At 37.0% G+C, this 238,998-nt stretch overlaps 15 protein-coding genes and 1 long non-coding RNA gene across 31 annotated transcripts; 6 read left to right on the top strand and 10 right to left on the bottom strand.

Moving 5' to 3' along the window:
• Positions 1-1,418: 1,418 nt before the first annotated feature.
• Positions 1,419-13,368, bottom strand: mybphb (myosin binding protein Hb). 3 transcript variants are annotated; one of them, XM_028001786.1, is made up of 13 exons: positions 13,144-13,367; positions 11,657-11,704; positions 11,452-11,517; positions 11,232-11,366; positions 9,839-10,006; positions 6,936-7,024; positions 6,655-6,850; positions 6,435-6,574; positions 5,440-5,599; positions 3,782-3,918; positions 2,619-2,805; positions 2,446-2,499; positions 1,419-1,751 (listed from the first exon to the last, which is right to left on the bottom strand). In XM_028001786.1, the coding sequence occupies exons 1-12, from the start codon at positions 13,301-13,303 to the stop codon at positions 2,468-2,470; spliced, it is 1,518 nt and encodes a 505-aa protein (XP_027857587.1). In that variant the 5' UTR covers positions 13,304-13,367; the 3' UTR covers positions 1,419-1,751; positions 2,446-2,467. The 3 variants fall into 3 exon arrangements, with proteins under 3 accessions (XP_027857587.1, XP_027857588.1, XP_027857589.1); XM_028001787.1 differs by lacking the exon at positions 11,657-11,704 and having other exon boundaries at positions 13,126-13,368; XM_028001788.1 differs by lacking the exon at positions 11,657-11,704 and having other exon boundaries at positions 13,144-13,368.
• Positions 13,369-13,721: 353 nt separating this feature from the next.
• On the bottom strand, positions 13,722-56,405 carry nav1b (neuron navigator 1b). Of its 3 annotated transcripts, XM_028001783.1 has the most exons (31): positions 55,386-56,405; positions 47,628-47,730; positions 46,102-46,458; positions 33,497-33,641; positions 32,344-32,644; positions 30,087-30,834; positions 29,113-29,529; positions 28,364-28,405; positions 28,122-28,282; positions 27,712-27,885; positions 27,123-27,175; positions 26,744-26,767; positions 26,246-26,323; positions 25,607-25,615; positions 24,274-24,357; positions 23,580-23,691; positions 23,375-23,496; positions 22,516-22,524; positions 21,893-22,062; positions 21,633-21,789; positions 21,281-21,479; positions 20,850-20,950; positions 20,665-20,760; positions 20,255-20,423; positions 19,389-19,624; positions 19,144-19,298; positions 18,980-19,051; positions 18,576-18,772; positions 18,357-18,475; positions 16,766-16,963; positions 13,722-16,681 (listed from the first exon to the last, which is right to left on the bottom strand). In XM_028001783.1, the coding sequence occupies exons 1-31, from the start codon at positions 56,074-56,076 to the stop codon at positions 16,604-16,606; spliced, it is 5,577 nt and encodes a 1,858-aa protein (XP_027857584.1). In that variant the 5' UTR covers positions 56,077-56,405; the 3' UTR covers positions 13,722-16,603. The 3 variants fall into 3 exon arrangements, with proteins under 3 accessions (XP_027857584.1, XP_027857585.1, XP_027857586.1); XM_028001784.1 differs by lacking the exon at positions 25,607-25,615; XM_028001785.1 differs by lacking the exons at positions 46,102-46,458; positions 47,628-47,730; positions 55,386-56,405 and adding an exon at positions 36,756-36,940.
• A 1,139-nt stretch (positions 56,406-57,544) lies between these two features.
• On the bottom strand, positions 57,545-78,739 carry LOC114134918 (uncharacterized). The gene is made up of 4 exons (XM_028001789.1): positions 76,667-78,739; positions 62,793-63,609; positions 62,541-62,629; positions 57,545-58,508 (listed from the first exon to the last, which is right to left on the bottom strand). Exons 2-4 carry the CDS (start codon positions 63,572-63,574, stop codon positions 58,426-58,428), a joined length of 954 nt encoding a protein of 317 aa, XP_027857590.1. The 5' UTR covers positions 63,575-63,609; positions 76,667-78,739; the 3' UTR covers positions 57,545-58,425.
• A 2,113-nt stretch (positions 78,740-80,852) lies between these two features.
• On the top strand, positions 80,853-85,808 carry csrp1b (cysteine and glycine-rich protein 1b). The gene is made up of 7 exons (XM_028001790.1): positions 80,853-80,949; positions 81,546-81,591; positions 82,276-82,385; positions 83,006-83,174; positions 83,396-83,525; positions 83,635-83,728; positions 85,312-85,808. Exons 3-7 carry the CDS (start codon positions 82,277-82,279, stop codon positions 85,386-85,388), a joined length of 579 nt encoding a protein of 192 aa, XP_027857591.1. The 5' UTR covers positions 80,853-80,949; positions 81,546-81,591; position 82,276; the 3' UTR covers positions 85,389-85,808.
• A 2,124-nt stretch (positions 85,809-87,932) lies between these two features.
• LOC114135511 (troponin I, slow skeletal muscle-like) lies at positions 87,933-90,894 on the top strand. Its single transcript, XM_028002853.1, has 8 exons — positions 87,933-88,031; positions 89,189-89,221; positions 89,350-89,356; positions 89,460-89,501; positions 89,606-89,737; positions 89,816-89,905; positions 89,994-90,170; positions 90,628-90,894. Exons 2-8 carry the CDS (start codon positions 89,205-89,207, stop codon positions 90,730-90,732), a joined length of 570 nt encoding a protein of 189 aa, XP_027858654.1. The 5' UTR covers positions 87,933-88,031; positions 89,189-89,204; the 3' UTR covers positions 90,733-90,894.
• A 3,651-nt stretch (positions 90,895-94,545) lies between these two features.
• Positions 94,546-102,939, top strand: LOC114135510 (troponin T, cardiac muscle isoforms-like). 4 transcript variants are annotated; one of them, XM_028002851.1, is made up of 12 exons: positions 94,546-94,634; positions 94,732-94,785; positions 97,495-97,525; positions 97,609-97,630; positions 98,633-98,696; positions 98,780-98,896; positions 99,011-99,088; positions 99,229-99,330; positions 99,429-99,538; positions 99,628-99,718; positions 100,863-100,903; positions 102,632-102,939. In XM_028002851.1, the coding sequence occupies exons 2-12, from the start codon at positions 94,756-94,758 to the stop codon at positions 102,669-102,671; spliced, it is 726 nt and encodes a 241-aa protein (XP_027858652.1). In that variant the 5' UTR covers positions 94,546-94,634; positions 94,732-94,755; the 3' UTR covers positions 102,672-102,939. The 4 variants fall into 4 exon arrangements, with proteins under 4 accessions (XP_027858652.1, XP_027858649.1, XP_027858653.1 ...); XM_028002848.1 differs by having other exon boundaries at positions 94,601-94,658; positions 102,632-102,730; XM_028002850.1 differs by having other exon boundaries at positions 94,621-94,639; positions 102,632-102,730.
• A 381-nt stretch (positions 102,940-103,320) lies between these two features.
• LOC114135509 (plakophilin-1-like) lies at positions 103,321-113,788 on the bottom strand. Its single transcript, XM_028002847.1, has 13 exons — positions 113,500-113,788; positions 112,367-112,461; positions 111,270-111,700; positions 110,997-111,138; positions 109,841-110,048; positions 109,398-109,554; positions 106,999-107,116; positions 106,661-106,837; positions 106,266-106,436; positions 104,995-105,148; positions 104,639-104,825; positions 104,425-104,509; positions 103,321-104,014 (listed from the first exon to the last, which is right to left on the bottom strand). Exons 1-13 carry the CDS (start codon positions 113,690-113,692, stop codon positions 103,940-103,942), a joined length of 2,193 nt encoding a protein of 730 aa, XP_027858648.1. The 5' UTR covers positions 113,693-113,788; the 3' UTR covers positions 103,321-103,939.
• Positions 113,789-117,499: 3,711 nt separating this feature from the next.
• On the bottom strand, positions 117,500-124,218 carry smpd2b (sphingomyelin phosphodiesterase 2b). The gene is made up of 11 exons (XM_028003979.1): positions 123,799-124,218; positions 122,081-122,216; positions 121,880-121,976; positions 121,640-121,716; positions 121,142-121,235; positions 120,480-120,569; positions 120,309-120,391; positions 119,950-120,082; positions 119,370-119,474; positions 119,071-119,239; positions 117,500-118,909 (listed from the first exon to the last, which is right to left on the bottom strand). The coding sequence occupies exons 2-11, from the start codon at positions 122,128-122,130 to the stop codon at positions 118,485-118,487; spliced, it is 1,323 nt and encodes a 440-aa protein (XP_027859780.1). The 5' UTR covers positions 122,131-122,216; positions 123,799-124,218; the 3' UTR covers positions 117,500-118,484.
• Positions 124,219-125,159: 941 nt separating this feature from the next.
• On the bottom strand, positions 125,160-160,547 carry tead3b (TEA domain family member 3 b). 8 transcript variants are annotated; one of them, XM_028002393.1, is made up of 16 exons: positions 160,378-160,547; positions 159,915-160,040; positions 145,545-145,799; positions 135,277-135,341; positions 134,190-134,252; positions 133,985-134,047; positions 130,955-130,966; positions 130,064-130,189; positions 129,912-129,955; positions 129,730-129,786; positions 129,231-129,289; positions 129,021-129,157; positions 128,488-128,661; positions 127,584-127,727; positions 127,344-127,496; positions 125,160-127,259 (listed from the first exon to the last, which is right to left on the bottom strand). In XM_028002393.1, exons 3-16 carry the CDS (start codon positions 145,666-145,668, stop codon positions 127,146-127,148), a joined length of 1,335 nt encoding a protein of 444 aa, XP_027858194.1. In that variant the 5' UTR covers positions 145,669-145,799; positions 159,915-160,040; positions 160,378-160,547; the 3' UTR covers positions 125,160-127,145. The 8 variants fall into 8 exon arrangements, with proteins under 8 accessions (XP_027858194.1, XP_027858196.1, XP_027858195.1 ...); XM_028002395.1 differs by lacking the exon at positions 129,730-129,786; XM_028002394.1 differs by lacking the exon at positions 130,955-130,966.
• Positions 160,548-163,573: 3,026 nt separating this feature from the next.
• On the bottom strand, positions 163,574-176,271 carry LOC114135440 (TUB like protein 1). Its single transcript, XM_028002745.1, has 13 exons — positions 176,247-176,271; positions 171,880-172,035; positions 171,677-171,787; positions 171,126-171,254; positions 168,605-168,724; positions 168,154-168,288; positions 167,999-168,081; positions 167,699-167,863; positions 166,868-166,980; positions 166,676-166,784; positions 166,468-166,566; positions 165,368-165,539; positions 163,574-164,579 (listed from the first exon to the last, which is right to left on the bottom strand). The coding sequence occupies exons 1-13, from the start codon at positions 176,269-176,271 to the stop codon at positions 164,446-164,448; spliced, it is 1,551 nt and encodes a 516-aa protein (XP_027858546.1). The 3' UTR covers positions 163,574-164,445.
• Positions 176,272-180,472: 4,201 nt separating this feature from the next.
• On the top strand, positions 180,473-187,903 carry LOC114134944 (uncharacterized). Its single transcript, XR_003593495.1, has 3 exons — positions 180,473-180,972; positions 187,017-187,072; positions 187,146-187,903. It is a non-coding gene; the product is annotated as an uncharacterized LOC114134944 (long non-coding RNA).
• A 4,484-nt stretch (positions 187,904-192,387) lies between these two features.
• LOC114134951 (adenosine receptor A1-like) lies at positions 192,388-197,883 on the bottom strand. Its single transcript, XM_028001844.1, has 2 exons — positions 194,457-197,883; positions 192,388-194,324 (listed from the first exon to the last, which is right to left on the bottom strand). The coding sequence occupies exons 1-2, from the start codon at positions 194,816-194,818 to the stop codon at positions 193,688-193,690; spliced, it is 999 nt and encodes a 332-aa protein (XP_027857645.1). The 5' UTR covers positions 194,819-197,883; the 3' UTR covers positions 192,388-193,687.
• Positions 197,884-197,910: 27 nt separating this feature from the next.
• LOC114134950 (adenosine receptor A1-like) lies at positions 197,911-201,032 on the top strand. The gene is made up of 2 exons (XM_028001843.1): positions 197,911-199,358; positions 200,091-201,032. Exons 1-2 carry the CDS (start codon positions 199,006-199,008, stop codon positions 200,725-200,727), a joined length of 990 nt encoding a protein of 329 aa, XP_027857644.1. The 5' UTR covers positions 197,911-199,005; the 3' UTR covers positions 200,728-201,032.
• A 4,030-nt stretch (positions 201,033-205,062) lies between these two features.
• On the top strand, positions 205,063-207,696 carry rplp2 (ribosomal protein, large P2). The gene is made up of 5 exons (XM_028003777.1): positions 205,063-205,213; positions 206,474-206,597; positions 206,668-206,716; positions 207,317-207,418; positions 207,568-207,696. The coding sequence occupies exons 2-5, from the start codon at positions 206,475-206,477 to the stop codon at positions 207,642-207,644; spliced, it is 351 nt and encodes a 116-aa protein (XP_027859578.1). The 5' UTR covers positions 205,063-205,213; position 206,474; the 3' UTR covers positions 207,645-207,696.
• A 1,686-nt stretch (positions 207,697-209,382) lies between these two features.
• LOC114136022 (uncharacterized) lies at positions 209,383-213,725 on the bottom strand. Of its 2 annotated transcripts, none has more exons than XM_028003774.1 (6): positions 213,453-213,725; positions 212,318-212,914; positions 212,119-212,229; positions 211,712-211,773; positions 210,832-211,092; positions 209,383-209,962 (listed from the first exon to the last, which is right to left on the bottom strand). In XM_028003774.1, exons 2-6 carry the CDS (start codon positions 212,904-212,906, stop codon positions 209,897-209,899), a joined length of 1,089 nt encoding a protein of 362 aa, XP_027859575.1. In that variant the 5' UTR covers positions 212,907-212,914; positions 213,453-213,725; the 3' UTR covers positions 209,383-209,896. The 2 variants fall into 2 exon arrangements, with proteins under 2 accessions (XP_027859575.1, XP_027859576.1); XM_028003775.1 differs by having other exon boundaries at positions 213,559-213,725.
• Positions 213,726-219,940: 6,215 nt separating this feature from the next.
• On the bottom strand, positions 219,941-224,491 carry LOC114136021 (potassium voltage-gated channel subfamily A member 10-like). The gene is made up of 2 exons (XM_028003773.1): positions 224,383-224,491; positions 219,941-223,478 (listed from the first exon to the last, which is right to left on the bottom strand). The coding sequence occupies exon 2, from the start codon at positions 223,319-223,321 to the stop codon at positions 221,642-221,644; it is 1,680 nt and encodes a 559-aa protein (XP_027859574.1). The 5' UTR covers positions 223,322-223,478; positions 224,383-224,491; the 3' UTR covers positions 219,941-221,641.
• Positions 224,492-238,998: the final 14,507 nt, after the last annotated feature.

Genomic DNA, 238,998 nt, shown 5'->3' with positions numbered 1-238,998 from the left:
ACTCTGGGACATTGATTTCCACATGCAATTCAAACTTTTCTTTGATCTAAAAAGAAGACTTTTGACCCCTATGCAACAGTTCAGCTCTATTTCTCCTTTGCCCAAGTATGATACTTTTGACATTTATTCTGGTTCAGGAGTGGCTTCATATCAGAAATGCAACATTTGTAGGCCATGTGTAGGATTCTTCTGAGTATAATAGCTCCTTATGTACTGGCTTCAGACTCAGTCCACTCCTTGTGAAGTCCCCTCTAAATTTTATTTTGACTGTCGATTAAAATAAATAAGTTTCGCTTTCTGAAATGAGTGACAAAAAGTTTGAGACCTTGTTGTTAAAGACAGACATCTTACTAGTGACACATTAGTTAACAGATTTAGCATTTGACATAACCAGTTGCAATGGACAGCTAAATATCTAAAAATTAGTTTCCTAATATTGTGCTAAATTGGTTCAAATTCCAAAGCGCAAGTCTGGATTTAGTTTGTGTTAATGGCAATTTTCAATCTAAGTTAGCAACAATTACATGCAGGTTTCCTCAAGGCACCTCTCTAAGACTAATTTTATTCAATATCTGCATGATCCTATTAGCCCAAATTACAGAGTAAAATAATACAGGCAGTCACTTATGCTGATAATGCAGCTCAAAACATTTGTTTCATCACACCACGATTAATGATTAACTGTTCATAAAATCAGTGAGCACTTGGGACAGAAATTCATCCAGCCCAAAGCAGCAAATAGGTCCTTAAATAATGAAAGGTGAGAGATCACCATTCAGATTCAATGCCTAGAAGAGTAAAGGCATGACAAAATCTAGGTTATAGACCCTGACTTATATTTTCACAACCACATAAGACGACTTCTAATTCAAGCTGATACAACTTTAAAAATATTACAAGAAATGTGTTACTTGACTCAGAACGAGACACAGCAGAATTTGTGCAGGCCTTGTAGTAGGTTCTATTTTTGATTATGTCCTTAAGGGCATAAAAAAGTAGGCAGTTGCAGTTCATCCCAAATCCTGCTGCTAGAGTCTTAACACAAAGAGACAAACACATTCTACAATAGCATTGGGTCTCTGTTTTGAAAAAGAGTGATTATCACTTTATTCTATCTAGTAACCTTTCACCTAAACTTTTAATGGTAAGGTATGTCCATTTAATTTTCTTTGTCATAATGCATTTCTTAGCCACAGTAACAAACTTCAAATTGTTTTGTGAACAAATCAAGAAGTATGTGTCAGTTTGCCTTTCGAATGAAAAAATAGTTCTACATGCATGACTATCACCAAATGAATATATTTAACTCATCTGCCAGAATTATTAAGTATAAATATATAAGTAAACAGTTGAGTAAGATGTATGTTTTAAATCATATAATGCAAAAGTGACACAATTTCACCATAATAAAAACAAAACCAGAAATTAAATTATTTATTGATATAAACACATAGATGTTACATGTAGTTCTAATATGAAGAACAGTAAATTCATCTGAGTAAGACTGGGAAGTTGTTTAAGTAGTCCAATGTCTGAAGAGGTCATAAGATAATAGTTATTAATGAGAGTATCCTTGTGAAAAACAAATTGTGGACATGGATGTGGACTTAATATTTTTGTTCTAGGCATGAAGCAATGACAAAAATTGTTCATCTTAGTAGATGTTACTCGGTAAGACGTCAGAGGCTAAAACCCGTTGGCTAAGGAATCACCAGCCATAGATAGAAGTTCTTCCAGGAATCCAACCGATCCTGTGATGACAGAGAGATAACCTGAACTTTAACATTTGCTTTAATTGTTGTGAACACCGGCTTTAGAAACACTAAAAGTGACACACACCTTATACTGCAAAGACCTTACCCTCTACTCCTAATTTTAGGATTGCAACAGAACAACAGCAAAAAAACAGCTGTTTAGTGATCTGAGAATATTTCCTGAAATTTAGAAGTATATGCAGAACATTTATACACAACATCAGCGCCTTAAAACACTTTATATTAACATAAGCCACCAAATTGTCCTTGTACCGGTATGAAGAAAAGATCTTACATGTTAAATTACTGTATGTTCTGAAATACATTCTTGTCACTGCTGCTGAGTCTTGGAAATGTGATTAAGTCACCTGACTGAGTGCAGCGGGAGACATTACAGATTTAATTTATGGGTGCTGCCGGTTAGACCCTGTCAGTGGGAGAGGCCAACTATTCCAAGTTTAGTGACCTCCATGTATGGAAACCCTTCTCCATTTAAGTCATAGAGGAAGCTGGAGCTCCCTCAGCCCTTATATATGTGTCACTTGAACTAGATGGAGTTTTACAGTTTTATTTGCATGGCATGTGGGTGATAAAGATCCAGGTACAACTGCCGCAGACCTATTTTGAACTCACTTCCATACATAGTGAGTATAAAAATTAAGCAAAAACAGAATTCAGATCATTTTGTCACCTGTGTTAATGAAGATGTTCATCTATTTCTTGTCCGCGTCTGGATTTACTGGCTCTGTTAAACAGAAAGTTCAAGTTATTTACAGTTGAAACTTAAAACACTAGCGCAAACACAAAGCACATGTTTAATGAATAAACTCAAAGCGACGGTAAAACCTCAAATTCTGGTCTTACGTTTGACATCCAGCTTGCAGCTGATGATTGCTTCTCCATGATCATTCTTGGCTCTGCAGGAGTAAACACCACCATCAAAGTTCCCAGCTTTCCTGATCTCCAGAGAACAGATGCCCTGGACGCAGATCTGCCTGAACTTGGGGTCATCTCCGATAATCATCTGGTTCTTCATCCATTCAATCTTGGGCTTTTGGAAAACAAATTAGCACAATGTCACATCACAAAACCGGCTAAACAATTAGTGTGCTTTTCCAAGACTTGAGCCAAATGGCAAGACAAAACATACTTTGATTGAAGAAGACACACAGTACACTCTTGGTATGGGACTTTTAATGACAATGATATGGTGAGAACCTCCCAGGGCTCCACACAGAATGTAAAACATCCAACCAAGCTTCCCCATCCCCCTGCTTCTCCTCTTCCCATGCCTCAAAAAAGAATTCTGTTGACATTTCGCCCTGTTGGTGACCCAGCTGATTATTAGCCAAAAGAGAGGGTGAGAGGTTCAGGTGGCAAGCTCATGAAGGCAGGTGAATATCTTCCACATTGTCAAGTCAAAGCCTCTGTACTGCAAGAAATGCTAGAGCAATGAAGGGAATGCTGACAAACAGCCAAAGTAAGTATCTGATAACAAAATAATATGCCTTGAGATCTTCTAAGACACCTTTATACAGTCAATCCCATCTGCTCTCATTTGACAGTGTCAATAAAAGTGTCATAATTTCATATCACAGGTAAACAACAGACAACAGATGAGCCATTACTCTGATATCTGTGATAGTGGAAAAATCATTAAACAAATTATTTGCCCTACTGATTCTGTGTGCCTGTTGCTAGTGGTGTAGAGTCAACAAATTTTCTTTCGGTCAAAAAGAAAACCAAAACAGAAAAGTTTTTAAATGAGCGCTACAACATAAAGTACATAATCTCGAATGGATTTCAGCTTTAAACCTTTTGGGGTCTATGGTCACGGCAGTATCAACAGGTTACAAAATGTCTAAAGCACGATAGAAAACTTCACTTCACAGAACAGATTTCAATCTTTCTTGGTTCTTCTGAAGATAACTCCCCTATTCCCCCCCGCAAAAAAATCTTCATATCCTATTTGCATTATTTTTGAACTTATCAACTGCAGGATGTACCATAAAGAATTACAAGGGTACCTTGGGGAATCCCCTGACGGAGCATAGCAGCTTGGTGCTGTAGCCGACAGTGGTGGCTTTGTCGCTCAGAGACGTGGTGAACTTTGGTGCTTCAGTGAAGTCATGTTCCTTATATTCAAGAGGCTTGTAGTCGATACCTGAAGAATCAAGAACAGTCTAGAGTTTACTTTGTGTTGATGTTGCCTACCTCAAAAAATCTGCTTAGTATCTGAGTTAGGAAGTAATACAAGAAAAAAAAATTATGCTTGAATAACACCAACAGAATGATTTATTTAATAGCATTTCTCAATTGTCTCCAAACAATTAATTCTTTTCAAGACAAAATGTGTTCCCCATTTTGATGGACTGCACCTTTATACATTTGAAATTACTTACATAAAAGTCCATAAATTTGTGAAATTGGGTCATTGACACAATATACTTAATAAGAACCAAATAACCATTAATTAGGGGATAATATATTAACATTCAAGTCACTAAAAAGCTAGTGAAAAGATAGATGCTTTGTATCCTAGTAGACAAAAAAAACATTTTATCTCACTATCATTCACCCTCTTCAACAGTTTGTGAGTTTATGACCCAAGATTAAGATTTTGAGACTGATTAACAATTTGTTCACCGGTTAAAAAAATCTAAAAGACGATAGGGAAAAATAGCAGACTACAGCCAGAGTACCCTAAGGATTTAATTTTGTTTGGAAGTCTGAGCATAGAAGGGGATGTTAATACCACAACAATGGGAGGACAGAGCCGACTTTGCAGCCAATGTCTGGGCGACCCAGATTGGTATCTTGTGCTTTTGTGAAAGCTAATGGAAAAATAAATCATAACTCCAACACATTGTGCCAATGAAGTGGGCTTTGTCCTCCTCCAACATTATTTTAATTTATAGTAGGTTAGAGCATTTTCACCTTTTTTTATACAAAGTATGGAAAATACTGGTTTAGGTGCCATTTGTCAAAACTCCTGTACATTTATATTTTATTTTTGGGAAAATAAAGGACCTAAGGACTTAAGGGAGGTCCTAAGGTGACTTTAAGAAAGTATTTAGAATAAAAAACATAGCTAATAATAGTAAATGAAAAAGATAAAATGAAGTAGAGGGTTGAAATAAGTTATTTTCTTAAATAATCTGAAACTGACACAAAACCCTAATTAATTTCCAAACAGTTGTGTCTCTTCACAAGTAGTAAAACAAATTTACTACTAGTTTGCGTTAGAGTATTTGCTGGTAAACTGTTAGTCTGTGGTTTACTGATAATTATTGGAAAACTTGTTACAGTTTGAAAGAAAGAATTCAGTACAGATTATCAGTGCTTGAAAACTTATTGAACAAAGATTTTAAAATAACGGTAAATAGCAGTAAATCCAGGACTTACTGCTAATGTTTATCAATAACTGGTTTCTGTGTTGCATCCATTTCTGTTTCTGTGCTCCCTCTGACTATATTTCATCGTTTTACTGCTACTGTTCAGAAATAATTTATTTCTTCAATATTTTGGTAATAAAAACAATAACTTGAACAAGAATCTCATTTGATGTAGCAAAGACTTTTAAACTGAGCAAAGTGAGAGCCGTTTGTGCATTCAACACGTTCTTACCAATTGGCTCCCTTTATTTATTAATGGAAGTAGCTAATATCAGCAGACAAACTGTTACCTGTCTTCAGGATCTTGGCCTCTTCCTTTGTGACAGCAGCCGACTCGCTCATTCCACACTTGTTCTCAGAAAATACTCTGAACTTGTAAGTGTTGCCCATGATGAGGTCAGAGATAGTGGCATTCAGTCTGTGGTAATGCTCCAACACAGTGAAATAATCCTGGAAAACAAAACAAAAATGACAGCAAACAGTGCCTTGTCAACCTCCCAACAAATACTGAAGGAACTAAGCTTCCAATACTGCCAATACTGTTCACGTGTTTAAGGCATATTAGCATGAATGTCGGTGTTCTCAGAGGTTTTGAGGGTTTGTCATGGCATGATAAAGTTATGAAGAAGTTTAAATCAGGGTTAGGTTATTAAATAATATTGAAAGCTTTGAAAAGCTCATGGAGAAACTGAAAAATAAAAAAGAGTTTACACAACTGCAAGTAAAATTCTGAACTGACACAATGAGCCAGAAGAACATTAACCAGAGAAGTAGCTAAGAGAACCACGGAGGAGCTGCAGAGATCCACTGCTAAGGTGGAAGAATTAGAAAGCTGTTACTCGTGCAATCCACAAAGTTATTGAAACAAAGCAATAAGAAGTATGCAGTTTGCCACAAGTCGTGTAGAGAGCAACACATACAGAAGAAAGTTGTTTACTACAAAGGGGTGTAGTAAATAACTGACACCACCCTGAATACAACTTCCACACAATGAAACATGGTGATAGGACAGTTGTTTAGTGGAGATGCTTTTTGTTGCAGTGATAGAAAATCTAGTCAGAACTGATGGAAAGGTGTAAGGAGCTAACAACTTTGCAATCCTGAAATGGAATATGTCAGTGAAAAAAATCCACGGAAATATCCCAAAACATGTGCACCTGTACTTAAAACAAAAGTTGTGGTTCTCAGAGGAACCCTGAATGCAAATGTTTTTGGATTTTTATTTGTAAATGATTTAAAACTTTTTGTAGACTATTGACACAACTCATTAATGTTGAGAACTTACTCCAGTCTTTTTGTCAGCCTTCTGGACTGTATATCCTGTGATCTCAGTGTTTCCATTGTCTTTGGGTGCAGTCCATTCCAGAGCAACATTGAAGCCCCAGGTGTCAACAATCTTCACAGAGGCAGGAGGCCCTGGCAGCTCTGTGGGCCATGATTAACAAAAATCAATAACAGATTGTACCATTTTAATTCTCACCTCTGTGTGTGCTCATTTTACTCACCAACAATCTGAAGGGTCAGTGAGGCCTTGTCTTCAAAGCCCTCCACTTTCACACATATCTCATACACTCCGGAGTCATCTCTCTCGGCTGCACGGATGAACAGGATGCTGTCTCTTTCGGTGCTGCGGACGTTCACTCTCTTTTTGTCCAGTGCCGTGCCGTTCTTTGTCCAGCTCACCTCAGGTTTGGGTTTACCCTGAGAAAAAAAAAATATATTGAGCTTTGATTCTTTTTATTATGTTTATATTGTGTTGTGTTGCATGTAGATATTGTGTGCTTACTGTGAAAGGGATGGTCAGGTTGATCTTTTCCCCAACATGAGCGACGAATCTCTGCCTAAGGAAACGAGGCAAACGGACCTTTGGACGATCTAAGGAAATAGAAATGACAAATAAGTCAATAAATTATGTAAGAAAAAAAAAAACTTCATACAGAATTTAGTTTTGTCTTGGTTTTTAAAGAACAGGTTAATTTCAAGGTTAAAATACTGCTTTCCCTTATATCAGGGGTTGGACCAGAGAAAAGCAGAACATGAAACCAACTGGATTTTGTACAAATGACAACAATGACAATTTAAGCTGTGCATAGTATTCTTTTGATGTAACTGAAGTTATATCCATGGATGTGGTACAAATTGGTGTGCAGTTAATAGACAAATATATTTTGTGGATGGATTTGCTTTTACTTTACAGTATGGCTAAAACCACTAAAGATATTTACATCAACTTTACAATTACTTCTTCTTGTCCTCATTAAACATGAAATAAGGCAAAATGTTCTCTGCTCTAGTTTAGTTAGAACTACCAAAACATTTTATGTCTGCATGCCAGAATAAACAGAGAGGATCTTCATAAAGAAAATGTGATTGCAATATCCAAATCTATACGAGGAAATATATTTTACATAAGGTAGATAAATTACATTTTTAAACACTTAGGTCTGCCATCATAACCATCTCACAATCATTTGTAATAATTTATTGAGATAATAGTTTGCATAGTCAAATTCTTTTTCAATGATCAGGAAAGATTAATGGAACAGCTTCAAAATCATAGTAATGTGACCTTGACTTGTGCCTGGATGAGTGAGAGTGGGTCATGACTTGTTGCATAAACAGCTTTAAACTTCATGTTTGTTTTAATCAATTCAGTTCATTTCTACATATTCAAGTTTTTTTTTTGAAAGCATAAAACGTTAACACTGGAAACAGACTGTTATGACAAAATTAACTTCCAGTAGAAGTAAACTAGCACATTTTGCATCAATTGTATGGTTGATTTATTCATTCATTCCTTATTTGGTCGTGCACAAAAATAAAAATGCCCAATTCAAACAAAGAAGTATGAATACTGGACAAGAGTTCTGAATTGCCATCTTCAAATTTGATAAATGTTCTCTTGTTTTTCTTGTATGTGTTCAATGTTTTTCACCAATAGAAAAAATAAAATCTTCTTTAACAGGTTAGACAACAGACTCAAACATGAAAAAATTACATTCTTAATGAATTGTAAAAGTTTACCTCCTTCCTTTGCCCTCTGTATAAAGTCCCATCTCATTAAAAGTTGAAGGTATCTGATAATCTCTTTGATATATATATAATGACTATCATGGGTAGTTAGTAATTATGACTTCTGATGTGATACAGAAGTCATACTGTTGGGGACTTGGAAGTATCTCGCTGGAGCTCACCACCTGCTGAGTGCAGCATAACTACATTTGTCAGGACTCTAAATAAAGAAGGGATACTATAGCACTCACTATGTCAGCTCTATCCTTGAGATCAAATTTGCAGATGATATGAAACTACTAGCTACAGCTCAACAGCAGCCAATTTATAGACATACAATCAATTGTATAGAGTAAAATTTGGTAAAATTTTTTTTTTAAAATTATATTTTTATATTAAATATATAGCTGTAAAGTTAAAATAAACTTATCAGTTAGGGCTTTTTGACATAGTAAAGATAGGGATCAGGCTTAATGAGCCTTTCCCTGTAAAGTCTGTAGCATGTTGCAAAATAAACAGTAAATTGCAAGAGCTGCTATGAGATTTGGGTGCCATCTGAGAAGTCAGAGTCATCACCCTGTTTCTGGGAGACAGGCCCTGCTGGAATTCACCACCCCCACTTCTCTTCACAGCCCCCACCTGCTTTAGGTCCAATCACTTGACACCATCAATCTTGCAGAAATTAGCCTGACCCTTTCCTCAGCATGAATCCTGGCAGAGATCTTTATGCACTACAGACTCCCAGTAAAAACTATTTGCTACCAGCAGGTATATCGCAGCTATTTTCCAAATACGTGTAGCAATTCTGCCAGAAACCATTAACAAATTTGTTGCTAATTGTGGACCATCTGGTTTGGTGAACACTGTCTGCTGCCAGCTGAGTCGGGATCATGTTGCCATTCCTCCCACTTTGCCTCTTCTTCTTTAAGCATAAAAACAATCAGAGAGATAACGAATGCCACACAGCTCATTTTTTCAAATCCTCAGAATCCAACCGTCATCTTACCTGAAACTGCCACAGATTAACACTGTTAGGTGTAGAGGATCCTGAAAACTGTCAGTTTAATCTCACAATCCAGCAGGTTAGAACAGTATTTCAACTAATCATGGAAGGGAGTCATCGGGACACGGTTTTATCGCATTAATGCTGCAGGTATGTGCCAACAGGAGAGGGAAGTCGAGAATAAAACTTTGCTGAGCTTTTTCTGCACTTTACAACTCCATCCATCCATCCATCCATCCATCCATTCATCCATCCATCAGCTGGTCCCCACTTCCAGTGGTCATTAGGTTAAATTGGAGCCAACCCATTACAAGGCAACAGAGATACTGGCAGGACTTTGCAACCCATCCTACTAAATTAATAAATGTGAAATATTTAGGCCAAACCCAAATTTAATGTGTTCCAAAATGGTTGCACCTGCGAAAAAGCCTTAACACATTACACATTTTGTGTTTTGTCTTCTGTAATAATGACTTCTTTCCATCTTTGCATCATGTATTTGTCCACTGGTTTGCCTTGTTGTTCTTACTCCTGCGCTGACATGTTTTGCTGATGCAGCTTAAACTTTGTTAAATAAGGTTAGCATGTAAATAAAATTTGGACAAAAATTTTTGTCCAAATTTTTTTGCTTTTAGTCCTCTGCCCCCAAAAAACAAAGAAAAAGCTGTTCTTACCTGCAACTTCCTTCACCAGTACGGGCTCTGGGAGGGTGACAGGGGGGCTGCGGCCTCCTTCATTCACAGCCACCACACGGATCTTCAGGCGGTCACCGGTGGTCTGGTTCTTGATGACGTAGCGACTGGACTTCTGCAGATCCTGGTTGACTGCTTTCCAGTCCTCAGCTGGATGGAAAATTGACATATAATGAAGTTTATTGAATGTTCTATGAATGCAGGAGCTATTTCATAGAAATTACATTAAGATATGGTTCTCTTTCTGGACCCCCCAACAAAAAACACATTTGCTCTAATTGGATTTTTTTTCTAACCATTAAAATGTTTTCCAGACAAGCAGACAAACTGATTTAAAGTAATACAGTTTTGTTTAGATTTTTTTTCATTTGTTGGCATTATTAAGATAACAATGCTCACAATGAATGCTTTCATACAAACATTTTTGTTTGCTTGTTGCTTTTCTACTGCTTTAACATCACTTTTCCAGAGAAGTACGCGTTAATTGACATTGTTGCCCCTCATGAATGTCTGAACTAGAAATAAAACTATGTTTACTTTGCAAGAAAATAACAGCCAGCAGCTATGGACAATGTCTACAGTTGACAAAACACATTTTGCATGAACTGCTAGAGATGCAAAGTCAAAAGGAGTCCAAAGTTTAACTAATCATTGTTGTTATGTTTTCTTCAGGTACTGATATTTACAATGTGTTTAATTGAAAAAAAATTACAATTAAAAAAGCAACTCCTTTATTTGTTTGATTATAGCATTCTGTACATTGTAATCTTAGTCTAGACTATTTGGTCTACAATTCTGTTTTTTTTAATTGAAATTTTTTTTTTCTCTTAACTTTCTGCCCAGCAGTGAATGTTTTTGCCCCTTCACTACAAAGGCAGAAGGTTAGCAGAGCTTTTTGGGAGAGTTTAGGTAAAAAATGCCTAGTAAAGACGGCATACTGCAAACTTTTGTAATTGAAATAATGGTACATAGTACATACAAATTGTGTATTTAACAACTAATCACTTTGTGTGTGTTTGCTAAATGAAGCCTTCACTCAGCTACTGCTGAGATTAGCCTACTACTGTAAGTCTAAAAGCAGGACGTCCAGCAGGACCACACCAACGCTGAAATGCCTCTTCCCTTCTAGGGAGAAGTTAGGTAGCTCATGATATAACTGAGAGGCTGACACTTCAGGGACAGCTGCAACTGATCCGGCTGACCCAAATTAAAACACCAATTTCACTTTTTCCTCAATGGATCTAAAATACTATTAGAGATTGTGTTGAAAACTGAGACCTTAATATACTTGCACATGCCAAAACCAAAATCAGCTGTCTATTTTCACAGAGGTCAGCCTTTTAGTGCACACGGTTCAAGGCAGAGAGGGACTTACTTCCATCCTTGCAAACTTCAATGACATATCCGTCCAGACCAGAGTCCCCAATGGTCTCAGGCTGGCTCCAAATGATGGTCACTGAATTGTCATTTTTGTCTTCAACAAACAGATCCACAGGGGCGCTTGTGGGCTCTAGGAATAGTCATTGAAACATTGGTTAATTAGCTAAAGATGATTTTGCTCTTATTGATCTTTTTCTTTTGGAGCAGAGTTTCACCTTTGGGTGGAGGAGGTGGAGTGGGTGGCTTAGGCTCTGGTGCAGGTGCCTCAGCAGGAGCTTCCCCTGATGGTGAAAAGAGAAATGTTTTATTGTTTGCAAAAATAATTAGCAGTTTTAATTTACAGCAAGTTTTGTGTACATTTGACCTCATATTTTTAATAAAAATCTGAGAGTATATAAACACTTTTCCAGGGTGGTTTACCGTCAGCAGGAGCATCTGACTCTGCAGCTGGAGCAGCGCTCTCTATGGCTGAAGCAGAAGCAGCTATTATTAAATGTTAGATATTATTAATTAGTGCTTTAAGCAGATGGGACATGTTTTGACAAATGATTATGCGTGTCTTGCAACTGTCAGCTTGAGAAATTACAATAAAGAAGCCAAATAGTGAGCTGAGCTTTAGCGAGAATAAGATGACGGCTTATAATCTTCCTATTTTGGTTTTTGAATTTTAACATAAGCAGCATTAGCGGGTGTTTCCTCTGCAGCAGGTACAGCTGGTGAAGTTAGTAAAAGACACTACAATTAAGAAAAGCTAGCTTTCCTGTAATAGGAGGTTGGTTTAAGATTAGATGCTCCACTTGCTGCTGTTATACTTTTAGCAGGGACCACAGTTGCTGCAGAAGCAGCTGATGATTCCTCAGTAACAGGTGGAGCAGATGACTAATATGTGGAACCAAAAGTACCACTATTCATATATATATATGTGTATATATATATATAAAATTTGTCAAGATTTAAATATGAACAAATTCATGTATTTTGTTTTAGATGCACAATTTAACTAATAAGCATATGCAGAACAGTATATAGTAATATTTCACTGTGTATTCTATTATTTTATTGGGGGGGAGGGGGGGGGGGTTGCAGCACATCATGAATTTATCTTAACTCTAAACCTTAACTCTGAAAGTTAGTGAATGAATTCAACACTGTTCTAGTCAAGATGATTGGTTAGGGTTAAGGTTGACCAATCAATCTTATTTGATAAACCATCATTTCTGCCACGTTTTGGCACGTTTGGAACTCTATAGGACAGTAAAGCGCTGGCGGATATAGCTAACTGGCTTGGCCATCCACATGGCGAATTTGCCATAACAACCAGAAACAAGTGATAGGCTGTAACAAGTAAATATAGATTTCAAATCGCTTATAATGCAGTAAAGCATTAGCAATCAAAGAAAACAAACCAATAAAATGCTGCAGCAGAAGCGGCAACTCAGCTCTATTAGTTAAAGCAGTAAAGCGTGAGTAGATTTTAGAGTGATTCGATTAAATATATCTAAATAATGTCTTCTTTTTTTTACAAAAAGAAGCAACAAACTACGTTTTAATGAGTCCTTCACCTGAATGCTTATTAAATAATGTGCAATTAACAGCTAATTTCCATAAATGCGTGGAAGCCAATGAAAGAAGGCACTTTAGATGTAATTATTGCGATGCTCTCTGGTTGATTTTAAAAGCCTGGGAATTCTCAATAGAAAGTATAGGCACCCTCACACGTGCGTAAAGGTAACGGAGATCTTACCAAGACGGGCACACACATATTACGATTAATTTAACTTCTTATAAATATATCCAAGGATCCTCCACGGAGAAAAAAAAACAAACTAATTTAAACTATTGTTTGCCCTGAATAAGTCAGCGTGGTGCCACGCCGCTGCCGACATTACCCTCGGCAGGGGCAGCGCCCTCAGCAGGCGCCTCTCCCTCAGCTGCAGCGGCGGGGGCTTCCTCGACGGGAGCAGGCTCCGGGGCGGGTTCGGGAGCCGGCTCTGGGGCTTTTTCCTCCTCTTTTTTCTCTGGTTCTTTCTTGGCCGCCTTCTTGATCGGGGCAGGCTTGGACGGCATACTGGAGGTCGCAGCGAATTCCCAACTCAGTTAAGTCCTTCAGACTGTATCCAATGCCATCATTTCTCTGGGGGATACCAGGCTTATATACCGCTCTGCACGATGAGTCGCCGCCCCTTTAATGAGCTGCATGTAATAGATACTAAACATGATGGATGACTAAGAACGTCATGTCAAAGAGAGAATCAGCATCTTTAAATCTTTCTTGACAACATTTTTTGCAATTAGTCTGCCTGATAAAGTTTACATTCATTACTAGTTGCTGTATTTTATCAAAACAGATTTCTCTTCTAAATGAGATTTTAGATCTCAGAGACAACCTATATAAATAAATTTTATCTGCAAATAAAATCAGATCTATCCAAGTACTTTACCTATAATGTTTTTGGAGTCAAAATGCACACATTAGGACAAGAAATAAATATGACATGTATTTTATTAAATGCCAACAAACAGTGATGAGTGGATGAAAGCCTTCAGGAGCACCATTTATCCATCTATTGGACCCAGCTCTGATCAAATATATTTTTCTATAGTATGCTTTCTTTTTCCACCTCAACGATTGTTGCTGCATCCAGAATGTTGACCAACTGTATTTACAGTCTTTACATCGATGTCCTGTACAAAGTAGATAAATCAAGTTTTACAAAGGATTATTTAAAAAAAGAAATATCAAATATTTGAGTATTTTAAAAAAGAAAACGTCTAATGATTTTTTTTCTAAAGTATATGGTAAGGTGAACTTTTTTGTCTCATCACACGGCAAGTTTACATGCATTTACAACACCTATGAACCCTTAACATATGCACATCCGTGACATTACAAACAGCATAGCTTTTTTTAAATCTTAGTTTAGTCCACAACAAGCTTTGCAAAAATATGACTATTCAGCAACCTGTATTGGCCTAAGAAATCAGATTTAGAACTGATTTAGGCTCAGTTTGATCTTAAATTGTCTTTGACAATTCATAGCTTAAGTTACATTTCTTCTTCTTCTTGTCATTCACAAACATAAAATGTATCAAACAGCTTACAATTCTTACCTATCTTATGAACCCCGTCTTTAAATTCCAACTACTTTAAGGCTATGTCTGACTGGCTGAAACAAACTTTTATCACTTGTTTTCTTGTGATGCATTTTGATCTAAATCAGGAACTTAGGAAAGACTAGATGAGAGCACAAAGCAACTAACTGCATGTGAAGTTAAGACCTCTGCCAATTGCCAACACCAGTAGAAGTTGCTGCATAGTCCTGATACACCAGTAAGCAAACACAAATCACAGTTTATACAGAGCAACAGGCACAACAACCAGAAAATGAGATGAAAAGCTGGACCTGATGGCTTTAGTCAACCTGCAGAAACGGGTTGGAGTGTGGCCACTGGCCATTTGATACCTGGAATATTTACAGCAATGAAGCTAACTGGTATTGTTTTCTCTTCAATCAAATAATTTGTACCAGCCAAAGCAGCAGAAACACAATCTAAATGGTTACACTTCCTTATCCTGCTGTCATTAAAGTTGTCCAACATTCAATCAGCTAAAATAATGGTCAGTTTGGGATGATGGATATTGCACAACCATATATCCTACATTTCATGTACTTCATAAGGACCTCTTTACACAATTCTACATCGAGCACCTAATAAAGTTTATGTCTGTGTCTATAAATCACTATTTTGCTGTGTCGCGTACCCAGATTATTCTCAGAAGAATACTGTACGACATTGAAGAGGGTACACATGACACATTGTCTCAAGTTACTTCAGAACGTCTTCAACACTATTTAACATGTAAAGTCATATTTCCATTTAACATTTTGCTAACCTACTCTGCAATACAATCCTAAAACATTTTGGGGCCTTTTTTTTTTTAAAGCATCATACAAATCTAACCGATACTAATGTGCATGACTGGTGAGAGACTGTTCAGTTTGTAAAGTGTAACAACTGTGGTGGATGAATTCACCATGTGCAGCTTTAGAGTCGCTCTGCTCAGCCATTGTTAAACGTGTTTTGAAGTACTTTGATAAGGCTTCTTTGAAGAGCACCTACTACATGATATTATTGTACACTTAAGTGTTTCATAAACATTCATAGCTGAACTTAAACTAAGTTGACAGTCAATATGCAAAGTTAAAGTAAAATATTTGGTTCAGTATATTAGATTTTTTGCACCAACTAATGCAGATAAATAAACGGCAACACAGCCTGATTGTACACATTATATACACAATGTCATGGGGAACATTTGAAACAAATGTGCTCTTTTGAAGATAAATTACAATCTAAATTGGATACAGTGAGCATTCACTTATTTGTTTTGATCAAACAGTGCTTCTTATCTTATGTTATCCCTGTGTAGTAAGTATCTCATACCTGATATTTATGGCAACCTTAGTGGCACTGCTTGTCTTCTATGAAATAAAACTCTGTTAAGTGCTTCATAAAAGTGGAGCAATTAAATCACATCTATATTTAAGCTCAGTTTTATATAAAAGAGTATGACAGCAATGTATTCCTATGAAATAATAAAAAAAAAAGTTTAATCATTTTCATTATAAAATTATAATGATGAACTGAAACTACAATATATAGGAACTTGGGGAAATAAAGAATTCCTGACTGAACAGTGGTAATAATATTGATGAAAGCACCAGTAAACTCTGCTTAGGTTGAGGTGACATGAACATCTCTGCTGTTAAGGCATTGTTTACCTGCTGGAGTTGTAAAGTTCAAGATTGCATATGTATTAAGAATTGGCCTTCAAAGGCTTTCTGTATACAGTAGATATGTACCAAAGACTTTTGCGTTTAACAGTAGTGTCTGTCATGCTGTCATACTCTTTTCCAAAACAAGGTCAATGCTATTAAGGTAAGAGTCATCTGATGAGAACTCACTATCCCAGGATGCACTTAAGGAGAAAACAGGACGGACGGTGCATGTTTTTTGTAGGAATCCCCTGATTTGGTGCAAACACCAATGGATTTCAGCGTAAACAGTTAGCACCAATCTAATAGTACTTAGGGCAAATGTGGTGGTAAATTGTTATACATAGTCTTGTTACAGAATATAGCTTTCTATTTATTAGAGCTTCAGTGTTCATATATGCATGTGTTTTAATAATCTGAGTCTAAATTGAAAAGTTTCATCAACTCTCTATGGTAATGATAGTTAAACTCTCTTCAAAATCATTTCCCAAAGTCCATTTCTTCCAGATCACACAGTGCTCCGACACAGTGAAACACATAAAATAAAGTAAAATCTTTACTGGTGGGTCATTAAGTCTGAGTTATCTGTTCAGAGCTTAGGCAGATCTTCTTTATCTGGAGATTCAATGTAGTTAGCAGCCTCTTGAAGTTTCAGAAGCATTGCCATCTGCAAAAAAGGAAATAATTCAGAAACAAGAATGCATATCAAAAAAGTGACACAAAGTTCATAACATGTCACATTCTTTCCTACCAGAGGATCAGATTCCATAGAGCTGGACGGAGTTTCTTTGTGAGGCCTCTCCTCACTGGACTGACATGGGCTACTAGAGCTGATGCTGGGAGGAGGTAGATGGAATAGCTTCGCCTGGTCCTGCTGGGCGGACGGCCATGGCAAGGTGCCCCTCACCCACTCCACCGGGTCCTCCCATACTGCCTTCTGGCCATGAACCTGAAGAGGTGCAAACACCCAGAAATGCAATGTAAGGCATGAAGTCATCACTGAAAGACAAACTGTACTGAAATAAAAGAGGTCAAAGACTTTAAAAATAGCAGATAATTTGTAGGATCTGGTGGGGTTTTTTTCTGTGCAGCCTAATGAACATCACTATATGTCATTGTTCAGCAGTTTCTCTGCATCTTTGTCTAGTATACTGCTGTTCTCTGCAGTGCTGCAGTTTCATAAAGAGGAGTGCTGGGCAGCACAATAAAAAGCGTAACACTGAATTGAGGAAATACTCGGCTTGGGGATAGTTATCTGTCCTGGCTGACAGAAGGAAATTATGCTCCAAGACAACCCACACATACACACCAGATTTCAACTTTTATCTATAAAAACTACAGGTCTCTCTCTCTTCAAAATGTTCTTGCAGAACTTTTAGGTCGAACTACGTCAGTGATAATCACAAGCTTCAAAATGAAGTTATTTTATGTTTTTTTGTTGTTATGTTCAAAAAAAGGTTTTGTCTCAATGTCTGTCAATATACATAGTTAATGTAGAAATTCACTGTATGATAAATTCATGATTATCTTTAAATCAAAATACTGATTTGCGTGGCAACCCAATCTGTAAATCTGTCCTTTTACTCATTGGTGTGGATCTTGGCATCCAGACAGCACTTTTACTGCACATTCACTGCAGAAAGATGCAAGCTTTCTGCATCTACCAGGATGGACCTTAGAAGAACCCGTTAAGAAAGTTTGTCCAACTGGGTCAGTGGACTGGCAACACATTCAGAACTGCCATTAATAACCGTTTTTGTTTCCAGTACACACTTTGCAACACGTCCCTTAGTAACTTTCTTTAAGAATATCACTGCATTGTGACAAATCCATAGATATTTGGATTATCTAGACAAGTGGTAAACGGATGTACCATTTGTTTTTTTCTGATATTTACAAGCTCACTAAATTAGCAAGTGGGCTTCATTTGCTTTTTCAGTGTAATGCATGTTTATTTTTGCTTGCTTTACTTCTAATCAGTGGAAAATAGATAGTATGTGTTAGTTGAATTACTAACAAATCCATTGAGTTCAGCATCTACTAGCTCTTTCTTTTTTACATTATTTCCATTTTAATTAATGTGTTGTCAAAAAGCTAACCCTGGGGAAATTACAGAAATCTATTATTCTACTTTAAATATGTGATAATGATCACCCAGTGCCAAGGTCAATAATTAATACTTCAGCCTCATTTTAATAGTTTGAAATATTGGTGGGCTTATAGCCTTAAAATAATTTAATTTAGCATACTCTTCCTTCATATGCCTGCTGTGCTGGTGCTCTGATCCCAGCAGTGCTAAATATCCTACTTCAGAAAATTCCTCATGTGTGAAGATATCTTACCTTGACACCATCTTTTGCTCCTTCTTGCAGGTATGGAATAATAGAGTGGTTCCACAGATCAATGAACCAAGACCGAAATTCATCAACTGAAACTGGGCAAGACAGGAAAAAGCAAGGGCCTGAAGAGAAGTCAAAAAAGAAGAGAAGACATATAAATCACACACATAATTGCCGAAGAAAAAGTTATAATAGGGGTTTTCTTTTTTGTGTTTTCCATACCAATGAGAAAGTCTGATGTGCTGTGCTTCTCAAGGAAGGTGTGCAAATGATACCACAGTTTAGGAACCCAGTCTAAAACCCTGATGAGGTCTTCGTTGTTTGAGCTCCTTTCATCTTCTGACTCCATCAGCTTCCGGTGCAAATACCGTGTGAGGAAGCCATTAGCTGGTTCCACGTTGTTGGAAAAGGTCACCATTCTGAAACAACAACAAAAAAATGTGCACAAATATTTCACAGAACGAAAACTAGTAAGATAATTTTGCACAAATAGAAAAGCAAGAAATTACATGAATGCAAGTAAAAGTAGAGACCAAGATGTTATAATGTCAGACTTGATATATGTGGTCTACAACATTATGAAAAGGATATTCTTTATCTTTATCAAGCTTTCATCTAAAACCAACCTGAAGCTTAGATGCAGGCTGTGGTTTGCCGTCATCTTCACTGGCTGATTGCTGGTTCCAATAATGTAGGGACTAAACGCACAGACAAAGTTACAGATGTAAAATCATTTCAACATAATCTCTGAATATGATTTCAGTATCACAAATTTATCACAAATTTTTACCATTTGTGATATTTGCAGGTTAGAGCACCATTAACAAGTTCACTGATGGAAACCGGATCATGAATGTCATCTAAAATAACCACCAATGGGATTTCTGATGAACTGGTTTCCCGATCTATTTGATTGGCCAAGTTGGAAAGATAAAGCTGTAGATCCTGGGTAAAAACAATGGTGAAAATGACACCTTGTCAGACCAAATAACCTTAATGACATATTGATCATAATAAAACATCAGTCTCTGTTACCTTGCATGACTGCCGGTGCATGTTGAAAGTGATCACAATCCCGTCTGTGATTTCACGAGCACTGCGGTCCACCAGGTACTCGGCCAACCGGGAAGCTAGGTAAGACTTTCCCGTCCCGCTCGGTCCAGACAGGATGAGACGGCGATGTTTGAGTAGAAGACTGATGTAATGTTGCATCATGGGTTTAGGGATGAGAGTTTCAAACACAAGGCTGTCCACACACTTCTCCTTTAAACCTGCATTTTAATGAGAGGAAGCGAGAATGACCTGATAAAGAACTGCTGCGATAAACAATTCAGCTGATTACTGCCTATTAACTGTGTGAAAAACATAAAAGAGGGATGATAAAGTGTAGCTTTAAACTTCGGCTGAAATTTTTAACACATGGAATATGTATTTCAACAGGTCGTTCTTTGGCAGAGTGATGTTTTGAAGATAGATTTTTATCACCTCACATGTCCTTCATAAGCCTCACTAAGCTCAAGCACTTCACTCTGAAAATAACTTTGGTTCAAGTGTGGGAAGTCTGCACGCCCAACCCCCAGGCTGCAGGGGAGGGATCCGCTTTACACTTCTTTGGGGCCCATGTGTCTGAGGCTGGTTGACCAAGAGGATCTGACAGCACTAAGATCATGTTGCTCAAAGGTCTGCCTGCACTGCTGCTAACAGTACAGCTCACCTACCAAACCTGCAAACATGGAGAAGGAAGGACTACAAACCCATGTTTTTTTGGTGGGGCAAATCTAAAGGAGAATTTGCATTTTGAGTTTAAACACTGCATAATAATTCCAATTCAAATTCAGAGCTGTTGAAAAATAATTAATGGTTTTTATGTTGGAAATCATGAGTTGATCAACTCTGCAGACCTTTTAGTGCCACAGTGATGCTGCTGGGGCCTCGTGACATGCAACGAGATGGCTGTGTCTCAGGAGCTTCGCCTCCCAGCACTCGTTTAATGTGGCCCATGCTGTAACTGTAGACTGAGTCTGTAGAAAGACCCAGGCTGGAGATGGGGTCCATTTTGGCTATATAGACCTGGAATCAAATCCATAAAAAACACACCAAAAAGATATTTCAGTTTAAATAAAAAAGCACTTCTTTACAGATAGGTTTCAACACTTGTTACAATTAGGTTGACTGTTACTGACAAAAATTTGATTTATCCCAGGACTAGTCGTCCTACGAACTCAACTATGTTTGGACATCCTTGTCCAGACAAATGCCTTTTTTTAAATAGCGAAAACCTAAAATGCAATTTCTGAACACAGTATCTCACTTTGAAAGCCTGGCTGACAGCAGAATCCAACATGACCCAGTCCATCCTGCCATTCACCCTGACAGTACCAATGAAAAAATCCTGCGGTTTAGCCTCCTGTTGAGTCAAAGTGCAAGTATTAGGTGTCACAGAATATATAATTATTCATAAAAAAATGACTTAAAGTGAAAGAACAATGTGCTCACATCTTTAAAAACCCGTAAATCCGCCACACAAACAACCACTTTGACACGGTGGTCATCTCTCTGTGAGGAAAGGCTGAGCGAATCAGCAGAGTGGACATCTGCTAAGGAGTAAAAATAACAGAAAAAAAGCAGAACTCAAACTCAACAGCTAAGAAAAATCAGAAAACATTTTTTAAATTAAAAATAGTAAACAAATTGGTGAATTACTGTTGCTCTTCACAATGTTTTAATAAGGACCTTCAACTTTGAAAGAAAATAATTTTCCATAAGCTTTAAACTTATATTAGCTGCACTTAGATTCTAGGATATAGAATTTTTTCAGAGGTATTTTTTTTTAAGTTGTCCAGTCTATCACTATTCCTTACATGCTAGGCCTAGTTATCCCTAACCCTGTTCTATTTTTACTCTTCCTGTCAGAGACTGGACTGTACCTGAGCTGCTCCCCTCACTCAGCCCTCTGCTGTAGCTTTTGGGCATGTGCATGGCAACTGACTGACGGGGGGATGAACTCCCCAGAGCTGTGAGACCCGAGGACTGGGACACAGAGCTGGAGGGTCCAGGAGACGGACAGGGAGACAGACTACCTGTCTTCAGCTTATCGTTCTCAGTCTTCAGGTTCTCCACTGTCATCTGCAAAAACAAAATCGCAACCATTTCAGGACAGGTATTTTAAAAAATGTGCTGTGAATACTTGCAAAGATACTCTGAAGCTTTCTGGTTGTAGTGAATACTTAAATATTTACGTATTCAGCATAAAAAATTCATAAATATACAAGCACATACCTGCATGTTGGTCATGGCCTCCTGCAGCTGCTCCAGCTGATGTGCAGAGCTTAAAGCCTCCAGGCGGATGTCTGTCAGCTTCCGCTCCTTCTCCCACAGCTCTGAGCGCAGTTCTGTTACAACTTTATCATCCTCCACATCATCTCCTTCACAGAGTCTGAACAACAAAAGATTACATCACTAAAGATACTAGAAAAACCAAGCAGATTGAAAATACTAAAAAAAAAAACATCAAGAATTAATAGTTTATGGAGGCTTACCCTGCCAATGAGGAAGAGGCAGAGGATTTTATTAGAGGGCTATCTCCAGGAATGTTGACCTTTGGGGAAGAAGGTGCAGAAGACTCTGGAGTAGCGATCTCTTCGATGTCAGCATATGGCCCCGACTTTGAGCCTTTCTTACTGAAAGCTTTGTTGAAGGAGCTACGCAGCTGGTTAGAGAAGGTAGGAACTCAGATCAGCATGTGCAATGGTTTTTAAAACACTAAAAACAACCAAAAATGTGAAATCTGGTAGTATTACATGAAAAATGGCTTCCAGGTTAACTTTTGAAAGCAATTTAATAAAAGCTCTCTTTTACATGTGTGAGATCTGAGAAAATGATGGGTAAATTGAAATGAATGATTCACAGCTGATGTACTGTAGATGTTGATAATGTCTGCTATAAAATTGGTGTCTATGAAAAATGTATGTCTAAAATCCTTCAAAAAAAAGTTGAAATACATGCAGACTGTATGTATTATGTCAGATTATGCAATGAGATGATATTATGAGGAGCTTAATGAGTAAATAAAATGCAAACACAAGTGTACAAACATTTCCTAAGTATGACTCATTAAAAACATGCAGGTATAGATATTGTTTAAGGTTTCACCATCACTCACCTCAAAAACCTAAAATAAAAAAGGGGGCATGAAGGAGAGAATAGAGTCATACTTAATACCATGTGGATAAAAAAAGGAGGAGAATTAAAAGCATGCATGATAATGCAGGATCATTGTCTGGTTTCTATAGTCACCTTCGAAATGCTTTTGTGCTTGATTGTTTTCTTGTTCTGGTTTCTAAGATGTATATTTTTTTAGGAGTCAGTCAGCTTTTTTCAAATTTGTTCACATTTACCAGGTTTTGCCTTTCAATCCAACCTAGTTTTATGGTTCTCTGCTTTTGTTGGCAGATTCCGTCATTATTATTTTTGTAGAAGTATCTGTTCTTTCAAGTATAACTTTTCCTGCAGGCTTTGCTTATTTAATATAATTTGTTATTTCTGTTTCTCCCTCATTGTGTCTTGTTAGCATAATTATCATAGAATTATCTTCCTGAAACTCTTTTATGCAAAGTCTGGGCCAATCATGTCTGTTGGATTGTTTTACAACCTAGAAAAGTTATACTTCAATTCAAAACATTTTTATGCTTTCACCTTTATTTCAGACTGGTTTTCTTGGAATGACTATAATTGCAAGTATTTCACTGGACATATGGTAGAAATAATGCAGAATTGATAAAAAAAAAAAAAAAAACAACAACATAATCATTTGAATTTTATTTTATATTGCTGATACACTTGGCTATGAATCATTCAAGACACCTTTTTTTGAAAAAAAAAAAACACTTCATCTCATCACCTGAATAAAATAGTCTTTTATGCAAAAGTTAAAAAAAAGAAACATATAATTTATGTAACCTCAGGCTTCTTGAAATCTTATAGCTTAATACTGATTTACGTTTGTGCTGTTATTTCCTCACCCAGCTCTTCTTTTTCTTCTTCTTGGCCTCCTGCTCCTTGAGACTTCCCATGCTCGAATGGCTTGTAGTGCTTGTGAGACTAGAGATGCTCTCTGATGAATTTTGTCGATTTATCAGCAGCTCTGGGTAACAGCAGGTAAAACAATCTGTTCATACTCCAAAAAACACATGTGGAAGGGTTTACATAAGGAATGACACTATGTACCTTTAGGTGTGATTTCTGGGTTGCTGAGAGCAGTTTGAATGATTTCTTGTGCTTCTGTATTTTTGGCTTTTAAAACCTCAATGGTCTGTTTCAATTCAGTGAGCTCGGAGTCCTGCAGAAAGAAAACAATGTCAGGTCACAGTAGCTGACTGGCTGAACAGAGTTTGTTTTGAGCTGAAGAGTAGCAGTCAGGTTCTCGCTCAGGTTTTTAGATTGTGCTAAGTAGTTGACGACAACATGAATTATTCTGCCATGTAAACTTTGACCCTCACCTATTTTCCTGGATAAACTTTACAGCTACATCTCTGACTTTACACAAGACAGAATGTTATAGACCCTGATCGTACAAACTATAAAATACTGAACACATCGGGTTCAAAGTTTTACAAAGTTGTATGTAAATGGACCACAAAAAATTTGTAAGAAATGGGCTTTAGACAGATGAGAGTAGAATAAAGATGCTTAGCAGAGCATAATGTTTAGATAAAGGCAAACTCAGCATTTCAACATACTAGCTGCCAAAAGTGGCGGTGGAGGGGTGATGATTAAGGCTTCTTCCATGTCTACAGCACCATTTAAAAGAATGTCGTAAAAAAACAAAACATTTCTTATCACTCCAATGAAATCCTGTGCAGTAATTCACTACTTTTCTCATGTACAGACTCTCATTTGTGGCATAACACCAACAAGATACCTTTTGTTCTGAGGAGACTGACAGTGTCTGCAGGCGTGCTGTCATCAGTGCCAGACTCTGCTCAAACGCTGCAACCAGATTAGCCTGTAAAAGGAAGAAAGAGAGGTGAACGGCCACAGAGGGAAACAGTGTGTGCAGATGGGAACGGGTGATAGGTATGAGTCATGAGCTGAATAAAATCGGTCTGCAACCTCAGTCAGCACATCAAACAAATGTCTCTCTGTGGTTAAGTGGGGGAGAAAGGAAGGGATGTAGCAGTCAAACAGCTGTGGATGATGTCAGAGTTGAAAGCAAACATTAGGATAATGATGGTGAGGCAGAGCAGAAATGTGAAGTCAACCCTAATGTAGCAAGTTTGACTCATTTAGGAAACTACAGATGACAAAAAGAAGGCGAAGAGTAAGTTTGTGTTACTTCATAACGAACGAAGGAAAATGTTTCTTGATTCTTGCCGATAATAGCATGCAGAATTAGTAAGAAATTTAAAACTCACTTAGAATGAGAGTCTTGTAGTTTTTGTGCAGATTCAAAACTAGCAGACCAGCATTCTGTTTCCATTACATTTGTTTACACAAATTTATTTGTAAAATTCTACAGCTGCTTACTTTCTAAAATCAAAGTTTTTATCTTAATTTACAAAAACTAAAGTTTTAGCTGGTCTCTGGCTAAACATTGCTACCGTTCTAGAAACACATAAAAAAATAAAATTAATCGTTAATTTATAATTTGATGTATGAGTGCTTAGAACATTTTTGTCATTTACAAATGTAACATCAAAATATGTTTAGACTCTGGTAAATCATACATCCATGCGCACCACGATTTTTATGCCTTATTCTCATAAAAAAAAAAAAAACAACAACAACAAAAAACAATAGGCAGGACATTGGGAGGTAGGAAACAAAAATGGTGGAATAACATGCAACAAGACTCCAATTGAGAATTAAAGTGAGAAGTAAACCCTGAGGGATTCTTCCTCTACCTATGTGGTACGTATCATAACCATAATTTCTCCAGTCTGAATGACTGCTAAAAGATTTAGAGAACAATGAAATATAGATTTGTCACAGTCAGATGGAAATACAGCTTGTACTATATGGAAACAGGAACAAGAAAATGTCACAAAGGTTGCAAAAAAATGTGCAAAAAGCACAAATGAGGCTGTTAAAGTTTAGAAAGCAGATGCTTCACTGAAACGGTGGTCCAGAGACAAAAGACAGATGCATTATGGAAATTAATTTATTGCTGTTGCTCCAGCCAATGGGATGCATCATGCCACACCACAACCCCAACAGAAAGTTACAGTTCAACACAGTATTTTGCTCTAACAAACCTGGCCTAGCTGTAACACCCAGCATCCAGAGGTGTGAGTCATTGGGAAGCAGGCAGGGGGCAGCAGTGAGTCCAGCAGTCAATACAGCCAAGGTAAAAAGAAAGGGACAGATGCATTAAATCTGGGAAAAAAATCTTATGCAAGTCATATAAAAAAAAACACACACACACACACACACCCACACACAAAAGTGGGCTTCCTACACTCCCATCAACCCTTTAACAAATATACCAAAACAAAAAAACTTCTTCTTTCATATGTTTGTTATTGAAATTCTGAGTTTGTTTCTGTTAAACCAGTCGGATTCATGCATTAAAAGCTGAACAAAGAAATAATACAATGAAGAAGCAGGGTGGAAAGGTTTCCAGGTAAAATTCTAAAAACTGAGAGCTACAAACAGGCTTCTGGTTAAAAGGTTGTGAAAATGTGTTTCTATTTAGATGAGTAACAATGGTTAAAAGGTTTTTTAATTCTAACAGTTAGAAATGGAAATATGTTATGCCACTGTGAAATTCACTAAAAAAGAAATACATTTTTACAATTATCAAAATCTCATATGGAAAGTAAAAAAAAAAAAAAATCAAGTCAACTTGCTTCTGACTAAAAGTGATTAGAAAAGAAGGTAATGACTGTACATACGTTAGCAGAAAGCTGCATCGTCAGGTCAGCCACCTTTTCCTGGGACGACTCCAGCTCTCGTCTTAACTTCCGGATTTGCTGCAGAAAAAAATCTTATCAGGTCCAAGATGCAAGACAACTTGATCATCAGTCAAAACTGCAAAAGTATTGAAGGCTTTGATTTTGGATATTGAACCCGATGATGCAATGGTGGATTGGGATAAACACACTACTTTACAACCACAATATACAAACAACATAAAATTGAGGTTATTGCACCACGAAAGGAACTACAAAGTGAGTATGGAGAGCATGCACTGAGAATTGTATTGGGTCTGGACTGTGTTTATTAGATTTTGGGGAAGGGTACTGGAGTTCAAAGAATATTAGAGATAAAACAAAATGAGTTATGAGCTGCTGAGATAAAGATCTGTGGCCTTCCTGGAACATTGTGAACACAGTCGGGTGACTGGACACATTCCAACAAGTCTCACAGATGAGATATAACATGAACCTTACCTCTCCTTGTATTCTTTCCTCACTCTTATGAAGCATCAACACAAGAAAAGGGGATTGAGTTGAGGATTAAGTCTAATTACATTTATATTATAAAATAACTATTTTTCTAAGATTTCAAATATGAAACCTTAAAGAGTAAAACAAAACATGGCCGTATCTTTACCGTTTAATTGTCTATTTAATGAAAAGATTCTATAATGAAGCAGTTTTTGAAAAAACATAACCTTGTGAGAAGTTGCCAATTTAATTAAGAAGAAACTTAGTCAATACTATTTTCTAATATATATCAAATATATTTGATATTTTCTATCAAATATATTTTTTAGCTAAGATAGATAAAAATGTTCTTTATTCATATAAAACAGCTGTGTTGACTCACCGCAGAATAATTAGATGAAGCATTGGATGCCAAAGAGAGCACAGAGCCATGCACTGAAGAAGACAAAGGAAAGATATTACCCCATACAAAAACTAACAGTTTTTTTCACAGGGATACTGATTTAATCAGTAAGAAAACAAAACAACTTTTTTCTTAAAAACTCTCTCTTAGACAACGAGATGTCAAGGTTTTGGAAAATAAAAACATGTCAAGTAATTAAGAACAGATGACTGCAGAGAAATAATTTAAGAATATGACTGTCTTCATGAACATTAAAATCATAAATAAATCTGAGTTGACTTATTTTTTCACTGTGTGTAGCAAACCTTAAGAAAATAAACAATGGAAAAGTAAATTAAATATATGTGAATACAAACTATAATCTATCACTTAAGATTTTACTATTAGAATGTGTTGCAAAACTTGTCTTTTACCTACAACTTTAAGATGTATTAGTCCAAATCTTGATTTAATTCACTATTAGTCTAAAATAACCATATAACACTTCTCTCCATCTTGCTTGGCCATGTAAGCAAACTGTTTATGTTGAAATATTCAACCATAAGAGAAGAAAAGCAAGAACATTCACCATCCTCTCCTGGTTCGCGGAAGGATCCGGATCGCATCATACTTTTTGGCCGGTCAGCCAGAGACATACTGCTGCCCAGAGGGGAGGATCCATACAGATCGCAGGCTGGGTCACTGGAGGGGCCTGTGCTGTTGGAGCGTGATATCCTTGGGGTGCCACATGAAATTGGGGCAACTATTGTGCAAAACAGGCAAACAAAAGGATAAAACTCAATCCCACAAACACACCAAGCACGACTTTACTTGAGTATAAGACAATTATTCCAATGACTGAATGAAAGGCAGAACCATGGTTCAATAAGTTTCAAAACTGATCTAAAAGACTACAGTCAGGAGATTATCATCTTCTTTGCGTCATAATCTTACAGTTTTAGGAAATCTTTTTTTCAAAACTGGAACAGACACACTCACCAATGTTGGTTAGAGTAGTTTTGCTGGAAGAAGGGTGGAGAAGGCGGGTGGGTGAAGGTAGCTGAGGGGGGGTGTTGCTCTCCGTCATGCTCACTATGGTGTGAGAGTGACGTCTTCCCGGCTTGCTTCCATCGCTGTCTGAGAGGCTGGACCCATAGCGCCTAAAAAAAGGTTGTTTTAAGTGAAAACAGTGATGTCATATTAAACTGAATTTAAAAACAGGCAATGCTATTTGGACTCACTCTAAGCCTTTCTTTGGCAAAGTATTCCGGTCCGTTTGCACACTGCAAAAAAAGCAAAGTAAAAAAAATTGCTCTGCATTACTTCCAGCAAAAAACTGTTATTGTGTTACAGAATCACAATTACCAACACATATTTCTTGGATATTATTAGAAACCCTGCCAAGTCATACTGCTGGTTTGTATCACTACCTCTACATTTGAGCCATTTAATAAAGTATACACTTTAAAAAGCCACATGTGCGATTGTCTAAATGTGCAGTTGCTTGCCAGAAAATAAATTGGATGATCTTCACCTTGAAAGAACAGCAATTCTGTGATGGATCCAAACTTTTACCTCTTATTCAAAATGACAGGTCACAGTTTCTGCTGTCTTAAAAGTCCCACAAAATCAAAATGGATTGGTTTGGTGGCTGCCAAGGACCCTGTATTTATGCTTACTTTACAAAACAAGCATACAGCAAATTATCAGTGGCAAGGACAAATACGGTTCTTTCTGCCAATATTGTTTTAGTGCCTGTGGCATAGTCAGTGGCCTCAGATGTGAACTCTGAGCCAGTTAATACAAAATTTATTCAGATCACTCTAAAAATCCTGGGAGAGCTTTTTGGCTTTCACATTGAATTAATTTGAAATTAAGAGTAACAACATCTGCAATCTGCATCCTTATGTAAGGAAATAACAAATACAGGATAAGCTGATGAAAACATCTTTTACCACACTACTATTTTAAATAAAAATTGCAAACTTGCCCATCCGAGAGATTGAGTGACGTCCTACTCCCACCCCTCCAGGTTCCTGAAGCCCTCTCTTCTTTATCGCTCGTATTTTGTGGTACCAGCCTTATGCTGGAGGGCACACTCATCTGTAGGGGTAGAGACTCCAAGCTGCGATGCATGCCAGAAAGTTTGGGGTAGAGCATGGGGGATCCACTTAAGCTCAGGCTTTCGCTGGTATAGGTGGGGGAATCAATGTGGAGGACAGGAGCCGGGCTTGGAGTAAGACGGGTGGATGTGTGGGAAGCAGCCAGGTCTTGAAGCTTAGAGTATGGTGGTATTTTAGGAGGTGGAAGGTCCTGGATGGTCACACAGGAGTCAAGACTGTTTGAATTCATCTTGTCCAGATGAGCCAAACTGGGAGGGCGACCAAGAGACTTGGTATTCAGCATCCTAGGAATAAAGGAAGGCAAAATATGTCAAAACAAAAAAAGGAGAAAAAAAATCTGCTATTTGATGTTGATGATCAATTTTCTCAAATTAGTTATTGTTTTTATTCAATAATTTATTCAGACATATTAAATGTTTGAATAAATGTTCCTCTTGCTCGGAACGTTAGCTGGAGATAGGCACCAGCATCCTTCCCGACCCTGCTAGGGACAAGGGTGTAAGAAAATGGATGGATATTAAAACAATGTATCATGTGTTTAAGGGAGCTCATTATAGTTTCAGTTTACAAAGTCTTGGTAGGACTGTTTTCAAGACTTATCGTTATCTGCAGTATAAATCCACAAAAACCTAGCTCCCACTTCTCAGCTTTCCTTAAATACATTCTTTAGTGAGGGCTGTTAGGTATTACTGTTGACATTAAGATAACTAGAGCACTTATTCTGTAAACCAACACTGCTTTGTTGTGCTAATACACAACGAAGCAGTGTTGTGTATTCCAAGCCAAACTTCCATGGCTTGAAAAAAAGGAAAAGTAAGAAAAACGTAGATTAATGAGAGACCTTGGTGTTGTGGGAGAGGACAGTTCAGGGTATTTGCTGCTGCTTGTGCGTCTCAGGCCGTGTAGTTTCACAGTTGGCTCTCCTGCACACTCTGACTGGCTGTCGTCTCCCTTCAGAGAGCCACAGTCCACAGCCTTGGCCTTGGCCCGTTCCTTTTCTTTTTCTCTGTCTGTCTGGTTCACAGGGCCTGTACTCGTTCTGCTCATCATTTTACCACTGCAGCCGCTTGACTCTTTAATCCTGGGCCCTGTGGAAGCCATGGGTACAGGTTTCAAACTCAACAGAGTGGGGTCAATGGTTCCACTGGCAGGACGTGCCGCTGGGCGTCCGATCACACTCAGAGCACTCGATTTGGCTGGTCGGGGCAGGCTGCGGTACTGAATGCTGTTTCGGGCATTTGGCCCCAGGAAGCCGTGCTCGCTGCTAGCATCGAAACTGTTCTTTCTGCCCAAGCTTGTTCCTCCACCTAGAGGCTTGACAGGGATGCCAGATGACTTGGGTGTTTTCCCCACTGTAGCAGAGCTTCCGGGGATATGGGCGCCCCCTGCTGTCATAACTGAAGCGGTACCAGTGGCTGTTGACATTTTCTTGTAGCCAAAGGAACCTCCAGCAGAGGGTTTGACCAAACCTGAAGGGGGCTTACGGTGTTCTCCATGAAAATCTCTGCCAGCATCTGAACGGGACCGTTGTAGGCCAGCAGTTTTGATGGAAATTTTAGACTTGTCTAGAGGCTTCTCACTTTTCGGTGCTACAGAAACAAAAAACAACAAAAAAAATGGAATACATTATTTTAGAGCTACTGAGACATGTAGCTAAATTTCTAATACAGTCTTTGAAAGCACATACTTGGAGAATAAGTTGATTTTCAATAAATATTTAGAAGTATTCTTACTCACTATTTGTTGGTATAAACCTGACATTGGCAGATTTTATGAATATTTTAAAACAGGGTTGACAAAAAGTTCAGATGTCAAAAATTCAAGTTATTGTCTTAAAAATACCTTTTTCAAACAAAAACATAAAGGAGGTAAAAGTGGAGATTAATAAATGTAATGTCCAATTCTTTGTGGCAAAACAAATCAATGTTGCCACTGATCTGTCATCCACAAGTACCTGGATTGTTTAAATAAAATTATGAAGCAGGTAATTTCCTACCTTACATATAAGAGAAAACATGCAAATCATGTCAAGTAAGTAAAAGAGCAAGACTTATTATTATTTTTTTTTATTTAAGGAATATATCTGTCATACATGCTTGATTTTATATGTTATTTTCTTTATTCATTGGTACATTTTTCCTCAGTCATTAGTTCAGGGGCTCACCCAAATGCATTACATTCAGTTAATGGCACTTTTCTTGTTCCCATGTAATGAATCGCCTCTCCTAACAGTTATAATTAGTTTCCATCACTCATTGTCAGATCCTTCTGTTAACTGCCCTACTTATTTAGCTGTCCTTCTCTTTCCTCACCTCCTAGTTGATTGGCCTACTTGTTGTTATCACGTGACAGTATATATTTGGTATAGATAACATTATTTTAATCATAATATTCAATATAATATGGATTTTGCAGTAGTGAGAAATTTTGACAAATACAGTCACTATTTTTGTTTAAATAGTGTAAAAATCAAGAGTATATCATATTTTAAATAAGGGTAACATATTGTGAGAATCTAATAAAAACCCATAGTTGTTCCTATTGAAAATAAACATTAATATGAGTAAGCCCAACATACTCTGGATTCTTTTTGTTAGCACATAGTACTGGATATAATTGATTCACTTATGTCAAAACATGGAATTAGCTTTGGAGAAAATTAAGGCAAAACATTGTTGTTAAAAAAAACAAAGGAGTGATTATTTTAAAATACTTTTTTTTATTATGAAAAATAATTAAGAAAATTCATCAAAATATTTCTGCAGACATAGATGGTAAAAGATAATAATAGCATGGGTGCATAACTTTAAAATGATATTGTTCTTTTTACATGTAGTGTGCAGAATGAATCAGACCCAGACTTTCATTAGCAAATCTATCTCTTCAATGTTCCAGATAACAAGCAGGCATTTGGCCTAACTGTTACATAAACACACTGTTTCATGTTTGCCTTCCTGAAGTTGGGGAGATAATTGATGACATGGGTTTTCATCTTAAAACAAGCTAAAAGTAGTAGCTGTGGGCAGAATTCCTTAAAGAAGACAAACAGGAGCGTTTTGATGAAATCTAGACGAGACCAATATGCAACAGAGTCTCACCTGCAACCTTGAGCATACTCTGGGAGGTATGGGTAATAGGGGAGGTCACGCCCACTGGAGGATTTCTGCACTTCTTGAAACTTCCTGGTTGACCCAAACTCTGAGGCTTCTTCAAATCGGCTTTAACCCCAAAATCTTCGCTGAGGCTCGGCGGCTTCTTTCTCCACTTGCTTGGGGCTTCAGATTTGAGGCTTCCTGAGTTGAAGCTGCAGCTGTCAAGCTTGTGGCTGGCTTTGCCATCCTCGCTGTACCAAGAAAGGCCACTTTCCACCAGAGATCGCTTCTCTGCATCAGTGCGGAGCTGAAGAGAGAAATGGAGAAGACACAATCAGATGTAGCCTTTATTGTCTTTACAATCAACTGGTGTCAGTAATTTTGCTTTGTATCATATTTGCATTCCAGAAAAAAAACATAGAAAGATAAACTGAGGCACCATAAGAAAACTGAAGACAACTGCAGATGAAAACAAATGAAGTTTAAAAAATGTATGGATTTAAAACTTTTTAAGACTAAAATATCTTGAGTTGAAAAATTTAAATGTGCTATTTTTAGAAAAATGACAGTTATACATTAATAGATATCATGTGGTGCAAGTGGAGGTGGCACTAAGGACAAAATCATGCATGCTGTTTCTTGGCATGTTATTAAAGTGATATAAAATAGCAGATGGCTCATAGAGCGGCAGTAATGGCCATGTCGTCCACCCAAGCATTCTCCAGTTTGGCAAAAGCAAACCCATTGTTTGTCTACGAAAAGGTAGAGACACTGACAAGACATTTTAGCATCGAAATTTGTGATTTCTTGAAGAGATGATGCAATGTTTGTGTCCTCTGTAATTTTTCTAAAGCAGTGTTCCAAAAAACATTCAGATTGAATTACGCTCATGACTGATTAATGCATGGACATGTAGATATAATCAAACCATTTCAAAATTGTGCCTGACACAATTTGGACCATAATTAATGCCACACACCATCTCAAACAATCAACATTTGTGTCACTCTAAGATTTAAGACATTGTTAAATTCTGAATGCGCACTATTCACAGAGGGGCCTTACAGCCAATGGAAAATAAAGACAAGCAGAGCTTATCTTATTAGAAGGGACATTAATCCACACTGGAATGAAGAGAAAATGCATTTTTACAGCTCACCATAACAGAGGAACTGCGTCTTGATCCCAAAGGTGTGCTGGGCAGGGAGTTCAAAAATGAGCTGGCATTGAATTCCTCTGAGCTGAGGTTCTCTGAGCCGTCACCATCACTAAGTCCGCTGCTGATGGAGCTGCTCTCATCCCAGCTGAAACGAAACAAGATAATTGCTTTAAAAAGTGTTTAGTCTGCCTTTAAAGACCAGAAAAGGAAAAATAAACTGCTGCACAGCATGGAAAATGTCTGTTTGTAGACGTTCGATTGGCTCTGGAGTCAAAGAAACCACTGCATTAAACAAAACAAGAACTAACATATCAGTTGATACATAAATATTAAATCATAATTTTCTTTCATGTCATAAATCTCTCACTCCATTGGCGCACACAAAGCAAAACACATGTAACGCTACAGTTTCATTATATGTGTAAGGTCAAATATAACACCAGAAAACCAAAATTAACAACATAAGTTTCTTTAAAAAACTCAAAAGCATGATTAGTCAAAATATGGTTATAAATCAACCTAAAGTTGTGACATAAGAAAGAATTCAAGTGTGCTCTGCCATGTCTTACAGAAGCAATTTGTGTAAAAAGGAGTCATTAGCTTTGAAAAGTTTTCATGAGCTTCATGTCTCAATGGACCTATAAGTCACCTTGAAACAGACAATGCCTGACTGACAAAAATTACAGGGGTGGACAGTCTCTGCACAACCTAAATCTTGCCCTGGAAGTCAGACTGCTCGTATTTGAACACAATGAAAAGTTAGTCATTGTGCAACATTCAACAAATTGTGAATCCTTTCAGTCAGCTAACATCCTCATCAGCACATGAGACCATTCAAGTCTAATAGGAGGCTATAGTTTTCTACTCTGAACAAAGTGATATCTGCTGAGACCATAAAAAGAATTCCAGCTCAGTTTCTCCATAATTATGATCTGGTTACTAGTGATTATTACCACTGGTAACCACAGATGGTAATAAAATTTGTGTTGGCACACAAAAATGTGGCCTAGTGGAAAAGGTAAATTAATATGATAATTTCAAGTCATTTCTTGAGTTGAATCAGTTCTTCTCTTCTTTTGACTTCTCCACTGAGCTGAAAATGCCCTTTGTGGGTATGAAGTCTGCAATTAGCAAAGGCAGGGAGCATGGGATGGAGACAAAATGGGAGACAAAAATGGCTTGTACACATTCAGAATTGAATATAATCACATGGCAGGAAAAGAGTGGCATGGCTGAAGTTGTAAAACAGAGCAGTGGCTGTGAGTTACACTTCTTTAAGGTGCGGATTTGGACCATTTATATAAGTGATGGCTTAGAAACAGATTTGTGATTATGGGTCAATAGCTTCAAAGTTTGAGTTCAAAAACAAGAGAATAAAGGTTTGATTTAATATTTTCAAAAATATTTCCAACACTGTCGACTCTTGGATTAGTTTAACGATTGCCACTCAGTGCAAATTTCTGTGGTATTCTCAGACAATAGCTCCTCTGTGAGGGGCGACACCGAGGGGCCGTGAATAACCCCACAGGGATGTCAACTTTTAGAGGAAGGCCTGTGGGTTGTTGATATTACAAGCCAAGTTGTCTGCTCTGTGAGGTAAAACCCAGACAGGGAGAGTGTGAGAGTACAACAACGGAGTGCATGTTTGGTGGGGCAATTAACTGCTGTTTCTTGCTTTCTATGGCTGCCCTCCAGAGTCTTTAAGATGCTAGTCTGATCTGTGATTCACTAAAAGTGTTTAAGATGACTGACTGGCTAGAGAGTATAAGAAAGTGAGGACATTCCAACAACTTTTACATAGTTGGTAGGACATAAAACAGTAATCTAAAGGCTTACAGTATTGGTAAACATTCTGGGTATAAACAGTGTAAGGTTGTAAACCATTTTATCTTTAGAACACTTTCTGATTTCACCTTGGTTTCAATTAAAAAGACCAAGAAAATGTATCTTGCACAGTCGCTACTAAAAGTGTAAGCAGCTCTGTTAAATTTTCAGGTTTTTATGAGGTTAAGACTTTTGTTTTATCTTTATAGATTAGTCCACATATAAGGTGCTATAGTCTATGTCATTCCTTTCAACTGAAAAATAACCCCAAAAAAGATGCAATAATACAGATAAATTATTAGTCTCTTGAAGCTCCTTTGATTCAGTTTGATTCTGTATTCTCTGATATGGGATGGGTCTATTCATCATCTTAACTTGACGATATTTTCCCACTTTGCTTTGCAAATAGTCTCCATATGCACTGAAGATATTTCTTGTTCACAGCCTTCTTTAGGTGACTACCACAGTTGGCAAGATTTTTAATTGGACTCAGCTCGGCCATTCCAAAACCTTTGTTTTGCTCTCATCGCATTATTTTGATGTTGATTGGAATTACTTCTTGGGCTCACTGTGATGCTTAAAATATAAAATAATATTCAGCTTTCCAGCAAAACCCTTAAGGTATTAAAAACTGACTGTCAATTGGAACTGTTCACAATTTCATCCATCTCACAAAAAACCAGTTGCATCTGAAGACGTCTCATAGTGTGGCATCTCTTGGTAATGGTTGCCTTTGATTTTGAGTCGGATATATCTTTTTAGTTAATTAGTGACCAAAGTTCACATTTAGTTCCATGCAGACCGCATCACATTATTCTTCAATGGTTTGGAAAATTTTAACCAATTATTTCAGTATTTCTTTATTTTATGGTTCATGCAATGCAACATTTCATTTGTCATCTACATACCAGACTTTACTGAAACTGGCAGTAGGTAGCCCTTACTGATGAGTAAGGCAGGCGGATGAAACAAATTGTTTGTGTTGCAGTGCTGAACCATAAAATAAGCTTTTTGCAAACAAGAACATGTTTGTACTTTTTTAAAAAATATCTACATAATTGCTTATAGCTGTAATATGTGCACATTTAAGTAAAATATATAAATATTTTTAAAATGGTGGCCCTTTTGAACCTCCATACAGGAGGTACATTTCAGTAAAGGAGATAGTTAACAGCCACATTACATGTCCATTCAAAATCTCGTTTCACTAGCCTTAATAATTTTACAACCAAATACAATCAGTATTTTTTAAAAATCACGTGTTTTTAGATGTTGTTTTTCCTGTGAAAATACTCAGTATTTTTGCGTTATTTCAATTATTACTTCATAATCCAACAGACTATAGCGGTCAACGTCTATTTAAAAAAGCGTTTAAAGTGAACGAAATCCGCGGATTTAAATGTACCGAAAAGTGCATGTAGAGTCGGAGAGTTACCTTGGCGTAAAAAGTAAAGTCCTCCTTGATCCTGTCGCTGACCGCAACGGAGGCACTTTCAAAACACGACCGCTCATTTGTGTCTTTTTCTAGCTTTTCACTTTTAGTGGCAGTAAATCCTCTTAATTGTCCGTAAGCGAGTACTATTCACATCCCCTGAAAGCAAAGACCCATTCTCGCCACTCATTCAGCCAGCAGAAAGGAGTCAGGCTACACCCATCCCCAAAAGAAAACCGAGAGAGGGAGACAGGACGCGCGAGCCAGGCAGCGAGAGAGAGAACTGACTCCGATATTTAATGAGAGGATGATCATTAATTATCATCCTTTAATGATGATATTAAAGGATATCATTAAAGGGTTAGTGACGACGCTAACCCTTTAACCTTAGCTTGCTTTTCTAGGAAGTCAACACACATATCTACGGAAGAGGATTAGGGCCACCGAAAAAAAAAAAAAGAATTCTGAGATTAAAGTCAGAATTCTGACTTATTTTTTCGGTGGCCCTAATCCTCTTCCGTACATATCAGTTAATTTCCAGTTTAGAACAAAAAACCTCTCGCTCTGTAATAGTTAACTAACTTAAAAACATCCTTGAACTTAGCTCTATATGGAGGCTGTTTGTTATCAGATCTGAACATTTTAAAGGGGCCATATTTATGTATTTTCCAGGCACATAGTGTCATTTTATAGCGCAATCAAGTAACTATGTTACATTTGTTGTTACAAAAATTATATGTATATACTATACCAAACATAATTTAAATTAAATTTGACTTTGCAATTTGATGGCTTGAAATTGGCGTCTGTCTCTTTAAGACTTTCCTACTTTGTCGAATATTCCACCTAATGCATATCATCAGAATAATGCTCCCCCATGATGCTGTTTACAACCGTTCTTAAGCTCATTGACCTGAGAAGGAGTTCCTATGATAAGCGCAGTTTCACCAAGTGTTTTCTCCCGAATGACTGCCAGGTGAGATTGAAGGATTTCTCAAACATGCATGAAATAACTGAAGCAACACTACACATCTGTTTGTTATGACGGAATTACATTATAACATGATATAAAGCTCAAAAAAGTTGATTTTACATAATAACCCTGCCCTTTAATAAAATCTAAAAAAGAACAAAGCAGTCAAAAGCCAGCCTATAGAGAATTTTGCAAATAGTTTGACTTTTATGTTCGCTACAAAATTATGTATCATAAAATAAGACATTTCTTTAAATGCAGTATGGAAAAAAATGCAGTTCAAGGTAGAAATCTAAATCTCAGCAACTGAAACCACAAGCCCACAGATGACACAAGGATCTCCAGTGATGCATGAGCAGCCTTGGAAAACCCAACCTCCCCCTCTCATTGGTAGTGAAACAGTTATATTCATTGCAATTTCTGGTGATCTCATGTCAGTAAAAACACTCTAGAAGGTCAAAGCTTTGGGACAAGACGGATTTGCACCCCGTCCACATCATCAGTCTTGATTTGTAAATCCTCTAAGTTATTTAGACTGAAAATGAGTGTTCAATGTGACTAAACAACATACTTACCAGGTAAATAATTTCAAAACATAACAGCACAACTATGTGCTTTCTGTATCAGTAATCTTTTAAATGAATGTTAATAAATTCTATGACACAGTGAAACATATCTACGATTTATTCAGGAAAGATAAACAAAGCTGCTACTTTTTAGTATATTGTGCTTTCTACAATAAAAATTTGTTAGAAATTTTCCATGACAATTTATTTCAAGACTTTTGTACACACTTTTACCTTAAGTGTAAATAATGATAATATCAATGGAGAACACTATTTCTTCTGATGTCTGTTGATTTTCTTTGCTTTGCTTTGCTCACAAGGATCATAAGTCAGTGGTTTACATAGTTGTTGATCACATATGGCATTTATTCCTTATTATCCTTAAGAGAATGAATATTTGTCTTCCAAGAATGATATTTGATCTGAATTGTTTACAGGGCAAAAAAGGTGTGTCGGTGCTCACATATCCTGTTTATCTCAGCCAGACCACACTCTTACAAAAAAAGCTGTCATCCAAACAGCCTTCCAGCAATGTTTGCACTTTATAGTAACAACTGAACTAAACTGATAAGCAAATGGGTTGTGTAAGAAAACATCCTCTATACATTTGCTTGGTATGTTTTGTAAAGCTGCCAACGTGAGGTTTTTGGGACATTTACACTTGGCAAAATCAGAGAGAAATCAAAGCATCTGGCTTTGGCTGAGGCATAAAACATTCTTACATTATGACCTTTAATTTTAGTTGCCTTTGATCTCTTATTGTTGCTGTTTCCTTCACTTTTGGTAAACTGGTCTTAAAAACATTTGATTGGCTAGTCCAGTGTCATTGTTAAAACAACATAAGACATAGTAAAAGACAGGAATAACTAATTTAATTTAAAGATTAGTTTGGCGGCTGCACAGTGGCGCAGTTGGAAGAGCTGTTGCCTTGCAGCAAGTAGGTCCTGGGTTCGATTCCCGGGAGTTTGCATGTTCTCTCATGCGTGGGTTCTCTCTGGGCACTCCGGCTTCCTCCCACAGTCCAAAAATATGACTGTTAAGTTAATTGGTCTCTCGAAATTCTCCCTAAGTGTGTGTGTGTGCATGGTGGCGTGTTTCTGTGTTGCCCTGCGACAGATGACCTGTCTAGAGTGTAACCCGTCTCTCGCCCGGAACGTTAGCTGGAGATAGGCACCAGCACCCCTCCTGACCCCACTAGGGACAAGGGTGTACAGAAAATGGATGGATGGATTAGTTTGGCACTTAGGAGCTTAATTTGAACAGCAGTTTGACAAGAGAAAATAGGAAGACATGTGGCAAAATAGCCCAAGACAGCCACTTTCTGATCTGTTAAGTAGTACATGAAATCATAGCTAATCTAGTAGCATAATAAGTTGAAAAATAAGTCAACAAATTTGTGTTTTGCTCTAAAGTAATCTGTTGGGCAACAATTAATCCAGTCGGAGACAGCTGCACCAGACTGTGCTGTTCCTAGTCATTCATAAAGTCAATCTCTCTATTATAAGTCTCAAGATGTACAATCTGCACTGCATCTAATACTTTATACTTTGAATACTTTGAATTTCTGCAGTTTCCATGTCAGGTAATGATTTTAAGACACCAGCAGAGGGCAGAAATAATTCAAGCTCACCCTGGCATAAAAATGTAGCGTTCATCCTCTTTCACAGTGTATCAAAATGAAGCACCACTTAGAATTCAGAAAACTAAACAGCTTTTGAATCATAGGAGGAGTAGACATTTGTCTGTTGCATCCAATTCTGAAGCACAGCATGGGAAATTACTACAAAAAGAAAGCATCAGAGCATAGTACCGTGAGCAGGGGATTTATGTCAGCATAAGTTTATTTCATTTCAAACGAAAAAAGATGGAAAAAGAAGCACAATCTTGGATCCTCCTGGTGCATGATTTTGATTCATATCAAGGCTGACCACAGCCAAACAAATAGGATTGGGCAGCTTTCATTGCAGAACAGTAAATGGTTCTGAGATGCATCAGTGACTATGTCACAGAGTGTATTCACCATATATCTAAGGGGCCTAGAAACATGGACATGGCAGTTGATTACTGACCTAGAAAATTAATGTAGAGTCAAGATCAGTGTGATCGGTCAGATGAAGTCTGAAATCCCACTGAAGCAGCCAACAGAGAAAGTCTCATGTGGCACCAAATCTGACAACAATTCAACCATTTTAATACTATCTGGTTTAATAGGTTTCTTCTAATCCGTGTTTTTGTTCAAAATGCTTTTTTTGCTGAGTAGCTGCTTGCTGTGAAGAGGTTATGCTGAAAAAACATAGCTAACCATTAAAAAAATCATTTCTGTACCAACTTTGGAAAACTTTCCACCTGGGGCTGAACAGCAAGCACCACAAACATATCCAGACGACCACACGCAGACATGATACAGGGATGATTCATACTCCCGGGGGTGCTGCTGTAATGGTTTACTATTCACAGCGCTGAGGACTCTACTGAACGTAAAGGCACATTTGGTTTTAGGGGAGTCTTTGTAAGTCAGTGTTTCAATGACCCTTGTTGAGAGCTCCATATTGACCCCAGATGTGTTTTAAAGAGACCGTGAGAGATTGTGTGCTCTGTTGGTATAACAGTAACCAATGTTATACCATAACAGACAGAATTATGTCTCTTAAACACATGTAAACTACAAATTTGTACTCTTTAAAATGATGTAGTGATAGTCAGAAAGACTCAGAAATTAGAAATACTTTTCACTGGACCTCATAAAAGTGTATTCTCCAAAGTGTTTGTCACAGACCAAAGCAGCAACTTTTGTACTGATAGATTTAAATAGGTCAGAAAAATATGGGAGGCTTTAACAGGCAGGGAGGTACAAAGTGACTAAGACCAGAACTTAGACAGGAAAGGGAAATTAAACACAGACTGCTGAGGGAACCGATCCAGGATCGGATGACTGCAGCAAACCTTTGGTGCATAATGGAATGCATTTGTCAATAGACAGTTTCCAGTGAGTGAGCGAGTATGAGCAAGGCTGTTAGTATTCCATCATTTCAAAAACTGACCTAAATATGGCACATTCAAAACATTACAGATATTCACTAACTACAGACAACATAGCTTGGCTTGGGGCAGCATACCTTTGCTGATGTTGCAAAATTAGTCAAATTCATTTCTATAGATCACAGAAGCAATGGAAGAATTTATCACACACTAAGTGATATGTCCTAAACCTAAGTTAGCTAATAAAGCTACATTTCTCCACAATTAGTGTCACTGCTAATCTAGGGAATCCCATCTTGTAAATACCAGAAAGAAACAAATAACATGCACACTGTTTTGTCCCTCAAAGAGTAATTATAAAAAAAAATCTCTCTCATAATAGCTTCTCTACAGTCATTTACTTGAAATGCTGCTTTTTCTCCAGTTTTTTCAGACCTTTTATTTCACACACAAACCATCAGCTGAATCTCACACATGCATTCTCCACACATTCATTTGCTCAGCAGCTACCACACTGACACACAAGGCAGCCCATCACTGGGTCAGTGGAAGACGGTTGCCATGGCAGCCCATCCCGAGCTGTGTTGGTGCTCGATTGTGATCAGTGGTGATGCTGCTGCTGAACCAGCCTACGTCCTTTACTTTGCACTGCTGCCTCTGTGCTGGTGTATAGACAAAGCCCCATAAATATCTACATATCTACTATAGTCCCATTGTGTAATATGTGACACTGTGAACATCCTGTTGCCAGTAATGTAATTTTATCTGAAAACTGAACCATACGAATTATATAAAAGGAAGATCAAATATATTTTTGCCATAAATTGAGAAGTGGAGATAGTAGTTCTGGACAAAATTAAAAAAGAAGCTAATGTCTGCGATCGACTAGCAACCTGTCCCGTTTCTTATCCAGTGGCCACTAAAATAGACGCCAGAACCCCAAAAAGGACAAGTGGGTTGGACAATAGATGGATGGAATTGTACTGTGTTTGAAAATGCAATTGTTCATTGTGTTTTGAGTTTAATCTCAAATGCACTTTCTTTACAACGAGAAAGAGAAATTATCCATACATTCCCTACAGAAACGGCTGCAGAATAAGATTTGTGTTAAGATTATGTTGTTGAGCAATTCATCAATTGGTCTTTAGATAAACCAATCCCATCCACACAGGCAGATGTAATTTCAGTGCTACACACCAAATTTACTTGGTGGCTAAATTTGGTGCTTTTGAAAATATACTTTTTTAATCAGGTAAGGGAGAAATTTAAAAAATTAAAAACAAAAACGTGTGGTTATTGGATCACATTTTGGATCACCCACTATTTTCAATAAAAGAGAGTAGGGTTATAATGGTTTCCTACTCTTACTGACAAATGTGTAGTGTCTTAATATGTCTAAAATTATTATTTATAATTCTTGTACACTTTCTAAGTGCAGGAAAACAGACCATGAATAGTGTATGGATAATTCAAGTAATTTCTGACTGACAGACTGAACAGAGGACATGTCTAAGCAGATACTTAGTATGTTGTTGTATCAGATTACTACTGCTGAAGCCAAAGTGATTAGAGTCACACAGCACACAGTTACTATACAGACAGACAGTATTGCCTGGACTGACGGAGTAAATCAACCCTTATTATACAACAAACAATGTACTGTTTGAGACTTCAAAATTGAGAAACAGTACAATCATTTTTATCCACAAATCTATATGTAGAATCATTGTCATATTAAAAATTTAGTGAAAAGATGGCATTTGTAAAAATAAAATAAGTAATTTTGTTAATCCTAATTTCAGCTCACTATGTAAAGATGAGAAAAAGCTGGGCCTTCACTGAAAGGGAAGGGAACAGAAATCCTCTTTACAGTCGATTTTCAGCTGGTTTCCATGGTTACCATGCAGGAGCCTGGTCTATTTTCAAAACCAGGGAGCTAATGGTTCTCAATGAGCCAAACTGTAAGTGTGTGTAGGGGGATGTTGTAAGAATGCAAATGGTTCACACATTTTGTAGGAAAAAACTGGGAGCTTGGGCTTCTGCACTCGCTTCAGAAAGTGGATTAGCTTCTTATCTGCTCCAAAGGTTGTTGGGATATTTATGAGGAAGAATTAATATTTGTGACATAGTACCACCACAGAGGTTTTTCCGCTGCAGAAATAAGTACATTTTCCACTTATTCCATGTAAAGAGCAACAAGAAAAGCATAAGAACTTACAGTTTCAGCAGATTCCAAGTTTTAGAATATAAATCATCAATAAATGGATCTATCTATCTAATGGATTTATCCATTTAATGTATACATCTTTTGTGCCTTGGCACACAGCATGATGAGCTGTTCTTATGAAAAAATATTCTTTGTATTATAACTTACTCAATATCTGGGCTGCATATGTGATATAAAAAGCAAGGCAAATGGGTCATAGTCATACTCTCGCATGAATGTATCTGGATTGGTGTGTAATACATGTAAATTTAAGTACAGAATAAGGACAATATTCTGCACTTCATTTTCTTTTTATCCATCTTTTTCATCCCATTCCATCAAACCCAATTCCAACTTGTTCCAATTTAATTGTTCTATTTTCTTGCTCTAATTCCAAATAACTTTAAATGTGTGTCATCTCTTCTCTTCGTCTTACCATACACAGTAAGAATGTGACCTGGCACACAGGGCCTCGAGAGTGCTCCAGAGGCTGAGCTTAAATCCCTCCACATGTGCAACAAAGATAAAGCTGCTACTCCACTCTAGAGAACTGTCCTTGATTCTTTTTATGCCGTTCTCCGAGTCTCACCGTCTTCTGAAAGTTGTGGGAGGAAATTAAATGACACAAAAAGGACGGTAGATGACAAGTGCCGTGGTGACAGTTCAGTGCGCAGAAAAGAAAAGCAGGAAAAAAAGAGGAAAAACAAAAATGTCCATCTGTGAGATGTAAACTATTTAATGCATTTGGCACTTGTTGCATCTTTACACCAAGTGAGAGGCTATTTACTTTGTAACCTTATGAGATTCTCAATTGAGACAAATAAGATGTTATAGTCTGCAAATAATCCCTTTAAAAAAGCTGTAAATGGTAGAAAATATGTTTTTACTCCAGAGTTTGCAAATGAAATCTGTTTAATAAGGACAGTATCATACCAGCTCGAGCCACTGGTTGGGTACCAGTATCAAGCTATAGCCAGGTTTTAAGAGTCACCATTTCAAACCAGACAAAAAAATATCATCAGTGCTCTGATTATTTAAAGTAATTTTAATGAGATGCAAGAGAGACAGTTCCTGAATTTCCTCAGTCTCTATCAAGCATATAGTAATGCAGTGCTGCCCCGCCTCCTCCCACATGATGCTGTGCACTGTCAACCAGCTGGCTAAAATAGGTTATTACTTTTCCCTCACTTTAAAGAAAGACTACGTATTTCAATTAAAACATGGACATGATGTGGAAGCTGAAATAGGTACATCTGATGAGCGTAGTTAAAACAAAACAAAAAAACATTTGAGAGTCTAAGAAAGTCTCTTAAACTATGGATGATGGCTGGCTACCAAATCAGATATCCTGACTAACTAACCAACTTACTTTATCTTTTTATATCTTGAGTTTGTCCCAAAAACTCCCATTTTCCCAAAGCAGACTGATCAGACTGCTTTGGGCATTTTTAGAGCATCTGGCTCAAACAACTGGTTTGTTTGCCCTATTTTTTTGGAATGGTTCCTGGACATCGTTTTGACTATGACACTGATTACCTCAAAGTAAGACTGAACTTTTTTTAAAGTGTCTGGGTAGGGACAAGTTAAAGTTAAAAATAGAATCATTGTTTCATAATGTTGGTTTAATGTGTTTTTGAGTGGCTAAACCCACTGATTCTCTGAGGAGTTGCTGATTGCATGCTGTGTAATTCTTTCTTTGCTCTGCTGAAAACAAATGTGGCAAATAGAATTTTGAATAACCAGGCCAAGACTGTGCAATGGTTCTGTTTCCTTTTCTCACTTACGAAGGTGCAACATAGATGTCCATCCAAGTTTTTCATGCAGCAAAGGAATCTGAAGAAACATTTGCTTTGTCTCTCTAAAGACTAAAGGGTAGGCCTCATGTGTAGTGTTTTATTGCCCTTTAATATTTTCCAATTTGGCACCGTTTTGTCCAGATGTGGACATTATCAAGGCTCCCTTCTCCAACCTTCAACTTTAGCTCTGACACACACGCACACCAGCTTTCGACACACGCACGCACGCACGCACGCACGCACGCACGCACGCACGCACGCACGCACGCACGCACGCACGCACACACACCTTCTCCCCTTTTTTCCCTCCTATTCGCTCCACCCCATATGTCATTGCTGTGCTGATGTGATATTATGTTTTGCTGACATTTATATTATTAGTTAGTCTTGAAGCTGTTTTTCAGTGTTCTATTCTCTTGATCATAATTTTGATTAGCTGACTTAAATTTCTGATTATTCATTAACTTTTGACAACTAAACAGCTTGCATGATTAGTAGTACCAGTACAGAAAGAGATGCTAAAATACCACTACTTTCTTTATCTAATGTTTCAGACATCTACACCAGATGAGCAGAGTGATGTTGACCAAATATGTTGCCTGTCTTTTTCTTTTGCTTTCAAAACGCTGCTCGTTGGTATGAATATGACATCCTGGTGAGGTCTTCAGTGTTTTTTTACTATGACCTGATTTATTAAATGCCATGCTTTTTCATCACTACTTTAACACACAGGTGAGAATGTGCCATTTTTTGAACTTATTGCTTGTTATAATGAAGTCCTCATTGGTTTCTGCTATAATGATAAAAGTTTAAAAGCTTCCTCTCTCACCCATTGGCCAAGTTGTCATCATCATCATCTGGCAGGCTCTTTCCTTGAAGGTCAGTATCACTCAGGTAACCAAACTTGAGATCAGGATCATCGTCGAGACCTTCGATGAGTTCAATGCGAGAAGTGCTACTAAGGCGGCTGGAGCAGCGAGCTGGCATGGTGTGGGCTGTGTACTGGGAGGAGCTCTTACTGCCCGGATATCCGCCACCTGTGGAAGATGGGGCATCGCCAGCCTGAAGACGAGGACTGGACTGGCCATGGCGCCAGGACAGAGGTGAGGAGCGGTTTGACATGCTGGAAATGCTGCGGGCATTGGTCTCATCACTGTCGTAGCCCACGTTGCTGCTATCCATACAGCTACAAAGATACAGAGAAGGTTCACACTGTGTTCCACAGTTGTATTTGAGTAAAAAAGCTTAATATGTGCAAAATGTCACACGTGTTCAAAAGAGCACATTTTTCTTTCTCTTAAAGGAGTCCTTTAAATAAGTTAGTCCTTTAAAGAAACTCATATTAAGTTGCTCTTGAACTAGATAAAATGTCAAACATTCTTCAGGGAATAAATCATGTCAAATTACCTTATGAAACATGAAGACACAAACAAGGATGACCTGATATCGTGGTCCTGATATTTTTAAATCCAGTTAAATGCAGCAATATGTATGTGAATCCCAAAGTTTACTTGTTTTATAAGTAGGTCAGGGTTAAAAACGCCAAGCCTCGAGCATCTATGTCTGTGGATTGCACAACTCGATGAACCGAGTCAACCAAATAAATAATGCAAAGTCTGTAGGTATTTTTATCTGTTCTTTGTGGATAATTTATAATGATTGAGAACAAGAATTTTTCTTTTTTTCAGTTAACTGTTGATTATCTTGTATTCAAATGGCATCTGCAAGAAACAGAGGATTTAATACAAGATTTCAGACAAAATTACTTGGTAGAAGAAAAAAGCTCAGCAAATGAAAAGCCAGTTATTTTTCTGACATTGACGATTGACCAAGCACTCACACAACAGTACTATGTGTAAAGGCATGTTTTAATTTCAGTCAGAAAAAAAATCAACGCAACTTATTTTGATTTCTTTTAATTATAAAAACACATAGCATGTCTTTAATTATGTTCTAGTTTACAGCAAGGATTGCAAAAATATCACATTCATTCTGCTATAATTGTTGTACATTGCTCTTGTTGTGACAAATTCATGTTTAGATCTATTGCTGTTCCATCAAAAACAAAGATTTCTGAAGTGAGACTATGAGAATGAAAAGGGGAAAGCCATTTGAAAGGAGACGGAAACCAGATGTGCACCAGGTGGAAATTCCCCTAGCAGCTTTGGCACAACTGTTTACTCTTGATTATGTTATACTGTACATTGATTCATTCCGTGAGTTAATCTTCTTCAGTCCAGGCTTTTTCTTTAAATATCAATCGTGTCTGATTAAATAAAACCAAACTTTATCTTGTGCTGGTATAGAACACAACCGCTTACACTAAAAAGCAAATCTAGATCCAGATGTGTTTACCTGTGGGTCAGCTGGGAGCCACGCAGACTCGACATTGTGTCTTCCAGATTCTGGCGGAGGTCAAGAACATTCTGCACAGTGCGCTTCCTCTGGGAATCTGGATCTGTGTGAAAATAAAGAACATCTTAGAGGTGTCTTCTGTTTCATTTATGTTTTGAGTGTGTATTGTTTTACAGTGTTTTTACACACAAACACTGATGAACTGCATGCATAAAAGCTGGTTTGCATTATTTGCATCTGCATTGGTGTGCCAGCTGTTTTCCATGCAGAAACTCATCCAGTGTATGTTCAAGTCATTAGGCAGAGTAATGGGCTGTTTCACTATTTCAGACTACACCCCTCTGAACTGATGTGGTACTTCCTCAAGTTGTCTGTAACTTAGATTGCCCGGCAGGGGGATTCCCACCACACCCAAGATCTCTTTCAGATGTTTTCCTTCTCAACTGTATTTTTCCGATCCACTGATCATTAGCTAAGACTTGCATGCCTGAACTGTACCACCAAGCTGAATTGCACCCACAGCAGAGTTACTCTACGTTAGCTTATTTTCTCCCAGCTGCATGCATTATAAAATCACTGGGTTATGACCATGTCAAATCAATATTACAGTACTATTAGGGGTCTTGTTGTGTTAGCTGTAAAATATGTGTCTATAAAAAAACAAGAATCTGGGGGTTTCCACTGCACAGCTGAGGCAAATAACCCAAGGGAAAAATGTACAATAAATGCATTAACTAGGAAAGCTGGGTGAGTGGCAAAGACGTCAGGGGACCCCACACATAACAGTAACATGCTGGGCTTATATGAGGATGTTTAACTAATTTAGTAATGGATCAGAAGAACATAAATCAGACAAATCAACTAAGTAGAAACAGACTTTGTGTATTTAAAACATGTTGTGTCACCTACTTGTAAGCAAGGAGGCAAAACAGAAAAAGAAAATCTGTTATTAAAGGTATGCCCTTACATGTAAGGTGACCAAATTGGTTCTTGGACTTTCATCCAGTAGAAGTTAACTGTAACAAAATATTTTTGGAAACTGCCATTTTAAACCATTAAGCATTACATAGCTTAATGATAGACATCGTCATCAAGCTATGTAATTCCAAAAGCTGTGAAAGCTTTAAAATATTTAAGTCAAATTTCAATTTGAGTGAATTTGACTGATGACCCAATACAGCCAGCCTTTTGCCAGAAGAAGACTGGCAAAAGAAACAAAAGACGAAACCGAAATAGAAATAACAGGATTTAAAAAAGGAGAAAGGAACCAGTGGTTCTACAGCTTGTGAAACCGCCAATATCAGCAAAAACTTTAAATCTTTGTTCTACAAATTGATGTGCAACAACATTAGTAATTAGTAATGTGAAAGACATTAGTAATGTTATATTACTGATGTCTTTCCTTCCTGGTAATGTGTTACCTTGGAAACCTGTATGTCCCTGAGAAACAAACTGCCAAGACCTCTACTTTTAGAGAGGCGTTCACATCTGTAATGATTAAAATACGGTTCTCCTATTAAAGCAGAAAATGTATAGTTATTTTATTATGCAACTTTAACTTTAACATATAATTTCTTTTTTTAGTGATAGCCTTGAATTTTTGCATGTTTTTGAACCAGATCATTAATTCTTACATCAAACTCAAAAATCTAAAAGGGACGTACTTCCTCCCATAACTTGATATAACAAAAGAAAAATCTAAATTGTCTGCCAACTAACAAATACCATTTTTTTTATAGTTAGAGATTTCTTATGAACAAAATGTGCATATAAATTCATTAACAAAAACAAATTGTTACCAAAGTGCTATTGCTCTACTTTTTTTCACTACGTTTTTGTTGACAGAAAATAACATTTCTATTTTCTCATAAATAACTTTGTCTCCTCTGAGTAGATAAGCACTTCTTTTTCAAAGTAGAAATTGTTTCAAATAAAATTATTCTGAGAAAAACAGGAAATGTTATCCATCCTTTTTAAGAGATTAAACATAAGTGGTTAGAAATATCTAGTTCTCCTTTAATTTACTGCTCAGTGTCTCATTTAGGCATTTAAAACACTTTAATTCTGCAAGTTCCTTTTTAGTTGTGCACTGAAGGACTGATTTTGTCCTTCACATTTAGTTACTGTTACAATTTGCAAAAGTAATTTTAAACATTTGAGATAAAAAATAATGAATAAGAGGCAAAAGAAACCCATGAATCTTGTTCAGGTTTGTATAAATATGAGAAAAGCTAAATTGTTTTAGTGGGCTATAGCAGCATCTTATTAGGGCACTATGGTGATTTTTTTTTTTTTTAACATACCACCTGTCAGCCAAAAAAGTTCAAGGGAAACCAATTTTATTAGAATGAAGAGGGATGAACATCCTACAAAATCAAATTAATCCCATGGTATGCACTGAAGCAGGAATGCTCAATATATGACACGTGTGAATTCCATCTGTTTCGAATACATCCTGTATGAAGCATGCACTGGACCCCTGTGTAACAGCAGGTCCATTAGCATTCTGCACTGCAGCAATGCCAACACAGAGAAGGGAAACTTGGAATGTTCCTAAGGCAGATAGCACCTGCGAATAATTGCCCACTGTCAGATGGACTTGTTCATAAATGTTGTGATTTTTTTTTTCATCTGCCACGGTCTGCTTGATGTAAAGCAGACCTAAATGGGGAACATTTTGTGAATGGAAAATAACTTCAGATAAGTTTCCAACTGGTAAAGAAATAAACCAGCACATGTCAAACTTCACAAAATAAAAAAAATAAAAAAACTGGCAATTTTAATCCGACTCTTCAAATATGGCCAAGTCAGACAGAAGGTCTTGCACATTGCATGAATTCATTAAGACAGTGTAATAAATAATCAAAGATACCAAGGAGAAGATTTAATCAGGCGCCATGACTACTTTTTATTTTGCTTTGCTCTATCTTCCCAGAAAGAAAATAATTTGACTTTGTTACACAAGAATTGACTTTGCTTAGTGAAGTGGCAGGTTAGCAAACAAACAAGGAGGATCTAATTATCCTACAGACAAATAATATTCATTCACTGTATGCAATGATAAACATGAAATAAATGTTATTCTGCTAGATCTTACTGAAATTCTTTTAACTTTCAAAACTACATTTTAAATTTTTTTATTGTTTTTGGGGCAAATACCAAATATTTTAGTATTGGCGATAAAGTGACACATTAATTTATACATATTTACTCTGAAAACACTGAGTAAACATTGCCAAATACATAATTGTAATACATTTGATGGTGAATGTGCTATATTTACCTGAAAATATGTAAGTAAACATTTCTGACTCCTGAATGTCTTTAATGTTTGAAACAATGTCGACTGTTTTCCTGTCCCATTTTCCTTTCCACTATAACAAATAAAGGCTATTATAACAGAGATCTGAGATGACATATTCCAGACAATTATTATGAAATGAGGTTGTTTCTTTTCTTTTTTACTTTGCATTCAACAATTGGTCTGTTCTAATAATACACGTCGTTCAAGGATTCAACGCTGCAAAAACACAGTCACTTTGAAAATATTTTCAAACTTCTTATCTGAAGTAGAGTGAAGTGGACCTGATGTCTTGGTCCACTAATGTACAAATTCAGCATGAAGGACACATTTTTATGTTCACCTCGTAAAGGCAGCATTAGGATATTTTTTTATCCCTGTAATACTTGAAGCATAAATTTACATGGACAGCTTAATAAATGAGACCATTAACTAACTACATCATTCTTGATGTTTTGCAGGAAAACAAACAGACCTCCTATGTTCAAAAGTAAAAGCATTCTTTCAGGAGCCTCATTATAAGGTATGCAGCTGAAGCAGCTCAATATAAGGCATTGACTGAGCTTTAACTTTCATGGCTAGCATCTGTTGTTGCGCAACACCCCCCCCCCTCCTTTCTGTCTCTACTCTCTCACTCTCGTACTTCCTCTTCTGAGAGGGGAGATGTGCTACCAGCTCTCCGTCTAACGGGTACGTTGAGTTTCCTAAATCTGCTGGGATTTACCCTGTCCAGAACTGAAGTAAACTCTGTTTAAGCTGGTTTCGAGAAACGATTCGCCTGGTTATCTGACGGCCTACATCCAGGTGTCCCACCCTTCTTCCCCCTGTGAATTAGCCAGACTGAGCAGCCTACAGCCAACTAGTTTCACAGAGCACACCTGTTAACGGTCGCTCGTTCTCTATTTTGCAACTTGCATTTGTTATTGAACCAGGTAGGTTTTAGTGACTCGGTCGAGTCCCAAGGATGTTGTTTTAAATATGGGCTACCAGCAACCTAAAAACATTTTCCACTTCTTCCTCTCCAGAATCAAACATCACAGCTATTTTACAACCATCAAAGAACTTTAAGGTGACTCATTAACTGAATGTCCACAACATCTTTTAGATTTTCTTTATGCTAAATATTTTATTAGTAAGGCATTTTTGCAAGGGTCAGTACAGCTTAATTCAGTAGCAGAAATAATCAAATAAGTAAAATCAATCATCTAGTCTATCTTTCCCTACTGCTGATACTGAGAACTAAAAAAGGGAACCTTTGAGAGAGACGGACGGAGCCTGGCGTTTCGAACCCCAGACCTGGCTTGATGATGAAGAAGGTGTTGCAACAGGAGGAAGATGTTGATCGATGAAGGCCAGGATCTCCGCAGGTCCGATGAGCTTCTTCTCCGCATGGATGCTGAGGTCACACAGGACTTGGTGCTGGCAGGAAAAAAGGCACCAGTTCTTCTTCCTTGTCTTTGTCTTCATCTTTGTCTTTGGGGTCAGAACCCAGCCGATGAGAGAAGTGCGATTCGAAGCCACAGATTGTGGGCCAGACGGGTTGGTCTCCATGTGCAGGACAGTCGTCGGCTCCGTGGCTCCGACTCTTCTTCAGCTGCAGAGTTCTTTGTCCATCTCGATCTTGGCTCGAAGCTGCCCGGAGGATCCAACAAAAGGTTCCTCTTTTGCACCCACCTTATATAGGGTTCATCTGTCTGCTTAGACAGATGATCTCATATCCGTCACTGTCTTAAGAGACATCATGTCATGATGTCTGTGCTAATGTCTCAGGGTTGCTCAACCTCCTGTGTCCCTTGCCTGCACAACCTTTCACCTACTCTCTACCTCCAACATATCAGTGATGTTTAATTGCAGTTACACCTTTTTACACCATTTCAAGTTTAATGTCAAAATCACATTTATTTTCTTTAGCTTCTCTGATTTAGCATTCATTTATAATTTTATAACCATAACTTATATCACATTTATTTTCTTCAGCTTCTCTGATCTATCATTCATTTATGATTTTATAACCATAACTTATTAGTTACTCTTATTATGATCTTAATGTGAGTTATTACAGATGTTTTTCTGAAAAGAAACCAAGAATAATACATGATTCTAATTATTTACTACTAAAGTTACAGTTACTTGTTTTTCTTGTAAGTGTTCCCACAAATATAAGTATTATTACAAGTAAACCAATATTAATATAAGTATTTTACTTTGAATCTTATCAAATTACTCAAAATGTTTAGATTTAATTTTTAAAATAAGGAATAGTCTCAGCTATTTTTATAAATCTGCAGGCTGGAAACTTACTTCCTCTTTTTCCAGGAAACCTGCTTTTCCTGTTTAATGACTCTCTCTGACTGACTATGATTTCTTATGATTAGATAGAAAAAAAGTAGAATTAAAGCAAAGTTTGCATGAGACAAAAACAACACACACAACTAGATTTATTTTATTGACACTTAAGTCTAATGTTGGGCCTTGATGTCACTTGAGTGATTCATTTTAAAGATAACTTTATTTATTATTACTGTTAAACTAACTTTATTGACACTTAAGTCTACTGATGGGCCTTGATGTCACTTGAGTGATTCATTTTAAAGATAACTTTATTTATTATTACTGTTAAACTAAAATCTCCAGCATGGGGAAGTGGGATGAGCTCGGATTTTCTTGACACATCTTAAAGTCATGGCTGACCTTAACACCCATACAACCCAATGTTGCCAGTCCTCAGTTTTCCCCACAGTTGTAGCTATGATCAGACCACAGAGCCTGTTTTCACATAATCTCCATAAGTTATAGTGTTTTGCTCTGAATGCATTTGCAAAATGTATTGTGCCTTGTTATGTTGCCTTTATAGCAATGGCTACAGAGGGACGTTTCAGAGCAAGTTAAAGTAGAACTTCTTTCACTGTGGATAATGACACTCTCCTGCCAGCTACAGTAAGCATTTCCTTTAACATTTTCTGTTGCTTTGGGGTTGATTTTACACCACAACATCTTTGCTACAAATAATCAGTTCCCTACTTGAACTCAATAATGAAGGACCCTTGATGTACTTCCAAATAATCTTTAAAACTTTCAGGCGTCTGGAAATAGGGAAAAACTCTTGTGCTCCAATTCCTTGCAGTCCCACAAAGGACATGGAAGTGTGGATGATGCCATCTGCCCTGTGTTGTTTACAGTTCTCACTGGCTGATATATAATTTGTGACAAACTTGAATGATTGATTTCTATACTGGTTAATGAGGCATGGGTAACATGTCGAATTGCAACAGATGTCTTCATTAGAAAGCCTGAGGAGTCATGTTGATGATACAAAGAAAATCACATGTGAGCAAAACCATGCTTGTTTGTATGAGATTTAATGTTGCTTTACTATAACGGTGTGTGAAATTGTGTAGATGAATCAATCGAGTGGTCCAGTTTCATCAGTGGTAATGCAATGTAAAATTTCTCTCTTTGGTTATATTCATAGTTAATTGCATTATTTTCATGCAGTTTTAAATGTAGCATCAAGTATTTAAGTAAAATAAAAGCTGAAACATAGTTTTATTTTTATTTTTTTTAGGAAAGACTGAGTGCATGTAAAGCAGGCTTTGTGTTAAACAACATCTGGCTGATTTCCAAAGATAATGCTTTGTTCTCTGATGTGACTACAGGCGATAATGTTCCACTTGCCAGTGAATACAAAAGACTCTGCATGTGTGAAGAGAAAGAAAACACAAAAGAATCAGCCATCAGAATCCTAATCACCATCTTGGATGATTAAAATCCTCTTTTCATGTATGAAGTCTATTCAAAAACCTTACCTACACCTTCATCATCAAAGTAGTAAAGAGGGTGTAAACCAACTGTCCTAACTCTGGAGATGATTGAAGCTGAGAAGAGGTTTATACGCGTCTGAAAAAGGAATTCAATATGGCAAAATGTCGTTCTCAGCATTTTTTGTAAACATCTTTTTTTCTTTTTTGGGATGCATGCATGGATATCTGGATGGAACCTTGACTGCATCAACACATGTTCCAGTAAATGAGAGCTCTAGAAAGATAGTCAGTATGCTGGTCATAATTTCACAACTCCCCAGGCTTTATGAAGTCATCTTGTAATTTTTAATTTAGTGAGCACATTTCACATAATTGAAGCCTTTGGGCATCAGACGTCTGAGCCACATGTTGGAAGAGTATGAACAATAGAGTGCCATAATGTCCGACTATCTGCTCATCTTTCTGTGAAACAGTTCAGCAAATATGTCATTCAATAAAACAAAAGAAAGACCAGCATGCTGTGCTCCCTCCCCCTGGTGAACTGCAAAAAAACTCGCTCAGGAGAAATCTCGACCTGCATCAGAAGCAGGTGCCGTGTTGCTGTATCAAAGGGGGCGTGGTCCAGAGAAGGGGATAGCATGATGAGCGCTTCTAGCTCGTAGTACGACACCCAAACCTACTGTCTGCGGTACTTACCTAACATCTGACTGAAAAGAAGCTGTTCCAGGTCTCCTAGTACTGTCACCACCAGCTCTGGGTCCACCTTCAGGAAAGGCTTATCTCCTCCTTCCTCTCCCTGGGCTTTGGAGCCAGATTCTCCTCCAGCTCCGGCTCCAGCTTTCTTTGGAATGGCCTTCGCTTTGCTGGAGAGGATTTCATCGTCTGACTTTCCGTCATCAAGTGCCTTGCTTAAAGGTTTCACCTCAGCAAAAGGACCACGAGGTATGCGGCTCTGCTTGCTCAGGGCAGAGGGAGCAGCTAGGGCACTGAAGGGCTTGGGTTTTCCCTGGAACAGTGAATGTTCAGATTTGGATAGGTTTCGAGAAAGGGGGGCACCCCCGCCGGCACTACTGCCACCCCCTGTGGTCTTTGGCTTGTTGGTCTTGGTCTGCCCTGCTCCAGGCTTGGCCATGTCATCACACCACTTTGGCTCATATAGGTGCAGCTTCTTCTCAGCATCAGTGAGGACAGCCAGGTTTGTCATCGACCTCTGCTTGCGAAGATTGGAGGGCACTGGTATCCTGCCCTCAGAACTGCCAGCCCGATAAACCTTCAGCTCCCCACGCTGTGTGCTCTGGGGCACTCCAGACTTGGCCCTCTTAGCTGCCATGCCTACTCCTTTGCCATCTGCTTGGCCGTATGCCTTGGTGCTGTCCGTCCTTTCCATTTTCAAACCTCCTTCTTTACCTTTCACACTATTCCCAAGCACGCCTCCTCCATGAGACCATTATCAAAATGCATCAGGAGGGGAAAAACAGTCTTCCTTAGTCAAACTCCTCTCCTTGTGTGGAATCATACATGTAAATTTCCCCCTCCAAGACAATCCTGCTGCTTTCTCTTCCTTCCCTCTGTATCCTTCTATCTCCCTCTTTCTTCCTGACAGGCTGCTGCAGCTGCTGCAGTTGCAGTGCAGCCCAGGCGCTCCCTTTCTCTCCTTCCTTTCTGTCCCCCTCTCCACCGTTTTTTCCACTCTCCTCCCTTCTGCACGCCCTCCTGCCGCTGAACCGCGCAGCAGCAGAATGACAGCGGAGGCACACGCAACAGCACTCCCTCCTCCCCTCTGCTCTTTGCTGTCTCTCCTTCGCCTCTGCCTTCCCTCCCATCCTCCTTCCGCTCATCCCTTTTCTTTGGTTTAAAGATGCTTTACCTTCTCTCACCAGAATAAGTCAAACACAAGTGAGCAATGAGAGAATGGATTTTAACACCAGCATGCAATAATTCTCTAACATATCTTGATTTCTCACCATTTTTTGTGATTCCTTTGTTCTTCCCCTCCCCCTCTTCACCTCTAGGGTTCACTGTTCAATACTTTTGATGAATAAATCAGATTTATCCTGTTATTAATAATCAAAGCAATATATATTCAGATGCATAGCTGCAAAATATAGCACATATTATAATCACCGTCATAATTCAACACAGTGTAACAACTGGAGCAACCAGATTATCTCTTGATCCTGTCTGAGCTTCCTTATGATATCTATTCCAAAATTCCAGCCCTACAAATCATTTGCTGATCAGTTCTACACTGCCTTCCAGCTGTTTTCTATATAAACACAGGCAATGAAAGATTATGTATGCAAAAAAACCTGCAGCTTGCCAAATAAGAGAGTGAATGACAAGATGTGCCAGCATAAGCAAGTGAAGTGCCCAAAACCGCACTTTGGAAAAATCTTCTAAGTCACTTTTGAATGCATTTAAATTTGCACAATAAAATAGCATGGGTAAATTAAAAATACAGTTAAAGTATTAAGGCAGGGAATTGTTTTCTGCCAAAGATATTCCACACAGTGTCCCAAAGGGCACAGGAAGATTCAGGGGGCTCTGCGGCATTCGAATGGAAGACTGCTCCATGGAAACCGCCCTCTCTTGCAGCCTGCATGTCATCTGCGCCAGACTTCAGTGCTCAAAGACACATTTACCTTTTCCACAGGCTACTATGACACAACCCACATTTTTAGCCTTCGATCATGCTAGAACATGTTCAGTAATGATTTGTATGCAACGAGGAGACCATGCTACATGTTACAAATCTAGGTGATTTCATTAGTGCTAGCTGCCATGTTCAGAGGAGACTTTCCAACTCTCACAAAAGGTTTCACCACACTCTACTGCCCTCTTTATTTGGGTTTTAAGACACCTGGTGTGATTTAAGCTCCGCTAATTTTCTAATCTGGGAATTAGTCATAGGAAACAATGACAAGACTTGTTCCTCGACATCACGAGTTTGCTCTTCAGCTGACTGAAGAACACCAATGATGACCTTATATTAATTCCTGTGATGAATAGCTGATTTGTTTCAGGGTGGGAATTAGCAAATACATTGCAGCAGAACTAATTCCTGCAAGTGTTGCACATAAAGTTTACATCAGACTGAATAAAGATATGCTGCCTTTTTATTAATGATAGAAGTCAAATAGTTGTTTGTTTAAATTAGTTTATATATTTACATTTAATGTTTGTATACTTTGTGCATACGAAACCAAATAAAATCATCTAGTTTTATTTGGTAAGTCCAATTTCTGTTGTTTACTTTAAATAAATGAAATAATAAAATGTTATGAAGACCACAATTAAACCATTCAATTTTTAAACATCAGTTGTAACAATTGCAATCAGAATATGCACACACAATTAATTTTATGATAGGTAAGACACACTCTAATTTCTATACGTGAAAACAGGTCAGGTGAAAGCAAAATGCAAGTGCAAAAACAAACATTTAAAAATTCCACTAACATTATTCCCTCATTCTCACTCAGTGAAATGGTTACACACTCTTGGTTAGTAGTTTTAATTTTGAGGGTCTAACATGAATCATGTGTTAAAACGCTTTGCTCATTCAGTCAAAGTGAATCGCAGCCAAGCCTCAGGAGGGAAGGGTGGAGTAGAATCTTTCATTTCTTCCAAAATTATATTTGATTTACATTCTCCAGCTGGCCATCCATGTGACTGTGGAACATCAGTGCGTGTCCACACACACAGTCACACAGCTGTCTCCTGAGCATTTCCCTGGTCAGCAGATGCGATCAGTTTTGTGCTTGTCAGCTGCTATGATGCAATGAAATGAGTAACATTGGGGAGACCTCCACGTGTGCTCTAAGGGGGAAAACCAAAAAGAAAAAAAAAAAAAGTATATGTACTCTTTCTTAGCTATAGCAGTGTAGAAGTCTAAGGAAGAAGACCATTCTATAGAAAAAAGCTTCAGGTTCATTAGTTGACTTATTGCAGTCACAATCTGGGCTTAATCAAATTGTAACCATCACTGACAAAATTCTTTGGCAGTTTTTTTTTATACTTTTCTGGAGGAAACTAACATTTTTGAAAATTTTCCAAATAAGTCTAGCTCATTACAAAATTTTCAGTTTCTTTGGTTCCTTTATACTTGGTCTTCAGAAATCTGCATGGTATTTTTGATTATTCTGTATAATTTGAGGGCTATTTATTTGCTTAAAAAAGTGTTTTATTTAAGGAAAATACTTCCTTGTGGTCAATCCACTGGCTCAGGTTGTGATGTAACAACTTGAAATTAACATTATGGCAACTATAGCTACTATAAATAACTAATTGTTAAATCAGAAAGTTAAAATTAAAAATTTAGAAGAATGTAAAATTTTAAGAAAAAAATTATTATAAATATCATTAGCATCACTCTTCAAATCCATTAACAAATGTATTCAGATGTTTTCTTGTATAAGATATGTAACTTTAACCAAACAATGTGAATTTATTTATTTAGAAGCAATATATACTTTTCTTTCCTGAGAAGTTGCATTTTTGAAGAATCAAGTTTTCTAACAGTTGTGTGATAACTTCTCACTGTCTATGTTTCAAGCATTTATCTATTAAAAAAAACAAAAAACTATTAAGTCTTCTCATGAAAAACTAAATGCTAAAGGCACATGAAGAGTTTTCAAAGGTCACATGACAGTTCATGTGGTGCAGTAACCTCAACAACAATCTCCAGTGAAAGTAGTGAGCTGACTGGAATGCAACCAGAGGGATTAGGAGTTTCTCATTTATCTATTTTGCTTCGATCAACATTTTCTTTATTCACCATGTAAAAGTAAATTCACAGGAAATGACAGCAAAGTTAATTCAAACTAGTTAAAGAGTGATTAATTTGACTGCAACAACTGAGCCTTCCTACCATCAATAATTCATTTCAAAGAGATTATGCCTGAGTGCTTTTTGCTTTCCTTTCAGAACAATGGATAAAAAGTCCATATTTTACCTTTCAACCACTTCGCAGTTGGCACCAGATTGATGGTTAACCAAGAAACATCTCACCACTCAACTGTGAAAAAAAGGCTGTTAGTCCCAGACATGAAATCCGATCTGCCCATCAAAATAGTCAGTCTCAGCCCTAAAGCTGTCCATTCTCTTTGAAAGACAGCTCATTTGTTTGTCTGGTTTCTCCCAGAGGAGACTGGTGGGAGAGTCTCGGCCTTCAGTCACTAAGATAATTAGGATGTCCGTTAGACGCTTTCATGCGCCTCAGTGCAAAGAGGTGAGGTCATCAGGCACAAATATTATACCAGACATGTTGTTAAAATATTTTGATTTCAACGTATTCCCAATTACCTCAGACATGCTGTTAATTGTGACATTGATTAAAAGCACCATTTGCGCAGCTAATTATGTAATTATATAATTAAAAAACATAGTTTATTGTAATAATACATGCCATTCACAGTTCTAAAAGGGAAATCTTGATGTATTTTTTCCAGCAACATTGTATAATTTTACAGAACAATAAAGTAATTATGTCACTTTCAGTTGTAATAAAAATGCTGTACAAATCAGACATGACTTAAAGGAAATTTGATTTCGCAACTTAATGCTTTGAAATTGGGCCTCTGTCTCTTTAAAGAGTTCTTGCACTTTCCAACACGTTATAAAGCGAACATTTCTGTTAACCATCTACAAACGTTTATCGGGGGGGCGTTGGTCAGTAAGTTGTAAGGTCCCACCAAAACTTAGACCAAACCTACGCCCTTGTACCACGGGGTGCATAACTTTTAAACACTGATGAACTTATAGAGTGCTTTTTGGTACATTAAAATCATTTTACAACCATACGAGAGATCATCCAAATCTGCAGAAGACATATTTTAGAGCATCCTTTATGGTGGAAATATATGGGGGGTGGGAGCAATAGGACCCAGGGTGGGAGAAAATTACTGCAGGGAGTCATCAAAATGGTAGAGAGGATCATCATTTCTGACCTCTCCTCCATGGATTACGCACACTAAAAACCAACACACAAGCTATAGCCAGAAACACTGCAGTCTTGTCTGGAATTCATTAAAATTCCTTTTATGTTTAATTTATTTAGACTGTGTTTCAGGGCAATAACAACTTCTTTAGAGCTTGTTTTTGACCAAGTTCTAAGTTTTATTGCTGTTTATGAAATATTTTATTGTTGCAATAAGACCTTTGCATATCACACTGCTTTAATACTGCAACATTTTATTTTAAATTGGGCAAGAACTACAGTACCCCTGTATACACTTGTTGCTCTTAAAATTTACACACACACACACACACACATATATATATATATATATATATATATATATATATATATATATTTAATTAAATCAATTTCCTTTATTTACAGTAGATCAGTAATCTCTCTTTCTAATTAAACTTAATTGATTGGATTGTCTCAGGTCCTTCGGCTAATTGTGATTTGAATTCATTTAACAACATTAGCAAGTATTGGCCAAGACAAATACAAACTGAATTTGTAATTGGATTTATAAATTGTGTGGAGTGTAACATTACAACAAGGTTCAGGTCACACCAAATATTTAGCTTTTATGTTTTTCTCAGCCCTGCCAAAAAAAAATAACAAACAATATAAAAGACAAAAAGAAAATATTGCATTAAGAGTGCCTTGTGGTTCTGAGAAATCTGCCATTTACCAGTACTATCTTTTTTTCCTTCTTCCCTTTTATTTTTAAGTACATGAAGAAGTGGAGTATTTAAGGAAACCCTGATGCACAAAACAGACAGCACATCCTGCTTGAAGCTATGGCTGTGTGTCGAAGGCAGACATTGAGAGAAAAACAGCCATGCTGAACAGTCAGCAGTGAGCCTTGTAAAGTTTGGGTGTTACAGGATGCAATAAAACACAAATGGAAAAACTGTGTTCTGCATAACCAACTGGCTGACCTCGGTGAAGTGTGTAAAATTTGTTTTCTTAGTCTAATAAACCTCTTTGGGATTAGTAGAGGAATGGGGAAAGTACCTTGAGATAAGAAGATTTTTCAAGTGTTTGTTCTTGGGTATCAATACCCCTTGAAGATTTTCATATTTTATCACACAACCTCAATGCGTGTAGAACCCCATTTCACTGCAGTTACAGCTGTATGAATTTGGAGTAAGTCCTTCCTTGCCTTGCAGGTATATAGACTGGGATTTTCTTCTTTGCAATAAAATTCGAGCATACTCTGACTGGAAGAAGAACATCAGTAATAGCCATTTTTAAGTCCTGCCATATATATTTTTATTGAATGGGCAATTCTGACTTAAATGGGCTTTGATCTAAACCACTCAGTTGAAACTCTGGCTGTATGTTTAGGTTAATTTTCCTTTAGATTCATTTTAATTTTCCTTTTCTCAAAATTCACCATTTTGAGAGGTGAATTTAACCACCAATGAAGGTTTTTGTTGTCTCTTTTGTTTTCTTCCAGGATCATCCTATTTTATTTCTCCTCCTTTGTCTGTATTCAAGAAAAACTTCCCCAATGAAGTTCCAGAAGTGTGACTACTTTATTTTAAAAACACAGATATTTCACATTTGCAGATTTACAACACTTACTGTACTCTTCATTGAATATATTCAAAATTCCCCTTGCTATTTTTGAATTGAGTGAAAAATTGCAATAACAGAACAATATGTAATATTAATACTGAGGGGCCTAAAAGACACATCACTTGAATTTGTGGGGAAGAGTATTCCTTTTTCAAGGGGTTCATTTTACCTTTCAATAGAAGAGAGGAAGAGAAAACCTGTGAAATTTTCTGAAACCACACAGATTCTTATAATAGACTGCCTCTGCCTCATAACCTTGAGTGAGCCAAATATTCCCAAATATGAATTGCCAAAGGCAGCAGACTCACCTAAATCATCACAGCAGACCTCCATGGAATCAGAGGAGCAGTCACTCAGGTCATCAAGTGTAGCATCTGTATCCTCACTGACCTGAGACCTGTAGCCAAACACAAGAACAGTTCAAACAACATATTATAAAATAAGTCTATATATAGCATTCTTTATTCAAAGACTAAGGAAGAGCTAAAATCAAATTTCAATCAAAAATTAATATATGAGCTCATCGTTCTAATTTTAAAAAGGTGAAATACTGCCCTCACCTGAACCTAAATGGAGCAACAGCAGCCATGTTGATTTTTCCTGGCTCGCTCCCTCTTCGTTTCATGTTAAACTTCTGGTAAGAATCTTTTGGTTTATTACCACGAAAATCTCCCACAAAACCTCCCAGGTCCTGGTTTGAGATGTTCCTCACTTCTCTTTGGAAGTGCTCCAGTCCAGCAGAAGAAGGACGTGATCTTTCATTCCCATTTGTCCCTTTGGTGTAAAGGAAACTTCCTCGTTCTCGGTCTGGATAAAAGTTAGCTGAGTGCTTCGGTAAGGTGTCCCCCTCTTGCGCGTTGTCTAGACTCCTTAGACGACTCTTTCCAAAAGTCCAGTTCTTATTGGTGTTTCTCCTTAGCTGTAGGTCTCTCAAAGTCTTGTGTGTCAATACACTGTTTCGCAGATCCAATGTGTCTTTGGAACGTGGAATGTCTCGTTTTGCAATCTGAGGGCTGCTGTATGCCGAACATGTTCCGTTGCTTCGCTCTGTACCGACTGGGCCTCTGTTAGAATACATGCCAATCTTTTGCTGCATTAGGTTAGCTTTTAAAACTTTACCTCTCACCAAGTCTGCAGGATCTGAGGAAACAGATGATGAAGGATATGCAAGTTGTCGTCTGGAGGCGAGCTGATACTGCACTGTGGGAAGGGGGAGGCTGCTGTACTGTTTGGAATCCATCTTTGGCAGAGGCATCATGGTCTGAGGTAAACGGAGACTTGAACTGACGCTTGCATCACTTTGGCTTTGGGATAAAACTTTGATGTTGGCTCCATTGTTCATGGTTAGTGGGAGTCACTGTATCACAGAAGAGAAATCTAAAAAAAGAAGAATTGAAATTGAATATGGACAGGAACAAACAACACAAAGTGCATCAGGAAACTGTAAAGGTCAATCTGATAACTATTGTGATTACTTAAGGAAAAACAACAATCATTTCTTATAGCATTAAAACAAGCAAGTGGAATTTGCTGCCTAACATTTTTGGAATATCTCACCATGCTTCATTCTCCATGGTGTTGTCAAACATTACAACTAAAGTGGAAAGCTATGGTTGTAGTCCCATCTTGAGGCAGTTAAAGGCTATAACAGCTTTAAAAAACATAAACTTTATGATTAAGCAAATTGCAGTAAAACAAGTATTGTATTTTATATATATTTCTTTGTAATATCCTTCTCGCATGTAATATAATTTGGAGCGAAGTAGGAAAGGAAAACATAAATGAAAACAGTTGAAGCCAAATCTCCACATGATTATGCTAACCACATTTGAGCTAGCATTAGCATCATAGCACAGCTAGCCCTTGCACGAAGTTAGAAAGTACTACTTTAAAGCAGCAGTTTTAAACCATTACTTTGAAAGTAACTAACTAATGAAGACTTGTTGATTAGTTTTTGTTATGTGTCAACCATCTAAGCAGTTGTTTTATTATTGCTGAGTTTTTTGAGCTAGGTAGTGTGCCATCTGCAGTAAGCTCTAGTCCAATGCAGTCAGTTGTAGGGTAAGAAAACACATTGCCCTGCTTAAAATACATCTTTAAAATTTCATGCTGAATTTACTTTTCTGGTAGACTTGGTAGACTCTTGATGAAAAAAAAAAGACATTTTCTTTTCTACAGAAGCAATCTTACTACTAATATTTTTAAATCAACTGTACAAATGTACAATTAATAAATCTGCTTGCAATTTCCTAAATAGGTGTTGGTACTTGGTTTTTATGTGTTTAATATAAATTCCTGTTAAAGACAAAGCCAACTGTTGAATATTGTTTAGGGTGTATTCACACCAGTCCTGTTTAGTTTGCTTTAATTGAACTCTAGCTCCTTGGCCTAGAAATCTGTTTTATTTTGGGAAGTATAATGTGCAATCTAACTCTGATATGGACCAAAAAAATTAATTCTGTCCCACCTAAAAACCTGAGTTGGTTCAGTTCAAGTGAACTCAAGAGCATTTAAATGCATATGTGGATGCAACTGAAACAAACACTAGAGTCTAGTAAGAGAAATATCTTGTGATCTTTCTACAACAACAAAAAAAATCAAATAAATCCTGCAACTGCTGAAATCTCCTGCCACTCCATTTTTATTTACATTTTGGTAATGTGATGAACAGGTTTCTTCAAAGAGTTTGGCTTGTTTGACACAGTGCAGTATGAAAGTGAACCGCACCAGCTGAAAATGTAACAATTTTTACAATTTTACCAAGAAAAATTGGTAAAACCTTTCACCCACTTTGGGTGTGAAAACATGCTATCTGTAACCTGAACTCTTTGTAATAATTTGCTCTTAAGGGCTTTTCAGATTGTGTATTTAATGACTGAATGACAAAGGGGCTGGCACCTGTCCAGGGTGTACCCCGCCTCTCGCCCAAAACGTTCGCTGGAGATAGGCACCAGCACCCCTCCTGACCTCGCGAAGGAACAAGGGTGTAAGAAAATGGATGGATGGATGATGAAGGGGTATGGAGCTAAGAAACCATTAACACCCTCACTATTTTCTCTGTATTGGAGAGGCACTGCCTCTGGTCCAAACAGAGTTGGCATGGCCTGAAAGGAGCATTTCCCCCCTGCAGAACATGCCAAGTGGTGTCAGTCTGCCACCAGTCTTCACAGCATGTTTCCCACTGGAGACGTGAACGTTGAACCAAGAATACATTAGGTAAAGCTGTTAAAACATATGGTGTCTTTTTAGATAAATAACAGAGCTTTGATTGATTTATGTTTGGATTTTTGCTGGCAACCTTTTATTTTAAGACTAAAATAAATGAAACTAGTTGTCCTCAGAAGGGGTTTATTTAACCCTCATGTAAATGACATAATAGTTTGTTTCCTTAGAACAACTCCAAGGATAGGCAAGTGAAGATTATATAAACATCATATGACTGAGGTTTCTGAGTTGAGGAACTTAAACTGGTGGCTAGTCTGGAATCCAGACATTTAAGCCTCTTGTACATGATATGATATTCCTTTTACCTTTGTCTGCTCTCTTTTCTTTTATTCACTTATGCTTGCATTCACTCAGTTGGTCATGTGGTTCAACAATGTCTCTGTGAAGCAGACATCCTGGAATGTGCAGCTGTTTCACTGCATTTAGTGCAGCATAAATCCTAAGTGAAAGCTCGCTGTCTTTGACAAACTGTAAAGCATAAATGGATGTCTGACTCCCAGTCATAATTACTGCACTACAGTCATTATAGCAAACCCACACAGATTTGTATAAATACTTGAGTTTGTCTTTAGGAGAAGCAAATAATCATTTTTCTGTTTAATCATTTTTCTTTTTCATTTAAATCAGAAATAAATAATTAGAATTACTATACAGTGATTTCCCCTGGGTGGACTTAACTTATAAGTAAAACATAGCTATCAAAATCTGAGTTAGTGAATTTTCAAATTATTTTTCCCTGATAAATATTTTTTGCAGCTTTTAATTCATGTGGAAAAATTCCAGCTGATGCCAATAACATCCCACTAGAGGAGACTACCAAGTAGTTCCAATTGGGTGCAATGTGTTTTGCTAACTGTTGTCGTGCTAACTTCAATTAGTTACACAATATAATAGCATTGCATTTCCCTCTAGACGGAAGAAAGCATTCTGTGCTTTAAATTGCTGCCAGGAGGCAACACTTTCATGCTTTCTCCTTTTTTTATTTTATCCACAAAATGTATGTTGTCTAGATTTGCTGTTAAAACCTTTTGAATAAATTTGGAATTTTAGCCTTTTTTTCAAGAGTTAGTTTTGCATTCTTTCTTTTCATTCTGTTATGCACAGTTCTGAAATATCTCTCCTGCAAATGAGGAAAATTCAACTTTCAACTCAACCCAATTTAATAGCTACAAGCAAAAGTAATCAGTTTACTTCCCCTGATCAGTAGCCTTACTTTAGACACTTAAAAATAGTTAAAAACTGACATCTAATTTGCTAACTTTGCAGAATAATTTGAATTTGGATGTTTTCTTATGCTGCAAACGTAAGCAAAAACATCTAAGTTACTTTTACTATCCTACCTGATTTAATAATGGTCCAACATCAGTCAGTATTCCATGCAGAAACAAAGAAGAGGCAACTGTATGTTGCAGTGGAGCCAACTTTCCTATACCAGCCAACCCACACTTCACAGTGGGATACAGCTTACAATAACACAATTTAGACCCACATGGAGCTTTAGAGAGGGTGGGGGTGGATCGATGTTAGGAGACAACAAGTGAGTGATGCTTCTAATGTTTCATCCAGTTTTTCCCCTTTTCTTCCTGCAGCCATTCACACATTTCATCCATTATGACCAGACAGATTATCATGACTCATATTTCAGTCTGTCTGGTGACATCATGCATAGTTTCCCCCTTGGTGCTCATGTTTCTGTCACAGCTTGAGTGTCACTTTGATCTCCTTTTTTTCTTTTACATACAGTGAGAGCATGGAGTCAATGCAAAGAGGAGCCCGAGCTGCTCTGTTTTCACCAACCATATAATCCAAGCCCTGGGGGTTCAACCGAAGATACTTCTAAGAACTAGTAGCGTGTTGCCACAAAAATATTCTTACCGCGGCAAAATCTCCGAGAACTCTGGGCAGCAGGAAATCCAACAATGTAAACAAAACATTACAAATTCACTTGCTGATATAAACTGATCATTCAGTAGGCTTTTGCTTCACCAAATGTTGCTTTATTTGGTGAAGATTGCTTCATGAAAGGCATTCAATGTTTTAACTGACATTTGTGTTTGACAACTTCCCTTGCAAGCTAACCTCAAAAGCATGTTGATATGATTAGGATGAGTGAAACATGAAAGACGGATAGAAAGAGTGAAATTAGGTTCTGCTGTACTGTTCTGCTGAGAGACTCATTGATCACCACATAGATCATGCAATATCTGAAACATCTTCACAGGCTCACAGGTTTCAAGCCCCTGCACAATTGCAAGCTCAATTGTTCCAAAGTTAAAAAAATCTCTCCAGATCGTAACATTTCCTTCTCCTCTGTAATGAATATTACAGATGAGAAGTGGAACTCATTGTCATGCCAGTAGTGATGGAAGCCATGACAAATATCCAGAATATTTTCTTCCACCTTTCACTGTCCCATAATTGGTTGCTCTTCCAATGGTCAAATTGAGGCATAGCAGTTAAAGGTCTTTTGTTGTTCCTTAACCCTTCTTTCTCTTCTGGGTGTTGGGCTGCAGAGAGCATCAGTAATATTGCAATATTATTGCAATATTGCAGCACCAATTTCATCCCTGCTCATATGACTTTAATTAGGAGTGTATCATCTACCGTATTTTCCGGACTAAATCAAAATCAAATCAAATTTTATTTGTATAGCACATTTCAGCAGCAAGGCATTTCAAAGTGCTTTACATCATATCAAACACAAAAACACAATGCAACATAGAATCAACAATCAAAACGACATTAAGTCAGGTTCCATCAATAAATTTGTAATTGATTACGTTTCAAATACAATCCTAAACAGGTGGGTTTTTGGTTGAGTTTGCATCCATAAAAGGTTTACCTGTTACACTCCTACTGTGTTATATGGAACAAAATACCTGTTGCTATTTTCATTCCCACTCACGCTCACAATCACACAGTTTAAACTGTAGAGCGCACCTCACTATAAGCTGCACCCACAAAGTTTTTTTAAAAGAACTGGAAACGTACTTATATAAGCCGCACTGGGCTATAATCCGCTGGTATCTCTGCCGCTCTCGGTTGATCAAATCTGTTATAAAGGACGCATATGAACTTCTTCGTGTGGTTTCCATGACGAGAGGGTATGAGTTTGAAAACATTTTTCCGTCATGCCTGCTGCTAGCATGTGCCTGTTCTAAATGAAAATCAGCACTTTCTTCTTTGATTTCCAATTTTGACTTCCAATGATTCACTTCCTGCTAACGAGCCCCCTGGCGGTTGAAGAAAAATCCACAGAAAAGCCGCATTGGGCTATAAGCCGCATGGTTCAAAGTGTGGGGAAAAAGTAGCGGCTTATAGTCCTAAAAATATGGTAACCAACTATTTTAAAGCATAAAATAAAATCCTTTATTCATTTTCTAACCAGGGTCCAAATACTATGAGGTTTCACCTTTTGCATACTGTCAGCTTACTGTGAGATATACTGCAGTTTATTGATTGGCAAAGTCTAATTTTTGCAGGCATAAAAATGTAGCCCATAACCAAAAGATAACTTAGCTGAATATGCTGCTATCTAGTCTTAGAAGAGTTTTGATATTTTTTATGTATAGCACTAAGTCCTAGATTCTTCCTTTTCCCAATTACCTTATGCCCCAGCTTTGTCATAGAGAAATTCTGTAGGGAAAGTCATGGACTGATGGGACACCAGACTGATTAACAGCACACATATTTAGGAGGACATAAGAACAACGAAGGAAGACATGGCTCTTTTTATTTTGCAAAAAAAATAAAAATAAAATAAAATAATTTCAACTGGGTGACATCTCTTAACTTGTTCTCTGTTTTGCTTTGAAACATGCATGTTTCTCAACTTCTTTGCATTTATTATTAATTGTTTTAAAAAAAGAACAGTTTAAACATTTTATAAAGCTGTTACATTTCAGTGGTAAAAATAAGCCTTCTACATTTCTACCTTGTCCTCAGTGTTTTGCAGCTTGTTTGTAGCCTGACAAGTATAGATTTTAGTCAGATTTTCCCAGTCACATTGTGGCTCTGATGTCAATAATAGTCCTTCTCCCTCTCTTTTAGTCCATCATACATGCTAATAAAATTACAGCACTCTGCTAAGGCACTTATCCAAATTGTGTGTATCTGTTTACAACTGCAGAGATGTGCACTGTTAAACAATGTCTTCTTCCTTTATAGTTAAAGATTAAAATAACAACATGAATAATTAACACTGCAGGTTTTTTTATTTTGGTATTTTTCTGGCATCCAAGATTAGAGTGGATTATTCTAATGACTGATTAAAGGGATTTACTATAAGTCACTTTAATTGATTGATTAATACCATTAAGCAATGCCATAAAATTCTTAAAATTGTGAGTCATGTTAGCACTTTGCAAACTCCTTAGGGGAAACTAGGCTAAAATAAGCTTTATTCTAAATGGAGCAAAATTCACAGTATATCTGATATTTATCACTAAAATGTTCATTAGATTTCTAGGTAACACTTTATTTGACGGGTTGTGAATAAGACTGTCATGACATAAACATGACATAACATCTGTCATGAACATGAGTAAATCTTCACTGATTAAACTTTAGCTTTAATAACATAAAGCTGCATAATCTTTTAAAGTTTAATCAGTAATACTTTTATAACAAATTTATGTCAGATCATGATTTCTTGGTTAATGTCAAGTTGTCATAACAAAGACATTTTGAATAATGTAAACTTTGTCTTAAAAGTGTCATGATTTACCAAATGACACTTTATGACAACAGTCATAAATATTCATGAAGACGTACTCATGTTCATGACAGGTGTTATGTCATGTTTATGTCGATGTCATGACAGACTTATTCACAACCCGTCAAATAAAGTGTTACCGTTTTCTACATGTAGCCAATAATTTGCATGAATAGGGACACATTAATTGCTCTTATAACTTTAACATAGAAAAATGCACTTTGAAGTTATTTGTATTTGTCTTTATTTGACAAATAAAGTATTGCTCAAGTCAACAGGTCCAAACATTTCTGGCTGGAGGTAACTGAGTTCTGAACCTCCTGCTGGTTTATATTGGCATATTTTGTATCCCTGGGAGCCATGTATATATTTACATACAAATTCAATTGGTGCACCACTTCAGTCTTTGCTGTTAGACTTCTTGGATAAAGGCGATGTTGTTTATGCATGAATGGAATCGCTTATTCTGTTTTAGGTCTTGCAGAAATGAGGTCTCTGCAACTCCAGTTTAGATGCAATGCACATTATGTACATAGGTTTTAAAATACTCAATTCCAAAGATCTAGCAGGAAAAATTATCCCAACTTTTAGACATCACTCTGCTGGAATATGTAAATGCTGGTTATTTCTGGACAGGCTTGATTTCACCTCAGAAAACTGTGTCAGTTGCATAAGAGCAGCATAGCCGCAGCATCAGGCTGTAGTTTGCTTTAGGGATTTTAGATCCAACTTTATGAACCACTTGAAATTGCATGCTTATCTTTAAGGGTCCATCTTTTCTTTTGTTTTCAGGCTAGGTTAAATAATTCATGAGAGCACAACAAAGTTTTTAGCGTCAGTATAAGATGGACTTACTGACCTTGATTAAAATAACCTTTACAATGACTTGTGCTCTAAAAGGAATGCTGGAGCTTAAAACAACCTGTGAAATTCTAACATTTAGGTATTCCATAATAAAATGTTTCACTGTAGGAAAGAGGAACATTTTAAAGTTTAATTCACCTATTGCGATTAAGTGTTAATGCTAAAACCTAATTGTAGCGCCTTTCTCAACTGAGCAGGTCTGAGTATTACAACCCAACTGAGTAACAACATCCATTTTTTTTCTTTTTTTTTCTTTTGTTACTAATACATTCAAATTAAAGGCACTGTGGAATTGTTCAATTATTCACCCATTACAAGACTCCTGGCTAGCTCGCCACATGTAGCGCCTTTCTCAACTGAGCAGGTCTGACTGCAGGGCTTAGTGTTAACCACTCTATAAAATCAGAAATAGGTACGGCATGGAGTCATGATTGGGTGGATAATTGATGCAACTGATGCAAAGAGCTTTGTTTATATTGCCATTTATTGCAGTGGAAATAGTAATGATAATAATAATGACAATAATAATAATAATAATACTAACAGCAAAAACTAAACAAAGAGAAATTGTTCAAAAGAAACAAGGACGGGGGAAAAAGAACAAACCAAAAATGAAATAATCAATAATACTTCAAAACCAAATGTAGTTCAAAAGTCCAAGAGCAACGGGAGAATTGTTCTTTTCCTTTAGATACTCCCTTAGAGTTTATTTTGTTTCCTGTATGGAAAGTGTTGTTTGGTTTTCCTGTGTGGAGAGTGTCTTTCTTTTTCCTACCACCAGGTGGTGTGTGGGTAGCTCGCCATCCTCCGTCAGCAAGCGAGTCGATGAAGGGGGAGAAAAAAAAAACCTGACCGTCGAGTAACGGATTGTCTGAGGAAGTGGATGTTACTTGTTCTCATCAGAAGGTAAACCAGGCATCAACAAAGCCCAACCGCAGATCCTCGAGTTTTAGAGATGAATTCGTTCAGCGATGAGTCGAGTTGGAGATTTGAGATTGTTTTATTAACAACCAACGCCACAACTAACAGTGAGCAGCAGCACAGTGGAAACCCGGAAATACACATGAGGGTCCCAGCTGTTAAAGGGACGGCTTAAAGGGAAGGTGGTTGGGGCGTGGCGGTCACGTGGGTTACATAATTGTAATGGTAAGGTGTTAATTTGCTTATTTATTATGTCATAACAAAAATGCAATGTAACATCATTGCAGAAAGATGTATTCTGATTTTTTTTAATCTATCGTACAAGTTGGTAGCCTATATCTATTCTCAAGAACTAACAGTGTTGCATAGATGAAAAGGTGTTGCTCTTCTACAAGATAGACAAACTTTACTTTCAGATGTTGAGCTAAATGTTCCCAAGTTAAGCATGGGGTTTGTCTCGTCATGCTTTGTCTAATTTATTGTTTTCAAAAGATCAATATCTTTTATGAGTTTTGATCAATGTCTGGTTTAGCTTTGTTTCACCTCTCCATTAAAATGTCAGCAGTCTAGTGAGGCACTGAAATTGCAACATGTGCCTTGATATGCACCAACATGTTCACATTTTTGTCAGACATTGTCAATTTGGCACTTTTATTACATTTATTGAAGACCAGTTTAGTTTTATTTTAATTGGTTTCCTCTGATTGTCTTTCTACTTACCAATTTTGTTCCAAATACAAGTCTTGATTGTTGCTGTTTACTCACACCAGATTCTAGTTTTCTAATTACCACATCTGCAATGAATCGGTTGTTTCTTTGCCTAGTACATTCTGTACCGGGTATTTCACTCCCTTCTGGTAAATCTCTGAATTAGCATCAGGAAAACATAAACTCTAACATCAGAAACACAACTATGTAACAAAGGATTTTTTGTGAAAGACTCAAAAGTCACAATATTAGATATGCCTGTTCAGTTTCTTGTTGACATCAATATAGAACAAACCAATCAAATGACATCCAGATGTATGACAGCCATTTTACTGGTGTTCAAAGGTTTCTCTCCAAATGAAAAAAAGGATGGTTGTGAAACAACTGATCTAATGTGATTTTCACACACAATCATTTCTTCGGTTTACAGAAAACGTATCTAGGGAGTGACAGTTGGGAGGATGAAAATGCCTTGTCTCCTCCTCCTCAAGGTTAGGAGGAGATAGGACAGACAGGATCAAAATGATACAAAGGCAACAGTAGCTCAAATAGCGATTTGCCATAACAAAGTTATCTGGAATACCATCTCTAAATGCATCCCAACTGTTGCCCATTTTGAAGCAGATGGTTTACAGCTCCAGATGTTTACTCTGACCACAACCCTGCCAGCTACAAATAGAAAATGAAGGCTACAAAATGCCTGGGCTCATTAAACTTGGACAAAAAGAAGGAAAATAGTTGCTGTTTGAAAGAGTTTTCAGTTGCAACACTTAGATTGTCAGAATTTGGCATAAACAACATAAAGACAGCATCATCCTGTCTTATTAAGAATTAGGGGACCTGTATGACACTTGTCACACAGGTGTCTTGTCACCTGTGTCTGTCTGTGGTGACCTTCTAGGTTCCAAAACCAAACTTTTCCAATAAAGGCTGTAGGTGGCAACCTGTGGTCTGGTTCTTCACGCACTTCCAGCTTGATTGTTTGAAAAAAAAAAGAAAACTTTATTTCTTGTAAAAATATAGACAAAACAATTACTAAAAAACTTCTTATAACTTAGTTGAAAATGAAAGTTAACTTAATCTGATGTTTCAAGTTCAAAAAGTGGTCAAAAAAGCCATTTTACAAAAACCTCCCGTCATCAGACCGGATATTTGCCAAACAAAAATCACACCTAACGTTTGGTCTAAAAGTTACCAAAGTACTCTACTATTCCACATATAAAAATTAAAAAGAAAAACTAAATTGATAGAACTTACGATTTACAAAAATTCAACATAAATGGCTACAACACATATCCATCCCTCAGTGTCACAAAGCTCTGAAGATAGAACATCAGACCTCATTCAGTAGTTGTGGAATGGGAGATGTGGGTCATGGATTTACAGCTGTCAAATCTTCAGCAAAACTATAATGCCATTATGTCAATATGGACTAATATTTTTGAGTGCTTAACCTCCAATAATAATAATTTTGTATTTTCAATAAGGTATTACTTTCAAAAACCCAGAAGTGAAGCAGAAAGGTTTACCCCTGACATTTAGCCACAGCAGGCCTTATATGACGGATTTGCCTCTAGCAACCTTTAGATTCAAAGATGAATCCATGTCCTTTACAATAAGGACATGGATTTTTACCTCACTCCCTTCTACTTCTGTTGTCTGTCATCCTAAACTTCATCTTTTTTTGTTATGTAATAGTTTCATATAAAATATGTATCAGCCTTTCTGTGGTTGGAACGCATGTCATTTTTGGTTTGTCAAGGGGGAACATGTCCACCAGTGGAGCGTGTCTGTGGATTAGATTTTCCAAACAAGACAAGCCACATACACACAGTTGGATTCAGGACACAAACAGACGTGGCATTTACAAGAAGCAAAATTTGCCCTTTGAGTATGAGAACCTACGGCATTTTAAAGGCAGCTTCGTAACATCTCTGCACATACTAGTCGTTTAATGATTATGAAAATTACCTTCAGAAGAAATTTGAAATCAGACGTGGATTTTCTCCAAGTCTATATTGCTGTGTCTGAGTGAATGATGTAAGGATGCAAAGTGTCTGCAAATCCTGTGGGTCTAAATTTGTCTGGAACAGAATAGACAAGACAAAATTGTGCCTGAAGCAGCACATTTTGCTTTAACCACCAACTCTTTCACTGTACATGCTGATAGACCACAGAGAACTATTTATGTGTTCTCATACCTATAATTCAGAATGGCAATTGAAAGTTAAGTTCCAAAATGGAGCAAGTTGCACACATGATGGATCTGTTTTATTGGCACTGACATCACCCAACATTAGTGGTATTTCTTCTTGGTTGTGGATGGAATGCCAGCATTGAATTGAATTACTTTATGGTTCATATTATGTACATTAGTGGCTGCTTTAGCCATTTCTGGTTATTCAATATGTTTTTGGTGCATTGAAAGAAATGATAAAGATCAGATTGACATGGGAGTGGTTGATAAAGATTCTGTTTACTTAGCCTTATAAAATGTCAGAGATTGTTTTGATTTTTTAACAAATGTGCACATATTGTTAGCCTACATGTTAAAAAAATGACTGTAAAGCAAATAACATTCACATCGGCCTTAGCAACATAACCTATACGAAAATTAAGATAGTGAATGTGGCAAATGGTTCATCTAAATGTTAGCATATTGTCTAGGGAGTTGTATCAACCTGCACAATGATCAGGCAGGAAATTACTCAGAATTATTGAAAACAAAAGCTAAAACTGTCTTTTATACTTTTATTTGTAGTATCTATGTGATAAAACTGGTAAAAAAAATTTCCTTTTACGTGACACTTTGTCAAATTAATTTGTTCATTTCTTTACCCCATCTGTACCCCACTCAAAGGTTGATAAAATTGTTACAAATATTTGTCCAGCATAGTTTAATCGTCGGTGATCTAAATAAGCTCGGAAATTTGCTGATTTTATTCTCCTTTTGCTAATTTTCTTTTCTGTTGACATCTTAGTTGTTTAGAGTTGACTTCTGGAGCATTTTCAATAGAAATAGTTTCTTAAGTAGACATAATGACAATAAGTAATGAAATGCTAAAACAACACTATAAAGTAAAAATTTTCATTAAAATGCTTAAATAATAGCCAAATCTTTCTAAGAAGACACAGAAAACAGAACTAGTGCATTAGATCCTTAAACCAGCATATAGTGTGAGTCAGCAAGCCTTTTCGGAAATTACTGAACACCTGATACCAGATCCCAGGAAGGACTATAGATGTTCTGCGTAGAACAAAGAGTCAGCTTTACATCTTGTCCATGTCTTGTCCCCAGCAGGTTGAATCACACTCTGAGCCTGGTCCTGCCTGAGGTTACTTCCAGGAGTTTTACCTTTCCACTGTTTCACCGTGACAAAAGCAGCTAAAAATGTCACTTTTATATGAGGTAAAATTTGCTCAGTTGTCAGTGTTTTTATTTCTTAGCATTAACTATGTTTTTTAATTATTTCTATGATAGTTTTATAAAACTACATAACAGTTTGACTTTATTTTTTTCAGTGCACCTTGTTCAAAAATTGATGTTGAGCAAGCTAAGACAATAAGATTTTGCAGCCTACTACTGTGGACAAGACACAAGGTTGAACAAGGCAATTTGTGTAATTATGCAATCTGTCTTATTGGCCATGTGTTAACTTTAAGCCTCCTACTTGACTGCATCTGTCCTTTGATGTTTGCAGTAGACATTTGAATTGTTAGAAGTGATGCATGGTTCAGTCTTTTGACACCTTTGTAAGAAAGTGTCAGGGAAAAACCCTCATGGTGTAATTCACACATTAAAGCCAACATGTTTCCTTGTCATCAGTTACAAAAAAGGTGTGCATGTGTGAAACAAGCTTCAGAGTCATTTAGCTGTTTTTCATCACAGAAATCCACTCAATTAAAATTCATATTAACCTGTAATGCATTTACAGTAGCTAGATCTAATAATTAACTAATAAACTGTTATTTCTTAGAATTCACTTAGACATTCACACTCACCTGCAATGATGCTGACAAAACTTGGTGTGATGGAGTCAAGTGTGCATGCAGGTAAAATCGTTTGAGTAATGAGCATTGCAGTCAAGTCTCCACCTCTCTGTCCTTCTGAAAAAAAACGTCTCTCTGATGGTGACACACCAAACAGCAGCTTCCAACTCCAGAGCATCTCAGCTTCTGTCCGATGTCTAGATCAAAGTGGGGCTGCTCTCTTCCTGCTTGCATAACAATACTCTAGACAGATCCCATGCTGCAGTTGCTGCATGTGCATCAGACCACTTTAGCCACAAGGCGCGCTCTCTGCCTTTTAAATGGACCTGGCATCGTTCCAGTCTACTTCCTTTAGAACAAAAGTGCTGAGCTAAAATTGGGCCGTATACCTGATGGAATACTCAAACTGTCCTCTGCGGGGGGTTTTTTTTATACGTTTTTCCCCTTTTTTTTAATCCCTGCCTCTTTAAAACGGTCACCAAAGCATTGCGGGCTGCGTATGCATCTTTTCCATCCTGAGTCACTGCCAGAGCCAGTGAACTGGATTAATTTGAATTGTCACTGCATGTTTGTAGCCGGCTGCCTACAGGGTACAGGCTGCCTCACCGCGAACCTCAGTGAGAATCTGGGCCAAATGGGAACAGATTCAGAGGTGTCAGTTCAGGAATAAAAGACTGACAGGAACTATGATGTGTTGAATTCACACTCTTTTTCGTTAGATCTTCAAAGTAAGGATTACAATCTGTGACTAAGAGAATCTCCCTATGTGAGTGTTGTGGGTAAATATTATAAAATGACTCAACTTAGGAGAGAGTTTAAAGCAGGGACATGTGCTGGAACAAATTTATTGTGTGCCAGGAGCAACAAAATGACATACAGTGGTGTGAAGATAAGCCAACGGGTGGTTTGTTGGTGTGACATGATTTAGTTTAAGCTCAATCGAGAAATTTGTGCTTTTGGCTAAATCTCTTTGCAGGATGACTAAAGTCTGTGGAGTCTGTCGCAATTTGAAAATAATCACTTTACTTCTGAGAGGACATAGAGAGGATTACAGAAAAAAAGTGCAAAGGATATTCAGAAACATGAAAATTATCTGCACACCCTTAACATTGTTTCTATTTGACCTTGGAATTCAAATTCTTTCCCTTATCATTAGAGCTAATGCACAGGCCACAGCTAAATCACTGCATAATTAAAGGGGCTCAGATAAGTAATCAGCAGGTCTGAAGGGAGGTACGAACTGAACAAGTGAAGTGATAAGAAATCTCTGATACGTCACTGTTCTCTCTGCATACTAACTGTTTTTCATGCTCCGATGCTCGGGTGTTTTGTTTTGGTTAATAACCCCTGTCGTCTTTTGCATCAACAGCACAAGTGACACACACCAAAATAGAGAGAGCTGGAGGAGTCAGTATATAGGGTGTGTCTCAGCACCAATAAAATCTAATCTTAGGCCACATCTGACCTCTACTGACTAATTTATGTAACTGCATTCTTGGTCCACTGGCCAGCAGAGGAGGAGGAGTCAAACAGAGCCGTAAACGTTAAACTATCTGAAGCAGACAGACAGACAGGGTCATTCTCTGCAAACATCCATACAATGAAAACAACCATCTTGGTTCCTTAATTATGTTCAATCCAAATATCATCTATGACTAAATGAGTCATATTTTACAGATTGTTAGAACTAAAGATATAACACTTTTTTCCATGGTACCTGACTTTTCTGAGGAAAGACTCAAAATGCCAGGGAACAGAAATAGAATGTGAGCTGAACTTCTATTTAAGTTTGGAAAGCAAGATATATGTTAAATGAGTATGCCTGTCTATTCTGTACTATTCCAACAGAAAAAGTGAAGAATAAATTTGAGGAAACTGATTTTGACTTTAAAGAGCCACATTTCCCACTTAATGCTGCTAACTTAAAAAATTCTCCAAAACATTCTGCTAAATCTGATGCAACATCTCCATTTTGAAGAATTTGACAATGACATTTTTAACAAAGAAAGCACAATAGCTGCAGCAGAACATTAAGCATGTGTTGATCACACTACAACCCATTCACGTTCCCTACATGTGAAGTCATCTCACCTCTTCCAGCTCCTCATCCTCACCTGGTGACTTGGCAACGTTTTAGTAAAAAGTGCTTCCAAAAGCAGACTCATTCGTAGAGAACTTCTGGCGTAAATTTAGGACAATTGTTGCAAAAAAAAAAAAAAGGAGCTAAGTTACTCCATAAAACTCGACTGATCATCCGGCATTCTTCATTGATTGATGGACCAAAGCCCACATTCGTTCCTGCCTCTTTTCTTGTTTTGCCTCCAGTCTTATCCTTTTCTAGGGGATTATTCAGCTCAGTGTCTCTGAGTCGACCTCTCTCTCCCACTTGTGTCGTTCTTTGTCATGAGGGCAATCACATGCACGCATACTCTACAACCATGCAAGGCGGATGTCCACAGAGCAGAGACAGGGGGCTAGTGTTGGCCATCGCAGGCTATAAATAGGCGTCTTGAGTTCATCATTGTCTCTTCCTATGATGGTGAAGAGCCTGGAGGGCTCAGAGAAGGAGGAAGACACACCAAACAGCATCCTTCTCTGCCAACTATCCCTCCTCATCGTCATTTTTGTTGGAGGATAACTCATCATACACTTTGATTTTACTGAGTGACAAAGCAAAACGAGAAAAATAATAAATAATCCAAGAGACAGATTCTATTCTTTCTTTTTTGTTTGGAAAAAAAGGGGGGCGATGAAATGATGAAAGGTCACACGTGCAATGCTTTCAATAAGAAGAGAATGATGGTGAAAGCCTGTGTGTACTGTTGTTGAATGTCACAGTGCAGAAGATCACCAGCAAAATGCCTGATATGCTTTTCATACTGAAGTAGTTCATTTTCTTCCTCATTTGCTGCATTTGCAGCAAATGCAGCTCACTTGGCAGAATTGGTTTTATACTTCTTACACTAGTAAAGAAAAACACATTCATATCAACATTTCTTAATTTATTGTTAGAAGCATATTATACCTAGCATATTATTATTTCAGGAATGGACTTCAGACATTGCTTTTGAGGGTTATAATCCTAAATATTTTAGCTATTGTTTGAAGTCAGTTTTTATGGACAAAAGAATAAATGTGTCATGTAAAGACTGATTCATTACCTTTATGTAGCTTACCATGTTCCCATAATCTTTCTTTATATTAAGCTAACATTTTATTATCATTTATTAAAAGAAGGTATAAGTCTCCTTTGACTCGTCTTACTTGCAGAGAATCATTAGTTCTAGCATTGATGTTTTCCTTTATGTAATTAAATTATGAATAATCATAATAATAATGAATAAATAGTTGTTGAGAAAAAACATGTTGGAGGAGCTCTGAATATCCAAGTTTTTGTTTTTTAAAGGACACTGTTATTGCAGACAGAAAGGATATTCTATCACAGTCCAAGATCAAAAGGATCCAACAAAGCTCATCTATCAAAAACTCTCATGAAGGCTATACTCAGGTTGTCCTTTATGTTCTTCCTTTTAAAAAGCACTATTTGAACTATCAAGACTCCAGAAGAGTTTCCATACTGATGCATCTACTCCAACTAATGACTGCAGAATAAGTGGAAACTACCAACCACAAATAAAACATGAACAAAAAAGAAAAACAACAAAAAGCCAAAAATTTTTTCTTCTTACAAATCCACAAGCATCGCCTTTGTTGTGTTCACATTTACGATGAGATAACTGCTTCCACACCATGACACAAAGCGGTCCACCAGTTCTGTGTATTCAGTTCTTTGTCTCTCTCAGAAACACAAGACAACTGCAGTTTCATTGTAGTGTTTTTGCAGATGACAGCACTCTGACTTGTACAGGAAGTTTGGGGCAGACAGAGTCAAAAGAAATGAAGGAAAACTCTTTTTCTCCTGTGGTGTTCATCTGCTGTTCACCTTAGAACTCACAGTAAGCCTGGCTAAATTGTGCTAAACTCACTGGATAAACTACTGGACAAATTTTCCTGCAGACAGATGACTAATGTATGAAACATCACATTACATATGTGTGAAAGAGCAGTCATGGATATTATGTAGTTGGAATATTATATATTCTGGCTTAACATGCTGTCTCTCCTCACAGCTGTACCCTGTTTCCAATCAGCCACCTGTTTTTTCTCCAGTAATCAAGTTTCCTTGTATTAAGCTCCTCATTTTCTGTCACTCACTGCTGGATTTTGTTGTTGTCTCCCTCATCTTTCTCTGTATATTCTCATACCTCAGGCCCTGTGGCTTTTTCTGACACATTGTAAGTTAACTTTACTTTTCTTATTAAAACTTCCAAACTCATCTCCATCGACTCGCTCCACTAAACATGACGCCAACAAATGGAAAAACAGGACTGAAGAACCTCCGACTTTTAAAATAGCTTGTGGCTTTGCTCATTTTCTTTGAAGAATATTGACCCAACATGTCTCTTAGGAGCAGTCAAGGCTATAGTTGCTTAGTAAATTGTTTTTGTTTAAAGTAAAACTCCCCTGTGTCCTTTATTCATTTATCCATTGGATTGTGATTGTATTACAACAGCTTATGGTAATTAATTTCTGCTTTTTATACCCATGATGCCAAATACATGTTTTATCTGCTGTTGTAGCATTTTGAGGGTTCTCAGCCTGGAATTTTAATGACTTATTAATTCAAACAGACTCATACAAGGAGTAAAACTTCTTCTACTCATTCTCCTCAGACCTCACCCACTATCTTCCTCCTCTTTTTTTCCTCCCTCCACCTCTCCCTCTGTGCCTCTCTGGCCTGACTCCTCCCTTATTTTAGGCTGGTGTCCTCATAGCCGCCCTAATCTTCTCTTCTAACCAAATGTTTCTTCTCAACTCTGTTGTCTATTAGGTCTTGCAAAAAGCTCAGACAGTTGCAGCCTTTTACTTCAGGACAGGTAAGTTTGGACATGAGCAACTATTATGGCTTTTATATTTATCTTCTATGTATTCTACATATGTTGCTACAGCCTCCTAAAAGTGTTTAATATGTCATGTATGCTATTTACATTTGAGCTTAAAGCAATTAAGGGAGTTTTTGTTGCTGAAGTTAGAATGGATGTTAAAAGATTTGCTCTTCATAGCCATATAACACCATTGCTGTTTGTTTTGAAATTACATTGTAATTATCAGGCAATTAGAAATTAACTACATTTTCTTGTTTATTTAGAGAATTATAGGGGGGAATTGTCTATTTGGCAATTCACACTCTGAATATTTTCCAATATTTTATGTAATCCTCAATAAAATAACTGGAAAGAAACCCTAACCTAGAATATAAGTAGTCTGACAGCCTATTCAGGTTGTTTCTGTCCTATCTGTGTCATGCTGACAGCATTTTTGCATTTTACAATATTCTCCTGAATAGCTCTTGAGATATCCACTGCTGCCGGCAGGCGCAAGCAAAAGGGATGGAAAAGAATGCAATATATCAAAGCAAACCGACACTTTTCCTTTTATAGTCATCACTGTATCAAACCCAGAGTGTTGCAGATGTTCTCTGTCTGCTGAATCTGACAAATCTGAACATCAGATATACAATGAGTGAGGAATGTACACAAGCCAGTGTTCTATGTTTGCAGAATGCCTTTTGGAGGAGGAAACAAGTGTGGCTGCTGCCAGAAAACTGTCTACTTTGCAGAGGAAGTGCAGTGTGAAGGGAAGAGCTGGCATAAATCCTGTTTTCTGTGCAGTAAGTACTTATAATTCACAAGTAATCTGTATGACTTCTTTTGACTCCTTTCACACATACCAAATAACATGCAGGAATGCAAAGTATTTGGCACGAGCATCCTCAGGTTTCCACTCGGGCATCTCTGGCCTTATTTGGATCTAGAGCAGGGGTGCCCAAAGTCGGTCCTCGAGAGCCGGCATCCCGCATGTTTTAGTTCTCTCCCTGGTGGTACTAACAACCTTCTCGGCATATCAGTATTTTCCTAAGGCCTCTAATGAGCCATCATTTGATCCAGGTGCGTTAAACCAGGGAACTAAAACACGCAGGATGCCGGCCCTCGAGGGCCAACTTTGGGCACTCCTGATCTAGAGTAAACATGACAAAGGTTTGGCCTTCCTTATACGGAGAAAAGGTTGCACATCACAGATATCATCTGAATAGGCTGACAGCAGTGATATTATACAGTTTTTTAAATTATTTTTTTCTGTCACAAAATATTGGTTCAGAAGGCTTCGACCACATTGATTGCTTTTGAATAACCTTTCAGAAGATACTTTATAATAAATGCCTGCCAACAATTGGACAATTAAAAAAAAAATAATTAAAAAAGACATTTTTTCCCCCCCTATTGATGTAAGTGGTCTGTAAAAAGAACTTGGACAGCACGACTGTGGCAGTGCATGGAGATGAGATCTACTGCAAATCGTGCTATGGCAAGAAATATGGACCAAAAGGCTACGGATTCGGAGGAGGAGCAGGAACCCTGAGTATGGACACAGGAGAAGGACTTGGAATCAAACCTGAAGTGTGAGCAAAATACTATTTCCTCCCACCATTTAACCTCTGAGTGTACCATAAAGTTCCATAACCAGAACAGGTGACTCAAATGTTAAAATCCAGAAGGAAAGAGGTTTACAATAATTACTGTAAAGTCAGTTATGAAATCTATTAAAATAACAGTTAAAGTCATCCTCCTTGAATGGATTTTTATATGTCTGCAAGATAAACAAATGAGTTTCTCCTCATAGACAAGCTCCTCACCGACCTACAAATAATCCCAACGCCTCCAAATTCGCCCAGAAATCAGCAGGGTCAGAAGTGTGTCCACGATGTGGGAAAACAGTGTATGCAGCAGAGAAGGTTGTTGGTGGAGGCAATGTAAGAAAAATCTTAACTATTACCTCAATGTTAAATTTTTAATCTAAGCAAATATGAAAGCTAGCTGACTGTTCCATTTAATTTAAAACATTTTTTTTTTCTTCAACAGTCGTGGCATAAGGGCTGTTTTCGCTGTGCTAAGTGTGGTAAAGGGCTGGAGTCCACGACCCTTGCTGACAGGGACGGAGAGATCTACTGCAAAGGTCTGTTCACCTCAGCTGGAAGTAAAATGGTGATTTAATTAGCCGTCAGGTAGAAAATTGCATCATCTATCATGTCCTTCTAAGTCAAGTAAAAAGAATTTCCACATTATTTTTGCAAAAACTCTTTATTCCAGGAAGGTATCAACAATAGGTGTGTTTTCAGACCTTTGACAAATTAATTAACCTATTAACCCATTTAATTCCAAATTTTTTTCCTGCAAAATAAATGCATGCATTTCAATCCTTGGACCTCTGTAACGCATGATATTTATGAATTATTACATTTTATGTTGGTTATGTTAGTGAAAATGTAGGTTTTATACTCGGCAACAATTGTTGCCGGTGGGAAACTGCATAGTCTAAATAACACAAATCTGACCTATTTATACATAGAAAAAAATAAGAAAAATCATGACATGAATAACCTTTTATAACAAAGAATGGTTACAAGAGTGTTCAGAAATATTTTAGATACATAAAGATTCAATGCCACATCCTGCAGATGTCACTGTTTCAATGTGCCAAGCGACCTTTGACCTCATTTGGTCATTTCATCAATGAGCCAAAATCAGGTGAAAATAGAAAATGATATTTATGTGTTCAATGTCCAGAAATCTCTTCAGTTATGATTTTAGGACTGCAAAAGCTTAAAGTGGCAGTTTGGTTTGTAAATACCTGACCTTTCTAGGATTTGTTTTCCTTATTAGCCTGTTTAATGCCACCGGCAACAATTGTTGCCAGACATTTTTTCTAACTTCTGGAAGCTCTAGAATTGTTTAGACTTTTGGCAGCTAATTGAAGTTTTAAAATAAAATAATAATGTGTCTACTCTAAGCAATATCAATTTCATGTATCTAGTGTGAAAGGTCACACGACCAGACCTCTTTACCACCCGCCTGTAACGCTGGAGGTAAATGTCTGTCACAAACCTGTACAATAGGAAGTCAGTAAAATATTCAAATAAACAAATATAAATAAAATATTTTGAGCATATGTTCTTTCAAGTCTCTTCTACTGATGTATAAAGAAAATTGTATCCCTTCATTCATCTTCTGATCATAAGAAGAGTGAACGTAAGCATGGCAGCAATTGTTGCTGCTAGCATAACATAGACAGCACTAGGCTAGATGCCTGTAGCTTTGCTGTTTATTCTACATAACTTGCTGTTTCCACACAGCTTAAAACTATCAGATGTTTTAGATCTTCTACACCTGAAGGAACCTCAACATGATGTTTTCTACATCACTGGCATTCTCACAGGTGAAATCCTCCTCCCACAAGCCGAACCTTTCCACAAAACGTGGCCTATGCACTGAATGACCACTACAAGATGACGCCACGCCTGAAACTAGTTTAGGACAAGACCAAGGTGTAGTTCTTGGTCTGGTGGAACAGGGTAACACTGTTGCAGCAAGACGTACCTGGGTCACCTTGCAGTATTGCTCTGCATCTATATAATTCATGAACTAATTGAACAAAGAATAAAAACCTGTTTCCTTTGCCTGGCTTCTAAGTTCTTGATATCTTGCACATGTTAATCATTATCCTCCTAATTTTTTGATTGCATGTTATTTCATCCCCAGGGTGCTACGCAAAGAACTTTGGCCCAAAAGGCTTCGGTTTCGGGCAGGGTGCAGGAGCTCTGGCTCATTCACAGTGAAGCCGGAGGCCGCAGCCAACGAGGGACTGACAGCTGGTGTCCTCTGATATTGCAGCTTCCTGAGTCTTTGCATCGATTTCTAACCTTTCACTTTTCGCTGTAGGCAGTCGGCAATGATTCACAAAAGAAATGGCTTTTTTTTACCCGCTTACCAGGCAGACTGGGGTGCTTTGGAGGGAGCTAAACACTTAAAAAAGCTGAAATTTGTCTGTTTTTTTATTAGTATAATGTGTTTCACTTCAGTGTTTAATGATGTGGTATGAAAATTAAAGATTATAGCTGCAATGTGAAAATGTGGTGTTTTTAATTAATATTGAAAATATTAAAGTAAGTATGAATAAATAGAAATCAATGTATGTCCAACGCTGATTGAAGGTAGTAGGTTATGCTTGAGGTGATCAAAATAAAGTCTTGCACATATTGCTTTGCCTTTCAGTTAGTGTGCTACCGGGTAAGTATTTAAAAGTATTATCTGCATATGTTTTGACAAAAAGTTATGTTTTGCAAAACAAGCATATATTTCTTCTCTGACACCATTTTCCTGTGACTCGTAAGAATACGAGTCACATAAATCTGTGTTTGTGTTGTTGGGTGTGCTTGTGGCTCTTCTGAATTTTGATCCACGTTGTGACTGAAAGCAAGTTGTTGTAGTGAACAATAAAGTCTTAGTGTTCTGCTCCATCTCTGGTTGTGCTGAAGAGTTGGCACACTGGCCGAAGTGCCAGGCAGCTGTGGTGGAGGAGGTGGGTGTCTGGGTGGGGGCAGCTGTTGGTTCTGGCACCAACATCCACATGCGAGAGCCACATCAGGTGAAAGCCTACACCAGAAACCCTTTCAAGAGGAACATTTTACCATCAGGTTGGTTTTTGTGTTACTGAATGTAAAACAATTGATCAAGAAGTCTTCCACCCTTGCTGCTATCTTTAAATTGATAAAGTTCTTAAAATAAGTTTAAAATTACACACAACGTCTCATTAAAGGGCCGTAGAAGGTGTAAACAAACCTCCAAATGATTGCCTTTTACTAGTTTTTGACTTTGTGACTAAAGTTGAACCAAAATGCTACAATGGCTTAGACCTGTGCAAACACAGAAATTAAAGTAACACAGCTCTGCTGGAGTCAAACCGCAGGAATGTCTTTAATAATTCTTTGAAATTTCTTAATCTGTGAGCAGCTTTCAACATGAGTAGATGAATTATACACAGCAGCAACAGTGAAGAAGTTTGATCTCTTCTTTTTTTTAGTGTAAATCTCAGAACATCAAAGAGCATGTTGCTGTTTGACCCGAGCGTTCCTGATGAAGGGTGAAAAATCATGTTAAAGATTCTGTCAGTCAGAATAAGGTCACAGCACCGAGAACTAAACCCCCCAAAAATCAACAAATGTTCAAAGCAGCCTTAGAACATATAGAATGTCAGCAGAGTGAAGTAAATCCTGGAGTTTTATAAATTTCATAAGCAGAAATTGTGACTACGTTTATCTCATTGCAATATAGCAGAGGGTTTATTTCTGCCAAATAATACAAATATCTGGATTTCAATTACCAGTAGCTACAACTACAACAACAAAATCTCATCTTTAGGGCTCTCAAACAGCTTCTAAATGTGCGACACTGGTATTTTTCCAAGCTCCTGTAAACTACGCTTCACGTAAACATGATTTCCTTGTTACAGCCTAATGTTCCAAGAGGTGGCGCTTTTAGACCAGCTGACATCTTTTAGAATCAGACAGAAAACGTTGGGTGTGTTTCTGTGTGTGGATTTCTTTCAGACTGTGCATATTAAATACTTTATTAAAATAGGAAAGGCTAGTTTATTTGTACAGCAGCAGTCATACACACAGTAATTCAAAGTGTTTCATAGGAAAATAAACAGACAAAAATAAAAAGACTTGCATAAACACAAGCAATGCATCAAAACAATGATTAAATTTAAGGATGACATGACCTTTACTGTTTAATTTACTTAAATTGTGACTCACCGGCAGCGCAGAAACAAATTCAGGCCAAAGACCATTCAGCCAAGTCAGTCAAATACAACTTTTAGATTCCTATCACTTCTTATGACTTATCTAAGTTATTAGATGTGTTCTCACAGTCAAGAAATTATGCTACTGTTTTTCCCACAAACAAATCCAAAGAAGATGAGGACATTTTGTCATTTGTAATGTATTGCTATAATTTTTTTCTTATCACATCTAACGATATAGTGTTTTTTTTATGTATCTGTAAGAAATCTCAAAGAGTTTTATAACAAAAAGTGCCAACATTATGTGGGACTGCATGTACAGACCATGAAAGAGTTTCCATCTCAGAGATAAGAGGAGCAAATTATTAAATTATTTTCTGTCAAAAAAAAAATCACTGAATTTGTGAAAGAATTGATTTGTCATATTTTAGCTAAAGAGTTATTCACTGACGTTATTGTGAAAGTAGAACAGTGGTGTCAACAAGCCACACAAACACTGTTATCTTGAGTCCACCCACTCTAGTCGGTGCACTGATGTGTGTGTGTGTGTTTTCTATTTAAATACCCCTGTGATAAACAGGATGGGCTGGACAGAGAAAAGCAGGAGTTAAATGTTCTAGCTCATTCTTCTCTACATCACATTTCCCTTCTGCTCCTGTAGCATCAACACATTAAGGTAAGAAGAAAATTAACTCTTATTTTTTTATTATTATAATCTTATTTCAAATGAAGGTAAGAATGTGTGCCTACAGTTTGGCTTGTGCAAATATATTTACTATATCTAGCTGGAAAACACATTATGCAAAAAACTATTTCAACCATGACTAATCCACCAAAAGTTGTTTACTATTTATTTGTATGAAATGTAACTATTGGCAACAAAATAATACAAACTTTCATTTAGAAAGACTTGAGATACTTAATGCTGAGTTTTCTTATACCAACCATCTAAATATCAAAATAGATTAAGTTGAAAATCAATGTTATATTCAAATTTTGCAACCACATCACACAATATAACACAGGTCACAATAAAAAGGGAAAGTAAAGACTGGATTTATATGCATCTGTATAGTTAATATGCTTTAAACTTTTTGAATAAGGTGGATCTGTTTTTAAAAATATCTATTCTCTATTGAGCTCATCATGTTTCTACCCATCAGTGATAAAATATTTATATAATTTTAAATGCTTCATACAATTAAAATATTTTTTGAGTTATGCTTATGAATTCATTCCAACTTTATACTTAAATTCCTGTTGCCAATCTGCCAACATCTCTTTGTGAAGTCAATGTGGCATTCCTAAACTCAAAATGGCCTTCCAAGAATGAGGGGCCTGGTCTATATTTGTGTCTTTTTTTATCCAGCAGAAAAGTGGGGCTGAAAGCAGGAAGTCTAATCTGTGTGGAAACATTCCCACGTTGGGGGTTTTGCATGCTTCTCCCTGCCTGCCATCACCTTGCCCAGCGGAGGGGAGGATTGTGTTATCAGCACTAGAAGGCGATTGGGTGATTTTGTCCAGTAGGCCCATGAGGACCGGAACAATGACTGAGAAAATTGAACCATTTAAATTCTAATTAAATGTTTTATTTAACGAATAAGTGACTGTTCTTTAGAAAGGTAAATATTGGAAAGTAAGAAAATCGGTCTTGGTCAACGGTGCTTGATACTATGTCGGTTCACATCCATTTAAAACTCCCAGGGTGGCTGTGGTGTGGTGCATATGAGGGCTTAACTGGACTTCATAATTAGGAACAACTGGGGCTCTAGAACCAGACTGTCTCCACTTTTAAGCTCTCCTAAACAAAACAAATGTATTTTTGTCTTGTAGGTTCATTAAAATAGCCATGATGCCTGAGAAAATGTAAGTATTGCTTTCTTCTTGTATTTTTAGTTTTTGTATCGGTTTTATAGTCATAAACATAAACTTTCATATTAATAGAATTTGATTGTAAAAACTAACTTAGAATATTTTTTCTGTTTTGTTCACAGGCCAGAGGTAAGATTAAGAAAATATTATCAATTAGAAAACAAATACTGATTTTTAAAGTTAAACCAGACTAGTAAAATGTTAAACTATGACATAAATCTGATATTTGCAGAGAAAATCTAAAATCTCAGCCTCTAGGAAGCTCATGCTTAAGGTAAGGAGGATTTGCATATACAGCAGCTTCACTCTCTGACACAAACAAAATTAAGAACTTTTAGTTCCTTTTTTAATAAATAAAACATCTCTATTCTTCATAAGAGCTTGATGGTTGCAAAAGCGAAGGAGGAGCTGGAGCAGGAAATGGAAGAAAAGGAGGAGCAAAAAGCAAAATACCTTGAAGAGAAAGTTCCTCCAGCACCAGTCACTGGTTTGTCACTGGAGGAGCTAAAGGTAGATATTTCTGTTCTCATTTTTGTTTACACAAATAGCAAGTTTTGTAAAAATAAATACACATTTTTGTCTGTGTAGGCATTATGTGAAGAGCTGCATTCCAAAATAGATGTAGTGGATGAAGAACGGTATAATATTGAAGCCAAGGTCTTGCACAACACCAGAGAGGTGAGAATGATGCACCATAAAGTGTACATTATACATACCTAAGCAAAGTTACACTAAATTCAAAGTGCCATAATATTTATCCATACAGATTAAAGATCTGAACATCAAAGTGCTGGACTTGAGAGGGAAGTTCAAAAGGCCCAATCTGAGACGGGTCCGGGTCTCCGCTGATGCCATTCTGCGCTCCCTACTGGGCTCCAAGCACAAGGTGTCCATGGATCTGAGAGCCAACCTCAAATCTGTGAAGAAGGAGGACACAGAAAAGGTACATCTTTACTGAAATACAAAAGAATTTACACAGAAAGTAGTGCAAAGAAACAATATTTTCTGTACTTTCACATCAATTTTCCAAGTCACAATCGGAAGGAAATTTATTACCATTTATGACTTCACAAAGAAGAATTTCTTTTGGCATCTGGTGCAGGCTTAAAAATACAGAAGACAAAATATGGATAAAGTTTAATGTACGGTAGTTATGCATTATTGTGAAAAGTTTAAGGCACAAAGCACTAACAATAAAGTATTTGCTAGTGCCTTGGACCCATGTGCGTGTTTTGACATTTTGCTACAAAGAAGACATAAATTCAAAGAAGCATCAAAGAAACATCAACAAATTACAAATTACTGTTGTAACTTCACCATGCAAAGATGCTGAATTGTCCAAAACTTTCCCAAATTTTCTGATTAGTGCATAATGCCAAACTGTGATGTTTAATCTGCAGGAAAAGACAGTGGAAGTGAATGACTGGAGGAAGAATGTGGAGGCCATGTCAGGAATGGAGGGGCGCAAGAAGATGTTTGATGCAGCCAAAGGCCAGATCCAGTAAAACAGTGGCAACAGAAGAAAAAGTCAGCTTTCATCTTCTGAAGCAACATCACTGTCAGTTCACAGAGTGTTGAATGTAGCAAAACAAAAAAAAGTATATGTTTTACACTGAGTATCTTCCCACAATTGTTTTTCTATGTTAATGAAATAAACAAATGCTGATTTATTCTGTCTTGTCTATTTTCATAGTTTAAAGGAGAATGTTGCTGACAAACTTAAAACCAAGTCAGCATTACAGTCAGTGGCATAAGATCCAGTTCAAATGAAATAATCATATCTAGACAAAATAATTTGATGACACTGATCTAATTCGTCTTGAGGAGTCAGACTCAAATTGATCTGACTCCTATGTGCACAGTTGTTTGTCTTATCTCTCTCTCGCCCGGTGATGGATTGACAATCTACCACAGGAGACAGATACCACACTGCTGCAAGCAAAATCAGTATAAAACAACGGATATATGGATGGATGTAGGCTAATGAAATGTCTCTATGCTGAATAAGAACTCACTGGCATTTACATAATGCCAGATGTACAATACATTGCCCTGTCAATTACAAAATTAATCATATTCTATTTTAAGAAATTGTTTTTAGCAATAAAAATTAAATGTTACTCCTCCCAGACTAAAAAGCACACATCGTTCCTGCTTGACACTTGACAGGGACGATGTTCAGCAGCAGACAGTAGAAGACAAAAAAGACTGTGGCAGACTATTACTATGCTACTAAGAAAAATAATAAAGTCAGGTTTAAAAAACAACAAAAAAAAACAGACAAACAAAAAAACATTTGAAACCCAGTTTTTCTCCAAGAGAGATGAGTAGACTGAGATTATGAACCATTTAGCATAGTTAGCATAGCTACAGAGTACTGTTTGTCTCCATTTCACTAACATCTAATGAATTAAGAAAAAAAAGTTACTAACATATTTATATATGTAATTGTCCCTGTACCTTTTACCACACTTAACAGATGAGTCGGCCAGCAGCAGCTCTAACCCCTCACCTCTGTCCCAGTGAAAAAACTGAACACTGTGTTCAATGACAAGCCATTAGCATCATTCCAGGGAGTCCATAGGGATTTCTCTGTGACTTTGCTCTTTTTACAATTACACAACAAAACAATATATTTATTACTGACAGAAATTCAAACAATCTTTATATAGTGATTATAAAAAACAACCTTCTGTCTGGACTGGAGCCAGTCCAAACAGTTTTACCTCAGCTTGCATTTAAATTACAGATACTTGTTACCACGTCCCTCCTGACCTGCATGAGAGATAATTTGTGAAAAATGTATTTCCTCTGCCTTCTCCCAGTCCAATCTAGAAACAACCAATCAGAGGCAGGAGCCGGGATATACCATTGTCAACTACAGTCTCATGTGACTGCTCATCCTTCCTCCCCCTTGCTGTGTGCTATGATGCAGCTAGCATAGCCTGTTGTGAATGCTCAGTCTAGCTAGCATAGCCACCAATGATGGTAGATAAACAGTTTTCCTTTAACGACAAGTTTCTCTGAATTGCATCTTGCATGAGCTCGTTTTGCCACATGGGGGCAGCATCTAGTAAAAAAAAGCAATTTGTAGAGCCGATCCACCTTCCTAGCAAATGTTTTCATTACTGAGTATCCTTATGTTTGTTTTGCAAAACCAGATATAATGGTGGGAACAACTGGAGGTTTCTGTTAAAAACTTGGATAAGCTAAAGATCCCAGCATAGTGAAATAAACTTAGCTTAATGACTTTCTCTTGTTTGTCTTGTGTGACTCAGGGGCCAGACAGGTGTGGTTTGTAGACAATATAGGAGAAAGGGCGTTCCTTTTCTGTCAGAGAAAAATGGCTTTAAATCTTACTAAGTCACTGTTCTTCTAATGACTGTAACTGTAGTTTTATGAGATAAAATGATCGAAAGTTTTGACTTTTTTTTTCTAACCTGGTCTCAACCAATCGAAGTAGTGTTTCAGTTTTAATATGTTTATATGTGGCTTTATCTGAATAATGTTTTAAAGAATTTGCATATTAGTGACAACTGCCAGCCAGCCAAAGACCAGTTTTTTCAAAAAACCAGGCCACTTGTCTGTTATTTATTATTATTTATAATCCTAATTTTTCTTCTTTCCGAAATGTAAAATTCAAGCAAAATAATTGGATTTCTAGCTTTCAACTTTCTGTGGCAATGCTTTATATTCCTGGCATGGCTTGGTAGCTAGTTCAGACAAGAGGAGACAGTTTGGTGTTTTACGGAGAAAATTGTAGTACAAACTTAGTTGGCAGTGTTTTAATTTGGAAGACACGTTTATACTCCAGCTTTGACTTCCTGGCTGATGTATGGAGATATTACTTCAGTTTTCCCACATGATGCCCTTTCCTCATATTTCCCATGTATGAAGTGTTTCAGTCTCTCTGCCTCAAAGCAACTACACAACACAATGCTTTTACCCATGAAGTTCACAGTCAGGGTGGTATTCCAAAGCTTGCAAGAACCCCCTATTTTCTTCCAAATACAATGAGGTTATTATGGCCAAACAATTCAGGTTTTTATTTAAACAAACTACAGAACATTTCTCCGAATGTTTTGAGTCTCTGCATCTGTGAAACTGTATCCTGTCATTTTGGAGCAATGACTTCTTCGTCTCTGAGTGGCCTTTCCTTTTATGAGTACAATGCATGTTTCATTGTGATTCCCAACAGTTTCTTCCTGGCTTCTTTCAGCTTCATAGGGCGTTTAACTTAAGTGAGTTGATGTTCACATTTCACATCAAAATAAGTTCCTCTTTAGGGAAAAGAACGTGTTCAGTTTCTAAATGGTTGGACATTCCCAGGGTGGTCATAATTATGTGACATAAATACTTATAAATGCAAAGTGTTGTGGTAAAATAAATGACTTACTTCATGCAAAAAAACAAACAAAAAAAGGTACATATTATTTTTAAATGACTTGGAAGGTCAAATATGTTTATTTATTGCCCTATGACAATTACAAGCATTAAATTTTCCTAAGAATTAGTCCCCTCAACAAAACCAACCCCCAACAAAAAATGCAATGCTGTTTCATTTTTTGAAACAAAGCCTTGTTTATTTTTATGAGTTTGATTTGCCAAAAAAAAGTCCTCAAACCAGCAACACATTCTACATACATATAAAAAAGAACTAGAAGGTAAAAGGTGAACTCCCAGCCTGACAACTCCACAAACAGAGCTGCAGTTTGGCTTCAGCTCAGATGAGACATCTGAGTCATAATCCCCTCTGTGGTGTCCAATGCGGCATTAAAGCAAACAGAGGGACTATCAAAGGGCTTGGCATGGTCATAACTGCTGTTGTTGATAACATGTCATTGCTTGTGGAGGCAAAGATGAGATTAAAGGCAAAGTGCAAAAGATTGAGCTTTTGAAGGGTGTGATAGGTAATTAATTTTAACCCGTACAGTAGTAGTACTCACTGACACATTTTTACAAACAGTAGCTTTTGAAAAGGCAACCGAAGAAAAAAGTTTGAAAATTTAACAACCAAGTACCCATATTTGCTGTTAATGTTTGGCAACTTTGGAGTCAGAGGAGCGTCAGCCATGCTTCTCTACTTGTATGTTCACGTAGGAGCAGGTTTATAAGGATTAAATGCAACATGCCCGAGTCGGGCAGACCTGTAAGCATGAAACCTTTTCAGAGCAATAATCCTGTGATCTACTGCTGAAGCTTCGAAAGATAAAAATAGACGATGCAGATCCATGGACAACGCATGTTTTCCTATTCCAGTTAAGGCCATCTACCATCTGTTTGTAGGTATGTGCCCATCATTTGTAGTCATGGGCTGCTTGCTGCCATGTGATCCTCTGCTGGGTTTAAAAGCTTAGGACCCAAAGAGAAGGACACAGTACACATTTCCCTACTTGCTCCTAGTAAGGTAAGGTAAAGTCCTGCAATATAGGCAAGTAGGTTTGATTTGCCGTTTTGACTCTATTTTGCTGTTTTAAATGCAGTCTAACCAAAACCTTTTGCAGTGTGCAGGTGCTGCATCCTTAAACATGTCAGACACCGAAGAGGCCACATATGAGTGAGTGTTCAATTTGTTTCTGCAGAAAGAAAAAACAAGCTATGCTTGCACTGATAGAATCAGATTAGACAAAATCTTTTTCTTGTCTGTCTTCTTTTCCCAGGGGTAAGCAGAAAGCGTTGTCAGTTCACTGAACCCATGTACGAGATGGATAATTCTTCACATTTTCATGCTGATGTGAGTTTTACAAGATGCAGATTCAGGCAGCTGCATGGCACTCCTTCCAACTGCTTCTGAAGCAATAAATAGAGCTGGGATTATAATGTATGAATTTAAAATTTAAATGCTTTGTTTTAATTGTAATTGTTGCTAATTACAGTTTTAAAGCTTTGTTGTGCAGAGAGGAACATTTCTTAGTGTAACATTGCAGTCCATCCATGTACAACATATAATTATCTTCTGGATGCAACGTTAAGTGACTGCTGTTTCTGTCACTTTGTCTTGTATTTTATACTTTGACACTTTGTATTTAAAGATTCAAAGTCACAGAATTACATCACCAAATTCTGCTGTTTCTACTGCTCAGTTTTCAGTTTTTTCATCCACTTGGCGTCAAAACACAGGCAACTGCTGTCTAAGGGCTTTTCTGCTGGTTGATCTTTGCCCTTACAGTACGCCTACTTTGTCTGAAGTTAGCTATGATCTCACAAGATCTTCTCTTTCATGTCTAAGGGTGCATCAGGTCACCATGAAACAGAATGGCCATCACTCTATATCTGTCCATAAAAGACACTGCCTGTGCTGTCTGACAGCTCTTGAAACTAAACAGCACCCGCCTCTCCTCCTGTGTATAGAACAGTCCCTGTTACTGAGCAATGTAGGTCACTCAGTGTTCTACATAGAGGTCCTTGGGGAAGTAGGAGCTGAAACACAATACCCACTTGCAATTTTTTGGCTTTCAGAGGTCTGCCTAAATGGAGGTTGGCTTACCGTCTTTGCGATAAAAAGAGTTTTGGATTCTGTCACTGGAGGTACTTACTGTCGGAGGTAAATTTGCCCAAACAGAGGCTTAATGAGGACATCTGAAAAAAATGTAGTACTTAACCTACTTTGGAAGCATTATCTGTCAAAACTGCAGGCAAGAACAAGAAAAAGAAAGTTTTTTTGCATTGCTTCACAAAAATATTGATACCCTTTGAACCTTTTCATATTTTGTCAGCATAATTCAAAAACGGGTTGGAGAAGGGAGGAGCGTCAACACAGCACAACGTAGCATAAAACTGTGAAGTGGAGCAAAAGAAAGTTATTTATTTTTTCACAAACACAAAACTGCTGACCTGATTTGAATTTAGTCCCCTTTACTGTATAAAATCTATTAAACTGATTGCCTTGAGATAGTATGTAAGTAAGAAAGTAAAATTTATTTATAAAGTGCTCTTCACAGACATGAAGTCACAAAGCACTGTACAATAGAAATAAACCTTAAAACCATACAAAACATAAAATGAACATAAGAAACACAATAAAATCAAAAGATACAATTTTAGGAAAATAAAAATGTTTTTAGTTGCTTTTTTAAAACCTCCACAGAGTCACCAAGGGCAAGCTGTTCCACAGCCTTGGGGCCACCAACTGAAAGGCCTGGTTTAGTTTTTAACCGTGTTCATGAAACAACCAAAAGATTCAGAGTTTTGAGAATGAAGACCCAGAACAGCAGAATATTTAATTAAAAGCTGAGAAAGATAATCAGGAGCCTGAGCATGTAATGCTTTGTATGTCAGCACAAGTACTTTAAAACGAATTCTAAAATCAAGTGGAAGCCAATGTAGTGAATATAGAAGAGGAGTGATATGACAGAATTTACTGGATTTGGTGAGAAGTCTGGCTGTTGCGTTGTCCCCTAAGGGATGTCCCATAATTATTAAGCAGAGTCATATTCTGTGGACTTTAATTTTAAATCCAGTTACTCTGTGAAAATCTGAGAGATTTGCTAGAAAAGCATTATGAGCAAACAGCATCACGAAAAACAAGAAATTCAACATGCAAGCTTAGAGTGGGGTTAAGATGGAAAACAATATCAGTCTCACAGAGCATTGTTCAAACATCATCCATCTTATATTTGAAAGAATACAAAACAAGTTCTTGCAGTGAGATTTATGGGAAAAATTTGATGAATAAATATGAAAACAAAAAAGTTAAACTTCTCAACCCTTTCACATAGTTGTTACAATTAGGTCTATTTTCTGCTTAATCTGTAGTGTCACTGAGGTAATACATGGTGTAAGCTTTTTATATTGTGTTTTTGATGACAAAACTATTAGTAATTTAAAAAAATGAGGTAGATAAGGACAAAAGTGAAATCTTAGTTATAGGTTTTATCATCCATTTAAAGTCAATTATGTATGACAGATGACAATGTTTGTGTCGGTCAGGACATTTTTTTGGTATGTTCCTTTTCTTTTTCATTCGGCTTCACAGACTTGGGTGGAGAAAATTCGTAGGTCATCAGTGACCGTAATCTAAAGATGCATTTGTAGGGTTTTAACAGAGAAATACATGCATACCTTGTATGTTTCCTGTCAATCGGCAGTGACAGGTGACAGTGCCAGAGAATTTACTGACTCACTTTCTGTAACAGTTCTGCCTGAGGGCTCTCCAACTCTGTTGTTATTGACAACCAGCTCCTATCATAAGCTACAACAGGGAAGGATTACTTGTATGCAAAAACCGTATTGGGATCAAGTCTTGACTTACTGTCAATCTTTCAACAGACAATACAGAGGAAAATGGGGGAGGTACAGGTGAGCTGTTCCTTCTTGTGCGTAAACTATGCATTTTTACCATTATGGGTCTGAAATTCTTTTATCAAATTTCTGACACACAGAGGATTCAAAGCCCAAGATAAAGTAAGTCTTGAGTTCAGACTATTTTTGCATCAGTCAGTAACAGTGTCTTGAAAAGTTATTTATACCCCTAAATCTTTCCACATTTGTTTGTCCCACAACACAAGTCTTTTCATTTATTTGTGGATTTGATGTGATGGATAAGCATGAATGAACACAAAATTGCAACGTGCAAAGTAAAATGTTATATTGCTTTCATTTTTGAAACAAAATTAAAATTGAAAAGTGTGGTATCCATTTGTAGGGTCAAAACTTCATACAACCACTCAGCTGCAGGTTTTTTGTTTTGACGTCCTCGCCAGCTTTGTGGATGGAGACACTGAAAGTTTGGTCATTTTCTCTTGCATAGGTCAAATTCTGTCAAACTGGATGAATTTTCAATTCTGGCCACATTGATCGTAAAATTGTATTTTGCATGATGCTGCAGTCCCTATGTCTCTGATGTGTTTGGGATGACATGCTGAGTTAGCTTAAAGCCAAACAGCATTTTGCATGCAAGTAAACAGTTCTATTATGGCCTTATTTAATGGGAACCCCTTCTTGCATGTGTTTGCTTTGTCACCTACTATCTGTTGAATGTAGGTGACATTACTGAAGCCTGACAGTTTTTTATAATCTAATCCCGCTTCACACGTCTCCATTACTTTATAGTTTGCCACCAGTTGACTGTGTTCCTTGGTTTTCACTAAGGCTCTCTTACAAACCAGTCTGGCCTTCACAAAACAGCTCTATTTATACTGAGATTAGGTAACATTATTTATTTAGTTATTTAATAAGATGTCTGAGAATATCAGTATGCAACTCAGTTTCAATTTATATTTCTAAGAAAATTGAAAAGCATCCATTTCTTTTCACTTCACATATATATAATAATTTGTACTGAACTATCACATAAAATTACAACTGGCATTCAAAGGGGTATAAATAGTTGTGCAAGGCACTGTACAATATGGTTTCCAATGAGAGACATAATGAGATTGAATGCATTTCCCCTTTCCCTTTCAGATCTACATTTGTGCCTGGCTTGGCTCCTCCTAAGATCCCAGATGGTGAAAAAGTGGATTTTGATGTAAGTTAATATTTGATCAAATCCACACTTGCTGTTTTGGATGTGGATAAGTTTTCCCCTAATATTTCATCCCTTGATTCCAGGACATTCATAGGAAGCGTATGGAAAAGGACCTGACTGAGCTGCACACGCTGATTGAAGCTCACTTTGAGAAGCGTAAGAAGGAAGAGGAAGAGCTGATTGTGCTCACAGATCGCATTGTATGTTTACCTCAACACTCCTGTTGCAAATTAAAGTTCCCATGCTATTTCTTAAAGTTTTCAATTTAAAGGATTTCTCCTGATGCTTAGGGTTTGCCTCGTTGTTTTTCCCAGGAAAAACGCAGGTCTGAGAGAGCTGAGCAGATGAAGATCAGAGCCGAGAGAGAACGAGAACGGCAGGCCAAACTAGCTGTGAGTGGAAGCTGAAAACTTACCCAGGCCTCAAAAGCTGTCAGCTACTGATGCAGTTTAGCAAGTAACTATAGCTTATTTGAAATCCTTACTGACGAAATGCAATTTGTAGATCAAATCTGTTTCTTTCCAACAATAAGGAAGAGAAAGCAAGAAAAGAGGAAGAGGAAGCTAAGAAGAAAGCAGACGATGATGCAAGGAAGAAGATGATTTTGTCCAATCTGAGTTTCACCGGATACAAGGTAGTAAATCTGCAAGCTGTACAAAAACCTATTTTCACTGACATCCAACATGATGTCTAGGTAAAATTATTTACCATTGATGATCTATGGATTTCTAGCAAACACAGCCTGGAACTAAAAGACAAACAGAAAGAGAAAAGAAGAGGAAGATCCTAAATGATCGCCGCAAGGAGCTGAATATTGATCACTTGAAGGAGGAGAAACTGAGGTTGGGAGTTCCCATTGCCACACAAAGATGTAATTATTGTTTAGCTTAAATGAAATGAACCTATTCAAAGATTTTTTTTCTGTCTTTAGAGAGAAAGCAAAGGAAATGTGGGACTGGATGCGGCAGCTTGAGGCAGAGAAATTTGACCTTCAATTTAAGTACACAAAGCAGAAGTATGAGGTAAAGCTGCTGACACTCTTGTGGTCATTGTGGCCTGTGCACAAACAAAGATTGTGTTTGGAACAGGAACATTCCAGCAAGAAGAGCTACAAGACAGTTTTTAAAGGACACTTGCAGAAAATATGCACAATATAGCTAAATGGCTTTCTCTGTTGTTACAAATGGAATTAAGCAGATGAAGAAGCTTTGTTAGGAATTTGCAGATACCTTAGAGACATAACTGACACTTTTCAACATGCTAAAAACACATTTTTGAACAATAGTCCATTACAAAGGCAAGCTGAAAGACTCCTCTAAAAGACACTGATAGATTCCTCTAAGACTTCTGATTCTCAGGGCTGCAAGACTTTGAAGGCTGCTTCATGTATTTGGGTTTTTATGTATTCAGACCTACATAACATGATCAAAATGTCGCTTAGTTCTCCTTCAGAGAGAATACTTGTTCAATTTGCTGAGCTGAATATCATCAATCACACTCGTAGAAAGACATTTCCTGAGAAATTAAGCTTTTCATCAATGTGATCTCATGTTTACTTCCAGCATGCTTTCATCCAGTTTAGTGCTTATGGTGAAATAACTAAAGCTAATTTGCTTTGTCAAAAACCTTACATCATTAAAATTCCGCTAATTCCAAACAAACACTTTCCTTTTTGGAGGTTCTTTACGGAATGGTTTCTTGCAGAAAATGCTATACTTAATTTGAAAGGTTTTGCATGTTTTTCAGATCCTTTGCCTTTCACAAGATGTTTTTCCAAGGCTGTTTTTGCAGAGCATTTCAGACTGGCAAATTCCATTGTCATTCCTCTGGTGGGGATTGTTTTGACCATTGAACAAAAATTCCTTCTCTCCCTTTTTACTTTGAATTAGTAGATTTAAGGACATGAGAAGATAAAAACACCCCTTTTTCACATGTCTGAAGTCTAAGTTTTTATGTTTATTCAAATTCATCCATTTGTCCATCTGATGTCTGCAACTGCTTATCCTTAAAAAAAGGTCCTAAAAGGGGACCAGGTGCCTTTGTTCAGCAGTTATTGAGCAAAAAGCCGGCTGGGTTTAGTCAGACAATAGCAAAAAATATCTGACAAAGAACAGATTTATGTTATAAATTTAAATTAATTGACTGTGTTTGTACTTCATTGCACAGATCACAGTGCTCAGGAATCGGGTGAGCGATCATCAGAAAATGTAAGTCTTCTGTTGTTCTGTCTTTGTGGAAGCAAAATAGGGAAATAATGGCAAATTGGCTCATGAATACTGCAATAAAATAATCACTGGTACAATAAGTACACACATTTTGTATTGAGTAAGTCTAATTGCAGATTCAATGTCTTGCAACCTCCATCACAGTTCCATGTGTTGAGGTTTTTATTTGTGCAAAAATGTAAAAAAAAAAAAAAAAAAACGTTATTTTTTTCTTCCCTTTACATTAGCCACTTAAAATCCAAATATAATAGAATAAAATCTGGGCTCGAGGGTTTGAAAACCTTTTAAAGTTACCGGAAGCAACATAACTAGGCCTTAATCTTCCTGTTCACACTCCACCAAACACATTGGCTATACAAAAAAAGAGTTAGCAAACGTTTTTGTCCGATCAGCAGCAGGATGCTTCCAAATCATGCATGTGAATTTAGACTCAGGGGATAAACGAGCTGAAAATGGAAGCACAACAGCTGAAAGCACTTATTATCTCAGCTGTTTGGTGATATTATCTCTGCTCATCTAGCTGAGAATTAAACAGTGGCTAGTATTACATGCTGTCATTGAAATCATGTGTAGTACTCATGCAGGGCTACTTAAAGTTATAATTCAAACAGGTCAGTTGGGGTTTATTTGTTTGAATTTTTTTGTCCTCCCCGTTTTTTTGTCTGCAGTTTGACTGATTAACTGTTTACTAAATTAAGTTGAAAAACCATGTGTTAGAGAAATATTTATACATAAAACTGAATACATTTAATAAAAAAAAAATGCAGCCCCATAATTAACAATAAAAACTGCTATCCTAAAATTCTAAACATTTTGAACATACAGTAAGAAAAAGAGAATAGCATTTGTTCAATGTAAAAGATCAAGTAAGGTAACAAGATGATGGCTGGGATTGTTGTTCAGACCTTTATTTCACAAGACAGGGGAGTGACATGATGAGAAGTTCAATTCTCATCATGCCATTTTTTTATGCTGTCACTCCTCTTCTGTCAATGATGTCGCTTCAGTATTGATCATGAACATTCATGATAATAAATGTTTCTTCAGAAGCGACTCATTGGTTGCCACAGCTACCATCAAAGCTATGCAAAGTGACAGTGTAAACAATGTGTGCACAGGAAATATTTCACATATGAATGAACTGTGTTTAAATTTAGAACTACCTTTGATCACATCCCACTTGTTTGCCATTATATACAAACACATATTTTGTGTGGATGTGTGTATATAGCACAAATAATATTTGCTATGGTTGCTGTGGCAACCAACGAGTCACTGATAAATTCACCTGTATTATGGTGTCTATTCATCAATATTGCAGCAACAACACGGACATGTAATGCTGAACAAACATCATTACACAAAAGGAGTCACTGCATAAAAAAATATTGCATGATGAGTATTTGACTTGAGCATTTACTGAGTTTCACTCCCCTGTGTTCTGTGAAATAAAACACAGAACACAGGCTGGGCTTATTCCTACTTTATTTCTACATTAACCCCAGTCAAACTTTAAAGTTTTACTCCAAGCCTTGATCTTTTACTTTAGACAAATCAAAACATTGTTTACTTGATTCCCTGAGTTTGTTAAACATCTCAAAAATCAGAGTAAAAAGACAGGTCATTTCAAGATTCTGTACTTGGAGAAATGTTGTAGTTTGTGTCCCATCTGCATTGTCAAATCTCTGCTGACTTTATCTTCATTTTCAGCTCAAAAGGCACCCGGAGCAAGCGAGGCCTGAGGAAGTAACACCTGCTGCAAAGTCTGCCAACCTTGGTTATTCTTACAGAAAGTCCCATTGAACTGATAATTATGTTTAAGATTTGAACAAGTCAGATCCAATTCACATTTCTGAAGACATAAACTAATATATTGTTTAATGTGCTTACTTGGAAATACTGAACTGAAAATGTTTAAACCAAGCAGCTGCTTGGTGACAAGTGATTATTGAAGTCTGTAAACAAACTTGTGGGATGAATAAAAGCACAAATTTATTGTAATTTATTAAACAAATAAATTACAAGATTTGTTTTTTGTTTGTTTTTAACTTAATGTAAGTCTTAAAACTTCAGTGGTTATTAAAGCATCAGGTTTAGACTTCTTGACTGGTTACAATCCAGCTTTTTTTTCTGTGTTCTGGCACCACAAACCCAGGAAGGCTTGATTTCTGCCTCTCTGTTTTCTACAAATTATGTCATGCAATCATATAAATCCTTCAGATTTTGATTGGTTGGACCTGGGTCAGACTGTGGCAAAATGCAGTAAAAGAGAATCTTTATTTATATATTTGTTTTCCTGGAGGGAAAGCTAGGCAAACCACCAGGGTGAGGCAAGACTGGTAATCTGCCAGAGGCTTTTCAAACTCTGGCGCCAAAATTAAGAAGCAATGAAAGCACCCTTGTGTGAAAAGGTTTGCAAAAATATTTATTCTGCAGAAACCATTACAAAACAATGGTACTCATCTCTCCTCTTCCTTATTCATGTTCATCTCCTTTGCCAAATATGCAGTGCACATCTGCTAGTGATACGGCATCAACTCAAAATAGCAAATTTTTAGATTGCACATGTGGAAATACAGTTAAAACAGAAAAAAATCAACGATTAATACAATATCATTTATAAAACACATGTTTTATACTGCTGCTTATTTTGCACAATCAAAATCAATTGCTAAATTACATTAATATCTTGCAGTGTTATGTAAAAAAAGAAAGCTGAATTTCTAAACACAATTTACCATAAAAGACGTTTAACTGACAAAACAATACAAGCAATTCTATTGGAAAGAACTTTATTGCTGCCAAACCTCTCCTTCACCTTTTATTCCTACATTAAACACATATCTTGCAGCACATGCACAGGGCAGAAATACTTTATATAAAGCTTATGGAACATTTTCTTTCGGATGTTTTAAATCTACGATGTTCTGCCTCATTGGCTCTGGGTCCTGATGACGTCCAGATGCAGGTGAGTTTCTTCAGGGTATAAAAAGCCTTCAGATGACCTTTTAAGTTGTGTTAATCCACAATGTGAAGAGATTTTTGTACTGTCATGGTGGTGTCATTGATAAACATAGACTTGCTGAACCCAAGCTGCAGGAAAAATAAATCACACCAAAATCATTTTTTTTCTCTCTCTCGTAGTAAATACTGAGATAACAAAAATAGACACGTCGGGGAGCTTGCAAACATGCTAATAAAACATTCTTAACAATGTACTTTGAAGTGTAAATGTAAAACTTTGGCACCAGAGTTGTATGAGTATAAAGATCAAGTCGACTGTGTGATTCATCAAACCTGATCTACTGGATTCCATAGCATTATCAGTAGCAGTATATTTTCTCGCTTAAACTTTCATGAGAACCATGACTAATTCAGCAGCCTTTCCTTCTACTTCTCACAAATTCCCAAGTGAGGCGTGGACTTTTGTGTCTGGTGCAAGTTACTCATAGGAGTCATAGAGGACACACCCAAAGACATACAAGTTTTGGGCTTCAGCTCACCTTTTTCAAAGAGCTCTGAAGTTCTTTATTAGACCACATTCTGATGAGAAGAACTGAAGCAGCTTTGCTCGATTTGGAAAAATAACTAAAAAAGGAAAAGAAAAGTAGAAACATATTAGCTGAATTTATGTGAGAACTCTGACAGACAAGACAAATATACATTTATTTTAGGCACATGTAGGAAGATTTTCTATCTGTATTTATGTCAGCTTACATGTTTTGGCTGATGCCGTTCAGGGATTTAATCAGTTTTTCGCTTAAATGTCTTTTGGTCCATTCAACGTCATTCAGAACCAGGCCGCTGGCAGCCTGGCAGGCCAAAGCAAGAGTGTCATCGGACTCGTTGGCTCCAGCCGTGTCTTTTGAGAGGACACTTAGTAGGTTTGGGATGGTTTTTTCACCTGAAGTAACAAGTCCAACAAGACACATTTAGCAGAGAACACAAGTACATACTTGTGAGGTTTCACATGCATGTTCAGGATGTCGGATTTCAAGGCCACAAATATTTGCAGGATTTCACCAAGGAAACATGACATGCACAACACGATTCTGTTTTGACCTGCTTCTTACCAACGGCACTGCACAGATTTGGGTTCTTGATCAAATTTACCACCAAACCCATTGCGTTCTTCTGCATGTTGACTTTATCTGACTTTAAGAAGGGGCTGATATAATGCATGCCATTCAGTTTCTTCACAATGATCTGACTTATTACATAAGAGACCTGCAGAAACACAAAAGCATACCGGTTCATAAACCTGTTAAAGATACATAAACATAAACATGTTAAAGTTGATCTACAATGTAATCATGAGTTATTCTGTAGTGTTAAACGTGTAAAAAACATGCTATTAAATTAAAGTCTAAATGCTACTGAAAATTACATCAACGCAACATTAAAATGTTCAATGTCAGACAGAGAAATGTGATGACAGTTGAAGATATTTTAGCACTGAAACAATTGGAGACTGGCTAATGTCACACCTACTTTTCTACAGAGCGACAGTATTGGTATATGTGCAATGTAGAGATACAGACATAAAATTTCACAATGATATTTTGTGGCATTTATTGTGAAAATGACACATGTGCACCAGAAGTGTTTAAAAAATCATCACTGCATTTTTGGCAACAGATCTGTGGCAAGAAAAGTAGGAACATGTTATGCATATTTCTTTTTGTTCCGACACAAAAAATACTTTTGAATTCGGAAACATTCTTCACTCCCTATTGGATGTTGTCTCTTTACCAATTTGAACCCCATTTAACACCCATCCATTATCCTTTTGCCCCTCCTACTTCTGTTTTACACCTGTAAACAAATCATTTCACACCCCATACTTAACTACTATGCATTAGTTTGTTTGTTTGTTTAGTAAGTTAATTGTTTCAATGGATTATGAAGACAAACAATCATAGAAATGCTCAAATCCAATGAATAAATAAACAAAATGTTATATTATTTTGCCTTGATTAAAGAAAAAATAATTAATAGCAAACTCCTCTAGGTGGACAGTAATTGTTAAAGTCACATGAGACAATATCTTTACTATGAGAATATTGTGGATATTTACTTCAAATGATCGGATTTTAAAACAGGTACGAAACATCCCCGTGGGATATAAAACTGATAATTATCTGATGTTAAAAAAGTTCAAATTGCAAGACAACAAAATAGCACTGAGTTGAAATCTCCAGCACATTTTCTCATTTATAATAGAGACATTTTTGTTCTTTAGTATTTTTTTAACATGAAAGCTACTTACAAAGACATCCCTTTGTTATTCTCAGCACTAGACAATGTTAGGGTTTAACTTGCTTATAGAGTAAATGTAACTTACAGCACTTTCACGCGCAGTGAGATTGTGCAGTATGCCCCAGCAGGCATCCTGCAGCGGCTGGCGCTCGGTCAAGCTAAGCAGAGACAAGTAATCCTTCAGCGTTTTGGAGTGGATCAAAAGGCCTGCTCCATTAGGCTGCGGTTCCTCAATGACTGCATAGTCGAAGGGACGCTACATGAAAAAAAACCCCATTATTTTGCTGAGGTTTTTAATAAAGTAATTTTTTTGGGAAGCACTATGATGGTGATACAGCAACATGAATGTAAACTGCATGTAAGCTACATGTTTTATCTTAATTTACTTCATGTCAGTTTATGTCTAGACAAATGAAAGGATAATTGTCAGTTTGGGTTAGGAGTCATCGAGGATCTACTGAGTGAAATTGTCTGACTCACATCAGTTTGTAGGGGTTTGCTTGGTGCACTGAAGCAACCAACAGAGTTGGCGTTATTTTGACTGACGTTACTGATCATATTCTTCGCCAAAGAATTCATGTTGATGAACAGACTTGAAAATTCTTCTTCCAGGTGAAATGTCAGATTGTGCAGAATGCTCACACAGTGTCCTAAAGTCTATGGACATATAAAAAAAAATACAAACACACACATCAGGAGACATGACACACACATGCACACGCCGAGACACAAACTTCACATAGAAATTTCGACTGAGCTTTTTTTTTTTTTTAAATGCTTCTTTAGTTTGAGAAAAAGAAATCTTTTCCTGTTTTTACCTCATCTTCTGTTTTACAGTTTGCCACACATTCTTTCATGTAAGCGACTAAGCCATCGATCAAACCTCGACATTTCCTCATCGTCTGTCTGCTGGCCTCCTTTGCACTGCTGAGGTTTCTGATGAAATCAAAGCCCAAGATATGAGTACATGTCTGAGTAACTTTTTATTTCATTTGCACAATGCAAACAACAAATACAAACAGGCAGCAAAAAAGCAACCGTTGAAGCAAAAGCTAAGAAGATCCTAAAGTCTTAAAAGACAACCTACTCTTGACATAAAATCAAAAAATCAAATACAATACTTATGTATAAAATTAATCCAAATCACATATCATTTGAAATTAGAATAGAATCTAGAAGGTTTTTGAAGGAATGCATATCACTACAGGAACAAGGAGCTTGTGGCAGATTACTTTAACAAAGCATATCATACATGTCTATGCTTTGAATGTCATACATAGAGTGACATTCAAAGCCTTTGTTTCTTGTGATTTTGTGTCTCAGAAAATGGGAATACTTTGAAAAATGCAATTACTGGAAACTCATGGTGTCACTCCCTAATGAGCTAATTAACTCAAAACACCTGCAAAGGCTTCATAAGCCCTTAAAGCTTCTCTCAGTCTGAGTCTGTAGGCTGCACAATCATGGGGAACTTCACAATGAGCAGACTAAGGTTGAGTCAACGCGCATAAATCCTGGACATGCACTATAGGAAACTTTTTTTCTGAATCTATACTAATGATTGACAAAATACAAATATCAGCAAATATTTTACAATTTGAGTATGAATAAATTTTTCAAGTGTGTGGGAAAGAGCACAGGTAATAGAAATTACCGTTAGTGAGTGAATAAACTAGCATCCCCAGATTTGAACAAACGTGCTTCTTTAACTACTTAAATCCTTGAGTATTATTCCTGTTTTACAAAAACAGAGAGAGAACATCTGTAAGGGACTCAGTTATTGATGGAGCTATTTTCTTTCATAACTGGGATTTATAGACATGCCTGACATTACAAGGATGAATAAATAGACAGTGCCATCAAGCAGATGGATTTCAAATTCAGGCTGATGTAACATTGGAAGCACAGATAGGTCAGTATTGACCTAAAAATATCCTACAGTTTTCAACAAGTTTGTGTGGTTGGAAAAATGTCAATCATGTGCCACAGATGTTTGAGAAACTTTTAACACCGATTACGCTGATGTTATGATAAACCAGACTACGATTTTAGCTCTTGCACAATGTCCCTGGATGTCAGTCAAACTTTCAACACTGCAGGCATGCATATCTTTAAGCAGTAGATAAGGCTGTTGTCATCATGTTGCTATAAATTTCTAACAGTGGTTTGTGTTGTTCAACATTTGTTACACGGTTAGAAGTGAAAAGCCGTCAGACTCGAGAATTAACTCAGCAGAGGCTTTAATACTACAGCAAACACCTCACAGATTCTAGACATTGTAAAGATAATAACAAAAATAGCTCATGTAAGAAAAACAACAATAGGGAATTAGCAATGAACACGAGGGGATTTTTTTCCCCCCAGACACCTAAAACATTGATGTTTATAGAGAGTCTGACAGCTCAAGATGTGTGCAAAACACCTTAAACAAAATGCGCCTGATTCTACAGTGTCGATATTCATTTTTCCTTTCCAACAAAAACATATAAATTAGGAAAAGAAATGTCTTAATGAACAGAATCATTAAGATTCCATTCATCACATTTATCATGCAACTGTTGCCATCACCATGGTGTTGTTTCTGGGTTTATAGTTCCAGTTACCCAAACCCTCATTCACTTTAAACCTTTTAAGCATGTTCAGACACATCCTGTCATCCAATGTCTCCAGGTATTATTATTTTCAAAGAGAGACAGGTCATTTATTTGACTAGTTTCCTTGTTCAGCTCTAATCTGTATCAGCAGGTCTTATGCTAAAATATAATAGATAAAAACATACACATTTAAAAAACAATTGTTAAAAAGAATCCACTTTCATTAATACTTTTAGAATCTACTGAAAATAATTTAAGAAAAAAATCATGCTTTAATGAATAAATTGAGATAATCTTGTAATTCCTTCTTTTTTTGTTGACTTTTAAAAACGGTTACTTTTTCAGTAGAGTCTGATGCACATTTCTCTCTTTCATGTTTTAGAGGACTAAATCGGCAGTTGTGATTGAAAAAAAATTGAAAAGCCTAATTTATGCAGCTCAAATCTTCAATCTAAATAAATTAGCCCGATTGGGGTAAAAAGCCAAGTTCTGCTAACTGCTTTGAACAAGTTTAAATGTTAGCATTGTGGTGGGAATCCACAAAGAAATTTAAAAAGATAATTTGAATATTCTCTAAAATGCAAAGAGTCGCATGAAGCACAAAGCTGGATTCTGTATCTCACCGAAGGCATGCTGTGGCGTGGCAGAAGACCTCAGCACTGACAGTATCTCTAGAGCCTGTCGTGTAAGGCAGAATCACACGCTCCATTAGAACAGGCAGAGCATTCTTCAGCAGGTCTGACTTCAGGTTGTCTACAGACGACAAATTCCACAAAAGACCTAGAGAAAAAAGAAAGGTCATCATTCAAATACAGCCTCAAAACATCCGCAAAGGCGTTTTGCCTTTAAAACTAAATAAAACTGTTCAATTTATCATTTTCAGCAAGAAGCATAATGGGTTTTAGCAATATAACTGAAGCACCAGTCTCATTTCACAGAGCACCAGAATTCAACAGTATTATGTAACACTAAAACAAGACGCTCTCTGTCCGACTTGTTCATTTGGCCTTTTGTGTGCATGCACTCCTACATTTACAGGTTTACATTTCAGATCGCTACTGTGTACCTGTCAGCTGTTTGTCCAGTTCTGCAGATTCTGAGGCTTTGAGCTGAGCAACCACCTCGGGTATGCCGTCGCAGCGTTGGATCTCTTCTTTGTTTTTGTTGTTCTGAAAGGTCAGATTTCGCAGGGCGGCAGAGGCCGTGCTTTTGACCTGTGAGTTGGGGCTTTGCAGCAGACGCACGAGGGGCGGGATACCATTCAAGGTAAAAACCTGGAAGGCAATAAGAATTAATTGATTAACAAAGACACTGAGAAATACTTGGTTTTAATCATTAAACAATGGCTGTGTTTGAAATAAAGTGATGAGCAGGGTTAATTGTACTTTTAGTTTAAAAAAAGCTTTGATTCTGTTAATTTTTCCTTGAGGATTCCATCAGTTTTTTTCACCTTCCTCTCCCTGATACAGTACTCAGTATATCCTGTCCTGGATTCAAATTACCCAACAAAGCACAGGGGATTTTCAGGAACACTCACATTCGTTTTCATTCTCATGAGTCTAACATTTTGCATTTTGTTCCCTCCCTTTCAGTTAAAGTAATAATTTTGCCTGCTTCAAATTCTAGTTTCATGGTTTTGTTACCACGGTGTCTTTAAATGGATCAGATTTAAAATTACAACAGATAAAGGATAATAATGTCCTGGTAAATAATCAAATGCAGGTTGAAAATGAAATAAAAGCAAATTATAATAAAGGAACACAAAACTAAGGGTAGATGGTTTGCAGGTCTATTAGTGCACACAGTTTAAAATAATATCAAATATTAAATCCTGTTTAGGGTTAAAGGAGATTTGTTCCAATCCCCAACAATTCACCAATCTGAAAACAGGGCCAACGTAGAGCTTAACACCCATTCACACACGCAAACTCACCCCTAAGTGTTAAAAAAAAAAGATTCTCCAAAATAACTTTCAAAGGAATGGAACACTCCAAAAGCAATGCATATTAAGAAATTAAGAAAATCTGACTCTACATGGATGCAAATTACAAACTGCCAACTGAGATTTACACCCAGGTTTGACATTCTTCTTCTGAAGCTACAGTTCTACTACTTTAGATCAATTTATGCTGAGGACATTGTATGAAATTTGATTTAGCACGATGATTTAAGAAATACAAACAGAATACAAAGAGTGTTAAATCAAAAATAAGTTCAGTCACCTCTTCTTTTGCTTTGTCGCTAATGAAAGTGTTGTGCTGAATATAGGAAGCACCACAGTGTTGGTATTTCTCATCTTGGCTGGAAAGAAACTGCACAGCTTCTTGCATAGTGATGTTAGAACTCAAACTGTTTCCATTTACTCTGAAAAAGAAAAAATGCATTTCAGTGTACCTCATAAACAACCCCTAAACACAATTTGGTAAGTTGATCCAGTTTATTAATATGAGAAACTAGGAGACGATGTGGGTTTTTTGGGGGATTTTCGGACTCACTCTGAGTTCATTTGATTCTTGGATGAAGAATCAGTGACGGTGTGTTGCGACTTGTTCATTTCAGGTTGACTGACTCCGTACTGGCTTTGTTTGTGCATCAGACCCGATCCATTTAAAGCATACAGAGGGTGGGTTTGGGAGATGGTCCTCTTTATATAGTGATTGCTGTTGCTGCGGTGTTTCATGTAGGTGTTCCTGTTGCCCCGCTGTTGTACGGTTGGTTGTATCTGCATTGGGACGGACGGCAGTGGGACGCTGCTGTTCAAGGCCAGCCCGGGCTCGCTGCGACTGGTGTTAGCAAGACCCAGACTGGCTACACCGCCAACAGCGCCATACCTGCTGTCATAGTGATTTATAGTCTGCTTCCTTACAGTGGATCTTTTCATGTTACTGATCATGTGTTGGTTATTCATATTTCTGTTTGTGGTAAACTGGAGAAATGAAGAGAGAGAAAAAATACAGGATTATCAAGAGATGCATAATGTCTTAAAAAGGACAGCAGTGAAACAACGACACAATAAACCAAACTGTGAAAGATTGTTGACTTCTGAGATCCAGTGGTGCAATGCCTTCCACTCTGTGTAAAATGAGTGCTTTAAAAATGTTTCATTTCTGTCAAAGAAAAGAAAAATGTTGTGGAGTATCTAAGACAGGTTTTTCTAATTTATAGGGAGGAGCAGTACACTTTCTTGTACTGCTCCTCCCTGGTCCTGGACAAAAATCTCCAGAAAATCTCTAAAAACATTAAGTTTTGCCAAGGCTATGAAATTTTTAAAAATCCGTTATCAAAGTTCAACAATATTCTACTTATGGTTTAAAAAGTTCAAAAACCTAATTTTAAATAATTTCACAAAGAAAATAATATTTAAAAAGAGAAAAAAATAACATAAGCATTTTTGGAGAACCAACGTTTGGACTGAAGCAAAGATTCAACAGGTCAGAAACTAAACACACAGAAAAAATGCCTTTTTTCTGTAGCTTTGGAAGATAAACTCACTAAAATTCCCCGATCTATTAGAACCATCACTGAGAAGAAAACAACCCTCGAATGTGAAAATGTCAGCATAATTAAAATAAAGAAGGAAAGAAAAACTCACAACTTTTGAGGAGCCATTGCTCAAAAAATCGCCTCCATTAGATGAACTCAACTGAGACTTTGCGCCATCTAAAAACACAGAGTCGTACTCGGGGCCTGGGAAGAGAAGTTAAAGATTATTAGCTGCTATCCAGCGCTCAGAACACACACCTCTTTTGCAGCCAGTGATTTAAATCCTTTGCCTGTGGGAAAACAATAAACTGCTTTGAATCTGTGACGGCACCTCTGATCTTCGGTCTATCCCTTGAAGTATGAATTGCTATGAAAATGTAGAAAAAGTCATGATTGGTGCCAGAAACAAAAAAAAAAGCACTGAGGTTTGAAGTTACAGCAAAAGTAAAAAATAAAAAAAAAATGGACTCTTATTTTCTTTAGAACAAGCATGTAACAATAAAATTTACATTTTAATGATAACCATAAACCGCTGTAATTATTACTGTCACACTTACAATAAATTGACGGCTGCAGTTTTCAAGAGGCTGCAGCTGTAAAATGGCATTTGCAGCAAAAAAATTTGCGTTATTGAATGAGCAAACTATTCTATGTTTCTTTTTTATAACCAAGACATATCTGAAATATTTTGTCAATATTGGCATGGATGTGATTTACACAAGAAAAGGGATTAGGACAGAAAGTTGAACATGAACTCACTGTACTCAATCCAAAAACTGCATCACCATTGAATAAGTCTCCATTTTGGGAATATTTGGGTTTTTGAACTAATAATTTATTAATATACATGTAAATCATTTGTTCTCTTCTTTAGTTGTTATAATTAATCTTTCTTAAAACACTTTTTAAATAGCAAACTCAAAGGTTCTTATTCTAAAATGAGTTCCTGGTAAATCATTGCATATGTTTGAAGCTGAAGGTAAGCAGCAATCTATCGTATTCTTATCTTTCTGAACTAGAAGGACAGTAAAGTCTATGTACACTTCATATAACCAGCAAAGTTTATGAGGGTGTAATAAATGAAATGAATAATTTATCGACCTCTCTCTTTTTCTGCACCAGAAAATACCTTAAGAAGTGAAACTTTAACACGTGTTTTTACTTGAAAACTTCTCCAGCTTAAATTCAGCTCTGCCATATCCTGCTGAATTGTGTGTAGAATTAAACAAAGGCCCCTCTTACTTGTTGGGGAAAGAGAAGTAGATCCGCTCCTGCCGCTGCTGGAGTGCCTTGACTTCGTCCTCCTCAGAGATTGCACTTGCGCCTTGACGCGCTGCTCCCGGGAATGATACTCATTCGCCGACGGCAGAGCCAGAGACGTGTCGTCCGAGCTCCTGATGGAAATCGCCGATTTCAGAGGCTCCGCACTCGACATTTTGCTCAGCCTTTAGAGAGCCAACACAACATCCGAAGGATCTGGCAGCCGAAGGAAAGTCGGCGTCGGCGGAGTGTGAACAGCTCACCTTGCTCTGCACTGCTCTGCCCTACCCTGAGCGATGGGACCGCGCCCACATGAAACCACAATAGACCTGCAAGACTGGACTTTTACTTGCAGGATATACGAGCTGCACACAGCAGCCAACTCCTTTTTTTTCCCCCACAACGTGAGCAGTAATTGGGGGAAGCTGTGCCAGTAAATATTTGGCTCTACCTATTATGGGGAAAGTTATTCTTCTGACCTAATTACAGATGAGGTAGAGTGAAACCGACGTCTATCTTTGATGTGGGGAATAAAACCATTGTATTAGTGATTATAACGACAACTAACTTTATTTGATCCGGTTATCAACAGGTGCAGGCCAAAACGAAGAATATTATCGAGCAGCTATTTCAGTAATTTAATTCAAAAAGTGACAAATATATCGTAATTCACACAGCGTGAATTACACAGAATATATATTTCAATATTTTATTTCTACTCATTTGAATGATTGTTACACCTAGTTAAGAATCATAATTCAACTTCTCTCGAAATTAGCAAATTATGAAACTAACACATTATTTTATACAAATGTTATGTTATGATCCTATTAGGACCAGTTCAGGTGTCAGCAGATAGTTGGGCAATTTATAATCAATCAATCAATCAAATTTTATTTGTATAGCACATTTCAGCAGCAAGGCATTTCAAAGTGCTTTACATCATTACAAACACAGAATCACAATGCAATATAGAATCAATCATTAAGTCAAGTTCCATCAATAAATTTGTAATTGATTACATTTCAAATACAATTCTAAACAGGTGGGTTTTCAGTTGAGATTTAAAAGAAGTCAGTGTTTCAGCTGTTTTACAGTTTTCTGGAAGTTTGTTCCAAATTTGTGGTGCATAGATGCTGAAAGCTGCTTCTCCTCGTTTGGTTCATTTTTCCTGTATTTGTTTTATTTGGACACAGCATTGGTACTGACTTTATAGTGGATGTACAGATTAATGCTCTGATTTTTTGAATTTTCTCTGAAAAGAAGGTGGAAAACTGGTTGCAGGCGGCAACACATTGGAATTCAGGCGGTAACGTCATAGGAGGGTTTGTGATTCTGTCAACTGTTGCAAATAAAGCTCGAGCATTGTTAATGTTTTTGTTTATGACATCTGCAAAGAAAGCCTCTCTTGCATGTTTTAGTGTTAAATGATAGTTACGTAGTCTTTCTTTATAGATGTCACAATGAACGTGGAGTTGAGTTTTACGCCATTTTCGTTCTGCCCTACGGCAGAGTTGTCTTGCAGATCTAACTGTTTGTGCATTTCTCCATGGAGATTTCTTTTTACCAGAGACAACCTTCATCTTAATTGGGACAATGGAATCAATAATATCTGAGACTTTAGACTGAAAATCATTTACCAACTTATCTACATCATTACAGCTTAGGGGTGAGGAAGAAGAGTAGATTTGATTAAAAGTTTCTGCTGTGTTTTCAGTGAGAAAACGTTTTGTGATGGTTGCTGTTTGTCCAAGTGGGTTAAAAGATAAAGAACTTTCAAAGATAACAGCGAAGTGATCTGACAATGCGACATCAGTTACAGAGACATTGGAAATATTCACACCCTTACTGATAACCAGGTCCAGTGTGTGTCCTTGAGTGTGTGTTGCTTGTTTGACATGTTGTGTTAGACCAAAAGTCTCTAAAATATTAGCGAGCTTTTTTGCCCCTCTGTCTTGGGGGTAAGTCACAAAAGATATTTGCTGTTGAAGCTGGCTCTTAACATAATGCTGTTAATGGAAAGTTCAGTGGAAGGAAAAAAATTAACTGAAAATGTCCAAAAACAAGAGGGATAACCATAGCATTCGAGGGACTTAACACTGCAGCTGGAGTCACTTGAGGAAAAATTTCACTTCATTTCCAAGTCAAGATCTTGAGAAAGAGTACCGGTACAGAGACACACAGAATACAGGTAGTTTAAGCTCCATTGTGAAGGTTTCACAGTCAGAAATGACTCGGAGAAGCTATTCCTTTTTTATAGGTTGAACATAATGGTTCCTTAACTTGAGAATTAGAGATATGAGACATCATTTCCTGGCTAAAACCCATACAAAATCTGTGGAATATTGTGAAGATTAAGACATCAGACCAGACAGCACAGGCTGACATGAAGGCTGCTTTTTATGCAACCTATGCTTCCTTATCACCTCGTCTCTACTGTAGGCTGACTAATTTTCATGATATACTGAGTCAATGTAGTAGTTTATGCAAAAGAAGCCCTAACCAAGTATTAAGCTCACTTTCTATACCTTGTATCAATATGTTTTTTAGTAGGCTGATATTTCAACTTAAATATCCATTTTATCAGTCTTATAACACAAATTTGCAGAAGAATTGACTTTTTTATTTATCTGTGAGCCATAATTGTCAAAATTAACAGAAATAAATGGATGAAATCTGTGTGTGATAGATATGTTTAAAATATGATTTTTACTTTTTTCAGTCTAAATGTTAAAGGACATTATTATTACTTTACATGTACCTGTATATAATGAAACAAAAAAAGTAAAATACTAAATTTTACAAGAAAGTACTGTATGATTTATATGTTACTGTATGTTACTATACTTTTATCTAAAAATATACCTTAGCAGATGTCATTGTATTGGTGGAAAATTTTAAAGTAAATGAAGCTTAAAGATAAGAGTAGTGCTTATAATTATGTTTAGCCAGTTTACAGTCAGTGGGTGTGGATGAAGAAACCTGATGATAGATATTATTCTGAACACCATTCTGCATTTTGCTGAGTAAACATATTAGGCAAATATATGCAGGGGACACATTTGCAATAGGTCAGCATCAGGTAGTAATTTTTGACCTTTTGATATACTGAACAAATGCTACTGAACAAATTATAAATGCATTCTATCATTGTATGACTATTCTTGAATTTGACTCAAATGCTTTTTTAAAAAAAATATTAAAGCATCTGAGTTGGAAACTCAAAACAGGCGATCACTTACAAGGTTCTGTTGTAATGGAACACACAACTAGCTAGTCCTTTCAGTCGGTACAACAAATTATATCAAAACAGCCTTATTTTCTCATCACAAGAGTAACCTGTAAAATAAAAGGGGTTTGAATCATGCTCCAAGTTGGCTCTAATTTAGAAAAATATGAATTAATCATTTTGTGAGTCAGTATGATACCAAATGGATTTGAAATCAGGTTTGACTCCAGAAAATTGGCGGCACAGTGTGTGCCTTTCTCACATGGACAAGTATACAGAATAGCCTCTAAATATAATGAATTATTCATGTGAGTGCTCAGGGAAAATAAAAAAAAACTCTTTAAAGGAACACACCCAAGGGTTGTGCTGCCCTCTGGGCGTACATGTGGCAGCTGGCAACGTTGCCTTAAGTATAATCCTACTGTCACCTGTCTTGAAATCTGCAGTGATGTTTGTTGTACATACCATTTAAAAGTCCATCTGTTAAATACAGAAAGACCGCCCTCTGGTGGTGAATGTATGAATCTTTTTGCCAAACTGTGCTGTGCTGTTTATGCTCCTTTTTTGTATCTCATTAAAACTTGAATATATTTAGAATTTTATGACAGACCAACAAAGAACACGTTGTCAAAGTATAAGAGGAAAAGCTCCAATAAAGACATCGGCATTTGAATTGTAACATGGCAAAGTATTAAGAGCATGTATACTTTTGCAAACCCCCCCCCCCAAAAACAATACAAATTTGAAACAGTATGGTGGCATTTATAAAGCATTTATTATTGCTTCCATGATTCATCTTCATCACAATCTTTACAGGGGAATGAACAATATGTTTGATTTAAGAACTACCAAGAGTTTCACATCATGGTTTTAGAGCAACACATTAGTCATGTGGCAGCACAAAATAAGCAAATGTAATGTAAATCAACATCACTAATAATATATTATTCAACTTCAAATTTTCAGTTATCCAGAAAACTTTTGTTAAAAAAATTGTTTTGATTATCAAAAAGGTCAATTTTACAATCAGTCAATTCAAACTATTTCCATAGCTTAATAATACATGAAACAGGAGTGCAGATTGTCTCTAAAATATAGACATTAATAATGCCACAATATTGGTTAGCAAGAAAAAAAAAAGACATGCAGATAAATTTACCTGTCCACTTAGAATAAAAAACTGAAATGTTTTAACAGCTTCATAGTTATCCTTACAGTAACTACAGAAAAAAAATCTGAAATGTAAACCGTGCAAAGTGTCTGCTACTTCTAGGTCGGAGAACTTTCTCTCAGCTTCAAAGCACATTGTAACAACCACAACCTGGCTAACAGCAGCTGTGTGATGGTTTATAGGAGTCAGTAATGCCACACATGAAATTCAACGCAAAAACAACTGGTCCCAGTCAAACTACGGGTGGGTGGAATGGACGTCAGACCCGAGGCTTAATTATGCAAAAAAATATATATTTAAGACTTTTAAGCACCACAGCAACATTTAATGGAATTGCTGTGCACTAGGAAGCATATCTGTATACTGCAACTGCATAGAGGGAAACCGAGGAGCTATAAAGGTCTGCAGATGACTATAAAAGTATCAAAATGTCAAAGAATGTGTCCTGCACTACCTTCAGAAATGTTTCATACTTCTAGTTCATTCTGAGGCATTTAATCTCAAAAGCGTATTTGGAAGAAAAGACTAAAGCTGACTTCAAAACATTCTTACAACAGTCTTCTAAAGTTACTCCTCTGGATCTAAGGCACTGGGCTGTTGCCCCTCTGGAGACCTTTGTGGTGCATCGTGAATCTGAGCAACAGGGAAACCTCTGAGCTTTTCTTGGAGACTACCTACAGCCAGCCTCATCTGATCTTCAGCTCCCTGGAGAGACTTCAGCTCCATGGTATAAAAGATGTACAGCAGGAAGGTGGTCAGCAGGATGGTGAAGCACAGGGCGGCCAGCAGGTAGAAGGAGATACGAGGAAAAGGCTGTTCCGCTCCCAGAGCGAAGCAGGGAACTGCTGCGATGGCCAGCTCCAGGACCAGGAGCGCAAAGCCCATCACTCCAGTACGTGCAGCGGTGTAGCGCATCCTCTCAGCGCAGTGCAAGCCCACTTTGACCTCTGTGCGTGCCTCGGTTAAAGTGTCAATCAGCTCAGCTAGCTTTTCTGAACAAGGAGAGAGAAAATGGACAAAGACGTTGTCAAAAAACACTCATCAAACACCTTATTTGATACATCTTGCAAGAGTAGCATTGACAAGCGAGGCCCTTCTAGGGAAATCTATGAACCGACACTACTAAGTTATTTTGCATTTATGGTAGTGATACCTGCAGGAGTGTCCTGAGTCTTGTCACTACCAGTCTGAGCTGGAATGTGGGATTCTAGCCGTAACTCTGCAGTGAGAGCCTCATGGTCAGAATACGGGAGGGGATGGCCAGGAACGGAGCCTTTGGTGGTGGACATGAAATCGCAATAAATCTTCGTTGTGGAGGAACCCTGAAAAGACAAAGTGAGTTGAATTAAAAAGAAACAAAACAAAAAAACCATTTACAGTTTGTAAAATATTCATGTGAACAAGTAGGATTTCAAAAACAACTGCATTTAACAGCTTCAAGCTTTCACCCACCTTGAACAAGATGTAGTCGATCCGAATCCCCTTCTCAAAGGGAATGAGTTCATTTTTACGGATAAAAAGGTTGTCTGCTATTAAAGTCATACCATTTTCACATCCCTAAAAAAACGAAACATGTTTGTAAAATCTTAGTAACCATGAAGAAACAAATAGTTTTTACTTGCAAGTAAAGTGTCCCTTAATTTAGTTTCCTGATCTTCATTTCATACAAGTCACTTTGACATGCAATCAACTCAGATCTTAAAACATAAAACCACAATGATGCTGTGAAACTTAGTCCATCTGTTTCACAACAGCTTTGAGCAACATGCAAAAGAAACTCCTGTCAAACATTTATGTTGAAATAAAGCTTTTTGACCTTCAACTCTGAAGCTGGGACTTGCTTAAAGTCTGTTTGATTCATTTTGAGATTCTGTAATAGTAGATTCATCAAAAGTGTAAAAAAAAAAAATCTCAAACACATCAGCTAAAAACTGCTAAATTGTTCCTAAAATAATTTTTTATGCATTTTACTCTATTTTCTACATGTGAACAGAGTAATTTTTTTCAGTGCAGCTGTCTCTTTGCTACCTACATCAAATTTAGCAGTTTCTATATAAGAGTCTTTCAGTCCAGTGTAAGACATCAGCAGCCTGCAGCCCAGATCTTGAGGGTGCATGTTGAGGTCACCTCCCACAATGACTACGTCGGCTCCAGTAGACGTATGACTTAACAAAAAAAAAAAATAAAATTATTTAATGATGCAACTCGGCATACATTTAAGAATTTGCTTTGGTTCTTGTGTCAATGATTGAAATGAACCTCATGGAACAATATGTTACTACTAAAAGTTAGCTGGTGGAGATAGCCATGCAAATGATATGTAAATACATTGCAGTGTAAACACACACTGCAGTAGATCACAGAGGCTGCATTGAAGCAAAGACACACTACCGGATGAACTGCTGCAGCTCCCAGGACTGAACCACTCTGTGGGGCAGATAAGAGTCCTTCTCTCTGCTGTACTCTGCATGCAGCTATCAATACACAAATACAAATGCCTTTTTAACATATAAATAAAATCTAGAAGAGAAAAAAAAACCAACAGATTTTACAAAAGCTTACGTGTGTGACATAGACGTTTGCGGTCAGGCCAGCAATGTTCAGTATGGCCATCCCCACAGCTTTACCTCCAAACCAATCCCCATGGTGAGCCTGCAAATAAGAGAGAATATATGAAATTTATAAAATAACAGATAGAAGAAGAAAATAACAGAAAACTGTGGCAGTATGACTAAAAGTGATAGTACTTTTACCTCAACTGACTTCTAAACCTATGTTTAACACAATGATTTTCATATTCAAACAGCATCAGTAGCACAGTCCAGCTAGGCAAATTTAAAAGGCTAAACATTCCTGGACTTTATGGAGATTTTATAATTTAACCTTAGTGGACTCAACTACAAAGATAAAAAGAAAAGCCTAGTCTATTCATCTGACTTTTGTCTAACGGTCACTACAAACTGAGGCAAAAATCAAAATCCCTTATAATAAATTAAAGTGATTGCTCTAAACACATGCTGTTACTGTAGCTAGAAGTGATGCTTACATTTACATTTTTGTCATTTTTATTTGTTTTATTACATACACATTAGTAAAAAACATAGATATGGTTGGATGAAAGTATAGGCACGTATATGCATTTTTATCTCTTGTATCAACAGAAATTCAGTTAACGTGCAAGAAAGGGTAAACTTTCACAAACCTCTATAATGTGAAGGACTTACCATGTAAGGGTAACCGTTCAGAGAGTAGCGATAAAGAAACGTGTCATGGATTCTGTGTTTGGCAAAAATGGCCAGTCCACTTCCTATGACTCCGCTGCAAAGAAGAAAAAAGGCAGGACATGATCAGTTCTACATTTACTATTTTATTTTTAGCTATAACACAACTAAGACATAAAAAGTAACATTTTGTTGTACTAGGTACAAATGATTATCCATTGAAGCTTGTGCTTTTATATGCTATAATAAGACTAAAACTAAAACAGCCTTGGGGTGAGGGGCACGGGTGGGTCAAAGACAAAAGATTAAGTAGCAAAGATTAGTCCTTCATGAGGGTTTTTAGCTACATTTTCAAACAACTCACTGCAATGCATGTCTATTTTTCTAACACTCCACTTACAACAGTCTTTTGACGATATAAGATAACACCACCCAGTTAAGAGGGAAACACATCCAGAGTTCGCTAGAATTCCTTTGGGAGTAGGAGATCCCAGATATTACCTTTTGAAGTAATGTGAGTGAGGATGAGCAGAGGCAAGCTTCGCTTTCAAATACAGAAAGTCCTTCTCACTCCACACCTTAAAAAAAAAGACATGTAAACTTTCATAATCAAGTTTTTGATAAATCAGTGTTTATATCTCTGTCAATTTAAATGAATGCTTTTAGCATACCCAACCTTACAAAATGATGGGCTGATAAAGTCAATCAACTTTAAGTGATTGTACAATAGCTTTCACTTACCTCTTGCAGTAAGACAATATCATGTTGTTCCTTGCACAACATTTCTCCAATCATCTGATAGCGCTGAGAACAGTGTTTGCTTAGATAGTGGATCCCCCTTTTGCAAAGAGAGAACAGACATTGTTTTTATTCTGCAAAGCTGTACATGCACACAGATGTAAAACATTGTATTTGGAAGATCTCCAAACTACAGCCACTTACCAGCAGTTCAGAGAAAAGACTCGCACACTGACACAGTCTGCGTTAGCCATGCTGAAGAGTCAATGGATCGGTGGAGGTGATGGTGGTGTTTCAGATCGGGAGTAGCTAAGATCAGATGTGACGGATGACGTAGATCCTGATGGGTCACATAAAAGATTATTGATGAGATGAATTATACCAAGTTCCTTTGTTGTTTTTATTGCACAATCATTTCATTGCACAAAAACATCCAATACATATGAATAAATGGCATCACTAGGGCAGTTAAATTGGAGTCACTAGTAGAGTAAATACAACCTGGGTATTAAGGAAATTGCAGGATAACCAAAGGGTTATGTGCACTTATGTATACAAAAATAAAAACCTATGAATTTGACTAAAAAAAAAAAAAAAACAACCAAAAAAAAGACAACAGATACCAAAAGGAGAAACTGGAAAATTGTGACTTGTGATCTGCACTGTAAGCACGAAAAGTGCAAGTCAAGCAAACTGAAACCTGACTTATAATTCCATACCTCAGTTATTTTTAAGTGGTTTACATCCACCAGATTTGTTTTTTTAAAAACAAAAAATACATATTGTTAATTAAAAGACACATTTTTAGAATTCAGTGTATTGTGACCTATAAATTTTAAGTGACAAAATGCTGAGATAACCTTTCTGCGATGTTAGTAGTAAAGCTGATGAATGATCAATGTGTTAAAGCTCAGCTGACCCAGTCAGGCAGCAAAATGTCATGCACCTTTCTGCTGAGTTTTCTTTCCACGTTTTAAAAAAACCATACCCTTTTGCATTCAACTCTTTTGAAACGACACACTGCCCAGACCAGAGTGCTGACATGGCTCCGTTTAGAAAGAAAAGGGAGAAACTATGGTAATGTGAAAACAATCAGGAGAGGCCAAAGGTAATGGAATTTAGAAAGAGTCTATCACCTGCTGTCAGATTCCCCAGATCCACCACAAACATGTTTTAAGTACATTTTAAATTTTTTGCTTTAAATTCCAAATTATTTAACAATATCTTATTATTTGATGCTTGAATAAATTTGGATTTTACTTCATTATGAATAACTGTCAGAAAACAAAAACAAAAGCAGTCTCCAATTTTAGGTTGTAGTATTATCAATTGATTTTTACAGCATACTGGTTAACTGATAAAACGTGATTTACAAACATCCAAGAACATGTTGGTTACAATATCTGTTTAGCAGGTTTTTGGTTTAGATGATGACTCTGATAAATTGACTAGAAATAAGTAAATCACAAACATCAACCTCAGGGATTCATTACAAATTATATTATACACCTGGAACAAATTTTAAAAAGTAGGATTATAGGAACTCTATCTCCAGTTACTCAGATATGTTAGATTCAGATGTCATACTGTAATCTAACAGGACACCGAATAAAATGCTACACCTGAAGAGTGTTGGGACGGGACAGGTGACGCTTTGCCGAAAATAACTTTGTTATTATTAACATGTCGATTTATACAACTCTTTAGTCGCATTTAGGAGCCTCCTGGGTCCTTTGTAAAAAACATTATTGAAACATGTAAAACGCTCTGCTATAAGTGGTTCCGCTTGTTTATAAATGTTATTATCTTACAGGAAACGCCAACCGTTAGCTTACAGCCACTAAATCCCTTAGCTGTTCTCTTTAGCTGTGGAACTTGCTCCGGTTTCTTTTGACCTGGTATCAGTTTGTTCAATAACTTACCGCCAGTCTACTTCCCGTCGGCTGAATTGGAGTGTTGATTTGCCGTCGGAGTTATGAGATTATTTTATTTTTTTTGCTTTAGTCTTAGAACACTTCCTGTTAGCCTGTTAGCCACCAGGTTAATGATCCTCTAGGAAACACATAGCAGTAAGGTCTGTGTATTTCAGGCCACTACTACCTCTGACATAGCGGTACTCAAACATTGCCATTGATACGTGCCTTTCTCTCACGCCGACGTCAAGTCAGCTGGTATATAAAAAAATAATGGGCTGACCACCGATTACAGTTGTTCTTTCCCAACTAAAGCTTGACATCAGGTCAAATTTCGTAGTTGTACACTACGGACTAACTTTCAAATCTTACATTACCCGTGCAACATTGTACGTCAAAGCTGATAGCATTAAAACAACCCTTACAACTTTTACGCAGTTTTATTTTGAGAGTATTACTTCCGGATTGAGCTACATTTGTCGAAGTGACTTCTGGGAGTTGAAGTTCAGCACTTCCTTGATGTACTTTACAATGGTAAGTTAAAGTGTTTCCTGATGTATTACATTTCAAGTGGAATTAATTTTTTTTTAATGACAATTATTTTTTTCTCAGCAACAGGCTTAAAGGTTTTCTGTAGATTGATGTTAGTGTCAGAATTTTGTGTAGCCTACTAATTAGAAAGCATGGATCTAATGGTTCAGACTGGCGATATTAGTGTACTGGTGGATTTTTCGTAGCACATTCTGAGCCCCTTAGCTCCAAAGAAGTATTGAATAGCCCCCTTCTGTCTGAGTATTCCTGCAGACAAGGGCGTCCCTTTGTGTCCAGTACCTGTATGTCCTTCCGATGACTACGTCCAGTGGGACAGCAGACTTTGTCACAAAGCTTAAGCTACTTTCTTGAACATAACTAGTGAATCATTGCACTCTAGTGGCCTAGGTCACTAGGTCAACCAGCATTTTTAAGAGCATGATGGAAATTAGCAAAGTGGATGTACAGCTGACAAATGTGCAGTAACTCTGATATGCTATCGTGTCATTAAGGACTAACAACTTAGGTACGTTTCCAAAAATTAGTATTTAAATAAACAAAGAAAAATGTTCTGGGAGCAAAAAGGATGTCCAACACAAGCTTTACCTAAAAAGTGGCCAGTGAGTGTACATGTAAATATATTCACAATAGTACAGGCAGTAGTTTTTTGTTTAATTATTTAATTGTTGGTTTCTGTTTAACCTTAATTTGAACTAGTATCTACTATTATATTTTCTTTCCTAAAAATGTATGTCTTCCTGCCTGTCATTGCAGACTTCATAACCACACATTTTGTTGCTAATATTTTTGTTAAATTAAGAAGAACCACCATAGACAAAACAAATTAACATAAATTTAATGAGTTTTCTGGGGGGAAATGGCCCCAAAGGCACCATGCGTCTTGTGTTGTTAGATACATTTGTTGATTACATAGTCCAACCTCTACTTTTAAGTATAAAATTGCAATGCACAATTGTAACAAAGACAATAGTAAACCACCTTAAACCAAAGACAAAAAAAAACTTCCCACACCATTCCGAATATGATACATTAGGTAACTCAGTATTATCAATACCAGAACAATCACACATTATTTTCAGTGTAACATACGGCAAACACTGAAAGTCAAAAGACAACATGATCAAAACAAAAAATTAATCTTGATGCAGGCAGAAAATGTCTGTATAAAAGATAAACCGTGAGACCTGCAAAAGGAGAAGTGTTATCTGTATTCATGCTGTGAAGTTTGACATCCAAAGTCACAGATATATTTTTAATTTTACTCTCTTGTAGCAATGTTTTCCAGTGGACCTCACAAAACTGATGCTTGTCTAGCAGGAATTGTGGAGTCAAAAGTTAATTCTGTCTCAAATAAAACTCATGCCAGAGTTTTAACACCTTTATCACATTGGAAAATTATCAACATGTCTTGAGAAACCCCACCCTGCCTTTTCTGTATTTCTCCTCCAACCCCATAAATAACAATCAATAGTCATACTCCACAGAGACAATAGTTCTGTTTCAAAATCATCATTTGAATTGATTTCATAATTATTTTGTATGTAAAAAAAACTGACTTAAATAAAACTGAACTTTTTATCAGTGAATACAGCCTCTCCACACACTACATGGAGAAGAGTGAAGCAAATAAACCAACTTCACAGCATACAATCTCTTTTTTAAACAAAAGAAACAGTGATTAACTTCTCCCCCTTTAACCATGGTCTCTGTGTTGAATTACATGATCACAAATATCAACAAAAAGCCCCCCGAAAAATACTCCTATGTAACACATATTCCTTTAATATCCATTGACTCACAGTACAGAAAGAAACATTTCAATTATGCTACATAACTCAAGTCAGAAAATAAGCACTATTGTTGCTGCAACCCCCCCATCATATTTTTTTTTATTAAGTGCATCTGAACACACGCTTTTAAACAGCAAGAAATACCAAAGGGTCTCATAAGGAACATAAAGCCCTGGATTTCTGTCACAATTGCAATAATACAAGACCCTTGTGTCAAATGTCTGTAACTGATAGATTCTGGTAAGACCTGATTTTTTACTGTTAAGATGTAAAAACATACAAGCAGAACTACGATAACACAGCAACAATATCAGCTTTCCTCAATTTCACTTGGACTGTTAAACATTTTGCTTAGAATTTCTTTTTCATGTCATATTTTGTAGATAAGGCAGAATGAAAGTTTGTTATCCCACTCCTCCGTGTGCCCAAAGACAAAAACTGCCCTCACAGGTGTTGATCAGACTCCAATATTTTTTGTAACAAAACTCATCTGTATGAACATATTTTGCTCATTCAAAAACAAGAGGTAGTAAAAAAGGCAATCCAAAGTGGCAGGCAATGGTAAAACCTTTGGTTAAAAAAAGGCACTTGCTGTACTAACAAACCTAAACAATTTCCCTCTGGTTTTCCCCTTTCTGTGGTCCATAGCTCTCCACTTTTCAGGCCAATAAGCACTTCTCTTACTGCTACCATCAGAGTCTTTACAATCCCATAATCACATTCTCCCTCCCTCAGTAAAACATTTCAATCTTCATCAAACACAGAGTGACCCACTTCATCTTGTTTAATCACATAAAAACAGCTGGTTATCCACAGTTCTTCACAATTTTGTTTCATGTTGGCGAGTCTGTCTTTTGTCCTTGCATTCTTTCCTTAAAGCATAACGTGTGTCCATGTTAGTCCGGTCTAGCATTGTCAAAAGTTTCTGTTGTAAATTTCCTGGATGTTTGAGGTGGTCGTAGAGAGATTGCGTCACGCTTAGTCTGGCTTCTCCAGAATCATCTTGACGAGCTGTTAGTCTTTTATAAGTCTGTAGACGTGATACTGAGCTCCATGTTCACTATTGGAAACCTCAAAAACAAACGCTATACAGAGAAGGGTTTCCTGGGTTTCACGGTTCATCACCACCTGAGTGTAAACACACATTTGATTGGAATGATTATGTATTTCAGGCAGCTTTTTAAGGATTAATTTGAATTAAGTATTTTTTACCTGTAGGATCGTGAAGTTTTCAAGAACACTATTCATCATGTACTTTTCAGGTAAGTGTTTGAGTTTGTGGATAAAGTTGATCATGTATTCGCACATAGGAGAGCGGTGGATCCTGTAAACATACTTTCCTCCCTCCAGTAGGGCGTGTTCTGTCTGGAGCATACAACAAAAACAGGAGAAAATAAGTGAGCAGTATCAAACACACGTTTGTGAAAATAGCTATTTAATTCACATCCGTACCTCGACTTTCTCTACAACCTGCTTCCCGAATGAGCAGACTTTTGTTGAAACTGTGATAGTCATGTCCTCCATGCTGCTGTACTGGCTGCTTACACCATAGAATGAGCCAGGCCCATCCAGCATCCCGCTGCTGTTCAGGTCAGCCTTTAGAGAGCACAAAACTTTAGTTATAACAAAAACGTTCATAAAACTAAAAAATTAAGTCTAATAGGAAACAAATTGAGAAACACCAGAATCTCACAAAGAGCCTGAAGACAAATTATATATTGGACTGATTTCAAGCAGAAAATAAATATGGCAAATATTGCAAAACTCATTGCACCTAATAAAATATCATCTGAGTTATTATAATCGTCATGGTGTCATCAAAAGGTAATATGCTAAAGAACAGCTCTAACGCTATTTCAACTACATCACCTCCCGCAGTCATTGGCTCTCTTGTTAAGGATATTTAAAAAGCCTAAATAAATTAATCTTTTTTGCAGTACCATCGTCTCCAGCTCAAACACACTTTTCAAATATTTCTCGGGATCTCAAAAAACTTTCAAAGAATCTCGAGAAAGTAAGTGAGGATGGATCACTCTGTTTTTACATGGCCCCCTTATGGTCTCCATAAGGGGGCCATTGATTTAAATCTGCAGAAGTTAAATATAATAAAAATGAAAAAATAAAAATCTGCAGTCTTTAGGATTGATATTGCCTCTGGGCCTCAGGTTTATGTCTTATTACGGAATTCCACCAAAATAAAATAACATAATAAAAGTTTTGTTTTTTAGTTTTCTTGAACTTTAACACTGTGCAATTAATTTAAAAGATTTTCTTTAAGACATTTAACACATATATACCAGGAGGGCTGTTTAGAGTGGAAAATAATGTATTTAGCAGTTAATGAACAAAATCCCACCCAGAATTTGACGAGGAAGAAAGCATTCTGGGGCCCTTTCTCGTAAAGGTCTTTCAGGCCTCCTTTTTTTTCGGGGAACTTGTCGTAGATCTGCCGGATTTCCACAGCCTCGAGGAGCGGGTCGCTGTAGGAAGGGTTGGTCTGCCCAATGTGGACAAACAGGTGTTTGCTGTACTGCAGTGGAAAAAGACCAGAGGTTCAAAGTTGTCAGTTTAAAGTCTTTATCACATCACCAGGAAAAAATTCTGAGAACAATAAACAACTGATATAGGAAGCAAGTAAGCTTCAGTGCACCATTCCTTACTTATCTCAATTAAAATAAACTAAATTTTTAGATCCACTTACAACTAAACAAAAAGTGAACAATGATTGTGTAACACCAAAACACAGGTGAAGTTTGAATACCTCTTATCATTTAAATGTCTCACAAAGAGGGTACAATTTGAACAAACAAATTAATAAAAATGCTCCATTGTGATCACCACAGAGGAGCATGTTTGGTAGAGACAATGCCATTCCAAAATTCAGCTTACATTGTCTGGGTCTCTCTGGACCTCCATGAAGGCTGAGTACTCCAGCATCCGTAGCTTAGATGACGCAATCGTCCGATCTTGCCATACTGGAACTGCGGTCGCTGTTGGTGGAGGAGGAGGCGCCAAGGGCTCATAGGCTGGGCACAGACACACAGGCATGAATAAACTGTCTGTTTTTTATTTTTTAAAACACTAACAAGTCACACCTACCTGGTATGGGTTGTTGTACTGGCAGGGCTGAGTATGGAGGCTGTACAAAAGGTTTGATGCTGAAAGACAACAAATGACCAAGTGAGTTATAAGTATTTAGTTATAAGTATTTCGTTATAAGACATACTGCTAATGTCTCCAACTTTGTGTTTCTTATTGTGGTAATCTGTTAACTTGTAAGAATAATCATGTGTTGCTGCACCAGCTAGGCGTTAAGTTCACCTTCTTCAGTGCTACATAATAGAACAAAACAGCACCAGTTAATATAATTTCCAGACAAATCACAGAAAACCAATTAAGGCTTTTGGTACTTTTAAAAGATCATCAACATTATGAGGAATTCAATGTTTTTTCCCCTTTTTTCAATCAAATCTGAAGTAATTCATTTGCCTGATGGTGGTTAATTCAACAACAGTGTAGGAAACAAACAATACAGGAGTTCAGGAAGAGTTAGTGCTGTTCTGTGCTTAAATTCAGGTCTTGGCTAAGGAGAACTTACACATGGCTGGTGCAGATAGGCCCAGGAGTCCTTCCCGGGTTGACATCTAGAACCATCCTAGTGTTGAAAAATGTTATTCAGTAAAAAAAAAAAAAAACCTGCAATACTCACCTGACATAAAACCTAACCTGCTAACTGATTTACTTGTTTTTTGCAGCTATTTATTTCTTGTGTTTACTTACTCCTGAGATGGCCCCGGCTGTACTGGGATTGGATGAGGCCAGAACTGGAGGGCAAGAAAAAGAGACAAGTGTTTCATTTTTTTTTCTCAAATTTTCCCCTTCTTTTCACTGTGATAAGATGTTTATATACAGTCATTTTTAATCATTCTCACTCGAGTGGGTTGGTATGGGGCGGGAGACAGAGGAGGAAGGTGATTCTTTATCATGCTCGGTGAGACAATCTGTGCAGATGACAGGGCGGCCATGTTCTGCAGGGCTTTGTCTTTGGATGCTTGATCCTGAAAATTAAGAGAGAAATATGCGAGGAATAATCAGCATATAATTTTTTTTTCTCAAAAACATCTATGTTTGATAAATAAAACAACTCATTTAGCTGTCAAAGAAAGCTTGGAAAATTGTTAGCTTAGCAATAAAACTGTGTTGTTCTGAATGAAAAGCAGATTTCAGAATAAAGCAGAGAGAATGACACAGATGAAGCAGCATTGATCAAATATAAACAGTAGATGGTCAGTGGGTTATCAAGAACATTGCAAGAAAAATAGAATAAAGTCATTAAAGCTGGATCCAAGAGACCACAAGACCCAAGAATAAACATAGGTAACTCAAGATGTCTAAAACCATCCAATTTCAATCCAAACCCTTTGGAGGATAAATTATTTAAGAAAACACATTAAAAGATAAATAATGTATATATGTATATATTAAAATTTTTTTGTTTTAGATTGCAAAATAGTTGCATTTTGTACTGCAATCTCTTACTTTGCGACTGAAAGACAGATACCTCAGAAGTAGGACTCTGTGTCGAGAAAGACACCTAATGGAAAGCAAGCAAGAGTTTGATTTCTGGCAGAGGCTGAGGGGCGAGAATGAGGTATCATAGAAGGGCTATGCTCAGAACTATCTCCTTTAGCATCGGTTTATTAACCGGATAATGATGGGGTGGGATGCCATGCCTGCAGACGGCCATAGCAAAAGGATAGTGCACTAGTGCTGCCAAACAAAGGGGAGCAGGGAAGCATATTACACAAGGCAGATTCACTTACCAAATTCATCGCCTGAATCAAAAAAGAGAAAAACCATTAGTATTATGCACTTCTATATAATGTTTTGATGCTTACTTCTACGGCATTTAAATTTGATAGTGATAGTGAATGGGGTGAAATAAGTAAAACTTTTCGATTCAGCTAAAAAATAGTTGGTACAGTTTACCCATTGCAAATAAAGCACAGCTTGTGGCATCATGGGAAAACAAAATATTCCTTTTGAGGCTGACAGTCAACGTTATCTAAAATTTCAAGAATTTTTATCTTTAATTTGGTAAGATATGCATATTATTAACAACTAAATGCAATTTGTCTTGTTTCACAATCTTTTTGAATGGAAATCTGATTTCTAATTGTTCCCAAATTAAGTCTTCAGTCTATTACATTAACTTTGCAGGAAGTTTATCAACTTAACTGTCAATCCCAAATACTGATATGAAGGTCAATGTGTTCTCGAAGAAGTTAAAGAGGCAGTACCTCTTTCAGTTTTATACTTGCAACTTATGTTTGGATTATGTAGAGGCTTAGGACATGGTGACAAAGTTGATAAAGCCTTAAAACAGGTATTGTACGATGTAAAACTTAGTTTACACCTCATTGTTGCAAGTTCTTAAAAAAGGCAACACACTCTTGAATCAGACTGTTAGGTGCTTAAAGCGAGGTTTCTAACATCTCATTAGGACAAACTTTGTATCTATGGGAAAATGTGGTAGACGCCACACTTTTGACTAAAATTAAGTGAAACATGACTGCAATGGATACTGACCTACTTTCCAGTATTTCACAATTTTTTCATCTTTTAACTTACAAAACAACATGAGCCTGAACTTATATTAGCTATTGCTTATGACATAATCCATATTAAAATGTCATTATTAAATAGAAATATTACTAGCTATAATAAGGTGGGGTGCTACACAGTATTGAAGTATACAGAGGTACATACAATAGCAGAGGTATTTCTTTAATTACTGTTATTAAAGAAATCTGCAAATTTGACAGTAAGTACTTCACAGAAAAGTTTAAATTGCTCATTTTTTTTCTTTATGAGTAAAGAGTGTACTTTCTGCAAAACTTTCTTCTTGTGATGCCATTCCTGCTCTGCAGTGGCATTATGTACTCAACAGTTATGTGTGGCATTTAAGAGTAACTGCAGTGAATCTATGGCAGTAACTTTACCATGGTGATACTGCAATATCTTATTCTTTTAATAAATGCACTTCTACATTTTGCTATGTTAACCTAGCAGTTATTTTATTTTTAAAACTGATTTAAATTCAGACCTATCATCAAAATGATTTGCTTAAATAGTTTCCCCATTAAGGATAGTTTGTGTCCAAATAATCTGCTAATGAATTTGGGAACCATTTTTCGTATTGGCTCTCTAATGAGAAGTGGCTGTCTAGTGAAACTGGAAATTTCCCAAATTTCCAATCTAATTGGCCTATCTCTCATGACAACGTCTTCCCCTGAAATCTGCAGGTTCTAGAAAAAAACTATAATTGAACAAGCAAGAAGCCTTGCATGGCCAGATTTAGTTTCCCGTTTTAGATTTAGTTGAGGTAAATTTAGGTGGCACTGTATGTCTTACATATGGCTATTTTGTTAGATCCCTGCAAGATTTTTGTCTTGTTTTTCACTTAGTTCTTAATCTGAGATTGACTCCCTGGACAACCAAAGAACCAGTATTGCACCAGTATGGTCTGATGGATCTTTTGGTTGGAACTACAACAAACATGAGCTGTCGTGCTGAAATTTACTTGAATTTAGCAGATAAATAGTATGCACTCAATAGTAAAAAACCCTAACTCATAACTACAGAGAATAATAATAATAAAAATGCCAGGTAAATAAACAACTAAACCAAAGCGCTTTTTTATCCCCGATTGATAAAAAGTAAATCGTATATGAGAAATGTAAAGCACCTAGTTGCTTTTTTAAATATGCAATAAAGATTGCTCAATAGAAATTGAACAATCCCATCTACTGCTTAGATCACTTTGTTTTGTGATTTGAGTGAGGAAAACAGAAACACCTGTTGTTTCTTATATAAAAAGCACTGAAATGGTAATTACATATAGTTATTTTGCAACATCACAAGCCTGTTTATGCAGGTAGTAACAAAGTACACCCCAGTATTTTAGGAAAGTTAATTTTAAAAAAGTAGACATAACTCAACCCCAATTTGATTTGATCTCTTAAACAATGACAAAAACATCACCTCAAGATGCCCCACTTATGTTTTTTGTAAACCACAGCTCCCCAACCCCTGTTTGGGAGGCACTACTCTAGAAGGTTAGTCAGTCTTAGAAGTTTAATTTAAACTAATTTTTGCCCCATAGAATATAGTATTTTTAATATATAGAAGTATTAGAAGTAGATTAATTATTTCAGTGTGGATATGCAAAAATTACTTAAAAAGCATAAAGAGTCCAGAGAATTTGAATGAGACAAGCTAAAAAGAGTTGCACAAAACTTTATATTGAGTTTTACAGAAGACTTTACAAACAAAGGAATAGATAAGAAACTGTAAATATTCAAGTGGAAGGAGCAGAAAACAGAAAGAAAGAAAGAAAGAAAGAGAAAAGAAGGAAAGAAAGAAAGAAAGATAAAAAGAAGGAAAGAAAGAAAAGAGCAAAAGGAGTACAGTAAGTTTCTGAGGACAGAGACAGAGCTGGAGCAACATGCAGCTATATAAACTTTTTAGACTGGCTTAGCAATGCACGTTCAATTAAAGCAAAGACTACAGTAACAACCATTACAGCTTGATTTTTAGATTTCTGTGTACTTCTGTACAAATACAAGGCTAAAAAAAACATGCACGTCGATGTACTGGATGCAAAAAAGCAAATCTAATTTGTATTTTAAACTTTTGAATGCAAACAATTCTTTTGTTCACAGCAAGCATGCATCTGCTTGTGTAGCCAAAATGTTTTTTCCATGTAAGCAAAGATTGATAATCAGATTCTCAAATTAGCTGGTTAGTGCAAAGCCAAGCGTGTACCAGCCCTGCTGAGGTGAAGCGCATACCTTTAGCTTTGACTGGATCTCGCGAGATTTTCTCCGGGCGAGAACCTGCAAATGGCTAGAAACCTGCACAGAAGAATAGCCAGGAGAAGGGAAGAGGAAAGAAGACATGGAGGGAAAGGACACGGGGAAGAAAGGGAGAAGCCGTAACCAAAGAGGAAAGAGACGCCCAGTCAGTGTTGCCGGGAGGCGGGCCGGCGGGACCTACCTTAATACCCGCCTGGTATTCACGAACTTTCTTCCGTGCTAACACCTGTATGTGACTAGACACCTACAGGGGTGTGAAACAGTTTTCAACAAATAAATAACATGCAATCAAATTCATGCATGCACAACCATGCAGGTGCATACTTGTAGAGTGTATGCCAATTCTTTACTGAAACAACGAAAATGTTCAGCGGTCAGAACAGTTGCTGAAAAACATTGAAAAGTGAATTTAAAGGATAAGATTGATAATTATACACTTTCGTGAATAGGTTTCTTGTAACGTGGTAGTTAGCTGTGAAATAATGCTGGAGATAAGCGATAATAACACAGAATCCAAAGAAACAGCCAGAAAAAGTTATGAGGCTGACTGCCATCATCAGCAAAATCCGGTGCTTTTAACACAGTTTCTTTTCGCTTCACCTAAATACTTCAACTCCTTCTTGAAACACCAATACAACAAATAGGTCAACACTTCTGGGAATCACTACACAAAATCAGGTGAAAACATTAAGACGGCTTTGTTGTACTTTATTGTTAAAGTCAACAGGCCATGCAAATGCAGATTTTTCTTTTTTTCATTAAAAAATGTCAGAAAAATATTAATTAATGCACACATGAGTAGCTTGAAGATCCTCTGTTTCAATGTGATGGCAAATAAGATCTGGACCTTTTGTGTGATGAATAAAATTTATTTCACCACTAATGTGTGCATAATGCTGCACAAATATATTTCTTACACTTTTAAACTACTAGTTTAATGCTTTTAAGACAGATTAGCCTCTAGCAATCAGCCAACAATGGCATGTTTTAATTTCTTCAAGCGAAAACACTTGCAATGACCAAGTTTGAGAAGATTTTTAGAAACAGCACTTTATTCTGTTATGTCTTTTTATATTTTCAAGTTAAGTAGGTCAAAGGAATTACTATTTGTTTTACAAAATTTGTTGAAATAAACATAAAATAAAACCATAATTATCTTTTAAAATCTCAGACTGGTTTCTGTCTTTTTATTTAGTGGATTACAGTTACCAAAAGAGACCCAAAATAATCATGCATGTTTTTCTTTTTCATTGTTAGCACAAGTTTACCTGTTTTCGTGTGCGGGTTTTGCCTGTTCTCAGCTTGATGTATCTTGCTATCAGTTCATTTCGACCTGTAACAAAAAAGCAGAAAGAAAAGTTATGAAAGGCAGTTACACAAACATTATAATGTACATCCCCAATTGGACACTTGGTGGCAGTGTTCTCTTTTGAGTCATCTCATTGCCTCAGAGTTCATCATCAACACAAAGATTCACAATACTTCCATTGTTTCCTGTTACATGTTTCTGACAGTAGAAATAGGAAGGTTAAATTATTTTGTCTTTATGTTTTGATTTGCTTGCTTAACAATCCATAATATGTCTTCCCATTGCCATGCAGCATAATTACATATCCATGTTTTTCAAGACATAACATCTCCACTCAAAATTCTGCCCAACAGCTTGTGCAGATCATAGCCGCTTATGCTAGGTTGTACTTTTACTAATGTGTAATGTCTTTACATCAAACTTTTGTTTTTATCAGGTAAAAATTCACTATAGTGCATGAGACGCACAAACAAGCTGCATGATTTTGTCTTATAGGAAACCGGGGGTTTTGAGTTTTCTTCTCTGCCAAGTCACGCTTATTGGGTTTCTGTGGAAGTGGGGCTGAAATGAGAGGTAGAACCACCACATCATTAAAATAATGCTTCCAAATTTGCTGACAGAAAATTATGCTGACAAAACTGGTCAAGACGTGCCTTTTTAAACCCAAGGAGTTTAATAGCTCTCCAGATGTATAATGACAGGAGAAACAAGTCTAGTTGGCCTCCAGAAGGCACTGGTTATTGCAATTACCATAAAAGTACCGCAGGCCATCTTCAACAGGCTTACAGCACTCATCGTACTAACCAATCAGTCAGTCCGGCAGTCAGCCAGCAAAGCAGAGCTGAGCCGTCTGCCGATACTGAGGGAGCCCCTCCTCTTTTGCCCCAGGCCAAGGATGGACACACCCGCTCCAGCGCCTCCACATTCCTAACATTCCTGTAAGCCTGTCACATCTGTGCTGGCCAGTCTGATTGGGCCTACAAACACAGCGCTTGGCTGAGTGCACACATGCTCAAATGAACTTCCAGCTTTGGGAGAAACAGGGGTTAGAACCGGGGTGAAGGCCATCAGGCTCGGGTATGAGGACGGGGGATGATCGCTTATGAAGGGGCAAAAAGGGCAGCTGGAAAGGGCAGGGGCTCTTGGAGAAAACACAAAGCCATAACTGTCTCTGCCAACAACTGCCACCTGGCAGCGAGGCAGCCGCTTTTCCCAAAACAACACCACCGTGTGACCCCACAGCTAACAGACAACAGCACCTGCTGCAGGCCGTCCTGGTGGAGGATGGCAGGGAAAGAATAACGCCCGCTCAACCCCCACCCAACTGTCACTCTCAGTCTCTTCAGCTGGAGGGGAAAGGAGAGTAAATGTTGCATCATGGAGGTGGAAAGAATTTCACTAAAATGTCACAGCGAATTACTCAATGAGGTATAAGTATTTCACTGATGTACAAGTGAAATAATTAAAGGTAAAAATTTTTCTCCAAAACGTGAGCTAGATTTAAAACAACTGAAGTAAAGTTTCCAGTTCAACACTGAGCCAAATTTGCTTCTTTGCAATTACAATCATTCTAGAAAAAACTATATAAAGAATTTTTTACTGTTTTATGCAAATTTGTTTTACACAACATCTGATTTTATCTAATACTTTGAATCAGAACTCTTGCTTATGTGATAATGCAGCACAGTGATCAGGGGCAGATCTAGAAAACATTGGGCCCCTAGGCTAAAGTCAGCATAGTGCCATACCGAGATATTACTAAGGACTGATAGTTAGATACACAGTAATGCTTATTGACCCTTTGCAAGTGACATCACACTCTTCAAAATCAGCTCACACCCCCTTGACAAATGTCAAAACAACCTATCTGCACACATTAACTCCTGTAACAGAGTTGGTAGCCTAAATTAGCTTTTCATTGACTGCAGAGACAAGAATGCAAACCAGACTTGTCATTTTATTGTAAACCTTTTGATGACGAAGATGACGCCGATGCACAGCAGCAGCAAGTCATAATAATTAAGTACTGTCAGCCCTTGGTGTATTCATGGATTTGAAGCAACTATTTCTTACAAGGTAAGAAGATGAATGCTCATGTACTTCATTAATAATCTAAATGAGCAAGATACAATCAACTGCAAAATGAAGAAGGTATCTGTATAATTATTAGTAACCATGGAGAGAATGCTCCTGCCATGTTCAAAATAACTGGTAAGCAACTTTTGAACACTTTTTACTCTGCTCTTTGTAAAGAGGTGTGCTTCTTTCACAGACAAATTAGCTTGACTTCAAGTAGAAGCCATGGCAACATTGCCAAAAACAACTTGGGAAAACAATCACTCTGTCCAATACTCTTGACCATCTGTTATGGCGCCTCAACTTGATTATGTGACGTAGTTAAAAAGGGTCAACAGGGCTTCATCACAAGAAAACAGAATATCTTCAGAATGTATTAGTGTTTATGAAATTGAAACAATTCTAGAAATGTTTTCAACTATGCAAAATAATGCTGCTAGTAACTGTAACAGGTCTGTGTGGAGACATGATGCCCTTATTGAAGTACAAAAAACCCCCCAAACAGGTGTGAAGCACATAGCCAAATTCTACTGTTGTTACTTTAGGATGGCAGTGGAACTGTAATCATTAATTCAAATAGTTGGATATTAGTAGTTCATTTGAAAATCCCGGAACTTTAAACTCGTCATCGGATATAAATGGACAGAACTTATAAAGCATGTTTCCAGTCATTTTGACGGATCAAAGCCACATTCACCCCCTTGCTCTCACCAGTACACCAATTATCAGACAAATTGTGGTTTAGCGCTTTGCCCATGGGAACATTGACATGTGAGAAAGCTGGAATCAAACCTACAGCAATTGCATTGTCTTGCAATTGAAAACAATTGCAAGACAATGCAATGCTACCCACTGAGTCACAGTTACCCCAGACTTCCACATTTTCTATGGAACCATTTAAAATAGTCATTATTGGGACATTGATTCATTTATTTATAAGACCATGCTTGGGTTGTTGCCCTCCTAAATCTGCAATTTAATCACACAGAGAAGCATAAATTTTTACTCTTTGTTTTCAAATGTTAATTTCTTGCTCTCTGTTCCATTTCCCTGCACAGAATTGGGAAAATTGAGATTTTGTTTACTTTGCTCCATCTACATAAAACATGTTGCAAAACACAGGAAATTAACTGAGCTTATTTTATTGAGCACATTTAAGTCCAGACTGAGACTACTAGAGATGACTTCCTTAAATTGTGACTGTTTTTAATTATTTGTATGGCATTATGTAGCTAATTGTAGTTGTGTAACTTTTCTATCTCTTTGCCGACTCCCTTGAAAAAGAGGTTTCAATCTCAATGGGACTTTCTTGGTTAAAATAAGGTTAAATAATTAACAAATAAAAAAGAATCACTTGATTATGACTGGAAAAGATACCTACTGTAGGCCCCAGGACTCGAGAAAAAGATCTTTATAAACGAAGGGTGTTTCACAACTGATGGTCTGGTAGACTTGGTACCACTGGGGCAATATTTGTTAGATTTTCTTGTTATTGGGTGACAATAACACCCAATATATTTGTTATATTTGTTATATTTTCAGCTGTTGCGGTTTGCTTTCATACTCTACTGTGTCAAACAAGCCAAACCCTTTGCAAAAACTGTTACCTCGATCTCCTGTTATAGTACTACACTAAGAATCACTGAAGAAATGAACTAGAGTTTGATTAAAACAGACTAAACACGGCTGGTGTGAATGCACTCTAAGATAATAAGCTACATTTTTGAAGAACTATGATCTGATAACACTGTATCTTAGCAGACGTTTGTTTTGAACAACTACCTTCTGAAACATACACAAAGAGAAGCTCTACTTTCAAAGACAACCAAAAATTAAAGAGACAGCCGGATATAGAAATTCATCTTCCTGCTAATTATGACCTTTGTCAGTTCTTTCTTCATAATGAAGACCCAGCAGAACTGGTTGTGTTGGGTGGCAGTTATCATTTTTGTTTTTAGACTGATTGCTTCCTTAAACCTTTTACCAGAAATGATTTATAGCACTCTGGGTCTGCAGCTGCAGCAGCTGACATCTGTTCAGACTTGACATTGTGGTCTGAAATGGGGGTGAAAAGGGAGGCGGATGGCGTTGGGAGGGTCAGATAGCCAAAAGTCCACACTTCAGGAAACTATAACAGGTGAATATAAACAGATACACACTCATTCATTTGAGTGCATAGCCTTATTGTCCTCAGCTTCCCCAGTACTGCACTTTTCTCTGCAGCAGCACTTTCGAACCTATCATGATTCTCCTGGTGATTGCTCAACAGTCAGTCAGATAGCTGCAGGCTGCCATTCTTAACTCCCCTGACAAGACACACCCATCTTTCTCTTTTTTATATGACCACTGGAATTTTCCACTTCCATGCTAAGATAGCGAGGAAAAAGGTAATTTCTATTCAGTCATCACAACTTTACCTCTCTATAGCTCCATCTCTCCCCTGAACCCTTTCAACTCCCTTATTTTCCTCCCTCCTCCCTTCACATAACATTGAGGTAATCCTAAATTGTTAACATACTGCTCAGCCATGACTGAAAACATTCCTAACATCTCAGCGAGGGAGCTGACAGGAAACACCAGGCCTGCGTAGTCATCAAACAGCGTACTCAGGCTCTGCTCCCATATCTGTACCCATATGTTCTCCCACACCCGTGCATGCACTGAACCTGTTCTAATTCGGACCTCGAAGGTCAGAACAGACACCGACCATCCTTTGGAACTTTTCTCCATTTTCATACCCAGAGTGCTTTGCAATAGTGACAGCTGCAGGGGCGTGGAAGCAAAGAGGCGTGTGATACACCTGTTGAGACCAGAAAACACAGGTGAACGGCATGTCAGCACAGCCCCGAAGCAAAACAAGAAGGGCTACATTTTCTTTTCCTGATGATTTCTTTGAATTCAGCATACAACAATTGTCAGCTATTCGTTTTACAAGTAATCTTAAAGGCTCAATCATTCTTTGATTGTTTTGTTTTTAATATTTTGCTCAACAAAATATTGCTGATGGAAACTGTGTTTATGGTTATGTTCCATTCTGTGAATGGATCCTTATAATATTGTAATATTGTGAATTTAGAATTCATTCACAATATTATATATAATATTACATACAATATTATCTAACCACAAGTATAATTTTTGTCTCCACAGTTCCATGTTGTTATTTGTTTTCTGCTGTTTTTTTGCTTTGCATTCCAGTTCTAAATACGTAAAAGCTATTCTATTGGACTCAGGCCTGGAGACATACTTAGTTTCACTCTTATTTACTTGTTTGGGGCTGTTGTCATGTTATAAAACTCCTCTCAAGCCAAACCTCTTAAGGTGATGTGTCATATTTTGTTTCCTATTTAGGTAAACAAACTGTGTATTTGACCTTCCATCTTATATTTGGACAGTCTTATTATGTTATGTTGCTAACAGATCTTCAGTTATAATCTCCCGTGCTTTGCAGAAGTAGCTCGCTGATTCAAAGTTGTGGGGTGTTTAAGTTCTCATCCAATTAAGCAAAAGCATGATTGTTTTTCCTACCTGGCAGAGAAAAGCAAAACAGCAAGCGTGATAAAAATCAAATAACTGCTTAACAATAACACAGTTGAAGACAACCTACACAGGAGCTTAAGTTCACAGTAACAGGTCTATTTGAGTGGTGATTCACATTCTGGGCCTTGATGGTAAGAGAATGTCATTCAATCTTTTGGAAAGATCTCCCACTCCAGTTTTAAAGTCATCTCCGCCTACACCTTTCACACTGCTGCATCTCAACATCACAATACATGTTGTCTCATGTATTGTTTCTCACAGAAACACTCACATGTTTCTGGTCAGCGATATCAGCAGAATGCTCTAAACAGTAATTATTTCCGTTTCTGTTTAATTCTGCAATGAAGTTTTTATTGTTTAAGCAACTAAACCAAAGTGCTCTTCCGGTGGTTTGGGCACAGAAGCACATATGTGTCGAAGCCATTATAAGAAAAACTTCTTTATTCATGTCATAAAACAGCTTAAATATTTCCTTATGTGAGAGGTTACAGTAGAACATAACTTTTCCTTGAACTCTCTGTAACCCTAAAGTTATCTGAATGAAAATAAATGCCACTGGTCTAGACAGCCGTGTGGAGCACAGATTACACTTGTATAAAACTGTGCACTAGCTAATGGAAATTTGCAAAGGTTTCCCACAAAATAATAATAAAAAAAATCCTGGCAGAAAAAAAGTGGAATTCCCTATGGGAGGGATGACTTGTCTGCATTTGGAGGCCACTCGGAGTCTGAGACTGCAAGGTAGACAGTATTACATGCTGTGCAATCGTTAACATTCCCCTAACCTAACGTCAGGGCAGCTTTTAGAAATCTGAGGTAATCACCTTGTGAAAGGGCTTCTTCTGGGGCATGCTTTGGCTCTGCCAGTAAAGCCTCAGATGACTTATTGTAAATGGAGAGCATGTTTAGTGCCCTAGGGAAAAACAGCCTTTAAAAGGGGTTCTGACAGTTTGTTGCTATGGTAGAAAGTTTGTGCTTAACCTTCTTTTTTGATGATTTTCTCGTACCAAATCTTTTGAGACAGCACACTTCTAGCAAACAGGACTGGAACATTATTAAGTTAAAATAAAATAAAACATTCTATTTATTTATACTCGCTTCCACGGAAAGCATAAAACATACTTCTTGTAAGCTGTCATACAGAAAATTTTGCCTCCTCAACGTACAATAATCTTGTTTTATTTTGTTCCAATTTTTTTTTGAGAACTGAGTTCAGTTTCTCTTGACAAGATCAAAAAAAATTGACAAACATGTACATCACATGCAACATGCACATCTTCTATGACCTCTACTGTAACGCAAAGTTTGGGATTAACAGCATAATGAGGCTCGTTCACTTTACATGTAAAGTGAATGAGTGAACATGCTAACTTATGTTGTGGCTAATTTGAGATCAATACACTGGAAGCAACAGCTCTCAAGAAGTCACTCCCATGAGAAAACAACAAACCAAAGAGATAAAACATTTTCTCCAGATGGAGAGGCCCGTATGCCTTTCATTTAAATGGCATAGGAAGACGTGTCAGAGGACAAAAACACTACCACATTGCCTTGCAACAAATTTAGGACTGTGGCATACACACTTTCATCACTAGATAAGCCAGGCTGCCACAGACTTTTCCTAGATGTCAAAAATTACCCCATACTGGTTCTGCAATAATGATGGGTTATCTCATCAGAATTATGTAACAAAATGCAGCTAAAGCAAACTGCATACTAATTTGCTCCAGTAAGAAGCTGAAGATTCAAAATGAATGTTAATTTTGTTTCTTAATTAAAATGCATACTTCTGAAAAGAACTCTAGCGGTGTATGTTACTCTCCAAGCTGCCACAACTCTACTCTTACATACTTTTAGAAAATGGCAAATACCAAACACATTTTATATAGCAACAGAGTGTGGATGGCAAAACAAAATTAACTCAGGTATTTATAGTTTACAATTTAAGCCCTCTGGACTAAGCTGTTTTAATCTTTGTAGATCATTTCTTGAAAGGAGGATTTAAACAATCTGGAATATTGCACTGAACTTCAAACTAAAACTTTTTTTGATTAGCATGACAAAGCTATGTAGATTAATTTAATAAGATTTGCAATGATAAAATCTTAATGCATTAAAAAAATCACCTATGGTGTTGAATGTTGTGCACTTACTGTATTGGATTTTTGTATTTAGCTCTTTTTAAGTATCTTTATTGTGATTGGTCCTCTAGTCTCACATTGACCAGTTTTACATGGATGCACACATTCACTGTCAGATACCGTAGGATGTGCTACCAAGTTGGTAGCCAATTATGTAGAACCATTTATGCTATTTCTTCAATATTCAGAGTAGTTTAGTCAGTCTCCTTATGAAAGTAAGATATGTTCAACTCATTTAGGAGTATACAATCATGAACAAAACTTAGCAGTTTATGTGTTTGCCATGAATGTTTTTTTAATTTAACATAAATGTATTTGTTCCCATTTAAATGCATCATGCCCATTTCAGTGGTGCCAACATGTTTTTATCCCATTTGGCTCTAAATAAATATGGTAAATAGCATCAATTTGTCTCTGAAGTAAATTGGGCTCAATATTAGCAAATTCCTTATTTCTGCAATCCACAAAATAAATATCACACTAATATAAGTGAAGTAAAACGAGCTTGTGGGAAATTATTATCAGATAATGAATCTAACAATCTAAACAATTCTCTTTGATTCTTTTTGACTGATTCTGCTATTCATTTTGCCTCGCCTTTGCACCTTAAGTTGAAAAACTCAACAGACGACAAACAAAAGCAGCTACACTACTTGAATAAACCTAGGTATGTCCTTGTCCTTCAGTTTTCAAATCTGTCTGACAAATGAGCGGATGGGATTCCATCTTGGGTGAATCATACCAAAAGAATCTAATATGACGTCAATTGCCAAAAAGCCTCCCACAGACAATTATCTGCAAACCAAAACACAAACTATCTAAAAGTTTATTGCCTGAGATTGATTGTTGCAAAAAATAAATAATCTAACAAAACCTAGACTTTTTGGCTGTCAGGGGCAAAGGAAACAGAAAAGAAGGCATAAGAAAATCACGCCAGTCAACATTTATTGCTCTTCTTTCTTCCTAGTTAAGGTGCAAATCTAATCAAACATGTATTGTCTTTAAAGCTGCCGTACGTAATTTTTATATATATGAAATATTTTTAAATACTTGTTAAAATTCTCACTATGTCGTGAGAGTATAATATGAGACTGATAATCTGTGAAAAATCAATCTCCTCTGCCTTCTTCCAACACTCCTACTGCCATCTACACCAGTGTTTTCCAACCCTGGTCCTCAAGGCACAGTGCCCTACAAGTTTTAGAGGTTTCCCTGCTTTAATGTGCTTGATTCAACTGATTGCAGTTCAACAAACGCCTGTTAATCAGTCATCAATTGAAATCAACTGGACTGAAGCAAGAAAATACCTAAAACATGCATGGCAGTGTGCCTTGAGGACCAGGGTTGGGAAACACTGGTGTAGATCAGTGTTTCCCAACCCTGATCTTCCCACTGGTGTTTCCTACGGAGCCTGCCATGAATGCTCAGACAAGTAAACATGGCCACCAATAACAGCAGATAAATACTTTTCCTGCAGTGGCAAGTTGTTTCTCTGCCATCAGCACATATACCAATATATTACACTGTGATGATACAGTGACAGTTTCAACAAATATGTAAAAAAAACATATCTTTGTAAAAGTTACAAACTGAAGCTTTAACAATAGAAAATGGGATGAAAATAATTAAAGAGAAGTGTGATTAAATTGCTGCACCTGGATGCTATTGATTCTGCTAGCACACTTGCCAGTATGGCCATCTGGAGGTTTTAAGCTCATCAAGGACTCAACACCTGCAATTTTATGAACATATGGCAGGAAACAACACAACCACATGGATATTTAAATACTTCAACAGCAGAGCATGCCAATGCATTGTTTTTGTTCTTAAGTCTTGGTTCATGCTGTGCTAATTGTCTTTAATATATCCAAGCGATTCAGCATCAAACAGAAGATTTTAACCAGTCACCCACAGGCAATGTTTGCTAGTACTGCAAGTTTAGAGAGAGAAAAAAAATTGATTGTAGCTGAGTGATAAAAGACAAGTTTGAAGAGAAGGCAGAGAAGGACGAGCCTGAGCGTGAAAACCAGGTAATAAATAAGACCTTCTGCAAAAACAGACTAGTGTAAATCAGGCGATAAAAGGAGCTGAGTCTCTTTCAGGACAGCAATAACCACCTCTGAAAGTGCTAGTGTGACTGGAAGAACCTGCCCGTGGGTCACAGCTCAACAGGTACAGACCTGTTAAACAGAACTACCTGTGGAAAGAAAACACTCACCTCTGGGTTTAAGTTGTGACATGAAAACCGAAAGAGGAAGAAAAATCATTTTCTTATTTGCTTTTAAAGCAGCAGAGTATAAATCTGCCTGTTTTAATCCCCAAATCACTGGTTTCTCCATTAATTAATGGAGAAACCATTATGTTGCAGTGATTTATAAGTACTCATTAATAAGTGCTTATTAATAAGCACTTCTTCTGGGTTTATATCCTTGTAATTGTTGTTCTTGTGCTGCTCTGGCCGTGTACTCACCATACATTTTTCCCTCATCTGACAGGATAATTTTCCTTCTGCCACAGGGAGGGTAGATGGCGAGGGCCTCCTGAAAACTCTGCTCAATATCTGGGCTCCAAACGCCCTCTGCATCTCCGTCCATGGTTTTGTCCTCATTTTCCCCGTCCAGCCCATCTTCTGGGCTACCGTTGGCACTCCACTCGTTGGACGCAATGGTGGCGGCTCCCCCTGGGCCCAACCCTGAGCCCCAAGATCAAAGGATCAGTGGGAAATCTGTAAAACAAAACAGTGCAGACGTTTTTATTACTCGGCAGTGAAGCTTCAACCACAATTAATGTTATTTATAATTTCACAATACGTAACTCTAATGAACAGCCAATATACCTTTCTTTTTTCAATATGAGTTAAAAAAAAGGTTCACACACATTTTGGTTTCCCCAAATTTTCCATACATAGGCAGATCCAAGCTGTATTAAGGTTCAAATTTGTAAACCCCAGACAGTAAAAACATATCTTTTGTCTGGATAATCTATAGAATTCAACAGAAAATATTTATTGTGAGAGCTGTTAGGAGTAGAAATGCACAATATATCATCAAAAACATTGAGATCAGCTGATATTGGTTATTTTTTAACATATCAGCATTGGTCCGATAAATAATGCTGCCGACGTTAACAACCGATATTTATTTCCATCTTGTTGGTCATGTGGTACTTTTTTTTTTTTCAAATTTCATACTGTTGCATCCCTAGTTAGGACAGCAACTGACCTTAAGCTACTCCACCCACGTTTTGTCTTCTGTTTTAACGGTTTTTGTCTAATACCTTCAAGTGCCCCACGGACAGATGTAAACAAAACGCAGAAAAAGTAATCAAATGTTGAGAAATCCATTCCATCCATTACATAGGCTCCACTAAACTAATGCCCCAGTTTCCCTCCCACCAAATACTGCTGGATATAATCAGAGCATGTGGAACTATTTCTGGTTAACATTTTAGAAACGTTGCATACGAACCATGTGTTTGGAAAATTATGAGTGACAAATTTAACAACTCCATAAAACAATAATGGGATTTAGGCAACACTGGAAGGAGTCTTGATTAAAGGAAGAATGAGGTCAACAAGAATAACTCATCACAATGAGAAGGGCAAAGCTTTTAGAGTTTGGCTGAGCACTGGCAGAACATCCAAGCCTCTCTGCTGCTCTTTATGTGTGATATCATGTCAGATTACAGAGAAAAGTTATATGAAGAGATTGCTTCAGCTTTTCAACAGCCAATTTAGCAAAAATCTCATGTTATTTTGGCCAAAATACTTTGCAATGTGTGACCTACATGGTTTAAGCAAACGGCTAGAACATCAAAACAATTACGCTTTAAACAGACTCTTTAGCAAGAGAATAGGTTTGCACTGTTAAGGACGGTGCAAAATGATAATCTTTTTGTAAAATGATTATCCGCAAAATCCAAATAACTTTGTTTTAAGCAACGCTAAGTCATTATTAGACGTACTCAATCTGTATGACTAATGGCAGCACCAAAGCTGCGTAGAAAAGTAATTCAAACAATACATGACTAAAACTTTCTTGAGAATTGTGTGTCAGATAATTACAAGCCATAGTTTCTCTCTTTAAGACACTCAACCAGTTAGGCAACTAAATGGAAGTCTGGAAACTCTTTTGCTGTTTGAGCTGGACGAGCAAGTTTCATGACCACATGAACGCACTGATCCGAGATAACCAACAAGCAAACAAGTTAGAAGTTTCTATGGATATTTTTTTGGTTATTATTCTAGTAAACTGATCTCCAAAGTGAATACTTGTTAGATACTCTGTAAGTACATTAGTCACTGGAATTTGTCGGCTCGTTTGATACTCCTTTTCCCTCAATAATGTTTTCACTATAAAAATTCAAAGGAGAGAGAGCTGTGAGAATTCATGTAAAGCACAAGGATAGCACTTTATTTTCAACAGTCATGTCACTATCACTAAATTTTAATTCGATTTCTCTCAAATGCTTAGATGAATTCAAGATATTTCATAAAACAAAGTTTAAAGACCCCAATAATCAGCATTGGTCTCTGAGAATGCTTGTGGTTTGGGAACTGTTTCCCAATGTGGTTGGATTATAGCTGACTGCAGGAAAAGATCTTAAGTATTTTTCAAGCTGTCTTTTCGACATTGTATTGTTTCAGTAATAAAAGTCAATGAGGTAATGATCCTCCCAGGATGCTTCTCTTTCTGTTTTAACATTTCACCAGACACTGACAAATGTGAAGTAAAATGGATAAATACAGGGGAGTGAAATGTTTTAACCAAATATATGGCCGTTTTGAGTTTACATGACAAGACTAAGGCAGCTATAATGACTTCAAAGTATTTAGCATGATTGCCATACCTCACAATATTAAAGATTGTGAGGTGATGTGACAGTAAGTGAGGTTTGGAAAACCTTTTGTTTTTTTACCCCTTTTTAACTTTACTGAAACAGTAACGAATCACAGATACAACCGTTTTGCTCCAAGTTTAGTTTAAATTTAACATGGTGGCAATACAAATGAAAAACAGATCTGCAAATATATCTTCTACAAAAAGAAATTAAAATAGATTTTAAAAAATAGAGATTAATATACTAAAACATTACTAAGTCCAGCACATTTCACTCCCACATTAAAATGGCTACATGTTTTCTTTAAACTGAAGTCATGTCGTCATGTCTAAAAACCCCTTTTACCTCCATCCAAACAAGATTAAGAAGCATATTGTGAAACACCAATGTATATGCATGTACTGTATATGTATATGTATATGCAGCCCTGCATATACATTGTATTTCTGCGAACAGCACTGCAGTGTGGTGCTGCAGTTAGAAAAGATTCAGTCACTCTTCATTCAATCAATCAATCAATCAAATTTTATTTGAATAGCACATTTCAGCATTTCGAAGTGCTTTACATCATTACAAACACAGAAACACAATGCAACATAGAATCAAAAACAAAGAATTAAGTCAAGTTCCATCAATAAATTTGTAATTGATTACGTTTCAAATACAATTCTAAACAGGTGGGTTTTTAGTTGAGATTTAAAAGAAGTCAGTGTTTCAGCTGTTTTACAGTTTTCTGGAAGTTTGTTCCAAATTTGTGGTGCATAGATGCTGAAAGCTGCTTCTCCTCGTTTGGTTCTGGTTCTGGGGATGCAGAGCAGACCAGAACCGGAAGACCTGAGAGGTCTGGAAGGTTGATACAATAAAAGCAGATCTTTAATGTATTGTGGTGCTAAGCCGTTCAGTGATTTACAAACTAACAACAGTATTTTAAAGTCTATTCTTTGAGCTACAGGGAGCCAGTGGAGGGACTTTAAAACTGGTGTTATGTGCTCTTTTTTTCATTGTCACCATCTAAATGTTTTTATAATGACCCTGCCTGTAAATGATGAAATACTTATTGTCTTAACTGAATCAGAAAATAATGCCAGATCAGATGCCATGTCGGTGTCTTTAAGCATTCGGCATGCTGAGGTAAGTGAATCTTCATCAACTCGGACAGAGTGTATGCACAGCACAGCATGAGGAAAAGTAACTTTATAAACAGATCATTGTTACGACACTCAGCAGTTACGAAATTATTGTTGAAGACACACATATGTGGAGTACATGTGGTATCTGTGTTGCATACCATGCCATGGTATTGTTTTTTACAAATCCATAAAATGTGTCAGCCGAGTTTTCCTAGAGATGACATTATGCAATTCTTAGTTCAACATAGAAATACGAGGCAATTACAAAGTTAATAACAAATTGCATTGGTAGATTTCTTATTGTTTAACAGACACCTCCTCTTAAGTAAAAAAAAGGAGCATCTGGAAATATATGTTATTTTTACAGTTTTTTTCTTCAAACAGATTAAATAAATTATTCAAACTTTAATTACATTCTAAACTGATTTACCAAGACTAATTTTAATATCAGAATTGATAGTTATTGTACAATAAAAAATACTTAAACTAAACTGATTGTTTACCTCATAATGCCTATACAACAAACTTTGTTTTTACAGAGGGCACAGAAGTCTATTTTAATTGTACAAGAATTTTGCATTGACATGTCTCATCAATGCATCCACAGTAAATAAAATGTACAAGGGATTGCTAATCATTGACATGAAACTCATTATTGCCTAGAAACTGATGTCTTTCCTTTTTAAAAATAGTGTACAATGTAGCTTATAATTGTAATTCCCTTGCTATCAATGTAGCTCATGGTCCAATTAAAGCCACTGCATGCAACATGAAATCAGCTCCAGTGACTGAACACAAACGACAGTTTGATGAATATCCAGAAGTCAGCCTGTTAATTTTAGCTGAGATGGTACCCTCATGACGAAGGCTTGCAACACGATCACTCAACACTGAAACCGAGCTCCCATCAGCAGATCAAATGATCTCCTCAGACCTCACAGATCACAAGGTTGGGTCCCTCAGGATTACACAATCTACACACAACAATAGTCCATTAGTTTGATCAGAAGCACTGCATCCTACTCCAACCTCTCCATTAATCCAGGGAAGTAAATGCCAAGATTGTAAATTTCCAGTTTAGTGTGATGATTTTGCTTTTTGAACTGTTTGTACAAACCGATCTGTTTGTGATTTGATAGCATTTTGTTATTAACGTGTAGAAAATAAAAGAACTGGTACCAAAAACGAATACTTTATGAATAGAAAACATGTTAAGGAAATTGTGTACTAATTACGTAATCGTTAGCAGAGGCTTTAAGGAAAATGTGCTCACAGTCCTATTTGTGTTTCCTATCAGAAGTTTAACTTGCAGTTATTAACAAAATTTTAATCAGCTTTAATCCAAGAGAGAAGCAAAATAAAAACTGAAACAAAATCCACCAATATCATTATAAAAGTGATTCTTACATTGAGATTTAAGCATCTCTTACATTCAGCTGCAGTTTAGCAGTCTAATGTGAAACAGTTTTTTAAGTAGACAGCATGTATCAATAATGAAACTGCAGGTGTTGTGCGGTAACCGGTTTAGTAATTAAAGGCTGGTGGTAGTGTGAGGGAGGGAGAAGTGGCTGCACTATTGTTTATGTCCAATTATAGCAGAGAAAACACCACAAACCTCTTCTGCACTGCGAGCTGTGAAGAGCAGCAAACAGTGCTCGGCACAACGACCGATCTGACGACCTCAGCGGAGCTCAGAGTGCTCACACGAGTGTGTTCGAGAGAGGTGCTGCAAAAGAGAGGCTCTTCACCGCGAGAGGGGCCTGAATTCCAGACATGTCCTTATTAAGAAAGGCCTGCGAGAGCTCACTGTTTCTCCTCCTGCCTCCCTTGTGTCAACTCAACGCCCTCCTTCCCTCCCTTCACTGCCTCTCTACCCTCCACCCCTCTAACTCAGAATGTCTCTACCCAAATAAGGGCAGGAGACCAGGGGATGCATGTATGGGAGGAGTGGGTTGGTTGACTGGCTGGAGAGCAGCGGGAGAAAAAAAGGGGTGTCCATGGGGGGAAGAGAGGTGAGCGGTATTGGAAAGGGGAGGGAATGTGGTGAGGGGGGCCAGATTGTTGTCCAATTTAGGCGTCCACTTTGGGGTCTGGAAAACAGTGGGATTGTTCCAGCTGGAATGCAACATCAGCACTGAATCACTCCAGCATTATGACGTTCAGAGCTCAGACCAAAGGGAGGGCAATGTCTATTCAGCCATCTTTCAATATGTCCTCTGTGGTTGTTACAAAAGTTAGCTCAGGGTCATTTTTATGATAAAACTTTAAGTCAGTTTTATGAGCAGGGATTTAAAAATTTGCCTTTTTTGAGCTTTACATCATCTAATGTTAGTCCCTCGTCAAAAACGTACCTGGAGTGTTGCTTTGATTCTTTCATGCATGTCTGAGGAATCCTTGAATCCCCCAATGCAGCCAGCGTTTAGGCATCCAGAGGTGCCTAAACGCTTGCTCTCACAAATCACCACCTATTTCTACAAAACTCCTCAGAGGAGCAGTCTCCAGCTGAGCTTCCGCCTCACAGAGCATCCCTACCTCACACCTTCCCCACACAGCTCCTCCGGACCAGTGGTAGCAGCAAATAGCAAACAGCGGGTAGAACTGCACATTTGCTGAGTTTATCATGCAAACTACTTTTCAGTCCAACGCTCCTAAGAATGGTTGTAAATGACAGTAGCAATGTTGTGATGGTAAGCTGAAGTCTGGGTTGAAAAGAGCAGGAACTTCTTGAAAAGAAAAGAAAGAGGCCAATTTCAAGGCAAATTGCGAAGTTAAGTTTATTTTAAATTAGGTTCTATGTAGACAGAATTTTTTATAACAAATAAAGGTAACTAGCTACTTAATTGTGCTATAAAGTGGCACTCTGTGTCTGGAAAATACATAATAACGGCCCTTTAAGAGTTTCTGATGTTGTTTCTGTATAGGGATTAACGATGTAGATTAAATTAATAAAGATTTTACTAACATTTTATTGGATCCATTTTGGTGTGAAACAAAATACTCACAAACTGCAAACATTCTAAGGAAAAAAAGCTTTAAGTCCTTACAATACGTTCTTTATGATTGACACTTTTTGATTAATTTATGATTAACAAAACATAAATGTTAATGAAATTAATTTACTGTAACTTCTTGCTTCAATTTACGTCACAATCCCATGTGTTGGACATTTGATGGGAGAGTTTCATAAATATCCAGACTGAATCACACTATCCTCTCACACATCACAAAAAAAGGGGAAAAAAATCAATAACACACCTCCCCTCCTATTTTCTGGGAGTCACGCCATGAGACTCTGAGACCAACACGCTTCAGAATTCCAATGTGCAGCAGGAATGTAAATAATGCTGTAAAGCTATGCTCCTTGTACATTCACTGAAACAGCACCATTCATGCACCGAAATCCCTCTTCCTATTTTCCCAGCGCAAACCAGAGTGATCATATTGCCGTGTGTTTTCAGCGATCGGCTTATCTCTGCTTCAGATTTAACTACGAACTGGCCAGAGCTGTGCAGAGTTTCCTTTCTGCCTCCCAGACTGGATTGGGTACTAATGAATTCCAGTAATTCATATGAGTCACTCTGAGGCTGCCGGGTCACATGGAGGAAAGCTGTCAATGCGGCCTAAATAAGGTAAGGGATCCCATTGCACATGAAGTAAAAGAGCCTTAAAACCTTAAAAATCATAAGCAGTGTGTTCACGTAGCAGGGATTAAAATTGAAGAGATTCCAAATTTGTCAATTTTTTGACTACTACTCTACTTCCTCATCTTCCTCATAACACAAACATCACCTTGGTGTTCTCAGACTGAATAGATCTTGAAATTGAATTGAAATTGAAAAACTACTACTGAGAATTACTCCACTGTGCCTGAATACACTATAACAAAATTTGACGAATAACAGGACAGTACATAGAAATACATGCTAACATCTCACCATAAGAACCAGGAGCCAAACAAGCACCATTGCTCACTTGGGTATACACTGCATGCAATAGGCTACTTTTAAGCTAAGGAGATTCAGTGTTTGCTTCACAACCATAAGAGACTTTCAATATTAATGATGCATTAAAACATGTGCTCATGGAAACTGCAATAAATACCAGAAAGAATTACAACAAACAAATCTGTCCAATTTTTATTGTGGTTATGTGCAGTCATGGTTTTCTCCAGCGCAATGCTTCTTTTTTGCTGTCATCTTATCTCTGTAAACCTTTAATAGGGGACAGTTTAATCAATCCAAGTAAAACTGTCAAAATATCCATCTGACATCAGTCTGTTGTCGGACAGTCAGACAAATACAAAAACTAGAGATGCACTCATCAGCAGTTTAATAAATATTTAAGTTTTTCTTTTGAATCTGATCCGCCAGTTCCAATACTTTTATATTTACATATTACATTATGCCCGATGATATTTCAGGTGAATTTGTAAAAGCAGTGAGACATTCAAAACAAAAGTTTCATAACTGCTACAAAAATTAAAATGTTAGTGGTTACAGCTGCATCTCAAAAATTCCAATGAGCACAATACTTATATGATATAAAAAATATCAGGTATGATATATTCCTATTTGCTTCTTCTTTCCACGATTTCTAATCAGTTATTCTTACTTTATGAGACCAGTAGCATTTTTAGTAATGCCATATGTGTCTAATGTGAGCTTTTGTTGCCATGATACTCTGTCCTACTGACTGAATATTGCATTAGAATGAAAAATGCAAATTTAGATCTTATAAAATATGCTGTATTATCCAACAAGTACTCCACTCCAGACAGTTCTTTGTGATATGAATATTGCACACACTGACAGTGTGATGATGATATATTTGCGACATATTGTGCAGCTCCACACATTATAGATATAACCTGGAAGGGGAAAGAACGTGATTTCTTCATAAACCAGCCTGAGTCAAAGCAATAATCAACAGTTGTCCAAGAGCCACTCACAAAGAGCTTCAAAAAACCTGAAAATGGCATGCACAGTTTTTTTTCCCCACGAGAAACAATAAGAAAAGTTATGAACTGCAATCCCTCTAAGCACACTGACTGTATAACAATCCACTGCTGAAAAACGAAATTACAGCTTGTTTAAAGTTTGTTGCAGAGCATTTGGACAAGCCATTGAAATACAAGATGAAACATTGTACGTCACTGCACACACAATGTTTGGAAAAAGATTGGTCCTGCACATCCCCCCAAAACGCCATGCCAAAAGTGAAATTTTCATGTGGAAACATCATGGTGTGATCTGTCATAAAGCATATCTTAATGCCAGACTAAAGAATATTTGAATAGTAAATTTAAGTTTACTGAACTTAAGAAGAATCTAAAAATGAAACAAGTTTGATTACTGACTTGATGAACTGAAATGAGCTTGTACGCATCTTCACAGGAATTATGAAGATGCTAACTGTAGAAACCCTTTACAGTTTGGTAAAAATTTGCTTTGGTTAATGATTCCATGTTTGTCAAAACTGTTTTATACAGTGAACCCTCGCTATATCGCGGTTCACCTTTCACGATCTCGCTGCGTCACGGATTTGCATCGTGCTTTGAGTTCTGCATTCTGATTGACTAAACAGTCTCTCAGCTTCTTCTCTACCTGTGTGTCAACAACGTTGCGGTTTAAAATGTACGTAAAACAGCTTGCCAAATTTAAGTTTGCAAATTCTCTTGCAATTTCAAGAATCTTTTTGTCCAGAAGAAAAAAGAGCGACAACAGCTACCGATAACTATGTTCTTCTCTCGAAAAAACACACCTGCACCGCGGGCTTTAGAAGAAAAAACGCGACGGAGTCAGGATGCAGTGGCTCAGTCAGAAGAGCAGTGAAATACACGCGAGTCACTATTTGTCCTACTGTACTTTTTGGGGTTTTTTTCATAATCATTTTTCATTTTCTCCCGTTCTAATCCAATGACTCGGATCGCGGTGGGGCGGTGCTGATCTCCGCAATTTGAAGCCTTCAGTTCGTATTGATGATTAAAAATATTGTACAGTAGTTATTTGTAAAAACAAAAAACGTTTATACAGTACTTTTATTTGTTTAACAAATGCTTGGGCCTGTAAAAAGGTTTTGTTCTTTGGTTTCGATGTATTATGGAGTATCTCATTGTATAATAATTGTAAAAAAATAAAGGTTACTACTTCATGGATTTCACCTATCATGGGTTCTTTTTGGAACGTAACCCCCGCAAAAAACGAGGGTTCACTGTACTTGCTTTATATTGTATAAAGAGGTTTATGTTCTTATTTAAAAGAAATGTAAAAAATCTAGAACTTTTTCAATCCCCTACAAAAACTATGAGAAACCAGCTTCTGATTCACAGCCTTGTATTCCTCCACTATCATGACTCCAAGTCGCGATGCAGATTGCAAGCAGATTTCCTTCAAATCTGCCTCTTTCAGTGCTGATCCTTCAAAGTTGTCCTCCTTTCATGTCTCTCCTGTCAGATTGTATATTCCTCCTTCTAGCTGCAAACTGCTGCACAGCACGATTTGTTCCTGTCTTTAGAAATTCAGCTTTTGTTTAGTTGCTGTAGGGCTTGTGACAGTTCTTGGCAAAAAAACCAGACCGCTGCTGGCGGCCAAAAGCCCCCCTGCTTAGCTGGGACCTAAATACACCTCTGACAAACTTTCGAGTTTACACACAGCAACAAATCCTTGCCTGAAAACTTCTCTACATGAGAACCGCACTTTGAGTCAAGGTTGAGGGGGTCTCACAGATGTAGTCAGCGCTTTCCGTCACAGCGAGACCCCGCAACTTGCAGTCGCGTCACACAAACACACATTTGAAGGGGAGAAACAACAGGTCTTGGCAGCAGAAGGAGCAGCTGCTCTCTAAGGTCAGATTACAGATAAAGAAAACATTTTAGGTTGCAGGCCAGGAAAGCTCCACTGACAAGAGCTTTATTCCGTCCGACACAGAGACTGCAGAATTAAGGATTTTCTGCAAAACACACACATTTGACTGTAACACAATTGTTCATTTAGGACATGCGCTCAGCCAGACTCACAAAATCACAAGCACCCTCTCAAAAAACAGGGAGTCATCACCCTTTCCTTTGCCTCCTGTGTCTGAGTATGGCCCTAATAAATTCTCTCCAGCTCCTCCAATAACTTCCTCCTACTTCCTATCTGGCACGGCACTCAGGAAACAATCAGAGCTGAGAGTAAGAGGAGTGCTGGATAGCCAGCAGCTCACACGGCAAGAGGCAGAGGGAAAATCTGAGACATGCACACCAACACACGCACATACACAAAACATATGCACCACTTGTCAAGTGAAACATTTGCAGTCTGATACCAGCTGCAAGCCCAAAGGAAACAATGACCCTCACAGTAATGTGTTGCATGCAAAAATGATCATCCACAGCTTCGGTGCAAAAATGTGTTTAAATGTTAAGGTTGAACAAAAAAAACATGAATTAAAATGAGCTAAAATGAGTCCTTTTTCAATTTTTTTCTTCAGAAAATATCACATAGTGTGAAAAACAGACAAATTTGAATGTGGTAAGAACAATGGGTAGGTAAACACAAGTCACGTCAGAGCAAAAACATAAGTTTCACTCCCTGATTGTTCTATTTTAATAGCTGATGCTCCTGGATATGTGGTCTACAGTCCAGCATCACACTTTTAAACAGTTGGGCTCGATTCTAACTGCAATGGGAAAGACTGAGACAAAGTAAGCCACAGGGCCTTTTTCCCCCCACCAACAGCCTGAATCAGCATTCTAATCGGAAATTTTCCAAGGAACGTAGCGGAGAAGCCATTCTAGCCCGAATTGGTCATTTTGTGGTAAAGGGAGCGGTCACAGGCCATAATCTGTGAAACCTTTAAGACATGAGGCAGAATGCACCCAGCCAATAATTCATCTCACTGTATAATTCAAGGCATTAAGAGCAGCCACGGTTTTGATCAGTGTAATATGCACGACAATTTCGCAAGAAAAAACTGCAACCAAACACAAAAAGCAGAGCCAAATTCTGCGACTTTTGGCACCGTTTCACTATTGATGCATGTATGATTGCTCAGAATATGAGTGAAATGAATGAGCATTGTGCTGTAGAAGGAGATCATCACCCCCAACCTAAAACACTCAGCACAGAGGGATTAAAGTAGTTTCACATGAGTGCCCTTGGGTCACTGGAGCTCCACAAAGACACACCAGTCACACACACTTATAAAATGCAAGACAGACATAAAATAGGAGTAAGCCTCCTGTTATCTGTAACAGAGATTGGGATTGCCCTGGATATTCCCTTCTGTGCTCGTCTTCTTTTGACCACATTTTAAATTTTTTTTTTTTAGGTAACATCAGTTCTACCAGTTGGTCTGGAGAGAAAAGAACAACTAAAACATTTAACAAGTTGTGGACAGCTGACACAAAGAGAACACTGTTCTAGGCCACTCCCTGGCTCCTCCCCTGAGTGGTCCGAACAAGAGGCCAGAAGGCTTATCTGTGAAAACCTGATGGTTTGGAGAGTATGTAAACATGTGCAGTGGATGAATGTGAATACAGTGCTAATATATTGTGTTCGAGGGGAATTTGAGAGAGAAGAAGCTGGTTTATGTTACAAGATTTGGTCTAATTTGCTTTGAATCTTTTCACTTTCTTCTTTTGTTGAGTGAGTGCAACAAACAGCTCATGTCATGTTGTTCTCTTCATAAGAACTCCTCTGCAACTATTATATTCTAAATTACCACTAAAGACGCTCCGCCAAGAGCTGCAGGCTTTTCTCCTGTGTCCTCACCATACAGACATAAGTGAGGCTGTATTTGTTCACTTCTGGCCCGACAGAGGGGTAAGTGTCCGCCATTTGGACAAGCACTTCTGGGGATGGTGCTAAAAGGCAGTCACTGCCTGCACAAATGGGCACGAGCTCATTAGCTGGTCTTCTGTGGGTTTAGCACAAACGAGTGAAGCAGCTACTGTCGGTCAACAGAGCTGCATCCAGAGCAAATGCAATGCAGTGCATGAAGATGTGACCCAGCGTGGGAATAACCCAAAGACCATGGATTATTTGCAAAATAACTTATTCACTGTTTGTAATCATGTGTGTAATCCAGATTTTATTTTTTTGTTGTTGCCTAATGAGGAGAACACATGGTCATTAACTGGCTCCGGCAAACAACCTGGAGGAACACAGCTGGGGCATTAAAAACAGACACCAACCCAAAATAATCTAATTGACCCCTACACCCACTAAGTTGTTAAACTTTCTCCTCTGCATTTCGCTCTCTCACAAAACAACAGAGCAGATACAAAAAATGTGCAAAAGCGGAGAAACATAAACTACAAAGAAGAAAAGACCACATTGTACCACAGAGGCCTGGCATATTCACAGTGCCTAAAAACAAACAGAGGGACTCTGTCACTGCAGCAAAAACTACTTAATACTTTCCAGATTTTATTATTAAGCGACTTGATGAGTCTCATTTACAGATATGCCGTTGTTTTGTTCTGAGGAAGACTTTCATTTTAGCTCATTTCATTCATGGTAATCAAATGTAACTCTTGAGTGTGCTTTAAAATGCTACGTTTTTAATTTTACCTATAATTTATCTTCAGGTAGTCATGAAAAAATTCATGGCATGAGATATCTGTGTCAAACAAGACTTGTACAAAAACACTTTGCCCCGTAAAAGAACAAATGAGGTTCATAATCACACAATCTTGTTGAAATGATTTAAACATGTAAAAAAATAATAATTGATAGAATTTAATAATATGTCAGACCAAGAACTAAAAAGATTGATCTTTTCAGTGTGACCAACTGGACGGACTGCATTTTGCTACCAAGTTAAACCTGTTGATTGTCGGTGATTCAACTGAGCAGCTCTTATGACTGTACAAATTAGGAATGTTGTTTTGTTTCTATTCCACTCAAAACATAAAACTCCGTCAAAATGTGAAGCTAGACTGAATCGAGAGCACATTCACAGAGAGGACAAGTGTAGCCCGAGGTTGTATCTAATTATACAATTAGCCTGTTGCATATCCATGCATCTCACATCCTCACCTATGAATTATGTACTTAGTAGGACTTTGCAGAGTGTTGTGGCATGCTTTGGCTGTTGTGATGAGAAAACTCAGAAAGACAGGAGGAACTGAGCATCTTATTGGATAACTTGTTAAAGAAGATTTGAAGTTTGAGAGAGACACATCAAATTGTAAATGACATAATAAGATTATCTTAAGTTTGCAAAATCATTCATAGTAGTTTTCAAAAAAAAGCTAAGATCATAAAAATAAATAAATAAATTCATACACTGGGCAGTTATTCAGTTTAATTCTTTCACAAACTTGTAGTCATGCTGAAAATTAAAAACATAATTTGATTAAAATAATAGTTTTCTTTCTTAAACCCTTTATTTTATTAAACAGAAGCAAAAATCCCACATGGTAAAATCTAATTAATCATATATTTTGAATATATAATTGTAAAACTGGTCATGTAAATTTCTAATGTTACTTATTGTGTTCTAAATGTAACACTTAATGCAAAAGAAAAAAAAAAACTAACTGGTCCAAACTTGGTTAAAATTATTATTTACCAGAGCTTTGATTAACATTATTTTACGCACAGACTTGAAAGCAAACAATGTGTTTTTGTTCCCATTCTTTTATTTATATAGCCAATAGCAGCGCTGGATAAACTGAAGGGAAAGTTACTGAAGCTGCCGATAAAAATCTCCCCTGAAATACTTTTTTTTTAGAATAAATTTGTTTGACAATCTTAAAGTCATCTGGAGCAAAACTCTTTTGTAACTCTTTTTTTTTTAATTATTATTATTTATTTATGTTCTTCAAGTTCTGCGTTGAAATGTCGCCTTGACTGAACTGCGCTGACCGATGAGGACCTTCTTACCTTCAGGATGCAGAGCTCCAAGCCAGTCCGAAGTTATTCCTCCAAATCGTGTCGGTGTCTCCTTGGACCACTTGATATAACTGCTGGAATCCTCAAGGCTGGAAGTGTTGGATCCAGCTGGGAACTCTGCGCGACAGAAAACATAAAACATGTTGGCTCGGTTCTTCTGCGTAAAAAAAAGAAACTTTTTTCTTTTTTTTTGTAATATAATGTGTGCCAATAAGCGGACATCTGGTGTAAATCTGAATGTACAGAGGCTGTCAAGATGCCCCTGCTCTCTGGGAAAGTCAAACACAATCGTGTATCAATCTCCACATATTTTTCTTCCCTCCCAACGCAGGCAGCTCCGCGGAAAAATGTGAAAAATGACAATGATCTGAAAACTTCACCGAGGCAAGCGGCATGAAAAATCTCCCCGCTAAAGGCTGAGAACAGAAAGAGGGAACTTTTGTGGAGAACTTACCTTTTTATTTTAATTCTGGCAGTCTCCCTATTCTTCCCAGTGAGGCCAGGTGCGCTTTTTAGTAACTTTGTTACAATTTGGCGCCTTGTTGTTTTCCGTAATATTTGTCAGAGGTTTGACAGTATAAGTGGAATGTTAAGTATGACTTTGGTATGAAATCAACGCACTACACTGGAAAACGAAGGGGGAGGGGAAAGAAAGACTTTTCAAGGAGGAGCCATCGGTGCGCGTCAATCAACAGGCTCATGAGGCCGAGACTCGGTTCCAGGCCGCGCCTACAAATCACTGAACACTGGGGCTTCCGGTCCCGAAACCTGTCTGACAGAGCACACACAGTTCTGTTCCAGTCAATAAAAATATAGAGAACTTCCTCAAGAGAACATGAATTAATCTTAAAGTTATCTTTATCCCAGAGGATCAATAAAATTAAACAGAATTGAAAAAGAGTCCTTCCTGTAAGGAATTAAAATGCAACAGATGTCTGGCGCATAAATGCAAAATTCAAAGCACTGATTTTAAAGTATGTGGGTAAACTAATCAATGACTAGGTTTCACATTTAAAGTGGCAGCTTATGAATAAAGCTGAAATTGTTTCAACCAGTCAACTAAGGCATATCCCAGGTTCTGACTGTTAACTTTTAAGATAAACAAAAGTCTTGCAACTCAACTTGTAAACATTTTAAATCAACAACGTAGCTAAGGTCTCAAATTTCACTGGTTGACCAAAAAAAAGCATTATCTAGTTTACAACTATCAATAAAGATGCACACACTTGGGAAAAGAATTTGCTCCCTTTCAGATTTTCTTTTTTCTTTTTATCTAATTTTGTGTCAAATACTACAGATTTAAAGAGGATCATACATCAAAAAAAATTCCTGAGCAAATACAGAAAGCAGTTTTCAACTGATTAACTCCACTATCAATATAAGAAAGCTAAAACAATCTGGCACGTGAAAAAGTATTATGTCATATGTCTTTATGCCATTAGTATCATTAAAGTGTTTTTGTAGCAAACATGACATGGGCATTCCTGTTCCATTTGGTTAGCAGTGGTTTGACTTAAGCTTGATAAGCTCCCTGGCATGTGCTAAAAAGCTTAGACTAGTCTCAATATGTCTTGTATTTTTTTAGTATTCTTCACATCTTTTATTCTTACCTCCTTAAGGATTAGTTTTTACCCTAACTCACTTTCTATATTTTTCTCTTTTTTCCCCCCTTTTTAATTCCAAAATAAACCTGAAGCAATTTATAATAAAATGTATATTAAGTGGAGCATTAGAGCAAAAGCTATAATGCTCCACTTGGGAAAGTACATCTGATGGGATTCCCAGACAGACATTCTGATTGTTACACTGCTGAACAGCACTGGCTAAAAAACAAAAAACAAAAAGAAAACACAAAAAACAACTGAGCAGAATTGGTGACAATTAATTAATACGTCAAGATTGTTAATACCAAATAGTAAACTTATGTAAGACAGGCATTGATTAGTGTCTAAAAAAGTCATTAGTGTGGTACTGTAGCTTCCTGGATGAAATTTTCTTCTGCTACTCCGACAAAAGTGCCACTTGTTGGCAGAAAGTGTTCATTTTATTGGTATTATTAATCTACTGAAGCAAAATGTTAAATTAGTTTTATCACATGCTGTATATAAGTGGTACAGCATAGGACAAACCTATGAAAAATTGAAAGCTAATATCAAGGAGAGCAAATATTTACACTACTGGCATGTAAAGACTATCATCAGTTCAAGACCACAAAGCATTCTATTTTGTAGTTTTTTGAAAGGAAATACTTTCTTATTTTACTCACAGAGATATACATTTTTCTCTAACAGGTCTTGCAATGATAAATGCAAACTGCACTGAATTGATCAAAGTTGTTTGTGATATCCAAAATTTTCTAAATAAATAGAAACCTCAAAGTCAAAGTGGTTTTTGTATCAAAACAACTAAAACTAAGGTACCATTTGGCGCAGATAGAAAAAAGATATAGAAATAAATCTAATCTTAGATTTTAAGGAAATGACGTAAACCAAACTCATTGTATCTCAATGCATCTGCACATGACAAATGCAATATTCTGAAGCTAACTTAAAAAAGGAAGTTTTTTTCCCCCCATATTAAAGTTCTTTATCATATTTTATCATTTTGTCTAGTAAGGATCAAAATAACCTGATTTATGAAATATTTTGGCAGAGCTGGTGTTTCATAGAGCATTTAAGGTTCTTATATAAAAAATAAAGTAATTCAAAAATACTTAGCTCCAAAATAAATATTACTGCTGTTTATTTGTTGTTAGAAAATGCACTAGTTTGACTTTAGCTAATTGAAACTTACATTTGACCTTTTTTGTTTTTCTATTGATCTCCATTTTTGTCCATCAAGTCTCACTGGATTTGGAATATCTAACTATTATGCTACAACTTCATTATACAGCTTGTCATAATATTTTTGAGCTTCATTCAGTAAGAGTTCGACATCTGCTTTAAAACTTTTCACTTAAATGTTTTCACATATAGTGCCTCAAGAATAAAGTAGACTAATTCCTACTCATGACTCTGTTAGAAAGTTATGAGCGTTCAACATCTGACAAATGTTTCTCAGTTGAAACCAGATGAATCAAAGATTCCATCCAGCAACAGCTCCTTCTGTTGGTCGTCAATGTGGCTGCAACGTCCAACAGTAACGCATGTTTATACATAGAGAATTTATATACACACAATGCGCTCCTTCAGAATGAAACAATTTAAGACACTTATGTTGGGAGTTGTTTTGTTGAAAGCCCCGTATCAAAAGCAGACAATAGGGAGGGTAGGAGGCGGCGGGTGGGAGGTGGACGACAAACTCACCTTACAGCATCTGTTCAAGAGGAGCCGCCTGCTTCAGGCTTCATTTAATTTTGCGAGTTTGGACAACTGCCTGAGCAGGTTCAGGCAGAATACACACCTCTCACTTCTGCTCCAGGCCCTCCGTGCAAACAGGTTTTTCATCCTGAGTGAGGCTTTCGACATGTCAGATGGCAGGAGGAGAAAAGCGTGGGTGTCTCTAAAAATCTTGCAACTGGAATCTGTTTTATTATCTGCCAGCTGCCTGCTCGCAGCAGATGATACAATCATAAAACATGTTTTATAACTGTTCTGGCAGATCCCATAAGGTCTTCTGTAAAGGATTTTACTCAGAGGACAATATGTGTCTGTAATCAAGAAGGTTTAATTCACACACATTATTCCAATAAGCACATAAAACAAAGGCAAGGTGAAGGAAAAATACAAGATTTTTCTGACAAAAATTGTGTAAATAGAAAAAAAATCTACAACAGCTTACATTAGACCAGACTGTGTTAAATATACAAAGAAGATTGAATCATCACACAGGAACAGAAATCTACAAAAATAAACACACTGTTTCAAAGATGCTGCTCTTCTTTTACGAATACTACTTTAACCGTGACACTTTTTGTTTCATAGTCATTACATTTAGGAAAAATTGAGGGATACAGGAAGCCTAAATATCATAATTATTAATGGTATAATCAAATGTCACAAATTTTTGATCTACATTATTTGTGAAATATTCGTCTTTGAGAAAACATTGTGTCATTTGGAAAACGAAGTTTTTGGTTTATTGGTTTTCACAGTGACACAAGAAACAAGAAACTGTTCTACTACTGGCCCTAGATAGGAACAAGATACAACACAACATGAGATAAAAAAAACAACAAAAGAAACACATAAAGTTGAACATCTTTAAAGACTAATCTTATTGCCTTTTTCTTTAAATATTAGTTGTGACATTTTGTGATAAATACTAATTCTGAAAATTCATGTTAAATCAGACTAAGCTACAATGATTGAACTTGCTTCTGACACCTGCAGGAGGAAATCTGCATAGCAAAGAGGTGGCACCGCTGCAACACTGTTGGTTACCACTGCTCATCTCTGAAAGCGTAGGGAAGTAAGAGTCACAGATTGGCATGAACCTGCAGCATTCAGGTTACAGTAGTTGTTAACCTACTGTAGGTAGTAGTGCTTGTGCTAGCACTATAGTGCTTGTGAATATATTTGGATTATTCACAAGCAATTTTTCCATCAAAGCTGGAGAGTGCGATGGCAAAGGCCTGCACGGCACACATGGGGTAGTTATAATCCAGAGTGAATATATCGTCAGCTATCCTTCCAAACTGCATCACAATGTAGTCCACTGGAAAAAAGCAAAAATATATTAGGAACTCACAGCTGATTGGAGGAAAGTGGGATACAAATTACATACAGTGCTGCCAAAATGTATTTTCAACCTTAAAGATTTCTTGTTTTTGCCTTTTTTCGTCGACTAAATCATTACTTCCAATACAATCCTTGGTATGCATAGACTACGTTTTAACAGGCGTCTGAGCTGCATTAACCTTTAGAGGTGATTTTCCATCAACAGTTATGCTGAAATGCACAGGGGTTATGCAGCAGGACAATGACATGAAGTTAACCTCTGAATGGCTGGAAAAAGTAGGCTGTGGAGTGCTCTAGTCAAAGTAACTAACTTAAATCTGATTTAGATGTGGTGGAATTACTAAACAGGAAACTCATGCTAAAAAACCTTAAAAATGCACTTGAATTAAAACAATTCTGCAAAGAAAAATGGGTTAAAAAATTCCTCCACACAACCTTAGAAAATTGATTTCCAAACTACTAGAGGGTGTCACAGCCACTGGATAGTTTTTTTTCTTTAATAAATGAAACTGAGTTATTTTTTGTCTGATACTAAAGCAAAATACATCTAATAGGAGGCAAATACCTTCTCACTTGTAAATGTGCTTAGCAACCAATTTTTGAGGGATTGCTAAAGTGAACCATATGCACTCATCTGATCTTTTGTGTCTTCCTAGAACTTGTTTTGACAGCAAACCACTTTGTTTTTCATTGTCCCACACATCCACATCTGGTTCCAAACAAACCAGGCTGTGGGAAAAAGACAGATGGATAAGGAGTACTCACAGTCTTTGTTGTGCACTATCTGGAAGTTCTTGACGGAGGCCTGTGTGACTCGGCCGTTGAAATTCAGCACATGAGAGGCAGTGTCTTCGTTCCACACGGGTGTCTTGTTGTGAAGCTCAATCACATTTTCCATCCTTCTATTCTGGTACCTTACCAACAAGCCGTCACATTCCTGTGGTCAATTGGCAAAACATAAGTCAGTGAGCATCAACAAAGAGCAATAAGATTTTACCCACTTGCCTTGTTTGGTTCTCATAATAAACAGAACCTAAATCAAGCTGTTAAACATCTGGCTCTTCTGCTGGCAACCAGAAAGGGTGTTTTCGTTAATTTGCTAATTTAGTTTTTAATTTGGTGGTTCTGTTTTTGTGTGGTTGTTTTCTTAAAAAAACAAAAAAAAGTGCTGGAAATGCTTTCAAACCAAAGTTTAGAAAAATCTTTTCCTGACTACGGAAGTGTAAAAGTTTGTACAAGCAAACAGATATTGTTGGAAAAAGAAATGAGCCATGATCACAATGTAATGGGGTATAAATTTTCATAGAGTCCCCTTAAAATACATTATAACTGTAACTAATGCATGAGCAAAAGAAGTGGTGCTGGGAATGTTTTAAATTTCAGTTCAGTTGCATGAGTCAGCCTCTTTTCAATTATGCTATCCCAACATGCATAGCATTCAAAGAACATGGAGTGCATCCAACAGTTTCTTGCTTGTAATGCCTACTTTAAGTTTTGTGTGGTTTTTCGATGTTTGTCTTGACTTCTACGATCAGTTTTAACTCACATTTAAGTTAAAACTGAAAATTATTGTCCAAACATCTTGGACAATCTTTTACAAGTTTTACTTAATGTTTTTTGTATTTCTATTTTTTCTGTTATTGCTTAGGCCTTGGCATACATTTCAGGTACATTTTTGTTGTTAACGATTCAAAAACATTTATTAAACTCTCAGACCAAAGTAGGAGTGACCTAACTAATAATATTAGTTATTTAACCCGTGCTTATGCCAGAAAATGAGCTGTAGGTATAAAAGTCATTTAAACTGAAAGAAAATTAAACTGTTATGTCATTTTGTGTAGGGTGAAGTTTCTGATGAAGCTTACATTTCTGGGCCTGAGTGGGACTCTCTCATTGTCCTTGCTCATTCCTGGAACGATGACCGTCATCCGTCTGGGCCCTTTCATTCCCAAGACATTTGTTTCCTGAGGTGAGAAACAACCAGATTCAACGTATTTACATTTCTTCTCTTCAGTATTCAGATCAGAATACATCCCTGTAAAGTAGCAATCAATAAACTCTAAGGCAACTCACATAGATGATGCCAGCTAGCTCTTGCCGTGCATTAGACATGTCAGGAAGAGCTCTTTCTGGATTTAGAGCGTTATCAAACACTGTGAATTTAGTTCCCATTAAATTGGACCTGGTTAAAAAAAGATATTTTGACTTCTACAAATAGACGTTAAAAACATCATCGTTCAGTTTGTCCGACGTCTTTTGACATACCTTAGCTTTCCGACAAAATTCTCACCACCTCTTGACAAGTCTGTGGCATCAATGGAGATGAGGTAATTTGAAGTTGTGCTTTTCTTTCTTTTCCTTCCAGCCAACAGGAATGTCTAAGGTGATCAGAATGAGCCACATTAGATCCTAACAAATAAGGCTGCCAATGTTAAAAAGCGTTTTATCTTGCTGAATGATTGTTGTTTTTGTAATTTTGTAGTGCATTAGAGAATCTCTGAAATGTTAGATTAAGTGGACAGATTGGCCTACCTGAAAGTGACTTCAAATCACTTTCTAAACAGCTTTGACTGGTCAAACACTTCCACTCCTATTTCATTATACATTGTCTATTATTGTATATTTTAATATATAATATTATATATTTCATTAATATATTTTTATTCTGCATCTGGCATTTTTAGTTGGTTCAGAAACTACTTCTCAAAAAAGAAGACAATTCATGAAAAGGTGTTGATCCTTCTCAGAGTCATTGTGTGTAACAAGAGGTATTCCACAAGGTTTATCATTTAACCACACTCTTTTTGTTTTCAATATATGATGCTGTGTTCTCTTTAGGACATTGCTATCAAAATTTATTTCCTGACAGTTTTATATTCCTTTAATAATTTAGAATCTGACATTATGGAACAATTTTACTTTGAAAAGGTTTGATATAGACCAAGTCAAAGAATATGTGTTACTCAACTATTGGATGATTAACAACCAATTCATCCTCAGCCGTACAGAAATAGCTCTTTGTCCATAAATGAAATATTTCTAATTTTCTGACCAATCAACATATTTTTCTCAATGTATTAATGAGTGTTTCCTGACCTTTTTCTCATTGTCTAGATGAAGATAATACAGAGGATAGAGGCTCTTGTCCACTCCTCTCTGGTCACGCGTCACTCTGCATTTCACCGTCACACCCTGTGGAGCTGGCTCCATCACAAACGTCTCCAAGTCATCAAACTCAATCTCAGGTGAGGGAGCTCTCTCCTGATTATGGGACAAGGGATTATTACATTTTACTGGATTACTAACTCTAAATGTTTGTTGTACTGTTTTACTACTATAACATAATTAAAATAAGCTTTCCTATTTTTGGAAAAACATTTTTAGAATTTAAGCTACCTTCTTCTTCTTTCCTTTACCCTTTTTCTTCTTTGACTTTTCTTCTTTCTCTGATTCAGATTCATCACTCTCTTCTACCTTTGCTATAAGAGAAGACACATTTATTAGACAGGTTAGCAAACCCAAACAGTGGGAGAAATGTCAAGCTAAATTGCCTTTTTTCTTTGTCTTTTTGTCTTTTTCCTTATCTGATGTTGTCTGAAACATGGATGCCGAACCAGCAGTAGATTTCTTTTTTGATTTGCTTGACTTTGTCTCTTCTTCACTGTCATCACTCTCTGATTTGGCAGCTGTTTGATAAACACAGATCATAGTTGAATTCCATGCATTTATAAAAACAAATGTCTTTGCTAAGATTGTGCTCTTTACTCAAAGGCACAAGTAGTTAGTATAATATACAACTAAAATCAGTTGTTAACATAAAGTTTATTCTGATTTTTATGTCAGACAGTGCGTAAAAAAATCTGGAGGTCTTTCCAGTATGTAAACATTTGGTTTTATCTGTGTGTACAGCTACACAACATATTAAACATCAGGAAAAAATATGTTAAGGTTTTAGAATTAGTACAGTAAGGAAAATCTATAAAATATTAAGTATTTCATTACCTTTCTTTTTGCTTTTAGATGATTTTTCCCCATTTATCATAAACATTGATGCAGGTTCTTTCTTCTTCTCTTTGTCCTTTGATTTTGACTTTTTATCTTTGCCATCAGAATCTTTGTCCTCTGCGAATAAGAAAGCAGTAGAGTTAAAAAAAACAAACTATGTACCCATGAAATTGATAGGAAAATAGTCCCTGGAATAAAAACCAATAATAATAACACATTGTGAAATAACCAAACATTAAAAGACAGAGGGATAGGAAAATGTTGTTGAGTTTGTGCCAAACCATCCAAAGTCAAATTAGTAACGTATTGAGGGTGGGACAGATGTGGAACAACAACAGTAATTTTGAGCATACAGTCTTGATTTTGCATGCATTTAGTTTGACATCTGCTTTTGCTGCTGCTGCAAGCTGTTTTGTCATATTGAAGAATTTTAGGAATGTGGAAAGAATTAAGGCTTAACAACTATTTGACCATATTTAGATGTCAAATGCATTTCTTTGCCTGTTTTCTTTTTATGGGGAAATTGTTTAGAAAGCAGATTTAATGGCATCTTGTTACATGAGGAAGTCGTTTTTCTTATGTGTAGATTCCATAAACACAAGCGACTGACCGAGTCTCAGAATGCAAGGCTAAGGTGAAGAATTCAAAATTCCCCGCTCAAATTGGTGCCATAAAACCTGTCTTCAAAACCTCAATTACACCCACAGTCCTGTTAATACTTGCTCCCAAAACCAGTTCCACGGTAATGAATCTGTTAGAACATGCCCCAACACTTAGCCCTGCTGACAAATGAATTCTTAAAGATGTGTTTTGTGTGTGTGACGTTGATAGTAACAAACTTTAGGACACTTCAGGACTGAAAGCCCTTAGATTGATAGTAAATAAATTAGAGATTTTAGCCTAATAAGAAATGAAATCTTTTCAAACAATTCTTTTTTCAAATTCATATGTCATATGTCTAGGGCTCGTACTAGAGCGACGGATACTAACCGAGCTAAAACTGCATAATGATGAGGGTGATATTTGAATTTTCTCCCGCTTTGTGAATTTTGGAGTCAGCAGAGAAGCTGTATTGCCCCTGATTATATTATAATCACTTGCCCTATAAACAGAATACACAAGACACAAGTATAAAAACAAGTATTGTTTTCTCTTAAGAACATCATGACAGTGCTTCTTTATTAGACAGAAGTTTGTTTAAAATGATCCAACATGTTTCGTGCTGAAACTTTAAAGATTTATAGGAGAAAGCTTTAAAGTACAAAATGAAAGAGGGAGATCTAGAAGAACAACAAATATCTAAAAATAAGTGATGCGTTTTTTAAATTTACTGTTTTATTTTATACTTCAAACATTTTCTTTGGGATACTTTAAGAAGCAGAGAAAAGCAACTATGGAAGCTTCATATATCAATACACATTCACCAGCCTCTCTGCTACATATTCAATAATTTGTTAACACAAATCCCAAATCAGCTTCTCAAATAGCAGGAACTTTGGGCATTTCGGCATCTACGTGTAGTGAAGAAGAATTGTTGAAGCTCAAATTGAGAGTCATAAAGGGAAAGAAACAAGGACTAATTGGCTTTGAACATGTTATTGGTGTCAGATGGGCTAGTCCGGGTACTTCATAAAACTGCTTGTCTCCTAGGGTTTCGCATTCCATCTTCTCAAAGTTAGAGAGAATAGCCAAAAACATAGAAAATATCCAGTGAGCAACAGTTGTGTTGACAAAAAGGCCTCAGAATGACAGAAAGGCAACAGCAGCTCAAAAACCACTTCATTACAGCAAAGGTATGCAGATTAGCATCTCCAAACACACAAACCTTGAAGCAAGCTGCAGCAGCAAAAGACCACACTAGTCCTACTTTTGGCTGTCAAGACAGCATTTCCACTCACCATTACACAATAAAATAATCTGATCCGCTTACCTACAGTCTGGTCACATAACTGTTGTTTTAAGCACTTTAATGACTTGGACTGCTCTGAGTTGTAAAATTTAGCAGTGTTGACTAACAGTTAGAAGATTCTGGGTTTTCTCCAGTTTTCTAAATATCTGATTAGAAGTGGTACTAGGTGTGTGTATGAAATAGGAAGTCTTATAAGAGTGTGTTTGCTTATTGTTAGAGAACATTACACTCATATTCACACCTCAGGTAAGTAACTTGAAAAAATGTCTAAAGCCAACCTCACAATGAAAAAACCATTCTAATCACTGAAGCTCTGGCCCGATATATTATTTTTTATAGCTTAGAATAAAAGAATAATAGCATATATTAGATTATTACTGGCATTTAAGAACATATCAAGGCTACAATTTTAAATATCCTATATAAAGTACATCCTATAAATACGATCATGGCTTTACTTTACCAAATCATGATGTTATGTTTTTGTCATATTACATTACTACTGGTAGTTTTTGTGCTTCTATTAAATTACAATGACCAAATATTGCTAAATAACCGACACATCTAAAATAAATGTGAAATTTTTAATGTCTTTGCGTTTTATTGTACCTTTAGTTTTAGATTTTTTCTCCTTGGTATTACTTGCGGATGGAGAACTCTCCTTTGTTGTTTTTTTCTTTGTTTTCTTTTTTGGGGTATCCTCCTCCTCCTCATCATCATCCTCTTCAGTGTCTGAGGCTGGAAAAAAGCAACAAATTATTATTTAACTCTTAGACTGATACATGTATTTTGAGATTTTATTGACAGTAACATAAACATTAAGTGTGAGGTTTATAAACTTTTCACACTATCTTAAAAATTCTAAGCTTCATAACAAATGGGACAAATGGGACCTTAAAGTCCCATTTTAATGTTTTCAGAAAACAAGAAAGAACATGAATAAAATTTGGAAAAACATTTTTAAAAATATGGATTTTGGATTGTAATAAGTGTTCTGATAGGTAATTAGGCAGGGTGATGTAGCAGTGTAAGACAATCAATATTATCTTAATTTGGCCAAAATATGACTTAGGCAGTTATTCTACAAGGCTAATGAAATATCTCCTTCTCTTCTGTTTCCACCATTCTAACTAAATACAGTGTCCAGTGTATTGACTCACATTTCTTCTTTTTTGGAGCACTTTTGGCTTTCTTTTTTGGCTCTTTCTCTTTATCCTTCTCAGGTTCCTCTTTATCTTTTTCTGGTTTCTTTTTCTTTACTTTTTTTCCACCTATAAAGTTTATGAGTTGTCAGGTCTGCCTCAGAAACAAATATTTTTTCGTTTTTCAATCATTTTGTGGAAATAGCTGAAATAATTCTCACTTTGAGTGGTGGAGGCGTCATCTTCTGCTGCATCTTCACTCTTCTTTGTCTTAGTTTTCTTAGGTTTGGCTTCAATTCCGTTGAGCTTGGCTTCAGAGCTACCGTTGGCCTGTTCTTTCTTCTTTTTTGGTTTCTTTGCATTTTCTGCTGATAAATCTTAGTTAGATGTGTGGGTTTGTAGGTAATGTCATTTGAGCTGAGATGCAGTGACATTTTAGATCAACTATCTGAAAAAAATAAATATTTACAAGGGTATCAAAAACTCACCCTTTAAAAGGCAGATGGTATGGAGAGAGCAAGGAGAGGAGAATAAAAGCAAAATCAAAACAAATTGCTTTATTTATCTGAGTAAAATTTATTGAGTTTAGGTGAATAAGCGCCCCATTCTTGGTTTATTAATATTAGCAAGAAAACTCAATACAACTAACATGATATCCAGCAGTAGATGCTGAAACATCTTCTAAACATATTTTAATTTCATTTATTCAAACATTCTCATTTGTTGCAGAATCTCATAGTTCATTTACAACAATATCAATATTGTGGGGAGGTGCATATTTTCTTTAGAATCTTCCAAATTCTTGTATTTTCCATTTTCATGGTTTCCAACATAAGCTACTGTCACGACACAAGGCTCAAATGATGCTTTGACATGTTTTCTGACATTTTTCTTTGTATGCAATCATTTGTACAAGGGATAATGTTCCCCAGAAATCACAGTGATGAATATATAACCCAGTTTTTTCTTTAGCTTTGCACCAAATGACTTGTACAAGATGTCACAGTGTTACAAGGAGTAAGGTCAGTGCGATTGCAGTTGGCGGAAACCCAGGGGGTAATCCTATTAGGTTCAGAACCTGCATCCATGAAGACTATTTGTCTCTGCAGAAAATTCAAACTCAGATTGATTGTGTGCTCCAATGTGACAACCATATTGTAATGAGTTGTTATTTCCCAAAAGTTGAAAACTCACGTGGCAAAATCAAAGCCATTTTAAATTAAACATACAACTTAAAATCTAACAGTTAAATCTTTGATCAGCTATTATACAGTATATGTTACAAGAATGTTCTTGAAACATCTATAAAAGTTCTCAAAGGCTTGCATAAATATCAGACAATTGAGATATCTATATTTATTAAGCTCTAATTTAATAATTCTGCAGTAATGGATGAGTAAAACAACTTTAGTTGGTTTTTGCTTTGCTTGTTCAATAGTACTCACATATAATGTCAAAATGATGCTTGATTCAAATGACTTTTTTCCCATTCATGATTAAGCCATTTAAATGGTCCAGTACTACTAGAGTGAGCCATTTCTGTCAGCAGGGATAATTTATAGCAATGTTAAACTTTCTTACCTTTAGCACTATGTATTAATTCACTGGTTTAACTCATATGTTAGCATAAGTAAACAAAATTGTTAGCACAGATATAAGTAGAAGCTGCAACAATTCTGTTTCTGAAATGACTTTGAAGTCTAATCAACATAAAAATCTAAACAAAGGCCAATTTCCTTTGTCTTTTGTGTCACCATCTTTTCCAGTTGCAAATTAAAGTTGGCACTTTGAATGTATATATGCAAAAAATCTAAGACATTCTAGCCTGTTTCTTACCTTTTCTGCAGACATGGCTTGCTCTACAAATTAGGATGCACTGTTGACTCTTTTTCAATTACTAGGAAGTAGTAAAAGGAAGCTTCTCACATAGATAACGAAAGAACGAGAAAGCCCCGAACTCAGTGTGATGTCTCCATCAGCAGAAAGTTGCTAATAGGATTTATGTGTAAAGCCATCTGCTCTGCAAGAAACGCGTCAACAGGAGAAACCAAAGCAGCCTCAGGAGGAGGGACCTGAGTTGTTTGTCATGTAGGTTAACATTTAGTAGAAGAAATGTACTTTTTTTCTCAAAATAAAGCTGCAACTTCTCTGCAAATCCTAAATCTCAAGAAAACGATAAGTGACAATAACAGTGTTGAAGGACCTGGTCTATTGTTTGGCAGAAATTCTTCCTTTTAGAAATCTTCCTCTGAAATATTTGAAAATGATTCTGAAAATGTGTAAAACTTAACTTAAAACTTTTCTAACTTGGTAGAAATTAAGAGATGAGCAGAGAACTTTTAATACATCATCTCAATTGTGTCAAGAAAATTTTAGAGATTCTCTGCCCTGGAGTGACTCCGTGCATGTACGGATGGCAAGAACATAAGGAAGGATTACGAGAGGCTGAAAGTGTGACATCATTCTTTGGTAAGGAGGTCATTGTCCTGCAAATGTCTTTAGTGTGTGCCGCAAGATTAGTTTTCATTACAAATGTGAACTTTTAGAATTTACAATAGACAAATTTTAAAACTCTGCAACTCCTCCAGAAGATTAACCCACTTGTAGACAGCAACTGCCATTCTTCAAAGAACAGGACAGGGTAAGTATGGTCAGTGTGCTTAAGTAGGTCTGCCTGACAGCAGCATCTTATTGGTTAGGCAACACTTGGCTGGAAACCGTGGAAAGAGGGTGTGGTGAGGCGTTCACACTCATTTAGAAAACCACAAGGCTTCACAAGTGATGGAAGGCACAAATAAAATAATATAACCAGTAAACTCAATACTTCCAGAGAAATGCTTGAACCAAGTTTTTATAAGCCATATTGACAAACTCTAAGCTGGTAATTACCTAAATCTCTTTTCACAAGGTGAAGCTGGAGGAGCAGAGCTGATGCTAAAAGAGGTCAAACCCAGGTTTGACCTCTTTGTGCAAATATGTCACTACAAGCGAATCCTTTCTCCTCACACAGCTTGGTGGAAAGGTGTCACATGATCCCCCTCACCATCATCAACAACAATGCACACGCACACTCCTCACACACATCAGGAAAGCAGAATTACGTAGCCAATCATTTTTACCATTTTTGGTAGAGTTTAGACGTGAAAAGTTTGATTTTGAACATTTCCATTTAGAAATAGATTGGTAAAGAGGGGAAATCATAATTTTTCTATAGCATCGAGGAAAAGACTCTGGTGTTTCTGGTAACAGCTTAAAACACATTCATTTTTCTTGCTTTTAATTATTTGAAATGTTTTTACACTTCAAGTTGAAAATTGATCATTCTTGTTCATCTTTTTTTATTAAAGGACTTGTGCAAACTGCAAGGCAGTAATGCAATTAATAATTGAAATACAAATCATGAATCCATCCATCCATTTTCCGTTCACCCTTGTCCCTAATGGGGTCGGGAGGGTTGCTGGTGCCTACCTCCAGCTACGTTCCGGGCGAGAGGCGGGGTACACCCTGGACAGGTCGCCAGTCTGTCGCAGGGCAACACAGAGACATACAGGACAAACAACCATGCACACACACACTCACACCTAGGGAGAATTTAGAGAAACCAATTGACCTGACAGTCATGTTTTTGGACTGTGGGAGGAAGCCGGAGTACCCGGAGAGAACCCACGCATGCACAGGGAGAACATGCAAACTCCATGCAGAAAGACCCCGGCCGGGAATCGAACCCAGGACCTTCTTGCTGCAAGGCAACAGTGCTACCAACTGCGCCACTGTGCAGCCCAAATCATGAATTAGAAGCATATAAGTGAACAGATAATAAACCAAAAATAAAAGAAAACACTGAACATATTAGATGTTTTTGTACTACAAAATTGCTAAATTATGTTCTACAATAATGTTTAGAAGTTTCATAGCATTGGGATTCATAATTACTTTAAGCGCTTTTATGTAACATAGAAACATACTGAAAAAAAACACAAAACTTATGAGATATTTTCTCACATTTGAATTTCTGTATATATAATTTTCCAAGAATCAAATATACAGAAAGAGGAGACTTTCCACAGTCCTGGATTTCACCAACAATAATGTCTTTCTGACAGCCTTTTGTAAACACATTTCAAAAATAGGTGTAATTCCCTCTGCCAGCCACCAGAGGCTGCTGTACACAAAGACACAAACATTCTGAACACGTGTGGAGATGCTGATGTAATTTAGATGTTATGCTTCACAGATGAGCAGACTCAACCTTAACAGTACTGAAAGATGTCAGCTGAAATTTGTTTGTAAAATGACGTAGTGTATCCACATGTTATCCAGGCCCAGACTGACCTGCAGGCAGAGAGCTAACAGAGGAAAGGACAGATCACAGCTGCAGTGACCAACAACACATGGTGAGACATAAAGAAGGAGGAGTAGTTTGTAGCTTTATAAGGCCCGACTCTTTGTGCCTCTGCATTGATGTTCTGGTCACGCAGTCCAGTTTGTTGACTGTGAAAAGGCTCCAGACTAATGGCTTTGCTGGCATTTCTGCAAATGGTTGATAGTAACATGGCAGTTGGCAGAGAGCCTAAGGAAGGCCACTGACCTCCAGGGAGCGACAGTGAAGCCATTGTAATCTTAAAGGGACAGAAACTTTCCCTTCCATTTGATTTGTGAATTATGTTTCAGCATGGGAAAATGGTAAACAATCTTGAAGGGAAGTTAAGGAGCAGTACAGATTTTATTAGTGAGGTTACAATTTAATCAGTTTTATCAAGTACTTAAGTACTGTACATATCTTGGAGAGAGTCGGCAGACAAGAGTGTGTCAAATGAATCCTCAGAAATACAAAACTGTAGCGTCAAAAACATTTTTCTTCTTTTTTCACTGGCCTGACCTATCAAATATGGCTGTATTATAAGGAACCACAAGTAATACTATAAAGAAGAAATGTGTTAATTTCTATTTTAGTGTAGAAATATATACTCTTGCTTTATTATTGAGAACATTTACGTTGTATTCAAAACCATACATTGAATATAAAATAAAGTACTCCAGGGTACTGAAAATGAGTAAATATCTACCAAGTAATGAAAATGGGATGCAACAGAAATTCCATGATTATCCTTGGGACCGAAACGTAAGTATGGCTCTATGGACCTTTGAATTTAACAGACTGAACTAAGCTGGATCAAACTAGAGTGTGTGTTTAATTGTTTAAAACTTGTTGTAGTCTTGGAGAAAATAGTGCCTTCCATATTCCCTCAAAAAATAACATCACAAGATGTTATTTTCTTTTAATGTATTCCAGTCAGAAAATGAACACAAATCCCTCTGGAGTATAAATTCCTTCTTGGAAAGTTTTAGATGCCCAAGTATCCCTGACTTCAAATGCAACATTATTGCCACAGCAGTTAGCAAATCCCACTCATTTTGACGCCAGAAGGCACTCAACTTAGGTGAGTCATCATTCCCAGATTAGAGCACTAATCTTTGAGGCAAATCAAATGCACAAAATGTCCTGAAGTGACTGGCTATGAACATGCTTCATGTGCAGCAAATGATCTGAGATGCAGTGTAAAAGTTAATCTGATTGGTCAAGTTCAAGAATTTGCTAAATATAAAAAGAATGAAGTCTCTCATATTTAGTTTACAGTGCCTAGCAAAAGTCTATATATCTACCCTTTTAAACTTTTTCTAACACACTTCAATAGATTTTACTGGGATCTTACTGAGAGAACAACATTATTAACTGTGGTTCTAAATATACAGAAAATGGAAATTGATACAGGACTTAAAATTCTTTATGCAAATAAAATCTGAAAAGTTTGACATGCATCTGTATTCAGTTCCCCTCAGTCAACACTGTGTAGATCCACCTCTCACTCTATTTACAGCTGCAAGTCTTATGGGGAATCTCACTACAGAGATTTTGGCCAATCCTCACTGCAAAATAGTTCAAGCTCAGACTGGATGTAGCATCTGTTTTCAAGTCCTTCAGATTCTTTAACCAGGTCATTCTAGCAGAGGAATATGCTTGATATAAACTATAGTCCTCATGCAGGCCGGCGTCATGCATGTTTTAGATGTGCCCTTGTTCTAACACATCTGAATTAATTTGCCATGTCATCAAGTTCTGCTAGTGGACTGTTCATTTCAGTCAGACTGGATGAAGATATTTTTTGAACATCAACATTCAAGTCTTGTCACGGATTAACAATTGGTTTTAGGTCTGTATTTTGACAAGACCAGTATGGCATGCAAAAGCATTCACCTTCTATATCCGGGGTCTCAAACTCCAGTCCTCGAGGGCCGCAGTCCTGCAACTTTTAGATGTGCCTCTGCTGCACCATAATTAGGTCATTAGCAAGGCTCGGAGAACTGATCTACACAAGGAGGAGGTAATTAAGCCATTTCATTCCAGCGTTTTGTACCTGTGGCACATCTAAAAACTGTAGGTCTGCGGCCTCGAGGACTGGAGTTTGAGACCCCTGCTCTATATGGACCACAAATCTGAAACAAACATCCATAAAATTGAACTGAGTTCCTTTAAATCTAGACTAAAATCTCACCTGTCTAGAGTTGCTTTTGAACCATAATAAATGAAACACTAACAAACATTTTGATGTGTAATAATGGCATTTGGCAAAATATAATGTTTCAATTGTTGATGACTTTGCATTTTTGTGTTTTTATGTTTTATGCATCCCCCTGACTTATGAACAGAGTTTACTAAGAACTTTCTTAAATAGTAGCTGCATTTACATTACAAATATTGTACAACTGTCAATATTCTGCTAATGTAAAAAAAAAAAGAAAACATAATTTCACAATTGCGGTGTTTGCATTAAATAAGAAATGCAAATGAAATTGCATGTAAATAAGTTTGTTTATACAACATAAAAAACATATCACGCCATGCTAAGTACTTTCTGCTGTCTTCTTCTTCCTGGTTTGCAGTGGCAACATCTAGTTGTTGATCTTGTGACTTGTGTGATCCGAAATAACCATTTCCCTTGAAGTTTTGTGAGATAAACTACTTTTGATGTGATCAAAAAAAAAACACCTCCTCCTGGATCCCAAACCTTTTATAGAAAAATACGTTTTTTTGAAGCTGATGTGTTTCCATAAAGCAAATTTATTCTTTTAATTTTGAAATGTAAAATTGCCCAGATATATGATTAATGGAAACAGCCTGCGACTCTTCCGTAAACTCCAGATGCTGGAGTATAGGAAAGAGTAGGACCATTTCAAAAGACAGAGGCTAATTTCAAGGCATCCAATTGTTAAGCCAAACTTTTTTCAAGTCATGCTTGATCTATGCAGCTTCTTTATAACAACTGAAGGTAACATAATTACTTGATTGTGCTATAAAAATGGCACCATATGCCTGGAAGATACATAGTACCGCCCCTTTAAAACTTTGTTCAGATTTTACATCAAAACTGACAACAGTAGAAAAACAATAACGGATCATCAGTTATAAGTCTGAGAATAAATTTATTCCAGTACTATGCTTTCACTAGGAGAGCTACACCAAAGTCTAGATGAGAGTTCCTCAAGCCATTACAGTACAGGAAGAAAAGACAGCAGCCAGAACCTTGTGTGAACTATAACACAAGCAGTGCTGAGCCCCAGGAGAGTTTGACATATATCTGGAAAGTTGGAGGCAACATTCAGGAAACAGTGCTGCTGCGTGCATTTCATTTTCTGTGTGTGCTCTGTTGGATAAGGATCAGAATATGTGGAGCAATTCAAATGACCATGATTCTAGATAACAGGAAGGCTTGGAGCTAAGCTGGCATGAGCAAAAAATACCCCGAAGGCAGAGAGGAAAAGAGTGCCACTGCGTGGAGAGTCCAAGAAAGAGGGTGAGGGGAGGAGAGACTGCAAACGCCAGACCTTCTGAAACTCATCTCCTTTGACTTTTCTCTGTTTTTTCTTTTCCTGAGACAGGCATTGCTCTTTTGAAATTGTGCCAATGAAGGCTGGCTCAAATCCTTGCAGCTGAAAGTTTTACAAGCTCAAAGCTCGCAAACAGGAAGAGAAAGACACAGAGAGATTAGCAAAAGGGAGCTTGTTGCTGCTGTCTTCTTGTCTTTATTCAGAGAAGTCACTCATACTTTTTTTTGCAAATATCAATGAGGTAAATTCTTGGAAGGAGGACTGCACAGAATGAGAAAGGATTTAAAAAAAACAAACATGCAAAGCAGTATCAGCCTAAAGGACAAAGAGTTGTGACGTCACACAGAAAGCTGTCTTGGATATTGCCTGATAAAAGATACTGACGTTTACTCATAAGGCTGAAACTATTATTTGAGTTATTTTTATTTTCTGGGATTTGTGCTTTTCCAGAACTCAAACCTGATTCTTGCCCTATTCTTTTCCTTTTTGCTTTAGATTTTTTAGAGTCCCCAGATACAATGTGTTGCCTTATTGTGTTTAGCAGTAAAGAATTTCCTGTTGTGTTGACATTGGACACTAGTTTACTACCAAAAATACTGTTAGACTAATGAATCTCAGTGCTGACCATTCTCCTTTCTCTTTTCTGTAAAAAGTCTGCATAAAAAACAAAGGCAGGTGCAGACCAACTGAAGACGTCTGGAGGAACCACTGAAAATGGGAACTGTGAGGCATGAACTACCTGGGAATGATGCCAACTGCTGACAAAAGGCTTTACTGCACGGCTCTGAGACAAGACTTTAACTCACTCGCTTCAGGACAACTCGGCACAAAACTGTTTGGCCAGCTACAGATAAATCTTTCAACCCTTTTAGCTTTGCTACCAGACAGCAAGTAAGTACTCATTTCTAATGTAGTAAATAGTTAAATAGCTTTTCAATTACTTTTACTCCTTCAGTCAAGTGGGATGTCTATTAGATGACACATAATCTACATCTCACATGACTGCTGCACTTGAGTTTAATTAGCCAACTGTAGCTCTGTGTCAAAGCTAAATTCTCTCTATATTTACAGCGTAATCAACGTTGTTCTTTGTGATTTATGGGATGTGTGGTAACGAGATTTTCTAACGTAGTGATTTCTTTTCCTGCCTTCTTTTCTGTGCTTCTTGGCAATCATGTAAAAGTGGGCAGGGAGAGAGGAGGGCATGGCCCAAAAGCTGCTCTCAAGCCCCAGCCCCTGTTCGAGTGGGGTTGCACACTTACACACTGCTCAGCCTTTCCCTCATTCCTCAGGCGAAAGAAAGAGGTGTGGAATAGTATTCTTTTCTTCTTTTTCAACCAACGCTTTTTGTTTTTTCTCTCATCAATACCTTTTCCTTATTGCCAGTGTGTGACCGCTAGCCTGATATTGACATAAAAAGACATCAGGTATTTCTCATTTCTTTTTCTGGTTCTGTTGGGGCCTTCGTTGTCCTTTTGTAACGAGGCCTCCTTTATTTGTGTCTGTTGGTGTTTCAAGCATATTTTAATATTACCTTCTGCACAACACAGATCTCTCTTTTGCTAACAATTCAGAAATCGGAGACGGTTACAATTCAGTAATACAAATTTGGATTTTGTTTGAATAATGCGATCTTGTTTAAATGCATTGTTGTTGCTCAAAGTTTTCAAACTTTGTGTACATAGGAACATTTTCTATTTATGGTAATGTGGGATCATAAGAATGAAAGACATATTTGTGGCTCTATTTTCTCTGTTTTAACAAATATGTTTTGATTGCAGCAAAACATATTTTGCTGCAATCTTCAAATCACCAACCAAATAAACAGTGATTATTACCTCATAAGTTTCAAACAGGAAGTTCTCAGTAATGAAAGGTGCTCAAAATCTGCAGTTAGAAACAACATTGAAGTGTAACTATCACCAGCTATCGCCCACAAAACAAAAAATACTCTTTTGGGCAAATGTGCTGCTCACATCTTTCAAACAGTTTGTGTTGTTGCTTAAAATGCTCTTGGATGGTGCCCTTTGATAAACCTGTTTTAAAAACCAGTGTAAACCTGATCTTTCTGTGGAAAACTGTTCTGCTCATGAAGAGGGTTGTGTTACCAGGATGAAGAAATTCTGCTTCAGATCAAATAGATTTTATTTTTTTTGGACTGCTTTTCTAGTCACTAAAGCATCAAAGCACACATGTTGAGTAGTTAGTCTACAGGAAAAAGTATCTTTTATTTTCAGTTTACGTACCACTCAGTTTCTCTTTACTGTCTATAACCGTAGCGTTTGCATTACATTTGCATAGATTTATGCTGCACTATGTAAAGTTGTGTAAGCCAGCAGGCGAAGTTGCCAGTTGTAGGCATCTGTTTGAATGTATGATACAAACATATTATTACATATGGTAACACACATAGAGTGAATGAAGAAAAACAAAGTGGGTGGAAGCCAGGAGAAAAAAATGAGCCTATTTCCTCCTCCCCTTAAGTTCTCCTCAGATGAACTTGCCATATAGCTTGATGACATGTTGTTTGGAAAGCCACTTCTTCCGCTATTTGTCTTTCTCTCCTCCCCATAGCTGGTGTGACTCTGTGGTCGTAAGGATCAAAGTCTCGTTTTGCCTTTTTGCTTTCATCAGGTCAGACTGCACACACTTAATCAGCTCTTCCTGTTAGCAAAACTGTTTCAGGGCCTATAAACAGCACTTGATCAAACTCTTTGGAGTACAGCCGTCTTACAAAAGACTACCAAGAGAAACCATTAAGCAAAAGCTGTGAGAGATCTCTTTAGACAGACTCTAAATAGTTGGCCAGTGTTTTACCATCTGTCTTTATCTTTGTGGCAGGTTTTCCATTAAATGACTGATTTAAAATTGACAGTGGTTTACTAAACAAACTTTAAAACACTGCCTTATGATCATTGTAGCTACAGCACTGATTTCAAGCAGCTAACACATCAGGAAAACCATTAAAAGTACTTGCAGACTTTCACACCCCACAACTCTTAAAAACATGTTGATGCAAAATCAGACTTGAAAACAGTTGATAGTAGATACTGGAAATGACCACAAATTATGCTCTTTTAGCTTTATTATAATAAACATAAAACAAACAGACCATCACATACTTCTTTAAGTAACTACATATGCTAGCAGTGGAACTGTCAATTGTTTATATTTTTTTTACCACTCAGACTGGTTAGTCATGATGGTCCCTCACAAAGCAAATATGTGTGGGAGAAGATAATATATTCTCCCACATATATTTGGTTCCAAGGTAAACGTTAAAAGTCCTGAGGTGTATCAGTACTTAAATAGTCATTATAGCTATTTTGTTAAGGGGGGTTGGTCATAGGCGTTTGCAACCCAAGTTGGACATGGAGCACAGCTTCACATCACACATTACCAGCCCCAGTTTCTTGTATTAATGCTCAGAGACCAAGGCATTGAAAAATTGCTGCAATATCATAAGGGATGTCATAAAATATTTCACATTATAAAGGTTCTTTACTATTTTGTTTTCTGAAATTATAGGTCAGCAACTGCTGTCTAGGCAGCACTATTCTTTTATGGACATTTTTTCTCTGGTGGGTTGTTGTAGCCCAACCACAACATGGGAATGGTAGTGTCCTCTACCGCATTATTTTTGACTAGTGAAAAGAGCAAGCATTCAAGGCCCATTTAGTTTCATCTCCAGATTTGTCTTATTTTATTGTTTGTGTATAGCAGATAGAAATTGGGCAGGGAGAAACCTGGTTTTGTTCTGGGTGAATGTTCAACACTGTTGAGACAATTACATGTCATCCAGTAATAAGTGCAACAGCAACGAGTGCAACAAGTTGCAAAGCATTGCAGGGGCATTTTGAATAAGTGTCTGATTATAAAAGTAGACACCCATCCATCCATCCATCCATTTTCTGTTCACCCTTGTCCCTAATGGGGTCGGGAGGGTTGCTGGTGCCTATCTCCAGCTACGTTCCGGGCGAGAGGCGGGGTACACCCTGGACAGGCCGTCAGTCTGTCGCAGGGCAACACAGAGACATACAGGACAAACAACCATGCACACACACACTCACACCTAGGGAGAATTTAGAGAAACCAATTGACCTGACAGTCATGTTTTTGGACTGTGGGAGGAAGCCGGAGTACCCGGAGAGAACCCACGCATGCACAGGGAGAACATGCAAACTCCATGCAGAAAGACCCCGGCCGGGAATCGAACCCAGGACCTTCTTGCTGCAAGGCAACAGTGCTACCAACTGCGCCACTGTGCAGCCCAAAAGTAGACACAAGAAGATATTTTTAAAACTGCAAACCAACATCTTTAAAAATATAGCTTGCTTAATATGATTAGCCATCAAAAGAAACCACTTGATTGCAGCTTCCTCTATTCCTTTCCCCCAAAATCCTTTCTAATGTAACACTGCCATTTGGATACATGAGCAGAAAGACATGATCATCACCTATTTTACATTTGACCCTTACCTTTATTGAACATAATCTTAAGCCAGTTGGACATTTGGTATCCTGTTATTTACAAAAAATCACCTCTAATGATAATTTGTCCATCATTTAGTGTAATGCACCAAAGACACAGCCAGACAAACTCGTATCTGTTGTCAAAAAGAGACAACAAAGTTCCAAGGTAAGTGTTTACTCTCAGGGCATACACGTTGGTCAAGAAAAAAAGCACAATGCATATTTTGACAGAAATTATGGAAAATAGAATTTAAGCCACATAGAACTAAAATACAAATGTGATTGGTGGGGAAATGAATGGCAAATTACACTTCTGTAGTTTAACTGGCACATCAAGAAAAGCAAATCACAAAAAACAGAAACCAAAAAGTGACTGCAGGAATAAAATACTGTAAGTGAATAATACTATCCAAGATAAATACTTTATGTGACAGAAAAGTACGAGCCACCAACCTCAGCTGCATACCTCCTCTAAATGTCTTTTTATACAGTTTTTTACATTAATTTATACCTTTGTTCTACCCTGCCATGCATATTGTTCCACATTTTCATGCCACAAACTGTAATACACAAACTTATTTTTGGCTTATGAACAGAAAGATTTTTTTTTAAAAATGTTGTCTCTTAAATTATAGCCCCAATCTTTGTCACTAAGCTATATTTTTGGGATATTGCCTAAAAGTAAAGTACGGACATAATAAATGTCATTTTGAAATTAATCCAATCATCCAGGTTTAATATCTACAACTTTAAAAACTGAGTTTTTTAATCTACTCTTCCCTACATTTCCACAATACTGATTTCTCTTTTTAATATGTATACTGGTAAGATGCTGCTTTTCACAAAGCCATATGTGCTACAGAGCTTATAAGGAAAATAAATAAATGCTTTCTTTTACTATAGGTAGGTACTATTGGTATATATGATTCACTTCAATGGTATTAAATAATGTTGTTGATATATTTTTCTGCTAGTAAGCCATTGTCAGAATAGTCTAATATCATTTTGCATTTGATTAATTCAACATCTTAATTAAGAGTACTTACTGTCTGATGCCCCACTGTTTTTTTCTGCCCCACTGAGCATGTCCTGCTGGCACAGCCACGCAGCCTGCCAAAACTTTTCAATCTCTGCTGGCATTAATTGGGTAAAAAGGAATTGAGAATGTCAATGAAAAGCATAGCCGCCTTTCAGCTAACATGGTTCACATGTTAATTTATGCAAAGTGTCCCAGCACTTTGCATGGTTTGACCATTTCCTTCTACTATAGCAGTGTCTGGCCTCAATTTTCCCCGTCAAAGTGTGGCCTCGTCTAGACTTGGCCACTCACCCAGCTTGTGTCCCAGCTTCTAGCTGGCACACAGTACACAGACTTCTTTTCAATGGACTTGAAGTGGCTGTCACGCTGAACTAAAAAAGGGCAACTTCCAGACATCTACGTTTAGTTCCTCACATCACATTATATTGGAAAATTATAAACAGTAGAGTCACTGAGATAAGTCACAAGCAAGCGAATCCCTTAGCTGTACCAAAACTCCATGGAAAAGAAAGACAGAACTTATAGGCAGGCAGAGCAAAGAGTAAGCAGTTCACATGCTGCACCACAGATGTTAGGTGTAGCTGCCAAACAACTCCCTAAAATGGAAAATGTAGGTTTCAAGGTATCTTTGTTCTTATTTCCTTTGATTTTCTTCACTTTATGGTTGGAGAAATATGAGAGTGAACTGAGGAAACTGTACCTAAATTTGAAAAACAAAAATCTAAGTTGATATTTTTTAAATCACTATTTTATTGTTTTATATACTATTTGTTCTGAATATAGATTACTTTTCCATAGTTTTTGATAGATCAGTAAGGAACACGTTTTTATGACGTGTCAGTTATGAAGGAGAAATCTTTTTTGCCAATCATAAGCTGATAAGTGTATAATGACCATTCCAACCACAATGCCCTTCAGACTTCATGCCACCGCTGATAAAGATGTCCTCACAACTTTATGATGAACTTACTCTTATGCTAAACATAAATATTAAAATAAGCCAATCTGTAACCTACATTCACATTTAAACAGTAAAGAAAACAATTCTATTTGAATAACTTGATATTTTCTGCAAAATATTGGCGCTCCTGTTGTAGAACCCTCTTTTGCCACATGATCTTCCCTCATCTTCATCTTTGACAGTTTTCAATGGTTGCACTGCAATGGTTGATCCTTCTTCTCTGTGAAGAAGGGTCAAAGATCATTCTTGATAATGATCTTTTCACAACACAGAAACAGTGCACTCTTACTTTTAGTTCGCAACACAAGTTTTCTAAACATTTTAGATTTGAGGACTGCGATGGTCATAAATGAAGGTTGTTTTTTATTTTTGGTGAAATTTTTGTGTGTTATTTGGCCTTATGTGACCAGATAAACCTGGTTTTGTTTGGGACAGTTCCTGCTAAATTCTTTTTTTTTTTATTGCTGTGACTTTTGTATACATGAACAAGCTCAGACAGGTAGCTATTTCCTCTAGACTTTTTGTTTCTTGGTTTTCCTGTTTTGAAAACTGGCAAAGAGAAATGGGCCTTTGTGTCATCATATTCTTCCCCCAGGTAAAACAGGAAGTCATGGATTACTAAGTGAAACTAGATCCTCTGAGCTATCCTTCCTAATCCTAAATAGGGTTTGATTTTAAGTTGTTTAAACATCCTTAGCGGGTAAACAAACAGCTATTTGCTTAAATAGAATAATTCCTAAAAAATAGTAGTTTACCAATATCTCTTGGTGTGTTTGTGACTGTTTAAAAACCCACTGAAAAAAAGAATACTTTGACACAATTGTTTCCCAATTGCATTAAAAAGCTTGAATGCATTTCATTTCAAATGCTTTGATGTAAGACAGTTCTCAGTCTCATATTCTGCTTTTATTCATAACTATAATGACAATCATGATTTGGGGAAAGTAAATGTTGTAACTGAAGAATAACTTTACTTTTTTTTTAAATGTGTCTTGTAGGTTCAAATGCCAGATTTCCACACCTACCTGCCAAATCATCTGTCCTTAAGGCTGAGGTAGTAGATTGAATAGTTGTGGGGTTCATGTCCTCCTTTTGAGATAACTATACAATCTACTGTCTTTCCAAAGGAAACAGAATAAGCCACGGTTCAAGCCAAGCCTTCATGTACTTCGGAAGCTTCTTCAATTATGGAACTCAGAAAAGAAATAAACGTTCAACTTAAAGGCATCTGAAGACACATGCAGGCACAGGATTGTCATTACCGAGCTGCTGCAAAGACGTTTATTTAAAAAGACATCATTGTTTAATGTTTGAGCAAGAAAGCATTTTTTAAAGAACATAGATATATACTTGAAGTTGAGCCTAGCAAGGTGAGGTAGTAGGTTGTATAGTTTGTGGGATTGAGACAATCCTACTCAGGTGATAACTATACAGTCTATTACCTTCCTTGAAAGGTACAATGAGTGCTTGGAATCCCTCTCACTGGTTTATCTACGTAGTGAAAGACTCTCTACCGCCACCGTGTGGCCAAAATCTAATAAATGTCTACACTGAAGTATGGATATATTTGAAGTTTTAAAGCCAGATGCTTTAAAGTTTAAAATGTAAATTTACAATTAAATGTATTTAGTGGGAATGTATAGCATTAAAAAAGAAACAATGTTTGCTGATTTTCAATATGGTTGGATTTTTTAATAAGATATTGAAACCCATAAATTTTGAATTTAAAGAAATGTATACTTTGTATAACACAAATGTATACTTTGTGTAAGTAACAGTCACGACCTTGGTGTAAAATTAACCACACTAACATTAACTGCTGAAGAAAGAGAAACAAACAATTTTTTTGTCTCTACTTCCTTAGTCATGTATTTTGAATAAAAATTTTAAAAAAAATCCAGGTGTCTGATTTGTAATACTTCAAATACTGTGTTCAATTTTACTTTGCAAATCTTAAAAGAAAAATTTCCACAAAAAAGAGGACAAATAATTTTATTGATTTATTTTGCAAAGATTAGAAGTGGTGTCGTTTGTTAGTTTTCGCTTATGGTACAGAAAACCTCTAGTCTGATGTTCACTGTCAGGCTCCAAGAGAACATAGACAAAAGCATGTCAAATTGAAAATTGCACAAATGCTATTTGATAGGTGATGGGTGTGTTATGAATAGGCATAACTTAAATATAAATCAAGAATTTATGTTTCTATTTACAAAAAATAAACTAAAAACAAAAAGACAAACATTCATTTAATTCAGTACTTACTGCAACAAAGGTCAGTGACATTGACTAATGGGCTTAGCTGTGTTTGGGGGCCCAAACAAAATTCTATTTAGGGTCTCATACAACCTGGGGCCAGTTCTGTCTTTCAGTCTGTATTTATTCTTTAGCCTTGTTTTACAAACTCAGGAGTGGACAAACAACCCATTTGTTCCAGAAAACTCCAGACAGACCATTAGCAGGCCATGTTCTCTAAACCAAAAAGTTAAACTGAGCAACTCTACCAGCCAACAACAGTAGGGGGCGTTGCTCTTTTACGTGTTACAGAAGAGGAGGAGTGTGTGATCGCCACATAAAGCTTAAGTAGGGGTGTGTGTGCACTGGTGGAAGCAGAGTGAAGTTAGCAATACAACCTGACTTACAGAGAATGTGTAGATTGCTACAGTAACAAACACTATCTCCTGAAACTAGAAGCCAGGTTTGGTTCCCCTCTGCTGCAGGACGTGAAGCAAGCAGCAGCTTTGGCCTTTAAAGTTAGCATCTCCTTGGTACTTATTAGTCTGGAGACTCTAGCAGGAAAAGTTAGTACAAGTAAAAACCAACAAGGAATAATTACATTAGTTGTGAGAGAAGTGGTAAGCAGTACACATAAAAATAATATTTTAAGAGAGCAATAAATGAGAGTCCTTTGGGTGGAACTGTACTGTATCAGAAAAATCTCTTTTGAGAATCTTTGTTCTTTTATTTTCCTCTCTTTCTTCTGCTTTGTTTTATCACAATCTTTAAACTGTATGTTTTTAACATCCACATGTTTGTTTTTTTATTCCATCTCCTGTATTTTGTGAACAGCGCAGAGCAAAGTAACCACACAGTGTGAGGTTGCTAATACCTTCACAGTTGGGTGAACAATTTCAGTTATCTTGACATAAAGTGTGAGTTTTGTCAAATAAAGAATCAGCACAATACATTGTAAATAAACAAAATTTAGCTAAACTAAATTTAACAGAACTAAAAAAAAGATAATGTCTTTTATATTGTGTTAATTAAAATCTGACTCTAATTGTACATATTAGTAGATAGAGATTAAATATGTTCAAAATAAGCTTCCAAAAGGGGAAGTTTCATAGAGATATATTATTGAATAAAGAATATATCTGGGTGACCACAAAAAGAGATAGCCATCAGATTTTAAAAAGCAGAGTTGTAATAAACAAATTAGGAACCAATCAGAATTATGCTCTGGTGCTTTTATTTATATGACACTAAAAAGTACTTTAATTAATCTAAAATAATATGGCCAATATGGCTAGTATGTTGCACAGGTCTAGTTTTTTAAATAAAAATGTATAAGATTTTACTAATATTTATGACATTGGAACCTTGTGAGAAAATTCTTGTGAGAAGATTCTTTGTAAAACTTTGAAGTTATCGTACTGCATTACCATGAACTTTTAAACCTTAACACTTTTCAGACTATGCCAGGCAAGATTGCTCAGTTTTCTGGTGTGGTCGTATATTGTGGTGTTGCAGGGCAGAAGCATGAAGATACATGTTCCTGTTTGCAGATATGCATGAGAACACACAGATGCATGCCCCCCCCCCCAAAAAAAAAACATAAACTGCATAATCCAGATAATACTCAATATAAAGCTGATTTCACTTCTAATTAAGACTGAAAGCAAACTATGAGCCAGTCTGGATGATCTACTTACTTTTGATCATTTAAAACAGTTATTACCAGAAAATTATATAAGTACAAGTTAAGATTAACTTGCAATGAAGTGAATTTCTGTGACAGTATGCACTTTCAAGATGAACGGAAACTTAAACTCAAACATTGATAAACAGTGATATGAAACTGCTGGAACTGAAGCCTGCTAGTCTTAATCAAGTGGAAGTGGGTTTCTTTGCAACAAACATGTTTGCAATACACAGAAGTATTGCAGCTGTGAAAATACAAATTCAACTCATGAGAATGAAACAAACATTGTTACAAGTTATTTATTAGGTAAAACTGAGAAGCCAATATTTTGTTTGTATCTTTAACTTGAGCTTAGCATGAGCAAATACAAAAACAGTTACCAAATAACCAAATAAACTTGATCTTGAGGCAAAAAAGTAAGTGCATGCTTGACCCAACCACTGATTTTGTTACCCTTACAATCAATAACTGCAAGCATTTGCAATAACTGGTAAAAATGTCTTTCACATTCCTGCCATGAACGTTTGGCCCACTTACTTAGTTTATTTCACACCAAAGATTGTCTTAGCTAATGTTGACAATGCCACCTTCAAATACAGCAAATCATCCACACTTTGAAAGAACAAGGCAGCCCCAGAACATCACACTACCACCATCATGTCTAATTGTTAGTATGATGTTCTTTTTTCTGACCCTCACAAATGCTGTGCTAGTTTTTCCACCTAAAGTCATGGGACTTTCCAAAAGGCTATTAAATAATAACTTTTCCACTGATTCCAAACCTCTTCCCTGCTGTTGAAACATGAACACTGACATTAAGTGAGGCATTTGAGGGCTGCAGCACTCAAGCTGTTGTCGTTTTTGAAGATCTGTGATCATCGCTGAGTCATTTTGGTATTGCTGTCTGACAGGACACATTCACCATGGTTCTGTTTTCCTTATTTAAAATAATTTCTCTTGTGGTTTCCACACGTTCCAGCAAGCACGTCCAGAGGCCCCGCCCTTTTTATCCTTGATGCCCCCAGTTCCCTTTTTGAGTTTTTTTTAATGATTATTTTCTGAATTTTTTATTTTTAATCTGTATGTCAGAAGGCCTGTTTGTGCCCCTCAGCAATAATAATTAGCTAAATATAATGATTTAGTAAAAACAAACTAGTCTAGTCTCAGTCTAATAATGATTCTCAGAGCCTCCATGTTGTTCAGACACCGGGTCCATGGTGAAGAGGAGGAGGAGGAGGGCGGATCTGTGTCCTCTAACTATGAAATTATGGGCAAGAATATTTTTTCATACCCTGGGCTGGAGGTTCGCGGCTGTAAATAGAGAAATCGTCCCAACTCGTCAATATATGATTGGGAGTGAGAATGTGTTGAAATAGAAGTTATTGCAGAACCTCAAGTGTTAAAGGAAGATTCGGCCCAGAGCATTTAGAGTTCACAAAACAAATATCAGAGAAAATATTGCAGCAATAATTGGAACCGCAACATAAAGCCAAACGTGCCACAATTAAATGAATCAAAATGTCTCCAAAGCATCGGGGGACTGACATAGGGGCCACTGGGGGATTCCAGGTAGATTCCAGGTAGATTTCACAGATGTGCATCGCAGCGGCTGTTCATGCAGGGCCGGCCTAAGGTAGTATGGGACCTTAGACAGAACCCCACCCCACCCCCTGAAACCCGTGCTACTAAGAACCTCAGCATCACTAACATGTTTAAATATCAATACGGTGAATCTGTGAGAGAGAGACCAGGTTTATTGGCCTAGTTTAAAATCAATCACTGATTATTGGTTATTTGCTGTGATTTATTTGTGAACAAACCAACTCAAGCACAAAGTTTCCACCATATTGTAGCCATGGTAACACAACAATCCAACTATCAAGATGATTCTTTAAACTTTTACAAAGTAAACTTCCTAATTAAATCCTAAATGTACTATTTATTTTTCTCAGCTGAATGCATTAAATAAAATGTAATAACAATGTCATTCTCTATAAATGATGCTACAGGTTTAGATCTATGGTCTGAGTTACAATTAAACCATTTCTAGGGGCCCCTGAATGTCTGGAGGGCCCTACCAGGAGCTACTGAGTTTTCTTTGCCTTGATATCCCAGTCTTATAATTCTACATCTAGAATTATAAGACATCAAACTATTATATAGAGTTAACCCCTGTGAGTTTTTTTTATCTATAAATCAGTCTGCAGCCAGGTTGTTCTAGCTGCAGATTAAGCCTTAATAGATATTATTAAGGCTTAATTAGTAAAATGGCAGCAAATTAGCTTATTTCATAACTTCATAATCTTTGACCTTCTCTCCTCTGGTTTGTTTCCTGTTGGGGAAAATATAGACTATATTTGCTTTGCATTTCCCCGCATGATGGCAATGATATAGTAGGATCTAATTAGATTCTTGATTAATATGGGTTGTTGCTACAGTATGTTGTTGTTGTATGGAGTTTTTGTTCAATCTGCCCCTTTTTTAAATTTGAGCCCCTGCCCCTCCAAAGGTCTCTGCACGTCCCTGCGTTCCAGGCTCATAGGTGTGGCTCTGGTTCTCATCTGTTCTTTGATTTCTTTAGATCAGGCAATAAATAATTCATTTCTGAGAACACATCTCAACACTTCATGTGTTCAGACGTATTTTCTTTCAGTAGTTTTATGGTTCTACAGGAATCAGACTTGGATGTGATTTATAAAATTTAACTCAGCAAGAGAGCACTTACTTTTTTTTATATATGACCAGGTTTGTGGATATCTTTGTTCAGACAACATACATTACCCTTGTTATATTTGGTTGATGCACAACATTGCTTAATGAACTGGAACAAAAAAAGAAGAAATATGCAAAGGGCAAGTAACTTTTCTCAGTTCTGTTGCTATGAAATTGTCATTTGTGTGGCTTCACATATTGTAATTTCACAGAGTGGTGAAAAATAATCAAACTGAGATTCTGATTTGATCTAATCACTTGAGATTAGATCCAAATTTCAACAATCCATTTACTTTCTGTCCCATGAAAACTTATTGTTATGCTATGAATCTTATATCACTTACAACATAATTTCTGAAGACCAAATAAGACCTTTACAATTATCAGTCGTAAATAAAACACAGGTTTTACAAATCATGAAATGCGTTCTAAAAGATCTGTTTAGAAATAATGCAGTTCCAGATTGTGCAGTGCATTTCTTTTTGAACAATAAAAGGGAAGCTTAATGAGATGCAAACCTTAACATTGCAACATTGCACTTCAGCATTCACCATAATATTTGATGACAGTGCTTCAAAAGACAAAATAAACATGTTTGTTAAGCAGGTTTCTCTTGCTTTGGCAGCATTTTTTCCTATTGTGTACCAAATTCTGCACCTTCAGTCCTAATCCATTCAGAGGAATGCATAAACTCTCTACGATGTTGCATTGCAAAACCGACATTCTTTAGATAAGAAAAATGTTTTCATTTCACATCACACCCCAATACAAATAGATAAGCACATTAATAGACATCTGAAGAAATTCAAGAAGAGAAGATACCTTTACATGAAGATACCATAGACATACCAATATTGTCACGATTAAGAAGTATTTATATACACAGCAATACAGCCCATACATTAATGTCATTAGCATCAATAAAAACATATTCATATATACATAATTGCTATTCCTATTTACGCCATCATTATCAGCATTAATAAAAATCATGTATTAGAATAAAAAAGGCTTCAACATTTTCACAGATAAACTTCTTTAGCTTTGATTGGTCTCACTCATATTGTTGCAGCTGAGCATAACATCAGACTTGCTGCTCTGAGATCCTTGACTTTCTGCTTCACAATAGGTATATCGTTTCCAGATGTGTATGTATGCTCTCTTTATCTTTTTTATTTTAAATGCATACACGACAGGGTTTACTGCGGAATTAGCATGAGAAAGAGAGATGCCGATATGAAAAGCTATTTTATTTGCATGGTTTGTGAATAAAGAGATGCAGTTCATAATGTGAAGTGGAAGCCAGGACAGCGCAAACAGAGCCAAGACAAGAGCAAGAGATGACGCCAGCTGTTTCTCTTTCGTTAGGTAGTTCTTTGACTGGTTTTGGGCACCGTTGCCTGGTTTCTCTCTGAGATTTTCTCGAATGTAGCAGAAAACATAGGCGTACAATACAGTCATCACCAGCAGTGGTGTTAAGGTGCAGAGAAAAAAGTTAAAGTAGACCAGATAATTTAAGGTGATCACATTCACAAACATGCATTTATCAGAGGAATTAAACGTCTTCAGTCCTTCATTCCAGCCAAACATTGGAGTAAAACTCAGTGGTACTGCAATAAACCAGCATGCAGCAGCCACAGAATATGAATACTTCCAGGTGACAGTCCTTTTGTACCTGTAAAGAATAGCATTGGTAAGAAAAGCTTTAATTAAAATTCTTATTGAAATGATGAGCTGTAGAATATAGCATTTTGGCATGCCTTGAGATCACATCTGCACATTTTATAATCCCTGAAAACTTTCTTACCAGAAAGGGCGAGAGAGTCGAAGATAACGATCAAAAGCAATGGCCGTCAAACAGAGAACCGAAACTAGGGTTAGCAGGATCACCACACAGCTGATGAAAAGACAAGTGTGAAATGAAGTTTTCACTCGGCCATCCACCAGCACAGACAACGGTATGGCCACAGCTCCAACAAGAAAGTCAGCCACAGCCAGAGACACAATGAAGCAGTAGGTGGGTTGCTGGATGCTTTTTGTTTTCCACAGAGCCAAAACAACCATTGCATTCCCAAGACAGCAGCATACTGCAATGAGAACCTCCACCAAAGTGTAAATCGTTTCTTCAATATCAGTATCCGTGGTGCTCTTTGAGTCTGATTGATTCATGTTGCAAGTTGATGGAGTGAGGTTCTAATGCCGAGCCTGACTAAGAGTTAGATCATAGTCTTCCACTTATCATTCATCTCACTCTTGCGAAGCTTTTAGAGGAAGTCCTTAGCTGCAGCAGCTTCTTCTATTTTTTTCGGTTTTAGCCTGTCTTGCAACCATTGCTTAAAATTTTGTTTGCACAATAAAACTTTTACATTAGTATTATAAAAAATATAATCATATTAGCTAATATTACTAATGAATCATGTAATATTAGTTACAAACGAATTAATTGACTTTACTATCTACAGTGACTTGTGAGACGGTGTGTGCAAACCAGCACTGTAGTGGTTTAAAGCCACACATTTATAATCTCACCATACATATTTCCCTTTCATATTTCATACAGCTGAAGTCATATCAAACTTGCTTCTGCATGGTATTTGTTTATTTTACCCTACTCTTAATTTCTTTTTTATTATTGTCCTTGAAAAATAGATTTTGTTCCTACACTGTCTGTCTGTAAAGAATTAGCCTAGAATATAAACATTTAAAATGAGAAAAATGAAACAAACTACTGTATGTAGAGATCCATTAAATAAGTTAGATTATTGAAACTCAGATTAGTAAGTGAAACATGTTTTCAATTAAATGCACACAGACTGATAATTCCAATTCTTTCTTCCTGTTTTGTTTTTATTATTGTCTGCTACAGCAAGTGTAAACACAAGATTTAACATTAGATTGCATCCGCTCATACAACACCTCTTAAAAGTATGTTTAATAACTGCTTGGAGGCGATTCATTTCAAATGGTACTTCTGATAAGAAACATGTCTCATTTAATATGATTGTATATACAAATGAATGCCATAGTCAGCTACAGTATTATCTTTCATTTGAACCTTCTGAGCCATAACCACATTGCCAACTCACATTATCTGTCACCACATATGCAAAACTCATCTGTTTTTAGTTCATCTGTCCATCTCTCACTTCTTGCTGTGAACGTCATTACTTGTTCTCTAGTCTCCCACCAAAAACACATGGTGCAATTCCTGTTTCCATGGTCTCAGACATCACACTCAGCTGCAAAACCAGAAGCTTTGACCATGAGTTTCTCAGAATTGTTCCCATTTTGTTGCCACAGACCTTAATACATTTTAAAAGAATTTTACGGCAGCCCAACAGAAATTGCCAAATAGTTTGGAAGTTGAGAAAAGTAAATTCACATGGTTTTTGATTTTGTTTTTAAACTAAAAAAATAAAAATCTAAAAGGTTTCCATTGCTTTAGAGATTAATCTCCAATTCTTTGATAATCCTAAAAATATATATATTTTCAATCAACTGCCTCCATAAGGGACCCTATAGTAAACAGTTATTTAACCTCAGTTTGCTATAAACAAAATGTTCTATGACGGCCTCAGAGGTTTGCTAGAGAGTATTAGTGAACAAGTATTATAAAACCTAAGCATGGTGGATGCCCTACCTTGAACAATTTTGCAAAGAACAATAGGCCTTAATGTATGCCTTTTTATGTGGAAATTTGACAGAGACACAGCAAAAGATAAGCAGCAGATATTTACATCGAAGGTGATTGAAAGTATCAATTCTTAAAAATCATTTTTCCCTCGGATTTACAATTCTGTTTTACCTTGTTTGTGTTTGCCCACCACCTAAAATCATAGAATAGAAATATACTTTATTGTCCGATAATTGGGACACTTCTGTGCAGAACATTCCACTTTGTGGTTCTATCAAGACAAAAATGTAGAAAAGTTCAAGGGGTATAGACTTTTGCAAAGCATTGTACCTCCTGAGCATTATCTAACATTTGAGAGAGAGATGGGCTGTGATTTATTTAATCTTCTCCTCTCTGCTCTTTAATACCTTTCGTTAATTTTATTCATGTAAACACTTGAATCAGTCAGCTCAAGTGTTTAGATTCACATACTGATTATGACTAATACAGACAGCAATGTGTCAAGTTGCATAAATGCATCACTAGGTTGCTTGGAAAGAATTCTAAAAATAACTTTGCGAATTAAAACCGGTAATAGAGGCTTCATTGTCATGTTGTTGATCTTGCACAGGCACAAGAGGATGCCTGCAAGCCAATAATAAAATCAATTACTGTGGCTTCTAGATAATAGTGCATGTTAGCCCAACTCAACACACTGATGTGATTATTGGTTGTGATTATTGGTAATGGTTAAGGTATTTGTAAAGGTTTTTAGTGTTTTAATCAAATTTCTCAGTGTTAGTTATCACTATGAATTTTTCTCTGAAATGATTTCTTAAGGTAACATAAGATGTTAAGTTATAACTGTGCTGCATGTTGCTTCTATTTACATAACAGTCATCAACCAAAGAATTAGGAGTAGATGTTTATGGAGGATTGCACTATCATTAACATTCATGAAATGCATTGACATGTGTTCTTTTGACAGAGTTTACTGTAGCCCAACGTGACACCAAGCATAGGCATACTGTATTTACATAACATTGAACAGAAGTGAAGTTAGCTTTCAATTATAGCTTCCAATTCGGGAAACAGAAAAACAGGATATCCCATCTCATTCTTCACTACCTTGGGCATCTTTAATGTGCTCTGGTTTAAGTCATTAGACTCTTCAAACATGTACTGATTTACACTAAATGTAGAATACCTAAAACCTTGTTTGTGATTTTGAAACCTTTATCTGATTTGTGAGAATTCAGGAATGGACCATGTTAGTGACCTCTGGATATCTCAGCATTTTACAGAGTTTGCTGTTTGCTGTGCTGTCCTAACCTCCGTCCTCGAGTTTTCAGCAGCTAGACAGCCAGACAGCAACGCTCCAATAACCAAACTTCTTTCTTTTTTATTTGTTTATTGAAGAGTGGCCTCTGACCACTGCCATCACCTTGGCCATCGTAAACTGAAACATACAAGACTGACTATTAGCCAACGAACATAGCAAATTAGCCATTCTTGCTGCTAGCTAAAAATAAAAAATAAAAACATTTTCCTAAATGACTCCAGCGTACAATTATTTACACCACAGTTACATAAAACAAAGAGACAATTATTGCTTTCACAATGAACCAGTACTTAGGCTACGAATAAATCTTGTCTGAAACACAACGTATAAGGATAATAATCAGCTTAATCCATGAACTGTTCAGTGTTGCGTTCCACCATCTTGGATCTATATTCTTTTTTTAGCGTCACCACAACATAACAAAATATCCACCAGGGGGCGTTCTAGTGCGGTTTTCAACCTTGCTGGTCCAACTTAACTTACAAAAGGCAGCACAATGAGCATTATTAAATTATCCAACATTAGTGGAAATTCTTAATTAATAGAAGCATGGGCTTCCACTTCCAATATCCCCATGGAGATAAAGAGAGAGGAATGGAGAGAAAAAGAAAAAAGGAGAAAGAAAGAGGGCAACACTCTTCTCAAAGCCATTTATAATAGTTTTTCACTGATCAAATTAAAATGTATGGTCTTTACTGCTCAACATTTACAAATAACCACACATTCCTAACAAATTATATAAAAGCATCCCTGAGAAAGTGTCAATGAAAACACAAAAACAGTTTTCTGAGAAAGTTACATCCTAAAAACAGTAGTTATAAAACTTTCACATTGGAGACCAAACCACTTTCACAGACTACATTGAAGTCTATTGATGAAGTTGATGATGATACAACATTAACTTTATTATAAGACCAAATCAATGCTAATGCTTGCCCATCCTCACAGCCTAACTGTATCCTTCCAGTTATTATGTAGCTTGTTTCCACAGAAAAATGTAATGCTCACATACACACACAGGGTACACGCCTAGCCACTTAATGCAAGCAAAACTAATGCTGCAGAGTACTGCAGAAAACAAAGTCCCTCCCCTTGATGTTATGACTCGTTTATACAGAGTAGTCAGTGAATAGGAGGGAGTGAGAGAGTAGGGAAGAGTGGTGATGTGCCAGCTCTGGGTTTGTTACAGAGATTTTGAATTTGATGCAGAAGATTGAACAGTCAGTGTGCCTTCATGGGCTCTAAATGTGGCAAGACTAAAGTTACATCTGTTTCAGCTGAACTACATGTTTACTGGAAGATGTTTTTGCTGAAGGAGAACACAAAAAGGAGAAAAGGAACTAATTCACATTTTATTACAATCTGAGCAAAGATAAGTTAGATACTGAACGATAAAAAAAGATGTCCTCTCCAGGTGTCAAGCCAAGGGAGCATGTGGATGTGGCGTACATCTCCATTGAGATAGCCATTTCTGTGGCCTCTGTCCTAGGGAATGTATTAATTGTGCTTGCGGTGTATGTGAACCAGGCTCTCCGTGACACCACCTTTAGCTTTATTGCATCTCTGGCTGTGGCTGACATCGCTGTTGGAAGTTTGGTTATCCCTCTGGCCATTGTCATCAGTCTGGGATTCAGGACGCAGTTCTACACCTGCCTCATCCTCTCCAGCCTGGTGCTGATCATAACTCAGAGCTCCATTCTGTCCCTCCTGGCCATAGCTGTTGACCGATATCTGCGCATAAAGATTCCCACAAGGTAAGAAAAAGTTTTAATTCCAAAATCATGTATGTTTGAATCTACATTTCAAACATACATGTTTTTTGTTTTTCCCCTGCATTTCAAATTAAGATTGAACACAATTAAAAAGAGAGTGATAGCGTAGATTACTCATGTTGTGATGTAAGAGACCAAAACCTCTTTTAAAATGAATAATTGAATATTACTAATGGAACAAAACAGGAAATGAATAAAATCTTTTTTTCTACTCTAGAGTAGTTTTCTAAACTTTTACTTTTACCACTCAATTTGAAATGTCTTTTAAATTAAAACAAGTAAATATTTTTTTTCTCTACTGTCACTGAACCTTTTCAAACATTCCTCATTTACAAAGATATAAGTTTATTTTTTTGTTAAAGAGAGACAGAGAGGAAAACTCACCGAGTGTGTAAATCCTACATACAGTCGAGTCCAGTCACATCAGTGCCAAATTTTATACGAACCAGAGGGCTGGACATTGAACCTTTTAAGTAAATTAAAATATTGTCTGCCTAAATTATTGACAAAGGCAGTTTGTTTAGGTAGCTGGCACATGTCCACACTAACGTTTGCCTATCAGCTAAATCCTGAAGTCAAAGCCTGACACTTAAAAATATGCTTCTGAGAAATAACAGGATGGCCTTGGTTCAAGAAAATGCCATTAAGGTTGTCTGCTAGTGCATTTAGGTTATTGGAGAAAACTCTCATTTGTCTTCTGATTGTGCTGCCCAGGTACGGCGACATAGTGACCCAGGGGAGGGCATACATGGCAGTTTGTATGTGTTGGATCCTCGCCATCCTCAGTGGACTGGTTCCATTGGTTGGCTGGAACAACCTGCACCACGGGAACTTCAGTAACTCCAAAGAGATAGTTTGTGAGTTTAAAACTGTTATTCGGATGGACTACATGGTGTACTTTAATTTCTTCGTCTGTGTGGTGGTGCCACTGGTCTTGATGATCATTCTGTATGGGGAGATCTTCAGAGTGATCCGGCAGCAGCTCAACCGCCGTGCTGAGGCCACTAGTGACGGAGAAAAGTACTACCGAAAGGAGCTGAGGCTGGCCAAGTCACTGGTCTTGGTGGTTGTTCTTTTCATAATGTGCTGGATGCCAATACATATCATAAATTGCATCAACTTCTTTTGCTCAGACTATGACATACCCAAGTTTGCTGTGTATATAGGAATTTTTATGTCTCATGTAAACTCAGCACTCAACCCGATGGTTTATGCCTTCAGAATGAAACGGTTCCGTCTTACTCTGATCCAAATAATTCGCCGCAGCATATTATGTAGCCCAATGGTGCCCACCCGATGCCCTACTAGCGCAATAGAAGGGAGTGAAAATATGGGTGTGAACCTGTATTGAAGAACTTTATTTGGTAACATTTTGTTTGACGGATTGTGAATAAGACTGTATTGACACCGTCATAAACATGACATAACACCTGTTATGAACATGAGTGAGTCTTCATGAATATTTATGACTGTTGTCATAAAGTGTCATTTGGTAAATCATGACACTTTTAATACAAAGCTGACATTATTCAAACTGTCTTCGTTATGATAACTTGACATTAAGTAAGAAATCATGATCTGACATAAATTTGTTATAAAAGTATTACTGATTAAACTTTAGCTTTAATAACATGAAGCTACATATTTTTTAAAGTTTAATCAGTAATACTTTTATAACAAATTTATGTCAGATCATGATTTCTTGGTTAATGTCAAGTTGTCATAACAAAGACATTTTGAAAAATGTCAACTTTGTATTAAAAGTGTCATGATTTACCAAATGATACTTTATGACAACAGTCATAAATATTCATGAAGACTCACTCATGTTCATGACAGGTGTTATGTCATGTTTATGACGGTGTCAGGACAGTCTTATTCACAACCCGTCAAATAAAGTGTTACCCTTTATTTTATAATGCGTAGTCCCAGGGGACTAAAAATGCTATAAATATTCAAAAATGAAAAAAGTGTGACTGATCCTGTTTCTTTAACATATAAATCTTTTTCTTTGTGATTTCAGTATACATGGTCTTGGGAACTGTTAAACACTATTTGAGTTTTACTTAGATATGGAGGCAACTGTTGATTTAAAAAACATTTTACATTAAATGTAAAAAATGTGTGTTAAATTCCATCCATCCATTGCTCACCCCACTTATCTTTGCAAGGGTCATGAGGGTGATGGTTGGGGTGGGGGATGATCTCCAGTATTCATAAGGCAAAAGGCAAGGTACAGCTTGAACAGGGCACCACTCCATCACAAAGACATACATTAAAAATCAACATTGCACACGCACACACACACACCCGCACCCCCCCCCTCCCTCCCCCCCACACACACACATCTGAGGACAACTTAGAGTCCAGTTAAAATGACAGTTATGACTTTGGAGTATGGGAGTAACCGAAAAGAATCTACACATGGGAGAACGTGCAAACTCCAGATCCCTAGCCACATTTCTTTGCCCAGGCAGCCATGTATTAAATTTGTTTTGTAAAAGACAATTCACAAGAAAATAAGGCTGCAATATATAATACCACAAGTCTACAAGGATATCAGAAAGCTTTTGTGCATCAGGGAAACATCTTATAAATAGTGCATATGAACGGGAAATATACAGATTTTATTGTCTGCTCCACAAAAGCCATATAGAGAGACTTCTGTGTTAAAAAGCATCCTCCTATTATCAAATGTGTATCCCATTTTCAGACTAATGCCTTTTTCCTTATAATGTGATTGCTATGATATAACTGTGCTTCAGATTTAAAATTGCATTTTTGTTCCGGGTGTGTTAGTTCTAATTACAGTTATTTATGGAAACCTATGTTAGATTCATTTATTCCCTTTTCTCTTCTTAATTTAAAGTTAAAATGTTGGATAGACTCCTCATAATATTTCTATTTAGGTTGCCCTGATATAACTGAAAAATGTGATGATATGCTGCTTGAACAAGTCGACTGTGGTAACCAAATTGTCAGACAATATGCACAAATACTATTGCAATAGATTAAAAAACAGTCAGTTTAGGACTACTTGCTCCCAAACATTGAAGTTAGCACCCCTCTATGTGGAAGAACAAGTTGGGGATTTTTTTTTTCCAAAAAATCAATAGCATATGTTTGCCAAAGTTGTAAAAAGAATAAATGGGTGTTGACAAAGGGCACTGTTATTAGAAGTTAAATGCACAAAAGGGCAACAGACCCATGGTTGGCTGGAGATGTTATGGACAAATTTAACATAAATATTTTAGCAGACATTAAGTATTCAAATGTCAACTGCATTTTCCTTCCACAGACTTGCCTGTCTTATGAATATTGGCAGGATATTCCTCATTGTCCTTTTTCATATTAACCAATACTAAATGTGTCTATGTGTTTGCTAAATTACCAAAACTATTGAAACAATCATAACCCTGTGAATCATTTACTTTCATTTCAAGCAATAATGGGTGTAATAAAAATGTTCTTTTCAAATTCCTCAATTTTTTCTTTGCTTTCATTTGAGTCAAGATTGTCTTTGTTTTCATGGCGTCTTCGTGTCAGTGTTGATCTATTAACATTTCAACTGGCTAATGTGAGTTGAAATGTTCCACAAGACTCTTCCACTCTAACTTTATTGGTCACAATTTAAAAAGTTTGGAACTGGGTCAAAATTCAGAACTGACCAAAAGAAGATTTTATTGTCAAGAAAAAAAAAAAAAAAGATATTAAAGGCTAATATTTTGTCATTAGAGGTTAAGTGTGGTTGTTATTCTGTTTAACCTGTTTTTATTATTATATCACTGTTCAATATGCATAGGAATTAAATTACCCTGCTAAGACTGCAAAATAACAGGCTGCTTTCCATGGAACAGAACTATGATGAAGACAAGCAATTTAGTGCCAAGTCTTTACCACAGAATGCAGGGCTCGGTTCAGCTAATTCAGCTTCTCTGGGCCATATATTAAAAGATGTTGCAGAGAGGTGAAAAGCATTGGACCATCTGAATCAATTATCCAAAGAACATTAAGCTGATTTATTCCAACTCTAAACCGAAAGCTTCTGCAGTAGGTCTGCTTTGTCATCAGTTTGACTCCTGCCTAGTTTCCACAGCAGTGTTCTGAAATAAAATATGTGAATTTCTTGCAAACTTTCATGCAATTTTCAGATTCTGTGTGTGGTAAATACTAACATTTACAGTAATAAAAAGAATTCTGCTCTACAACAATATTTACTTTTTTGAAGTGTTATGGAAGAAAATGTTAAAACTCTGCCTCTCTGTTTCTGTCTGTCTCTTAGTCATGAACTCATTAATACGTATATTACCATCTGTCGGCCTCCCCTCCTTGCTGAGGGATTTCAAACTGCTGAGCATGGTTAAATCCTTAGCCCTTGTCTTAGTGACAGAGGTACCACACAACCAAGTTGGCATTACTGGCTCCATGAACTGTTTCTGTTTTCTATGGCCTAACAAATGCTTAAGAAACAGAAGCATGGTCTAAAAGAGAAGCAAAGAAGATAAATGTCTCAATTTCTGATGTACTTCTTCAATATTTCTCAAATCTAAAATATAAATCTTCTTCAAGGTAGGACGCCTCATACTTATATGACTAAAGTTTTTGATGTTTTTTTTCTCCAGTTTTGAATAGAAACACTGGCATCTTGTTTTCCTTTATGTCCTCAAGCTTCTGAAAGCCGTTTACATTTGGAACTGTAAAATGGCAAATACTGATGAAACGAACAGCAGCCAGGATCCAGAGGCTCCGGAGGAAGACCTGGATGATGAACAGCAAGCTTTGCTGCATTTCAGTAAATATGGAGAAAGTCGGCGTGCTCAACCATATGAGCAATGGACCTTCAGAGAAAAGGCAAACTATTATATGGATCGTATCTTCCTTGTCTTTTTAATCATCTTTGTGATGATTTTGCTAATCGAATGTTCGTATAAAATTTGGTATGTGTCAAATGGGAAGAAGATAGCAGAGTTTGTGTCAGACTCTGTCGTGTTTCTGATCGACTGGCTCTTCACTCAGGAGAGACAAGAGGAGCTGGTTGAACTGTAGGATGTGAAAAAAGGTGTTCACACCATTCCTTTTAAACTTTTTGTATTTCATGTGATATTTATGTAACAGTAGGAACTGTTACATAAACAGTTTCTACAGGAACTACACTGCAGTCTAGCTCCTGTAGACTGTAGTTTGTCTACAGGAACTACAGCTACATAATAAAACAAATATTTTGCAACTTTGTGTATGGTTTTAACTGACTTGTGTGCACTGGCCTCTCTCTGCATTGTCAAAACAATCTGATACCAGCAAATTGCTAAAAATATGAAGTTGAAAATAGGATTTAACCGGAAATTTAACAAATTAGGTTATGTAGAAATCCAATATTTAAAATGAACAGGTCTTAGTTGACAAAATGAATGCCCTGTAAAAGACTGGTTCTGCAGTTGCACTAGAAAAATGAGAACAAGTTGCTGTTTTTTGTTTTAGTTTTTATTTTAATCTGTATCGAATTTTATGAAAAAAAATGAAACGGTTGAATATATTTGCGAGATTACTATGGTTTTACATATTTAATCCTAAATTAAATTAAAAATAAAAAATAAAGTTAAAACAAATCTGTAATCAGAATAGATTTTTTATTTGAACAACAAAAAATACCCCCAAAACTTTATATGTTGTAAAGAAAGAAGGGAGCAGAGCTTAGTAGGTTTTGACGTAATTTGTCTGGCGTACAAACCAGCCAATGAGAACGCCATATCCAGTCCTTTAATACTTCCGGGATCACCTCCCGCCCTCTTCCGTACTGCTTAGCGTGACCGACGTTTCGTGTCTATTTAGACTTAAAAGTAAGTCAAAATTTACACCTTTTATGCCATGTTGTGTAGACCACTTTCTGTATTATCCTATATTAATAAAGCACACACTTATATTTTGTGCTTAAATCGTGATGAACGCGTCTATGTGTCCTGCTACGCAGTTAAAACTAGAAAGTATTTGGAAAACATGGCCACATGCTGCTGCCTGTGCTAGCTGTGATATATACTATAATTGGCACGGTTTAACTCTGACAAATAACGTAGATAGGTAGGCTGAGGCTGTATAAAACAAAATCCAACAATGTGACCGTTTATTTGGTTATGTGTGATATCCGTTGACTCTTTTTGAGTACATCAAAAACAAAAGCTAAAATTAGCAACGCTAAAATGAAATACCCTTCGTCGTGTTTACATGATCATGATTAAATCTGTACTAGACTCAGACGCTGTGTGCATTTTTAAGAGGCTTAATTTCACGTTTAAGCTCTGAAAAGTTATTTGTCTCCCTTAACCTAAATGTTCAAATTTTACTGTATTCAGGTTTTAAACTATACAAAGGACACTGGTCGTTTTACCTTTTCGTAGCTTGTTAGGTTGTTTCTTCCTGAATTTCTTTAGGTAAAAAATTGAGCAATCAGAAAAATTTGAACAAAATTGGATACAATTTTAAAGATAATTAGAAAAATTTTCAACTAATGGCACACCTTACTTATGTATGTGAGTTAAAAGTTTTTGCACCTCAAAATACTTAATTCTTGGTAGGTAGAAAGTGGTTTATTTAGATGTACGAAGCAGTTTAGGAAAATGCTAACTGGGGACACAAGTACAAAACGGAGGTACAAAGAGGCTAGCTTAACTAGAGCTGAAAATAACTGTTTTCTGACTAATTGATAACATAATGCTAATTAAGTAGAAAATGATGTCACCGCTTAACTTTCTTGCTGATTTGCCAAGCACAACAAAGTTGTTGGGATTCATTTTTAATTTGATATAAAAATAAAATGTTCACTCTGCTAGTATAACATTTGCCTCTGCAAAAATCTTTGGTATGATTATTTATTTTTAAGTTTGACAGGTGCAATTTTTAAAATTCTGCGGTTTTAAATTGTACTACTTGCAAACCAATAGTGTTCTAAATGTGTTGGGATTCTTTTCATTTTAAATGAATCTCACAAGTTCTAAAACATTATTTCTTGTAATGTTTGAGCTTGCATGCTTTATGGATACCTTGGACATTTGGTTTTGTCTTGATATAACTTGATAACTGCTCATTTGTCATTTTATTTCCAGAATGCGTTACGTGGCCGCTTACTTGCTCGCTGTTCTCGGTGGGAACACCAACCCCTCTCCAAAAGACATCAAGGAGATCCTGAGCAGCGTGGGAATTGAGGCCGATGATGAACGCTTGAATAAAGTATGTAATGTAATGATTGTGAAGTTCTGTTTGTAGACGCCAGGTAGTAACAGTCTTACTCGTTTATCAGGTAATTAGTGAACTGAACGGAAAAGACGTCAACCAAGTCATGAATTCAGGTAAGGACTCTATAATTTACCGTATTTTCCGGACTATAGAGCGCACCTCACTATAAGTCACCCACAAAGTAAAAAAAAAACTGGAACCGTGCATATATAAGCTGCACCAGGCTATAAGCTGCTGGTATCTGCGCCGCTCTCAGTTTTCCACAAGGACGCAGAGGACTGCGTCCTTAATAAATCTGCTATAATCTGCATCCTTAATAGCAGCATCCTTTTTCAACTTAAAAGCAGCATCATATGAACTTCTTTGTGTTGCTTCCATGATGAGGGGTATGAGTTTGAAAACATTTCTCTGTCGAGAACAAGCATGTGCTTGTTTTAAATGAAAATCACCACTTTCTTTTTTGATATCCAATTTTGACTTCCAATGATTCACTTCCTGTTAAAGAGCCCCGTAACGGTTGAAGAAAAATCCACAGAAAAGCCGACCAGGCTATAAGCCGCATGGTTCAAAGCGTGGGAAAAAAGTAGCGGCTTGTAGTCCGAAAAATACAGTACATAACTTTACAGATGAAACTTACATAGCATGAAAGTTTCATCTGTAACTTTCATGCTACAGATGAAAGTTTACTAACCTTTTTGTCTTTCTATTTCTAGGCCTCTCCAAGTTAGCCTCTGTACCAGCAGGTGGTGCTGTAGCAGCACCGCCAGCAGCTGCTGGTAGTGGGCCCGTTGGAACTGGGGCTGCACCTGCTGCTGGTATGTTTATGTCTTTGTACACAAGTAAACATGAAGCTACATATAAAATAGTTTGTAAATGTAAGGTACACTCAGGTTTTTTGAGTGTTTTCTGTGGCATCTGTGTAGTTTTACCTACATTGAACTGCTGGTTTTACTTTCGTTTCCAGCGGAAGAGAAAAAAGAAGAGAAGAAAGAGGAATCTGAAGAGTCAGACGAAGACATGGGCTTCGGACTCTTTGATTAGTCGTCCTTCTCAGTGTGTAAAAAGCAATAAAAATGTAAAAGGTTTACACAGATATCTGACTATTTGTCTTTGTGTTTTAAAAATCTATATATTTTTAGGCTTCATTATGGCAGTTTTTCATGTCTGATTATTTGTGTAGAACACGCATTAAGACGCCATTAAACAATCCCATCGCTGCATGTGGTCACAGTCAATTTGTGAAACCACAAAAACATAAAAACTGTAGTTTGAAGAGACAAAACCAAATGTCCAAACACAAGGTCAACATATATAAATACAGTGAACCCTCGCTATAACGTGGTTCACCTTTCACGGCCTCAATGTAGAGTATTTAATTATGCTGTATAATAATTGTAAAAAAAAAATAAAGGTAACTACTTCACGGATTTCGCCTATCATGGGTTCTTTTTGGAACGCAACCCCCGCGAAAAACAAGGGTTCACTGTATACGTATTTATTCTACATGCATCAACATGAAACAAAAATTTGTGAACTTTTGACTTACCATTGTGGCAAGATTTAAGTTATGTTTCCACTTATGTCATAACTGGAAACCCTTCAAATCAGTCCTACAACATTAAAACAGAAGTGTTTGCTTTTGTTCTCTAGTCTAAAAAAAGAAAAATTGTGAAATTCCCAATACCCACAATGAGTATTTCTCACGTTAAAGGTATTATAAAGGCAAAACCACTCAAACCAAAGTATGGTTTCATAAAAGTTCATATTGTACAGGGCTTGAGGTCTGACTGAAGCAAAGTTCTAACTAAGTGTTAATGTGCTAATGTTAAAACTACTGTTTGCAACCAGAAACCATATTTTTTTTCTTTGTGGTGTAGCTGTAGCATGTGAGTCAACATCATCTTGACAATGCATCATTGAGAACTGATCACACAATCGGGCATAATCTTGATTGAGCAAGTAATTAACTTGTCACGGAACATGTCACTTGAGCAATATTTGAATTTTTGCTTTCACCTGCCAATTTTTATGTGTTGTCTGTATTACTCAATTGATGATAAAATTATTATTAATGTGGAAATATTTTCCGAAGCCCATATTTTAAAGTCAAATTATAACTTAGCTTTGCATTACATTTAGCATTTTATTGTGATTCTTGCCATACTTACGTGAATTATGCTCCTTGTATGAGCAGGTAACTTGATCTCCACTTGTCTGCCATTTTCTCTGATGTATGTAAGTCCATCTGTTGCATTGCAGTGCACTAGATGTAGTAGTTTTCCACTGAGTGATCATTATTTCTGGTAGGTTATGCACAGTCTCATTCTGGAGCAGAGAGCCATCATGCTCACCTTAGTCATAATAGCTGACGGACGTACCATACCATCTTGTAATTACAAGTTAGCGTGTAGTCGTGTGACCTGTTACTTTTTATCTGCAAATGAACTTATATATACACCTGTTGGACTCCTGACCCCAATTTGATCTAAATTTGAGTTGTGCAAGTAGATAAAATCCATTCTAATGCAAATAAAAATTAATCCAATGAGTTCACCCTTTCCTGGAAACAAGTCCTAGCAGCTCTTTATCCTCAAGGTGTATCAACAGTTTGACTCATTCAGATCAACTTCACCCTCCCCATACAAAGGAGAAGGAGCAGTACACTTCATGTAATGCTTTTCTTCACTTATGAGAACTAGGTCATTAATTTTGACAAACTGTACTTCATTTCTAGTTTGTTTCCTGCTTATGTCAGTGAATGAAAGAGCTGCCAACCATGTTAAGAATCATATATACAGTATGTTTATTAAAAATTAAAACTCATTACAGTATTTAACAAGATCAGAGTTGACATTATGAATGCCAGCATTCATAACAAAAATCACAGTTTTGGTACACACAATACATATTTAACAAGAGCTCAGAGTTACCCATACAGAAGAAAATATTGCACTGTTTTTTTCTTAGTTACAAATCAGCAAATTTTCAAATTTGGCAAAAGAGCCTTGCATTGTAGTGTCTCTTAGAGAATCACCTAAATATGAATCTAACAAAGTGCTATCACAGTTCAGTACTTTTTGGTGGCTGGCTCACTAAGTTTGGGTTTATGACCATTGGCCTGTCAAGTGACGGCTTTCTGAGAAAACATCCTGCTGTGTCACATTTTCAGCTTAGTAAACTCTTTCAAGCACATGTTAAATAACTTAAGTTTTCAGACAGTGTTCATAAAGTGGAGTTTATGCAGTTCTGTAGTCACATGTGTGGGGAAGTGGATAGTTGGGCAGATCTCGGTTTCATTTGCCTGTTAGAGGAACACTGTCTGCATCATCGCTGTCGGACCAAGGGTGGTCACTGCATGCCTGAAAGAAACAAGACAAGATATTAAAACAAAATTTTCCATTTTTGCATTTGTACTTTGCAGTTAGGTATCGCCTGACTTCTATCAAGATATAGTGAGGTTTTAAAGAGCTAAGGTTTCAAACTGGAAATGAATATCTCCAGTTTTTTTTTATCTCCCTTTTTCTAGGGTTTAAAGTTTTACACTTTTACCTACACCTTTACTTTGCTTGCAAAAAAGACAGATTAGGTGGTTCTTTTAAAGTTCCTGCTAAATTATTTAACTTACACTAAAGTTGCATCTTAAATAATAATATCAAATTCAGTTGAATAATTTCAGTACTTCTGCACACTTTCTTGTTTAGTGGTTTTGTATGAAATTCAGTTTTCTAAGAAATTTAATTTGAGGTTTTTGTTAGGTTTAAGGCATAATCCTCAAAATTAACAGGAATAAAAGACTGACATTTCTATTCATGTAAATAATGAATCTATATATTCGTTTCACATGTTGAAATTGAACTTAAGTTATTAGCTTTTTAGCGATATGCTGTTTTTGGTAAAAGTATCTGTAATTTTTGTTTTAAGTCCATTTCTCAAAAAATTAATAGGTGTAGCCAACATTATTCCTTACTGTAATCAATATGTTGTGCCAATAAGACAATAGTAATATAGATTGTTTTGTTTCAAATAAAGGTAATTAGATTATGTTAGATTTCTCTAATGATTTGCTTGTGTAAACATTGTGATCCTAAGAAACGGCAGTATTTGTACCATTTTCACAATAGGAACAACCTAACAGCACAACTTAGAGCTTGACATTCCTTATGCTTGAAAACTATCAAAATTCAAGAAATTTCCTTCTTGATTATAATCCGTTCTTTAGCATTCTCACCTGTCTGTATTCAAATCGGTCCTGCAGATAACGGTTCCCGAGACAAGTGATGTGACCAACGTTCTGTTTATAAAGCCCAGCTACCCTGGCCGTAAAGTCAAGAGTGAAAGCCAGTTTGACCAGTTCGGGTGCTGTAGGTAGAACAGTGAGCGGCTTGTGGGTTGGCTTTGCCTCTTTCTCCAGGTAAGCATCTGCCATCTTCTGGAAGGAGGAGTAAGTCATGCGCTGGAAAAAGCTGCTCAGCATGGGGTTATCTTTCAGCTAAAGGAGATAAGGACAATAGAGCTATCAGGAGGGAAAGTATGTTTTGGCCTACTTGAGATAACACAGCAAAGATAATCATTTTACTGTAATCCAAAGTGATTCTCTAAATGTGGTTAATGATTACTTGAAAGCTGTTAGGCAGCTGATTCACTGCAATATTTTCTCATTGTACTGTGTGCACTTTAAGGAGCAAGAAAATATTAAAAGTCTACAAATACTCAACAGCTTAACTAAAAAAAAACCATTAAAGTGCTGCATTAGAAAATACAAACGGGAAATCACTGGGTAAAAACTATGCCTGAATTGTACCTTTTTATCTTGTATTACATTTTGCAATGCACATACAATTAATTAACTACTGTTGGCTTGTTCACTTACAGGTCTAAAGTGAGTTAATGTAAAACTGTTTCAACAGACCATATGTCACAGCAATCACATGACCTGTGGTTGGTTTTCAAACCATCTATGACTCAACATGTACTCTATAAAGCTCTTCCTTCTTTCTAATATTAGTCGCTTTTGTTGTGTTTTCAAAAACATGCCTCTAACAGACAGAGGTACAGATGGATGATTTAAAGCCTGAACTTTTTCACTGACAATAGGAAGAAATACCCACCTTCCCATCAATGGCATCACCCTCTTGTATGGTCAAAGCAACAATCCTTTTGATAACTTCCTCTGAAAACAAACACGAACAAAGAGGAACTATTTTATTTTTATTTTATCTACAACTACTACTCAGTGGTAGTTATTGTGTCTTGTCTCTATGCTGTAACTGCGAAGTAATTTCCCTGCTGGGATGAATAAAGTACTTCTATTCTATTCTATTCTATTCTATTAATATATTTTCTGAACAGGTTTTATTGAACAGAATCTCTTTAAATGTTAATTCTCCTATGCATTATTTTCTTCCCTTCAGCACTTCCAGTTCCAGATTTGTTGTTTTTTTTCCCCACGCTATACTGTCGGCAATTAACTATTTTTAACAGCTGCAAACTACGAGCAAAATAACCCATTTCTTACCATTAGGCAGAATTTCCGTTTCCTCTTGTTCTTTGACCTCATGTACAATTTTTTCAAGTTCTTCTGATACTTTCTCATAGTAGGCGTATGTCGGTTCGACGCTGATCACAGCTGTTAAGCAAATGTTTGGATATTAATGAGCAGTTTTTAAATGCAGTAACATGACAGTAATATGAATCTTCATTTCTGTAACAGTTACCTTCTACTCCAGTGCTATCGGTAGAGTTGACATCTTTACCAAATTTAGTTGATCTCAGAGACCACCTTTTGGACAATTTCCTTCTTATGGACTTTTTCCTCATTGATTTCTTTTGAAAGGAGAGCTGATTTGTGGGCAGGCAGTTGGTTGATTGGTTTGAATTGTCAAACACCTCTGATGGATTGTCTTGATCTTCTTTGTCCTCATTCTTGAAAATGCCAAGAAAAGTCTTCCAAAATGAGGGTTTCTTGATCTTTTTGGTCTTTTTAGTCTTGAGTACTGGCTCCTCTGATTCCTCAGGATCTTTCACGGGTTCATACATCTGGGGTTCAGCCACAGGAAGCACACTAGATTCACTGTGATTTAATGCCTCCTGCAAGAGTAGCGAAGGGTCGCTGGAGGATCGTCTATACGTTTTGGACAGGGTCACCCACTTTTCCTTCTTCCCTGCTTTCTTTGCCCGCAGGCTGCCGTCATTCAGGCTGAGGCTCCGCTTGATGTAAACCTCCAGGAGACGCACTGTGTCCTTATGGGGCACAGAGATTATCTGGCCGTGAGCAGGCCTTTGTTTTTCTGTTGCTGTTTCCATGGTGGGTTCTGAGAGGAAGAAGAGAAAAGCGTACCATGTCTTATTAGATTTAAATATCTTAGTTGAAAATCACACAAACTTTCTAATTTATTTATACTGTTAAATAACATTATTTTTACTCATTTTTAACACTTTTTAAAAAAAAAAATCTTATTATATTGTCTTTATTGATTAAGAATATTACGGTAATTAATGTTTGAATGTTGCTCACGCCGTTCATGATCATGATTTCTTAGGGCCAGTTTCAATAAACATGATAAAATATTAAGTTGATTAAAAAAAATGCATAATGTCTTGATCTAATTTCTGAAGCGACACATAGGATCTTAAGACAATTACAGTTCACTCAGTGTTTTATTTTTTATCTACTCTTCTAAACAGTCTTTAAAACGCAGATGAAACAGGAAAGTATAATTAAGTTGTGTTCGATAATGCGGTTATTACTGCGACACAAATAGAGACGCGTTGTTAAATACTGTTTAAAAGTCAAACAAGGAAGAAAAACAAAACGTATTCATGGTCAAGTTACTCTGTCAGTAAACTCACCTTTACTCGTTGAAATCGTTTAATTATCCGTATGAAATCTGCAGATCGCGGGTTTTGAAGGTACTCGCTGTAGACAGGCTTATGTCTTATAAAGAGACTAATTTACCTGCTCACCGAGACCAGAAGGTCCTCCCACTGCGAAACACGTCGGCGCTTTCACCTGAACACCTGAGATAAGGTAAGGCGACACTAGGGGATTTTGCGCTGTCCACCTCGTATGTTTTCCGGGATTACATAGACGTCGGTATCAGACCTTGTTTACGGTTTCTCTTTTGCTGCGCAGTGTAATAATTGGCCACGTTTAATAGGAAGTCAAAGCAGCGTGTTTCCTGTAAAGGGGTAGCCTGTCTAAAGATGAAATAAGAATACTCTAACCCTTTAATTTTTGTAAAGGGTTATTTCACCGCTTTTGAGAAATATGTCCTAAGAATAACCCAAGTTGAAGAGCTGAAATTTCTGATGTTTCTAAATCTAGATTTTAGAGTGTAAAATGCAGAGTGACTTAATAAGAATGATTATAATATTCGTCCTATCTTTGTTTCTTAAGGTTATTACCTAGATTTCTCTGTCAAATCTAAATAACTATATTTTATCACTATATGTCATGGTCAGCATTATCCACTCTGCGGGAATTTAGTTATTCTCAAGATAATTGAACAGCTGCCGAGCTGTACGTCAGAAAATAGCAGGACTTCCCTATCTATGTGCATTTTAGAATTTTATGTACTGCAGAAAATCAAGATTATTGGGATGTTTCGTGAAGATTTCTAAAGATAAGTGCAAATGTTGCTTAAAGAGTTTTTTGTGTGTGTGTGCAGGTGTCGATGTAACTGCACAATAGCCATGTTGAAGTTTAAGATTGGGGTTGTTTAGCAGTCTTCCAAATTTTCTATTTGAAATTTTGATTTCATTGTGCTATCCTGCCCATTATTTCAAAATGAAACTTTTAAATGGTGACTTCAGAATAAAAACAGGACTCATAGAGGAACTGCATTCCTCAACCAAACATGCAGTGCTTGGAGACAGAAACTTTTATTTTCCTTTTCTCTGTTATCTTTTGGTCACAACACAAACACTACAAGAGTATTCATCCTGTTCTGCTGCTGTTTTTAAAATGTCTGTATGGTGGTGCTGGCATTTTAACTTTGCTAAGGTATGGGATTCATTATACACCTCACCGCTATGGCATATGCAATTCATCTATTTTAATCAAATTTCCTCCCTCAAAGCTGTGTACTTGGCTTAAGTTGAAAAATACAGCCGCATGTGAGAACACGGCATAAATTCCAGGGAAATTTGGCTGCAACAAAATGCATGGAAGAGGTTGGGGAAACCAGAACGGCCAGATTTCAGGATCAAAGATGTTCGATGATCATTTCAGGCCAAGTACAAAAAACATCTCATCTCAGGCAGTCAGAAAGGCAGATTTTATGTATAAAGGTTAAAGTGTATTAGCTCAGGTTCATTCTTCTGTATAGCTGACATTAAGGCCATTTTACATGGCTCAGGTTTGCAAAGGCAATACTCAAAATGGTGATACCTGACCTGGATTATATTGATTAAAGAGCTTTGTTATTAACTCTATATGTCACAACACATAAAGATTATTTAATTCTGTCTTGGCACTAGCCCCTTATATTAATTTCCCTTTTTTGAAGTTTCCTTTGGAATATAAGTTTCAAAAACCACATTGGGAAAAATGTTTGGTTTTTTTTCCTTTTATAGCAGTCTACTTCAGTCTTGACCACTGACTTTTATACTTGACCCAATCAAAGATGACAGACATTTTTGAGTTTTTATAAATAGAGTTAATTAACCCTCACTGATTTGTGTGTTGTAGGATAAAGTATCTGTATTCATAGAAAGTACAACTCATTCAAGATTTAACTTGTTTAGAGGAACATTGGTCTTCAAGCATGACTTGTCTTGTGTATGTACAATAATATATACAAACAAAGTTTTGTGGTGCTGAATCAGCTCAATTTTAACATTTTGACTTTTGTAACCTCTGAAACTGCTATTAAAAGGTTAAACGCAGTTCATCTTTTAAGTGCAATTGGTTAAAATCGGAGCTAGATTATTGCAGCAAATAATTTAGCTGCAGTTTTTAGCATACGTAGCTTCAGTAATAAAAAATGTTATCATTACCAACATACCACTAAACTGAATCTGCTCAGACACTTTCTGTAGTAACAACTTCCCCTCCTCACCTCTTTGTGTGATCGGAACTAGTTAGTTACAACACCAATAGGGGCGTCTTGGTTTTCCCAAAAAGGGTTGGTTGCAAAGAAAAAGACTCACCGGTTTTCATTCAAATAATGTTTACTTCTAGTTTACCTTTCTGTCCATCAGCTTCAGTGACACATCACTATAAATAAAGTCTTATTCTGACTGCTAAGCTTTAAATCCATAGAAACCATAGACAAAAGTTTTCTATCATATGGACTGTTTGCAGCCAAGAATAGTTGTGTCTATAAGCTGACCTTATTTCACTAGCTTGCTTGTAATTCATAAGCTGATGTTAAACCTAACATAATCCAAGTATGTCTAATATTTTGTGCATTTTTTAATTAAGTTGAAATAAATGAGAGTGCAAGTTACTAAATAAGAAATTAAGACAGGATTGTTTTGTAGTAAAACCCAGATCTCCACGTGATGTCACACTTACCAATGAAATTTAAGTTTTATACTCTGTCAAGATCTAAACACTCATAGGTCACTTTTATCAGATGCACCTGGTTAGTACTTGGCTGGAGACCCTTTTTGAACTGACTTGATCTGGTGACTATGGAAGCCACTAGAGGGCAGTGAATATGTTGTCTTGAAAATGGGTGGAATGTATTCATAAAGGGTTGGACATTGTAAAAAAAATAATACCTGTGCCCTTTGTTTAAATTGTTGTACTTAATTTAAACAAAGAGCAAGAGTAATACAAAAATAGTCTTTTTACCATTACATTAAGATTGTTTTTTAAGAACCAAACATATTTGATGCTGAGATTTAAAAGATGAACCTACAAAAAAGTACATAAATCGTGCCTTGGCTGCAGCATATCCAGCAGCATATTGCAAGCACTAATTTCTAGTCAAAGTTCTTCTTCCTGATTAAAATACTTGTTCCATACAGTGTTTTAATTGATGAGGTGTGTAGATAAATATTAAAGTCAGTTACTTGCATCACTTCTAGTAAGACGTATTTTAGTGTAAAATTTATGACTAGGATCCTTTGCTCAGTCATACTCATTAGACTTTCTGAATTTTCCAGTTTGTTGTTGTCATGGAAAGCAGCCTTGGGTCATCCAAATTCAATGCTCCATTTACTGTCTGGCCCTTGGTGATACTTCAGGTCACCTTCTTCATTTTTCATGGGTGTTAAGCTTTACAAATGTGAGACTCACGTTTCGTCCCACAAGGGTTGGTCACTGACCTCTGGAGCTTGCAGCAGAACAGCAGAGCAGTCACTGTGCATTTACCTGTTGTAAATCTTTATCTCTTTGAGTCATTACTTCTGTTTATCCTGGGGCGCCTCTCTCCAATCATAAAATGATTTGTGCTGCATAAGGCAGCTCACAATTCATATAGAAACAGACTCAAGAAAATACAACAGCTTTATTTATGTCTACTAACTAAATACATCTGTTTTATAGAAGCAATATTGCTGAAAGTACTATTTAAATAACATGATTCAACATTCACTGTATTCTCATTCTGCATATAGTGAAAGGTGGTCAGCAAAAATTCCAGGAAATTAAAACTTATTTAGCTTCATAAAATAAACTTTTAACATGTTTTTAGAAATAGTTGTTCTTTCAAAACTTTATGTGTCACATGAGTGTCTTTATACTATCTAAAAAATCTGTTCCTGTTGTCATGTGTTTGTCTGGGAATTACTTTGCAAGTCATAGTTAGTCAATCACAAAGAAACTTGCAAAAATAGATGTGATAAAAGTTGATATGTTTGGTTTCTACAGCACTTTTTCTATTTTCTCCTGAGATTTCCAGAAGTGTTAAACCAAACCATTTTTTTTAAACTTTTGGTTTAAAAAGGTCAAACTTTAAACACACTTCTAAAGGTCTCTTGGGGATTTTCTTAAGTTCAAATGCTCTGTGTTTTCCAAAGAAACATGTTTCTGAAGCAGTAGTTAAACAACAACTATTCGCCTGGCTCTTTTGTAGTTTGTATAGGGACCAGGCAAATGTATTCAGATTCCTTGAACATTTTCAGATTTTGCCATTTAACAACCATATACCTCTAAGTATTTTGTTGTGATTTTATGTGACAGGCCAATATAATGGAGTGCATTATTGTGACTGAGAAACAAAACGATACATGATTTTTCTCATTTAAAATGTATCAGGTATATTTGCATTTAGTTCACCTGAGTTAACAGGTCAGTCCTGGAGGCAAATTACTGTATTTGTCTTAGGTATATGAAAAAGTCTGAAATTGTTCAAGGAGCATAGTAACTGTTTCAAAACAATGTACTTTGTGCTTTGAAGAACATTCTTTGCATTTTCATTTGTAACCTCTGCTGTATTCTTATTTTACGCTTCCAAATAAAGCAAACATGTAAGTAAATAAAACAATGTATAAAGAAATTGATCAAAACTTTCACATGGAATTAAATTTTTTGGGATGAAGAAAAGGCATTTCTTTATAGCTTCTTTTGATCCTTTCACAAAATACTGCACTCAAAAACAAGGTACAGGCAGCATTTTCTGTGAAGCACTAAAAGGCCAGACCCTCACTTTATACAAAACACTGTCTTTATTTGCTCATTCATCATCTTCTATTATGCTGACAGAACATTGAGTTTCCTATCTCCATTAGCAAATTATTGGATTCCTTTTCAGTTCATAATGCTAGTCATGTAGTTAATGAACAGGCTTTAAAAATTTAAATGCAAAGTCACTGTGGGATCCATACCTTAAGTATTACTGTACACTAACAAAGTTGAGCTATAATCAATAGCAATATTACTTGGTGTTGCACACTTTCCTCCAAAGCATCCTCATGTCTGTGCACTTTGCTTTAAATCCAGATGAGTTGCAGTTTCTCAAAGGAACTGAAGAACTTTAAGCAATTTGATTTGAACACAATCTGCTGAGTTCTAGGTGACTTTACTCTCTGGAGGCAGCAAACTACTGTGCACAGGCTGCTGTCTGTGCAGCTCCGAGAATTGAGTTAACGTGTCTGCTGACAGTACAGTAACCCAATCCACTGATATGAGACTCACTGTCTGAGCTTTTGCGTGAGACTCGTCCATTGTTTCTTTTAGAGCAGACGGACGCAGCTTGTCACCAGCTCAGAGAGTCAGAAGTAAAGAGCACTCATGCTACAAAGATATTTTTAGTTCTACTAAGATTTGCACTAACTGTTGTGTCACAGAGACTGGACCGGTTGGTCTTTGAATCACTTTCTTGGGGTGAATGTTTATCAAAGGCAGGCTGGATTTGATATCTTCATGGAACTTCTCATGAATTATAAATGCAGCCTCACTTTAGCTTCGACCTTGCCTGAACCATCTGTCTTTTTAAATGCTAAAATGCTTTCAGAGGGTATCCGTGGGACATCAATGAGCGATCAGAAATCAGAAGAGTGGCATGCTGACCTGAGTGATAAGTTGTCAAGTTGAAAAGACTCAAAAACACAGCATGACAAACAGAAAAACAAAAACCTTTATGGCAGAAATTGGCTCAAAAAAACAAAATCCAGAAGAGCAACATAAATTTGGTACAGTTTAGTTACTGACTAGGAATGTTTTGTTTATATATGAAGGCATGGAACAAACAGCAAGTAAAACAGCCTATGTCTTGCCTCAGAGGCCAAGATAGATCATGTAATAAAAGATTAATTTGCACTGCATATTTAACTTGGTGCTTTTTTTCTGAAGTGATCCCAGTCAAAGACATTGTTTCCCACACAACACTGTAATTTCCCGGTTTAGAACAGAGTACAACCAACAGAACATGTGATCTAATTAGTCTTTTTTTCCCAACATTTGTAATAAATATTATAGAGACTGTCAGTTTTCATCTGCATCAATTTGTAGTCATTTTTTCATCATCTCACCCATTTTTAGCCAGTCTCTTTTTCTTTTCTTCATTAGCTAACGGGCTTGTTAGACCTCAAACAAACATCTGCTCCTCCAGCTTGCTATTAACACCACCTATTTATATCAATACAGAAAAAAAACACAAAAAAACATGATTTTATTCTATATTGTCATATGACAAGCATCACACAATTATTTTCATCATGATATCAGCAATGCGAACAGCCAGTGAGAAGGTGTTAATAACAAGCCAACATGAGGCGTTAATGAGAGTTCAGCCCTGAAGCCAAAAAACTGACACTTACACTTTTATTTATCACTTTTATAAATAAACATAAGGAAAATTGAAGCTCAAACTCATAAGTCTGCTTAGACCTGTGCACATTTTATCCCAGAATAAATTCTTTAAAAATCAACAGAGGGAAGCATGACACAGTTTGGGTACATGTTTAATGAAAGGCACTCTTTGCTGGATAAATAAAACATAGCAAATTATGACACTGTGTACTGTACAACGTTGACACATACAGTAACAGTCTTAACATATTCAGTGCTTCGTAACATAGTAAAGTGCTAATTACTGAAGTGACCTACTCATGTCACCTTATTGGATTATATTTTCCTAGCAGGTACAACTTTTTCAATGGATGAAGAACACAATGTTCTTTTAGACCCACACATTATCACCATATTGCATTCTTCAAGATTATAAAGGCATTGACTGAGTTACAATTACATTCACTGACATTTCAGTACAAGTAATATTTATATGAACAAGACACTTGCATACATTAAGTTTTCAGTGACAGAACTGTTTCATGCATAAATGGTTCCAATTCATGTGTTTCTTATGGAAATTACAAGTCATATGTGATCACAAACCCAGTTAGCTCATTATCGTTGTATGTCTCTCAATCTCATGTCAAATAAATTGTTTCTTATTATAAGTTTAAAATACCGTAATAAATTCAGTCTTTATATAGATATATATATATATATATATATATATATATATATATATGTGTGTGTGGGGGGGTGTGGGCGTGTGTGTGTGTATGTATCAAATGTTCAGATATGATAATGGGGATTAAGCCTCAGCTTAGCCACTATGCCATTGAAGTAAGAGATAAAAAGGCAGATGAAAAAATACTTTAAAAAAACTTCTTTTTTTTTGCCCTAACCTAGTCTAGTCTATATATATTATCTCACATTTCTGTACACTTAAACACATTTTCCCTGCCAACAATGGATGATGTGAAGCTCCTAAACTGCTTAAGACACACAGAAAAACATTTTCAGTGCAATGAAGTGATGCAGTTTTAAAGGGTAAGTTCACTTTACAACAACAAGTGTTGACATGTTCCATTTACAGCCAAAACCATGTTCATTTGGGCTTGGTGCCAAATTCTAATAATAAAACCTGTGGATAAAAAAAGCAACCTGCCTTTTTGATCACTAAAACTGCTGCATGCAAACCTTTTTCATGTATGGTGAAGATTAAGCAGGTTTATATTTAAGTTTGCAGGCTAGCTATAAGATTAATAGCAGACACGCTACTCTGCCAGCTATTTATCACACAGATAGTGTTACATGGAAAGGTGCCTCAGGCTGTACGTTTGCACCTATAGACCTGCTGAGAAGACAATGTGTATGCCAATGTCTATTGTTACACCGTCCAACACTTGCCTGCCCTTGAACATGTTGCCAAGATCAATCTTGATTTTGCTGAGTATGATAAAGTGTAGACTAACAATGAACTATGTGAGCTCAGATTACTTGATTTGTTTTCATCTGATGGACAAATATACACTATTTCTGTCTAAGCAAGCCAATTTTTAGGTGAAATGTCGGTCTGTTGTAGAAGTCCTATCTTGCTGCACCGTGTATTCTCTGAGTTACTGAAACAGTAGTTGCTGAGTTATGTTAATTGCACTTTGACACATCTACATGCAGACAGACAGTTTGTGTACTGGTTGTCTCACCACATGGTGCCTAATAATACTGTAATCATTTGCACAAGAGTTTTGAAGTACAAAAAGATGAGTGAATAAACCAAGTTTGTCTCATTAACACATATGCTTAATTTTTTTAATGTCTATCTTCCTCTAACATTAATAAAAATTACTTATCTTTCTCAGTGCATGCCATTTTTCTCATTTTGAAATGTGCCATTACTCTTGTTGAGAGAAAGGGTACTTCCATACTTGTTAGCAGCTGACATTTTCTGGGCAGCTTCTGCAGCTGCATCCATCACTTGTTTCTCTTCCTGCTCGGTCTCACGGTGATAGAAATAGTTGAAGTTGGAGACAATGACAGGGACTGGCAGGGCAATGGTCAAGACACCAGCAATGGCACAGAGGGTGCCGACCATTTTGCCTCCCATTGTAATTGGGCACATGTCCCCATAACCAACAGTGGTCATGGATACCACAGCCCACCAGAAGCCATCAGGGATGCTAACAAACTGCGTCTGGGGCTCATCCACTTCTGCAAAGTAGATGGCACTGGAAAAAAGGATGACTCCAATGAAGAGGAAGAAGATTAGCAGCCCCAGTTCCCTCATGCTGGCTTTTAGGGTTTGACCCAAAATCTGAAGACCTTTGGAGTGGCGGGAGAGCTTAAAAATTCTGAAGACTCTCACAAGTCGAATGATTCTTAGAATTGCCAAGGACATATTCTGACCTGCATTCAAATCTTCGTCCGGCTTTGTGGCCAACTCGGTTCCCAGGGTGACAAAATAAGGAATTATAGACACAATGTCAATAATATTCATGATGTTATTAAAAAAATCACTCTTACTGGGGCAAACCACAAAACGGACACCAAGCTCAAAGCAGAACCATATAATGCAAATAGTCTCCACAATGAAAAATGGGTCCGTGAGATATGTCCACACAGTTTTAGGGGCAGGGTAAGAGGCAGTTCCATTGATCATTTGGATGAAACCTGGAGGAAAATCGCTGTCATCCCTGAACTCCGGAAGAGTCTCCAGACAGAAAATAAAGATGGAAATGACAATGACAAAGACAGAGACCAGAGCCACAGATTTGGCCGCACTGGAGCTCTCAGGGTATTCGAAGAGGAGCCAGAACTGCCTCTTCAGTTCATTGGTGGGTAAGAGGACTTCAGGTTCTTTAATAAACCCTTCATCTTCACGAAACTGCTCCATTGCTTCATGGCCCAACTCATAGAAAACAATTTCATTAGCAAAAATGTCTAAGGGAACATTGGCTGGTCTGCGGAGTCTCCCTCCTGACTGGTAATAGTAGAGAATCCCATCAAATGATGGACGATTTCTATCAAAAAAATACTCATTCTTCATTGGGTCAAAGTATTGTAACCGCTTCATGGGATCACCCAACAGTGTCCCTGGAAACTTACTCAGGGTACTGAGTTGGGTTTCAAACATCAAGCCAGAAATATTTATGACGACTTTCTCATCTTTCTCCTCCAGGCAGTGCTTTTCGAACAGATCTTCATTCTCATAATAATCCTTTAGCATCTTACTGAAGACACTGTCAGTGGGAGACTCACTGTTTGCCAGGAGCTTCAGACTGGAGATAAGACTGCCACTGCTGGAGTTTGCCTTGGAGGTAAGAGTTGGAGGAGTGGAGGGGGACAACCCTTCCTGTCCAGACTGACGCTGTCGTCGTCCTCTGTGTGGCGACTGAGGAGGAGAAGCCAGCCGGTGGGCCAGCAAGTTCTGATCAGGAGCCTCTGAGTTGGGTGAGGTCGGGTAACCCGAGTCGCTTGGGTCACCTAAGTTGATACCAACATCGTCCATGTTTTCAAAATTAACAAGCGGCACCTCCATTGCCTGCTTTGATGCAAGCTATGATGGTCAATCTGGTTCCGGAGACAGAGAATGAACCTCAACCAGTGCCACGCTGAAGATAGCGCCAGAGCTTCTCTCCTCCTGGTTACCATTCAGGCTGCTGGACACTAAGTTTGGATTCAGGCCTTTGGTTAATCTGTAAAATAGTGTGATAAAAAAGAGACGTATTAAATTCTTCTAAAGTGCTGCAATCCAGTTTTGTTGATTAGGAGATTTTGTGTCGGCTCCTGTTTGCATCAGCAAAGAACTTGCCATCTGACACTCTGCATGTGCAGTTATTTTTCTGCTTCAATTTCTTTCCAATGACCTAAACAAAAACTCACACTGCAATATCAGACGTGAAAGTGCTTACATGCAGCATATGGGGCATTATTGCTGATAATGCATAGCAAAACTATTTCCTCTGGCAAAACAACTGATTCTCCATATATGACTGATGCCATAAACTAAGTAAAAATTAAAATTTGTCCTTTATATTTTAACATCAATATTTTTTAACCCTAATTTCCATTGTCTATCAGAAATCTTCTTGAGTTCAAAGTAGTTTGTCAATTTTACAGCTGTTGTATCTGTTTATCTTTCCTTTAGCCAGGTTTGAACAGGTAACTAAATTGTAACGTACACCATAAGGCTGAAATTCACTTGACACTGAGGGCCCTTCAAGACTCAAAGAGATTCACATGACTCAGATTCCATTCTCAGCTTAGCAGATAGCATGACAGTTAAGGGTATAGAGTTAAATCTTATATAAGGAAATTATAGATGATAGATGCATAATTATGTGAGCTAAGTGTCCCATGTTATTGACAAAGGGTGAACGAGTCCAAATGAGAAGACAAAGGACATCACCAAGACGTAAGAAGTAAGAATCGACATCCTTGACTAGAGACACTTTTCTGAATGTAGAAAAAACTTTCAATTCAGATAGGTTATTATCTGTCACTCGCCTGACATTTACAAAAACAGTTATCACTGTAAGGAGACATTAACATCAGACCTGACTGTCAAAGAGGCACAACATGCATGCAGTGAGGACTCACCCATGTCCCTGGCTCTGCAGAAGTTTCTGTGCCCTCTTTGTCCTGCCTGCCAGCTCCGCTCTGTTCCCCACTTCCCTCACACTCCCTCATCCAAACTTCCAATCAAGAGTGTCTCTAGCTGTATTAAAGCTCTCACTGAGTAATTTAACACCATAAGCGAAACCAGAGAAGCTGAGTACACCCTCACAAACTCACAAACGTACACCCCTGCTCTCTCACTCTCTCACAAACACACACAAACACAGATAAACAATAAAATACCCACAAAGGTATCTGACTGTACACTAAATGTAGGGGTCACCTGGCTTTGTTCTGGCTGCTCCCTCCTCCGTCAGTGGAGACATTATAGGTAAGCTCTGTGATAGGAGATTTACTGTGCTGGAGCCAATCGCTGTTTGATGAGGGGAAGGGACTGTGGGTCCCACTCTCTTGCCTTTTTTCTGCAGACTAAGCATCCACTTGCAGGATCATCCGATAAATCCTGACCTTCGGGATTGAACTATTTTTGTCCTTTTTTACACTACTTGTCAATATCTGCAACAACATCTGATTGCCTGGGGGCTTCAGACTGTTTTTCATCTGTCCTGATTTGGCACAAACTCTTATTTCATCTGACATCTGATCTGTTTCTGTATTTTCTTCTTATCTTCTTATCCTTACACACAAATCCTTCATTTTTTGTAAACAAGTGCGAGGTCCAGTTTCATACATAAAATCTGTTCATACTTTTACTTAAAGTTGCAAAGTGTTCAGGAATGATTTTTCAAGCTCATATTTGTTTAAAAAGCTAACAAAGTCAAGAGTTAAACTAAATTGCACAGATTTTAAGCTCCTCAGAGGGTGAGGAAGGTCTCTTTAACCATTAAAAAATTAAATCCTTTATTTAGACTGCTGTTCTTTGTATTTTTTTCATATAAAGTTTTTCCAAGGATTTAAACTTTAAATTAAAGTTTCCCTAAAACTTTTTTGGAAGGGTGACCAAGTTGGTAAGACAGGTTGAGTGTTGTGTTTCCTGATTGAATACTGCTGCTCTAATGCTAGATATCCTGTCTGCATATGGCTGTCGTCCTGCTGCAGCCTGCATCTGGCTGTCTGCTGGTCCCCTCTAACACTGCGGTACAAGCAGGACCACTGCAGATGCGCTCAGGGACGCAGCTTCAAGGTCACAGAAAACTTGACAGTCTCTGCTGTGTCCCCTTTCATCACCATACACTATCACCTCATTATGTGTCGTCACGGTAACATCATACATCCATGAATTTAAATGTCAACTTTGTGCTAAAGCAATTGAACCAAGGAAAGCCCATGCATGTGAAAAGATGTCTGGATGTGCATCTGCTCAGACAAGCAGTAATTGCTGACACGATATTCTTCATGTATAGGCCTTTTCATAAGCTCCTTCATTGCCCGGCACGTCATTGAGAGAGCAAAGCCAGTCGAGGCATGACTGGCCACTAAAACCCTTCATTATCAAATTTGCTACACCCAAAGACAGAAGCAGGAAGATGGACATCGATGGGGGTGGGATCACAGACTGCACGAGTCAAAGCAAAAGTAAATAATCAGTCCCCTCCACTGCTAAATGATTTGTGAGAGTAAAAGTGAGAAAGGGGAAGTCTAGAGATGAGATATGAACTCCAGGATGACGTAGACTGCAGTTACTGCATTGTTACTCTTCTCAGGGGAACTGATGGTGTACCAGAGCGATTTACACCCCTCCCTCCGCCCTCCCATGTAGCCCTCCATCTATCATCCATTCCTCCGCCCTTCCTGATGACACTATCACCTTACCGACAAACAATCTGTGTTGACAAAGCAATTCTCCATCAGCAGGCTTATTTGTGAACTACACTGGTGCTGCATCGGTAGAAACACCTTCAGCACACCTTCGCAGATGTTCGACTTTGAGCCGCTCCTGGTACAAACGGTGACCTCTTCCCAGAAGAGGAAAATTCTAACTTTAACACTGAAGAGAGAAAAAAAAAACTCCAGATATTTTTGGAATAGAAGAAAAACTATACTGATGTAATTTTGTTGGCTATTTTGTTGGCAATTTTGCTCCTTCAATACATAAGAATAAGAAACACCTTTCATAATTATTTTAAGCTAAAATTTATCTTCTGTTTATATTGATTGTCTCATCTGTTTTGAAATTCTGTCTCTAAGGTAGTATTTTCTTCCTAGTATTCTGTTGCAAAGCAAACGCATGATTTATTGAACACATTTTTTAAAAATTGCTTTAGAGTGGAAAAGCTCAGCTTTCAGTGTACAGAGAAAACAAAGATATTGAATGACTAAAACGAGGCATCCCCTGTAACAAAAGTAACTGGAGCTAGTGAACTACAGAAAATAGTTTCTTAAATTTGAAAAAAAAAAGTAAAGTAAAAAATAAATGATCATGATCTCCTCATATTCATATGTTGCTCTGTTCAAAGCTTTTCAAACACAACTTCATGTGAAGGGTGAAAATACGACACAGGTCACTTACAGTACATTGAAGTGTGCAAAAAAGCTCTTTAAGAATCTGCAGAGCTACAGACTCAGAAATAAATCCTCACAGGTGCATCACTGGGATGGATTTCCATTCTTTTAGACTTTTTAGTGGTTATTTCTTTTGTTTGTAAGTAGTATCTTTGTCTGCTAGTCATCACAATTTTAGTCAGGTTTAGAGCTCATCCAGGTATCTTTTTTCTCTCAGAGGTCCCCCATCTTTATTCACAATTACAAAATGACACATTTATGCAGAATATGACTCCTTTGCTTACAGTTTGTGATATGATACACTTAGAAAGAGTTCCACTTTGTGATATTGTGACAATATTATGACATCAGGGTTTCTGTCTGTTGGCCACAGAATTTCAGTGGATCCTTTGGTCAGTGTGTGTAGGGTTGTGCCTGTGTTACTTTTGCTTTATTTCTTACTGAAGTCATCCAAGTATTTGGAACATCTAAAGTCCTCTGTGTCTTTAAGCTGTGTAAGGGTTGACCTGAAGAAATCAGGGGACCCCGAATCAAGAAGCCCATATTCTTTAGCCACTCTGGCACTGTTTTCTGCAACTTTGATCAGTAATTACAATGCGATCTAAGTAAGGTGAGAGGTGAGGTACACCCTGGACAAGTCACCCGTTGATTGCAGGGGAAAACAGAGACAGACAAAACAAATAGCCATACACTCACACCTAATGACAATTTAGAGATACCAAATAACCTAACAGTCATGGTTTTGGACTGTGGGAGGAAGCCAGAGTACCTGGAGAGAAGCTACAAATGCACATGGAGAACATGCAAACTCCAGGCTGAGATTCAAATCCAGGACCTTCTCATTGCGAGGCAACAGTGCTACCATCTGCACCACTGTGCACTCCACTTTTCAGATATTGTCATGCAGCACAGTGGTAGAGCATTTGCCTCATATACAGAGGCTAATTGGCCTACAAGTGCCTGAACAGCTCATCTTGTGTACATGATCTGGGTAATTCAATCTCAAAAGCCCATACGCTCATCTATTAAGGATGACAGGATTTCAAAGTGCACGTAAGGTGGCACGGATTAGATATTCCAGACTCGTAATCTTATAGCTGCTGCAAAGGCAACTGGTTATTCCAGTCTAGTAATCTTATATGTCACTCCAGGGGTTCTCTTCATTGCAAATTACGTAGCATGGGTCAGGAAAATACAAGAAGAACTTTGGTATTAACTTTAACACTGAAGAGAGAAAAAAAAAAACTCCAGATATTTTTGGAATAGAAGAAAAACTATACTGATGTAATTTTGTTGGCTATTTAACAACAATTTTATTCTTTCAATACATAAGAATGATAAGAAACACCTTTCATAATTATTTTAAGCTAAAATTTATCTTCTGTTTATATTGATTGTCTCATCTGTTTTGAAATTCTGTCTCTAAGGTAGTATTTTCTTTCTAGTATTCTGTTGCAAAGCAAACGCATGATTTATTGAAGAACTTTGGTATTAAAACCAACCCACACCACTTAACTGTTAAAAAAGCAAAATCGTCACCTTAATTGGAATCTTCAAAGAGTAACAACAATACTAGCTATGATTTAGCTGTCTGTGGATTTGAGGCCATGAAGTGCTTTAAAGAAGACAGGGTTAGGATCTTTAGTTTTCACATTAATGTATAGGAAATATTTGGTTCTTCTTTAGCCAGAGGGGCAAAGTAGAAACAAAACTATGCAATATTAATATTTCTATTCAATATCAAAAGTTTGAGCTAAAATAGTAAAACAGAGAGAAAGATTTAGAAAATCAGAAATATTTTTGACTGCTTCCTGGGTTTAAGCAGTTCACTTTGTGATTGCAGTGCTCTCTTTTATAAACAACAATAAAATGTGTTGCATTATAATAATATTTGCAAAACAAGAGAAGAATATGTTCTTATAATGTTATATTAAGCATAAAAGCTGTCATTGAATGATGAAAACAGTTTCTTGAATAAAATCAATAAATGATCTAAAACAGAACACAAAAAAACTCAAAGTCTATAAACTAAAACAACACAGTTACAGGAGATAAGCCATCTGCAAACTTAACTCACAGAGTCCAAAGTTTTCAAATTACCCTCTCTCTTTCTCTTTCCTCCTTAGTATCAGGCATAATGCCTTAACAGAGAAATGCAATCCTCCCTTTAACGTGACAAGGTGCGATCATAAAAAAAACATGTTCTCTCCCTGGGAGCGTCGTGGGCTCAGTAACGGTGTGTTACCTAACATCATGTGCTGGAATTTACTCCTATAACTTCACTGCATCTATACAGGAAGTGTCATTGCAATGAGAGGGCTGGTCACAATTTTCCCATGAAGATGTCTAGTTGGCTTGTTAGACATTTACTATATATTTGGGGGAAAAAAATTATAATAAAAAATAAAAACAAGTTGCAGTTAATTTCAGGAGCTCTAGCAAATTCATTGATGTGCTTTATAGCATGAAAGCAAAAGGAAAACCTAACAACTGTGTGGGAGTACAAATAAAACATTAACCACACGTAGGTGAATTACCCCATGATAACAAATTAATGGACATAGCAGTAAAATTTAAAAATGAAACTAAAAGCAGATCAAATAAGAGCATGTTTTCTGAAAATAAAAAAATAAAGCTTGTTCAAATATAGTAACAGCTAATCAGTGTCCAGCTGCCACTTACACTTAGTGTAGGAGGCTTCCTGATTTTTGGGCTGAGTCTGGCACCAAAGGTAGCATGCCAGTAACCTTTAGTAAGAGTGGTTAAAGGCTCGCCCTGGTCTTCCTGATTTAGTGAGGTTCACCAATAAGTCTGATCTTATGTCACTGAGTGGGCAAAGTTAGTTTCCTTCCACTGGAGGAAAGCTTTAGAGATTATCTGAGGATTTCTGTTATCCTGGATGGGGCTACGTCCCACAAGGAGGAGACAATGGACAGACCCAGAAGTTGCTGGGGGAACCAAATAAACCTTCTGACCTGGAAATGTCTTAAGAAGCCAGAGGGTGTTGATGGGGAGAGATGCCAGCATTATCTTACAAACTTGTCTTTGAGAAGACAATGGCTGGATGGATGAAGTTATCCATACATCTGGAATAACTATAAACATTTTAATTTATAGTAAATGTTCTGATCTTTTTAAGTAAAATGCTTTAATTATGGTCTGACAATCTGCTGTGTCATTGATGGAGCCGCCTGTCCGGGAGAGGATGACTTTACTAAGAGTATTATATAACACAGGAAATCAGCTCTGCTGAACACCCACATGGACATATACTGTAAACAGAATCATACAGACTTAACTCAAATATCCAGATCGATTTTCTCCTCACTAAGCAAAAGACAAGTGCTAATCTGGACTGATACGGCAAATGGAAAAGAGCATTCACCACAAACTGAAAGCAGAACATGAAGCTGAACATTTGACACAACGATATTTGTATGTTCAAACTCACTTGATTAATAAAAAGAAACCTCCAATGGTGTAGTTGCATAATTTATTGTTTGGCTGTAAACAATGTCTGCCAGATAACAACTAAACAGTCATTATGAATACCCCAGCCAGTTTAACAGTATTTCTTACCGTTGGAGCGGGATGTTCCATGACTGCCAGTGTTATGTTCATCCAAACCCTCAGCTTCGTCCAAGTATTTCTTTTAGCCCTGTCTCGAAGCAAATGAAACATCTTAAATACAAAGAACAAACTACGTAATATTGGCTGATTTAAATTTTAAAGGTCAAATAAAGTGATACTTCATCGAGCTTTAAATAACAATGCAGCATTAAGAATTTTTGCAACAACAAAAACATTTAAATCAACAACACAAAAAAAATATTTCTACTATGGCATTCTCGGGATAAAACAAAGAAAATCTTCACCTCATTGTGCTGCGGTGACGAGAGCTTGGCTGCAGCCGCTTACCAGTCCTCTCAGATTAATTCAGTGACCAGGCGACGGCAGAGTCTTAAGGAGCGATGGCAAATCTCTTTAAAATGAGACGTTTTGGCAGGAGGCAGGGCAGTTACAGTTACACACGCCACAGACAGGACAGATGTTTTTCACCACAACAAGGTTCCAGTCACTTGGATAAGTCTCAGTTAACACACAAACAAAGCAAGTTCTGTTACTGCAAACAAGTGCCATTGTCTTATTTATGCTCTTTACAGCGGGACATGCACCTTGGGTTATAACAACATCACAACTCAGTGACAGTTACATGAAGACACTGGGGGACACTGTGGTAGTTCTGTGCAAGTGCTGATTGGGAGTCGTCTGTCCTTCACCAGGGTAATGAACAAGAAAGTCAGTCTGAGTTTGTGCAGCATGGGGCTCATTTTTCTCAATGCTGTTAAAGTCCTGTACTGATCCGTCTTCCTGCCAGGTGCTCTTGTTTGGCCTCTCTATCATATTTCACAGTTGTGTGTAGGATTCACTGGTCATCTGCCAGCATTTCTCTATGTTTTCACCTCTCTGTCCTTTCTACTGTCCATGTAGTGTTTATTGAAAGTCACTGGAGCCTAAATGACAGAAAGGGGCCTGTGTGGGTTGAGTTTTCACATACACACCTTCACTTATAATAGCTTTCATCTGTTTTCATTTATGCAACATGTGGTTGTGCCAGTGATGTATTTTTGTATGTAATTTCACAGCTTAACTCGAAATGGTAACAAGTGTTCAAGTTCTTACTGTAAGCCTTACACACATAAAGATGTGTTTTAATTAATTGCATCAATTGATCATTTGATATGCTCAACTATTTACTTTTGATCTTAAAGTGATACTCTAAAAATATAATTTGTGAATGTTTTTGTATAATTCTTGAATAGCAACTACATGAATAACATTATATTATCAGTTAGTTTATCAATGAAGTAAAACAGTTTGACCCCATAGAAAATAAGAGAGATCAATAATCTGCACAAATCTGTTCTAACAGAATCAGGTACACACTGGCTAGCAAAATAGTCACACCCTTTATTTTTATTTTTTTCAAAAACATTTTTGAGTTATAACCCTAAACTTCAATGCATTTTCTGGGATTTTATATGGTAAGCCAAAACAAAGTGTGTATTGCAACGTGGAATGAAACAATTACGCATTTTATTTTTATGAATGAAAACTTAATATATGTATTTTTATTGAATTACTCCCTAAATTTATTTGTGGCATGCAGCACTAAAACCCAAGCACCCATTTCGCAGATATTTCGCTCCAAATCATTTTAGGCATATCTCTATCATTGTCAAAAAACTAGAAACTGAAAGTCTTGCTCATTGGGTTTTTATGCCCAATTACTTACTAGAAGGTAAATGTAAACCTTAATTAAAAGAACAAAAACAAAACAAGCACTAATACAGAGTACATTTTATGTTACAGAAAAGTAACAAGTTAATGGCAGTAGTAGCTCCATTAGAGACATTGTCTGAAAAATTGATAAACATCTGTATCCAGTGTTGAAGTTAAGGCTTGGTTGGCAAGACTCTCATGAGGTTACTGCAATTATTCAGTTAGAAATGCAAAGGAGAGAAATAAAATGCAAATTAACCATGACATGAAGCCAACAAATAGATTTTTGCAAATACAAATTCAGAACTAAGTAGTACTTTTTTCTGGTTAGTTTCATTTATTTGGTGAGCATGTTTATATTGTGTGTTTTTGTTTGTTTGTTTTTTGTTTTTTACATTTACTTTCAATAGTTTACCAAGACCACCCAGTTTCTAAAGTCTGTGATATTGCATATAATAAACAATGTTTCACATAAAGTTTTGTGTGATGCCAACATTGTCCGATTCTCTTTTTAAGCTTTAACTCTTGCAAAGAGCCTGGCTGTATCCCTTTCTGTAGGACTGCCACTATTACAAAACAATGTTATAGTGCTATTAAAAACACTATTTTGATTAATGTTGCTAAAGTGATCTAAGAACATAGCAGTGTGAACTTAATCATTCCTATAGCCCTTTATTTCAATTATTATAATCAACATTTAGCATTATTCAACCTTTATCTTCCACTTAATTCAGCCTCAGCTTGTCTTAGGGACCAGTGTGGGTCTTATCAGTGGTATGCAGCACTAAAACCCACACAACACCCATGATGCAGTTCTTCAGTGCTAATACAGTCTCCTGGAGTAGCATTTCTTCTTGGCTTATAAAATATTTCTGCTCCAAACAGAGGGGCTAAATCCTTGTGAGGTCTCTGGTTGCTTTGTTCAGCCTCTAGGCGTTGGTATGTACAGGAATTGGATACTTCAGTATGTTTGTCTTAGTGGTGCTGGAAAGCGCTGGTTGCTGCCATGTTGTTGGAGACAGACAGACAGGTATTCAACTCTCAGCTTATCGAGAGGAGCATTGCTGGCCGTTGTTGCAATTGTTGTGTTCCAAGTGTGTTGCAGCTGCCTTTGTTCCCTTTATAACATCTGGTAGAAACATTCACCCTTTTACACTGACCTCAATTTTCACTACTGGCAACAATGTTGCTCAATTGCACAAGATCAAAACTGCATCCATTTGTTATTTTAAGGATTTGTTTATCTATATGCGGTTTAAAGTGAATCAGTTTGATTGATCCAGCATGAATTATGAATGAAGGCAAGCTGCTTAACCGCCTCGTTTCTAATGCCTGACATGAAAGCTCCACCCTGGAAACCTTTTGTCAGCAGGCATGTAGCTCCAGTTTCTCACATGATGATTCATAGATTCAGGTACAGACAAAAAATAAAATACTGACCTGGAAGAATAGGTCAGTATTTTATGACCTAAATACTGGCACATTTAATTTGCCAGTCAATTTAATGCATATATGAGAACATTTAAAGAATTAAGAACATCTCTGCATATTTCTCAGATTAATATTTGGTCATCATTGGAAATAGCTACACAACAGTCAAGAATTACACAGATAAAAAACAACAGAACCTAATGATTGACGTGTTTGTGAATTGCTTACATTAATAATGAGACTAATGCCAATTTTCTCATGATCTAATTATTTAAAAATGCATACATTTGGAAAAATGCAACAGCCATGAGAAGAAGGGGAAAGTTTTCTAAATAATAAATTGAGTGTTTAAAATATGTTTTAAGCTGATAACAGGTTTAGCTTTTTTAAAAGTCAACTGGTCTTTCAGCAGCTTAACGAAATTAGCTCTTTTAACTAACAATAATGTGAGGGGAGACATTCTGGGACATGAAAAGGAAAAAGAGGAATTCAAAGTTTTGGAATCTTCTTTGGGTCTGAAGCTTGTCACTCTAAAACTACCTTATGGAAAAATAATAATAACTAGATAGTGGCCTAGAATCGGGTTGTTGGTTCACACACTGAACTAACTTGCACTTGGTCTTTAAGTCGCTCCCTCTTGTTTCTCAGGTTGTCTGTTGGGGAAATCTCAGCAAAAATAGTTGTGGGTGAAAGGTCACTTGGACTCGAAAGCTTCTAATTTTTATTCGGCAGTGGGTGACCTGGGTGGCTCCTCACTCTGGATTCAGGATTAAGAGTGGCATGGAGTTAAAAACATTTAAAGAAGGCCCACAATACAACAGGGTTCATTTAGGGTTTAAAACTGATGTTTGTAAGAGAGGTCTAAAACTGATGTTTCCCACAAAGGACAGAAATTAATTTTTGGATCTCTAGGACAATGTTGGATAAGCTTTCTTCCTCTCTTGAGCTCATTAAACTTTGTCATTTTAGTTGTGCACCTTCAATGCATTTAAATGTCCTCATTTAATCAAGATGGAATTTTCTCTGAATGATATATCTTTTTCCTGATCATTGTAATGAACCAATTTTTGATATTTGCCAAGCTAAAATCTCCAATAGTTTCTTTAGAAAAACATGAAATTGCAACAGTGTTTTGATAATATTATCACTAAAAATGCAGCTTTTTCTTAAATATGACAATAATCAAAATCCTGACAAGCTGATGAAATCTACTCCATCCATCCATCCATCCATCCATCCATCCATCCATCCATTTTCTTCCTGCAAGAGGCAGGGTTCACGCTGGACAGGTCGCCAGTCTGTCGCAGGGCCACTGCAGGCATTCTAGTCCCATTTCCTGATCTCTGCACAATCAGAGTTGGAAGTGGGCTGTGAAACCACAGGACTGAAATAGTGATGAAATATTAAATCTTACAGGATATTTAAAGCCTCTGACATTTTTTTCTTCTGGTTAGTAAGTTAGCAAAGCTTTTCATCTGTTGTTGCGCAACACCCCCCCCCCTCCTTTCTGTCTCTACTCTCTCACTCTCGTACTTCCTCTTCTGAGAGGGGAGATGTGCTACCAGCTCTCCGTCTAACGGGTCCGTTGAGTTTCCTAAATCTGCTGGGATTTACCCTGTCCAGAACTGAAGTAAACTCTGTTTAAGCTGGTTTCGAGAAACGATTCGCCTGGTTATCTGACGGCCTACATCCAGGTGTCCCACCCTTCTTCCCCCTGTGAATTAGCCAGACTGAGCAGCCTACAGCCAACTAGTTTCACAGAGCACACCTGTTAACGGTCGCTCGTTCTCTATTTTGCAACTTGCATTTGTTATTGAACCAGGTAGGTTTTAGTGACTCGGGCGAGTCCCAAGGATGAGGTTTTAAATATGGGCTACCAGCAACCTAAAAACATTTTCCACCTCTTCCTCTCCAGAATCAAACATCACAGCTATTTTACAACCATCAAAGAACTTTAAGGTGACTCATTAACTGAATGTCCACAACATCTTTTAGATTTTCTTTATGCTAAATATTTTATTAGTAAGGCATTTTTGCAAGGGTCAGTACAGCTTAATTCAGTAGCAGAAATAATCAAATAAGTAAAATCAGTCATCTAGTCTATCTTTCCCTACTGCTGATACTGAGTACTAAAAAAGGGAACCTTTGAGAGAGACGGACGGAGTTTGGCGTTTCGAACCCCAGACCTGGCTTGATGATGAAGAAGGTGTGGCAGCAGGAGGAAGATGTTGATCGGCGAAGGCCAGGATCTCCGCAGGTCCGATGAACTTCTTCTCCGCAGGGATGGTGAGGTCACACAGGACTTGGTGCTGGCAGGAAAAAAGGCACCAGTTCTTCTTCCTTGTCTTTGTCTTCATCTTTGTCTTTGGGGTCAGAACCCAGCCGATGAGAGAAGTGCGATTCGAAGCCACAGATTGTGGGCCAGACGGGTTGGTCTCCATGTGCAGGACAGTCTCCGGCTCCGTGGCCCCGGCTCTTCTTCAGCTGCAGAGTTCTTTGTCCATCTCGATCTTGGCTCGAAGCTGCCCGGAGGATCCAACGAACGGTTCCTCTTTTGCACCCACCTTTTATAGGGTTTATCCACCCCCCTGGTGCGCCTGCTGTCTGCTTAGACAGATGATCTCATATCCATCACTGTCTTACAGACATTTCCTGATGTCTGTGCCAATGTCTCAGGGTTGCTCAACCTCCTGTGTCCCTTGCCTGCACAACCTTTCACCTACTCTCTACCTCCAACATATCAGTGATGTTTAATTGCAGTTACACCTTCTTACACCATTTCAAGTTTAATGTCAAAATCACATTTATATCACATTTATTTTCTTTAGCTTCTCTGATTTAGCATTCATTTATAATTTTATAACCATAACTTATATCACATTTATTTTCTTCAGCTTCTCTGATCTATCATTCATTTATGATTTTATAACCATAACTTATTAATTATTCTTATTATAATCTTAATGTGAGTTATTACAGATGTTTTTCTGAAAAGAAACCAAGAATAATACATGATTCTAATTATTTACTACTAAAGTTACAGTTACTTGTTTTTCTTGTAGTTCCCACAAATATAAGTGTATTATTACAAGTAAACCAATATTCATATAAGTATTTTACTTTGAATCTTATCCAATTACTAATAATGTTTAGATTTAATTTTTTAAAACTTTCATGCTTTAAAATAGTCTCAACTATTTTTATAAATCTGCAGGCTGGAAACTTCCTCTTTTTCCAGGAAACCTGCTTTTCCTGTTTAATGACTCTCTCTGACTGACTATGATTTCTTATGATTAGATAGAAAAAAGTAGAATTAAAGCAAAGTTTGCATGAGACAAAAACAACACACACAACTAGATTTATTTTATTGACACTTAAGTCTAATGTTGGGCCTTGATGTCACTTGAGTGATTCATTTTAAAGATAACTTTATTTATTATTACTGTTAAACTAAAATCTCCAGCATGGGGAAGTGGGATGAGCTCGGATTTTCTTGACACATCTCACACCTATGATGGCGTCTGTCCACCAACTTCTATTCTTTTATAATTATTCTTATTTTTTTTTACTTGTTAATTTTATGATCAAAGGTTTTCCTTACAATTTTTGTGAAACAGGAATTCTATCCCTCTATTTACACGCAAATTAACTTTCACTAATATTATAATTGATGGGTTTTAAAGATCCCTCCATTGCATTTTCTGTTAGATCAAGATTATTAAAGTTTTAATTTCTAAGTAACTTGCAGTAAATAGCAGAGTTAAGTATGTGGGTTGGGGTTCATGTTCAAATTCATTCTAAGCAATATTAAACAGCTTATTCTGCTTCTGACTTGTGTGGTGTTGTTGGTCACTCTGACACAGCCAAGCTGATCCCACAAGTGTTCAGTGAATTGAGGTGAGGACTGCAGGTGGGTCGGTCTATCCTTTCCAGTCCAGTCTCTGTAAAATCTTTGCTCTGTGAGGTTGAGCATTAACATCCTGGAGAACATAGTTTTTTTCCCCAAGACAGGGAATATGGGTTTGCCTCTTTTTGAACAGTCTTGACATCACCAGCTGCATTTAGATTACCTCCACTGATGACAAGCCATGTTCATGCTATCACATTCTCCCACCAAGCAGCTGCTGCTCATGGGATTTGGCAAGTTTTTCATTTTAAGCCCCAAAAATGCATTTTCCTTACAAATGTGGCAACAGGTAAAGAAAAATAAACAGGCCTTTCAATAGTATCAGATATATTTATCCAAGCACACATTTCCCTATTTTTTGTTCAAAGTTTATCTATATTTGATGAGTTCTATATATAGTGAATATAAATATTTCATAGATTACATAGATAATTCATTTGTCTTTTTTTCCTGCTGAGAAATGTGTTTGTTCATGAATAACTACCTGGTCAGATTAATGAATGAGTGTCTTCTAATTTGACTTAAATAATCAATTTTCCCAGGTTTTCCAGGTTTCCTAAGTGCTTCAATAAATGCTAGATTTTTTTCTGTTTTCAGAAAAGGGTTTTATCTCTCATCCAAAATTCCTCATCAGTGAATTTCCAAAGCTCACTGATGTCCAGTCAAGGTTTTGGTCAAACAGGAAGATGAGTGAAAAGAATAGCGAATTAGAAGGGTTTACAAAGTAAAGAAATTTCTTTTCTACTGTCTAAGACATGGAATAAAATATTTAAAAAACTAATTAAACTGACTTTTTCATCACTAAACCAGTTATTTTTACTGATTTAGTACTGACTCTTGTGCTGCTGTCATTTTATGCTAAAATTATATCAGTTTCATCCCATAATGTGGCTTGGCTTATGCTTTCAATTCATCAGGTCAAATAGCCAGGATGACACCTGGTATCAGAGTTTATAGAGTCCTAAGCCTGATACTTACTGTATTATCTACATTTGATGCATTTTTAGTACTGATCTTGTCTTTTCTGTTATTTTATGTTTGCAGTATGGCATATAAATCTTGAACATCTGTTCTTCAAATGTTCCTTATGCTTTACAATTTTCATGATTAAATTCATGGTTGGCTGAATTTAATGTGGCCCAGTTACCTGCACCCCACCCCTCCCCATCCAGCCCCTCACCCACAGGACTAGAGCTGATTGTGTGAATGCTGTTTGTGTTCACACTCTCCATATGACAGTGAAGAAAACTAAAAGTTATTGTGTATTTGGTACTATTTATGTCCAAGTTTACAGAAGAGGAAGAAGATTTAAGAGACATTTACAGATTTTCCATGGATCAAATAATTTTACTCTATAACCACTAATGAGGGAATTAAATAACCCTGACTGTCTCTTCATCAAGGCAGCTGTTAAAAGGTGAGATAGATTAGACTTCAGGTGAATGTTATATCTTCAGAGATTGTGAGTTAAAAGCAGAAAAAGAGAGAAGTGGAAGCTTGGTGTGAGGAAGAAA

The sequence above is a fragment of the Xiphophorus couchianus genome, chromosome 20 (genome assembly GCF_001444195.1).
Source record: "Xiphophorus couchianus chromosome 20, X_couchianus-1.0, whole genome shotgun sequence".
Lineage (NCBI taxonomy): Eukaryota > Metazoa > Chordata > Actinopteri > Cyprinodontiformes > Poeciliidae > Xiphophorus > Xiphophorus couchianus.
Note: the sequence above shows the minus strand (reverse complement) of the source record. Positions and strands in the feature narration are given on the sequence as shown.

Coding starts and splice junctions, on each gene's coding strand:
- tead3b (XM_028002393.1), bottom strand. CDS start 145,668: ATGGACGGAGATGCAGAGGGCGTTTGGAGCCCAGATATTGAGCAGAGT. Junction 134,253..135,276: donor AAACCCGCACACGAAAACAG/GTAAACTTGTGC, acceptor ACACCCCTGTAG/GTGTCTAGTCACATACAGGT. Junction 127,260..127,343: donor AAAACTTCACGATCCTACAG/GTAAAAAATACT, acceptor GTTTACACTCAG/GTGGTGATGAACCGTGAAAC.
- LOC114134950 (XM_028001843.1), top strand. CDS start 199,006: ATGTCCTCTCCAGGTGTCAAGCCAAGGGAGCATGTGGATGTGGCGTAC. Junction 199,359..200,090: donor CGCATAAAGATTCCCACAAG/GTAAGAAAAAGT, acceptor TGTGCTGCCCAG/GTACGGCGACATAGTGACCC.
- LOC114135440 (XM_028002745.1), bottom strand. CDS start 176,271: ATGGCTTCACTGTCGCTCCCTGGAG. Junction 168,725..171,125: donor GAAAAAATCTAAAACTAAAG/GTACAATAAAAC, acceptor TCTTATTCGCAG/AGGACAAAGATTCTGATGGC. Junction 168,289..168,604: donor ATCTAAAAGCAAAAAGAAAG/GTAATGAAATAC, acceptor TTTATCAAACAG/CTGCCAAATCAGAGAGTGAT.
- csrp1b (XM_028001790.1), top strand. CDS start 82,277: ATGCCTTTTGGAGGAGGAAACAAGTGTGGCTGCTGCCAGAAAACTGTC. Junction 82,386..83,005: donor TAAATCCTGTTTTCTGTGCA/GTAAGTACTTAT, acceptor TATTGATGTAAG/TGGTCTGTAAAAAGAACTTG. Junction 83,729..85,311: donor CGGAGAGATCTACTGCAAAG/GTCTGTTCACCT, acceptor TTTCATCCCCAG/GGTGCTACGCAAAGAACTTT.
- LOC114135509 (XM_028002847.1), bottom strand. CDS start 113,692: ATGTCGAGTGCGGAGCCTCTGAAATCGGCGATTTCCATCAGGAGCTCG. Junction 112,462..113,499: donor TACTTCTCTTTCCCCAACAA/GTAAGAGGGGCC, acceptor TTCTCTTCCCAG/GCCCCGAGTACGACTCTGTG. Junction 106,838..106,998: donor ACTGTAAAACAGAAGATGAG/GTAAAAACAGGA, acceptor ATATGTCCATAG/ACTTTAGGACACTGTGTGAG.
- smpd2b (XM_028003979.1), bottom strand. CDS start 122,130: ATGGCTAACGCAGACTGTGTCAGTGTGCGAGTCTTTTCTCTGAACTGC. Junction 121,977..122,080: donor GTCTTTTCTCTGAACTGCTG/GTAAGTGGCTGT, acceptor TCTTTGCAAAAG/GGGGATCCACTATCTAAGCA. Junction 120,083..120,308: donor GAGCTGCAGCAGTTCATCCG/GTAGTGTGTCTT, acceptor TTTTTTGTTAAG/TCATACGTCTACTGGAGCCG.
- LOC114134918 (XM_028001789.1), bottom strand. CDS start 63,574: ATGAACAATGGAGCCAACATCAAAGTTTTATCCCAAAGCCAAAGTGAT. Junction 62,630..62,792: donor GTTGCTCCATTTAGGTTCAG/GTGAGGGCAGTA, acceptor GTTTGGCTACAG/GTCTCAGGTCAGTGAGGATA. Junction 58,509..62,540: donor GGTCTGCTGTGATGATTTAG/GTGAGTCTGCTG, acceptor TTTCCCCCTTAG/AGCACACGTGGAGGTCTCCC.
- rplp2 (XM_028003777.1), top strand. CDS start 206,475: ATGCGTTACGTGGCCGCTTACTTGCTCGCTGTTCTCGGTGGGAACACC. Junction 206,598..206,667: donor ATGATGAACGCTTGAATAAA/GTATGTAATGTA, acceptor CTCGTTTATCAG/GTAATTAGTGAACTGAACGG. Junction 207,419..207,567: donor TGGGGCTGCACCTGCTGCTG/GTATGTTTATGT, acceptor TTTCGTTTCCAG/CGGAAGAGAAAAAAGAAGAG.
- LOC114135511 (XM_028002853.1), top strand. Junction 89,502..89,605: donor CTAGGAAGCTCATGCTTAAG/GTAAGGAGGATT, acceptor ATTCTTCATAAG/AGCTTGATGGTTGCAAAAGC. Junction 89,906..89,993: donor TCTTGCACAACACCAGAGAG/GTGAGAATGATG, acceptor TTATCCATACAG/ATTAAAGATCTGAACATCAA.
- LOC114134951 (XM_028001844.1), bottom strand. CDS start 194,818: ATGAATCAATCAGACTCAAAGAGCACCACGGATACTGATATTGAAGAA. Junction 194,325..194,456: donor CGACTCTCTCGCCCTTTCTG/GTAAGAAAGTTT, acceptor TATTCTTTACAG/GTACAAAAGGACTGTCACCT.
- LOC114136021 (XM_028003773.1), bottom strand. CDS start 223,321: ATGGAGGTGCCGCTTGTTAATTTTGAAAACATGGACGATGTTGGTATC.
- nav1b (XM_028001783.1), bottom strand. CDS start 56,076: ATGGAAAGGACGGACAGCACCAAGGCATACGGCCAAGCAGATGGCAAA. Junction 33,642..46,101: donor GATGACAACTTGGCCAATGG/GTGAGAGAGGAA, acceptor GTTTCGTTTCAG/CTGGGATGAGAGCAGCTCCA. Junction 23,692..24,273: donor CAGTCTCCTCAGAACAAAAG/GTATCTTGTTGG, acceptor TTCTTTCTGCAG/GACTCCGAGCTCACTGAATT.
- LOC114135510 (XM_028002851.1), top strand. CDS start 94,756: ATGTCAGACACCGAAGAGGCCACATATGAG. Junction 98,697..98,779: donor GTGAAAAAGTGGATTTTGAT/GTAAGTTAATAT, acceptor CCTTGATTCCAG/GACATTCATAGGAAGCGTAT. Junction 100,904..102,631: donor GTGAGCGATCATCAGAAAAT/GTAAGTCTTCTG, acceptor CTTCATTTTCAG/CTCAAAAGGCACCCGGAGCA.
- mybphb (XM_028001786.1), bottom strand. CDS start 13,303: ATGCCGTCCAAGCCTGCCCCGATCAAGAAGGCGGCCAAGAAAGAACCA. Junction 11,705..13,143: donor GGGAGAGGCGCCTGCTGAGG/GCGCTGCCCCTG, acceptor CTTCTGCTTCAG/CCATAGAGAGCGCTGCTCCA. Junction 10,007..11,231: donor TGAAGTTTGCAAGGATGGAA/GTAAGTCCCTCT, acceptor TTTTCCATCCAG/CTGAGGACTGGAAAGCAGTC.
- LOC114136022 (XM_028003774.1), bottom strand. CDS start 212,906: ATGGAAACAGCAACAGAAAAACAAAGGCCTGCTCACGGCCAGATAATC. Junction 212,230..212,317: donor CGATAGCACTGGAGTAGAAG/GTAACTGTTACA, acceptor TTTGCTTAACAG/CTGTGATCAGCGTCGAACCG. Junction 211,774..212,118: donor AACGGAAATTCTGCCTAATG/GTAAGAAATGGG, acceptor GTTTGTTTTCAG/AGGAAGTTATCAAAAGGATT.